The sequence below is a fragment of the Malus sylvestris genome, chromosome 2 (genome assembly GCF_916048215.2).
Source record: "Malus sylvestris chromosome 2, drMalSylv7.2, whole genome shotgun sequence".
NCBI classification, from domain to species: Eukaryota; Viridiplantae; Streptophyta; class Magnoliopsida; order Rosales; family Rosaceae; genus Malus; species Malus sylvestris.
This window is the reverse complement of record NC_062261.1, coordinates 18656629-18893577: the sequence shown is the minus strand read 5'-3', so window position 1 is coordinate 18893577 and position 236949 is coordinate 18656629. Positions and strand designations below refer to the sequence as shown.

At 39.1% G+C, this 236949-nt stretch overlaps 12 protein-coding genes, 2 long non-coding RNA genes, 1 other non-coding gene and 3 pseudogenes across 33 annotated transcripts; 12 read left to right on the top strand and 6 right to left on the bottom strand.

Moving 5' to 3' along the window:
- The first annotated feature begins 26171 nt into the window (after window positions 1–26171).
- LOC126601956 (cytochrome P450 704C1-like) lies at window positions 26172–38429 on the top strand (annotated as a pseudogene).
- A 1701-nt stretch (window positions 38430–40130) lies between these two features.
- LOC126597872 (cytochrome P450 704C1-like) lies at window positions 40131–43597 on the top strand. Its single transcript, XM_050264654.1, has 5 exons — window positions 40131–40682; window positions 41468–41752; window positions 42085–42423; window positions 42923–43123; window positions 43226–43597. The coding sequence occupies exons 1-5, from the start codon at window positions 40170–40172 to the stop codon at window positions 43409–43411; spliced, it is 1524 nt and encodes a 507-aa protein (XP_050120611.1). The 5' UTR covers window positions 40131–40169; the 3' UTR covers window positions 43412–43597.
- A 12289-nt stretch (window positions 43598–55886) lies between these two features.
- Window positions 55887–58038, top strand: LOC126601946 (cytochrome P450 704C1-like; annotated as a pseudogene).
- Window positions 58039–58358: 320 nt separating this feature from the next.
- Window positions 58359–69877, bottom strand: LOC126598080 (uncharacterized). 18 transcript variants are annotated; one of them, XR_007614601.1, is made up of 8 exons: window positions 69246–69876; window positions 68807–69129; window positions 68640–68718; window positions 67571–67954; window positions 67304–67458; window positions 67089–67219; window positions 62965–63092; window positions 62323–62677 (listed from the first exon to the last, which is right to left on the bottom strand). It is a non-coding gene; the product is annotated as an uncharacterized LOC126598080 (long non-coding RNA). The 18 variants fall into 18 exon arrangements; XR_007614607.1 differs by having other exon boundaries at window positions 67571–67750; window positions 67863–67954; window positions 68809–69871; XR_007614637.1 differs by adding an exon at window positions 58359–58506 and having other exon boundaries at window positions 62586–62677; window positions 68640–69873.
- A 17499-nt stretch (window positions 69878–87376) lies between these two features.
- LOC126597904 (cytochrome P450 704C1-like) lies at window positions 87377–90361 on the top strand. The gene is made up of 6 exons (XM_050264655.1): window positions 87377–87782; window positions 88541–88756; window positions 88839–89132; window positions 89228–89548; window positions 89717–89920; window positions 90008–90361. The coding sequence occupies exons 1-6, from the start codon at window positions 87489–87491 to the stop codon at window positions 90188–90190; spliced, it is 1512 nt and encodes a 503-aa protein (XP_050120612.1). The 5' UTR covers window positions 87377–87488; the 3' UTR covers window positions 90191–90361.
- A 366-nt stretch (window positions 90362–90727) lies between these two features.
- LOC126597968 (uncharacterized) lies at window positions 90728–92267 on the bottom strand. Its single transcript, XM_050264660.1, has 5 exons — window positions 92030–92267; window positions 91861–91928; window positions 91426–91616; window positions 91124–91250; window positions 90728–91046 (listed from the first exon to the last, which is right to left on the bottom strand). Exons 1-5 carry the CDS (start codon window positions 92187–92189, stop codon window positions 90915–90917), a joined length of 678 nt encoding a protein of 225 aa, XP_050120617.1. The 5' UTR covers window positions 92190–92267; the 3' UTR covers window positions 90728–90914.
- Window positions 92268–93213: 946 nt separating this feature from the next.
- Window positions 93214–117245, bottom strand: LOC126597777 (BEACH domain-containing protein C2). Its single transcript, XM_050264607.1, has 32 exons — window positions 117043–117245; window positions 114023–116104; window positions 112495–113288; window positions 110961–111665; window positions 108265–108399; window positions 107902–108006; window positions 107428–107541; window positions 105187–105263; window positions 104781–104862; window positions 104176–104502; window positions 103156–103721; window positions 102575–102659; window positions 102178–102372; window positions 101365–101910; window positions 101140–101283; window positions 100450–100926; window positions 100123–100265; window positions 99954–100023; window positions 99718–99801; window positions 99121–99177; window positions 98928–98996; window positions 98757–98843; window positions 98559–98675; window positions 97436–97585; window positions 97218–97302; window positions 97006–97126; window positions 96722–96818; window positions 96515–96628; window positions 95929–96298; window positions 94396–95156; window positions 93837–93959; window positions 93214–93721 (listed from the first exon to the last, which is right to left on the bottom strand). Exons 2-32 carry the CDS (start codon window positions 116052–116054, stop codon window positions 93644–93646), a joined length of 8910 nt encoding a protein of 2969 aa, XP_050120564.1. The 5' UTR covers window positions 116055–116104; window positions 117043–117245; the 3' UTR covers window positions 93214–93643.
- LOC126598064 (uncharacterized) lies at window positions 106432–198897 on the top strand. Its single transcript, XM_050264666.1, has 5 exons — window positions 106432–106438; window positions 196321–196389; window positions 196766–196821; window positions 197503–197550; window positions 198500–198897. Exons 2-5 carry the CDS (start codon window positions 196347–196349, stop codon window positions 198668–198670), a joined length of 318 nt encoding a protein of 105 aa, XP_050120623.1. The 5' UTR covers window positions 106432–106438; window positions 196321–196346; the 3' UTR covers window positions 198671–198897.
- Window positions 130689–130772, top strand: LOC126614142 (small nucleolar RNA R11/Z151). The gene has a single exon (XR_007620300.1). It is a non-coding gene; the product is annotated as a small nucleolar RNA R11/Z151 (small nucleolar RNA).
- On the top strand, window positions 140845–146141 carry LOC126597984 (uncharacterized). The gene is made up of 2 exons (XM_050264661.1): window positions 140845–141162; window positions 145565–146141. Exons 1-2 carry the CDS (start codon window positions 140907–140909, stop codon window positions 145966–145968), a joined length of 660 nt encoding a protein of 219 aa, XP_050120618.1. The 5' UTR covers window positions 140845–140906; the 3' UTR covers window positions 145969–146141.
- Window positions 147980–148620, bottom strand: LOC126598048 (blue copper protein-like). Its single transcript, XM_050264665.1, has 2 exons — window positions 148461–148620; window positions 147980–148210 (listed from the first exon to the last, which is right to left on the bottom strand). Exons 1-2 carry the CDS (start codon window positions 148618–148620, stop codon window positions 148011–148013), a joined length of 360 nt encoding a protein of 119 aa, XP_050120622.1. The 3' UTR covers window positions 147980–148010.
- On the bottom strand, window positions 152890–153509 carry LOC126598032 (blue copper protein-like). The gene is made up of 2 exons (XM_050264664.1): window positions 153350–153509; window positions 152890–153089 (listed from the first exon to the last, which is right to left on the bottom strand). The coding sequence occupies exons 1-2, from the start codon at window positions 153507–153509 to the stop codon at window positions 152890–152892; spliced, it is 360 nt and encodes a 119-aa protein (XP_050120621.1).
- Window positions 156363–159250, top strand: LOC126598176 (uncharacterized). 2 transcript variants are annotated; one of them, XR_007614702.1, is made up of 6 exons: window positions 156363–156847; window positions 156954–157337; window positions 157422–157531; window positions 157624–157945; window positions 158132–158218; window positions 158303–159250. It is a non-coding gene; the product is annotated as an uncharacterized LOC126598176 (long non-coding RNA). The 2 variants fall into 2 exon arrangements; XR_007614696.1 differs by having other exon boundaries at window positions 156363–156873.
- LOC126597824 (disease resistance protein RPM1-like) lies at window positions 190124–193343 on the bottom strand (annotated as a pseudogene).
- On the top strand, window positions 194853–195662 carry LOC126598016 (uncharacterized). The gene is made up of 2 exons (XM_050264663.1): window positions 194853–195267; window positions 195453–195662. Exons 1-2 carry the CDS (start codon window positions 194890–194892, stop codon window positions 195474–195476), a joined length of 402 nt encoding a protein of 133 aa, XP_050120620.1. The 5' UTR covers window positions 194853–194889; the 3' UTR covers window positions 195477–195662.
- Window positions 198898–212492: 13595 nt separating the features above from the next.
- LOC126598000 (cucumber peeling cupredoxin-like) lies at window positions 212493–213590 on the top strand. The gene is made up of 2 exons (XM_050264662.1): window positions 212493–212886; window positions 213003–213590. The coding sequence occupies exons 1-2, from the start codon at window positions 212679–212681 to the stop codon at window positions 213446–213448; spliced, it is 654 nt and encodes a 217-aa protein (XP_050120619.1). The 5' UTR covers window positions 212493–212678; the 3' UTR covers window positions 213449–213590.
- Window positions 213591–226937: 13347 nt separating this feature from the next.
- On the top strand, window positions 226938–227967 carry LOC126613842 (uncharacterized). The gene is made up of 2 exons (XM_050281448.1): window positions 226938–227306; window positions 227344–227967. Exons 1-2 carry the CDS (start codon window positions 227016–227018, stop codon window positions 227962–227964), a joined length of 912 nt encoding a protein of 303 aa, XP_050137405.1. The 5' UTR covers window positions 226938–227015; the 3' UTR covers window positions 227965–227967.
- Window positions 227968–227981: 14 nt separating this feature from the next.
- On the top strand, window positions 227982–235958 carry LOC126601936 (uncharacterized). Its single transcript, XM_050268717.1, has 2 exons — window positions 227982–228506; window positions 229455–235958. The coding sequence occupies exons 1-2, from the start codon at window positions 227982–227984 to the stop codon at window positions 235719–235721; spliced, it is 6792 nt and encodes a 2263-aa protein (XP_050124674.1). The 3' UTR covers window positions 235722–235958.
- Window positions 235959–236949: the final 991 nt, after the last annotated feature.

The window sequence follows — 236949 nt, the reverse complement described above, 5'->3', positions numbered from 1 at the left end:
TTCAAAGAAACAAGAATAAAGCTTGTAACATATTACAACTTTTAAATCACAAACTATGAACCACAAAACCCAAAAGGATTCACCAACTACTAGACCTAGGCTCTGATACCACTTGAAGGATGATTTTGTGAAAACATGTTCATTTGAATAACATCTATAGCATGCATTTAACAATTAAAAGGTGGAATCATGCTTGCATGCATTCAAAAACAAAACATTACCCATGAAATTCAAAGCCTAGTAGATTGGTGAACCAAGACTCAACTCAAATCAAAGTGAGTTGAGAAATTTATACCTTTGTAGATTCCTCTTTGCATAAGCAAAGGATAATCACCCAAAGAGAGGGCCTTCATTCCTTGCATCTAAAATCTATGGATTTGGATGGAAGAATAGGTTTCTCAAAGTTCCCAAAATTGAGAACCTCTAAGTATCTTCACCAAGGTTAGATTGGAGAAGAAATAAGTGACCTTGGAGTAGTGGGATTGCTAGATACACCCTCCAAGGGGGCCGGCCTCCTAGAGAGAAAAGGAGAGACATGTTCTTTCCAATTTTCTCCAAAAGAACCCTTAATGAATTTTAGGCTACAAAGTTCTTTATATAGTCACTTCTTTAAATGACCTAAAGAACCAAAAACCCTAATTCAACACACATGGCCGGCCACATAAGGGATTTGGGCTTTTGGGCCTTTGTGAATCTTTATTCATTAAATTGTCATACAACTTAAGTCAATGGGCTTGACGTTCGAGGCCCATTGGGCCTTAAGGTCCAAAACTATCCCGAGGTCTTTAACGAACTTATTCGTTTGATTAATTAACATATTAATTAATCCTTGCCATAAATAATTAAACCATTTAATTATTCTTACTCATCTCCATTGTTTCTTCAATCTCCACCTTACACGGTGTACGATCCATTAGGTTCCTTTTAGCGAGGCAGTGGGCTATTAAAACTCTTTCAAATCGATTGTGAATTGAAACTTACTTTCAATTCTCCCTTTAGTGTTTATACACGTTTAGGGCTTCCACAAACCAAGAGTGACACCTAGCAGCATATCATGGTTACCCAAGCTAATCAGAAGAGGTAGAAAACCTATTCAGTTTAGGATTATAAATGCAATACGGTTTTTCTCTAATACAATACTCTTGACCACATTGTTTGGTTTGATAGTTTATTCATGTCTACCATCCAATGTGATTCGTGTGCTTATATGATTACCTTGAATGTGATTTGGAACGACTTTCCTAAATCTCATTCATACTCTGGCCAGAGATTCTAAATCATATCATAGAGTATTCTCCCCCAAACGGTTTGAAGGTTAGAGATCCCTTGTTGCGCATTCACTTGCCTCCATAGCTAAGTGGCTTAACCCCAACTATGCAATGGACACCCTCCTGATGGAGTGACTTTGACATAATCAAAGATCAAGGACTTAACCACAAGACAGCTATGATGCCTCAGGTCAAAGGACTACTTTGCATTATCCTAACCATGAGTTCTCATGTGACATGAATATGAGAACTCTTCGTTGATCGTGTTCAGTGAACTCATTCTCTATTGGGCACCTATGTACTTGTCTTGATGTCACACACACCAATGACTCGAGAGTGTCTCCCTGAGAGAATACACAGCACGTACTGATCTTAACGGACTGTCACTGCCCAATTGGCAATCCTATGATCAGGAACGTTTATGATGTGTCTACGAAAGAATGGTCTCATGAATCTAACTTCTTTAGATCGCATTCTCCCAATCACATATTCCTTGGACTTATCATTTAAGCATATAACATTTATATGAGACGGCTCAAACAATAATCTTTGCCCTTGATATTAAACTAGATTAGTTTAACATGTGAAATGTCCGTAAAGTATCATCATATGATTGGGTTTAGGGCACATTTCCAACAGGTTGTTTACTGTTTTGCAGGTTGCTCGAGTTTGTGCTCAACCACCGCTCACATAGGTGCGCGAACTTGGTTCCAACAATTGGTGCTTTCATTGAGAGAGAACCCATATTCCTATCGACCATATCACTGTACCCTATGGAAGCAATGCCTAGAAGATCGTTATGTGGTCAAGCCATGAAACCAAATGGAGAAGAAGCCTTTTTCACCGATCACGTGTGGGACGATATACTAAAGATTCGCACGTCAGTAAAAGACCTTAAGAAGAACTTACACATCAAAGAAAAGGCAAGGCTTGCCAGGCTGATTGAAAGAATGCAAATTGTAGAATACACCCTCGCCCAATTTGCAAGTTTTGCATCTCGTGCTTCCCTAAGATCGACAAATCCACGCCTGGAACAATTGATCTAAGAACTCATCCCAGCAATGTATCTGGCAAAACTACAAGAAATTTCGAGACCGCCACCTCCCCGACGCAGACAAAAAGTGACAAGCCCCGATCCCATTATTCCCCAAATACCAGAGTAGACACGTGCTGGCTGACACCCGAGGGTGACGAAAGCCATTTATTAAGTGCAATTGTTGAAAACAAGGGATAGAAAAGACTTATAAATACAAAAGAATAATGAATATGCATTTAAGGAACATAGTCAGAACACACATCTAATCTAGAACACTAAAAGAAATAATATAAATTTGAATGAAACAAAGGATGGATCCTACACCGAGAGGACTCGAAGATGCTGATGTGAAAGTGCCTGGATGTCAGGATTGTATGCCTCGATTCTCAGTCCTGAAGGGGGCGCAAAACAAACATGAGTGGACCAAGTTGATATATATATATAATAAAATAGTTATAAATGTACTAACCCCTAGGTTTTATGAAAACACATATATATCATGATAAACATAGGTTTTCCAAAACCTAGCATGCCGTGCAATGTCTCAAATCATAAGTTGTATATATAATAATCACTAGTGAATGTCCAATAACTCCCAGGCCCCTTGCCGGCTCCCCGTCTCTGAGCAGATAGTCAGAGGAAAATACGCTCCAGGCCCCATGCTGGCTCCCCGTCTCTGTGCTAATAGCCAGAGGAAACACACTCCAGGCCCTATGCAAACACCAAACCGTCGCCTGGGCCGAAATCTATCCCTACGTCCAGTAGAGGAATAAGGACCACTAGGTAAGTACAAAACCATTGAACATACATATATTGAAAAGCAACTTCATAGTATAAAGTCATCCATCATCTATACTATAAAAAGGTGTTCTAAACATGTTCTAAATATCATATCATCATCCATCATATATTCTATAAGAACATGGGTTATAGGAAAAATAGTAGTAATTCAATCTAGCCTCAGTAAGCATGTTATCTCACAAAACGTTTCATAAAACGTAATCATCAAATCATGCTTTTCATGTATGCATTTCTACTATTAAAACATGCATTTTTAGAAGGGGTCCACTCACAGATACTTAGCCGCCGAGGAGCCACGAAAACTAGCGAACATGGAATCGTCACAATTAATTGCCCTTAAGCACATAAATGGTACAATTAATAAAGCTCTATCCAAACGATTTAATTTGGGAAAATGGATGTCAAAAATAGATCCAGGACATCGACTTACTCTAAGAAGGGTTCCGGTTAAATTTTGTAAAATGTCAACTTAAGAATATTCCAGGAATATTCCAACCGGATCTGGGCTGGGTTGGTGAGTTTGGACGGAAAGGTCCTAGGCCCAAATGCCTAAATTCAAAGGGTTTAGGGTTTAAAGTGCACAGGCATAAGGCCCTAAAGGGAAATGGCCCCAGAGGCCTTTAAATTAACAAAATAATTAAAAATAAAAGAAATAAAAGGGTTGGGTTCGGCTGCCCAGGGTTTTGGGCTTGGCAGGAACGGTTCGAAGGCCTGGGAGGTTTCTTGGACTGTGTTTCACGTTGGAGAAGAAGGTCGGAATTCGGCCGGAATTTAGAAAAACTTTGAAAGTCCATAACTTCGTCAAAACTCAACGAAATCGAGTTATTCAAAAAGGAAAATCATAGCTCTTAAATAGACAAAGATATTGGTACCTCACATGACATTTACTCACCATGGTTTGGCCGGAAAACACCTCGAAAGCCACTAAGGTCGCCAGAAACTGGGTAAGATTCAAATGGATATAACTTCTTCAATACTCAATGAAATTGGGTGAAACAAAAAGAAAAGTTATAGTACTCAAGGAGATGAAGAGATTGATACCTTGCATGCCAGCTAACCCGCCGTGGTTTGGCCGTGCCCGTCGGAAAACTGAGGAAGTATCCCCGAACTGGTTCTTCTTGGTTTTGACATCCAAAGCAAGTACAAAGGGGTTAGTTTTCAACCAATGACGAGGGAAAGATGATTAAAAGGGTTTAGAAACTTACCCTCGTGATGGGAATTCGATAAAAGACTTCGGAGCTCATTTTCCATATCGAAGCTCGGTAACTCTTTCGCCTTCGTCGGGTTTCAATGATGCAGGAAAGGAGCTCGAAGATAGTGGTGGTTCAACAATCTTGTGTATGTGTGTTTGTGGGCATTGGTCATCGAGGAGGAGAGAGCACCAAGAGTTGAGGGAAAGAGCTAAGATAGAAAGAGATAAAGATGTTAGAGAGTTACGCGAGAGGTGAGAGAGAGTGATTGTGACCGGGAGACAAACCCAAAAGCAATGAGCCCCCTTGGCACACAAACTAAGATCCAAAAATAATTTTTAAAGAAAAGTACCCCAATCTTTGTGGAAATTATAAAAATACCCTTTTTGATCTGAAAATCCCAGGATGGGTCGTTACAAAAAGTTTCTTCTAAGCATCAATCGCATAATAAGAAAATATGATTACTTCAACAAATCACAAAGGGGGAGGAAGATGATCCCGGGAAAACCTTGGGTAAAAAATCCCCTCCATCAGGCCAAAAACTGTTTATCCACCCTCTAATGTCACCCTCATCGTCAGACTACAAATCTCAGACACCATGGTCGACAGAGTCCTGATTGGTAATGGGTCGAAAGTCAATATCCTTTTTAGGGGAGCAATTACAAGGATGGATATCCTAGATAGAGTTTTTTCAAGGAGGTTTATTATCCAAAATCTTAATGGAACCCCGATCAGCACCATGGAAACAATCAGTCTCATGGTTTGAAGAAAACCATCTGAACATTTGATGACCTTCCATATCCCATCTCCTTACAACACTATCCTTAACTGGGAATGGTTGCATGTCATGGGAAAGGTTCAATTTAAAGACAGAATCCAGCCTCGTTACTCGAGAGTAGTGCCAAATAGTGAAAGAACCAACAACAGAGAAATTGAATAACCTGTGCTAAGAGAAAGAACCTTTGCTAGAAAAAATAAAACCTTGTAGGCCTTTACGAGTGGCTTAAAATGAAGCAAAGCACAACACGAACTACATGCGGTTTGATTCCTTTCTTGGGATATGTAAGCAATTCTCTTCGAACCCAATCGCTACACCGCCGTCTGCGCCAAGATGAGTCCATGGAGAACACACCTCCCAATGTCCCACCATAGGCTTATCATCAAAAGTGTTCCCTGATGTAATTTTTTGCATCATATCATCTTTTCCTTAAAACTACACCAGTGATTTAATTCTCCATCCCAGAGATATGTAGGCAATCTTTTTTGAATTCAATCATAACCCCTTGTTAACCAATTTTACTTTGATCATGGATAAAGAGCATCTATTTATCTTAAATATGTGTTATTTCTTCATTTTTTCCGATAACGCATGGAATACCCTACTCGTTCAAAAACAAGGTCCAAACTTTGAAAACTTCACATGAATACAAGTCTAAAAAAGTTCAAAGTTACACTGTCATATGGGCCTCTTTAGCCCAATCAATATGGGACAGTTAACAGCTTAGGAGACTTGAACCGTAATAAGCACGGTAATGATTGCGGACACGTGCCTGGCACATGGCGCCTTGACCCGGAAGTCCACTGAACCATCCAAGCTCCAAAAAGTTTACACAACCAACAAGGTTGTGGGTTATGACATTCAAACCTAGTCTCTATGCCATTTATGGGAATAGTCAAAAGGGTGATCCAGAACTCATCAAAGGGTGGCTTTGAACTCCGACCCCGAGTACGACTATTTCTATCTGATATGATTCAAATGTGGACAAAATTAGGTCCTATAAGTCTCGGAGTCCCTACAATCTAGGGATAGGCGTGCCCTGTAAGTAATCACAACTCTTAAGAGGATACAATATCTACTTATTAGATATCCTCTAGGATTCTCCCGGCTTAGAACGAGCATTCTATTCTATGAAAATTTCTCTCCCCAAGGTATAAACACACCCACCTAAGCTAAGTTGAGTTTTACACATGAGGACTCGATGAAATTAAACGCCACTTAAGTTAAGTTGTAATTATTCCGTAATATGGCTGATGTTAGACTTTTTCACATTATTCAATAGAATGAAGACATAGATTGGTCTATTATAATATAATATATATGAATAATGATAGGCAGACCAACTTCTTAGACCAAATTTGCAAATCATGTGATGAGTCTCACTAAAAAAAAATAAGCATGTTAATAAACACTTAAATAATAATCGAATTATTAACAATCATGTCATATAATTATAAAATATTCTTTAAATATACGATCTCCCTAGTGTGATTGCTTAACTAAACCATGATCATTTAGTACTACGGTATGGTGGTATTCCTCTTTACTTGGAAGTGAGAGGTCTTAGGTTCGAATCTCGTGGATGGCGAATTTGATACCAAATTAGGCTGCCTATTGTGTGACTTAACCGAACAAAATATACTATGTGACTTGGACTTGAGAATTTACATGATCTAATACCATCAAGAATAAAGTTAGATTTCACCGTGAATCCAATCGACACTAATTTTTATATGCTTATGCAAAATGTCTTAACTTTTTGACCGTAAATGCATGGTGGTCTTAACACTCGGTTGGAACAGAGAAGTAGCAAATCAACACTCATTGAAGACTTTTAATTGAAAGTGGCACCAAAAAAACAAAAGCATAAACATTTGCCAAAGATTCTAGGGGTAAAATTCCCGAAAATGCCGAACCGAACCGAAAAAATTCTAATCCCAAACCAAAAATGTCCTAAACCAAAATTCCTGAAATTTTAGGGATGTTATCTTGAATCAATCTCGAATCGATCTCGAAATTTTAGTACAGGATTCGGGATTGTCTTCTCAATATTTTGAGAATCCCATATTGAACCGAAAATATATATTATTAATTATTATATATATATATATTTTTTTTTTATACATATATATATATATATATTTTAATTATATTTAGAGTTAATTTCAACCATTGGATTGTTTCAAATTGATCTATGCCATCCATTCATTGTTAGGGTTCTCCAACATTCTCTCTCCATTGTTTGTTCATAATTTTCATTTCAATTGAAGCCAACCTCCTCCCTACCTCACGCACCGAGCCCTCTCCTCTCTATCTTGAATTTGAAGCTCAACTCCGGCCAGTCATTGGCCTACCACCACACCATATTATTACTACCGTCTCTGACTGTGGAGCCTTCCTTCACCACACAGAGCCACCACACACTCTATCTCTCGCGCGATTCTCTCTCTCTCTTTCTCTTTCTCTCTCTCTCTCTCTCTCTCGCGATTCTCTCTATCAGACACTCAAAGTCTGAGAGTCTTCTTCATCCAATGCATTGTGCATCGATTCTCCCCCAAATTAGGTAAATTTTGAAATTAATTTAGGGTTTGAAATTTAATTTAGGGTTTGAATTTTAGATTAGGGTTTGTGAAATTTGTTCATGTTTTGGATTGGATGTTCATGATTCTAGCCCTAATTTAATTTCTATACTTATGTTTACCATTAGGCTAGGGTTTATGAAATTTAATCCCAATTTGTCCCGAAATCTTGAAAATATTTCAGGATTCTCGAAATTTGGGATTCACAAAAATTTCATTTGGGAATGGTTTTCAAATTACTGTCCCATAAAATTTGATTTGAGATTTGAGATACTAGTTTCGATTCGGTATCCCATACCGAACTAGCCCTAAAAGATTCCATCTTTCTTTCACTCTCTCAACAAGGCTTTCTCCATCAAGTGCAGGACGCCTGCAATTAGTTCATTCCACGCAATTTTATTTTATTTTATTTATTTATGTATTTGTGGATTTGTCCCTTGAACTTGTATGGAGCTGCCTATTTTCTCCCAAACTTTAATTTTAGCCGATTATCTTTTGAACTTTTATAATTAGTCAATTTTTCCCTTGAACTTTAATTTTAATTGATTACCCTTGAACTTTTGTAAATAGTCAATTCCCCTTGACGTTATATTTTAAATAGTTTCATTCAATGTTTCATCCATCCAATTCTCCATTCTTTTTGCCCTTATACAGTTGTCATGTGTTGTTTCTGTGATCAAGATGAATGGAAAATTGGATGAAAATTTTTAAAATCCAACGCCAAGGAGGAAATTGGCTAATTATTAAAGTTCAAGGGAGTAATAGGTTAAAATTGAAATTCAGGAAAGAATTTGACAACTCCATACAAATTTAAAACACAAATCAACAAATATGCTTTTTGTTTCTAGTAAAAATACAAAACCTAGAAAAAAATAAAAAGTTGTTGTGACATGTTCTTATCAATATGTGATTGTGTAAATCCTAAGTAGAGATAAAGTAGGAATCATTTGGGATCTAGAAGATCTTTCCTAATATACTTTGTTTTACTTGGAGAGCAAGTTTCTCTCCTCCTTATTACTATAAATAAAGGCACAAGGGAACTAACACAATTCCTTAAGTCTATTCTCCAATCTTTCTCTCTTCCCTTTGCCACACCTCTCTATTAAATATAGGCCACAACACGTTATCAGCACGCTCTTCATGCTGTGCTAAAGATAATTTATTCATCTTCAATCATGGGAGTATTACGTTTCAATTATTTTTAATTGATTCAATTTTGATTTTATTGAATTCATATACTTTTATTGGTTCAATTTATTTTTCATCTTTTGTTGAACGTTATACAAGCTTTGGAGATGGAAAGCCGAAATTGAAGCAATAATTATCATTAAGCAATCAGGTTCTTCCAAAACAACGAATTTTATCTCGATATTTTTGCAGCCCTGAAAGCATGAACATTCACCAAAATGCATGACCCAGCTTTACGTTTTTCGAATTTTAGATTCTACATAAATTGTGCATGCATTATAATCATAATATTATTGAATTATGTGAATTGATATTGTGATATTATTATGAAATACTATATGCATCTGAATCTAATTGAATTTAAAAAAAAGCTAGGGTTTGTTGGAAATCCAACGAGCTGCTGAGCTCTCCTATGTCGAGCCGTGAATCAAGAGTTGTGAGCCAAAAAGGCATGCAACCCTCCGTTGAACTCAGAAACGCGACGCCGCATGGCATTGTCCCTGTCATTTGACTCGAACCTGTGAACCAACACCTCGGCCACCAATTTGGTGTAGTCAGACTAACTCCGATGACCTGCTGTCATCGTCGATAAAGTTTGTGGTTGAGTTGAAATCTCACCTAAGTTTAAAATTTCGATTTCAATCCCACGGAGTTCTCCTTTTGGGGATATTGAGGCTATCCCTCTGCCACCAAATGATGGTTTTCAAGTGAACCACCATCTTAAGCACCACTCCCTAACTAAGAACTGTTGGAAGTATGCCCATAAAGCCACTCATTTGATGTAATAGCTTTTTGGAATACTTAATGTATTAAACTTTTAAATGTTTAATGAAGGGCAAAGCTTATTGTTAATCACTATTTATTGTATCATGTGTTTAAGTAATAAGGGAATCCAAGGGATGTATTTGATCTAAGAGACAAGTGATCTAAGTGAGTTAGATTATCGAGACCATTCTCTTATATTCATTCCTAAAACGTTCCTAGCCATAGGATTGCCAAGTGGGTATTGACAATCCGCTAAGGTTAGTATGTGTTATGTCGACTCAAGCGCGAATATGACTAGTCTCAAGTCATTTGGTGTTGGACACTTAGACAAACACATAGGTGCTCGAAAGAGTAATCGAGTACACTGAACAACGATCAAAAGAGAGTTCGAACATACATGTCATGTAAGAACTCGAAAGTTGCAATATGCAAAGTAGTCCTTTGACCTGAGGCATCATAGATGTCTAATGGTTAGGTCCTTGATCTTTGATCATGTCAACGACATTCCCTCGGAGTGTCCACGGCATTGTTGGGGTCAAGTTATCTAGTCATGTAGGCATATGAATGCACAACAAGGGATCTCTAACCTTCCATGGTGGAATGAGTATACTCTAAGATATGATTCTAAAGTCTTTGGCCAAAACATATGAATATGACTTAGGAAGTTTGTTCCAAATCATATTCAAGGGAATCATATAGATATGTATCACATTGGATAGTAGACATGAAACAAACTATCACTAAAACAATGTGATTAAGAGTATTGTATTAGAGAAGGACCGTATTGCATTGTAGTTGTAACTGGATAGGTTCTCCAACCAATTCTACTTAGCTTGGGTAACCATGACATACTGCTAGGTGTCACTCATGGTTTGTGGAAGCCCTAATGATTAGGAAACACTAATCATAAAAGGGAGAATTGAAATGTGGTTTCAATTCATAATCGATCGTTAAGAGTAACAATCGCCCACTACCTCGCTAATTGGAACCTAATGGATCGTACACCGAGTAAGGGTGATAGTGAAGAAATTAAATGAAATGGATATGCAATTAAATGGTTTAATTAAAGAATGGTCAAGATTAATTAATTAGTTAATTAATTTTACGAAAGGTTCGTATTGGGCTTTTAAGTTGGTTTTGGGTTTCGGGGCCCAAAAGTGTTTTGGTCCATAAGGCCCATTATGTTTAAGTTTTATGACAACTAAAACAAAATGGGCAATAAGCCCAATCACAGGCCGGCCATGGTGAGGAGATGGTGAAAGTTTGCTTAATTGCAAGTTTGCCACTCACCAAAGAAAAGTGTTATAAAAGCAACTTTATAGCTATTTTCTAATTAGGGTTTTCTTTGAGGCAAAGAGGTGAAACATTTTCTCTCTTTCTCTCTACAAAGAGGCCGGTCACTTAGGGAGATTAATCTAGCAATCTCTTATTCCCTAAGTCATCCATTTCATCTTCACACTTAACCCTTAGTGTGGAGACTTAGAGACACCAAACTTTTGGTGTTTTGGAGATCCTTTCCTTACATCCACAAAGTCCAAAGGAGCACAAAAGGAGAAGGAAAACACAAGCAATATCCAAGGAGCTAGGAGGTGACTTGAAGGCCCTCCACTTGGGTGAATCCCTTGTGTAAAGAAGGATGAGCTTCAAGGGTAAAGAAACTCTAAATATTTACTTCTATTTAATGTTGTTAAAGAGTTTATTGGTTCACCATATACTAGGCTTTGAAAGTCATGGGTTTTATGAATTGTTTTTGAATGCATGCCTACTTTAAAGTGTTAATAGTTTGCATATGTATTCAAATGTTCTTACTTGTTCTTAGTTAGGACAAAATTTTTCCTTCAAGTGGTATCAGAGCCTAGGCCTAGTTTATTGTGAATCCTTTTGGGTTTTGTGATTTTCATGATTTGTGATTTAAATGTTGTAAATGTTACAAGCTTTGTTCTTACTTTTGAATATATAAATTTTGCTAGAAAATTTAGCATCTCAAATGTTGTAGATGTATTTCATTTAAGCATGAATATTGGAACTAAAATTTGGTGCCATGTGTTTTGGAAATTCGGCCAAATCCTTAGGGTGATTTTTTGGGTTCATGTTTGTCTTGTTAAAATGGTTTTAAGGTGACTTTTGGAACCCCTAAGTACCCTAGGATATTAGCCCTCTTTTGAGTGGTGAAAAATTGAGTTTTGGTGAATGAAAACATTCATGGAGCTATTATGAGTTTTCATGGTGTTCTTCAAATGTTCTTGAAGTTCTTGCCAAGAACAAAAAGGTTTGAAGTTTTGATTCAAAAGTTTTATGTTTTTTCATAAAGTTTTGGTTTAATTTTGATGGGTGAAAGTTATTGGTGAAGCATTAATTTTGGCTTTAATGTTTGTCTAAACTCATTAATGTTTTACAAAACATTTTCTTACAAACCATCAATTTCACCTTTACCTCACCCACCAAAATCAAGTTGCATAAAACCCTTTCACACTCATTCACACTCCAAAACCGGCCACCCCCTAGTGGGGGTACTTTTGGGGTCTTTTATGCAATTACATAAAGTTTTGATACTTTTGTGTATTTGCACTTTGGCCCAAAAGTTTACGTTTTTACGTTAAGGCCCAAAAACTCTAAAGGACGAATTGTTTTGATCCTTTAATGATATTTTTACATTAATAAAATTTTGGGATCTAGTTGTAATTACATGAAGTTGTGGACTATTGTGTTTATACAAAGTGACCCCAAAAGTTTTTGTATTTGCATTGTGGCCCAATTGTTGTGGTCATAGTTTCCTTTTGGCCCAAATAAAATGAGAACAAAATTGTTTTGTCTCTTTAATGAGAATTGGATTTTCATTTCATTTAGTTTCATTTAAATCAATTCTATGGATCCAAAAACCAATTGTTTAAGTTGCTTTCTTAGTTAATGTGATTAATTGAGAAAAGGGTGATTATGAACCAAAGGCCTCGATAATTGAGCTATGTGATTGGCCGCTTTACATTATGAATGTTTGGGTTTGGTAGTGTAGATTTGAATGTAATTTGATTAATTCAATTTGTTGTAAATGGACATAAGTCCATCATTTGTGTTGTACCATCATTTGTGTTGTAAAAGGGCATAAGCCCTTCTTATCATTTGTGTTGTAAAAGGGCATAAGCCCTTCTTATTATTTCATGTATTCCTTTTGTTTATATGTATGCAAAATGGAATAGTTGGGTCCAACGCCCAATAGGAAATAACGGTTTAATTGGATTAAACGCGTAACTAAAATCAACAACTATCTACCTTAAACCCAAGGTCCAACACAAGGCTCGTGTTGGATCAAATTAATCGGTTCATAATCATCCTAAAACCTAATATGACTATATAGTCCATATGAGGATGCAATGCATTCGTTAGTAGTTCCATATAGTCTCACTTATTTCTTCGAAATAGTGGGAGTATTATAAACTACTAAATTCATATTAACTTGGACCAATAGTTGTGATAGGCCCAAGTTCTTTTAATATGATTAAAATGATTTTGATGTAGCCCAAAACTACTCCCTCGATAAACGAATATTAAGTTGATACGCGAGAGATGTTTTGAACATCTCTTCGTAGGCCTTCCACCGTGGTGGGCTCCAATCGTTTGTGATTCATGCACCGGCTTCACCCTATCATGGGGGAGTTCAAAGTATGTGCTTACATCCAGGAGGAGTCCATAAACATATGATGAGGTGAGTGTAGGCAACGAGGATAGCCGACATCGTATCATCGTGAGGCTATTCTTGAACCCCTTCACAAACTAAGCATGGTGGGAATAACTTAAACTAAGTGCAATGGAGCTGACATCGTATCATCGTGAGGCAACATTCTCTAGAGGCCAAACGGATGGGTAATTACAAAAGGTTGTAAATGAATAATGCGTTATTCTCTCATCATTATTTTTGCTAACCAACATCGTATCATCGTGAGGTGGGCTTGGTAATGGTGAGTCTCCCATACCCCGCTAAGAGTTCAATATAACTCTCGAATTCTATTGAGGGATGTGGAATTTGCCAAAAATAGTGGGTGGTACTATTTGATTCAAAGACCCAATCAAATAGTTTTAAACAAACAATCTAATACGATTTCTGTTATGTTATGTAGTTAACGACATGCCTAAAATTATACCCACCATTATACTTGACAAAAAGGGCCTTAAGGGCCAACGTTTCCTTGCTTGGTATCACCACATTGAGAATGTCTCAAAGGTGAAAGACATATTGTATGTTCTTAAGCAATCCCCTCCTCATTTACCTCCTACGAAACTAGCTTCAAAGGAGGAGTGTCAAAAATATGTTAGACACTATGAGGATGACCTACAAGCCAAATGCTTAATCCTCACTTCACTTAGTGAGGAGCTTATGAAGCTACATAAGCACATGGACACTTCTTGTGCCATGGTTGAAAGTTTGCATAAGATGCATGACATTGAGACTAGTAATGTACGATTCTCAAATGTTTGTAGTCTAATGAATGCCAAAATGGCAAAGGGGACATCGGTCCATAAACATGGACAAAAGATGGAAAAGATATTTAAAGATCTTAAAAGTTTAGGAACTTCCATCGATGGGAAAATGGCCCAAGACTTTTTCCTTGCATCTCTCTCGGATGATTTCACTAAGTTTATTGTAAACTATAAAGTGAATAGATTCGATCATGCTTTAAACGAGATGATTGACATGTGCTGTAAATTTGAAAAAGGTTTCAAAAGGGACAGTGGGAGTGAGAATGCAAACACAAGGAAAAGGTTGCATAAGAAGAAGGCAAAGAAATCCAAAGGAACATGCTTTCATTGTGGAAAGGATGAACGTTGGAAGAAGAAATACAGGGTGCGCATTGCGAGCCTTATGACAAGAACTTTTGAAGAGACTATTTCTGTCATAGAGAGTGCTTTTACAGTGAGCTCCAATTCCTGGATATTTGATTTAGGCGCTAATCAACATATATGTAATACGATGCAGGGACTAGCAGGGAGCAAGTCACTGCGCAATGGGGAGATGGTTGTGCGAGTTGGGAACGGCACTAAAATCTCTGCAAAAGCAATAGGCACCTACATGCTTAACCTACCCTCTGGGGAAGTCCTGGAACTTAAAAATTGTTTTTATTTTCCTTCATGTATAAAGAATTTGATTTCCATCTCTAAGCTTTTACGAGATGGGCACTCAGTATTGTTTGACAAAATGAGTTGCACTTTATACTTCAACGGTCATATTATCTCTCATGGTAATATGATAGAGGGACTTTTTCACCTAGAGACGAATAGTGGGATGCACTGTATTGCAAGCGGGAATACCTCAAAACCCAAAAGGGCTAGAGAAGAAGTTAACCAAGAAAAGATGTGGCATCTTAAACTTGGACATGTGAACCTTGATAAGATTCACAAGATGTCGAAAGACAGATATATCCGCCCATTAGGTAATGACCAAATGGGTACTTGTGAATGTTGCTTGAAAGGGAAGATGACCAAATCTCCATTTACTGGAAAATGAGAGCGTGCCACTGAAATTCTAGGGTTAATCCACACTGACGTATGTGGACCTATGTCCACTACGTCGAGAGGAGGCTTCTCCTACTATATCACATTCATCGACGATCACTCTCGGTTTGGCTATGTATATCTTATGAAGTACAAGTCAGAATCCTTTGAAAGGTTCAAGGAATTCAAGAATGAAGTTGAGAAGCAAACTGGGAAACATATAAAGATCCTAAGATCGGATCGAGGGGGTGAATATCTGAGTAATGAGTTCCTAGATTATAACAAAGAGTGTGGAATAATATCACAGTGGACTCCACCGGGAACTCCACAACTTAATGGAGTTTCTGAAAAGAGAAATCGAACCTTGATGAACATGGTTCGTTCTATGATGAGTTCCGCTGATCTACCAGTAACATTCTGGGGATACGCTCTATATACAGCAGCTTACTTGCTTAATAGAGTACCTTCCAAATCAGTTTCACAAACGCCCTATGAGATATGGCATGGAAGAAAGCCAAGTCTTAATCATGTTAAGATTTTGGGTTGTGAAGCATATGTCAAGAAGCTTGAAGCTACTAAGCTTGAAGCGAGATCAGTAAGATGCTATTTTGTGGGATATCCTAGAGAAACTATGGGATATGAGTTCTACCATCCTGACGACCAGTAAGTCTTTGTCGCCAGAACTGCTAAGTTTCTAGAGGACGAATTCGTTCTCAAAGGAACTATAAGCAAAGAGATGGAAATTAATGAGATTAATAATGAACCACAAACAAGCACTCGACATATTGACAACTCTGTTCCTGAACCCCTAGCTTCACGTAGATCTGAACGGGTTAGTAAGCCACCTAAGAGGTATGGCTTAGACAATGACTTTGAGGAATTGCACCTTCTAGGTGACAATGACACAAAGGAAGACCCTAGGGACTACACTGAAGCAATGTCCGACATTGATTCAAAGAGATGGCAAGAGGCCATGAAATCCGAGATGGATTCCATGTATCAAAATCAGGTCTGGACTTTTAGGTACCGTTTGGTACGCAGACGGGACGGAACGGGATGGGACAGGACGGGACGGGACGGAACGGAACAAAGATTTCGTGTCATGTTTGGTACTAGCAAGATGGAACAGAACGGAACGGGATTAAATGACTAACTTACCCTTTTTATTTGACTCTCCCTCTCTCTCCCGTTTCTCTGCTTTCTCTTCTTCCATACGTTTCGTGTTCTTCGCATGCCCAGATTGATCCCAGTAAAAATCAATCTCAGTAAATCAAACCCATAAAAATCTATCTACAGAAGATCTGAATCTCGAAAGTTCGTATTCAAACAACCATTTTTACTGTAAAACTTACAAAATTAAACTAAAAAAAGTGAAATTGAACAAAATGCCCAACGACATAAAAGAGCAAATGAGGGCAATCATGCTCTGCAATCTGCACAAGAAGAAGTTAGGGTTATGAAATTGTAGAAATTGGGAATTGAAATTGATGAGGGAGGGGTAGAGTTGCACGAGTTTCTTGAGGTTTTGGGCGATGTCTTGGTGGACAATTGCCTGGTCTAGGGTTTTGGGTCGGTACTTGTCTACCCACAACACCATCTTCTTCAGTCTTCACTGTCGTCACCGGATCGTGATTGGTACCGCCTCGGCGAGGAGGTCAGAGCGTCGAAGAAGAAGGTGGAGCGCGGAGGTGACGGCGCCAGAGAAGAAGGTTGAGCGCGGAGGTGACGGCGCCGGATAAGAAGGTTGAGCGCGAAGGGACTGAATCGGAAGCCATGGTTTGGGTTCAGATGGGTTTGCTGGGATCGAATTCGAAGAGAGGGAGGCTACGGGAGAGAGGAACGAATTCGAAGAGAGGGAGGCTACGGGAGAGAGAGGAAGGGTAGACAGTGGAATTAATGAAAAAGATGAGGGGTATTGTTGTCTAAAAAATTATAAATTTTTGTTCCACGGGATGGAACAACCCGTTCCAGGGGGGGTATGTGGAACCAAAATTTAACCCATTTTCGTTCCGTGGGACAAGGGTTCCACACAATTTAAGCGAACCAAACGTGGGACGGAACGCATCCGTCCCACTCTGTTCCGTCTCGTCCCACGTACCAAACGCACCCTTATAGACCCTTCAGAAGGTATTGTACCTGTTGGAAACAAATGGGTCTTCAAGAGGAAGATAGGCGTTGATGGGAACGTGGAGACTTATAAGGCTAGACTAGTAGCCAAGGGTTACATGCAAAGAGAAGGGATTGACTATGAAGAAACTTTCTCTCCTGTAGCCATGATTAAGTCCATTCGGATTTTGCTTGCTATAGTTGCGTACCATGATTATGAGATATGGCAAATGGACATGAAGACGGCCTTTCTGAACGGCTACCTAGAGGAAGAGCTCTATATGACTCAACCCGAAGGTTTTGTGTCCAAGTCTGAAAAGACTAAGGTATGCAAGCTTCAAAGGTCCATTTATGGACTTAAGCAAGCCTCTAGGAGCTGGAACATTCGTTTCGACACTGAAATCAAAACGTTTGGTTTTACTCAAAATGAAGACGACAATTGTGTTTATCAAAAGGTCGTTGGGGAAGCAGTAGTATTCCTAGTGTTCTATGTAGATGACATATTACTATTCGGGAATGACACTGCAATACTTTCTTCTGTAAAAGTGTGGTTGTCCAAAACCTTCCAAATGAAAGATTTAGGAGATGCATCTTATGTACTTGGGATAAAGCTCTATCGTGATAGATCCAGAAAATTAATTGGATTATCCCAATCTATGTACATTAATAAGGTGCTAAGTAGGTTCCAGATGGAACAATCTAAGAAAGGTTTTCTTCCTGTGAGACATGGAATTCACCTTTCTAAGTCCATGGAACCTAAGACTCCTGAAGAGATACGGCAAATGAATATGATTCCTTATGCTTCTGCCATAGGGAGTCTCATGTATGCCATGATATGCACAAGGCCTGATATCGCATATGCTGTGAGCATTACTAGTCGATATCAATCTAACCCAGGACCAGAACACTGGGCAGCTGTCAAGACGGTCCTTAAGTACTTAAGAAGAACTAAGGACATGTTCCTCGTATATGGAGGAGCAGCAGAGTTGCGAGTGGAAGCCTATACAGACGCAGATTTCCAATCTGACGTCGATGATAGAAGTTCCAACTCTGGATATGTATTCACTCTGAATGGTGGGGCTGTCAGTTGGAAGAGCAAGAAACATAGTGTAATTGCTGATTCCACAACAGAGGCTGAATATGTCGCTGCAGCTGAAGCCGGTAAAGAAGCGTTCTGGATGAAGAAGTTCATCACTGAACTTGGGGTGGTTCTAACCATTACATCACTAGTAACTTTGTACTGTGATAATAGTGGGGCGATAGCTCAAGCCAAGGAACCCAGGGCACATCAAAAGAACAAGCATTTTGACAGGCGCTTTAATATCATTAGAAGATATGCTGCCGAGGAGAAAGTCAACATTATCAAAGTTGCTTCAGCCGATAACGTAGGAGATCCACTGACAAAGCCAATGTCTCAAATCTAGCTTGACCGTCATATGGAAAAGATGGGTATTAGATACATGGGAGGATGGCTTTGAGTGCAAGTGGGAGATTGTTGGAAGTATGCCCACAAAGCCACTCATTTGATGTAATAGCTTTTTGGAATACTTAATGTATTAAACTTTTATATGTTTAATGAAGGGCAAAGCTTATTGTTAATCACTATTTATTGTATCATGTGTTTAAGTAATAAGGGAATCCAAGGGATGTATTTGATCTAAGAGACAAGTGATCTAAGTGAGTTAGATTATCGAGACCATTCTCTTATGTTCATTCCTAAAACGTTCCTAGCCATAGGATTGCCAATTGGGTATTGACAATCCGCTAAGGTTAGTATGTATTATGTCGACTCAAGCGTGAATATGACTAGTCTCAAGTCATTTGGTGTTGGACACTAAGACAAACACATAGGTGCTCGAAAGAGTAATCGAGTACACTGAACAACGATCAAAAGAGAGTTCGAACATACATGTCATGTAAGAACTCGAAAGTTGCAATATGCAAAGTAGTCCTTTGACCTGAGGCATCATAGATGTCTAATGGTTAGGTCCTTGATCTTTGATCATGTCAACGGCATTCCCTCGGAGTGTCCACGGCATTGTTGGGGTCAAGTTATCTAGTCATGTAGGCATATGAATGCACAACAAGGGATCTCTAACCTTCATGGTGGAAGGAGTATACTCTAAGATATGATTCTAAAGTCTTTGGCCAAAGCATATGAATATGACTTAGGAAGTTTGTTCCAAATCATATTCAAGGGAATCATATATATATGCATCACATTGGATAATAGACATGAAACAAACTATCACTAAAACAATGTGATTAAGAGTATTGTATTAGAGAATGACCGTATTGCATTGTAGTTGTAACTGGATAGGTTCTCCAACCAATTCTACTTAGCTTGGGTAACCATGACATACTGCTAGGTGTCACTCATGGTTTGTGGAAGCCCTAATGATTAGGAAACACTAATCATAAAAGGGAGAATTGAAATGTGGTTCAATTCATAATCGATCGTTAAGAGTAACAATCGCCCACTACCTCGCTAATTGGAACCTAATGGATCGTACACCGAGTAAGGGTGATAGTGAAGAAATTAAATGAAATGGATATGCAATTAAATGGTTTAATTAAAGAATGGTCAAGATTAATTAATTAGTTAATTAATTTTACGAAAGGTTCGTATTGGGCTTTTAAGTTGGTTTTGGGTTTCGGGGCCCAAAAGTGTTTTGGTCCATAAGGCCCATTATGTTTAAGTTGTATGACAACTAAAACAAAATGGGCAATAAGCCCAATCACAACATATAGGCCGGCCATGGTGAGGAGATGGTGAAAGTTTGCTTAATTGCAAGTTTGCCACTCACCAAAGAAAAGTGTTATAAAAGCAACTTTATAGCTATTTTCTAATTAGGGTTTTCTTTGAGGCAAAGAGGTGAAACATTTTCTCTCTTTCTCTCTACAAAGAGGCCGGCCACTTAGGGAGATTAATCTAGCAATCTCTTCTTCCCTAAGTCATCCATTTCATCTTCACACTTAACCCTTGATGTGGAGACTTAGAGACACCAAACTTTTGGTGTTTTGGAGATCCTTTCCTTACATCCACAAAGTCCAAAGGAGCACAAAAGGAGAAGGAAAACACAAGCAATATCCAAGGAGCTTGGAGGTGACTTGAAGGCCCTCTACTTGGGTGAATCCCTTGTGTAAAGAAGGATGAGCTTCAAGGGTAAAGAAACTCTAAATCTTTACTTCTCTTTAATGTTGTTAAAGAGTTTATTGGTTCACCATATACTAGGCTTTGAAAGTCATGGGTTTTATGAATTGTTTTTTAATGCATGCCTACTTTAAAGTGTTAATAGTTTGCATATGTATTCAAATGTTCTTACTTGTTCTTAGCTAGGACAAAATTTTTCCTTCAAGAACATGACCACCTGAAGTGGCAGCGCTGGTCCCCAATTTCGATGAACACACCCAGCATTGCTGGGATGTTTCTTAGTCCAAACCCTAGCCTACTGGGCTTGTTCTCATTCGTCCTGCATCGCAAGCTCGTTTGGGCTTTGACTTGTCACCAGCCCGAGAAACAGATAAGCTCTTATGGGCTTCTGTTTTCTTCCCCTGCACCTCGCCACACTCAAGCTAATTTGGGTCTGCAACGCCTTTATTTTATTTTTGGGTATGTATGGGCCTAACCTGCTTGGCCCGAATAAACCTCAGCCCAATTTTTTTTGGGTTTGGGCTCCCAGGTTCCATCTTTTTTTTTTTCAAAAAGCCCTCGTGGGCTTTGGTCCAATAGCTTGGGCCACCAAGTGCCTATTTTTTTAGGCTTTATTGGGTTTATATTTTTCTCCCAATTCTTTCCCTGGGCCCAAAGACCAAAAATTAATTAAACCACTACATATTCTTGCCTACATGCATTTTTTCAATTGCTATATATTGTTGTCTTGTATATTTTGCGTTTGTTTGTAGGTATTATGAACCTAAAGTTCATACTTCCAAACACGAAGCTTCGGAAAAGTGCCATAGAAACCTAAAGTTTCTTAATGCGCAACACTCATGTTGAGACCTGAAGTTCTCCATGCTTAAATCCTTTTAAGCCAAACAATGTCTTAGAACCTGAATGTTCTAACTTTGATTTTTATGGAAATTTTATTTCCTAAAACACCATATATGGATACACGTGACACTCTGCTTGACTATGACTAGTGGTAACATCATTTTAGCTAGTTATGGTGTGGAAGAGCTGAATAAGCCTCCGCCATGATCTTCATTCGAAGATTTATGCCTAAAGAATATGCAATGGAAGTACCTCACTGCCGAGGACTCCATGGCTCTTTGACTTGCTATGGACCATTTCCAATCATGCAAAGATAAATTATTGCCCAATGCAAATCATGATTGAAACCCTTACATCCATGAATAGGTATAATTCTAAAGTTTATATCCGATCAAATTTTGAATGGAATAAAATCTTTCTCGTCCTTCTATATCTAAATTTCTCCTGAAGTAGCAGTATAGAAAGCAGAAGTTTACCAAATTGTCGGATCTGATTACTACTATACTTGTGAGAGAAATGTACCCCAGCAATTTGGCTGGGAAGTACCAAATAGACCCCTCCAGTTTCGGCTAGAACTTATCGAACCCAAGTCTGGGTCTATCTCTCTCTCTCACAATCTCATTTCGAGCTTGTTTTATAACATGTGGTAGAATCAGGCCTGCCAAGAGGTAGTTTCATGCCTGAAGCATGATCCCTAAACCCTAAACTTCAAGAATAAACGATAGTATTCTCGAACCTCAACCCTATAGAATCTAACTCTGTTTTGACGAAATAGATAATTGGTTATGCATTTGTATGTGCCTCCACCAACGTTGTTGAGGAGTAACATTCCCGTAGTCAATCTATGAGACTAATTTTGCTCCACCTAACACACTTGGAGGAGCGAAATTTGACATGGAAGGCCTATTGGCCAAACCCCCTTGTCTGTTTTTTGGTTTATTTTGTGAATAATTTATTTTATTCTCAGATTTAAGATTGGTGTTTGGATGTCATTATTGTTCTTGAATAAGAGTTAATTAACAAAATTACCACATGTGACTACAATTAACTCATGCTTAGGTATGTTTTGTGGGGAAGTTAGTTGTCTGGTTTTATGCTAACTTTATACCTAATCATCCCCTGACAACCTTTCAGGCTTATCCAACTTGATTGTGGGGCATGGCATTGCCCTATATTGTCCAGTGGTACTAATTTTACCATATAGGGACGCCTTATACTCACTCGTTTCTGAAGAACGCCTTTTTGAGCTTTAAGGATATTCGAGAGTATTATTACCATATTGAAACCAATGTAGAAAAATGGAGTAAAATTCCTTGGCATATTACCATATTGCACTTCCTAAGAATATAGCCAAATGCATATTTTAAAGAAGATGGAACGCTTAACGAGTGGATTACACCCATTTAGGCCCACTATGTGGCTGGCTAGAAGCCCTAGAATTTTCACTATAGATGTACGTTTGGGATATCTAAGATGATTCGTGATGCACTATTTTAGGCATCCTTTTACCAAAAGTAAAGAAATCATACCTGGACATGTATTATACCTTAGCACCTTCTATCTTTTCTACAAAGGATTCAAATGGGACATTTGTGGACTAAATCAACCACTTTGTGGACTATTTAGATACTTTATAGTATCAGTTGATGCTTCTACATGTTTGTCACATGTGTGGTTGTTGTCCACAAGCTGCATTCTCCACACTGGTGGCTCAAATTAACAAGCTCAAGGATCACCACCCTAATTATCTGATCAAATTTATTTGATTTGATAAGTTGGAGAATTTACATCAAAAACTTTAACTTTTAATGGATATTGCATGTCGGTTGAGTTTTGGAAGTTGAACATCCAGTCCCATGTTCATGTCCAGAACGACCCAACAGAAGCATTCATTAAACGCCTTCAAATGATTGTGCAATCGATTGGTCATAGGACCAAAGTTCATGATCTCTGTTTGGGGCTATGCAATATTGCAAGCAACCATGTTGGTCCCCCTGAGGCCCGTCTCGACCCAACCTTATAAAGCGCGTGTCAATTAGTTATTAGATACGAACTTGACATATCACATTTGCGAGTCTTTAGTTGTGTGGTTTATACGTTCTTAACAACCTTTGTCAAGCAATCTCTTTACCGCTCGTTTTGCGGATTGTCACTTTTATGCGACAGTCTTCCCGTCGTTAGGGGGAGATAAGAATGTCAACATTCCTAAAAGAATGACACGAATTATCATGGATGTCCCCACTATGTCTCATATCGATTCCAATCTACATTGTCAAAGTATAATCAAACACTTCCTCTTATCTAGTAAAAGTGATGAGATATACTAGCTGTAATTATGCCTGCAAAGATATATACCAAATGTACGACATACATTTGTCCCGAAAGCAGGAACACCACAATTGTGGTTGACCCTTATACATTGGCGGCTAGCCAATCAATCTATCATACGCCAGAAGCGTGGTAGATCACTCGGTTCGAGGATTCACCTTCCCAAAAATGAAGGAACGTGGCGCGAACAAATCTGCCACTCGATCGCTGTCTCAAACCTTTTCATCTCATGAGATTAAATCCAGATTACTCCAAAGACCTGAAGTTCTTGGTCTTGTATACTAGTTTGGATGAGATATGGAATTGGAATGAGATTATCATAGATGATGTTTCATTTATATGGTTACTACTGACATACATGAAAAGCGACGATAACGAATCGTGTTCCGTTGATTAGTGTCAACGTAGAATTGATTGGTCAAGTAGAAGAATCAATTGATGAGGAATGAGATGAATGACATAGTGCAATATGACGCCTTGTGGTGCAAGGTTTCTCTCATACGCCTTGTGATTGATTACAGCATTATAAACATGGTTGTACTATCTCTGGGATCGTGATATGAACCTACATGGAGTTTCCAAATGACTTACATGTACTAATTCAAATAGTTCTAGACCACAAGAACACTATCTTGGTTTTTAAGAAGTCTTCACTTTACGGATGTAGAACTATCCGGGTGGATGTGGTATACCCATCTAAGTGAATATTTGATCAGTTAGGGATATATGCCTCTGCGTGTACAAAATTTGAAATTGCTAAAGTTGAGAATATTAACTCGCATGTTGGACTTTAAGATGAATGATCTTGGGAGAACTCGATATTACCTCAACCTGAAGTTTTGAGCTAGTTTTAATGGTATTCTGGTCCACCACTCGAACTAGACCTAGAAGGTGTTACATCTTAGTATACCCTGATCGTCTGTATGCTAGATGCAAATGAGACCATTACGGAGGGTATGAAGCATAAGGTTCCATATTGGAATGTCAAGCAGCCATATCTAAGTACCATTGGCGTTTGTTGTACTTAGCTTAAATGCACCAGAATTAGACATCTTATGTGATGATAATCTTTTGGCATAAAGTAGCACTGCGCCTAACATGCCACCACCAAACTTGGTGTTAAAAACGTTTTTCCGTTATCATGGATTTGGGCTTATCTATCCCTATGCATCTCAGAATAAATCACACCCCTTTGATCTTCAGAATGATACCTACCTTGTGGGATTTGCTAAATCAGACCATCTATCTGATCGCATAAGGTACATTCTCGAATGGTTAAGTCTTTACAATAAAGGAACACCGCAATATCTTGGAGGTCAACCAAATAAACCTTTGTTGCAAAACCTTTTGAATTGTTCCAAGACTTACCGTATCTCATCACGTGAGACATATGGTCGAGAACTCTTATTGATGATATTCAAAATCCCTACATTTTTCATCCATCTTTGAGTCCTAACAACGATCCATGAAGACAACGCCGTATGTATCGACTAAATCATGATACATCCAACAAGTCAACACCAAGCATATTATGTCTACATCAGCATGCGCTTCAAAAGATTGAAGTTAAGCAGTCCAATCCTAGACGACCTTGCCAACATCTACACGAAGTCACTGCCGAGGTCTACCTTCCAGAAGCTTGTCCTAGAAATTGGTATGCGTAACTTTCTCATTTGCGATGCTTGTAGTTTCATTTGGAAGTTTTGTCAAACTCAGGGGGAGTATCCAGAACTATATTCACTTGATCTTAATGTACTCTTTTTCCCTACGATTGGGAGCATTTTTCCCACTGGATTTTTGCTTCCTAACTAGGTTTTAACGAGGCACCCATCTTGGGCTGATCATACCCTTGTGAGATCTTTTACTTGCGTCCAGAAGAAAAATAATTTTGACTTAATGCAACTTCTCCATTTTCTCGTTAGCCTATGGGTTTTTCTCCCACCTTGGTTGTTGCTATAGCGAGGTTTTGTGAGTTTTACCACCCATGCATTCTTCCGTTCATTTTGAGACTCGCATTCGCTACTTGTGCCAACTAAACGAGACAACTTCATCAACTGCTTCTACATTTGCTTGAAGATCTAATGCGCCATCTACTTGAGTATTTGCACACTCAAGGGGGAGTGTTGTGACATATGTTCTTATCAATATGTGGTTGTGTAAATCCTAAATAGAGATAAAGTAGGAATCCTTTGGGATCTAGAAGATCTTTCCTAATATACTTTGTATTACTTGGAGAACAAGTTTCTCTCCTCCTTATTACTATAAATAAAGGCACAAGGACTGGGGAATTAACACAATTCCTCAAGTCTATTCTTCAATCTTTCTCTCTTCGCTTTGCTGCACCTCTCTATTAAATATAGGCCACAACAAAAGTAAATATATATGATATATGTCAACTTGCGTGCATGCCTTTTTGTTTCTTATAGGAATACAAAACCTAGAAAAAAATGAAAAGTAAATTTATATTATTCATGTCAACTTGCATACTCTCTCATCTTCCTTTCACTTGCGTACTCCACACCCCCCCCCCCCCCCCGGGCTCTCTCTTTCTCTCTACATATTTCTTTCTTTGCCTCTTTGTTATCACAAACAAATTTGAGATGGGGTTTTTCCTTATCATCTTCACCTCCATACTTATGTTTCTCTTCCTAACTATGTCTTTGTTCATACTCAAAATCTTCACTGGAAAGTTTATCCAAAACCCGAACTACCTTATCTTCCACATGTTCTTATACTTCAACAGAGTCTACCACTACCAAATCAAAGTTGCCAAAACACACTCAACTTTCCAGCTTCTAGTCCCGGACCACAGCGAAGTGTACATGGTTGACATGCGCAAAATTGAGCATGTTCTGAAAACCAACTTTGCCAGTTACTCGAAAGGCGCCTTCACTCAAAGTATTCTGTCGGATATTTTTGGCCAAGGGATATTTGTTGTTGATGGAGAAAAATGGAAGCAGCAGAGGAAGCTTGCGAGCTTCGAGTTTTCAACAAGGGTGCTCAGAGATGCTAGCTGCTCTGTGTTTAGAAGAAATGCTGCCAAACTGGTTAGAATTGTTTTTGAAATTTCAAGTTCCAGAGGAGTTTTTGATATGCAGGTGAGTAATCTGAGACCTAAAAGATTTGTTGAACTTTTCTTTTATTGTTTGGTATTTCTTAATCAAACTGGATTATTGAAAATTTATTTAGAGGGCTTAGCTAATTAAGCTTGGAAAGTTGGGGAAGTCCTAATTAAAGTCCATTTGATCTGACTGATTTTTGGTATTGATACAAGAATAAAGCACGCTAGGAGGAAAAATATGATCTGTGAAATTACAGCTCGTTTGGAGCCTAAGATTGCATTGGATTGGATAACTTATAAGACTGATGTATTGTAGACTTGTAGTAAGAAATAGGAGAGCTGGAAGAGTTTTCATGTCGTGGGATTTGAACGTATAAGTTAAATACAACGTTAATATCGTACCATTTTATGGGTAGGGATTGCACGGATGAGTTAATTTCTTTCATGAGTAATCTATTTTCTGACTACAACATACCTCAAATCCATTTAGTTATCCAATCCAATCCTTATAAGCGCACACCAAGGTCTCTTAATTCTCTGATGTAGGATTCACACTCAATAAACTTTTCAGATCAAATATAACATTTTGCATTTGATTCTATTTGTAGGATTTGCTTATGAGATGTACCTTGGATTCCATATTCAAAGTCGGGTTTTGAATAGAACTGCATTGCCTAGAGAGGTCAAGCAAAGAAGGGACTGCATTCATGAAGGCCTATGATGAATCTACAGCACTGACCTATTTTCGCTACATTGATCCATTCTGGAAACTAAAAAGAATCTTCAACCTTGGTTTTGAGGCCTTCCTTAAAAATTATGTCAAAGTTGTAGATGATTTTCTGCACCAAGTTATCAACAGCAGGAGGAGATTACAAGATGAGCAAAAAGATGTTGTAAGTAAATTTTACATTATTACATTCGCTTTACAGAATGTGTCTCTACCATGTAATTCTATTTGTTTTTAACACACCATCAGTTATTCGGGTGAGGAAACCTTACAGCAAGGGTAGTGTTTTGCACACATCATTTTTCCCCTCCTACGCCTCACAATTTATTTCTGACCTTTGGATTGTAGAAATCAAAAGAGAATTAAAGGGAAAAATAAACAAGGCTGTCCAAAAGGAGAAACAAGGCGTGTGGAAATCACTTCCCTACTTTAATGGTAAATTTAAGATTTTAGTTTTCTATGAAGTTCTGAATTTTATGTTATTGTTTTGAAGATTGACAAGGATGACATACTGTTAAGGTTTCTACTGGAGAGTGAAGAATCCAGAGGAAATGAATGACAAATCTCTTAGGGATATAATACTGAATTTTATGTTTACTGGCAAAGACACAAGTGCAACTACACTGTCATGGTTCTTCTACATGCTCAGCAATAACCCTCTAATATAAGAAAAAGTTGTACAAGAAGTGAGGGACGTCGTTGGTAATTAGGTAGGCGAAGCGAAAGTTGATGAATTTGTGGAAAACATAACTGAAGATACTCTAGAACGAATGCACTATCTTTACGCAGCGCTGACATAGACCTTAAGGCTCTACCTTGCAGTTCTAATAGTATGTATGTACTCGAATAACCTGATTTTAATTTTCCTCGTCATATTTTTTTTAATAAGATTCTTGTTATTTTCTTCACTTTATATGGTAGTTTGTGAGTTTCTAAACAGGACAGTTCCAAAACCTTGATTAAAGTCTGTTAAATATATCAAAACCAATACAAGAAAGTCATTATTCCACAAGGAAACTTAGAACACTGTTTGTCTTAAGGAGTTATTGCTACTTACTTTCCAAAACACATACTGGCACATGCACATAAATAGTTTGTGCACACGTGTGTAACTATATTTAGTCTGCATAGATGAACGAGTCTGTTGAGTTTTGGTTTCAATATTTGTTGTATATTTCATTATGAAGATTACAAGAGAGTGAAGGCAACTTTTATCGAGAGCCAAAAAGAAAGCTACAAGAGATTATAGGCTAACTACCCCAACACAATCCCTAAAATCTGCCCTAACAAGTGGAAAACCCAAAACCAAATTACAAGGAAATAAGCTTTTACAAGCAACTAAGAAAGGTTGACAAAAGAAAGGTAAGGTGAACGACAAGTTATGGGAAGTCATGAAAGTAGGGTTAAGACCATCACTTTAGCCTATAACTTAGCTAAAGTGAGGATGATAACCCATACATACAATCCATCCCTTGAGATCTTATACAAACCGGTTTCAACACACCCTCTCAAGCTGGATCAAGGGGATTGATTGATCCAAGCTTGCACAACAAACGTTGAAACCGAGTAGAGTCTAGTGCTTTTGTGAATAAATCAGCAAGTTAATCGTGGCTGCGTGTGAACATGGTGTCTATCACCTTGGATTGAACTTGAGCACGAATATAATGGCAGTCAACTTCAATATGTTTGGTTCTTTCATGGAATACTGGATTAGAGGCAATGTGCATGGTAGCTTGGTTATCACAATACAAGGACATAAATGTCATGCTTGTGAATTCGAGCTCAGAAAGTAGACCTTTCAACCAAATGAGTTCACAGGCTATTGCTTCCATGGCCCTATACTCAGCTTCGACACCAGATTAAGCAATAACAGTTTGTTTCTTGCTCTTCCAAGTGACAAGATTCCCTCCAACAAATGTGTAGAAACATGTTGTGGATTTTCGATCAAGGGCATTTCCAACCCAATCAGCATCTGTGTAGGCCAAAATATGATTTGATCCATTGTTCTTCATAATTATCCCCCTTCCTACTGAGCCCTTGAGATATCGAAGTATTCTCTTGATGATTTCCTAGTGAACTAGAGTAGGAAAGTGCATGAATTGATTGGCTAGGCTAACTGAATATGAGATATAAGGCCTAGCAATGGTGAGATAAATAAGTTTCCCAACCATTCGCTGATAAACAGTAGGGTCCGAGAGATGTTCACCTTTTTCATGCCACTGAAGTTTGCTAGCTAGGGGTGTCCGAGCTGGTTTAGATTCCATCATGTTAGTTTCATCTAGAAGATCGAGAACATACTTCTTTGATTCAAGAACAATCCCTTTGAAGAGGTAGCCACCTTAATTCCAAGAAAGTATTTCAAGGGTCTCAAGTCTTTAATGGCAAATTTTTGGTGAAGTGACTACTTAAGCGCCTTAATTTCACTCATATTCTCACCTGTAATAATTAGGTCGTCAACATATATAAGCACAACCAATTTTCCAGCAATACCATTTCAAACAAACAAAAAAGAGTCATCATGACTCCTTTTGAACCTTACAGCTTCAAGGACTGAACTAAGCTTCGAATACCAAGCTTGAGAGGACTATTTAAGACCATATATGGCTTTGTGAAGTCTGCAGACCTTGTTGGATTCATTTTCTCTAGGATGATGAAGAGGCAACTTCATGTACACTTCTTCTTCAAGATCCTCATGAAGAAATGCATCATTCACATCCATTATGCATTATTGATTGCCATAGACAACAATACCCTCACTGTATTCTTTTTGGCAATAGGAGCAAAGGTCTCCTTGTAGTCAATGCCATAGGTTTGAGTAAAGCCTTGAGCTACTAACTGTGCCTTGTGTCTCTCAATGCTTCCATTGGATTTGAATTGGTCTTATATATCCATCTACTTCCCATGACCTTCTTGCCATTTGGAAGGTCCACCACATTCCATGTCTAGTTGTCATTCAGAGCTTAAAGCTCTTTAGTCATAGCATCTTGCTAGTCAGGCATGCATGTGGCTTCATGAAAATTCCTTGGTTCGAAAGTGTGGGACAATTTGTTAAGGAAAGAAGGATGAGAAGATGAGAATTTGTGATAAGAAATGGCTGCAGAGATAGGATGCCTTGCAGTGTAAGTAACGTACTCTTGTAACTTCACTGGTGGATGTCTATCTCGTGTAGGATTTCTTCTTGGTGTATTTATAGCTTGCTGATTTGGTTGAGCTTCTGATGGTCCAAAGGAGCTTGGCACTGCATCAATTACACTTTCAGTGAGTTGAGAATTATCAGTGCTGATATGAGCATGGATGACTTCATGAATTTCTGTTGGAATAGGTAATGGAAATATGTCCTCAAGATCTTCAACCTTTTGTGGAAATAAGGTGAATATTCATCAAATCACACATCTCTAGAGACTGCTAGCTTCCCCGTGCTTTGTAACCCTTTTGAGAACTGGCATTTCCCATAAACACATAATTGACAGCTTGAGGGTGGAGTTTGTCACAATGGAGAGCTTGAATGTGCACATAACAAGTACAACCAAATGTCCTAAGGTTAGACAAGTCTATAGGCCTGTCCTTCCTAACTTCAAAAGGAGATTTAGTATTCAACACCCGAGTTGGCAGTTTATTAATGATGTAAGTGGCAGTGTGTAGGGCTTGAGACCAAAATTTCTTAGGAACATTCATTTGGATCATAAGTGATCGAGCCTTCTCCAATAAGTCTCGATTCTTTCTTTCTACCACACCATTATATTGTGGTGTACCAACACAACTAGTTTGATGCAAAATGACATGATTGCTCAAGTAATTACTCATGTTATTGGAAATGTACTCGGTGCCATTATCTAATCTTAACATATATAACTTAGATGAAAATTGAGTGGTGATTAGGTTGTGAAAGTCCTTAAAAGCATCAAACAAATCACTTTTAAGTTTTAAAAGATACAACCAGGTCACTCTAGAATAGTCATCAACAAATGTAACATAATATCTATACCCATCAAAGGATTCTATACGAGAAAGACCCTAGATATCTGAGTGAACAAGCTCAAAAAGTTTACTAGTTCTAGAATTAAAGGAAACAAAAGGAAGTCTAGTGGCTTTTGACATTTGACAAGTTTCACACTCAAGTGTGTTTCTACAAAAAAAGGGAAACAACTTGGTTATCACAAGTTCTGAGGGATGGGCAAGGCGTTGATGCTAGAGTTGGTGTTCCTGGACTTGACTTAAGTTGACACTGAGTTTCTTGACAAAATTGGACTCTTTTGAGAGATAGTAGAGTCCGTTCAACAAGAACCCTTCACCAATCTTCTTCTAAGTAACTCGGTCCTGAAACACAACATTGTGAGGGGAAAATATGGCAAGGCAATCTAATGTTTTTGTAATTTTTCCTACTGACAAGAGCTGAAAAAGAAAAAAAGGTACATAAAGAGCAGTGGAATAAGTATGCTCACTTAGCAATCTAACCTTTCATTTCCCTAGAATAGGTTCCCACTTCCCATTTGCAATAGATACATGAATTGGATCAATAATTCTTTGATATTCGTGGAGACTGGAGGGCTTATTAGTTATATGATTAGTGGCACCAGAGTTAATAATCCAAAAATCATGTGTAACATTTACATTAAGAGCAGTGGAAATGGCACTGATAATACCTGGAATATTGCCTTTTGATGTGTTCTCCAAGTCAGCCAAGAATCCAGCAAATTTCCCTAGCATTGCAGTAGCATTTTCAAGAGTCATTTCATTAGGCTCATCGCTTCCTTGCTTCTTTTGAAGAAAAGCATCAAACTTGTTAATCAAGGACACATGATTTGTTGAGAAATTGGTCATCCCATCAGTTGAGGAACAAGCTGAGTGAAATGTTTTTGGAATGACTCTTCCCTTCCCATATTTGATCATCCTGCCTTCCCTATCAAACTTAGGCTTTAACTCCGGATGAAGAATCCAACATTTTTCTCTTAAATGTCCCTTCATGTTGCAATAAGAACATTTCCAATCTGCTTTCTTCTCAAGCACCCTATCACCAGTTGCTTTGTGATTTGTTGTGAAAGCCCTAGCCTTAGAGTTGGATTTGGGCTCAATGTTCATCACTATTCGTCGAGTTTCCTCTCTCTGGATTGCATGACACACACTAGTAAATGAGGGCAGCTCTTGAGTCATTAACAAATGACTATGTAGGTCTTCATACTTAGCTCCTAAACTTGCTAAGAGTTGAAACACCTTGTCTTCATTAACCCTCTTCAGTAGCACAGCGGAATCAGTTGTGTGTTGACGATACATATCAAGTTCATTCCACATGGATTTCATACTTCCAATGAGTTGAACAAATGAGTGATCACCTTGCTTTAAACTAGCCACACTCTTCTTCAGTTGAAAGATGCGAACTTAGTTGTTTTGGCTGCCATTCATGTCTTTGACAAACTCCCATAGGAGAAGGGAAGAATCTTAGTAGCTGAAAAGCTAAGACAGTTTTGGCTCCATAGAGTTAAGTATCTAGGACATGACCAGCTGATCAGTATCGTGCCATGCATCATAGGTTGGTGAAGTGAATTCTGGGGACTCAGAGCTTCCATCGATAAACCCTAGCTTCGATCTTCCTCCTAGAGCAAATGACACAGCTCTTGACTAAGGAAGGTAGTTGAACTCGTTCCGTAGCACCGAGCAGAGTTGTTGATTTGGATTGTTCTCATTCCCTTGGGTTAAGGTTGGGGAGGAGGATGAGTCACTGTCGACACTAGACGCATTTTCTTCTGCCATCTCTATCGATGATGAGCAAATGAAGAAGTAAAAAAAAAAATGAACATAGTCAAGATCCTATGGTTCCTGCTTTGATACTATGTTGAGTTTTGGTTTCAATATTTGTTGTATATTTCATTATGAAGATTATAAGAGAGTGAAGGCAACTCTTATAGAGAGCCAAAAAGAAAGCTACAAGAGATTATAGGCTAACTATCCCAACACAATCCCTAAAATCTACCCTAACAAGTGGAAAAGCCAAAACCAAATTACAAGCAACTAAGAAAGGTGGACAAAAGAAAGGTAAGGTGAATGACAAGTTATGGGAAGTCATGAAAGTAGGGTTAAGACCATCACTTTAGCCTATGACTTAGCTAAAGTGAGGATGACAACCCATACATACAACCCATCCCTTGAGATCTTATACAAACTGGTTTCAATAGAGTCCTTGGCACATAAGGAGCCAAGTCTCTTAAGGAAATTTAAAACCCTGTCTATTACTAAGGGAGAAATAGGTAGTGAACTTCAACTCTTTAAGTTGGAAGGATTCTTCATATTACTGTAAATATTGACATCTTTATGTCTTGGTTTTCTGTAAGGATGGGAGATGTGTAGATGCAGATGACATTCTTCCAGATGGCTTTAGAGTGAGAAAAGGAGACAACGTAAACTACATCACCTATGCCATGGGAAGAATGCCTTATATCTGGGGAAAAGATGCTGAGATTTCCGACCTGAAAGATGGCTTGAAAATGGAATTTTCAAGCCCGAATCACCCTTCAAATTCGTCGCATTTCACGTTAGTAAAAATATTTTCAAATTCGTCTCATTCACGTTTGTAAAAATATTTTCTTTTTCCTTAATCACAAAAATACATGCTAATTATCCAAATGTTCACTAATAATAGTATCACTTTCGTTTGAGCTATTTGCAGGCAGGTCCACGAATCTGTCTAGGGAAGGACTTTGCTTACCGGCTAATGCAGATAGTAGCGATGGCTCTCCTTAGCTTCTTTCGCTTTAAATTGGCCGATGAAACAAAGCCGGTAACCTATAGGACCATGTTCACCCTTCACATAGATGGAAGTCTCCCTATGATTGCAGTTCCCAGAACAACCTGAGTAATTTCTTCTATGCATTGACAAATAATGTTCAAGGTTCATCAACCATCCAAGTGTGAATTTTATATAATATATATAAATATATATATGTATGTATGTATGTTTGCCATTCTTCCTGATCGCAGAGGTAGATGACATTCTTCCTGATGGCTTTAGATGGAGAAAAGGAGATGGAGTATACTGCATGGCCTATGCCATGGGAAGAATGCCTTATGTTTGGGGAGAAGATGCTGAGGATTTCCGACCTGAAAGATGGCTCAAAAATGGAATTTTCCAGCCTGAATCACCATTCAAATTTGTCGCATTTCACGTTAGTATCATGTGAAAGAAAAAACAAAATGCTAATTGCGTAGTCTATCTAAAATGTCAGTAATGGTTTCAATTTACCGTGCTAATTCCAGGAAGGACCTCGAATCTGTCTAGGGAAAGACTTTGCATACCGGCAGATGAAGATAGTATCAACCGCTCTTTTTTTCTTCTTCCGCTTCAAATTGGCTGACGAAACAAAAAATGTAACGTATAGGACCATGTTCACCCTACACATGGATGGAGGTCTCCCTCTTCGCGCAACTCCGAGGACAGCCCGATATCTTTCTTGCATAACAAGTAGAATAATGTTCAGTACTTTGCTAAACTATGTATCTGTAAAATTCTGCATGCCTACTGAAATGCGCTTTAGATTTATATATGTAGTGTGGTTCTGCTTGTGTTGGTAAGTTTTTAGAGTAATATTGTAACCTGCGGTATAATATACGCGCCGTAATGGGAAGTTCTATTTTTTTCAATTTTTTTGTCAAAACTCTCTTAATTCAAAATGTAATTTTGTATAACTAAGATATAAATAATTAATTTTTATATTTATATAGAAAACTTATAGTCATAATATTTTTACACATACACAGGAATTTAGGGACTACCTACAATTTCTTGCTGGCTACGAAATTAAAGAAATACTTCAACACTAATAACAAAAAGGGTAAAGTACAAAAAACTACCTCAACTATTGGTCTCATGACACTTTCATACCTCATCTTTTTAAAATGACAATGTCATACCTCATCTTACGAATTTGTGCCAATGTCATACCTCCGTCAGTTTTTCTGTTAGTTTCTTTGTTAAGTGATGATGTGGCTTGGCTTAAATAGTGATGTGGCTTAAATAAATTAATAAAATATTAAAAAATTAATTAAATATTAAAAACTAAAAAATTAAAATCATTTAATATTTTTTTACATGGGGACCCACCCCCTTTCCCCCTCCCGTCTTCCCCAAATCTGATCCACCTCCTTTATTCCCGATCCACCCCCTTTCTCCTTTCTCTCATCTGCAATCCCACCCACCTTTCTCTCATATGCAAACCCACCCACCTTTCTCTCATCTGCAGCTCGCACTCACCTCCCTTCTCTCCTCTTCATCGTCGACTCCATCCACCAACGACCATCACCTTTTTCCCCATTCTAATGACAACATCGAAGTCGCCGATCTCCGGCACACCAACCTCACCCCTCTCCGGGTACCCACTCCCTCCATTGATCTCCTCCCCTTCCTTACCAAACTACCCATATCGGTTCGAATACTTATGCGAATCCTTGACAGCCTTGTCACCCCACGATTACCAAGTAATCGACTTCGTCGTCGGGTTTGCAGAAGTTGAGGACTGCCTCTGCCACCTCCCTATGCTCCCGCAGCCCAGCACCATCTTCAAGCCCAACAAAACGCAGCAGCAATCCCGCACCCACCACCGCTGCCGAGTCTCTTGTGAATACAACTGGGGTTTTTTATTTTTTTATGGGAAAAATTGAATGGTTTTGCCTTGTTTGGTTGCTCAGAAAATGTGGGAGAAATGAAATGAATTGTTTTGATATTCTGAAGGTTCCATTTTCTTAGAAAAGTGAGGTAAACTGGAAGATGGATTTTTGAACTTTTGTTAATGGTGTGTTCTCAGGATTGGTGGGTGCTTTGTTTTTTATGCATGCTTGTAGGTTAGAAATAGAGAGATCGGCGGAGGAAGAAAAGAGAGGCACCTGGTGGGAATGGGAGTGGCTGGTTTGGGGTGGGATTTGGGTTTGGGTTAGGGGAAGACGGCAACCTCGTCGGCCCCGACCTTGACAGCTCTCCCTCTCTCCCTTTCTCCTTGATAGCTTCAGAGATGGCAACGGCGGCGGATCGGCGGTGGGCAATGGAGTGGGAGAGGGAAGCGGGTCGGAGCTTGCAGGTAGATCCGAGAAATGAGGGCGGATGAAAAAATCCAGGTGGGTTTAGGGGGTTATGGGCACGGCGAGAGAGAAGTGGGGAGGAATGAGACTATGGTGGAGAGGAAAGGGAGATGCAAGAGAGAGAGGGTGGTGGAGGAAGGTTGGGGGGGATGGGTGGGAAGGGGACATGCCGGTCGGGTGGGAACGGGTTTTGGGAATGCAGAGAAGAGAGAGAGGAGAGAGAGAGAGAGATTTAATATATTTTTTTTTAATTTTTAATTATTAAAAAAATATATTTAATTATATTTTAATCCAGTTGGATTAGTGAGTGACCCCGTATCTAGCCACGTCAGCACTTAACAGAAAAACTGACGGAGGTATGACATTGGCACAAATTCGTAAGATGAGATATGACATTGTCATTTTAAAAAGATGAGGTATGAAAGTGTTGTGAGACCAATAGTTGAGGTAGTTTTTTGTACTTTACCCTAACAAAAAAAGGAAGTAACAAAAATCAGAAACTGAGCTTAAAATAAAAATTGACAACCTGATGCAGATATATAAATAATAGTGTTTGATTACTCAAATGATATATAAAGTATGTACACTTTGATCTAAACTTGGCAAAACTTTGATTCTTGTAATTGTTGATTTTTTGCACGTAAAATACGATTTCTACTTTCAATCAAATACAAATTTGACAGGGGTTTACTTGTGAGAAGGAACTTGCCCATTTGAGAAAAAGGTACGGACATTTCGATTGCGATGAATGTTAGAGTTGTGTTGCTTGATACAAGTTAATGATGCCTTCAATTTTTATATGTCACATCTATAATGGAGATACGTTAATAATGCCTTCGATTTAATCACGTAGCCTGTAAAAGCCCTTATAGTTTTACACATAAGGACTCGATGCAATTAAAACGCCACTTAAGCTAAGTTGTAATTATTTTGTAAGATGGCTAATGTTAGACTTTTCACATTTCAACAGAGACGTAGATTTTTCGATTATAAATATAATATATATGAGTAATGATAAGAAGATCAACTTCTTAGACCAAATTTGAGAATTATGTGATGTGTCTCACTAATAAAAAAAAAAGTACATCAATGAACACTAAAGTAATAATCGGATTATAAACAATCATGTTATAGAAGTTATAAAAAAAATTGAGTGGTATGAACTAGTTGCAGGCCTCCTGCACTTGATGGAGAAAGCTTTGTTGAGAGAGCGAAAGAATGATGGAATCTTTTGTTTTTTGGGTAAATTACACAGTAGCCCCTCAGGTTTTGAGGTCAATTACAACCTCATACAACAACTTTAAAACATTTCACTTTCATACATCCAGTACCCTTTTATTTCAAAATAACACATCCGTTAGATTTTCCATCCATTAGTCTGTTAAATGCTGACATGGCTGCCACATTTGTGCTGATGAGGCTACCACGTGGCAAAAATAATAATTTTTTAAATTTAAAAAAAAAAATCTAATCTTCTAAATATTAAAAAAAAAAAAAAAAAAACCTAAAGGCTTTACCCCCAAAACCAGAAACCAATTAATCCCAAACCCACCTCCCCATTAATCCCCCCAGAAACCCAGCGCAGCAACCTCCTCCTCCCCCCCCCCACCCCCCAACGACCCATTCCCGTCAAATCCCCCTTCCCCCGACGACCCACTCCCGTCAAATCCCACCCCCCCCCCCCGACGACCCACTCCCCGACGAGATGGGTTTTTTTCTCCTTTTCTTTTCTGGGTTGCAGATACTGGGTGCGGAGGAGGAGGTGGAGGATGGGTGCACGGTGGGTTTGGGGAAGACGAGAGGGAGGAGAAAGGGGTGGGTGGCAGGGAAGATGAAGATGGGGGGTTTTTTTTTCTCTCTTTTTTCTTTCTAGGTTGCAGGTTGGGCTCAGGTGGGGGTGGGGGAGATGGGAAGACGGGTGCGCGAAGGAGGTGGAGGATGGGTGGGAGTGGTTTTGGATTTGGGTTACAAGGAGGGAGGATGGATTGGGAAGATGAAGGAGATGGGGTTTCGGCGGGGTATAGGTTGGGGGAATATGGGAGCGGGGAAGAAGAAGGTTGAGGGGTTTTTTTTTTTTTTTTTTTTTTAATTTTTTTTAATAGTGTTATATTATAATATTTTTAATGTATAAAAAAATTATTATTTTTACCACGTGGCAGCCACATCAGCACAAATGTGGAAGTCACGTCAGCATTTAATAGACTAGTGGATGGAAAATCTAACGGAGGTGTTATTTTGAAATAAAATGGTACTTGATGTATGAAAGTGAAATGTTTTAAAGTTGTTGTATGGGATTGTAATAGACCTCAAACCTGAGGGGCTATTATGTAATTTACCCTTGTTTTTTTAATTCTCCATCAAGTGCAGGATGCCTGCAACTAGGGGTGGATTTTTTTGCCAAATTGCCATGCCAACCGTGCCATACCGATTTTGTGTCAAATTTTTTGTACCAATCGGTAATTGTATGGTATTGTACCGTACCGAAATTTCATGGTACGGTATTGGTAATGGATATCATTACCACGGTTTTACCGTATCATACCTAAAATACAATATAATATATCATTTATAAACTATATAATAGATAATTATATAACACATATTTATAATATTCCAATAATTTGAAAATAAAACCCTACTTATATTAGCATTGTTGTTGGTGACTTTGATCTCTTGAAATTGTGGAAATCAAACACAAAAGAGTTCCTAATTCTTTCACAAATAGCCAAAATATCTTTGTAACCCCCACTTCTACTGTTGCTAGTGAAAATGCATTTAGCCTAAGGAGGAGGGTTGTGGACCCTTTTAGGGTATCCTTGACTCCTAAAATGATGGAGGCACTAGTGCATACTAGTGGTTGGTTTAAGGCAAATGAAGTAAACTTCTACAATGAATCAACAGAAGATATGCTTCAATTTTACAAGGAAATGGAAGAAGAGAAAACAAGAAAGATATGCTTTAATTTTTTTTAGTAAATTTGTTATTAAATGGTTTTCAACTTTAATTCTTCTTACTACTAATTAATATGTTTTCTTTGTTTGTAATGTAGGCTTGACACAAACTCTTTTACAAGTTCAATGTCTCCTCTAAAAGCTTCGACATCTCAAGCTTGAATAATTGATCAATGAATTCTCTTTTTTGAAGTTTACTTCCAATTTTCATTTGGTTTGAAACTTTAATTTCTATTTGAATTATTAACTTCTATTTATTTTGGTTCGTAACTTCTATTTGGATTGTAAGCTTAATTTTCATGATGAATATTGATGCATTATTTGAATTATTATGTGTGTGAATTGTGAATGATGAATAATAGATGAATTTATTCTATAATGTATGAGATAAAGGTAAAAAAAAGAAAAAAAAAAAAAAGTTTTGCCCTTGAATTGGGTTAAAAAAAATAAAAACAGATTTTGTCCCAAAACAAAATGGCAATTACCATTGCCATACCATGCCAACCGAACTTTTGGCAATATCGAACTTCGGTATACCGAAAGTTTGGTATTGTAATGGTAATAGATTTTACCAAACCGAAAGTTTGGTACGGCAATTGGTACAAGGATTTTGGTACGGTAACCGTACCAAACCCACCCCTACCTGCAACTAGTTCATACCGCTCTTTTTTTTTCTTTTGGTAAAAGAATACAAAAATAAATTTATACTGCGTTAACGTGCATACTTTCTCTTCTCTTCATGTCGCCTTCATGCTTCCAACCTTATCTAAGAAAGCAAAACTCTCTCTCTCTCTCTCTCTCTCTCTCCCTATAAATTTTGTTTGCCTCTTTGTTATCACAAACAAATTTAATGGATATTCTACTTATCATCTTCACCTCCATACTTTTGTTTCTCTTCCTGACTGTGTCTTTGTTCATACTCAGAATCTTCACCGGGAAGTCCATCCGAAACCAGAACTACCCTCCCGTAAAAGGCACTGTCTTCCACCAGTTCTTATACTTCAACAGACTCTATGACTACCAAACTGAAGTTGCCAAAACACACTCAACTTACCGGCTTCTAGCCGTGGACCACAGCCAATTGTACACGACCGACACGCGCAATATTGAGCATGTTCTGAAAACCAATTTTGCCAGCTATTCGAAAGGTGCATTCAATCAAAGTATTCTGTCTGATATTTTTGGCCAGGGGATATTTGTTGTTGATGGAGAAAAGTGGAAGCAGCAGAGGAAGCTTGCGAGCTTCGAGTTCTCAACAAGGGTGCTTAGAGATGTTAGCTGCTCTGTGTTTAGAAGAAATGCTGCCAAACTGGTTAGAGTTGTTCTTGGAATTTCGAGTTCCGGAAGGGTTTTTGATATGCAGGTGAGTAATCTGAGACCTAAAAGATTTGCTTAACTTTTCTTTTCTTGTTTGGTATTTCTTAATCAAACTGGTTTTATGAAAATTTATTTGGAGGGCTTAGCTAATTAAGCTTGGAAAGTTGGGGGAGTCCTAATTAAAGTCAATTTGATCTGACTGATTTTTGGTACTAATCTATATATATATATATATATATATAGGTAGTTTACAAAAATAGTGAAACATTCATAATCCCAAAATTGCCCTCTTCCATTAAATTTTCAAATAAAATAAGAAATTCACAAAAAAAAATGGTGAAACATTCATATTATTATTTGTTTTTCGGTTTTTAGTTTTTTCAAATAAAAAATCAAAAGTGCCAATTGCCACACATACGTGTGTGACAAGAGGCTAGTATGAGAATAAAGCATGGTGTGAGGAAAAATATGATTTGTAAAATTACAAGTCATTTGGTGCCTAAGATTGCATTGGATTGAATACTTATAAGATTGATATATTGTAGTAAGAAATGATCATGAGATAGAGGTTAAAGAGTTTCCATGTCGTGGGAATTGGAATGTATAAGTTATACGATGTTGATATCGTACCATTTTGTGGGTGGGGATTGGAAGGTTAGTTTCTTTCATGAGTAATCTATTTAATACCTTCAACATACCTCGAACATATTGAGTTATCCAATCCAATCCGTATAAGCACATGCTAAGGTCTTTTGATTCTCTAAAGAAGGATTCACACTCAACAAACTCTTCGGATCAAACAAAATATTTTGCATTTGATTCTATTTGTAGGATTTGCTTATGAGATGTACCTTGGATTCCATATTCAAAGTTGGGTTTGGAATAGAACTGCATTGCTTGGAGGGGTCAAGCAAAGAAGGGACTGCATTCATGAAGGCCTTTGATGAATCTACTGCACTGACTTATTTTCGCTACGTTGATCCGTTCTGGAAACTGAAAAGAATCTTTAACCTTGGTTCCGAGGCCTCCCTTAAAAAGTATGTCAAAGTTATCGATGATTTCGTGCACCAAGTTATCAGCAACAAGAGGAGATTGCAAGACGAGCAGAAAGATGTTGTAAGTAAATTTTACATTACCACAGTGGCTTTACAGAATGTGTCTCTACCATGTAATCCTATGTGTTCTTTACACGATTTCAGTTTGCCGGGTGAGGAAAACATACAGTAAGGGAACTGTTTTGCACACATCCTTTTTCTTCGCCTACACCCTTGGTTATTTCTGACCTTCGGATTGTAGGAATCAAAAGAGAATGAAGGGGAAAAAATAAACAAGGATGTGTAGAAGAAGAAACAGGGTGTGCGGACATCATTTCCCTGCATTATGGTAAATTTAAGATTTTAGTTTCCTATGAAGTTCTGAATTTTTTTTTTTTTTTTTATGTTTCAAAGATTGACAAGGAGGACATACTGTCAAGGTTTCTACTGGAGAGTGTGAAGAATCCAGAGGAAATGAATGACAAATATCTGAGGGATATAATACTGAATTTTATGATTGCTGGCAAAGACACCAGTGCAAATACACTGTCATGGTTGTTCTACATGCTCAGCAAGAACCCTCTAATACAAGAAAAAGTTGTACAAGAAGTGAGGGATGTCGTTGGTAATCAGGTAGGCGAAGCGAAAGTTGATGAATTCATGGAAAACATAATTGAAGAAACTCTAGAACGAATGCATTATCTTCACGCGGCGCTGACAGAGACCTTACGGCTATACCCTGCGGTTCCAATCGTAAGTATACTCAAATAACCCGGTTTTAATTTTCGTCATAATATTTTTTGAATAAGATACTTGTTATTTTCTTTACTTTCTATAGTAGTTTGTAGGAATTTAAACAGGACAGTGCCGGAACCTTGATTAAAATCTGTTAAACATATCAAAATCAATACAAGAAAGCCACTACTCCACAAGGAAACTTAGAACACTGTTTGACGCCTAACGACTAGGGAGTTATTCCTGCTTACTCTTGCAAATTACAGTCCAGACTGGTACATGTGCATAAATAACTTTTAAAAATGCAACAGGAAAAGTTTATGGCACGTGTCTAACTATAATTGATCTGCATAGATGAAAGAGTCCTTACACATGAGGTGCCAAGTATCTTTAGGAAATTTATAACCCTTTTTATATTACTAAGGGAAAAATAGGTAGTGAACTTCAACTGTCAAGTCGGAAGAACTCTTCATATTACGGTAAATATTGACATCTTTATGTCTTGGTTTTGTCCAAGGATGGGAGATGTGCTGATGTAGATGACATTCTTCCAGATGGCTTTAGAGTGAGAAAAGGAGACAACGTAAACTACATCACCTATGCCATGGGAAGAATGCCTTATATCTGGGGAAACGATGCCAATGATTTCCGACCAGAAAGATGGCTCGAAAATGGAATTTTCCAGCCCGAATCACCCTTCAAATTCGTCGCATTTCACGTTAGTAAAAATATTTTCTTTTTCCTTTATCACAAATATATATTTTGTAATTATCCAAATATTCACTAATAATAGTATCATTTTCACTTGTGCTATTTGCAGGCGGGTCCGCGCATCTGTCTAGGGAAGGACTTTGCGTATCGGCAAATGAAGATAGTAGCGATGGCTCTCCTTAGCTTCTTTCGCTTCAAATTGGCCGATGAAACAAAGCCGGTAACCTATAGGACCATGTTCACCCTTCACATAGATGGCAGTCTCCCTATGATTGCAGTTCCCAGAACAACCTGAGTAAATTCTTCTATGCATTGAAAAATAATGTTCAAGGTTTATAAACCATCCAAGTGTGAACTTTATAATATATATATATATGTATGTATGTATACCTATGTATACACATGTAAATGATAATGACTTTCAGGTTTTTCGTGTTTACTATGATCGAAATAATAGATCAAGGTCCCTATTTTATCGCAAGGTATATACATAATGTTGAGATGGCTAGACGTATAAGAGCATCTCCAAATGAGATGTCATAATCTTAGGTGGAATGCCACTTTGCAATTTTAATTTTTTTTCATCAATACTCTCTCAATTCATCATGTAATTTTGTATACCTAAGATATAAATAATTAAATTTTATGTTTATATAGAAAACTTAAAGTCATAATATTTTACTCATACATAGGAATTTAGATACTACCTACCAATTCTTGCAGGCTAAGAAACTTACAAAGATACTTCAACATTGATAACAAAAAGAGGAAATAAGAAAAATCAGAAATTGAGCTTAAAAGAAAAACTGACAACCTGATGCTCATTTGAGAAATAGGTACGCGGGGACCATGATTTTCTGGGGTCGGAATAAATCTGATCTGAATGATGTTACTTCAAAAGTTTGGTCATGAACTTACCAGCTTCGGGCAGAGTTGTATCAAATGGAGTATTGTGTCACCATCACTCTACTCTGGAGCACTAGGCGGAGTCCAAACGACTCCGCTAGATGACCATGATTGTTCTATAAGACACGCAATCTGATCCAAATGTGGACACAATCAGATCCTACAAGTCTTGGAGCCCCTACAATCTAGGGATAGGCATGCGCCGCAAGTAATCACAACTCCTAAGACGATGCAATATCTACTTACTAGATATCCTCTAGGATTCTTCTGGCATATAACTAGATTCTATCCTAAAAAAGTCTTTCTCTCCACGGTATAAACACACCCACCTAAGTTTCATCTACTGTAACGCAATCTATACTCTTCAATTCTCTTACCTATTGCTTGAGTCTAAAATCATTTGCTAACCTGACCGTTGGAGAATTTTTGGCCAACACATCCCTCCCTTAGTCGTAGGCTTGCTCATGGTTGTTTACTATTTTCCAGATTACTCGAGTTTGTGCTCAACCACCGCTCACATAGGTGCGCGAATTTGGTTCCAACAATGGGTGCTTTCATTGAGAGAGAACTCATATTCCTTTCGACCAGATTACTCTACCCTATGGAAGCAATGCCTAGAAGATCGCTCTGTGGTCAAGCCTTGGACCCAAATGGAGAAGAAGCCTCTTTCACTTATTAGGTCTGGGACGACATACTGAAGATACGCACGTCAGTAAAAGACCTCAAGAAAAACTTACATATCAAAGAAAAGGCGAGGCTCGCCAAGCTGACTGAAAGAATGAAAACTATAGAAGACACTCTCACCCAATTTGCAAGTTTCACACCTTCCCTAAGAACAACAAATCCACGCCCGAAACAATTGATCTAAGAACTAGTCCCAGCAACATATCTAGCATAACTACAAGAAATTTCGAGACCGCCACCTCCCCAACGTAGACAAGAAGTTTCTTCTGAGTATCAATTGCATAATAAGAAGATAGGATTACTTCAACAAAGCACAGAGGGGGAGGAAGATGATCCTGGGAAAACCTCGGGTAAAATATCCCTCCATCAGGCCAAAAACTATTTATCCACTGTCTAATGGCACCTTCGTCGTCAGATTGCAAATCTCAAACACTGATGAGTTGATTTCATATTATATATTTTACCTTATTCTTGGTATATTTTGGTAATTATTTTGGTGCAATTTTGATACTTTGCTTTATATTTTCAACATAGGACATTCGACATCCTTTGGAGCAAAACATGATTAAACGGATGAATTTTGGAGTGATTCAAACTAGAGGACGTTCGTGTGTCTCTTGGAGTGTTCGTGTCAAAATTTCAGTAGCTTCTACCAAGTGGTTATTTTCTGGCAATTAAATAAAGAAGCAGTGCGCGTTGTTGGAAAGTGACGTTTTTGGGCTTTAGTGCAGTTTTTGGAGCCTAAGATGATCTCAGATGGGTTTGTGGTCTTCTAGAGAAGTGTTCGTCCAAGCTTTAAATCCAGCTTTTTGGGCCAGTTTTGGAGTTGATATGGGTCCAAAATGTGGTTGTGAATGATTTTGGGCGAATTTCCAAGTTAATTTATGATTATGTTTCCTAATTTATTTCAATTTATTTAGTTTCCTAGTCTTATTCTAAGACCTTTTACTAAGAGGATTGAATTAGAGTAGTATAAATAAGCCTTTTTGGCTAGCCCTAGGGTTTTTCTTCTTATGCAATTTTTGGAGAGAAGATTTGGGGTAGACCTGGCATTCATGTTGTGTTTTCCGTGTTCGTGTCATTTTCGTGTCATACCCGATATCTTAACGGGTCGTGTCGTGTAACACCTGTTAAAATAAACGGGTAAAATGACCCGACCCGAAATCGACCCGATAATATTAATAGGTAATATGACCCGATCCGTTACCCGTTAAGGAAAATATATTTTAAACCAATAAATAATCAAATGAAAAACATAATACTAAATAAGTATATACATATCATATTATCACATCCAAAACATAAAAACGTATTTTTCTTTTAAGTATATTTTCACTTACCTAAAGTCTTTAATAACTTTTTAATTAATGTAGAAGTGTAGAAAAATATAGAAAAAATATATAAACCCTCTTAATGACAAGCTTTACAACTTTCATGAAGAGCTTAACTTCGAAATTCGCCATTATAATCATATAAATCATAGATCAAAATTTAACCGTTGATTGTTGTTTACATTTACGCTTCATTGTTCTCATCAAATTTTGTTTTTTCAGATTTTGTTTTTTGAAAACTTGATCTATTAGAGGATGCAGGAAGATGAACGGTTTGGATCGTTGATATTATATTTAGAGTTTTACAGTTAGTGAAAATATTGCTTGATGTTTATAAAGTTTCTACAAACTATATGACATCGACTCATATTTCAATTAACTGTAAATATCAAAATGTGATATCAAATATCTGAACCGTTCATCTTCTTACATCTGCCAGATGATCATGTTTTCAAAAAAGAACATTTAAAAAATGAAATTCAGTAAGAAGAATAAGCGTAAATGGCAATCAACGGTTAAATATAAATTTAAGGTTTATGAATTATAGTGTTGGATTTCGAAGCTGACCCATTCATGAAAGTTGTAAAGTTTGTCACTATAAGTGATTGTATATTTTTTTTTTTACATTTTTTACACTTCTACAATAATTATTATTAATTTTATTAATTTTTCTCTCAAATAAAAAACATTATTCATGAAGGTTTGGAGGATTTTAAAAATCTAAACGATAATGTAAGTCTAACCATTATCTACTCGTGGAGGAATAATGATGAATCACGAGTGTTTATATATTCTCTCACATTTTTCATACTTGTATGTATGTCTTCTTAGTTCTTGCATATACAAATACTATATTAGTTTATTTTAATTTTGGATAACAACATGTTAAGTAAAATTTAACCTACTAATGATAATAAGGAACTCTCATAATAAAAATAAATAATGACTAATTTAAAAAAAAAAACTTATATAGAATAATAATACGAAACTATATATTTAATATAGAATATATTGTATATATTAATATGGCTATTGTATTTTATAATAAATCTTTTAGTAATTAAACTTTAAAATTATCAAAATAAATTTTTTCATAACGGGTCAAAACGGGTTACCCACGTGTTACCCGTGTGTATACCCGTTAAAAAACAGTTATTAACGAGTTCTTAGCGGGTCACCCGATAATGACCTGATAAGTTATCGTGTTGACCCGAAATTTGTTATTTTCGTGTTGTTTTTGCGTCGTGTCAGAAACTTCCGGATCTAATTTGGGGCAAAGCTTAGAGATTTCAAGACTTATACTTTCAAGGTGTTTTCATTTTTTTATTATTCAATAAAGACTTTGTGATTTCTATTATGAATATGCGTAACTAATTCTCTTTGCTAGGATGAGGCCATGATCTTTAGCAAGAATATCTAGTCTCTTTTTAATTTGCTTATGAATTTATGCATGCAAGTTTTGAATTGCTAATCACCAGTTTAAACTATCTATTTGTCTTAGTGATTCGCGACCATTAGGATACTTAGAAAATTAATTTGATGCAATTTTGGCGGAGGGCTATCCTTAAAATTGACTAAGGCTTCTTGTGATTAATATGTGTAACTTCTTAGGATGGACGACACGTCTTAAGGGTTATATGGTTTTTCAAAAGGTTTTCACAAAATTTAATGAGTCTTGCATGTTCACATTCGATCTGGACACCACGGACGGGTTGCATGTTAGATATATGTTCTATGTTGGAGGTTCCAAGTAGGATATATTTTAGGAAAACCTAAGCTTCAAAATATGCATATGTAATTCATAAGTAATTAGAAGAGCTACATAGGATTATTAGGGTAACGGCAGAACCCTAGTACTTTCTCAACTTGAATTCTAAAAATTGTTTCCTTTTACCTTCTTTAAAATTGCAGATTTTAATTAACCTTTTTAATTAAATTCGTTTTTCTTAATTTAGGTCATTAAATCACCCTTCTCCAAATCTTTGTTCTAATTAATTAGTTGGGAATTGATGTCACGTTAATCTATTTAAATTAATCCTGTTGAGAACGACCTTACTTGGGCCAACTACACTACAATAACCTTGTTTCGCTTGCAAATATTTTAGGTGTTTTTAACCCTTTTTGTGCAGGTGGTAAAAATCCTATCAAACACCATGGCCGACAGAGTCCTGATTGATAACAGGTCGGAAGTCAATATCCTCTTTAGGGGAGAAACTACAAGGATGGATATCCTAGATAAAGTTAACTCAAGGAGGTTTACTGTCCAAACTCTTAATGGAACCCCACTCAGCACCATGGAAACAATATGTCTCTTAGTTCGAAGAAAACCATCTGAACATTTGATGACCTTCCATATGATGCATAGCCCATCTCCTTACAACATTATCCTCAGCCAGGAATGGCTGCATGCCATGAAAAAGGTTCAATTTCAAGACAGAATCCCGCCTCGCTACTCGAGAGTAGCGCTAAGCAGCGAAAGAACCAATAGCAAAGAAACTGAATAGCCTATGCTGAGAGAAAGACCCCTTGCCAGAAAAAATAAAACCTTGGAGGCCTTTCCAAGTGGCTTAAAATGAAGTAAAGCACAACATGAACTACACGCGGTTTAACTCCCTTCCCGTGATATGTAATCAGTTATTTCCGAACCCAATCGCAACGCCGCTGTCTGCGCGAAGACAAGTCCATGGAGAACACACCTCCCAATGCCCCACCATAGGCTTATCGTCAAATGTGATCCCTTGATGTAATGTTTTGCATCATATCATCTTTTCCTTAGAACTACACCAGTGATTTAATTCTCCATCCAAGAGATATGTAAGCAATCCTTTTCGGATTCAATCCCAACCCTTTGTCAACCAATTTTACTTTGATCATGGATAAAAAGCATCTATTTGTCATAAATACGTGTTCTTTCTTCATTTTTTTCGGTAACGCAAGGAATACCCTACCCGTTCAAAAACAGGTCCAAACTTTGAAAACTTCACATGAATACAAGTCTAAAAAAGTTCAAAGTTACACTGTCAGATGGGCTTCTTTAGCCCAATCGGTCTAGGACGGTTAACAGCTTAGGAGACTCGAACCGTAATAAGCGTGGTAACGATCGGCGGACTACGGGCCGAGCACATGGCGCCTTGACCCGAAAGTCCATTGCACCATCTAGCCTCCAGAAAGTTTACACAACCAACAAGGTTGTGGGTTATGACATTCAAACATGGGCTTTATGATCTGGAACTCATTCGAGGGTGGCTCCGAACTCCGACCCCGAGTACAACTACTTCTATCTGATATGATCCGGATGTGGACAAAATCAGGTCCTATAAGTCTCGGAGTCCCTACAATCTAGGGATAGGCATGCGCTGCAAGTAATCACAACTCCTAAGAGGATACAATATCTACTTACTAGATATTCTCTAGAATTCTCCCAGCTTAGAACAAGGATTCTATCCTAAAAAGGTCTCTCTCCCAATTGTATAAATGCACCCACCCAAGCTAAGTTGTAGTTTTACACATGAGGACTCGATGAAATTAAACGCCACTTAAGTTAAGTTGTAATTATTTCGTAATATGGCTGATGATAGACTTTTTTACATTATTCAACAAAACGGAGACGTAGATTGGTCGATTATAATATAATATATATGAATAATGATAGGTAGACCAACTTCTTAGACCAAATTTGCAAATCATGTGATGAGTCTCACTAATAAAAAATAAGCATGTTAATCAATACTTAAATAATAATCGAATTATTAACAATTGTGTCATATAATTATAAAATATTATTTAAATATACGATCTCCCTAGTGTGATTGCTTATCTAACACTATTAAACCATGATCATTCTACGATATGATGGTATTTTTATTTACTTGAAAGTGAGAGGTCTTAGGTTTGAATCTTGTGGATGGCGAATTCGATACCAAATTAGGCTGCCTATTGTATGACTTAGCCGAACTTTCCCTTCCCTTAGAGTAACACTATCGATGTACTCAAAAAAAAAAAAAAAAACACTATTAAACCATGTGTCCAAGGGAAAGCCGCAAAGGTAAGGCTCATCAACAAGAAACATTGCTTGTCCAAAAACAAGAAAGAAAAAAAAAACCAAGAAACATCGGAGCTGATTGGATACACTCCTCCTCTTAATCGACTCCATTAATCAGAAGATCATGACCGTTCAAATCCGATTGATAAATTGATAAAGATGTACCCCAACTCGGTGAGGTGAATAAATAAAAAAAAAGGTCGTACCCAGTGCACAAGGCTCCGGCTTTACGCAGGGTCTGGGAGAGGTGAATGTCGGCTAGCCTTACCCCCATTTATGGAGAGGGGGCTCCCAAGTCTCGAACCCGAGACCTACCGCTTATGGGCGAAGGCACTTGCCATCGCACCAAGTGCGACCGGTGAGGTGAATAAATACGAGAACAAAATATATTATGTGACTTGGACTCGAGAGTTTCTATCATCTAATACCATGAAGAATAAAGTTAGATTTCACCGTGAATCCAATCGGTACTAATTTTTATATGCTTATGCAAAATTTCATAACTTTTTTACCGTAAATGCATGATGATCTAAACACTCGGTTGGAACAGAGAAGTAGCAAATCAGCACTCATTGAAGACTTTTAATTGAAAGTGGCACCAAGAAAACAACAGCATAAACGTACACCAAATATTCTAGAGGTAAAAATTCCCAAAATTCCCGAAAAGAACCAAAAAAATTCCGATCCCAAACCAAAAATGTCCCAAACTGAAATTCTCGAAATATTTGGGATGCTATCCCGAATCGATCCTGAAATTTCGGTACGGGATTTGGGATTGTCTTCTTAATATTTCGGGAATCTCATGCCGAACCGAAAATATATATTATTAATTATTATATATATATTTATACATATATATTATATATATTTTTTTAAAATTATAGTTAGAGTTAATTTCAATTATTGGATTGTTTCAAATTGATCTGTGCCAATCTCCAGCCTTCTCTCTACATCGTTCGTTCATAACTTTCATTTTAATTGAAGCCAACCTCCCTCCCTTAGCCACCAAGCCATCTCCTATATGTCTCGAATTTCAAGCTTAACTTCGGCCAGTCATCGGCCCACCACCACACCATACTATCACTACCGTCTTCGACTGTGGAACCTTCCTTCACCACACAAAGCCACCACTCTCTCTCGCAATTCTCTCTCACGCGATTCTTTCTCTCAGACACTCAAAGTCTAAGGGTCTTTTTCATCCAGTGTACTATGCACTGATTCTCCCCCAAATCAGGTAAATGTTGGAATTAATTTAGGGTTTGAAATTTAATTTAGGGTTCGAATTCTAGATTAGGATTTGTGAAATTTGTTCATGTTTTGATTGGATGTTCAAGATTCCAGCCCTAATTTAATTTCTATATTTATGTTTACCATTAGGTTAGGGTTTATGAAATTTAATCCGAATTTGTCCCGAATTCCCGAAATTTGGGATTTACAAAAATTTGGTTTGGGATTGGTTTTCAAATTCCCATCCCAAAAAATTTCGGTTTTGGGATTCTAGATACTAGTTTTGATTTGGTATCCCATATCGAACCAGCCCTAAAAGATTCCATCTTTCTTTCACTCACTCAACAAAGCTTTCTCCATCAAGTGCAGGATGCCTGCAATTAGTTCATTCCACGCAATTTTTTTTTTTGATGTATTTGTTGATTTGACCCTTGAACTTGTATGGAGCTGCCAATTTTCCCCTGAACTTTAATTTAGCCGATTATCCTTTGAACTTTTATAATTAGCCAAAATTTCCCTTGAACTTTAATTTTAGTTGATTACCCCTGAACGTTTGTAAATAGCCAATTCCCCTTGACATTAGATTTTAAAAAATTTCATTCAATTTTTCATCCATCCAATTTTTTCATCCTTTTTGCCCTCATACAGTTGTCATGTGTTGTTTCCGTGATCAAGATGAATGGAAAATTGGATGAAATTTTTCAAAATCCAACGCCAAGGGGTAAGTTGGCTATTTATAAAAGTTAACGGGGTAATCTGACATACCCCGACCGAGGTCGAGATGTGCTGGTCATCACATGAGGGTGACATAGCCAAAATGTGAATAAATAAAAACTAAAACCAAACTTATCTAAACTAAGATAATATAAGTGAGTGAAGGTGACCAAGTTATAAAAATATCAGAGTATAGGTAAACGAAAGTGCAGTCAAACCAAGTACTAATTATACAAATAGGGAAAAGATCCCTACTTATTTATGAAGATGTCAAAACTGCCAGGAGAATCCTCGTGAGCCACCAAAGATGATAAGCTACCTAGAACCTGGAGGGACGTAAAATAGAAAACGTGAGTTGGAAAAAACAAAGCTTTTGAAAACACAGTTGTCTTTATGAACGTACTAACGCTTCACTGTAAAACCAGCGTAATTTCCCAAAAAATAATAACACGTAAGTACATAAAGATAATGCTTAGAAGCAGTGAAAACAGAGGTATGCCATGTCAAGATATTCAACCATAAAATGTGTAAGCCCGGTGATACTAATCAATGTAAAATAGTATGTCAGCCAGAGTCACCTAATGTGACCTATACGACTGAATCTATAGCTCATCAAGTATGCCTGCACATGAGTTGAAACCACTTATTGTGGTATGTACGACAGGACTAGATGTAGATAAATACACTCAAGTGCTACGATCACGTGAAGGCTGTGCAAATAATCGTGGGTCACCTACGAGTCGGAACCACTTATTGTGGTCTGTACGACAAGGTTGTGCACCAAACTTGGATCCAAGGTGAGCGTGCAGTGGAAAAGGTGAACATCACGTGAATGGTTATGACGTGGCCACAGGCGGGAGCACTAAAATAGGGGTGCAGGATAATGAGTTCAAAATGCATCAACGTATAACCACACACAACGCAATCAATACCATCATGATGTACTCACCAAAACCTTACCTGAGCCTCCGCAGTCTCATCCAATACTATGCAAAGCTATACTAATGCAATACTAACACATAATGCACACATGACATGGCATTTAAAACATACGTTCATTTAAAAAAAATTCTAGGAATCATAAGCATATATACATATATAGACTCACTGGTAAGTAGCAGGATCGTAGCCCCCAAGTCTCGCCTGACCACGCTTGTCCTTAGGGTACATCTCACCTATATGCGAAATAACTAATTTTACATTAATTTTAAAGCATATACACAAACCTTAGGAATAACTTCTCATATGATGCTCAAATGAGGGGTTTGAATATACCAACGTGATCTACTTAACAACACGAACACCCCCATATTTTTAGATTAATTTCCTGACATCTCACGCGCTGGCCACGCGCAGGCACGTTCTTGGCACGCTGACAAAATCTCTAATAGCATTAGGGAATATTTCGTTAAATAGTAGAATATTCCGTTAAAAAACTAACGGAGTTACCTGATGCCGTCAATATATTCCATCAAAGTTGACAGAATATTCTCCTCCTTCTGGAAAATTTTCTAAAACTTATAACTACTTCATTTCTCAACCAAATTTCACGAATTTTAATTGGATTTGAAGCTCTCAACTAGAAGAACACAATCTTACCTATTTGAGGTCTTAAAACCGACAAAAAGTGGTCGGAAAAACCTTCGAAACCTCCGGCTAAACCTGCAACTTCACGACCCTGAGTGATCCAACGTTCAAACCACTCCAAAATTGTTCCAAAATGCTAGGGAAGTTAGATGAGTACCTTCTTGAATCTCAAAACCAACTAAATCCCTCGCGATCACGTCGAAGGAAATTGGACCCCTCGCCGGAGCTCGGGTCTCTCAAGTTCTACACGTCCTTTCTTCGAGAAAAAGGCACCTCTAGGTTTGTGAAGTCGAGAGGAGTACGAGGATGTTATCCTTGTGCTTGATCCGTGAGGTGTTGATGAGTTTTTGTGCGGGTGGTCTACGGGTTGTACAAACGGGGAAGAATCAAGAAAGAATGAGAGGGTGAAGGTATGGTACGTGTGTGTGTGTGTGGGTGTAGTCACGGATTGGCCCCAAGAAAAAGAAACAAGGCCCTAATTGGGCTGCGGTGAGAAAGGGAAAGAGAGAGAGTTATGTTAAGTGGCCCAAAATAAATAAAACCAATCCAATTTTGATTGAATTCAAGATTGTAGGAGCTAAGGTGATAGGTGAGTAAGGTATAGCCAACCCAAAAACATATTTCTACCCAATCTCGATCTTTAATTGTCATAACTTTTCCGTTAGAAAACCGATTCGACCCTAACTCACGTCAACGCGCTCGACGTTGAGTACGATTTAACTACGACGGTAGAAATAATTATTTAAAACTACATATGTACACCCACGTCACTAAACCACGAGGGCATTACCGTCACTTTACACACTCGGGGAGAAAAATATATAATAATTCGAGACGGGTCGACACATAATCGGTTCAAATTAAAGTTCAAAGCGAAAATTGGCTAATTATAAAAGTTCAAAGGAGTAATCAGTTAAAATTAAAGTTCAGAAGATGAATTCACAGTTTTATACAAATTGAGAGCACAAATTAACAAACATGCTTTTTTGTTTTTGGTAAGAATACAAAACCTAGAAAAATAAAAAGTAAATTTATATTATATATGTCGGCTTGCATGCCTTTTTGTTTCTTGTAAGAATACAAAACCTAGAAAACATAAAAAGTAAATTTATATTATATATGTCAACTTGTATCCTTTCTCTTCTCTTTATTTCACTTTCACGCTTCCAACCTTAGCCCAAAAACCTAGAAAAATAAAAAGTAAATTTATGGGATCTTTCGTGAAGAGGGCTTGAACTAAGTTTATTTTAATAAAAAACTATGCTATAATTTTATTTAATTAAAAAGACTTAAATTTTAATGAAAAACCCTTAAATTTTAATAAAAAAAGGACAAAAGAACTTAAATTTTAATGAAAAAAACATAATTTTAATAAAAATGACAAAAAGTCTGACTCGCGAACTCACGGTACACTGTTTATGAAACTTACGACACTGTTTATGAAACTTACGACACTGTTTATGAAACTTAGTCCCACTCTTCGAACCCACCTTCATTTTCTCAACAACACTGTATCCATCAACAATTGTTTCGAACACAACGTGCTTTCCGGGGTCATTGCAGTGCAAATGAAAAACTATGAACCATTAGTATTAGGTCTAGAATTTGCCATGGACTATATTCCAGGGCCGATATGCTTCAAGTTGAAGCTCTCATCTGCGAATTTCGCCCCATAAATTGACTCTCCTCCAGTCCCATTGCCTCTTGAGAAATCTCCACCCTGATACATGAAATTATATAGGAATAATGCGATGAAATGTGGAGCCCTTAAAGTGCAGCGGCTCCCTGATAATCCAATCTCCTTATCTTCAGTACAAAGAGCATGAAAATTTTAAGCATTTTTCGGGTTTTTTTATCAGCAAATAACTCCATTACAACTCGACCCTCATCCTCTTCACATGCATGAGGCAATTCTGTAGGCAATTGAAATTTACACAAATCAATAAGACTATATCAATAATTAGGGATTGGTCAAGAGTGAGTGAGTGATTAAAATCAGAGGAGGATTTGGTTAGGAATTGATCATATTCACATATATGCACGCACTTCCTTTAGTAGTTTTTTTTTTTCCTTTTTTTTTTCTTTTTGTTGTCCTTACCATTAAATAAAGTTTGTAGATGGTTTTTTGTTAAAATCCAAAGTTTTGAAACTCTTTTCATTAGTTTTCCTTAAATTTATATTATATTTGTCAACGTGCATACTCTCCTCTTCATTTCAGTTGCATACTCCCTCTCTCTCTCTCTACATATTTCTTTCCTTTTATCACAAACAAATTTGAGATGGGGTTTTTCCCTATCATCTTCACTTCCATACTTATGTTTCTCTTCCTAACTGTGTCTTTGTTCATACTCAAAATCTTCACCGGAAAGTCTATCCGAGACCCGAATTACCCTCCCGTAAAAGGCACTGTCTTCCACATGTTCTTATACTTCAACAGCGTCTACAACTACCAAACTGTTGTTGCCAAAACACACTCAACTTTCCAGCTTCTAGTCCTGGACCGCAGCGAAGTGTACACGGCTGACACGCGCAACATTGAGCATGTTCTGAAAACCAACTTTGCCAGCTACTCGAAAGGCGCCTTCACTCAAAGTATTTTGTCGGATATTTTTGGCCAAGGGATATTTGTTGTTGATGGAGAAAAATGGAAGCAGCAGAGGAAGCTTGCGAGCTTCGAGTTCTCAACAAGGGTGCTTAGAGATGCTAACTGCTCTGTGTTTAGAAGAAGTGTTGCCAAACTGGTTAGAGTTGTTTTTGGAATTTCGAGTTCCGGAGGGGTTTTTGATATGCAGGTGTGTAATATGAGACCTAAAAGATTTGTTGAACTTTTCTTTTCTTGTTTGGTATTTTTTAATCAAACTGGTTTTATGAAAATTTATTTAGAGGGCTTAGCTAATTAAGCTTGGAAAGTTGGGGGTGTCCTAATTAAAGTCAATTTGATCTGACTGATTTTTTGGTACTGATATGAGAATAAAGCACGCTGGGAGGAAAAATATGATCTGTGAAATTACAGCTCGTTTGGAGCCTAAGATTGCATTGGATTAGATAACTTATAAGACTGATGTATTGTAGACTTGTAGTAAGAAATGGGAGAGCTGGAAGAGTTTTCATGTTGTGGGATTTGAAGGTATAAGTTAAATACAACGTTAAAATCGTACCATTTTATGGGTAGGGATTGCACGGGTGGGTTAATTTCTTTCATGAGTAATCTATTTTCTAACTTCAACATACCTCGAATCTATTGAGTTATCCAATCCAATCCTTATAAGCACACGCCAAGGTCTCTTAATTCTCTGATGTAGGAGTCACACTCAATAAACTCTTCGGATCAAACATAACATTTTGCATTTGATTCTATTTGTAGGATTTGCTTATGAGATGTACCTTGGATTCCATATTCAAAGTCGGGTTTGGAATAGAACTGCATTGCCTGGAGGGGTCAGGCAAAGAAGGGACTGCATTCATGAAGGCCTTTGATGAATCTACTGAACTGACCTATTTTCGCTACATTGATCCATTCTGGAAACTAAAAAGAATCTTCAACCTTGGTTCAAAGTTGTAGACGATTTTGTGCACCAAGTTATCAGCAGCAAGAGGAGATTGCAAGAGGAGCAAAAAGATGTTGTAAATAAATTTTACATTACTACATTGGCTTTACAGAATGTGTCTCTACCATATAATTTTATTTGTTTTTTACACACCATCAGTTATTCGGGTGAGGAAAACTTACAGCAAGGGTATTGTTTTGCACACATCATTTTTCCCCTCCTACGCCCCACAGTTTATTTCTGACCTTCGGATTGTAGAAATCAAAAGAGAATTAAAGGGAAAAATAAACAAGGGTGTCCAGAAGAGAAACAAGGTGTGCAGAAATCACTTCCCTACATTAATGGTAAATTTAAGATTTTAGTTTGCTATAAAGTTCTGAATTTTATTTTATTGTTTCGAAGATTGAAAAGGAGGACATACTGTCAAGGTTTCTACTGGAGAATGTGAAGAATCCAGAGGAAATGAATGACAAACATATGAGGGATATAATACTGACTTTTATGTTTGCTGGCAAAGACACCAGTGCAACTACACTGTCATGGTTGTTCTACATGCTCAGCAAGAACCCTCTAATACAAGAAAAAGTTGTACAAGAAGTGAGGGACGTCGTTGGTAATCAGGTAGGTGAAGCGAAAGTTGATGAATTCGTGGAAAACATAACTGAAGAAACTTTAGAACGAATGCACTATCTTCACGCGGCGCTGACAGAGACCTTAAGGATCTACCCTGCAGTTCCAATAGTATGTATATACTCGAATAATCTGATTTTAATTTTCCTCGTCATATTTTTTTAATAAGATACTTGTTATTTTCTTTACTTTATATGGTAGTTTGTGAGTTTCTAAACAGGACAGTGCCAAAACCTTGATTAAAGTCTGTTAAATATATCAAAACCAATACAAGAAAGTCATTATTCCACAAGGAAACTTAGAACACTGTTTGTCTTAAGGAGTTATTGCTGCTTACTTTGCAAAACACATACTGGCACATGTGCATAAGTAGTTTGTGCACACGTGTGTAACTATATTTAGTCTGCATAGATGAACGAGTCCTTGGCACATAAGGAACCAAGTCTCTTAAGGAAATTTAAAACCTTGTCTATTACTAAGGGAGAAATAGGTAGTGAACTTCAACTCTTTAAGTTGGAAGAATTCTTCATATTACTGTAAATATTGACATCTTTATGTCTTGGTTTTCTGTAATGATGGGAGATGTGCAGATGCAGATGACATTCTTCCAGATGGCTTTAGAGTGAGAAAAGGAGACAACGTAAACTACATCACCTATGCCATGGGAAGAATGCCTTATATCTGGGGAAAAGATGCTGATGATTTCCAACCTGAAAGATGGCTTGAAAATGGAATTTTCAAGCCCGAATCACCCTTCAAATTAGTCGCATTTCACGTTAGTAGAAATATTTTCAAATTCGTCACATTTCACGTTAGTAAAAATATTTTCTTTTTCCTTAATCACAAATATATATATGCTAATTATCCAAATGTTCACCAATAGTAGTTTCACTTTCATTTGTGCTATTTGCAGGCAGGTCCGCAAATCTGTCTAGGGAAGGACTTTGCTTCTTTCGCTTCAAATTGGCCGATGAAACAAAGATGGTAACTTATAGGACCATGTTCACCCTTCAAATATATAGATGGCAGTCTCCCTATGATTGCAGTTCCCAGAACAACCTAAGTAATTTCTTCTATGCATTGAAAAATAATGTTCAAGGTTTATCAACCATGCAAGTGTGAACTTTACATATATTTCCTATATTCACGTATGCACATGTAAATGATCATGACTTTCAGGTTTTTCCTGTTTACAGTTCGAAATAGTAGATCAAGGTCCCTATTTTATTGCAAGATATATACATAATGTTGAGACGGCTACACGCATAATATAACTAACCACATTCTTTTTTTGTCAACATAATATTCTGTATCCTTCAGATGTATTAAATAACTTGTGTACAAGATATGTTTTTGGTTTCAGAAATTTGTACCAATGTGGTTTCGATTGGAATTTCTGGGCTCTTCGAATCCAACGTTTCCAGGTGAGAAAGTCGCTTAAATTTCGATTTTTATTGAACTCAGTTAAGCTTCTTCAGTATTTCATATTGGTTTGAAGGAGTTTTTTGCCCAGAAAAGCTAGGGTTTTCTGGTAAGTTTTTCGAGTCTTACATCTTGGGGGTTTTGTTTTGTTCAAATATGGGGTTTTGTGATTTTGGATTTACAAATGGATTGAAATTTCCTTTTTTTTAATTTCACCTCCCACTCAGAACTTGATACTCGGTGATCTTTAGAGCAGCTTCATGCTCTCTTCTTCTCCAACCATGGTTGCTGATCCACAGGGCATCAAGGTGAGTTTGAAATTGGCCATATTTTTTAGCTTTGTCGTTGCATCTAATTTATTTTTTTGGATTGGTGGTTTTCAATTTAGGGATGAATATTGTGTTTAAAGCACAAGTCGTTCTGACCTTTTCGTTTATAATGAACAGACAAGCTTGCTTATTTAAGAGCCAAACTGTTTAAGTTGCTGAAAGTGTTGACCCAGTGGTGTTAAAAAGGTCTTCCATTATAATTCCCGCCTGATTAGTCTTATTCCATCTTGAGATTGGATGTCCTGTGTTGGTAATGTCCATGAGATTGAGTCAAAATCTCCACCATTTCAAATGATTTCCCATGTAAATATTGAGAAGAAAAGAAAACAAGTTTGAAATTTTGTTGTAATAATTGGTGAGAAAATGATATTAGAAAGTGTAATTTGGGAGAGAGGTCACAGTCAGTAGGAATAAAAGCAGATAAAAAGAGGTCGCAGTTGGTAGGAATAAAAGGAGATAAAAATATTAAACTTGATGATATTTACAGTGGAAAAAAGAATTGGTTTTGCTTACAAATTAGGAACTTAGGTATCGTTTAAGGTTGAGGTAATTTAAATAAAAACTGGTATAAAAAAAAGCTGGGGGTCATTTTTGTGTTTGGTAAACTTCCAGCTTTAGTTTTTTTTTCATAATTTTGGGTGAAAAAAAGCAAAAAAACAAAAGCAACAAAATGCAGCTTTGAAAAGCTGTCTTTTCAGCTTTTGCGCAAACTTCTAAAACACGGGTGAACAGTGACCCTTTAATGAAAGTTTCTGGCAATCCTACCCTGAGCTCTCTCTTTCGCCTCCACACTCCTTCGTCAAACCCACCACTCTCCCACACCTCTCCGCACCCCGTCCGCCTTTCCTGCTCCTTCAAACCCACAAAACCCCCCAAACCACCTTCTTTATCCGCCTCAACACCACCGTCTGCCAGAGACAGAGTCATCAACTTCGGAAAATACAAGGGGAAGATGCTGGGCACCCTCCCTTCAGCCTACCTCAAGTGGGTCTCCAAAAATCTCCGTGCTCACTACTTCGAGGACTAGGCGAAGCTCGCCGACTAGGTCCTTGACGACGCCGTTTACCGAGACCAAATCGAGTGGGAGCTGGAGGAGAACGTCCTGAATAGAAATCGGAGGAAAACAAACTCAGCCTCTGACGTCGTTTCGTCCACCGAGCTATGGCAGCTCCAAACCCATCAAGAACCCTAATTTCCCAAAACCCATTTCTCCATTTCATCGATACATTGACTCAGCTCAAGCTCAAGCGGTTGATTTCGAGGATTCCGAGCAGGAGGAAGAGAGTGCAGAGAGAGAGAGAGCTGAGGTGAGATGGTCTGAGATCGAATGTTTGTGTGTGGGGTTGTCTTGATGGAGGAGAGAATGCAGAGAGAGAGAGCTGAGAGTTTTCAAGAGAGTTGTAGAGGGAAAAGAAGACACAAGGATAAGGGAAATGGGGTGTGGGCCCCATGGCCACACAAAATCCTTACGTAAAAATAATAATATTAAATAAAACATCAAAATAATAATATAGTATTATACCCTTTTTGATCATTTCACATAGTCACAGCTGTTTTACATAAAAGTTTACTAAACACTATCATACTGCTTTTTTTTTTTCCAAAAGCACTTTTACAAAAATGTTTACCAAATACTTTGCTGCTTTATTTCACAGCTGTTTATTCTCACAGCATAGCAAAAGCATTTTTTTTTCAAAGCACAGCAATACCAAACCAGCTCTTAGTCCACTGATGTCAAATGCAGTAAAAAAATTTTTGAAGGGAAGTAGCAAAATGGTTAAGCTAAATCTTAAGAAAAGTTGAATTCTTTTTGGTGTTTGGCAGACTTTTTAAGTGATTTTTATGGATTTTTTATTGTTGTTGCAATTACAGACCATTTGATGAGTATGAAGGGATAGAAGCTGCTTAGAACCAGGTCAATCTCTAATCATTTAGCAATCGAAGATCCTCAATCATAGGCTTGGGCCTTACCTTCTGTATTTTAATGTTTGTTTTATACCATTTCCTACATTGTTTGGTTGTTTTAGACTGTAGATGAAATGTAAAGTGTTATTTATTCCAAGTAAAATTAAAAAGTAAAGTAGGTCCTCTTCAAAATGCATGGAATAAGCCTATGGGTTTTAACTTGGTTCTTAAATTATTTTTTCACTGATAAAATCAATTATGAATGTTTACATCATTTGTAAAGTGATGAATAAGTTGACATATTAAACTTATTACTTAACTCTTATTACACATCCTTCATTAATCTTTCTTTTATGTGGAGGCCAAATTGCAGGAAGTTTTACTCTTTTTTATGGATAATTTGAAGTCTTTTATGCAAATTGCAAGTTATTTTTACTTTATTTGATATTTAACATTCTAAATTACATTTAAACACAAGTACAATGTAACCTTCGTTCTTGAAGATGAGACCGATGATGAGGCAACTACAATGTCTCACAAAAAAAGAGAAAATCAGAAGACCTCTTTTGGTCAGTGGCAAAAAAAGGTTACACCTTACTAAATAAAATAATATCTTTTCCTATATTTAATCTTTTGTAACACAAACTTTTATACCTTTCAAACATAATTTTTTATATGATTCTTAATCCCACAGCAACGCGCGGGCAGTGTTTTCTAGTATATACTAAACCATTTTTTTGCACTACAAATTTGAGAAAGAATCAAGTCGGCCTCTGCCATGCAAATGGTTTGTTCCACTTCTTTTCTCCAGTTTCCAAAACTATAGATACGACCGTAATAAAACATACATAGCCCTCACACAGTGCAGCCCCTTAGCAATCTAACAAAGAGAGATTTATGTCAAAAGAGAAAAAGAAAAAAAGCTTTAAATGCCAGTTTGGTGTGGTTTTCGTTTGCTCTTCTTCTTTTACGGAGTAAGCATACACCTATCCATCCATCTTCCCTTTTATGTATAAATCTATATACACACACATACATTCACACACACATATATTTAAATATACACACTGAGAACATTGAGTTCAATTCAAATCTATAGTCCTAACAATGTACTTAACACATCAGAAACATAAATCCAATGTACCTCCAACAGAGATTTGAACCATCTTTCATGAGTCAACATCGCTTTCCTTTGCCCTTTTTCACTTTCTAATCTCTGGAGATCCTAACTTTTATCTGGAAACATATAAAAACTACAAAATCACAACTTACTTATACTCGATCAACGTTTTGCTCTGAAATCTCTATTTTAGACTTAGTATCTAGAAACAAAAAGTCTTATATGCAAAAGATAACTCATTTATCACAAAGCAACGATACATTTGCAGTAACTGTTGAAGTCAGAATATATTGATCATCATGAATTGCAACATTAGCATTCTAATTAGAAACTTGTAGCCATCAAATTTAACATTTCACTACCACGTTTGATCGCATTAAACAATCAAATTATCGATAATTACCTTAGCAGAAGCTTGAATTTCTCTGGCAGTCACATCCAAAGCAAGTGCATAACCTTAAACCCTCCGATTTCTAATCATATACCTAAAAATAGCAAGGAACCGGCTTCTTCCTCCCACAACCAAAGTTCCTGAAATTTCCAAAGAAAGTAAATCGGTTTGCAATTCAGAGAAATTGGAGGACCAAATCGTATTAAAATTGACTTAAATGAGCAAAGGTACAGCAAAGAAAGTAAATCCGTTTGCAATTCAGAGAAATTAGAGGACCAAATCGTATTAAATTTGAGTTAAATGAGCAAAGGTACACCAATTAAATGAGATACTAAACACATTTCAAATCTATGAAATAGAAGAACAATCATGTTAAGACTCCCAATATTGTGTGCTGAGCACAAAATTATAGGTTAATAAAGGTAGATCCCAATCCAAAGCTCCAACCTTTTAACCCAAAATGAAAACAAAAAGCATGGAACATATATTTCAGTTTTACTATTAGATTTCTAAATCCTCAATTTGAATGCGTTGTAAAGATAATACCACCAACTAAGGGTGGCAATCTGACCATGGTTGTGTATATCATGTCGACTTTATGCAACTGAATATATAAATTTAAGCAGCCCCAGACAGTCTCCTAAGCATCTACAAACTATTAACATTATTTCCCCAATTTATTTCTCAATTTTATCAAATGCTGCATAAACAATCACAATTTACTCCCTTCCAACACATAACTCCGAACAAACAATATTGATAAATCTTTATCATCACCTTTAACAAAACAGGTTACAGCAAAAAGAATAAAAAAGTTCCTATGTAAATAAATTTAAGCAGTTTCAGATAGTCTCCTAAGCACAAAATTATAGTTGAATAAACAAAAATCCTGATCCAAAGCTCCAACTTTTTAACCCAAAATGAAAATGAAAAGCATGGAACATATAATTCAGTTTTGTTATTAGATTCTCTAAATCCCCAATTTAAATCCATTGTAAAGATAATACCACCGACTAAGGGTGACAATCACAGAAATGGAATCCAGGTAAAACCAAAATACATTAAGAATCCTCAATAGTTAAATTGCAAGCAAAATCGATTAAGTGCTCCAAAGATAAATGCACAAATTTCCCAACAAAGCAAAGAAATTGAAACTGTGTCATGAAAATTAATTAAAGTTCATATAACGTGATTGTTTCATTAGCTAAGAGGCCACATAGAATGTCGGTACTGCATGGCACAAAAGCAGTGTAAAATCTACATGTATAGGCAATATCATCACGCTTGAGAATTCGAAATGAACAAACACTGCACATACTCACACACACCAGAATTCATATTATGATCCAGAAGCTTTCAAACTACTAATCAAAAGCAAAAGCAAGATATAAGAAATGAAAGTGAAAAAACAAAATGAAAGAAAAAGTCTTGGCCAGCATATTTATAAGATATGGATACCAATCCACTGGACTCCAAACACCAAATAGTGACAAATTTAGCTAAACAATGTTAGCCACAAAAATCCTATTAATGAATCTCAAAATTTACCCTAACCATTAAAATAGTAATGAAGCTCAGAATATTCCCTAAACATCGAAACCCACAGTACATGCCGTCTACCCAACAAAGATAAATTAAAAACAACAACTGCAAGATCAATAAGGACTTTGTGAACTACAACGATTAAAAGGGCCGGAAAAACACTAAGCTAGATGAACAAAAGAAAGTGCACATTAAAGAGCACCAAAAAGGCAAACACTTTCAAGGCTGTCAAACAAAATTCAGTTCAAGGGTTTGAACCCATTGATCTAACTGCAAACATACAAAGGACAGAATAAAAAATGCAGAACTAAAAACTGTTAGAAATACAAAATTAAAATATCACCCATCATGATAGCTGCTTCTTCTAACACAATTACTTTCACCTTTCTAATATCATAGTATTTTTTTTTTATTTCTGCAATCAATACTGTCCAATCTTTGAATTTTTCATTAAATTAGATGGTAGTGTAGAGCCTAAAAAATGTTAGGCAGGCTGCTACAGAGATGGTAAAGCCCAACAGCTCCATCTAACCCACCAATTGCTAAATGTTAAATTTCTTGAACTACACAACCTATTACAATTACCCGAACAGTTAGAGAACACTGGACATTCGTTGTACTCAATCTGCATATATCCCAGGACCAAGAAAGTTATGAAGAAACAGAAATGAAACTGTACAGCAGGTTTACAGCAGGGAACAAACACTATGAAACTGGCACTCAAGTACTGTAAGGAAAATCAGATTAGCATTCATCTAACCAGAGCTTCTAGGTGCTAACAATTAGTTATTAAAACTCTAACACTAATCAAGTGATCCTGCACATATATCTAGCTTTCTTCACATCCCGCCAGTAATAAAATGCATTCAAGCGCGTAGTGCAGCTTGCACAAATAAAGCAGTTTAAGTATGATAAACAGAAAAAGGAAATGGAAACATGAGTTTAGTAAAAATGGGAATAAATCAAATAAAGCCAAAAAAGAAAGACCGGTACAATAGCTGGATAAATTAAATAGCTTTCTACAACATACAAAAGAGATTGAGAAATCTAATTCAGCAATTCCTTTTCCTAATTAGGTCTGGTATTAATTTAGCCAAAACCTCAGTAAATCCTTTAAAAATTAAAACTCACAGCCCCTGTTTGGTTCCAGAGAAAAAGAAATATGGAATAAAAAACAATATGTTTCCATTAAATTACTCACTTAAATCAAATAACAAGTCATTTCCATGAAATGAAAAACAAATCATTCAGAATTAAAACCCTAAACCTCCATTGAACCAAACACACAACCCAAGAGTCTACGCAGATTCAAGTTTCCATATTCACAGATAACTAAATTTCCATCACTTTCTCAACAACTAAACAGAAAATACATTAAAAAGGTAAGGACGAAAAATTGGAAAACCTAACTCAAACCCCATGCTTCTTATGCAACCCCAAAAGAAGAAAAGATAGATATCGAAAGTAAAAATGGGAACATGAGTTATCGTATGATAAACATGAAAAACAGTATGATAAACAGAAATAATGATGTGAGAATGAAAAACTCCTAACGTAGAACAAAGTTGGCATATTTAATTTTGCTCAACAGATACAATATGCCAAGTTCAGGGATTGCCACCATCCGGAAAAAAAAAAAAAAAAGAGCATCAGTTTAGAATTCATTCCCAATGAGTCGATTGTAAGATGTAATCTGAAAATCAACAAGTTACTAGGATCACAGATATAACAAATATAACTACAATAAACCAATCAAACAATTAAAGGGAAATAAACTTATCTTCCAAAGCGGAGGAAGAAGAAGCCATGACTGCTAGGGTTTCAAGGAGGAACTTCTACACTCTAGCAGCCGAGAGTCCTTGTGCACAAAATAGGGTTTTGCACTAGAATAGGATAATACTGTGAGTGCAGGGACCTCCTAATATATAGACACTCATCCCTTTAATCCGGCCTATTAACTGATTAAAGGGATATTCCAAATCAATTAGGATTTCATTATAGTCCTAAATGGTAACAAATTCTTTGTCAACTAAATAAGGTTTTCATAATTAATTGCACTAAATAAGGACTCCTAACCTAACCAAATAAGGCTCCTTAATTTTCTCAACTATTAACTCGGATTGACCAAGTACTGTATGTCAAGAAACAGTGAGCACATGTTCTTTGACACTCACAACTTACATCGATTTCTAAACCTTCACCCAACACAAAAAAAAATTGTATTTGTTCTATTCCTAGAATTTTTTCCCATAGCCTTAGTTTTAGCAAGATTTATGCACTGACCTAGAAATACACAAACCTGACCCTGTACAGTTGAAGACAGACTTGACAAAAGTTTTCCGATAAGTATCCTATCCCATGAAGTCCAATCATAGAAATAAAGACTAACATCAAGTTTAAGTTTGAATTTTTAGGTCAACAAAAGCAACAATCTCTGAGAAATTTGAAAAGTAGAATAGCGAATGAAATGCAATTCTTGAAAACTACCGAAATCAAAACAACAACTTCCACTCAATTTCTCAGCAACAGATCTTAATACAGGTAAAATACCAAACAGATCAGTTAAAAAACCAAATTAGAGGAAAAGAGCTTACTTTGCACGTTGGAGCTACAACAATTACTCCATCCCATTTGTCCGGCTCCTTATGATGAATCTTGAGACTCATGGCTCCTCCCATGGATTCTCCCATTACAAAGAATGGCAGACCTTTCACTTCGGATCTTCCTGGAGTTGCAATCAATTCAAAGAAATTAGCAAAGCCTATATTGTGAAGAATGTCACTGGAATCTAAATTAAGCAATTTCATACCTTTGACATTAGTAAATTGTTTGATTACATCGCCGACTAATTCATCAAAGTTTGGGATGTAGCCATGCAATCCTTCAGAAAGACTGAAACTCAGATAGTCCACGGTGTATATAGCGTATCCAGAGACAGCAATTCGCCTGGCGATACCTGACAATCTAAAATTTTGAAGCATATCATGTGTGGAACTTCTTAAGTTTAAGCAATGCATTGGCATAAGATTTTAACTTGGGTTATGTATAAAACAGGGGAAGGAGCAGAGATGCCAACCTTCAAAGAAAAATGTGCAGGTACTACCATAGCCATGGCAGAAGCATAAAGCACCTTTGATTCAATCACCAACTTTTGGCAACCAGCTTTTGCAGAAAATCTCCATACCCCTTGAATTCCTTCCATACCCAGTGCTGTAGGCGGTGATTATGGGAATGGACGGTGATGGGTTCGGGTGGGCTGCCCATTTGAGGGTTTGGGTTAGTTTGATCGGGAGAAGTTTCCAAGAATATGACTGAAAGCAGATACTGACTGATTAATGACACCAAACTCAATTTTGCTTGAGAAATACATTGGGGCAACAACAGCAGCGGGAAGAATCTGAAGAATATAGCAGTATCCATTGGTGAAAAACTCGAGATTTCTAGAAGATATCAACAATTTCTGCAAGGTCGGAATATGAGTTAAAACACAACCAATTGGATGTGCATGGCATAACAACCCACATGCTCAGTAATTATAAAGCAGTAAAACTACTAAATGCAAACAGAACATCATGCTCTAGATCAAACCTCCCTGGCATGTGTACCAAAATTAACTTTAACAGGAAGTCCTAAGCACAACCGTATAATTCTTAGGCCTAATGATGCAGCTCAGCCTCGGGAATGAGCCACAGATATCACCAGAAAATTTTGTTTTTGTTGATTACCAAAGGGATAGAGGGACATTAACAGAGAGTAATATAAGTTGAAGTTGTGTAGGATGCTTTGTTGTGATTAAGTACACACAAAAACAATAATGCATTGCATCAACTTAAATTTGTGAGAGAAAAAGGAGTCCTCAGCGTAAAGGCTAATGACTGCATGCAGAGAAGTGAAAACAGAAGAAGATAAAAGTTATTCATACACTCAGATTATCGAAAGCACTTGTGAAGCGTTGTAGACACATGAACCGTAAGAAGCACAAAATCGTTGCTTTCAGAACCCAAACACATAAAAACCACCTTTTCCATATACAAATTGCCATCATCGCCCAAAGAATTGCCATTCCTAAAAGGCCTAAAATGGATATAATGCCAAACAAATTCTCCACCCAACTCAAAAACCATAAAATTCGATAAATCCAATACCTTTGGAAACGCTTCGGGCAGCGGCTTCAGCTGAAACCGCGAGAGAGGATTCAGCAAGTGCATCTGACCTGGCAGTCCTCTTCGATAACAAAGGAATCAACCCCAGATAAGAAACCAAAAAAAAAAAAACAAAAAAGAATTTTCTTAGCTTTAGTTTATGGGTTTACACCAATGTTTTAAAAGGCTCGTCTAGGCGCCATCTGAGGCTGGGCTTGAGGGTTGCCACCTTTGTTTTGAAGGAGTGGGCGTAAAGCTTTGTTGGAGCCACCTAGGCAGCGGAAGGCGCGCCTCAGGACTTTTTTTTTTTTATACTCCCAAACCCAAATTTTGGGTAGGGTTTTAACTGCCTCATACATCTCCTTTGCATTATCGGCCCTCTACCTTTTAATACACTGGTTTACACTGTGGAATCCTATTGAGAACTGAAGGATGAGACTGGTGATGGTATCTTCTCCAATATTCAATCAGATATTCAATCCAAACAACATGCCTAATACTCAAGAACACGTTCAATCTTTAAGCACATTTACAAAACAGATTTAGAACATTTTAAAATCCTCTGAGCAGCAGAACATAAGAATCCAACAGAAAGACAAAACAACATACCAGTTCATGTGGATCTTCCTAACTCGTCCAAAAAACTGTGCACATAGTTCACCTGCAAGCACCAGAAAATTTTGAAGAAGCATAGAAATGAGCAAAGTGAAACCCAAAAATCGAATTATGGTTCTAACAAAGCAAAAGGAAAACAAAACAATAAACAATTCGTTTGAAACAGTGCATAACCTATTCAATCAGAAGGAAAAACCGAAAACCCATACCCTGCCATACACCCCTCTGTGACTCTCTCCTCACTGACCCTGTGCACTAACCCATTAATTAATCCCAAAAAATGCACACAGCCATGTTTTCTTCTCTCTCTGTCTACCTTTATCTCCCTATCTATCTCTCTCTAGAAAACTACAAATCCCCCAAAATCGGACCTAACATGCTAAATAATCAGAAAATCCAAGGCCACATTAAAGAATACAATTTTAAAAAGAAACTTATCTTTGGATTTCAGGCATGCAGTGCAAGATCCGGTAGGGTTTGTCGATGTCCCCTACCTCGTCTCCCTGAAATTCCAACGACCCGTATGGTCTTCTCTGCCCATACCCACCATCCCATCTGCATCAACAGTGCCGAGACCCTATCCCTCCCCATCGCTTTCCTTCCATCGCCATCTCTCTCTCTCTCGCAGGCCCTACCCAAAACCCTAATCGAACGAGACTAAATGATAGCTGCCCGCTGACCCCCATCTCGCCAAATATGAGAAGACAAAATTACCCTTCATAATAACCATGACCACCATTGGATTGTAATATGTGATGGGCAAAAACGTAATTAAATAATTTGGCCTAACTGAGGGCCGAGCTTCCCAGCTAAAGCCAACACATCGGGCTGCTGATCCAAAACCAACAGAAATACCAATGGCATGGTTGTAATTAATCTGAAATTCGGATCAAAACACTATTCATTCCTACAATGCCAATTCCAAACCTTTCTATAGACTAAAGTAATTTGAGTCTCCAAAGGCAACATGTAATGTTGTAAATTTGTCGCCGCAGAGAATAAAAGGAGGTAGAGATTTTCAACGGTTGTATAATCGATTTCAGCCAAGTTAATATTTAGGCTGAGGTAAAATATGGATTGCCCTCAGTTATTTTCATTGTCCTGAGCCAATAAACGCCCAATCAATGCGTCAGTTACCAAGATGTACAATTTCAAGGACTTTCCTCTTTTGGGAGGCATCAAAACTGGTTTATTTACCAAATACTCTTTGATTTTATTAGAAGCTTGTTGGTGCTCCGTTTACCAAACAAACGTGTTTGAATCCTTCAACCTTTAGCGAAGACGAAAATGCTTCCATTTTTCTGGCTGAATTAGAAATAAATCGACGGAGGAAATTGATCTTGTAGACCAAAGATTGAGCCGTTTTTTGGTAGTCGGCAGATGGGCATCAATAATAGCTTTAGCTTTATTCTTATTTACCTCTATTTCCCGCTAATGAACCAAGAAACCAAGAAAGTTCTTGGTTGAAACCTCGACCACATTTTTTTAAGGATTCATCTTTGAATTATGTTGGCACATCCGTTCAAATGTTCATTGAAGATCTGTCATATGATCTTGGCGTTTTTTCGATTTCAGCACAACGTGACCAATGTAGACTTCGACAGTCGTTCTAATGGGATCATAAAAAATTGCTTTCTTTGCACATTGATAAGTGGCACTAGCATTCTTAAGACCGATGAGCATTATGACCTATTCGTAAATACCAAGGGTTCCAGGGCACCGAAAAAACCATTTTTTGAGCATCGGCTTCGGTAATAAAAATTTGATCATAACCAGCCTGGCCATCCATAAAAGAAAAATTTCATGGTCGTTGCAGCATCAACTAGCAAATTAGAAATTGGCATTGGGTATCCATCCTTAGGTGTAGCCAAATTTAGACTGTGAAAATCAATGCAAATCCGATGAGTGCCATTTTTATTTACGATTGGCATAATGTTTGCCAACCATTTCATATACTGAGCCGTCCGAATAAAACCATCATTTAATAAATGAATAACTCGTCTTTGATGCCGAGTTGTAATTTGGTCGAGCATCAGCGTGGGGGTTGGCGAAATGGCTTACAATGTTTTTTATTTCATTTTAAGCTTGTGTTCAACTAAGGATCTATCTAGGGCAGGCATCTCATGTTCAAAGCAAAACAATCTTTGTATTTGTAGACATGTAAATTTCGTTGCATATAAATGATGCATCGCAAAGCTCCACGTGGCATATAACTCATCACAAATGGACAAATCATCAATGATATGTGGCACAAGTCAAGCGAAGGAAGTATAAAACTTCCCCAAAATTTGGCAATAAGGGAGAATTCCCCTTAAATTCGGCTAGGGAATCCAAATTGATCCTAAAACTGGAAAGAAAGCAAAAGCATCTTCGTAAAACAAGTAAGAATTGAAGATTGCTCACAAAATAGGCAACAAGATCCTTAAATTCGGCCAAAGGAGTAAAGTGGCTGAAATTAAGACATAAAACATGCCTAAAATCATTCTAAAGGCAAGCCTTGAGAAGTCTATAAATACAAGGTCCTCCCACAAGCATAAGGGTCGAAAAATCTCTACACAGAAGAACCTTTGCAAAACCTTTGAACACAAATATGCTGCCAAAGCTCTATTCGAAGAACATTCAACCAAAGCCGAATCACTTCCTTGAAGAATCAACAAGCGCTCATGCCGATTCCTTTAAGACTTTGTTGCACGCTTATAAACTTGTAGCAACGTTCGTTTTAAGATCAAGTCGCCAAGACCCTCGAAGCAACGAAATCCCACATCAAACACTACTTTTGCTACACCCCTGAGGTGAAGACCATCCACACATTGTTTCAAGCTCAAAACTTGAACCAATTGTTCAACCGTTCGTCTAAGATCAAGTCATTGCGACCCTGGGATCAACAATCACTCATCTACATCAAATTTGAAAACTGAATCAGAGGAAAAGTTGTAAACAGAGATTGTAACCTAAAAATTCAAATCAATACAAATCTACTTGGTACACGTGTTCTCGTTTCATTCGATACAAAATTTTTGTGTTTACAAATTTGGCACGCCTAGTAGGATCTCTCTGCCTCTCATCTCTATCTTCAAATCTACAAAAAAACACGAATGGCATCAAGGAAAGATCAAGATGTTCCCGCTACTAACGCGAATAACAAGGTATCTTTGCCGCAAGTGGTGGCACCTTAAGCGTCACAACCCCAAGCAAGGCAAGAACTCTATCTGCCGTGCCTTCTACCCCTCCATCAACTTTGCTGAAGCAGCAAGAGCACCCAAGGCACGAACTTGTGATCACGCTGGCCTCGCTAAGGGCACCAAGGGAAGAAAGCTAGATGAAGTACTCTGAGTCTTTGACTTTTGATGCCGACTCAAGCAGCTTATGTTCCGTACCCATGGAAGTCATGACTACTAGCACAACTTCCATCGAGGAGTAGCTAGCTCAAATGAGTGAAGCAATTGCAGGGCTGATAAGGACTGTGGAGGAGAAAGACTTACAAATTGCTATGTTCGTTAACTATCTAAAGGTGCAACACGACGACAAAACTGACCCGAAGGTTGATCCACCAAAAGAGGAAACGGACAAAAAGGAAGAGCCTCTGGTGGAGAAAGTCGAAGAGAAGCTAGACCAAGCGACAACGCTCATGGGATCTCTCTATCCAGCAGTTGCAGGAGATGATCACTAGCACCATCAAAGCACAGTACCAAGAATGCTCACATAACTCCGTGCTGTACTCAAAGCCCTACTCCAAGAAGATTGACGCCTTGAGGATGCCAAAGGGTTATCAGCCGCCAAAGTTCATGCAATTCGATAGAAAGAGCAATCCTAAACAACATATTGCCTATTTCATAGAAACTTGCAACAACGCTGGAACAGAGGGGGACTACCTCGTCAAACAGTTCATGCGCTCGCTGAAAGGTAATGTTTTTTATTGGTACACCGACCTCGAGCTTGAATCCATCAACAGTTGGGACCAGCTTGAAAGGGAATTCTTCAACCACTTCTACAGCTCGTTCCGCATTGTAAGTATGTTGGAGCTTACAAGTATAAAGTAATGGAAGGATGAACCGGTCGTCGACTACATCAACATATAGAGCTCATTAAGTATGGATTGTAAGGATCGGCTTTTTGAAACCTTCGCCATTGAGATATGCATTCAAGGCATACACTAGGACCTACACTACATCCTCCAAGACATAAAGCCGAGGACATTTGAGGAACTGGTGACTCATTCCCATGACATGGAGCTAAGTATCGCCAACCATGGAAAAAATGAACCAATCACCGACTTCAAGAATGACAAGATTTTCATTCCGAATGTAGACAAGACTGGGAAGAAGCCCGCCAATGAAGCTTTTACCGTCAACACTACCCCCGTCAAGACCTCCTATGTGTTCGTCAAGATCTCTTCCAAGAACAAAGTAAAGGAGATAAAAAAAAAGGTGAGCCTTCTCGCACCCAAGATAAGTACAAAACACATTGAGGGAGCTGGAGCAAAAGACGTACCTTTTTTGGACTCTAACATGACCGCAATGCTAGACGATCTATTGGAGAAAAAGGTGATCAAGTTACCTAAGTACAAGCGCCTAGAAGAGATGAATCATGTTAATGATCCTAGGTATTGCAAATACCATCATATCGTGAGTCATCCTGTTGGCAAGTGCTTCATCCTCAAGGAGCTCATCATGAAGCTGGCACAACAAGGGCAAATTGAACTCGATCTTGAAGACACATCTGCAACACACTCTACTGTAATTGTGTTTGGTTCGTTCGATCTCGTGCCTTTCCAAGTAACACATGCCCATTTTCATCCCTATTTAAGCTACACGACACCTTCTACACAGCCCTCGCTAAGGGTAAGTAAACAAAATGCACTTACCGACGATATGCACTTATCAACGATGAAGAAGGATGGACATTGGTGACCCACAAAAAGACAAGGAAACTAAGACCACAAGCCACAAAGCCAAAAGTGGAACAAGCAAGAAAGCACCGCAACCATAACAATAGGAAGCCCAGGAAAAACGTAAGAGCTACTAAGCAGGCATACGCTGGGGAACCTATGGAGCAAGAGCCACACATTCCCGTCTCCTTGCATGAGTACTTCCCGAGGGATTTCTTCCAACACTACACTACCGTTGCCTGTCACATGGTTGAAGTAGAGATAGAAGAGCCCTCAAAAGGGAAAGCTATAGTCGTTAAGGAAGAGAAAACTCTAACTCCTAAAGAAAGCATGACGTCATACTTTAGCATCAAAGAGGCGCTATGATTGCCCAAAGAGATACAAAGAGCACTAATAGCGGTCTTGGCGAGTCCTGACGACCACAAAGTGCAAGAAAGCAAGGACAAAAGCCTGGAGCTTCGGCACATGAATACGCCACATGCTGTGCCATCCATGAGGCAATCACCTTCATTGACGAAGACTTGCTGCTAAGGTTAAAGCCTCACAACCGTCCTCTCTTCGTCTCTGGGTACATGAAGGAGCACAAAGTCAACCAAATGTTTATGGATGGTGGTTTAGCCTTAAACATCATGCCAAAGTCAACAATGATTACAATCGACATCAAGGTGGTTGAACTGACCCGAAGCCGTCTGCTAATCCAAGGTTTCAACCAAGAAGGACAAAAAATGATTAGCATGGTCCATGTTGAGATGACCATTGGCGAATTCAAGTTGAGCACGATATTCCATGTGATTGGCGCGAGAACTTCCTACAGTTTGCTTTTGGTAAAGCCTTGGATTCATGAGAATTGAGTGGTGCCGTCCACCCTCTACCAATGTTTAAAATACTACCGAGAATGAGTGAAGGTGATACAAGGCCATACCAAGCCATTCACCAAAGCTGAATCACACTTCACGGACACCAAGTTCTACATAGATGAAGATAAGGTGCCTGAAGCTCTTCCAAATGAGATCAAGTCCACAGGCAAAGCTGTACCAAAAAAGAATGAGTGGCAAGCCGTGCCCAAAGAGCAAGAAGGGGAAGCCGTGCCATCTTAAAGCAAAAACGACGATGAGCCTGTTAAGCTCAAAACAACCAAAGGAAATGTGACGCCCTCAAAAGGATCAAACAGACTTGTCTTCCGATACATCCTGATGTCGAGAAAAAAGAGTGGGCACTCCCTGTTCGAAACAAGCAAAGTTGCATAAGGACGACATAAAGCTGCTTAAGGAAAATGCAGTTTTACCTCTGACACAGCTAGGCGATGCTAAAATCTCAAAGCCACCTCAAGGCTTCGTAAAACCTTTGCCAAATGGGGTAGAATTGAGCAATCTTCCAACCAAGATAACTAAAAAAGGTTTCGACCCAAATGCCTACAAACTCATGTCAAAGGTTGGGTACGATTTCGCCTCCCCTTTAAATCTTGGAATAGAGGTTTCAAACATCGTCAAAGACAAAGAACATGACCTCATCAAGACTCAGAAGAAGTTGAAAGAGCATGGTTACGGAGTTGACAACAACAAAGCTGGACTTAGCTTCACACCAAATACGCTCATGAAGATTTCAAGAAAAGAGAAAAACACTAAAGCTCAGCACATTAGTGTGAACGTTGAAAAAAAGTCAAGATGAGCCTAAACCCACATCTCGAACACCAGTTTTTAATAGGCTGAATTGTTCAAAACCCAGAATTTCAGCATTTGATCGCATTGGTGATCAAGCCCGAACCTCCGTCTTTAAAAGGCTTAACATGCCAACACCTTAAAGCTCTGCTTTCGAAAGGTTGTCAAAACCCAAGAAAAAAAGCAACATGGCTAGCTCTCATCCGTGATGGTTGGCCTTGGAAAGACTTAAAGAAACCAAAAAGTCTTTTAGAAAGAGAAAGATAGTGCCAAAGGAGGAAAAGCTCGACAGTCTAGCAGAAAAAGACGACGTTCGAAGCTCAATTCCTTCAAGGATGAAACGCCAAGCAACCTTGAAGGTTGACATAAAAGGACCATTGAAGGTAAGAAGGCGCACCATCATCCATACTGGCCAATCTTCACGCCAACAAACCTAAGAAGATGGCACTAAAGATGAGGTCCAAGATGTCTTCCACATCACGATCTAAAAGACAAAGAATAAGAAATCCCCGATGAGGACGTCACTGTTGCGCCACCACAACTCGAAGACGGAGGGCAAGCCATGATTGATAATCTCAAGGAGCTCAATCTAGGCACAAGCGATGAGCCAAAACCTATCTTCGTAAATGCACTACTAAGTGCAGATAAGATCGATGAGTACTACCAACTGCTCTTGGAGTACAAAGATGTCTTTGCTTGAACCTATAAGGAAATGTCGGCCTTGACCATACCATTTCCATACATCATCTGGCAGTCAAGCCTGGAACGCAACCGATAAAACAAACTCAAAGACGCTATTAATCTGAACTTATCCCACAAATTGAGGCCAAGATCGATAAGTTAATCGAAGTAGGCTTCATTTGAGAGGTACAATACCCTAATTTGATCTCTAACATTGTCATTGTCTTTAAAAAATTTGGACAAATACGTGCTTATGTAGACTTCCGAGACCTCAACGATGTTTGCCCAAATGAAGACTTTCCCTTACCAATCATTAAAATCATGGTGGACGCGACCACTGGCCATAAAGCGCTATTATTCATGGATGACTCATCTGGGTACAATCAAATCCGTATGGCTCCCGAAGACGAGGAACTAACAGCTTTCCGCACCCCAAAAGGTATCTACTACTACAAGGTAATGCCCTTTGGTTTAAAAAACGTTAGAGCCACATATCAACGCGCCATGCAAAAGATCTTCAACGACATGCTACACATAGAATGTTACGTAGATGATGTAGTTGTCAAGACCAAGAAGAGATCCGATCATTTGAAGGATTTACGAATGGTGTTCGACAAACTACGATACTACAACCTCAAGATGAACCCATTAAAATGTGCATTTGGCATCACCTCTGGGAAGTTCCTTGGCTTTATTGTCAAGCATCGTGGCATTGATGTAGACCAATCAAAGATTAAGGCCATTTAAAGCATGCCTAAGCCAAGGAATCTACACGAGTTAAAAAGTCTACAATGATGGCTTGCCTTCATAAGACGCTTCATCTCCAACCTCGCAGGACCCTATCAACCCTTTAGTCAACTTGTGAAGAATGACCCTCCATTCATATGGGATGACGCTTGCCGCAATGCTTTCGAAAGCATAAAAAGTTGCCAAAGCTGACCCAGTCAAATACGCCATGTCCAAGCCAATTTTGATCGGCGACTAGCAAAATGGGCGTTGCATCCCAATTAATATGAAATCATCCACATTCCAACTAAAGTCATTAAGGGACAAACACTAGCAGACTTCCTTGTCGATCATCAAATCCCAACCGATTGGAAAATCTCAAATGACTTGCTTGACGAGGAGGTGTTCTACGTCGACATCTTCCTGATATGGACAATGTTCTTTGATGGATTGGCACGAGTAGACAGAGCAGGGGCAGGAGTAGTATTCATGTCACCACAAAGACAATTACTACCCTATTCCTTCCAACTAAGCGAGTTATGCTCTAACAATATCGTTGAATACCAAGCGCTAATTATCGGACTCCAAATGGTGGTTGACATGGAAATCACAACGCTAGAAGTGTATGGCGACTCCAAGCTCATAATCAATCAACTCTTGACTGAATATGAAGTGAGGAAAGATGATCTCGTCCCATATTTCCGACTAGAAATTCAACTACTCCGAAAGTTCGAGTCTGTGATGCTAAAACATGTGCCAAGAAAAGAAAATCAACTGACAGACACTCTCGCTAACTTAGCATCAAGTATGGCGCTTGGAGAAGACGAAGCTGTAGACGTGCCAGTTTGCCAAAGAAGGGTGATCCCGCTTGTCATTGAAACGCTACTGGATGATACAAACATCATCTCAATACTTTCAGTCAACACTAAAGAGTGGAGACAGCCACTGATCGACTACTTGGAGCATGGAAAGCTTCCGGACGTTCCTAAACATCGCTCTAAAATACGTCGATGAGCACCTCGCTTCCTCTAACGTCGTAAGACCAATTGCACCAAAATCATCTGCTAGAGAGGCCTACATCTTAGCTGCAACAGATTACTTCTCCAAATGAGCTGAAGTCGTACCCCTAACAGAAGTCAAGAAGGAAACTGTTGTTCGTTTCATTAATAAGCATATCATCTACAGATATGGTGTGCCTCGCTACATCATCTCTGACAACGGAAAACAGTTCTCTAACCGATTAATAGACGAGCTCTGCGATAAATACAAGTTCAAGCAGCACAAGTCTTCTATGTATCATGTTTCGGCCAATGGTTTTGCAAAAGCATTCAACAAAATGTTGTGCAACCTCCTGAAGAATGTGATCAGCCAAACAAACAAAGGCTAGCATGAAAGAATAAGCAAAGCACTTTGGGCATATAGGATGACATATAGGGCTTTTACCCAAGCTACGCCTTATTCTCTTGTATATGGCGTGAAGGTTGTTCTGCCACTTGAAAGTCAAATCCCCTCACTAAGGATGGATATACAAGAAGGCTTGACTTAAGAGGAAAATGCAAAGCTGCGACTTCAAGAGTTGGAAGCACTCGACGAAAGGAGGCTCGAAGCTCAACAACACTTGGAATGCTACCAAGCCTGGCTATCCAAGATGTTTAACAAAAAGGTCTACCCAAGGTCTTTCCAAACTGGAGATCTTATCTTGGCATTACGAAGGCCCATCATCATAACTCACAAAACAAAAGGCAAGTTTACATCAAAGATGGACCTTACATAATACAAGAGGTATACACCAACGGTGCCTACTTAATCATGGCGGAAGATGGCTTGAAGATCGGCCCTATCAACGGCAGATTCTTGAAGCGCTACTACCCCTAAGGAAAACACTCAATGCTTATTGCCTACACCAGCCTAAACTGTAAACGGCATAACACTCCTCGCCTGCATAAGTCTAAACTGCAAACGGCACCAAATGACATATAATGCTCATCGCTTGCACGAGCCTAAAATGCAAACAGCACAACACTCCTCATCTGCATGAGTCTAAACTGTAAACGGCACCAAATGACACACTACGCTCCTTGTTCGCACGAGCTTAAAAGGCGACACCTAATGCTCCTGGCCCACAAGAGCATAAACTGTGTAATGCAAAACAAAACAAAAAAAAACAAAAAAACAAAAAAACAAAATCATCATCATAATCACCATTAAATTTGCCAAAAACCCATCATTCCCTTGAACTACGTCATGACTTAATCCCTCATCAACCAAGGGTACATAGTCAACTTAAAACTTCAAAACTTCAAGTACAGTCACATCACCAACAAAATTTGAAGGTAGCCATGAGCACATTATGCTGCCACCAGCATTTTATGACTTAGACATCGCAATGTATGCACCGGTTAGAAGGTTATACCTATACAACTAAGTATCTGTTGGCTTTGGCAGTTTGAATGTCCGTTATGTAGTTGACACACCTATATCTCCTACCTGGCTGTCAAAGTAGTCTTTGTGGTAAAATCCTCTATCAAAATCAAGCCATCGCTGAACATAAGGCTTATAATTTCTAATCTATGGCCCAAGTCGATCGAAAACTCTTGAAGAACTTTGATGTGAACCTCGACCAAATGGTTAGATGTAGGGCTGGGCTGGGTATGTAGGGTTAGGTCGGGCCCAATTTTGGAGGAACCAGACTTTACCTGTTTTAAACAATAATAGGAAGGGTTGGACCAGGTAAAGGAATTTTAAGTTTGGGAACCGACCCTAACTCAGCCCGTTCGAAACAGGGCGGGTCCATGGGTCTAATTACTTTTTTTTTTTATACAGAGCTCCAGAACTTTCAATGATTCCAGATTACTTCCACTGCCAACGAAATCGACAGGTTTGAAGCTATTCATACCAGCATCTAAACCACCAGTGGTGAATCGGTGAAAGTGGTGGTCCCCGTCTCTCTTGCTCATCTCTCTCAATCCTAAATCAAGGTCTCTGTCTCTTAAATCCGATCAACAACGATGAAGCGAAGCTCCAATCTGACTCAGATCAACGATGGCAGCAACACATTGGTCAATGGGATCACATTACATAACTGATACAAAACCATGCTCTTCTGTATATACTTTTACAGAACTGTCAAAGTAGTCTTCATGGTAAAATCCTCCATCAAAATCAAGTCGTCGTCGAACTTAAGGCTTATAATTTCCAGACTATGGCCCAAGTTGATCGAAAACTCTTGAAGAACTTTGATGTAAGCCTCGGCCTAATGGTTAAATGTAGGGCTAGGGCGGGCCCAATTTTGGAGGAACCAGACCTTACCCGTTTTAAACAGTAACATGAAGGGCTAGATTGGGTCAAGGAATTTTGAGTTTGGGAACCGACCCTAACTCGGCCCGTTTGAAACGGGGCGGGTCCATGGGTCCAATTACTTTTTTTTTTTTAGTTTTGATATAGAGCTCCAGAACATTCCACGGTTCCAGATTACTTCCACTGCCAACGAAATCAATGGGTTTGAAGCTATTCATACCAGTATATAAACCACCGGTGGTGAATCGATGAAGGTGGTGGTCCTCGTTTCTCTTGCTCCTCTCTCCCAATCCTAAATCAAGGTCTCTGTCTCTCAAATCAAATCAACGATGATGGCGCGAAGCTCCAATATGACTCAGATCGACGATGGCAGCAACACGGTGGTCAATGGGATCACATTACAGAACTGATACAAAACCATGCTCTTCTGTATATACTTCATGAACTAAACCATGTTACCGGGCATGCCACTAGCTGGGATGAGCTTTTGGGTGTCGAGCACCATGATTCTATATGTTTTGCACGACGGATATGTCTGTCACCACGACGGTAAAACCATCACCTACCAAACCGAAGATGAATTCCATATCCTTCTGATTGATCTCCTAGGCATTTTGAGTTTCGATGCTCCATCCAAATTTGTTCAACAGAGATCTTGAAGAATCGATGCAATCAATTCGAGAGTGGGAGAGAGAAGAGAACGAGGAATACGTGGTGCCGTCATGGTGGTGAAGGAGATGACTCGAGTTGGAGTTTGTTTAAGTCCAAGAAGGATGGAATGGATAATGGATTAGGGTTAGAGAATTATGAAATGGTTGTTTATTGTTATAACTAGAAACGGGCCGTCCAGGGCCCCGTTATTCCAAATCCTAGGACTCAGCCCGCCCCTTAAATACTATGGACCCACCCCGCCCCACCCCGCCCCACCCCATTTCTATTCTAAAAAAATTGGAACCGGCCCGTACCCACCCCAACCCGTGGTTTTTATACCAGTTTACCCACCCCTAGTTAGATGTCCTGGGGTCCTGAGGTGACCCAGAATAATTAGACCAATAGGCCTAGTAATAGTTTTCGGCCCCACAATAATGATTTCTGGTTTATATCGACTCCATAATACCACTAGTTCATCTAGTCACCAAAAGCATGACTGGCAGAATTAGTATTAGCATAAGAAGTCAGCTCAGGCTGGTGTGGAGAAGTGTTGTGATGGGTGAGGTTAATTTTCAACCTTGGCTGAGAACTTTGCTTAGGCACATAAGGTATAGCCAAAGGATGATTCTCACCAACCATCAGCCTTTGTTGTCCATTTCTTTTGAGCACATAGGCATTGACCATATTGATTACTGTTGTTGAAAATAAGTCAATATCGACTAACATCTATGCCTTCTCAGGGAACTTAAGTTTGTTGTTGTCTATCTAATCCTAGATAGCATCGCAAAATACCACGCAATTGTGGTTGCTTGTTAGAATTGTGAAACTTGCAATAAGCCTTCTCCTTCAAGTAGGGGTGGGTTCGAAAAACCAAAAACCAAATAAACGGGATCGAAAGCCAAATTGAAATAGAAAAAATCGAACTGAAATTAAAAAACTAAACTGAAATGGATTGGTGTAGTTTCAGTTTCTGGAGTTCAGAAACCAAACCAACCCAAACTGAATTAACCATTTCCCTATAACGACGTTGTTTTATCTGGGTATTTAACCAAAGCTAATGTTGTTGCTTCACTTCAATACTTCCGTCCTCACCCATCTCGTCCACCTTATCTAAATTCTTTCATCCTTGCACACATTTCCCAAACTCGATAATATAGTCGATCTCCTTCTCCGACGAAGTAGAAGCCTTGTCGAGCCATAAACAGTGGGTCCTCGTGAAGCACATCATCAACAAGGTCAAAATCGAAGACCTTTCTCCTTCAAAACCAACAAAGCCTTCGAAGTGCAAAGCAACAAAGAAGAGTAACAAGATTAAGAAATACCAAGGCGTATTGTAGAGGTCTTAAGGGAAATGGGTGGTGAAGATCCGAGACCTAAATTGTAGAGTCTTGGTCTGGTTTGGAATGTTAGATATGGCAGAAAAGGCCAGTTTGGCTGGGTTGTGGGTTGTAACTTGGTTTCTTTGCAAGTATTTTTCTTTAATTTTGTAAGAATCTTTGTAAATTTTATATTTGTTTTCTTCTCTCCAAAATTGTTTTATTAATGTTTGTGTGATGATGAAAGGATATTGATTCATCATTATGCATATAAAGGATTAGAACTCTAGAAAACAAAATAAATAAAAATTAACAAAAAACCTGAACCAAACTAAAACCAAACCAGAAAAAATTGAATTGAACTTATACCGAATCAAAAAAAAACTATGGAGAATTGAACCAAACAATAAATTCGGTTTGGTTTTCGATTTCAGCAAAAACATCAAACCGAATGGAACCGTACCCATCCCTACCTTTAAGTCTTTGGCTTTAGGTATAACATGATGTGGCCAAAGCTAGATCATCATCGCCGTTAGGAGTTAATTGAAAATATCAACCTTAGTGATATCAAAAGTGTATACTTTCGAAGTCTGGACTACAACCTTAATCGAAGTTGTTTATGTCTTCACGTCTTTTGAGTTGGTGTGAGACAACGCCTTGCACACAAATGAATTATCAATAACAATCTCTGCAACATCAATGTTGACATATGGTGTCCCCATTGCCCTCAGTTAAACCGTACCTTACGACTGGATTCTTGTATATCGTTCCTTGAGATGCTATTTTGTGGCGATTTCCTCCTTAAGCAAAAGGTCATACAGCTCAAAAAGCTCGGCTAGTTTGTAAATGTCTCGAAAATTCATGTCGAGAAACTTCTTCTTGAATTCCATAGTAAGATCATTTTGAGATATCCTGACATACTCATGCAAAGGAACTTTGCAACAATTTTTTGCTACCTTAGGACCACACACCCAACCCTAGACTATTTGCCAAATTACCCCACTTATTCCCCCCCCCCCAAACCCAACCCAAACCAAGGCCAAATACCCCCCCCCAAGAAATAGCCCGCAAACTCATGGACTCGGCCAAATGGAGCCCAGTCTCGACCCGTTCACTCACGCACTCGCCCCATGCAAGCCGTTTGACTTCAACGCTCGACAGGGGGGCCACTGTCAGGGCTGCTGTCGGCCACCAACCAAAGCCCAACGACTCTTTTCTGCATCCTACGATTGGGCTTTACGGACCGTTGGTTGATTCAATGGTCCAGATTCAAAATTTGTTTTTTTTAAATGTAATTTAAAATACATTGAATCAAACGGCTAAGATTGAATATAATCAAATCTAACGGTAAAAAAAAAGATCTAACGGTCCAAATTTAAATCCAAATGCTAAAATAATTAAAAAATTTATTTAACTCAAAATTCACCCAAAAACTCTATAAATACCTATGTATTTGTTCAAACATCCACACAAAACTCAATTTTCAACTACAATTCTTCAATTTTTCTTTCTACCATTTCTTTCCATTTCCAAATTGTTCAACATGGCAAGAGAGCATATTAGAGGTCGTAATTGGACCTGTGAAGAAGATGTTGCTTTATGCTTGGCATGGGTTTCAGTTAGCGAAGATGGTGCAGTTGGCACAGATCAAAATAAAAAGGTTGTGTGGGATAAAATCATTGAAAAGTTTCATGAAAACTACAACAATGGCAAGAGGGACGGTGGTGGTGTTTACGATCGGTGGTGGTGTTTATGATTGGTATTGTGTCATTTGCATTGCCCTGCTACGCCTTCTTCTATCACCCATTAATGAGCTATTGAGGATTTTTATGAAACAAAAACACTTCGAAAGTTGAAAGATAGGTGAATATAGAGGATGATTGAAGGTTGAAAGATTGTGTGATCAAATTGATATTCAACCTGTGTTTATATAGAGGATGATTGATGAAAGTTAAAAGATTGATGAAGGTTGAAAGTTTGGTGAAAGTTGAACGATTGGTGAAAGTTGAAAGTTTAGTGAAAGTTGAACGATTGGTGAAAGTTGAAAGTTTTGTATGTCCTTCATATGTGTATGTGCTTCACATATGTTTTGTATGTGCTTCACATGTGTTATGTGTGTGTGTTTTATGTATTTTGTGTTTATACATCTCTATCATGATTTTCATATTCTTCCATAGTGTTTCATAAGTTTCATGTATCGATTTAGTGATTTTTCAGTATTTATCGGAATTTAAATATTTTTAGATTAAAATGTTCATAAAATAAATGTACGATAGCCTACATAATTTTTTTTTTAAAGTTAATTTAAGAAAAAAAATAGCCTAAGTTTATTCTAATAATCCCAAGCTAAAATTTTAGGCTAAAAGGGTTGAAACAGAAAAGTTGTTTCTGGGCTAAAAAATTTAGCTTTTAGCCCAAGAGTTAGAGATGGTCGAAAGTGATAAAGGTACTCGGCAAGCAAATAATCTGTGCATGAGCCACTCTTGCCAAGGATGACACTGACACTTCTATTCCAACCCTACAAAATTGCTCATGGAATTTTCTAACCAAGTCGTCCCAAGTTTGCAATGAGTTTGACAACAAGTTAATATACCACGAAAATGTGACTGAAGTCAAAGAGAAATTGAGTAGTCATAACTTGTGGAAGTCATGGTTGGCATCTCCACACTGGCTATGAATCGAGCAATGTGTTCCAGGAAGGACAAACTTGATTCGCCAGGGAACAAACTAAAATCGGGTTCACGGCCGAATCAATCATCCGTTGAATTTCCTCTATGTTAATTGTCACGTCTCCTCTTTTTTCCATCCTAGCCATGCCATTCAAAGGTGATAGCACATAAGGAAACTTCTAACTGACTCTATTTTCACTTGTACTGGCCTTAAGCTGTTGTGTATGTAAGGTTCTGTTTTCACTAAGAGATACTTTCTTTTTAGGTGGTACTACGCTCGCCCCATGTCTTTCAACAGTGGTATCCAGCCTATATTGCAGAATTTTAGTAGATAATGTTGTTAATAGACAATTCTTTTCCTTATGGGATGGTTGTATCCCCTCGTGGTAATGATTATCTGTATTCTGCTTGAGGTTAAGTCGGCCAAGCTCACGCGCCAAAGTGTTCTCTAAATGTTTGGTATGTTCGACGAGTCTATGTAGAAAGAAAAATCTAAGAGGTATGTCTGAAGCTTCATTGTCTTCTTCATCTACCTTTTCGACTATACCTTCCTGAGGTTCAGAATTGATGGATCTCGTTCTCTTTTTAATAAACATAGTTGGTCACTTCTGACAGCCTGAAAGTTATTTCTACCTCTCGGCGCGCCATAGGCTTTGGTGTGACGGCAACATGATGATCTTGTGCAAGTTATACACCAGGAAACACAATTGTTTAGTTTGCAAGCGCCTGATTTGTAGGTGCCTGATTTACAGATGATTTTCTCATCGTTGTTTTCTTCTTGATAGAGCAAGTTTCAATGGTCAGGTTCTTTGTAGTTATCTTAGCACTGGTCTTACACGGTGTGCCAAAATGTTGGCCCTAAAAATTACAATGCCTACTACGTGCACGCATGCCGAGTAACTATAAGCCAACTATGTCTTTCATGCGGGCATGCCAAATCGCAACTACTCTTGGTCGGGCAAGTAGAATAGATGTGGTGGTGATGTCGAATGCACTGCTCACTTCTGCACTTGAGCGTTTACAACCGAAGAAGGAATGCGTCTTGGCCTTAGGTTCTGAAACTTGAAGATAAGGTTGCTAGATCATTGTGAAGTTCAATAAATGGTTTGGCTTTCAATGTGCCGAACACGAAATACTTGGTAATGCCTCACTTCACCAAGAAGCTAATGGAGTGACTTTTTTAAGATAAAGAAATAGAAACTCTTTGCCCGCCGAGACTTAGATATATAACCAACCAACCTAGAAGCAGTGCTGTTTATTTTTCCAAAGTGAATGCGCTCCTATGCTGCTTGATTCTACGACTATATTGTTGTTTACTTATTCAAACCGACAGTGTTGTCGAGTGTCAACACAGTGTTGTTTACTTATCCAAACTAAAGATGTCTTGACGGGAGGGTTAGGATGGTATTTTTCTCATAGGTTTAAGAAGGGTTTCACGTAGAGTGAGCGTTATTGCATAGGGTGTCTGAATTGTTTGTTGAGTTAAAGGAGCATTTCAAGTTGCCAAACCTCTTCTGTTTATAGGGATGTTTTTCACGACGAACAAGCATGCCGAGGTAAGCCCTGATGGGACTGTGTTTACTTGACATTTACCTGAATGTTCTCTTTTTATCTTTTTAATTCCCTTCTTAGCCAAAACTTCATATTCATCCAATTTCGACCTCTTTGATTCCAACTGAGATTCTGAACTTGACTCCTTTATGCAATTAATCATTCTTATCTAATCAAGAATGAATTTTAATCCTTAGAATGATTCGCACCTAATCAGAGGTCATTCTGATCCTTGGAAATTTTTTAGTTTACTTAAGACTTGATCGAGCCACACAATTCCACTTGCACGATAACTCGGTTGAATCAACCCTTTCTTGGGCTAAAAGCCTACTAGCTTGCGGGATTACTAATGGGCTAAGGATTGTGACTTTTCAACTCGGGTTAACCATTTTCGGCCCAAATTATTATTTCAGGCTCAAACAAGAGGTACACAATTATCGTAGCATTCTAAACTAATAATATAATATCATATATAAATTTCTCAAGTCTCTTTACATGATGTTATATTATTTGCATGGAATGTCATAAAACGTCATGAAACGAGAGTGTAAGTGTATCCATAAAATTTTGATATTAACGCAAACGACACATGAGGACAGAAAGACGTTAGAATTACATATGCATCACATGATCGCATCACATCAATTTGCTTATTAAATAAGAACTCCTTTAGACTTTGTGACCGATCTCCACGCGCCCTTTCCTTCCCGCAACCTCCACCATCAATAAAATACTCTCTCTCTCTCTCTCTCTCTCTCTCTCAAGTACAAACTACCACACCACGCATCACCAGCCAAGCCATGGACTTTCTGTCAAACCCATTCCTCTTCACATCTCTGGTTTTGTTGTTATCCATCTTCACTGCCCAAATCCTAGCTTGGAAACTGACCAAGAGAAAGAGGAAGTATCCACCAGTTGCTGGCACAATCCTTCACCAGCTGCTCAACTTCAACAGGTTGCATGACTACATGACTGATCTTGCTGCCAAGTACAAGACCTACAGGCTGATTGGGCCCTTCAGGAATGAGGTTTACACCTCCAATCCAAAAAATGTTGAGTACATTCTCAAAACCAACTTTGATAATTATGGCAAGGTATGTATATATCTCTCCAATATCTGCGCAGTTAATTGCCCAAAAAACCTGTGTGACTGTAGATTTATACTTTCGTTAGCTACGCCGAGTCTGCTTGTTAGAAGATGTTTATAGTTTTAACGGGTTGCAATTAAATTTCACCAAAATCTCATTTTAATGAAAGAGTTGTGATGATTCTGCGAGGTCCTTTTTTACTTTCTAAGCCATTCAATTCTCCATTTGAAACAGATGCGGCATTTAAGTTCCTTCCCTTTCCTTTGTCTGATTTAGCTACCCTTCAAGACAGGTTCTACCTTCCATTAGAGGAGACATATAGGGCTTGTTTGGTGTTTAGTACTGGATTGGATTGGACAACTCATAAGATTCAAAGTACGTTCCAAGTAAGACATGAATGTAGAGGGGAATGATTTTTCATTGTGGGGATTAAAAGGTATAAGTTATAGGGGTGTTGACATCCTACCACTTTGTGGGGATTGGAAGGGATTAGTTTCCTTAACAAGCAATTCATTTTCTACCTTAAACTTGGACAAAATTTCGTTATTTGTTCCTTTAGAATCTAATGAATTATCCAATCCAATCCAGTTCTAGGCACAAAACAAACCTTTTTGAAAAAATAAAGAAGGAAATTATGGTCAATTTGAAGTTTATTGCCAAGTTTATTGCTAGGACTATTGATGTTGGATAAATCAGAAACTAAATTAATTGTTGGCATTAAGCAACAAGGGAGGCTCTAACTTGTTCCCTGAAACTTTGAGCAGGGGTGGTATAACTACAATCTGCTGAAGGATCTTCTGGGTGATGGAATTTTTACGGTTGATGGTGATAAGTGGCGCCAACAGAGGAAGATATCAAGCCATGAGTTCTCAACAAGGATGTTGAGGGAGTTCAGCAGTGCAGTCTTCCAAAAAAATGCAGCAAAAGTTGCAGATAAACTGTCGGAGATCGCAACTGCCAGCCAGACAATTGATATTCAAGTGAGTTTGCAAAGTTCAGTTGTTCAAAAAGAAACCAAGCCAATTTGATTATCCTAATCAACTAGCTATGTCATTAATGTAGGATATGTTTATGAAGTCAACGTTGGATTCGATCTTCAAAGTAGCATTTGGTACTGAATTAGACAACATGTGTGGATCCAGTCAAGAAGGCAGGAGTTTTGGTGATGCTTTTGATAATTCAAGTGCATTGTCCCTCTGGCGTTACGTAGATGTCTTCTGGAGGATCAAGAAGTTTCTGAATTTGGGATCGGAAGCTGCATTACGAAAAAATATCAAAATCATCGATGAGTTTGTGTTTAAGCTAATCCATACAAAAATTGAGCAAATGCAGAAAAATGATAACAGTTCTGTGACTGTGAGTGACAATAGCTGTAAGTTTCTGTTTCTTATTCGGTTTAGAGCCATCAAACATGATACAATTTTTTTTTTTTTTGTTTACGCTCGATGCAGGTGGACAGAGAAGATATTTTGTCAAGGTTCTTGCAAGCGTCCGAGACTAATCCCGTATACTTACGGGATATAATCCTCAATTTCATTATTGCCGGTAAAGACACAACAGCAACCACACTGGCGTGGTTCATTTACCTTCTGTGCAAGCATCCTTCTGTACAAGAAAAAATTGTACATGAAGTGAAGCAAGTAACTGGCATGAAAAGGATCACAAGCTTTTCCGAGTTTGCAGACAGTCTGAGCGAAGATGTTCTCGAAAAGATGCACTATCTCCATGCTGCAATCACTGAAACTCTCCGAATCTATCCTGCAGTTCCAGTGGTAACGAAAATCATCTGCGAATCATCACTACCACATAGTTGTCTTCACTCAATCAGAAGTATCATAAATTTCGTTTCCATCTCCGCCCATAGATATAGAGTTCACAGATGAAAGGCCTAACTCTGTAAATAATCCTCGGGTTTTGTTCTTATTACGCCTTGGTTGCAGGACGCAAAGATATGCTTTTCAGATGATACTCTCCCAGATGGATACAGTGTGAGGAAAGGAGATATGGTATCATATCAACCATATGCAATGGGGAGGATGAAATTCATATGGGGAGACGATGCAGAAGAGTTCAGACCAGAGAGATGGCTCAACGAGAACGGAGTATTCCAGCCGGAGAGCCCCTTTAAGTTCACCGCCTTTCAGGTTTTAAAAAAATTCTTTTGAAACTAACCTTCATCCAGGAAATGTCTAAATCCCTCTAACTTCTTTGCATAATATGATGGTTGACAGGCCGGACCGCGAATGTGTCTCGGAAAGGAGTTTGCTTACAGGCAGTTGAAGATCTTCTCGGCTGTTTTTTTAAGCTGTTTCGTGTTCAAATTGAGCGATGAGAACGCAGTTGTCACGTACAGGACGATGATTAATCTTCACATTAAGGGAGGTCTACAAGTTCGTGCCTTCCACAGAGACTGAATTTGGTTTGGTACTCAAGTATGGATGTTTCGTGTAATGTCACATGGTATGTAACATCTTTTGTACCTAAAAAACGAAATGGTTGACAAACAGACTCCTAGTATACAACCTTTTTATATTAAAGTGATATTGTACAAGTATCAAGATGAAATGAAATATCCATTTGATCCACTACCGTTTAGCCCCCTGAACTTTTACGAATTGTCAATTTGGTACTGCCTTCTTTGGATTATTAACTTTTCAAAATAGGCCAATTTTACTGGGGATGAAGAGCAGGGCCAGGTCTCCGTCTTCACAATGAACCCGCCATAAGTTGGTATCAAACTCGCCAGATAGAAGAGTTGAACCCAAAACTCCTCATTTACAAGTACGAAGCAATGCTAACATAACGTGGGATAGGTGGCCTATCATTAGGTTTTTGGATTTCATCCAAATGTCGGTAGAAAAATGTCACATTTCGGGCACTCGAGTCACTTTCAAGGGACAATTTTTGATATTTTATGATAGAACAATACGTTTGAGAATGAGTAAACGTAGTTAGCCAAAAGAACCAAGAATGATACATATTTCCGAAAGTTATTGGACACTTTTAGATCAAAACTTGCTGGATAAATTACAGAATTGCAGAGGCACAAGAGAGTTTCCTGTAGAATCGCAAACTACGATACAGAAAACCTGCCAGGCAAGTAGCCAAAAGGAGAAACATGCATTACAGTTTTGCTGATTACAATGATCCAGTCACAGGAGGAGGAAGTTGAATCCCCGGCCTTGCGTTCCATCCTTTGCGCTGCCTGTATGCCTCAATTGCCTTGACTCGAACCCTCTCCTTAGAAGCATCTTGTACATACTTCAACGCCTTTAGAAAGCAGGGGAATTTTTATTAATTAACTGAATAATTTTAATCTGTATCATAGTATCATAAAGAATGACTACCTTAGGAACAACCAACTTTGGGGGAGCTTGAACCACGTCTCCAAATCTGATCTCCTCACGTCCAGGGAAGTCTTCATTCTCTTCTGGCTTGCCCCCCTTCTTTTTGTTTTTCTTTGCTTCCAAGTACCTAAATACGAAACATAGTCAGTTGTCACTAATCAGTAGAATATGGCTACCGTGTTTGATATGATCACTGCAAATTACAACGACACAATATCCCGGCAAAATTGCAATCTGTTCACTTTTGCATATGATTCATTGACACGCATTCGATGGAAGATCATAAGGCGTTAAACACGTACTTTTTCTTACGCTCCTTTCTTTTTAGCCGAGTTCCTGATTGCTCCAATCCTACATTTTCAAACCGAAGGTCCTGTACTTGCTTTCTCTTTCTTTTCTTCTTTTTCTTCTCATCCGTATGTTGATGTTCCGAATCCTCAGCATTACCCTCGTCATCAAATCCAGTTTCAAAGTCGACTTCATCCTCGGGCTTCTGTTCACATAACCATTGTTTTTTTTTTATTTGTTATACACAACATGCAAAGTGACCAACTCAAATTCAAACATCCCTAATCATACGCAAGTCACGAGTACTTAAATTAAACCTCAACGGGATTAGCTATTGCATTACCAAAACTTGCTTCAAATTTAATCAAACTGTTCCAACCAACCTAGCAACCAAAACCCTAAACGCAGAATTCCATAAACAAAAGCACATTGACAAGAAAAGCACTTACTGGTTCAGCAGCACCAACTCCATTTTTCCTCTTTTTTTCTTCAGCAGCTTTTGAGAGCTTCAAATCGTCTGAAACCATTGAAAATTCACAAAAGTAAAATCAAAGAGTGAGAATTTAAGAACATAATATTGATTTATTTTCCTCAGAAAAGCGGGAAGAAGACAAAAACCTTTGGGATCATGAGAAGCAGTGAAGGCGAGGAGTTTGCGAAGCTTAGAGGGCAAGGCGTCGGCTTTAGAGTAATCAGGTGGCGGCGGCAGCCTGGTGTATCCTCCACCGTGCGCTGCTCTGTAATTCTTCTCTCTCCGTCTGATTCCTTTACCACCCATCTCTCTCTCTCTCTCTTCTCCGTCCTATCTCTGTCTAAAGTAAACCCTAATCACTGCAACAAGGCGGCTGTTGTTTTCGGGGGTATTTGAGGCCCACCGAGTCATTGGGCTAAAAATTGCTAAATTCGGAGCTATTGAGAATTCGATTCAATATTAGAATTGAGTTAATTAGTGGCGTTTATTTTTGTCAATGTTTTGAAACGCGCCCTGCTTTAGATAATACACGGTTAGTCAATGCTACGATTAATTTTAAGGTATTTAAAAAATAAAATAGAACACTAGACTTGCCTAAGCGGCCAACTAGTTGGAGGTGCACCAAGGTGCGTCTAGGTAGGTTGGGTTGTTATGTGACTATTTTGCTTTTTTATTTATTTAAGAAAATCACATAAAGTCGCAGCTGTCACTTAGAGATAAAATAGATCATTTGAGTTTTTTATTTTATTTTATTTATAAATTGTAAGAGATTTGTTGGATACTTGGATGGGCATGTTTTCAATATGTTCTACTACTTTGTACTTTATATATCACTCTAGTTTTCAATTTATGTTTTTGCATATTATTATGCATTTTTTTTAGTACGCCTCACCTAATTCCCCGGCGCTAGATCTTTACATATCGTCTGACTAGTGCCTAATGCCTTTTAAACCTTGATTTTTGTGTATCAAAAGAACAGGTAAAGTAGGTTGAAGAAAAATTACTTTTTATTGACCTAAGTTGAGGAATATTTTTTTTTGTATTGACCTATATCAGAAAATGAAATGTCCATCAACTTGTACTGAAATTGAAAATTATTTTTGTGGCCTAAACCAAATTTCCACAAAAAGTATGTAGAGTTATACTTTCATATTGAGGTGGTAGTGGAGAATAATTTTTTATTTTGAAGGGATTAGAAAGGGAATAAATATGAAGAAATATTCTTCCGTCTTTTTTTTTTGTGAATTTATTATTATTAAGGAGAAGAGAAAAGGGTTCAAAACTATTACAGTAAATTAAGAGACGAGTTTCAAAACCAGACGCATGAGTATAAACCAACACTACATCCACTAAAATATTAGATCACACGCAGAAAAATTCATGTTTCCATAGCTCTTGATGAAGAGTCCTCGTGCCCTATTCCAAAACGACTTCTATATTTTCTTTCACTAAAATATCAAAACAAATCAATGAACAAAAATGAACAGCCAGAGGCCTCCATCGACATGAGCCCGTCATCTCAACCTACATACTTACAACTCAATCGAGTCAAAAAAACAAAACCTGCAACAAACTCTAATAACCTGCAACTCTGGGGTTCTGATGGTTACCTAATACACATCTTACACTCAAAACACAGCTCGAAATTGCAGACGAATGAATTGGCTCGATTTACAAAACAGGGGCAACTAGCATGCCAATGCAGTTCATGCCTTCGTCGTAACTAGTGTTGGGTATCTTCTGTAGTCCTTTTCCTAAAACTATGATTTGATGAGGGGGCTCAGTCCACCGCCTTCCCAACCGAGCTTGAGCATGTGATCCACTACTTTCAAGCTCAACTGCAAGCAATAAGCACCAGATTTAACAATTTTATGAAAGTGAGTTTAATAAAAGTCCAAGGAGACTGGAAACTCTTATAAAAAACTACACGAGACAAACAAGTTTTTGACTTACAGCCGGATCAGTGAAAATTATCAACTGTTTATCGACAGTTGACACCAAAAGGTTGGTATTATCCGTGTTCAGCGCTAGAGATGTGATATCCTGTCCGAGTCCCAACTTTAATACATGAAAAACCTGCAGTGTAAAGGACCACGGGCTTGTGAGCTGAATAGGAACCAATTCACTTACGAAACCAAACATACATATAAAGAGAAAAAGCCACATCACAAATACAGACTACTCAATTTTTCCATTACAAAAAACAAGTACAATCCAACCCCGGGAAGACATCGGAGAAGTAAACAACTGAATTGGACAGGAATAAATGAAAAGAAAACCAGCGAAGACCCCTGTTTTGCAGAAAGTTTTATCACGTTGAAATGGTAAGATCCCCAATTGCTGAAACTCCTATGATCTTTGGTCATGTAAGCATATGAAACATTCCCAAATTCCAAGGGAATTGACAATTGAAACAAGTCAGTTTGTTTACACATAAGATATTAACAAGAAGACTACCAACCAAAAAGTCAAACGCAGAAGGCAAATGACTCTATTTTTGCATTTCTCATACCTTTAGTGTATGAAGATCCAGGAAACAAATTGAAGGCGACGGGACGTCCAATTCCTCAGCTTTATCTGAATTCTGATCCTCAAACTCTGTGTTCTTCAGTTTCAAATCCCAGCCGTTGTTTTCCAAAGACGTGTTTATTCCAATCAAAGCACTCCATCCATCAACAGAAATTTCCATACAACTGATGCTACCAGAGAAAGGTAGTTGAGCTCTGCCAATTGGAACCCCATTAAGAGTAAAGGTATTAAGAGTATTGAGCGTCTTATTCCAAGTCAATACGATTCCCTCAGATGATAGGCAGACAGCATGGGCCTCCCCACCAGGCAGCCTTCTAATCAACCGACCTCTTCTTGTCGAATGCAAGAGAACATCTGATGATTGTGAGCATGAAACAACAATCCCAAGATCTGAGCTCACACAACAACAAAGTATTTCCCTCTGGTGGCCGCGAAGAACGTGTATGGGACCTTCAATACGACGCCTCCTGCTTTTGTCTGCCAATATGTGTGATAAATTATTACCGTTGACTGTGCCCGGTGTACCTGTCCCACCAGAAGGCTCTGATATACTACTAGAGCGAGAAGTAGATGCCCTATGTATTCTCCAAAGTAATACAGTGGTGTCTCGGGATCCCGTCACAAGGTAGTTGCTATCAGGTGAGAGCCCAAGGTAAGTGACTGGAGCACAATGCCCAAAAGCTGTCTCTAAGGTTTTTGCTCCATCTGATGATATTAGCTTAATACTATTATCCACATGCCCACCTAGTCACAAGCCAAAAGCTATCGCTTAGATTCAAACTTATTTCAAACGGAGATGAAACTTAGTTACAAGTTATGATACAGTTAAGCAAAAGAAATCCACAAGCCCGGCTAGGCACGGGCACTAGTATCACATGCCATTTTTAGAATAAAAAAATGGGGCAAAGACTTGACACTAGTTTATTACTTTTAATCTTAAGAAAGGAAGAAGAAACTTTGTCTGTAAACTGACAACTCTATACAGTCTGCACATGTGAAAATAAGTTTCAATTCAAACGCACACACAAATCACAAATGGGAAGGGCAAAGTCTAGTTTTCCTTCATGTCCTTAGTGAGTTCCCCCATCTCTAAAAAAGACTCGTCGACTAAATTAATTTGTTTGAAAGAAAAAACAAAACGTTTTAGACAGACACACATGTATTGAATGGTAAACACTCATCCACGTGCAGTCACAATACAATTTAAAACAAAACATAACCGGAGGAATAATACATAGCAAATAAAAATGCCCAAAAGAAGAATAAATCCTGTCAAAACTTTCCTATTAGTTTCTATGAATGCATTAAAAACCCTAATTCATGATGAGCTTTCCTATTAATTTCTCTTTATTTTGTTGCTTCAGTCGTACTCTTTCATTGTTCCTCACATCTCTCACATATTTTCACTCTTTAAATTATGAAGAAGAAAAAACCTTTAAACCAAAACATAAACATTGTCAAATTTTACATGATAGAACAAAGCAGTGAAAACTAAGGCAAGAAAATGAACACATACCAGTGATTATTTCTTTATCACATGTTATGGCAACTATAGCTGAGCTTGTAATTCCAGATGCAGCAAATGCTAGCGCCTGCGGAAATTGCCATTCATCAGAACTAGATCCAGCTGGTCCTTTGAACATACGGATAAATGTTCCACCAGTTGAGCCTGCTGTAGCCTTTCCATGTTGAAAGAGGAAAGGCATACCCTGGCCATCTGGAGTGTTTGGCTGCCACTTATGTTCTGCAACATTTGCTGCTGGTGCATTTACATTAGCAATAATGATGGCATCTGAAGAAGCATGAATGGCGGCTGCAGGAAGATTGCAGCGCTCAGGAGCAGAAACAGCATATGGTTTGACTTCTTTTGGGTTCCGGAAGATGGTCTGACATTCAAAAATAAATCATAATGATCTTTCATCAAAAGAAAGAAAAAAAAATAAAAAATATATATATATACACACACATGATATTTTCATAAGAAATCAAATCCTCATTGGTTACCCAAAATGTAATATAATGTGAGATTGGATAATTTCCACAAATAAAATAAACAATCTGAAAGGTTCCGCTATGTTTCTTGTTTCCCGAAAGAATGGTACCTGTAAATGAAGAACATCTGCTAATGGCAACCTCTTCAAGTGAGGGATGGTAAGCAGCTGGGATGGTGTTTGCCCAAAGTATGCAATCTGGTCCTGTGTTGCACGCTGTTGTACCTGATTTTGGCACAGGGGGAAAAAAATTATTGAAAGAAATTATCAAACAATAATGGATAAAAACATACAGATGCTATAGGAAACCAGACTTACTGGGTCTAAGATCTTATCAATATCCACCGTCCCTTCATAGGTAATGTAAAAGAAAACATTATTTGCTATTATAGCTTCTTTGCCCCGCTGCTTATACCTGTATATTCAAATCTATTAATGAATATAACAGTTTCAAAAATGAAACACTCAAAGTTGATATATAAAGACACTCTAGAGCTGTGATCAACTTATAAAAGTAAAAAACCAAATGAAACAAAAAAGTGGTAGATACAAAATATATGTGTGAAACAAACAAAAAACAAAATAAGATTGAAAAAAACTACCCGAATATGAGATCAATCCATTCATGCAAATGCGCAGATACATGCTCACTTTCTAGAGCCTTCCGATGCTTATGGATGAAATCAATTGGGTTTTCAGCCCAAGGTGGAATTTTTACAGAATCTGACATGTAAAATGAAAAGCAAAACAATCAAACCAGTATAATTGACAACAATCTATCAATTTCACACACACAGTGTACTTTTGGACCTACCGAGTAGTCCACCTGTTTGTGTTATACCAAAATCGATTGAATTTTCATTGGTTAACATCTCCGGGAGGTAGAATAACTCAGGAACCTAAGATACAAAAATGAATGAACCAAATCAAAGTCTTATTGACTGCTACAAGCAATCACTCTGTAAATGAAATAAATAATCATTGCATCTAATTTGGTAAAATTAAACTTTTATGAAATTGGTGACACCATACCAATTCCTTCACATCGCTCATGTCCTCAGTGACTCCATTCCAAGTAGCTGCAATATCTGAAAACATTCGATCTGCATGATCGAATTTTCCGCCTTGCAGTTGAATTGAAAGAGTTGTAAAAGGTTCAACTCTAACAAGGTAATATAGAACCTGTAATAAAATAATTACCAGTATAAATAAAAACACCAGAAAACTAGAGAATAATTTTCAAAAATCTAATTTATCTAGCCAAAAGAGTATTGGATATTGGCTTCAATGTAAAAACAAAAAGTCATAATATAATAACGAAGTCAAAATTGCACTGAAGTCCTTTCCTGAGTAGAGTAGACAGTCATGTATGCCAGGTTAGAAAAAGTCAAATTAACAACTGCTTTTTCTCCGGGAATAAGAGAACTTTTTATCCACAAACAAGAAATTGAAAAGTACACCTCCAAATACAAGGAGTCTACCACAGCAACAAAATACTACAGCTAAACATCCCTAATCCTTACAATCTCTGTGCTATAAACATTTTGCGAAAGAGCCTACGAATCTATAAAATCGCTTCAAGAGTTACATTCCTAAATTCAACCGGTACAGAGGCCCAAGTAAGGTGTAAAACCTAAACTTTATCCTGCAGCTCTTCCACAAAATCCCCTCTATATACTAGCACCCATTCTATTGACTAGCCACAGCTTAAGTGGAGCCCTATAAAGGGAATTCGAGTATGTTAGCATTTAGAAGAGGTTCCTGACTTGATATTCATGATGCATAAGCACTGTTAACTGGGTTTCACAAAGGCCGACTTCTCTAGCATCTATCATGAAGACAAATCAGTTGCCCCTTTATCCCTTTTCGCTTTGATAGGAAGAAAGCAGTTACTTTTTGGCAAGTGCCACCAGCAACCAATAATGTTGTAGTGGCATAGTTGCATTTAAATTAGACAACCACCAGGAAGTGAAAATAAAAGAACAACCAATAGTTCAAACGAGGGCCGCGTATCAAGAGGATGTAGTAAACAAAATAATAAATATGCATAAAACACTTATCAGCATCTTTTAAAGAATCATCTGATAAGTCTGCCAACAACCACTATAAAGACGAAACATGACAAATATTGAAAGACAAAATGAAAAGAACCTACTGTTCCAGCACTGGAATAATGAGAACCATAATGGAACTTCGGTATGACTGGATCCTCAAAGCTGGAATACCTCTCATGAAACTTTTCCAGACGATCAGCATTTAATGCACCAACCGGCTGTGGGGATACATAAAAGGGTCATTAACATCAGGGTGTACAAATCTAAAACAAATGGATGCAGAATTCTAAAGATCCCACCTTTGAAAGATCTCGATAGGAAGAAGGGTCAGCAAGATCCAATCTCTTTGAACTGTAATCAGAAAGGATCCAAGGGAAAACAGGATACTGAAAGAAATAAAAAAGAAATGTGAAGGGCAGATAAACAGTATAAAACACACATATAATACAAAATTATCCAGAATATCCCACCTGCGTGATGTCATTATAACTACGCCCAGCCAGTGTATTGAGCTGCATTAGATATTCGAAATTGCTGATCTGCACAAAGGTTGTAATTCTACTAGTTATCGTTTATTTCAGAGAGTATATGTTATAAAAACAAGAAGCATAGGTAAAAAAACACATTGTTAATGATAAGTAGAATTTCAATCAGAAGTCATACCTCCCACCTCGCCCAACGCTCCATAAGTTGTGTTCTCTTTAGAAGTTGCTCGGGTCTCTATAATAAAATATCAACTCATATAAGTTCTAAATGAACACAAATTAAGATATGAACTCTTGTATTAAATACCATCCAGGATAGAAACGTCCACATCTACCAAGCATAAAACTTCAATTCCTATGCTCTAGGATGTATAGAAAAAATTAAGACAGAAAGTTGTTCAGGTCTCCACAGTAACTAATTTAATGTATGTTCTAAAGAGAAATAATACAGATGAATGCACAGTAGCTCTTTGAATTTGTTAGGCACACATCTCAATAATAAGTTTGATAACACATCACTTGATGTGAGATGGATAGGAGAATTCTATTCATGATTAACTGTAGGATGAGAAAGCATGATTAACTCTAGGATGAGAAAGCATGACCAACATATAACGATAATAGGTGACCAATCAAACTATTCGTGCAGGTGTACACATACATGCACACAACAATCAATGGATTCCTAAACAGTGGTATTCTGGTTACTGAGGCTACAAACACTAACGCAAACTGCTAGTAAATTCCAGTCTTATAGGAATAGCATGGTGAAAACCTGAGTTGCCAGATAAATGTTATTCAAATGAGGAGGTCGTGCTTGAACAATGGCTCGATATGCATTTCTTCGTCCATCAGTACTCTGAGGAAATAATAGTGGGACGCAAATTAAATCACCAACAAAAAGGGTTGGTCAACAGGAGATTCATTAGGGTTAAAAACAACCAAAATGCCTCCAATTATGATAGTAATAACAAAGATATAATCTTAATTGACATATTGTCATAGAGTTACCCCAAAATCAAAGAAGAAATTCGAACGATCAACCATAAACAGCTCCAGAGCACTTCGTCTAAGAAGATATCTGTAACAAAAAAAGAAGGAAGATATAAGATAGGAAATACTCATCATTTACGTTAATTTAAACTACACTGATACTCATGCAAATCAAGTTCGACATCACCTTCGGCTATATATTTGATGAAGGGAAGACATTGTCCAACTGCGATCCTTTTCTTGGTCTTTCATTTCGGTGCAATCTGATCCATCCACTGCACCATTGGCCTCACTGTTATCAACTATAAAATTTATTCTCCTACTTGTCACCTGAAAGAAGACACATAAGCCAAAACTAATTAGCAAATATCAATATACAAGATTAAGCTAAAGCACTGAAGAATAAAGTTTCAGTAACTAATTATGATACATTAGAACGAAAACAACAAAAATGTCATCATTTATTTCGATCCTTTGGAAAAACAATTGTCCAGCATCACACATTTAGACTTGCCTGGAAAGTTCCGCGTATGACCCTCAATGGTCGAACCATCGATGAAGGAAGCTCAAGAACAATTCTTTCATCAAGCTCACTTGGAACATATCCAGGCGCCACTGCTGATGAACTTTCTCCCAAGTCTGGTTCACAAGAAACTTGTGCATCGCCAAATTCCATAGTTGACTGCAGGCTTTGCTCGGCTGTTTCAGACAGATGTGGCTGATTCTCCCCACTTTGTTCTTCACTAGGGGTTCTGCCATCCAAATTATCAATTTCCCCCTGTTCATCATCTTCATTGACAGCTTCCACAGCTATTGCTTCTGCTGCCAGAATAGGAGCATTTGAGGAATGTATGCCATTTTCTCGTTCTTTCATCTTATTATGATCCTCGAAATTGGCAGCAGCACCAAAATGATCAGAACCTTTGTAATTCCTCCTTACACATCGTCTCATCCTAGTTGAACTTTCCATAAAATCTAGCTTCCAAAAAACCTACAAAACAGTTATAATATCTTCAGAAAATATAGTTTTAGATAAACCCCAAAAGATAGTGTAGGTTGCAAGAGCCATAAATACAAACAAAAAAATTCATAAAATATATAATCAGTCAGAAAACCACTGTTCCAAATGGAACACGAGAAACTAATCCGAATGTAACAAAATTTAAAAATCCAGTAAAACAAAAGCAGTTATTGCAAAACATACAGGTGCAGGCTTGCATAACTGATCTCCAGATGGCCCGAAAAGACACTTCATCTCAATCAAGCAATGTATGAGTTTGCGCCATGCACGAACTCCATTGCCCAAACGATGACGACTAATAAGATCAACTTGAGAGCGTCTGTCAACCTGGAGAGCAAGAAAAGAAAACAAATCAGATATCCTACCTCAATATGTAAAAGAATCTATGAGGACAAGAACAGGTGAAACCTCAGATCGTTGGATGTTTCTTGCTAAAGCAAAACTTGCAACAAGTACAGCAATAAACGTATACGATAAAGCATTAAAATCTTTTCCGTAGACAGATTTCGTATCAACTGGCTGCAAACATTCCATCCAGGCAACTCCCATTGCTTCAGAAACATTCCATCTCTTCACCCGCTCCATGTCACTAGCACTTCTCCGCTGTGCAGATGTGGCCATTGCTACAGCACTGAGACCCCTCCCAGAACCAATTTTGGCATTACGTTCAAGATCACGAGCTGCAGCCAAGGCAGCAGCTTTTGCAGCAGCTTTGTCCTTGGGTAGAGCTGGTAATTTGTTAGGCAGCTCCAAAGGTTTTTGAAAACTTGAAAATGTGTGAAGCTTAGTAGTTTTCCGCTCGAGCAATGAGGAGTCACGCCTAAGATGAGAAGTTGTTGTAGGAGCTGGAGTTTCTCCACCAGAGGCACCAGCAGCTATCATCGCCAGTGCCATTGCAGCAGGCGGTGATGCAAAAGCAGCAGCCCAAGCTGGAGATATCAGAGCGAGAGCAGCCTGAAAGAAATATGGTCAAAATGTATCAAATAGTGAAGCAATAGATTCAAGACAATGGACTCCACGAAAAAGCGAATAGCTTCAGTTCTGAAGAGACATCAAAAGGGTCATAATAAGCCAATGATGAGGTGCACAAATGAAAGTTGCAAGAAGAAAACCTAGAAAGTGCACCCCTCCCCCAACATTAAATTTCAACCACCAAATTCTAAGTGCCTGAAAAATTAATCAAGTCTACAGAGAACACAAATTGATATTAAATAGACAAACCTCTATTGGCAGGGCATCAGCAGCCAATGCACGATCTTCAACTGTAAGAGGGTTGAAACCATCAGCAGTTGCTAGTTCGTGAATGCCAGCCAAAAGTGGCCGCCACCTCCTCAAAACAGCAACAAATGGTGGTACAATGGCTTCAAGGTACTTTTTACGGAGAGGTTTTCTATCCCTGCCAACAGCATGATACAACTGCAAGAACGAGGAAACAAACAATAATTGGTAAACAAGACAACCATAAAACCAGCTTTCAAAGAGTATGTGGATGGAAAGCAATATCAAGACTATGATAGTATGAAAGTCGATTAAAGTTAAAATTTGATAAGAGCATAAGCTAATTGGTAACATGTATTACCAATTCACTATAACATCGCAAAACTGAAAGAAAACTAACCTCAGAATAAAGAACACAGGAAGCAACCAACACTCTCTGTCTCTTGGAATCAGAAATCGCCATGTTCAGAACAGGTGAAAGCACACTGCAAATTAGTAACAAGAATTAGCAGTAATGATTCAAGAGTCTCATATGTGTAACATGAGGAAACGAACAATAGGATGTAGCCATATATGTAATAGTGAATTAAACAGCCTCCTTAGAGTTTTCTTTTCACAACTCATATGATTCAGAGTTCCAAACATGAAGCTAGAATCCACAATATACAGGGTCCTTGCAGTTTCACAACGGGCCATTGGAGGATCAATTCATTCAGAGCAATGCTTAACTCTGACTGGTTACTACCCATTATCTCTGGAATCTTTTATTTTGAAGAATGCTTCTCCATTCAAAGTAGCATGTAATGAATGTAATCGTTATCCAAGAATAAATTTTCATAGTCAATTTTAAGGCCAGCAACCAGCAAATTGAGAAACCATGGATTCCACTCTTGATTCCTATCAAACTTAAAGGAAACAGGGAGGGGGTTTACAATCTAGTTCTAAACAATAAAGAATGAAAATAAGTTTTGGTTAAATCACCTCCACAACAATGCTGAGCGTGGTTGCCTCCCTTCTGATTTCACATCATCTATACTTACATTCCTCATAAGCAGATTGTCTTCACCATCATCTTCTTCCCTCATTGAAAGAAGAGCCATTCGGAGCATGCATAAGAATGGTTGGTCACTGTCCAATAACTGGTAGAGTGCTGCCATCCCTCCCATTCCAGTACCAGATCCACCTCCTATGCCAAGTCCTCCACCAAGTCCCGAATCATCTAATAATAATGCTTGGAGCATTGCCACAGACTTTTTTACCAAAGGAAGCTCAATCCAGTTTCCATTTGCATCCTTCTCCAGTGCAGACATCCAAGATTCCCGACCACTGCCACCACCACCAAAGGCTTCTGTATTTGATGGATGACCAACACCATACCACAATCTGCTCCTATACTTCCACCCCACAGCTAAATCCATAACACAGCTTCCATATGATACAAAAGCACAGGAAACAGATCCATAAGGCTCAGCTGCTGCTGCAGCAGTAAGACGTTCCATCACTGCTGCAGATATTTGACCATTCGCATCAGCCATCGACGCAAGAAGCTGATCAAAATCTTACAAGCGTAAGCCCCATGAATAAAGATTATTGAACGAGAAAAACAAAAGGACAAAAACGAGAAGAAATACAAAAGTCAATTTAAAATGGTAAATTAGCTAAGAAGATGGAATATAAAGTTTATAAACTTACGACTATAAGATATTAACTATGAATACGCAGCAGAAAGAAAAGAGGTGGAAAAAAAATTCACAATTAAACCAAAAGGTATAAGAGGAGCAGTTGCTAAGAGTATGATTATGAGAACCCAGTTAAAGGCACCAACATTTTGATGCGTTTTTTTTTTTTTTTTTTTTCATTTATTTATGAGGGTGGGCGAGAAAATAAACACTATAAATGGAGAACTAAATGGAAAATATAATGTATGGAGAAATATTATATACGAGTAAGAGTAAGAGTGAACATTTGCTCATGTGTTTTGTGCAAATGCTGTCAACGTACATCAAGAGGAAGTCCAGAATCATTAGATAATGACTTGCGTTCACCCGAAGCTCCAATGGAATCTTCCACAACTGTACTCAGCGAATTTGAGTGGTTATTCATTGGAGAGACAAGGGAAAGGGGAGATGGAGAACTATCTGGTGCACGTGAAGCACAGGATAGTTTGCTCTGCAACCGTAAATGATCCTCGACAAGCATTAGTATCACAATTGCATTCTCTACCAAAGCAACAGAAAGCTGAGCAGCATTCTCTGCTTCTGCCTTAGCATCGCTTGGTGATAAACCCTCCGCTGCCACATTAGCAGATGCTGCAGCAATAACTTGAGTCTGTGGTAAAAAGAAAAGCTCAATATAGATATTATTGGTTTTATTTTTTCAACTGGTTAACTTTTAGAATAAAACGTAGCATATAGTTCTTTTCTTACTAGTAAAGCATAAACTAAAACTGCAAAATGGGATACAACCCTAGTACATGGGAAGTAAACAAGGATAACAGAGAGAGAGAGAGAGTGAGTGCGAGGTTCCAATGAATTTCATTAAAAAAAAATTGGAAATTGGAGGCCAAAGAGGATGCAAAAGGTAAAAGAATAATATACGAAGGATACCTGAAGCTGGAGCTCTCTAGCTGCAAAGTCCAACAAACCACTTAAAAGCCTCCTTTTAAATATGGGCAACGATTCTTCACGTCTTTCAAAAATAAAAATAACAACCAGTTTAGGCAATCAATAAACCATTAGGATTCCAACGAGAGCAAAAACCACTAAATGTTATTATTCTTTGTTTTCAATTCAGACGCAAGTTTTCTTTTTCATGAAAAAAAAAAAGATTTTTTTTTTTTTTTTGAAGGGCTGAATAAGCATGTTGTCCTGTGTAAACAGAAAAGCATGCTGTCACATTTGGAGCCAAAGTACAAATGTTCAACAGCAACTGAAAGACTTTTTCATGAAACTTGACAAATCATTTATATTACAGGAAAACTTCACATTGGTTTAGCCAGAGATAACATAATACCTAACTCGTTGGTCTCCAGTGCTCGAGCCACCCACAATGGAAAGCCACTCTGCACAATGAATTGTAGCTTCAATATCCTGTAGAGGGGAAGTGATAACAACATGAATGGGACTGATCAATTAGAAAATAACTGATTCTAAACCTCACCACACTTAACCTACATTGCTAAAAGCACAGTAAGGATATGGAGAATGAACAGAATTCCTAAAAAAGGCTAAATAACAACATTTCCAATATGGCAAGGCATCAATACAGCCAAATCAATCCCATTTGTCAATCACAAACTTGGGTCGCGTTCGACAAATAATTTGGTGAGTTCAATTTTTTAAGTAAGGATTCTAGTTAGAATGGGGAGAAGTGCAACAGCAAGCAATAAAGACCTAAGACCGGGGATTAATGGACCACTGAACTAGAGTGAGCTGCTGAAGAGCAAAGCATGGAGAGGCTGAAAAATGAAAATATGAACTTAAAAGGGTGATAGTAGACCAAACATTTTAAACAAGGTTAAGCAGAAAAGATAGACCCGAAGTTATCCAGGAAAATAGACATGTAGTCCTCTTTAGTTGAGTTTATTTGAGTAAATTTCCATTTCAGGTATCTAACTTCATCTATTACTTCCTTTTTGCAGTATTACTTTTTTGGCCCAAGTCACAGTCAATTACTTTCACACATGAAGAAAAGTATGTTGATTAACCAGATCATCAGTGTGCTTGAAAATCTAGCATTTCGAAAGATCAGCTTCTCTTTGCTCGAAATCACAGAATCTCTATCGTACAAATCAGGAATTCATTTCAATATACACGGTTGAGAATCCCACTCCCAGTAAACATTACGTCAAATGCTGACAATGATAAGACATGTAGTAGAAACTAGGGGTGGGTTCGGTACGGTTACCGTACCAAAACCCTTGTACTAATTACCGTACCAAACTTTCGGTTTAGTAAAATCTATTACCATTACCGTACCAAACTTTCGGTATACCGAAGTTCGGTATTGCCAAAAGTTCGGTTGGCATGGTATGGCAATGGTAATTGCCATTTTGTTTTGGGACAAAATCTGTTTTTGTTTTTTTAACCCAATTCAAGGGCAAAAAAATTTTTTTTGTACCTTTATCTCATACATTGTAGATTAAATTAATCTATTATTCATTATTCACAATTCACACACATAATAATTCAAATGATGCATCAAGATTCAATATGAAAATTAAGCTTACAATCCAAATAGAAGTTACGAACCAAAACAAATAGAAGTTAACAATCCAAATAGAAATTAAAGTTTCAAACCAAATGAAAATTGGAAGTAAACTTCAAAAAGGAGAATTCATTGATCAGTTATTCAAGCTTGAGATGTCAAAACTTTTGGAAGAGGCATTGAACTTGTAGAAGATTGAGTTTGTGTCAAGCATACATTACAAACAAAGAAAACATATTAATTAGTAGCAAGAAAAATTAAAGTTGAAAACCATTTAATAACAAATTTACTAAAAAAATTAAAGCATATCTTTCTTGTTTTTTCTTCTTTCATTTCCTTGTAAAATTGAAGCATATATTTCGTTGGTTTCTTGTAGAAGTTTACTTCATCTGCCCTAAGTCAACCACTAGTACGCACTAGTGCCTCCATTATTTTAGGAGTCAAGGATACCCTAAAAGGGTCCACAACCTTTCTCCCTAGGCTAAATGCATTTTCACTAGCAACAGTAGAAGTGGGGGTTACAAAGATATTTTGGCTATTTTGTGAAAGAATTAGGAACTCTTTTGTGTTTGATTTCCACAATTTTAAGATATCAAAGTCACCAACAACAATACTAATATAAGTAGGGTTTTATTTTCAAATTATTGGAATATTATAAATATGTGTTATATAATTATCTATTATATAATTTATAAATTATAAATTATATTGTATTTTTGGTATGGTACGGTAATACCGTGGTAATGGTATCCATTACCAATACCGTACCATGAAATTTCGGTACGGTACAATACCGTACCATTACCGATTGGTACAAAAAATTTGGCACAAAATCGGTATGGCACGGTTGGCAATTCGGTTGGTACGGCAATTTGGCAAAAAAATCCACCCCTAGTAGAAACTATATGAAACAGAGGACTGATATGAGCGGGCAAAAATCTAAAATTTATATGCAGGACCTAAAAATCACCTACACAGAAGCCAATAACATACAAGGTCAACCAAGTAAAATGATGAGAATAATATATATACACACATGAACCTAACCTTCCAGCCATCCTTCTGGCGCATTGAATGCTCTAACATGATACTCAGGAAATTGTGTATAAGGTCCTCTATATCTCCTGAGCTGGCAGAATCAGAATGTTTGCTTGCACCCATCTGTAAAATCAGGTAATACAATAGCGGTAACATGGAGTTAGGTTATCTTCAAAGTTTCAATCGATTAAAATAGGTAAGATCACATTTCACTGAAACTTAAAACTTTCTAACCTGAACTAAATGTCATATTACAAAGATTTAATTAGAGTCGGAAGGTAGTTTGGGGCTGGCTTACAAAGTGAGGGATAGTGCTCCCCCTTCCTATATTATATTCCACCATGGCTTGAGCCAAAACCCCGCTTTAACAAAAGAAGAGATGAACCACTGACCGAAAAGGCTTGTGGTATATATCACACTATAATTGCAATGCCTGATGTAAATGATAAGTGATTATATTAAGATAATGGTAGAAGATGTTACCTCATAGTTAGAGATAAGAATCTCAAGAATCCATTCAGGCCATTCCTCCATTTGTGTCAGACTACTTCTATTTTCTGAATGACTGCAAGCCAAAAACAGAAGATCCTGAAATCATATAGAAAGAAGAATCTCAGAATATGAAAGAATATCGACGAGGATTCAACAAAGAAACCCATGGAAGCAAGAAATACAGCGTGTAAACAATTCTAGCCTCCTACTACATTAAATCTAAGAGCCTAAAAATTCTTATTTATGAAAATTGCATAAAGTTTTGTTCATTCCAATTACCACATATATTTTTTATTCAACAAATTCACATATAGTAGATAGACAGAGCATCGTGGGAAAGTTAAAAAGTGATACCTGTAGCGCTCGGCTTTGCAAAGCCTTGGATGCATATGGAAGTGAACGCAGGAGAACCAAAAGAAGTTGCATATGTTCAAATTGATGACCAGAATCGTAGAAGTTCATTCCGTCATCACTTGAAGAGGCATTGATCTAAAGAGAAAAAGAGAACAACTTTACATAAATGTATGGCTTTTTCAATGAGCAAAAAATTATAAAATGAAACCAATCTTCCCCCTTGGAATTTACTTTTAAGAGGATTTCCACACCAAAAATAAAAAGAATGCGCTTCTAGTTTAAAAGGAACACGAAAAGTGTACTCAATAATACAATGAGCTGAATGACATTGTGACCTTATAAAACCTCAAGTCTTGGACACAACGTCGTTGATCGGGTTTAACAACAAAAGTATAGAAAAATTATCACAAAGATTCAGTTGAACTATGTAATGTATCAACTCATCACGCAAAAATAAAGAGAAATTACAAATTAGAGGGAAGTTTAACCATGACAATGACAACAGACTAAAGCATAAGTATACCATAACATGATCATAAGACCAAAATGTCAATCAATACCACACAAGACTAAAGTTCCAATGATGCAAGAATAAAAGTAATTATCTGAAGTGAAGCTGCACCATAGTGTTGTGAATATCATGTTTAAGAATGGGAAAAACAGAACAAAATCGGAAATCAAAAACAAAATAACCAAGATAAATAACACCAAGAATTAACGTGGTTCGGCTATATGTGCCTACGTCCACGGAGCAGCAACAAGAATCTTTCACTATATCAATAATGAGTATAACGAACAATCTTGCCAATCCTCTAGGATTAAGACTTGACAAAAAACCTGAAAGAACAAGAACAAGAAATACACTCTTTATCTCTTTTCTTTTCTCTCGCACACACTTCGCTCTTACAGTGTTCTCTCACTCTGACTCCTTAGTGGTATACAATTTATTGTTTTGTTCCAAATCAAAACTAGTGCAATAGCCCCTTTATATACACATAATAAAGGTCTTCTTCACTAAGGATTTTTAATCTTAATTGGAATCTAGTTATGAATTCTTTTCCAATTGAGAAACCAACACTAATTGGGAAAACAACTTCAATTGGGTAAACAATTTAAATTGGGTAAACAACTTAAATTGGTTAACCTTCAATTGGGAAACAACTCCAATTGAGTAAACAATTTAATCATCTAAGACTAATTCCTAAGAGACTAACTCTCATCTTCATTGGCAAAAGCAATTATAGACTTCTTTGCCAGTAATCATCGCTTATCTGCATTAAAGAAGCTCTACATCGTAAGTCACAACTCACAATACCTACAGTATTGTTCCCATCCTTTTGTTCCTTTTTCCATTTACGACAATGCTTCTTCATGTGACCCTTTTTCCCACAATAGTGGCAGTCACCACTGAATCTCGTCTCACCAGAATTTCTGCCTCTTTTCTATGTGACAAAGAGGTGCCTAGCATCTGCACCTGAAGCTTTTCTCCTTGTTTCTTCACTGAACATGCTAACATGTCCCCCATTCTTGCGTTTCTCCTTGCTCTTAACACCTTCAATAGGCTCATGGAGATCTTTACATAAAGCATGTCCCCCATTCTTGCTTTCCAAGTAACCATGTTGGAGCGGGTGAGTTTCATCATGGTGCTACCTCCATTCTAAACGGATATCAGCCAAACCCAGCTCTAATACCACTTGTGAATATCGCGTTTAAGAATGGAAAAACATAACAAACTTGGAAATCGAAAACAAAACAATCAAGATAATAACACCAAGAATTTACATGGTTCGGCTATATAACCCTACGTCCATAGGGCAGCAACAACAATCTTTCACTATATCAATAATGAGTACAACGAATAATCTTGCCAAGCTTCTAGGATTAAGACTTGACGAAAAACCTCAAAGAACAAGAACAAGAAATACACTCTTTATCTCTTTTCTTTTCTCTCGCATACACTTTGCCCTTACAGTATTCTCTCACTCTCATGCCTTGAGTGGTATACCTGTTTTGCTCCAAATCAAACCTAGTGCAATAACCCCATTATATAGACATAATAAAGGTCTTCTTCAATAAGCATTAGTAATCCTAATTGGAATCTAATTGTGAATCCTTCTCCAAATAAGAAACCAACTCCAATTGGGAAAACAAGTTCAATGGGGTAAACAATTTAAATTGGGTAAATAACTTAAATCGGGTAAACAACTTGAATTGGGAAAACAACACCAATTGGGTAAACAATTTAATCCTAAGACTACAATTCCTAATAGACTTTGGAGAACTCATCATGGGCTGGAAAAACCAACACAGAGAACAGGTGCAGCAGAAATGCAAACTACAATGTTTGACTTGTTCATAAGCCCTGATTTTTCAGCTTAAACTATATGCCCAAGAAACACCTATGAAGAGGTAAACAGAGCATGAACCATATAATTGGAAAGGGACTTCGTACAATCCTTAGCCACAAAACAAAAATAACAGACTTTTAAAAGAAAGAAAGAACTAGGATATATATATATATATATATCCGTATATCATTAATAATGAACTCAATTATTACTACTCCCATTTCTGGCCAAAAGTTTTAGCCAAGAAATCATATGAAAGGCATGTAGAGATTATTTTAAGTCACAAAATTGTTCTTAGTAAACAAACCCATGGCAACATATGAGCACTGAAATAAAAGAATGTCTTACCGACGCCCCCAACAATGTTGTATATACATTGCTGGTCAAAAGCCTGTTTGGCGCTGCTTGGAAAGCCTTCTGTAAAGCAAAAAGTAACAAAGACACTTTATCTTCAAACATGGTACCACCTCCATCATTCAGTGCACTACCTAGAAGAGTGTTTGCCATATCCGACGATGCTCGTGAACCAAATTTCAAATACCCTGATGCAACTAAAGCACCTAAGAGCCCAATGATGCCCACAAGCACCCCATCACTTTTGTCGATATTGTAAACATTATTCCTTGCATTGTCAGCACTGATGGATAGAGCTATACCACCCAGATTCTTTGTAAAAGTACTTTCTGCAGCAGAAGTCGTTCTTCCAATTTTCAAATCAGGGGAAACTGCAAGAGGACTGCTACCTCTGTTAGGGGTAGATTCACCAATTTTCTCATGCAAATTGAGGTCATTTCCCTCTGATGATTCATCATCCTGAACTTGTTCATAAGCATCAGTGTTACTAACTGGCTCGGGTCCCTGTACAAACAAAATCTCGTCATCCTTGGTCATGGATTCTGGAATAGTATAGTCACCAGCTTTGGCTTCTCGTTGCAGCAAAACTAGAAGAGTCTCTATACCACCAGAATCTATGAACGCCTCTGCAAACGTTTGTGCTCTTGATTTATTTGGCTGTACCACTAACCTGTAAATCAGATGCAATACCCTTGCAACCTGGAAGACAAACGCCTTTTAGAGTCATATATCAACATGAACTATCAAGCATAATATATCCAAACACCTTTTCTTCCTTGATTATTCTAATTTTAAAGTGAGAAGCCGGGATCAAAGAGAATTCAAATTCATGCAGAAATATTTCCTTAAACAGAGTTGCAGGATGCTTTAAGCTACTCGAAAATAATCAATAACAGAGAAACTTGTTAGTAACGTACTAATGTGGTATACAATTTAGGAAAAGCTGAATGAGGTAAATGAAAGGATTTGGTTATCTACTACACATTTTGGTTGAGCGAGCTTTCTCGTCATATTTTTAAAAGGCTGTCTTCAAGTCTCATAAACCTGTAAGAATAATATAGTGTTCATCAAGCCAATACCACCCCCCACCGCCTCCTTTCCCCTCTCTCCTCTCCAAAAAAAAATAATAATGCCAATTTTGGTTAAGGTGTGGACCCTATTGTGCACATCCAATGGCACAAGAAAATGGCCAGGTGTTTGGACAATTTGGACCATGAGCACTATTTCCTCCATATGGACGACTTGAGGTGCCCGGCAAAACTATAGAGGATAAAAGAATGGAGCAAATATGTCTCACAAGAGCTTCATTAGGTCATACTAGAGTAGCAAATCATCAGAGTAAGCAAGTATTGTATGCCATACTACAATATATCCTGCATATGATGATCCAACATTACAATTTCCAAGTAAAAATGCAATTAATTTGGGAGGTGGGAGGGGGTTGTAGGAGAAGTAAACCATTCGGAGCAAGTAGCAACACCATAAATACATTCGACCTATAAATCAACCTTTAGCAGAGTAATTATACCTGATTAGGCTGTGGGCAGTCAACCATGAACCCCAGTAAACAACGAACGTCCTCTGAAGCCAATGAAGGGGGTGCTGCTCCTACTAGGAGTTCAATAATGACCAAGAGTTCATCAACCAAAGCATTCACTTCACCCACAGGACGTCTGGTCTCATTATGTGAAAGAGAAAAGGTATTCACTGAATCCTTTTCACGAATTGTCCAGTAACATCTTCTGCAACTGTCTAGAAGCATCTGAATGGCATTAGCATCTCGCATTACTGATGACTCTGTGAAAACCATGTCTGCAAGTGATGAAAGAAGCTTCTTTTGTAGCCCATAGTTGCATAAGCTCCAAATTTTTAGGTCCAAAAGCAATGTACTGAAAAGCTGCACCTTAAGTGCATAATTCTTCTCCTGGGATTGACACAAGGATAATATGGCAGCAACAAGTTCCTCATTTCCCACACCATTTTCCTCTCCAGCATGAAGTGAAGACAAAGTTTGTAATAGATAGTTTAAGATTCTTGATAGAACCTCTGGCCCTCTGGTACGACAGAACTCTTCATTGTTACTAGGGTGTTGGATAGCCAAGCAAATAGTTCGGAATATTGGAGCAGCGAGAGCTGTGGTAGCCAAAGACAAATGAGGATTTCCTTGTTGTGGCTCCAGGCTATCTTTATCCACATTACTAACTGTCAGTGGAAGTAAGGACATAGGACCCCCATAGGCAAAGGCCCACAAAGCTGCCATTGGTCGCATTCGAGTAGCAATATGTACCTGCCCAAGAACCTCAGCTGGTCGTCGAAGCATGCCTGAAAATAACAGTGATAGGTAACTAAATAAGAAAAAGACAAGTACACACCACCAGGGTACCCAAACCATGAAGCATGAGGTCGAGCACACTACCAAACGTACTAAGATAGAATAAATAGGAGGCGTCAATGCAATAATCATCAGCATATCGGGCCTTATATTAAAAATTCCTGGCCACACCCCCACTTTTGAAAAAAAGATGCTTAGAAAGACAGAAAAAGGGAGGGAAAGAGGAATTAAAATTAGAGTGAAAAATGTTTTCCTTTGAATGGAAGCAAGAAAGATAGAGAAAAAGAAAGAAAAGGGGGGAGAAGATTTTCCCATGGGCCAATCACATTTTAAAACTCTCCAGAAGTTGAGAGAAATTCGAGACGAGATTTAATTGTCTAATTATTGTCCTCAAGAGTAAAAAAGAAGGACCATAACTATATTGAACTTTTACGGAAAAATAGCAAATTTATCTTCTTCGCTTTCCTTTCCTTCCTCTTTTCTTCTCATTCAAATAAGGGAAAAAAAATTTCTTTAAATTTCTATTTTTCCAATTTCTCCCCATCCAAACAAAAGAAGAAAGTTAAAATTTATGTCATATTTTATTTCTCCCTGTTTTCTTTCCTTCATTCTGCATTCAAGCATAGTTTTTACTGTTACTGCAAAAGACCAACCCAACACTATTGTAGTTTTGGTCTGGTTATTATTCATTGTAAGATATTGATAAAAATATAAATAATTTGACCTGCTGCACCACTAGGGGAAGCATCTGGACAAAATCGCCCGCTCAGCAAACTGGGGTGATAGAGAAGGTGAATGCATCCTCCTATCTCTGCATCCAATAATGTACTTTCTTCTGTCATATTTTGCACATGCACATTTGTTGCTAGCCATGGCAGCCCTGCCCCATGACCAAAAGAAGGAAGCACATCTCCTCCCCTAGAAGCCAAACGTGACATCTTTTCTGGGCCAATTGGTTCCTTAAAAATATAAACAGGCCCCATCTCAGCAAACAAAGGGCATTGCCGGCGTCGACGTTGTAAACCAGCCATTGTAGGAGGAGGGTTTGTCCCAATGCAGCAAAACGCAAGCGGCTTAGAGATCCGAGGGAACTCAAAAGGTCGAGTTTCGTACAACGATCCATCAATATATAATCTTAATTCACTCTCTGCTTTACCAAGCATCCCCTGCTTGCAAGTATGCTCTAAACCAATAAAGTACCAGCACTGCGGCTTGAATGCATGCGTAAAGTGTAAAGAAGTCTTCTTACCCTTTCCACTCGCACTTTCAACCACCAAAAACTGTGCATGGAAATATGCCTCAAACCCCTGATTGTCAGCAGATAAGAAACTGAACAGTCGTGGCATGTGTGCCGTGCCTTCACCCGCAAGGGCACTGGCAGCAGCAGCAGCTGACATGGCAGACGATTTTCCCGACTTGGCAGCGGCAGCAGCAGCAATTGCTGCAGCAGCGGTTGCTGCATTTAATGTATCTGCAAATGATTCAATGTAAATCCACGTTGAAAACGCATACCCATTGGTAAAAGGCCAACGGCTCTCCCCCGGACCAAGCAAACCCGAACTTTCACCATCAAACTCAAAAGTACATGCTGGGCCTCTCGACTCCTTTCCACCCATTGCCTTCTCCAGTGCAATCATTAAACGGGTTGCCCATACAGTGGTAAGTGTTCTGGTAATGACTTGAAACCATTTGTGCAAATCAATAACACTGAGTGAATGTCCTGCTAAGTACTGAATGCAATAACATAAGGGAGTTCCATCCCATCTCATTTGCAGCGGAGAATCAACATCGTGAACAAATATCTTCTCTGCTGACCTCAAGAGAACTCCTAATAAACCAGCCATTGAACACATGGCTCTGTTTCTTGTACAAGCCCTTAAAATTGCAAGTAACCCCCTGACCATCCGTGTCCGAGGGGACATAATAACATCACTATCACCAACCCAAGGAAGCGAAGGAATAAGCTCACCTGAGACAATGGCAGCCCGAGAGTTCAGCATCACGCTAGGAGGATTGTTATCCTCATCTTCTTCAAAACTTTCAACGCCGCCCATTGTCGCAATAAGTGAATCAACCACCAAGTATGCAATGCCATCCATTTCCTCCCCACTTCCAAAACTCTCTACACCACTAACAATATTTTTCAGTTTATCCAAACTTTCAGGCTTCCCCATGATGGCAGAATCCACTAAATGCAATAACTCCGGAGATACATTTGGCATAGCAGGTTTTGGCCTTGGTTTTGGAGGTGAACCAGCAGGAGAATAACCTGCATCCCCATAAAAAGCAGAATCAAAACTAGAAGATGACATAGATGGCTTGTGACTAAATTTTCTGTCCTTCAATGGGCTCCAGGAAGACTGATCAGATCGCATTTCATCACCTACAGAAGAATTCAATTCTGCTGTAAATGACTGTGAGGCATCTTCAAACTGACCAGATGATAGTCTAGCAATATCTGAAACTGATGATTGATTAGAGTCCACGTGAACACCTTGAGATGCACCAATCTTATCCTGATCTTTCAAAGAAACCTGCTCAAAATGATCTTCATCCACTACTGTAGTGACAGAATCGACCACTTGCGAGGTTATGCTATTTTGTTTCACATCAGCTACATCACTATCAGCATTATTAATAGTTTCCTGATGTGATGGATCAATTTTTTCCTGTACACCATTCACCACCTCATGATTATCTGAATCCTTGCTGGAAATCGTTTCAACCTCCTTCTTCCTCTCCTCTTCTTCTTCCATTATAATATAGCTCTATGAATAATTCATATATAGCATATACACTGAGTTACCTACAAAATTACGAAAATAATCATATCATTTAGTCAACCTTGTAAAAACACAACCAATTCAAATAATCAACGAATCACCTATCTGACTAGGGGAAAATAAAGCTACTAACTGACAGTACTTTCAAGTTTCAAGGATAAAAGTAGTGGATATCATAATAAATTGAAAAAACTCCAACAGATAAAACCACTAAATACGTAAGATCCCTCTGTTAGCTTTTTAAAATTCTTGCAGACATAACCCTAAAGCAGCTCTCATCCCACACCACATAGTCGTCTCCAGTTGGAACTTTATTCTACATATCGAGTTGCAACTCTTCTAGCAGTCTATTGCTTATTGTGCCAAGTCGGGTTCATTTTAAGTAATCCCGATTTCACCATAGTCCATTAGATCAATAATTACTTAGCTTAATTAAAGTGACTTCTCCCATTTAATACAGCCCCCACGTGACTTCTTCCATTTAATACAGCCTCCACCATCTACTCCAATATCTATGTCCACATTTTCCTGCAGCCGGATATAGCGGTTCGCAAAGACAACCCTATTGAAGGTTCGAATCAAAGAAGAAAGCAAGCTAGCAAGATTTCATTTTTACGGATCTACCTAACCACCCAAAACATGAACATGCATATACAGAACATACGCAAATCCATACACAATTCATACACATTTACTGGATTCGAATTCGTAGTACCGAAGAATTGTAGATCGATCTCACCGCGCATTGGGGTTTTACAACAATGCCGCGGATCGATCATACTCTCCCCACACTACCAACTAATATACCAATGTATACAGCAACTATAAAGCTTCTCGTAGCTACAGAAAAAGCACGGATCAGAGTGAAATCGCCATTGATATTCAACCAAAACAGATTCATTGATTAAAATTTGAATTAAAATTGAAATTTAAAAAAAAAATCGTCAACCAAATTAAATACCTGGGGGAAAATAGGATCGGGGAAAACGGCGACGAATTTTGCAGCGATTTATTGAATCCAGAAAATGGGAAAGAAATGCGAAAACGGAAAAAATTACAGAGAAAAGGAGAGAGATGTTGCGGGAAGAGGGGGCTAATTGGGCGCGAGAGAAATGGTGGATTTCGGAGGTAAATGGTGTTTATGTGTGCGGTCTGGTTGCCCAGTCAAAAATAAAAATAAAATTCAACTCCTTTTTTAAGCAATGGCATGTTTTTTTATTTTTATTTTTCTATTTAATTTTCCGACAAGGAAAATATTTTTAAATTGCAAAAGATGAGGAATGGACATAAAAATTGGGGTTAATCTTAGTTTATTACCGTAAAGTTTAGGGGTTTTTAATATTTGGTACATGAAATTGTTTTCATCCCAAACTCATACCTCAAGTTTCAATTTTTGGACAATCTCATACATCCGTTAAGCTGATTGTTAAGTCAGCCGTTAACTGATGACGTGATGTCCATGTAGAGAATAACAAGGCGCCACATGTCGTTAAGGTCCACATGGAAATAAAAAATAAAAAAACTAAAAAAATTAATAAATTAAAAAAAAAAAGGTGGGGATAATTGCTTCCTCTCTCCACGTCCCTTTTTCTCTCTTTTGCGGATTTGGGTGCGATGGAGATGCAACTTTGGTGGTTCTGGAGGGTTGCAACGGGTAGTCAGGCATGCGTGAGCTTGCCACAATTGAGCAGCAACAGGTGTGGGTCATGGTGGAATCGGGGTTGATTGGGTGGTTCAGGCAGAAAATAAATGGTTGGTATCTGAGTTGGTGAGTCTGTCGTGCCTTTGGCTTTGCCCAGTTTCACCGTGGCACGGATGAAGGAATAAGAGATGAAAACCCAATGAGTGGGATTTGGCCGTGGAGTGAAGAGATGAGCGAGATTTCTCTGGCCTTCACCTTCGTCCCCAAATTTCTGCAATTTTTTTTAAGGGCAAGAATAGGGAAAACACTAGAAATTGGAATTGGAAAAAATTTAATGGGCAAACTCCAAGGACCACGCACTGCAAGGTGCAAAGTTGGGCTCGGGCATCCTCTCTGGTCTACGTGATCTTCCTTAGCGAGGTCAGGGTCTTCTCGATTTCGAACACGTTGCAAGGAGACCAAGTCGAGTTGGGTTGGGTATGGAAGGATTAGGGGAGGGATTGGTCGGGTTGGGAGAAGGATGAATGCGAGTGGGGAGAAGGACGAAGGAAGGAGACCAAGTTGACGAGGACGAATGAGGAAGAAGGGGTCTAGGCGATGGGGAACGGTTTAGATTTAGGTTTAGTTTTATAGTTTTTTATTTTTAGTTTTTTATTTTTTTAATTTTTAATATTCACGTGGGCCCATATTGACATGTGGTGCCTAGTCATTGTTCACGTGAGCGTCACATCACCAGTTAACGACTGACTTAATAACCAGCTTAACGGATGTATAAAAATGTCCCAAAATTAAGACTTGAGGTATGATTCTGGAATGAAAAAAAATTTATGTACCAAATATTGAAAACCACGAAATTTTAGGATAGGAAACTGAGATTAATCCTAAAAATTGAATAGTGATAGAAATACCAAATTAGGGTTACTTGAATTAATTTATTAATTAAAGGTTATTAAAAAATAGGCTTATTTAAATGTTAGGGTAAATTACACAAAATTACCTCAATTATTAGTCGAACTACAATCACATACATCATATTTTAAACATTAAAATGTTATATTTCAATTTATGAATTTGTTGCAATGTCAGACCTCGGTTAAATTTTCTGTCAATTTGGCTATTAACTACTGACGTGACGCAATTGGGTCCCGGACTCATCCAACTAGATTGAGAAATTAATAATTTAGTAACAACAAAAATAAAATAATAAAAAGGGTCTCACACTAAGCTTAGCAATTCCTTCCCATCACCACCATGCAATTTCTTCTCCCACGCCACCAGACACCACCCTCACCTTCATAACTCCGGTGAAGTCCTCTTCTTCTCCAACCACCTGATTGGGGGTTAACTCAGAAACCCACACATTGAACTACAAAAAATCTATCACACTACCCACAGCTGCAACTCGCAGCAACCTTAGAGCCTAGAAAAAAAAAGAGTCAAAGTCCTCTGCAACCTTGGATTCAAAATCTTTGTCGTCTGATCCCTCCCGCCGCCAGAGCTTCAAATCAACCTTTACCACTCAACCACGAAACTAGCCACTCACGATGTCACTCTCTTCGCTATTCCCCTAAAAAAATGTCGTCTTTTTCAATATCTGCAGGTTTGCAACAGCAGCCACCACGAAGTGTTCCTGAAAATGTCTTCTTCAATATCTCGTTTCGCAACAGCAGCCACCACAAAGCCCTGGGCTTTAGCAAGGCCCGAATTTTGATGAACGTCGGTCTTCTTCACGACCGGCTTCTGCAACCCGTGTCCTGACCTACAACACCTCACCTCTCAACAGCAGCAACAGTTGCAGATCTCCACTTGTAGATCGAGACCAAATTCATGCAACAACCCACGCAAATCAAGAAGCTCAAAACCTTCAATATCTTCAGTCACCACACGCCCACTACCACTGCAGACTCGACCCCAGCACCTATCTCTCCTCCATGCCTGGTCAACTCGCCCAGCACCTCCCTCTCTCTCCTCCATAACCTTCAAACTTCATAATTGGACAAGCCAAAGATGGAAGAAATTTCATAAATAATCGCCAACGGGGAAAATCCAATGGCCGGAGAAAAAAAAGGACTTCGCCGGAGTTATGAAAGTGAGGGTGGCGTCTGGTGTGGGAGAGGATAATGCACGGTGGTGATGGGGATGAATTGCTAAGCTTAGTGGTGGGACCTCTTTATTATTTTAGTTTTGTTGTTACAAAATAAAAATAAAATTCTTAATTTTTTAATATTTTATTAATTTATCAATCCAGTTGGATAAGTGAGTGGGTTAGTTGTCTGCCACTTCACCGGTTAACAGCCAAATTGACAAAAAATTTAACAAAGATCTGACATTGCAACGAATTTATAAGTTGAGGTATGACATTGTAATGTTTAAAATATGAGGTATGTTGATGCACAAAACCGGAGGTCTTGGAACAACGTAAATCCGACCGTAAAACTACAAGTAATGTAAATGACACAAGATGTATCATGGTTCACCCCAAGGTTTGGGCTACGTTCATACTGAATATGAATTTATCTGAGGGAGAGAGAGCTCTGAGAGTGAGAGCTTGGAGAGGGGTGATGAGCTTTAGGAATTAGCCTCTGAAATGGCCTCCCCTAATTATGAGGGTGAGGGGTCTTTTTATAGAATAAGGACTCCTCACTTATTACATATTTTCCCCTTCATTTATCACATAATTGCATTTAAGTCCCTCTAGTATTGGTACGAAGTCTAAATACGAGGCCCTAAATATGGTATAAATAGTAGTCCCCCAAGTCTTCAGTCAAGAGAGTCTTTTGGTTGGAGACTTGAAATTCAGTCCATGTGTGGGCCGAAGTAACTAGATGTTGTCTTGAATTGATGTTCGATATGAGGCGGTGCTGAATCTGAAATGATGTTCAACTAGGAGTAGCACATGCTACGAGGCTGCTCGACTCGTGGCTTATGTTGCCTTGGTTGGCTCAGTTTGTGGCATTGAAGGTGAGAGAGTCCCTTTTATAGAATAAGGGCTCGCTCCTCAATACATAAATGATGGGCTAGAGTTGATGCTTGCGACGAAGCGGTTGCTCAGTAGGTGGCGATGCTCTCTAATGATGTTAAGGGAGTCCCTTTTATAGAATAAGGGCTCGCTTCTCAATACATGAATAATGGGTTAGAGTTGATGCTGCTCTAATGATAGTGAGAGAGTCACTTTTATAGAATAAGGGCTCGCTCCTCAGTACATAGATATGGTACATAATGTAGTCCCCCAAGTCTTCGGTTAATAGAGTCTATTGGCTGGAGACTTCAAATTGAATCCATGTATGGGCCGAAGTGGTTGTTGTTCGGATGCGGTATTTGTATACCCTGCACTGAAGCTTTGTAGGTGAAGTTTTGCAAGTGAAGTTTTGAAGCTAGAGCTCTGTAAATGAAGCTTTCGAAGCTGGAACTTTTGTAAATGAAGCTTTTGAAGCTAGAGCTCTGGAAATGAAGCTTTTGAAGCTGATTGACATGAGCGATACTCATGAATGTTTATGTTGATTGACATGAATGATGCTCATGGATGTTGTCATGAGTGATGCTCATGAATATTAACATGAGTGATGCTCATGAATGTTGACATGAATGATGGCCATGAATGTTTATGTATGATTGTCATGAGTGATGCTCATGAATGTTTATGTACATGAAGGGGAGTACAGGTTGTACATTTCATCATATGGTTGGTGGCATGAATGGCTAGTTGCCAAATTAGAATACGGGTTGTACATCTTATCACCTGGTTGGTGGCATGAATGGCTAGTTGCCAAATGATATTACAATACGGGTTGTACATTTCATCACCTGGTTGGTGGTAATAGGGCGGGTTGCCGAATAATTTTGGAGTACTGGGCGTACTTTTGGTCACCTGGTTTGTGGTAATAGCGACGGGTTGCCGAATAATTGTGGAGTACTGGGCGTACTTTTGATGACTCGGTTGGTGCTATTTTAGGCTTATGGGCCTTCGCTCTCCACAACATGCTAGCCCATTTATTTTGGGCTTTGCTTTTTTTTTTTTTTTTTACATGCTGCATTCTTTCTTTATTTACCCTCTGATGGGGTTATACAGATATCTCCAACAGATAAGAAAAGTAAATCACATCATTAAAATAAATAAATAAAGCAGTCGTTAGGGGAGTGGTTGACAGTTGCGTGTTGTTGGTGCTCACTGCGCCTACTTGAGAGCTCATCTTTTCCTTTTCTCTTTATTTTCCTGGCAGACAGTAACTTTATCTTTTGCTTTTGTCGTGGCCTTCTCAAACAATGAGCATGGTGGGAACATGCGATTCCTTTTATATGATTTGTAGTGATTTCAACCACGAGTTCCTTCAGTTTTTTGTCTAAAACAAGCCATACCCATCCAGAACCTTGCAAAGCAGCGCCTTCTGTGTTGATTTCTTGCAACTTCACAGAATCACAGCAAAGCAAAACGTCGCAACCCGAGACCCTGGATCCGATTCAACCTTGACTCGATCCCGTCTGCAGGGGATGTAAGCACCGGCAGTATGGTCACAGAGGCCATTGTTGTTCAGCAACTTGTGTGCTAAACCACTATGAAAAAGCTTCCCAGTCACATGAAGCTTCCAAGGTATCATTCCACCAGTACCGATGCAAGGCTGTTTATCTGCCATGTCAATCCAAAACAAAGGACCATCCCTTAGCATACTGACTAGCCCATCCTTCACGAGCGCATCCACACCAACTCCTGAAATGGAAGAATTCTCTTCATTTGCTATAAAGACTGCGACCACAGTTGATTTTTATTTTGGCTTTGTCTCAGCCAGCCTTCTCATGAGCTCAGTTAGAAGTGCAACATGACCTAAGCAATCAGTGGTTCCACAGCCACGAAGTATATCTCATTCGATGCTCACTGAGGATGGATCAAATTCCTAGTCTTTTGGGATTAGCAATGACAAACGTCCATGTGACAGCCAACAAATGACAAGATCTTCCCTGGAACAGTTCTTGGGTACTCCACAATGACGTTGCCTCCGCCGAGGAAGTAGGCTCATGGTTGATCACCAAGGGACCACCTTCTGTGGTGGTGCTAAGGGGCAGCAGGGAATCGAGCACGTGCTTGACGGCTCGGTCATCTTGAGGGATGATGTCAGGTGGGTCGTTCTGTAAGTACTTGGACTTACTCCTATCAGAATTGTAAATCCTCATTGTATAATCAGTGTCGTTAATGCTCGGCGGTGCGAAGATCACTCCGTCGGCGCCAATCTCAAAGTTGCAGGTTGTCAGAGTTGCGGCTGAAGTTAGGGTGCCACTCGATGTCAAGGTCGACGATGCGATGGTTGGGGTTGGCGAGGGTGACGGTGGAGAGCCAGATCTGTAGTGAATAAGACCTCTGTACCGCCTCCTCTCCTCTCACAGCGCTCAAATCCTTCTTAAACACCACCACATCAAACCTTTTATTCTTTGCCGCGAGAGCAGACACCAACGTGGTTCCTGTAAAAGAAGGCTACACATATCTGCAGAACGTCATGTTCATTGGGTACAAATTTCCCACCATTATTCCCTTGCTGCTTATTGTTTTCTGACAGAGAAAATGAGCCCATATTTTTCAGAAGGATTGAAAGCTTGAAAGGGGAGAAGAAGGTAAATCTGATAAAGTGGAATGGAAACGAAGGGGAGTTATGAAAAGAACCAATCGACAAATCCAATCTAATAACGAGCGGAGCAACTTTAGAGGGTTATGTGGGATCTGGGATTTGGTGTTGTTGCAGGTGATCATATCTTTCTCTCGTGTGGGATTTAGGAAAGCTTTGGTTTACAGATTCACGGCGGAGGTGAAAAAAATGAAAGAGAACCGACACAACTTTTCGTATCGATTCCCACAGACGGCGCCAAATGTTGATGCACAAAACCGGAGGTCTTGAAACAACATAAATTTGACCGTGAATCTGTAAGTAATGTAAATGACACAAGATGTATCGTGGTTCACCCCAAGGTTTGAGCTATGTCCACACTGAATATGTATTTATCTGAGGGAGAAAGAGCTCTGAGAGTGAGAGCTTGGAGAGGGGTGAGGAGCCTTAGGAATTGGCCTCTGAAATGGCCCTCCTAATTGTGAGGGTGAGGGTCCTTTTATAGAATAAGGACTCCTCACTTATTACATATTTGCCCCTTCCTTTATCATATAATTACATTTAAGTCCCTCGAGTATTTGTACGAGATCTAAACACGAGGCCCTAAATATGATATAAACAAGGTATATGATTGTAGTTTGACTAATAGTTGAAGTAGTTTTGTGTAATTTATCCTAAATGCCATTATTTTTCTTTCACAATTTTTTAATTTGTGTTGCGTAAGAAATATGTGAAATGTTGTCACACGTAGTTTTACTTTGTATTTTTTAGGCATTTTATATTAGTACCCCACAAAATGTTGAATGTACCCCACATTAAAATTTAATATTAATAACTTATTTATCTACTTCAAAAAAATAAAAAATTTCTAAATACACCCCAAATCACTTTTAATGTATTATTTATCTACTTCAACTATCAAAACCCCTCCCACCCTCCATTGTTGAATAAAACCCTAAGTAATGAAACTACAAACATGTTGATTGAGAAAAATTATTTTTGACCAGAATATGAAATCGGTGTTTCGAAAGCTTTACATGAGATAAGACTTCATATTTTTCTTTGTTTTAGTGATTTCTATGACATCGATAATTATTTAATCTCACTCATCTAATAATTCAAGAATTAGCACTTATGAATCTCATAATTCAAAAACCATGGCATGCGAACTAATTGCAGATTGAGTCAATGGCATTCATAAGGTGCTTTCTTGCAGGTCGACTTGGTTCGACCAAAATATGCACAAGAAAATGGAAACAACATGATAGCTTTGAAATCATTATTATTGTTATTGAAAAACGTTCAAATGAACCTAAACATTTTTTTTTCAAATAATTCAATTTGAAATCATTCGGCAAACTAACGTTCATATGGTTTGAAATCATTCGGCAAAATTAAAAATGAGTGTTACAAGTTTTGAGAAATGTGGGGGTGTATGTAGAAAATCTAAGATGTATATTAAGAATGTGGGGTGTGAGGGTATTATGGGGAAGGAAGTGGGGTGTATTAAGATAATTTTTAATTGAAAAAGTAAATGTGGGGTGTATTAAGTATGTGGGGTTTATTCAACAACTTGTGGGGTGCTAATATAATTAGCCTTTTTTTATTGCTCTATTGGTATTGTGTTGAGAGATTCAAACATAAGACATCGAATAGACTTAACTTTAATCTTGTCATATACAACGGGAATTTAAACTTTAATAATGTGAGTGTAATATCAAAAAAGTAGTCATCTCTCATAAATATATATATATATATATATACTAAAACCCAATCCGGGTGGTACTGTGGATGACCAATGGGCGGACGAATTTGCCCTTCGATTTTTCCTTTGTTTTGCCTGCTGTTGCCTTCTTTGTACAGTCGACTGACTCTTCTGCTAACGGAAATGCCCCTGGTTTTTCTTACCGTTTGTCTCACCCATTGGCCATTTTTCTGGTTGATGGATTTGCCCCTTGGCTTTTTTTATGGTTTATGATTGGTTTCAGTGGTTCCTGCAGGGACAAGGTGGTGGTTTACGATTGGTTTTGGTGGTTCCTGCAGGGACAAGGTGGGAATTGACTGTGCCACGTGTTGTGTTCTTTTTGGGGTTTATTTTGCTTCGTTTCCTTTTTCTTTCCTTTCTTATTCTCGTTCCCTCTTCTTTGTCACTCTCGGTTTGTTTTTCCTTTTGTTCTCCACTGTTTGCTTCCCTTTTGCTCACTTTTATGTTTTGGTCTTCTCAGCCCCGCTTTTCTCACTTCATAGCCGCTTCCTTCTCTGGACAACTCTGTGGTACGTGATTTTCTTTCCATTTTTATCTTCCTTTGTAGATTTTTGTGTTAGTTTGTGAAATGGGTTTTTTTCTGTTGTGTTTTGAGAGATTGGGTGATGGGTTCCTATGGATTTTAACGTTTCAAACTCTGAGAGGAGTTGCTGCCTGTGGGGAGAGAAGTCTGGGTTTATGTCGGTTTTTTTTCTGGTGTGTTTAGAGAATTATTGTTGCCTAAAACTCTATGAAGTGTTTACTTTTTTGATTGTGAACTTAAACAGTCGAAAAAGGTTTATTTAATGGCTGAAGAAATTGACGATTGTTTGGTCGTCAAATATTTCTCCTCTTTTGTTTGTTTGTTTTCTTTGTAATATTCAAATAATTATTGTTGTGCAATCTTGATAGCATTGTTGCTGTAGCTCGAATAGATATGTACCAGAGCATGGGAGATGCTCTTGCGCAACAGTATGGTGGCTCTGTAGCTCACTACACTGTATGTTCTTATTTTATTGTTGGGTTAGAGCATGCATATATTATCAGTTGGTAGATGTCATAGATCAACCCCTATATTATAACGTGAAGTAAAAAAAGAAGAAAAACTCTAACTCTAATCAGATGTCCACTGAAAAAGAAAACAAATCACATTACAGACCAATACCTTTTTACAGTCTTCTTGACAACAACAACAACTTATCTGGGTATCTTCTGCCAGAGTTCTCAGAGTTGCCAAGCTTATTAATGTTGTATGTTTTCTTACTTTGGAACATAAATTTGTGCCTTAATTATTTTTTCATCCTTTCCTTTCTTGAATGGGAACAATTCTCTAGACTTTCCTTTTCTACGGATGCAATCCCGTATCAAGTTTCTTATCTATAATCTTACTTGTTTTGCAGTCAAGTTGACAACAACAACTTTGGTGGGACTACAATTCCAGATTCATATACCAACATGTCTAAACTGTTCAAGTTGTAAGTGCTACTTTTGATTCTATGTCTTTTAGTAAGTTTAAAGGTAAAATTGTGTGATCTAAGGACTAGAATCTCTATTTATTCATACATCAGATTTAAAGCTCCAATTACGGAGGTGTAAATCCAAAAGATTTGTGATTAATCATAGCAACAATAGAGAGAATCATAGTTTTTGTTGGGAAACACATATTTCCAACCATTGTGCAGGGAACATCTCCCGTTTCTATCTGATGTTATATCATATTCAATGATGGTGTTGGTTGTTTGGAATGACAATCGAGAAGTAGCTCTTAATATTTAACACGACGAATCATGTCAAGATTGAATATCTTTATGTTTTTGTTGTTTCTTTCAGGAGGTTGAGGAACTGCAACTTACAAGGGCCTATTCCTGATTTCAGTAGGATTCCAAACCTTGGTTATGCATAGGCTCAAGTTTAATTGTGTAAAAAATGGAGAGATTGATCATCGTCACTCATAGATGCGTTTCAAGAAACAAGTTTATCTCTTGGCAATTTTGTGTACCCACTTTTTATTCATGATGGTTAGTGCTCGCTTGCAACCCAATTTGTAGCTATAAAGTTTTGCGTTTTACAATCTGTTCATGCTTAAATCTCTTCCAATTTTGCAATTCTATGTAAATCTTGCAGGTCAAGATGGGCACTTATTTGGGCAATGTTGGGATGTCTAGGCTTAGGTGGAGACGTGGACTTATGGAAGTGGTGAAGTAGCTTAGCTCTATCTCATTAGCTCTCATATGTTCTGTTTAAGCTCATTAGTGCTAGCCCTGAGGTTTTTCGAAACTCTCCGTTTTTGAAATCTGAAGCTTAGAATCCCATTCAACCACAAGGAACTAGAATAATTGAAAAAAAAAATGTTTTGGCATCCAAAAAGAAGCATGTGCAATCCTCTAATTTTATTAATATAAAAGAAGTGATGCAAATCCAATAAAGATGTAAATAAGAGCTATTAGTGGAAAAAAAATAGTTGTATAATTCTAGGCCTTGGAAAAGGCTACAAAGTATATGAGAATAATGTATCTATATAGTGTTTATGTTTGTTCATTTCTACCTTACGGTTTTTTATGCCTGTTAACGCTTGAACAATGATGCAGGTCAATCAAGCAGATAAGATTCATAAAGAAAACTCCACATCTGTTGCTAGCAATGCTCATGGGGAGAAGTATAGGAAACCAAAGCCTACAAATCTGAAGCCTTTTAGGTTTAGAACTGATGTATGTGAAACCTGTTGTGACCAATTTCTTTAGTAAGTATTAATAGTGTTGATGCTTAATATGATATGTTTTGGGTTTTTTTTAGGAAATAGGGATGTTTAAGGAAGCAACTTTGGAGAAAAAAGCTCATGCACCACTGAAGGAGATTACATTAAATCTGAGACATTCAAAATAGCGTGGGGTGCACGCGCCACCGCCGAAGGCATTGAGCTCTGCCGCCATCCACGGCGGCAGAGGTGAATTTTTCCACGACCCATCTTGGAGCGTGGCGGTGCATGGTGACTAGGCTGCCACACCATGGCGGCGCGTGGGGGAACCTGAGGTCCCTTCGTAGGTTTTTCAACGTGTTGAATTCGAATCCACTGTCCATTTTCCCAAATTCGATCGTTTTAATGAAGTTTTATCAAATGGTCTCTATTTGTGTTTAGATGCGTCGGTTGGAAGTGATCTCGTCCGCCCTAGTTTGAACGGCTCCCCGGTAGCGGAATATTTATGAGTGGACCCCTTCTCAAATTGCATGTTTTTATAAAACATTAGGCTTGCATGCATTTCATATTTCATGAATTGAGAATGTTGTATATTATGTTTTACAGATTTCTATTTATGGTTTATAGAGAATTTATGATTTATTTAAATTTCTTTCATGAAATATTTATGGTTTATTTATAGAAATCACATTTATGGAAATTCTTATGATTTCGGATGATGAGGTTTTGAATTCTAAGATTGGTATGAGTGTTTGAGATACGTTTTATAGTCTTATCTAGTGGGTAATCATACAACACATACACACAACCTGCATATGTATACATCTATGGCCATATGACACAGTTAAGGGGCAGTTAGATATTTATTACATACTCCCAGCTTGATTGGCGAAACCAATGTTGGATAGCTTTACTAGCCATGGCTAGTGTCAGTGTGTTATGTATATATTTTTCTTCTCTAGTGTTACCCAAAGTCGTAAAGTTTCACCTTCATGTGATAGGACCTACCATAGTTCTTCCATGGCGTAATCCAGTGTCGTACAGCTTCATCTTCGGGTGATGGTTATGCCTTCGAGCGATTATGATACTCCTAGTTGAGTACATCATTGATTTGATTTATGAGATTCTTGGGATTTGCCCTCTGGCGTTCGTTATCACTTTTATAGATGATTTTATCGTACAAACGTTTTATAACATGTAGAGTTTTTAGAAAAATCTATTACGTAGTATTATATGTGTTTTCAAAACAGGAGGTTAGTATGTTCAGAAAGAAATAGGTTTTCATAGTATGGTCCACTCACCTTTTGTTTTTGCACCCCCTTTAGGGCCTAGTGACAAGGAATATGACCCGAGCTTTGAGGCATTTCCCTACCAGTGAACTTACATTATTCTACTTGCCTATGGCTTCTTTATGAATAATTGTAACTTGATGCTTACCTTTCACTAGTACTTCCGTTTAGTGGTATGCTCTAGACATATCCATGCACCCTTTTTTTTTCTTTTTTTTTTCTTTTTTCCGGATTTGTGACCGTTGGACATTTTGTTTCACTCATGTTTAATTCAGAATATTATTATTGTCTCTTAGCGTTGGCATATTCCTTATGATTGTTGTTTGTTATATGACTTTTGGATTACATGTTTCCTTATGTTCTTGCATATTTATATATTCATGGCTTTCGTTACTCTCGAGTGTTGGCCAGCACGTGCCATCCAGGTGTTATTTGGATATCTAGGTTGGGGCATGTCAAGTGTCGTTGTTTTGGGTGATTTCTATGGGATGTGCAATGATTTTGATGTCGTCGAGGAGGATAAGGCGAGTGAGTGTGGGTGGGAGGGACGGATGGAGTGTACTGGGATTCTGGTTGAGATTGGATGATAGTTCATCATTCAATCTCATGTGTTCATTACAATAAGAAACAGATCGGTCCAGAGCTCCCTTTTTCTAAGTATATGGACCCGGCCCACCTCTTAAATGACATCGCCCCGCCCCGTTTATTCTCTAAAAAAAATGAAACCGACGTGTACCCACCCCGATCCGCGATTCCTCTACCTGTTTGCACACCTTTAGAGGGAGGAGTGAGGCCAGTTCATGCGGATCTTTAATTTGGTGGGTTGGATTGTGATAGTGAGAGAAAAAGATAAGGGCAATCAGGATTTTAGGGTTTAAAACACAGAGGAAGGGGTGAGGGTGGTGAACAGGAGCAAGTAAGGTCTGCCTTTATGAGATTTCCTCTTCTTTGTCTATCATGGCTCTGCATGTCCTCATTTAGAAGATAAGTACCAATCTTCAATTGGGTTTTCTATGGCAGGTTATTTTTAAATTCTTTCTGTCAATTTTCAAATCTCCTATCTACTGTCGGAGAGCATGGTTGTCCTTTTTAGTGAATTAAGGGGTTCACAAGGTCTATAAATTTGTTTGCTCTATCATTTTCATTTTCCTTAATTCGAGTTTCCCTATGTTCATTCTTCCAAAGTTAGTGAAATTAATTGATCTAAATCAATCGATGCTTTCATAATTTGTTCATTAGGTACGAATGTTAGAGGAAGATATGTGGATAATTTTTTTGAATATGAGGTTCTCCTTCTATTTTTCTTCTACATTTAAATTTTTGGAATGATGGTACATTGTTTTGTTTTTGTTCTTTTGCAACTCAATTACATGTAACATATTTTGTTGTTGTTGTTCTTCTCTAAACATCAATACAGGTTTTGTTGTTGTCACACCTTCTCCATCTCTTATGTTTTTCTTTTCCCAATCAATTTCCAAAAAAAAAAAGAAAAAAAAATTGCTTTTCAAATAATACCCATCTCATCTTTTAGGTTTTTTTTTATCAACAACCCATAAATTTGTTTTATCATATTCTTCAAATTTTAGGGTTTTTGGTAGGATTTGTTTTATCCTATCTTGCAAAGCTAGGGTTTTTTGGTGAAATTGAGGCTTATGATGACATATAATTATCTTTGCGATTTCAATGAGCCATGATGATCAATGATTTGATTGTTACACACACTTAGGCTCAAATTCAATTATTTTTCATACTGTCTTTTTTTTTTCTACTTCAGGTTGAAAATGATCTGGTTGTTACACACATTCATACTGTTTTTTTTTCTACTTAGGGTTTAGGGATCATGAACAAATTAGTGACCTATTTTCTTTGTCATTTTGTATTGTGTATTAGATTTTTAGAGTTGGATTATATTGGGTTTAAGGTTTTGGGATCATGAACAATCAATGATCTATTTTTTTTGTCATTTTGCATTGGTTTTATATTTTTGGTTGATTTAAGAGTGGAGTCAGTTCTTCAAAATTTTGTTTGTGTTTCTATGATTCTTTAAATGGAATTAGACATTTTTCTTTGTTTTTGTCAAATTTTGGCATTTGGCCTTCAATTTTTTTTCAAGTTTGAACTTACTACGCTATTTAGTGTGAGGGAGTGACTCAAATTTTTGACAATTTTTTGCTATTTGGTTTTGAAGTTGCAAATTTCCCTGATCTTATGTGTTTTTTGGCCAATCTGTGGTGTGCAGTGGTACTTAGTGTTATTTGGTTTTGGTCTTCCTATGTGCTTTTTGGTTTTGAGATTACAAATTCCACTTAATTATAAAACTTTTTTTTTGTAAACTGAATATATACTTAGTTATTAATACTTCACATAAGAAGTTAATCATAGTGCTAATATTTCATAATTTATTACTTCCCATAAGAAGTTCAAATTTTTTTGTTAATATAATTATTTTCTTTACAGTAATGTTTTGAAGTTGTCTTATGTAGGAAACAATGCATGACCAAATATATTTTGCACTTGTTTCCTACGTAAGACAACTTCAAAACATTACTACAAAGAAAATAATTATATTAACAAAAATTTTGAATTTCTTATGTGAAATTTTAACATTATTTTTGGTTTGCAGGAAGCGTGTTGCCGACTTGGGAATTAGCATTATAGGTTTTGTTGACTTACCCTACATTTTTATTGTTGTACACTTGCACTTATTTGATTAAGAGTTTTTCATTAGGAGCCTTTCAGAAACGTAATGAAAAACATTACACGTTTAACTATTTGTATATAATGTGTGTTTCATTTCATGTACGTGCTTGGATTAGCAAATCAATTGATCTTTTTTTTTCCAGCAAATTAAGATTTCCTGCATTCATACCAAAAAGTAAACAATTTTTGAGAAAAATGCAACATACCCAACTTCTTCAACTGAGTAATTTGAGGGATTGATTGAAGAGCATTTGTTTTTCTGCGCTTTTTTTTTTTTTTTTTTTTTGTAATTTCACAAAATGCCAAACAAGTCAAACTTCCAAGAAACTTGATTTTCTTTGTTAAGGGTTAGGGTTAAACGATATGACCGTTAAATGATTCATTTCTAATGCATGTTAAATTGAAATTGTCAGTGGTGAAGTGAATCATTTGATGGGTTTTGTTTTGTCTCTTGAAGATGAGAGTCCTAAATTTGCCCAATTGTACACTTATGACACTCAGATTGTCAGAATGAGATGAACAATCGGTTGAGTTTTTTTTTCTCATTAAAAAACTTCTCCAAAACCTGACGAGCAGATAGTTGATGGCCTTATTAAAATGTTGGATGAGTGTAACGAGTTAGTTCAATTATTTAGGGTGGCAAGGGATAGGGTTAATGAAGGGTTGGTAGATTCTTTGCGGCTACGTTTGCTCAGTGCCTAAAACAATTGTGACACGCAGTATAATCTGCCAACGTGTACAGGATTAGAGGGTTAATAGTGGGGGACATGGGCCAATTTCACACTGAGAGAGATTGTTGTAGAGTATAGGATGGTTGCGCTGCAAAGGTTAACAAGGTTACATTCTAAATATGGGCTTTCCAGTATCTTATCTTTTCCCTATTTGGTGAAAACGACTATAGGAAGGGTCTGCATTGGAGTCTAAATATTAGAAGCAAAAAATAAAAAATTGAAGGGGTATCTATGATAGCATTTCTAGGTTATTAAATCCAAGATAGGGTGGGTCATGATAACACCCTATTAAAAGGTGGTAGATTGTTTCAACCCTATTTAATCGATGCATATGCCACACTTGAAGAACATAGACATGAATTCATTAGAGCGAATCAAAGTTCCTTAACAATCGAGTGTCTTATGGGAATTCGTGAGATGCTAAGAAAAGGAAGTGCAAGTGGATCAGACGTTAGTAAGTGGATTATCTTGTCGACTTCATTTACGAGTAGCGTTAGATATACCTGATCTGTTCATCACTTTTCCTTGCAATGTCAAATAGCCTAAAAATTGTTGAAGATCTAGGTCACCGACCTAGATGTAAGGCTGAGTATAGACTGAATATAATTTCAATAATTTTTAAAACAAAACTTGATCATATGGTTAGCTATATAAAATCTAGAAAACCTTTTGGCAAGATTGAATCTGGTTAGTGAGCTGACTTTGTCCAGTTCTCTGCTTAAGTTTGTTTTGTTTTCAACACATAAAGATGAAACACTCATTTGATGTTTGTGTGTTGTTCATTTTACAATAGTAATTTACACAGTGAAGTGTAAAAAAAAAAGGCCTACCTCATTGTCACATTTTGGTTTTAGGTCAGTAAGAAGTATAAGTTTCATTCTCCTTTTGATGTGGATTCAATCATTTCAGCTAAGATTCTTGATTAGGAATTCGACCTAGTCTAGATATGATGTTACACAGTTCATGATCCATGGTCAGTGCGGTTTTGCAAATAAAGAATAACCTTGCATGAAAGATAAAAAATGTGTGAAAGAATTTTTCTAAAGTTTTTGCATATGAAATCACTTTTGACTTTGATGGTTTTGTTACGTACAGACATAGGGAAAAAAATGTTCTAAAGAATGGAGTTAAGTTTGATAATGTGTTTGTTATCTTTAAAATCAGGAGTTGTTATTGAAGTATCAAGCTCATATAAATGTTGAGTCACTCTATCAATAATGCTCGTTAAATATCTTTTCAAATACATAACCAAAGGCATAGATAAGGCTAGGCTATTTTGAGGATCAAAAGTTTGATGAAGTTGTTGTTTATCTTAATTGTAGATAGTTGTGTACGTATGAAGCGGTTTGAAGAATGTTACAATTTCATATTCATTTTAGAGAACTCACTATTGAAAAGATTGTGTGTGCACCTTCCTTCCAACTAAAATGTTGTTTTTCAAGAGGATGATAATATAAGTCATGTCCTTAACCAACCTAATCTTGAAAACACATTGTTAACAAAATGGTTTGAAATATATGTTCAGGATTTTAATGCATCTGAATTGTGTTATGTTGAAATCCCTTCCAAATATGTTTGGAATAGCGATGAAAAAGGGTGGAGGCTTAGGAAGATGGGCAGATGCCTAGGTGAATTGTACTATGAAAATGTTACTCAATTACCAAAAAGGCGCATTGGGCTTTGATCATTTAAAAACAATTAAAGGTGTTCTTCGACCCACATTTTAGGTTGCATGCAACATGCTTGGTTTGTTAGGGGATGATAAGGAGTGGAACAATGCAATGTTAGAAGCTGTCCTCACTACCTCATCATTCTAATTAAGACAGTCTTTTGTAATGTTAGTTCCTTTTTGCAGTGTCGCTGACCTACCCGCTTTATCTGAAACCCATCGAAAAACCATGTTTGATGACATTACAAGTAGAACACTTAATGCTTTTGGGTTACATGACATCTTTAAGTGTGAAGAGGAAGTTAGAAATTCTCTTTTTGTATGAGTTAGAAAAATTGTTTGTCTAAGCATCATCTCCCTCAAGTTAAACAGATAGTTCATGGACAGACTTAAAAACAAAAACTTTACAAAAAAGTTAAATTATGACATTGAATTGCTTAAGGAGCAACATTCACTCATGGTCACACAGATGAATAGTAAGCAAAAAAATTGTTTACGATAGTGTTATTCAAGCGATGAAAAACAAAGAGGCTGCTTTGTTTTTTGTACACAGTTTTGATGAAATTTCCTTTAATAATTAATTAACTTATTTCACTACAATCGTATGTATATCAGTACACCAATGTTATGGTGTACATTCACACATGATTACACATATTGTGAAAACCATGTTATCATAATCATATTCCAACACAAATACCAAAAGACTTTCTCATTAATTTTGATGATGACCCCATCGTTTCAGCAATGTACACAGATTTCAAAGAAAATTTCCATGACGTATCATATTTGAAAGAGAGCCATTGTGATGCTGCGAAATAATACCGTGATTGAGATGAATAATTTTATATTGGGTATGGTGCCCAGCGAAAATTGTACCTATTTTAGTTTTGGTTATGTGTCTTATTCGACGAAGAATGTCAAGAATGTTGATATTCTTTATTTGATTGAATTTTTGAACCAACTTGAAAGTTGGTATGCCACTAATGCTGCTTAGAAATTTAAACCAAAGTTGTGGCCTCTGTAACGAAACAGGCTTGGTTGTGATGCAACTAACCGATAAAGTTGTATAAACAAGGATCATTTTACGGGTAGCAACATTGGTAAGACAATTTACATCCTAAGAACTATTACCTAGTCATCTCAAAATAAATATTCATTTACTTTGCAAAGGCGACAATTTCCTCTAAGGGTTAGCTATGCAATGCCAATCAATAAAAGTCAAGGAGAATCTTGAAAATTGTGGGTTTATTTCTCTCGCATCCAGCTTTTTCTTGTGGATAGCCATATGTTGTGTTGTCTAGTTACCTAAACAAAAGGTCTCAAATTGTGATTGCTCACAATGCTGATGTGCCTTACGGATACACAAAATACATATTTTATAAAGATGTTTTAAGTCATTTATATGAAGGTCTGCTTGTTTGTTTTAGCAATTTTAGTTCTTTCTTTCGCCCTTTATTTTTCTAAATGTTAATCTATCTTATGTTTCATGAACTTAGTATTGCGGTTTTCATTTGTTATTTGCTTATAAATTTTGATTCTCTGTAGACTAATGGAAGCTTAACCGATTTGGTTTTTGGTGCTGTACTGGCTAACAAGCAAACTTAAAATTAGAGTATGCAAGATTTGGGTCATGAAGACTATTGGGGCTAATCCCCAAGCCGCAAGTTTGGACTCTGTGTTTATCGATGAATAGCTTACAAAATTGAAACTTTATACAAACTTATTAAACGCTATAAACTATCTTTCATGACTCATATTGTTTAGTTTTTACACTACAAGGGAAATTTGATCCACGCAACTATGAACCCCTTGGACATCCAATTCTTTTCTAAGAGCTTAATGTCAAGTGTACTTATGAGATTAATAAGTTTCATGTTGTCAACAATAAAACCTCAAGCAAAATTGTCCCTTATGCTGCAATGATTAAGTTGAACAGGAGAATGGCCATAGTCCCTGTTGAAGAACCAACCAACTCATCCCGATACAATGATTTAATTTGGTTGAATTTGATCAGTTTCACAAAAAGGTGAACAGAGATGTGGAGCTCACAAGTAAACCATAACGTTTTCAAAATGTTGGTAAACCCTTAAATTCATTATTAGCAGTTTTAATATAATTGACTTTACCGTCATTCTTTTTACTATACTCTTTATAGATGTTTTTGGTTGTTTAATGGTCTTACAACCAACTAAGGAGGTGACTGTGCAGAATATTAGGGTTGCGAAAAAAACAAAACTTACAAACACAAAATATTGAGTTAGCAATGTTTCTATTAAATTGTTATAAATTTATACATGCATGACCATATAAACTTGATATTGAAAATACTTACTGCATTTTCTTATTCCAGAGGAGAGCAAATAAAGGTCACCCTGTGGGCATAAAGTGCAATGGGTTTTCAGGATGACACTAAAATCGCTGGCATGGCCTGTGTTTATTGCTTTGATTGCCTTAAAGTAAAGCAATACCAAGGTTGTTCCTTGCCATAGTTTAAACTTTAAATGCACACATTGTAAATTGCATTTTACTAATCGCTATCTTTACATTTACGGGTCAACTTGTTTTGGGAAGCACGGACTCAATAGTGTGTTTTTTTAACCCCGACGTCCCACAACTTACATAGTATAAACAAAGGTAACAACTCTTCTTTACCGTTTATTATTTTACGAACTATCTTGTTGCTACAAAAATGTAGGAACTAGGTTTCAATACCTAAAATCACCCATTGAGATGCTACCCAGCTCAGCTAAAATGTATGCAAAACCCCATATTACTGCTGATTCTAAGTTGATGACTATTGAAGAGCTACTTCTCAATCCTGCACTAAACAAGGTTAGTGCACCATCCTTGCACAGTTAAAAAAAATGTTTCTTCTTTAGCGAATTGTATTTTGCAACCACTCTTAGTTTTTCTCTTTTGTCTAAACACAAAAACATGGTAAATGCATATCGTTGTCTCTACTTGAGTTCCGATGATATTGATGTCTTTTAAGTGGTTTATCATTTTAGAGAATGTTTTCTCTTTTAAATTTTGTTCCAATCTAATATGTTTGATTTGTTTTTCATTTTTGCATTTTGGTTACGAAAACTTCAGCAATCTTGTTCAGCTTTTTTTGTGCTTAATCTATTTTGCTTAAAGTTCTAGTGTGATTAATTCATCTCTTGTGCTTTTTTTTGTGCTTCATCTCTTTTGCTTATAATTCATGTGTCAGGTGACCATTGTCAGTTATGATCTAAGCTAGGGATGGTGGTACAAATCATGACCATCTTGCCACAAGGATATGAAGAAGACATTTGCAACATTTGAATGCTTTGAACGTGGGTTGCTAAAAAAATTGCATGAACCATGGTAACACTCACACCAAATTTTTTACATTGTTTATATTTCTTCACACAATATCTATAATTTAAACAATGTTATCATTTGTTACTTAGATTCAAGATCAATTTTATTGTGGAAGACAACACAAATTAGTTCAATCTTATGATGATAGGAAGGCACACTGAAATTTTTTTGGGCATATCTTGCCACTGTCTCGTCATAGAAGAAGAGCATGATGATTCTTTTGTGTTGCCGCAACATCTTCAAAGATTGGTTGGCACCACAAAAACATTCCAACTTTGATTTGGTAATTAAAACAAGGAATTTGGCAAGACGGTCTTTGTAGTTTATGGATTACTTAAGAACCAACCATCACCTAGCGCAACTATTGGCTCGGCTAAACCATGCACGCCTGCTGTGAATGTTGGGAAGCAAGTTGTTGTTGATGCAATCCCATATCTTTTACACCTTTGGAGCCATGCACTGAAGAAATCCAATCACTTTCCTCAAGCAAAGGTGTGAAAAGGGCATTGTTCACTAAATTAGAACTGCAAAAGCTCAAAGGTTAATTTTTCTTTTATATTACGCGACTTCAACCCATTATTGTTTAGCCGGTTGCTGAAATACTATATGTGTCTTTACCTGTTATTGAGATATGGTCTCCTATTTCTATTAGTGCTAGCGATGTTGATTCTCAGAGGAAATGAGCTCTCAAGGATTTAATGATGGCTTGGTGCATATATAATATGTGTATAGTTTTTTAGCATTCCATTCCAAATTTACGTACTGTAGACACTTTAAGAATGTGTTTTTATAATCTTTATGCAATCGCTATGACGATAACATAGCTTGCAGGACATATATTTTGTCATATTGCATGCATAGAAAAGGTATTTGTGAAGTGCATGCTACTTGCCTTCATACTTCAAAAATATGCTCCTTTGATTATGCATGGTTGTTGATGTAAAGTAAATTTAATCTAAATGCAAGCTAAAATACCAATTCTGCTATATTAGTACCTTGGTCTTCGGTTTTCAAATTATGTTGAATTATTTGTGTTCGTCTGTGTTTTTTTTTTTTTTTTTTTTTTTGGAATTGGTTAAACCTATGTACAACTCCGCCTGTGTAAGTTTATCTTACATTGCTGGTCACAAGCCCTGGTAAAGGAGGAGGGGGAGGGCGTCAGGTAGTCGACAGCCGGCACTCATCGATTACGTCGAATCCTTATGAAAATGAATCCAGAACGAAATCGTGCTAAAGCTAGGGCGTTACCCGTAAGTGGCGCGCTGTGTGGTCCGAGCACAGTGATAAATGAGTAAGGGTCGCTGTATCTCCATCGGCACCCGGATGTAGTGTTAAATGAGCAAGGGGGCCATAGAAACTTCTTTTTGAACGACTTCACTCAAAGTTGTTTGGGAGCATATGCTCCTATCAACTTTACACAGGACACACAAAAGAAGTACTTTGATCCTATTGGACGGGGGAGGGTGAAGAAGCTAGGACAGAAGGGTAGAGTTCAAAAGAGTAGAATGCGTTTAGGAACGTGGAATATAGGAACCTTAACGGGAAAATCTATGGAAGTAGTGGAAGTTATGGTGAGGAGAAGGATAAATATTACGTGCCTACAAGAAACTAAGTGGGTTGGTCTTATGGCAAATGATCTAGAAAACTCAGGGTTTAAACTTTGGTATTCGGCCACAAATAGAACGAGAAACGGTGTTGGCATCATCGTGAACAAGACCTTGACACAAGATGTTGTAGATGTCAAGAGGGTAGGAGATATAATCATGGCAATCAAGATTGTAATAGGACAAGAACTCATCAATATGATTAGTGCGTATGCACCTCAAGTAGGGTTGGATATGAGTTCGAAGGAGAAATTTTGGGAAGACCTTGGAGACTTGGTGCAAGGAATTGCCCAGACGGAGAAGTTATTTATAGGAGGAGATTTAAATGGACACATGGGCAGGAAGACAGGCAACTATGGAGGTTTTCATGGTGGCCATGGTTTTGGGGAGAGAAACGAGGATGGGGAAGCCATCTTGGATTTTGCAATGGCATATGATCTCTTCTTAGCCAACACCTTCTTTAAGAAGAGAGAAGAACATGTGATCACCTACAAGAGTGGGTCGTCAAAAACACAAATAGATTTTCTTCTAATGAGGAAAGGGGATCGTATAACTTGTAAGGATTGCAAAGTTATACCGGGAAAGAGCTTGGCTAATCAACATCGCTTGTTGGTGATGGATGTACATATCAAAAGAGTGAGAAAAAAGAACAAGACTTGGAAGCGCCCAATGACTAGATGGTGGAATCTAAAAGGAGAAAAACAAGCCATTTTCAAAGAGAAAGTAATCACCCAGTGTGTGTGGGATAGAGAGGGGGAAGCTAGCCAAAGGTGGGATTCCATGGCTAGTTGTATCCGAAAAGTAGCAAAAGAGGTATTAGGAGAGTCCAAGGGCTTTGCTCCACACCAAAAGGAATCTTGATGGTGGAATGAGGAGGTACAAATAAATGTGAAGGCTAAGAAGGAATGTTGTAAAGCCTTATATAAGGATATGACCAATGAAAATGGTGAAAGGTATAGAAGAGCGAAGCAAGAGGCGAAGAAAGCTATGAGAGAAGCTAAGTTAGCGGCTTATGACGATATGTATAAGCAACTAGATACTAAAGAATGAGAGTTGGATATCTATAAACTAGCTAGAGCAAGGGAAAAGAAGACAAGGGACCTAAACCAAGTGAGGTGCATCAAGGATGAGGATGGAAAGGTTCTTGCTACAGATAACGCGGTCAAAGACAGATGGAGAGGTTATTTTCATAATATTTTCAATAAAGGACATGAAAGGAGTACTTCTTTAGGGTAGTTGAGTAACTCAGAAGAGTGTAGAAACTACTCATTTTATCGTTGAATCATGAAGGAAGAAGTGGTTGTAGATTTGAAGAAGAGGAAACATAGAAAAGCAGTGGGCCCAGACGATATACCGATCGAAGTGTGGAAAGTCTTGGGAGAGACAAGTATAGCATGGCTCACTGACCTTTTCAATAGGATTTTGAAAACGAAGAAGATGCCAAATGAGTGGCGAAAGAGCACTTTGGTGCCTATCTACAAGAATAAGGGCGACGTACAAAATTGCATGAACTATAGGGGTATTAAGCTAATGAGTCATACAATGAAGCTCTGGGAGAGAGTCATTGAGCATAAATTGAGGCAAGAGACACGGGTTTCGGACAACCAATTCGGGTTCATGCCAGGGCGCTCAACCATGAAGGTAATTTATCTCTTACGAAGATTGATGGAAAGATATAGATATGGGAAAAAGGATTTACACATGGTCTTTATAGATTTGGAAAAAGCGTATGATAGGGTCTCAAAAGACATTCTTTGGAGGATTTTAGAGAAGAAAAGAGTACGAGTAGCATATATCCAAGCTATAAAGGATATGTATGAAGGAGCAAAGACTGCCGTAAGAACTCATGAAGGACAAACCGAAAGCTTCCCCATAACTGTAGGATTACATCAAGGCTCATCCTTAAGTCCTTGCCTTTTTGCATTGGTAATAGATGAGTTAACAGAACATATTCAAGATGATATTCCTTGGTGTATGCTTTTCGCAGACGATATAGTATTGATAGATGAAACTCAGGAAGGGGTAAATGCGAAGCTTAACCTTTGGAGAGAAGTGTTGGAATCTAAAGGTCTTCGCCTAAGCCGATCAAAGATAGAATATATGGAGTGCAAGTTCAGTGCAAATGGAGGCCAAAATGAGTTAGGGGTGAGGATCGGAGATCAGGAAATACCAAAGAGCGATCGTTTTCGCTACTTAGGATCTATCTTGCAAAAGAACGGAGAATTAGATGGAGATCTCAACCATAGAATACAAGCTGGATGGATGAAGTGGAAGAGCACATCTGGCGTGTTGTGTGATCGCCGTATGCCACTGAAGCTCAAAGGAAAATTTTATAGGACGACAATAAGGCCGGCGATGCTGTATGGCACAAAATGTTAGGCGGTGAAGCATCAACACGTACATAAAATGGGTGTAGCGGAGATGAGGATGCTTCGTTGGATGTGTGGGCACACGAGAAATGATAAGATTAGAAATGAGGATATCCGAGGTAAAGTAGAAGTAGCCGAAATTGTAGGAAAGCTGAGAGAAAATCGGTTACGGTGGTTTGGACATGTGCAAAGAAGGCCTACTGACGCTCCGGTTAGAAGATGCGACTATGGGATAGAGATTCAGGGCCGAAGGGGTAGAGGAAGACCTAGGAAAACTTTGGAAGAGATTCTAAGAAAATACTTAGAGTACTTGGATCTAACGGAGGACATGACACAGGATCGAGCATAATGGCGTTATAAGATTCATATAGCCGACCCTACTCAGTGACTTGGATTTTTCAAGTCTCCAACCGAGAAGTCTTCCTCACTCGGGAAATTAAGGGAACACTACCTCAACCTACATGCTCCACCCACAAAGCTTCAACATACAAGCTTCAACAAAAGAAAAAATCAAAGAACTTAGTGAAGAAGGTTTTGATATATTTAACACAATACGTTGGAATGAAGCAAAGCTTATTTATTGATATCACCGATAAGTTACAAATATGTACATATACATGAGTCAAAATAAACAAACAAGATGGAGCTTTCACAAAGGTTGCTTAGGAGAAGTCTCAGCAGTCGGTAGAGCCCCAGAAAGAGAAGGCACCGGAGGGGGATCATTCAGAGCCTCAGTACTGGACAGAACCTTAGAAGGATGAGGCATCAGAGGTTGATCATTTGGAGCTTCATTACGCGGTACAACCCTAGAAGACGAATGCAATAAATGCCTTTGGAACAAACCCACAAACCGCTGATGATCAAGTAAAACCTGACCATCAGATTCCTTCATCTGGTTAAGCTTCATCTTCATGTTTGTAGCATAGTCATGTGCGAGTTGGTGCAACTGTTTATTCTCATGCTTGAGCCCTCTAATTTCCTATTTGAGACTCATCACTTCAGCCGCCAATGACTCAACTTGGTGGGTTCAAGCAAATAGGCGTTAGGCCATATTAGACACAAAACTTGCACATTGAACACTCAGAGCCAGAAAATCCTTAACCGCCAACTCATCAGACCGTTTGGAAAGTAGTCTGTTATCTTTGGGAGTGAGAAGGTTCCTGGCCAGCACCGCAGCGGTCATATCATTCTTCATCACGGAATCCCCAACGGTAAGAGGACCAGTAAGGGATAAGAAGAATGGGCGCCATATGTTGTCTAGAGAAGGCGTGGCTGCCTCTTCAACAAGGTTCAATTCAAAACGACGGTTGGAGGGGCCAGACATTTTCAAAGGTGTTGAAGAGAGAAGAGGTCGGACAAATCAAGATCTTAGAAGTGCAAGAAGGGAGTTTCTACTGGTGGAGATCCAAGTGTGCTTTGGAACTTAATGTCAGCCTCTATAAAAATCTGCACTCGACGGAGCTTCAGAAATCGAAGAGGCGCCTGCCCAGAAATCGAAGAGGCATTTGCTTTCTCAAAAGCTGGGCTGCTCAGAGACCACGAGGGCCGATCTCAGAAATCGAAGAGGCATTTACTTTCTCAAAAGCGGGGCTGCTCAAAGACCACGAATGCCTATCTCAGAAATCGAAGAGGCGCTTGCTTTCTCAGAAGCTGGGCTGCTTAGAGACCACGAGGGCCGATCTCAGAAATCGAAGAGGCACTTGCTTTTTCATCCTTGTCAGCACCTGTCACATGCACACTCAGCTTTGCTGAAATTACGGGCATTCTGTTGAAGATTTCTGGTGAAGTAGAAAGCACGTAAATCTTACTGTTCAATCATCCACTTTCCACACGCACCATCAGCTCATGGGTACCACAAATAACTTTGCCAAATATCTCTGACAAAGTTTAGACACGTGAAGCTTGCAGCTCCCACTACATCGTTATGACCAAGAAGGGTAAAAGAATAGCAAAGAAACAGCACTAACAAAGTTTAAACACACAGATTTTAAAGGTCTAGCTACCATATTATTATCCACAAGGGTAAAGGAACAGCACCACTGCTGGATAATTGGAAAGTCCCTGTGTGTCAACCTCTGTGCTCCGTGGCAAGGTAGACTAGCAAACATGCCCAATCTTTACTCACATTCGAGAAAACACTCCCAACAAGATTGCTTGCTCCAAAATCGAAAAGGCACCGCCCTTCGAATCTCGAGAGCCAGACTCCCAACATGATTACTTTCTCAAAAATCGAAGAGACACCGCTCTCCGAATCTCGAGAGCCAGACTCTCAGCAGGATTGCTTTCTCAAAAATCGAAAAGGCACCGTTCTTCGAATCTCGAGAGCCAGATCCCCGACATCATTGCTTGTTCAAAAACCGAAGAGACACCGCTTTCTCAACTTCGAGAGCCAGATCTCATTGGATAAAGCTTGTCTGTAATCTTCACACGCAACATCAGCTTTCCAGATACCACAGACCACTTTTTCAAAGTACTGTGACACACGTGAAGCTGGCAGCTCCCACTATTGTGCTATGACCAAGTAGGGTAAAGGAATAACATTACTACTTGTTGTTAGGGAAACTCTTATATATGTCGACCTCCATCCTCAACAAACAGACAGACCTGCAAAAATGCTCAACCCTTCTTCATATCTGAGAGGGCACTCCCAACGAAGCCTTTCGAAATACTCAGCTTTCTTCCCCCCCCCCCCCGATAATACATCTACAAACAAGCTACACCAGAGCAAGAATATCTCATATCATCGGGGTTAAAAGTAAGAGTATCCCATATCATGCTTTTTCCCTGTATTTTCCTTTGGCTTTGTTTTTACCTGCAAGACAAGGAGAAAGAGAGCAATCAGTCCGCACTTGGAATCAAGCTTCCAGTCAGGAACTGACTGCCTGGAACCCTTTACCTGATTACTTACCTGGCATTGCTCTCGAGTACTCATCTTCAACATCTTATGCTTCCAAAGAAGATACCACATCTGCTTGAGGAACAGATAGGGAAAGTGAGAAGGATACAAGGAAGCATGTGGAGACAAGCGTAACAAAACACGTGCCGATACATCCACTACTTTGTTAACAGTAAAAGTTTCCCATATCAGCAGGGTCGAACGTACTCTAGATTTGATGGACTTGTTTTGACCCTCAAATTCTTCAGTCGGCCTTATACTCTGGAGGAAATCAGAAAACCCTCCAGCCCAGTTCAAGAATAAGCCTGTGGAAAGTTACTTCTTCAAAAGCAAAAGTATCTCATATCATCCATCCTCCTTTTTCTTCTCTTTATCCTTCATGCTGCCTGCAAGATAGGGAGAATGAGAACAATCAGCCGGAACTCAAAATCAAACTTTTGATCTGGGACTGATTGCTTGGAGCTCTAATTGCTTACCTTGTCTGTCACCTCTTTTAGCAGATCCCCTAGCTCGGCGACTTGGGCGACTCCTACTATAGGGTTTGTATCGCGCTTGACCAAGCTTGAAACTACAAGTAAGCTTCAAGTGAAATTGATACATTACCTTGTGCATCTCCACCAGTTAAAGATACCACCCCTGGATGGAGGAAGAGTACTTCCAGAGAAGATGCCACATCTACCAATGAGACAGATAAGGCAAGTGAAGACGATACCACACTTCGGTACTTAGAAGTTTTGTGATTACGAGATCATTCTCCCACAATATTTCCTAATGTCATTTGTACTAAATCATTCACTTGTACTCACTAAAGGAGAGCTTGAACCTAAGTACTTGTGTAAACCCTTCACAATTAATGAGAACTCCTCTACTCCGTGGACGTAGCCAATCTGGGTGAACCACGTATATCTTGTGTTTGCTTTCCTGTCTCTATCCATTTACATACTTATCCACACTAATGATCGGAGCAATCTAGCGAAGATCACAAACGTAATACTTTCTGTTGTACCAAAGTCCTCACTGATTTTGTGCATCAACAATCCTTAAGTCCTTATCTTTTTGCGCTGGTAATGGATGAGTTAACAGAACATATTCAAGATGATATTCCTTGGTGTATGCTTTTCGCAAACGATATAGTGTTGATAGATGAAACTCAGGAGGGGTAAATGCGAAGCTTAACCTTTGGAGAGAAGTGTTGGAATCTAAAGGTCTTTGCCTAAGCCGATCAAAGACAGAATATATGGAGTGCAAGTTCAGTGCAAATGGAGGCCAAAATGAGTTAGGGGTGAGGATTGGAGATCAAGAAATACCAAAGAGCGACCGTTTTCGCTACCTAGGATCTATCTTGCAAAAGAACGGAGAATTAGATGGAGATCTCAACCATAGAATACAAGCTGGATGGATGAAGTGGAATAGTGCATTCGGCGTGTTGTGTGACCGTCGTAGGCCATTAAAGCTCAAGGGAAAATTTTATAGGACGACAATAAGGCCGGCGATGCTGTATGGCACAGAATGTTGGGCGGTGAAGCATCAACACGTACACAAAATGGGTTTTGACATGTGCAAAGCAGGCCTACTGACGCTCCAGTTCGAAGATGTGACTACGGGATAGAGGTTCAGGGTCGAAGGGGTAGAGGAAGACCTAGGAAAACTTTGGAAGAGACCCTAAGAAAAGACTTAGAGTACTTGGATTTAATGGAGGACATGACACAAAACCGAGCGCAATGGCGTTCTAGGATTCATATAGCCGACCCCACTTAGTGGGAAAAGGCTTTGTTGTTGTTGTTGTTGAACCTATGTACATTTTTTAGATTAATCTAATTGAAAATGCATTATGAAATCAGAATAGGCAGCAGTGGGCGGGCCATTTTTCTAGATCACTACTATAACATTGTGGTAATTGAACACAACAAAATGAAGGAGTAATTATAAATGCTCCCACAACTAAGTCAAAGTAATGAACTAATCAGCAAAGAAAAAGCACAGATACTCACTTAGTAAAGATTCATACATGTGAAAACAAAAAATTTAAAATTCGTTTTGTAACGTATTTGTTTTTAATTTTTAGTTTAATTACTACGTTTTGTTAGATATAGAGGGGTAACGAGAAATGATAATCACATGTCTTTTTTAGCCTCTTAAATACTCATATTTAATCATATTTGTTGTTTCCGTTTGATTTATTTAAGTTGATGGCTAAATTAAAGTGTGGTGTAAAAAGCTAAAATAAGTGTAAAATCAGCTGTGGAGAAATATATCAAGGGAGAATGAAGGCTGATGAGAGGAGTGGGGGGAAGGATATCTACACATCCATTTTTATTTTTCATATACCCTTCTCAATTTTTGGCTATCGGATTAAATGAATTAAAAAAATTCAACGGCAAAAAATTAAAAGTAAAAATGGGTGTTTGAATAGCTCTTTTCAAAATGAAAAGATGAGTGAATTTTTCACTCTCCTTGTCACCTCTAGCACTCCCTTTTTATTAACCATTAGATTAAACAAATAAAAAATAATAATCAATAAGCATAATTCAGCAAATAAGTGTAGAATGTCCAAAGAAGTGCGAAAATTACTTCCCAAATGAAAACTAATAGCAATTTTGAGTTAATTGTTCCATGAGTTTTCTTTTATCTTCACTTTCTTTTTATACCCTTCTTCGTCTCTCCTTATACTCTCGCTTATTTTCTCTCCATCTAGAACAAAAAACGATTTCCACACTTCATTTCTTCATGAAATATTTTTCTTTATTTTTGGCATTTGGAGTGAATAATTCAATAGAGAATCAAGAGATAAAAGTGAACAATTATGTGCACAAGGTAAAAAAAACGTGTGTGAAAATCTTTTCCCACTGTCAAAATCATCAAAATAAAACCAGTAGTATACTATTAAAAAAAATTGAAAGAAAAACAATCTACAAAAATTTGAAAACCAACACATAAGTTATAAGTAATGATCACCTAATATATCACCCAATATAGTGCCATGGAAAACAATGATAAACGCAGTCACAAAAAGAGGAACGATCTCTCTTGCCATAATATATGTTTGTTCCTTGGAAGAAATCACTTGCCTATATTGTCAGCTTTAATCATGATATCATCTTAATTATAGAGCAGTGCTATCCGCCCACATCTTTTTATCTTTTTTACACATCCTTCTCAATTTTCAGCTATTGGATCAAATGAATTGAAAAAGATCAAATGACAAAAATTAAGAGGGATGTGTGAGAGATAAAAAAAAATATGTAGATAGCACCACCTGAAATATAAGCATGGTGGGTATGTTTCATAGGTTTAGTAGTGGTTTGGTCACACCATTGCTATATTACCAATAATTATTTGAGTAAAGCTGTATACATGCCCTTGCCACACATTTTGATCTATACGTTTGGATTCAAATCCATTATGAATCCCGCAGTTTTAGTTTATGAATTGCATCATCTATACAACCAGTGATAAGGAAGTTTTTCTCGCTCGTCGGTAATCCTTCTGTTCTTTTGGTCAGGTCATTGGGTGGTCATGTTATACATCAATTTACCAACATCTTTAAGTTTATTGAAAAGAAAAAAAGGAAGAGAAAAACAAAGTACAAGTGGTCTCCGTTAATAAGCTAAAGCTGGTGAAGAAGATGCCGGCATATTTGAGTGAATCAATCTAGTTTACGGTGACCTTAAGCTTCTGGTCGGTGTGATTGCAGTGCCATTCACATATGAAATAGTAGTCCCCGGCAACGTTAAACGTCAGTACGTCGTGGCCGCTGTTATAGGCACCGTTGTTTGGAGACGCAAGACATTGATCATACCCGTTAGTATCAACTACAACCACATTGTGGGCACCTGCATTGTAATTGAAAGCTGGAAAACAAAAAATCAACATTCAACGAATAAATGCAACGGTTAGGAAACTAATGTATTTTTCGATACTTGGCATTTTCTTTTCGTTGTTCTACAACAATGAAGTTAACGATTTTTCTGACCAATTTAATGGAAACTTAAGAAACAAAATAAAAGCATGGGGGGCAAAGTCATGCATTACAAGTTCAGAGGAAAAAGTGAGATTTTAATCAAAGTATAGAGAAGCAATGTGAAAGTGCTAAGTGATCACCTAATGAATCTCCAACATAGAATGTTTTTCCCTCAACCCAAGCATAGTAATCAACTCCTGAATTCCAGCCTTCGTCATCTCCGACGACATACCGTGTCGCGAACACCACGCTAGGAAGAACGAGAAGCGCGATCACGAGAAGATAAGTGACTCGTGCCATGTTATGCTACTTCGAATTCGTGTCTGTCCGGTCGAAGAACTGAACGATCACTTGTATATATAGGGCTGGATGTGGCTACTTGGCACAAGCGTATGTCTATACACACATGATACATATACTATAAATTAAATAATACTTGGGTAACAACATGATAATATGAAAATACATATACAGTTGGAGTTTATTGACATCGTGTTTGTCGACGTCGCCTGCAACATTTTCATGTTTTTTAAAACATACAACTCATGTTTTTAGCTTGGTAAGTATCAGATGTCCACGTCCAATCTTGGACTAAGGAATCACAACCGTTCCGAGGAAATGGGAAACCTTAAATTCATTTTGCTCAAATATATACATTCCACCTCCTTCAGGCATGTCCAACTCACTAGCTAAATTTTTAACTTTTAACTCATATTTAATATAAATTTCCCCAAGACATACTCGTAAATAGACTTTGAGTATTGTTGCACTATCATTATTAAGGAAATGATTTTCACACACCATTATTTCTCTCGTTCACTGCACTTAAGTTCATTTTTATTTCTTTGATTCATTCAATTCAATTGGCAAAAATAAACATGGGTGTGTTGGGGGAGAAAAATAGTGTGGGTGTGAAAATCATTTATTAAAGCAGTAAACTGTAACTAATTTTATGTCATTATAACCAAATTTTGGCAAGCCTCCCTACCCCACATGAGATGCTCTTTAAGCAGTAAACTGTACTATAAAATTTCAATTAACAAAGCGAAGAGTTGTTAGATTTGGGAGATGGTGGATGCTAGAGGGCATCTCCTTGGGTTGTGGGGAAGGTCCTATTTGTAGCTCTCTGAGAAGAGGCATAGCCCCATTGTCTATAACCAATAAATTTAGCCCCTCCAAGTCCCTGAGTTGTAGCACCTCCAGTTTCGTAAAGCCTCACTCGAAATGCAGCTCCACGCCGCCATATGCCTTGTACGAGAGTCCAAGCTCTAACACATTAGGTAGGTTTTGAAGGGCTTTTAGTGGGGAGTCTCTCAACCTTGACCAGAAAATATTTGGCTTGACTAGGTGTTGAAGCTTTGGAATTCAACTTGGCAACTTCTGTAGACACCTTTCAGGTAGAGAATTTGAATAAATTCTGGTGGACTTGAAATGGATTGCAGATCCAGGACTTCATCTTCACTTATTGTACTTAATTCTAGAGATTCGAGGTGGCTCGTCTTTTCAATCGAAGCACATAGGGCCCTTCCATCTTCACTTTTCAAGTTTTTAGGCCTTACTCAGCTGCCTTAGCTTGCCAAGCGCTTTGATTAGGTTGATCCCTCCATGATTTGCCTTAACTTTCTGCAAAGCTTTAACGCATCCAATAACATCATCTATCTTCACTCCTTGTTCGGATTTAAGGCTAAACTCTATGTTGTAGTCATAGCAGTATCCCAAAAAGATGTCTCAACTTAACGAGCCTTTTAATCTCGGCTGGTATTTCGTACACCAGAGACTGTTTTAGATCCAGGTTTTCTAAGTTTTGCAGATTGCCAATGGACTCCGGAAGCAACTTCACTTTCGTATTCCTTAGGCTTAAGTACTTCAAGAGATACAAATGCACCACGTATTTCGGAAGATGACTGAGTGGAGCATCTGTGAAATCCAACACTTTCACAAGTTTTAAGTTTCCACTCCATGTGTTGAGAAAAGACTTGGGCCATTCTGCTTGGTTGAAAGTAAATACGAAACGGATATGAGACTGTGTAATGCTTCTCAAGGCTTCAGAGGGACTGCTGTCTATCGAGAGACATCGAGTTACAGGTTCAAAAGTTGACTCATCTTCTGATAACACTTGATAGAAGCTTGAACCGGCACTCTTTCTTTGGAGGACTTCATGCAAAAGATCATGAACACGACAGCTTCTAGCTTTTCCATCAATGTAAACTTTCGACACTTGAACCAGGTTTCTATGGATTAGGTCAGCCAAGTATTCTTCTCCAACCTCTTCCATTAATGTGTTGCCCTTCTTTGATTTTACAACCCTTCAGCGATCCACAACCAAATCAATCTTATGCAACTAATCGAATAGTCCACAACCGATCCATGCCTTGTTTGGAGGCAGAAGTTGCAAGCAATGAACATGAACAAAACAAGACCTTTGTAAAAATCAGCAACATCTTTAATCCTACTAGTGATCATTATTCTTCCACCTTTTTTTTTCTGGTAAAGCATGTTCTATAGCCCCCCTAACGTCTACTTTCCATACATCATCCAAAACATCCACATACCTCTTTTGCATTATCATCATCCTCAAAAAATCCTGGGTAAATCGCCAAAATGGTTCCTGAGATTTGTATAACTCATCACTTTTGTCCCTCAGATTCCAAATCGATAAAAGTGGTCCCTGAGATTGTCCACCATCCATCATTTTGGTTCTTCTGTTAAAAACTCCGTTAAGTGTCCCGGAGCTCTTGGCCGGAAGTTTGGGCAATTTTTAAAACTTCGTAACTCAATCGTTTCTTAACCAAATTCGACCCATAATATATCAAAATGAAGATAGAAAAGAGTAGAATAAGATTATACCTATTTATAAGCCCAATGGTTGCCGGCGATTTCCGAAAAATAGCATCAAAGTTGACTGGTTCGAGTGAAAACTTGAAAACTCACCGGAAACTGGGTAAACTTTAAACGTTCATAACTTCTTCAATACTCAACGAAATCAGTGATTCAAAAACAAAAATCATACTTCTCGACGAGACTAAGAGAATGGTACCTTTTTCGACCGCTAACTCGCCGTGGTTTGGCCGGAAAACGGCTCGAAAGTGGCTGTCTTGGAATCGAAAGAGGCGATTATTACAAAACGCCCATTTTATTAACCATTGGATTGAACAAATAAAAAAAATAAACAGTAGGCATAATTAAGCAGGTAAGCAAGTGTAGAATGCCAAAAAAAAAAGAGCGGAATTACTTCCCAAATGAAAACTAATAGCAATTTTGAGTTATTTTTGTTCGATGAGTTTTGTTTTATCTCCACTTTCTTCTTATACCCTTCTTATACTCTCACATATTTTCTCTCTATCTATAACGAAAAATGAAAACTCAAAACTAAAAACAACAAGGTTACCAAAAAGAGCTTGGAAGAAAAATTTTGTGTCAATGCAGCGTGTAACTGGCACAAAAGGTCAAGGACTCAACGGAAATGACTTTCACACTTCATTTTTTTCTACTACACGCTCTTCTCTATTTTTGGCATTTAGACTGAATAATTCAACGGAAGAATCAAGAGATGAAATTTAACAATTAAGTGGCAACGATTCTGTTTGGGGACCGAAATCCTATATTCATCCACATAACCACATTAATTAACCATATTCATACCTCAAATTAACCATCATAAATTATTTAGAACCATACCCACCGGGTAACAGATTCCCGTCGATTAATAGTTATATCCATCTTCGTCAATACAAAAAATATATTTCTTTAGTTGACGCATTATAACTTAGTAGATATTAATTTCGGTATTAAATATTTGATGTATAAAATGATAAAATGAATGGATCTTGTTGAGATAAAAAATTAAACATTGAATTTAAAACATTGATGATGTTGGCTAATTTTTTTATATCTCCCATAAGCACCATTGAATTTTCATTGATTTTGATTCAAAACTTTACTTCTCACAAAATGCAACTCACACAATGGGTTTAGTGAATAATAAATACACATATATGTATATAATATATTATGCATTATATATATTACTCGGTCAAATTTGGGGATGGATACGGGAACTTTTATAATTATATCCAAAATCAGAACAAAATAATATTCAACGTTTTTCCACATTATCCAAAATATACTAGAATTTTCACACCCAAATTTGTTTTGTTTGAACGGTTATCCACAATTATTGACTTTAACAGTTAAATTGGAATCCCTATGACGATAGAAAAAAATGTGTGAAAATCTTTTCTCATTGTCAAAATCATCAGTGTGTGTTATAACTATTAAAAAACAAAATTGAAAGATAAAAAAAGAATCAACAAAATTTTGAAGATGAACAGATAAGTTATACCTTATAAGTAATGATCACGTAATGTATCACTAACATAGAAATTTATATTCTCCATCTCCAACTACATATTCTTTTGCAACGGAAAACTATGATAAAGGCAGTCACAAAAAGAGGAATAATGTCTCTTCCATAATATATGTTTTATTGAAGAATGATAAACTACATGTGATCTCTTTATTAAGCTGAAGCAGCTGAAGAAGATGAAGGCAGGCATGAGTGAAATCAATCTAGTTCACGGTGACCTTAACCTTCTGGTCGCTATAATCGCAGTGATATTCACAGATGAAGTAGAAGTCCCCGGCAGCGACAAATGTTAGTACGTCGTTACCACTGTAATAGGCACCGCTGTTTGGAGATGCAAGACATTGATCGTACCCATTAGCACCAACCACAATCACATTGTGCTCACCTGCAATGTAATTGAAAACTACAAAACAAAAACCAACTTTCAATGAATAAATGCATTGGTTAGGAAACTAACGTACTACTCGATACTTCGCATTTTCTATTCTTTGTTCCACAACAATGAAATTAATGATTTTTCTGACCAGTTTAACAGAATAGAGTAACTTAAGGAACAAAATAAAAGCACGGGGGGCGAAGTCATGCAGTTGCAAGTTCAAGAGGAAAAAAATGAGATTTTCATGAAAATATAGAGGAAGCAATGTGAGAGTGCTAAGTGATCACCTAATGAATCTCCAACATGGAATGTTTTTCCTTCAACCCAAGCGTAGTAATCAACTCCAGAATTCCAGCCTTGGTCATCTCCGACAACATACTGTGTCGCGAAAACCACGCTAGGAAGAACGAGAAGCGCAACCATGAGAAGATAAGCAACTCCTGCCATGTTAAGCTATTTCGAATTCTTGTCTGTTTGGTCGAAGAAATGAACGATCACTTGTATATATAAGGCTGGCTGTGGCACAAGCATATATCTGTACGCACATGATACAAATACTACAGATCAAACAATACTTGGGGGACAACGTCGTATATGATAATATGAAAATACATATACAGTTGGAGTTTATTGGCATCATGTTTGTCGACGATGGCTGCAACATTTTTTATGTTTTAAAAACATACAATTCATCTCACTTGGTACTACGATCTCGTAGTATTTCTATTCGGGCAAGATTCCCCTTGCACAGCTCCCCAAGGTTGTAGCACTTTGGTTGGTTGTCGAGCTGGCTCTTGCTGCTTGGTGTGCTGCAATGATAGTTTGTAGTTAGCTTGAAAGGTGCCTTTGTGGGGCCTTAGGTATAGGCCTTGAGGCTCACAATCAAAACTAACAAGGATTTTGGCGTGCCACTGTTATCTCAGTATAACAGATGTTGAATAGATGTGATTTAAGTTGATTACTTGTGCCCCAAGTTACTTAAACTTCTTGTTATAAAAAATGGTCATAGATGGGTTAAGTCTGCATTAAGTTCTTTTTCTTGCTTTGTGAAAAAGGACTTTTGGTTCATAATCTTGTATGTTCAAAACAGAGGGAGTTTAGGGCCCTTTTAACCATTTCCTCGAACACAGTTTGTTCTTAATGAAAACATGTTTATTAATTTAACCATATTCGAATGCAAATGAGACTCTTAGATGGAAAACAATTGGAAATAACTTGAATACATGCTGAAAAGTACATTAAGCGACATATCTACTAAATGAAAGTACAAACAAAGAGACTCGAACAAGATTTCACCTTGTTGGGCAAGGTTGAACTTCTTGCAGCCATTCGTCTTTGAGTTTACAGAGGTTGTGTGCTTAAAAATGATGGTAGATAACTAGGTTCTACACGAGGGTATCGATACTACAATACTAAGGAAAGGTAGCAGAGCTTTTACACTAGACAAAAGATAGCTTTTTAAAAGATATATAGCTAAAAGGATTGAATCTAGACAAGTTTCAAATTTTCTGGGTATGAACTGGCTTGAGAGCAGAGTTTGTATGTCTTTTGATTGGTTAGTTGAGTGTCCTTGTCTCCGATGTCTCTTTCTCCTTTTATAGACAATTTGGCTCGACTGCTTTGGCTTTGTTCTTAGCTGAGGGCTCTCAAGGGTAGTGAGTTATCTTGTATTTACACCTTCATGCCATTAGAAAGTGCTTTTTGGTTGATAATGAGTTCGTTTATGTTAGTTGTCACTTCAATCATAGGCACATGACCTATGACTTGGTTGAAAAGGCTTCAGTTTGCTTCAGGCCTCATTGATGGGCTTCAGGCAAATCTCCATTTGTTTTGGCATCCTTAGGCCTCCTTAATGCAAAGCCTAATGTTAAATAATAACTCAAACAGTGCCCCCTTTAATCATTGTTAAGTCTGCTAATTGAGACATTAATAATGATTAAACACTAGCCGCATGCTTTAACTTAGGACTTGTACCATTTAAACAGCCGTTTTCGAATAAACCTTTACACTAACCCATGATTTCCAACGTTAACTAACTACCTATTAAATAACCTCCATTTAAATTTCTTGAACAACACTCCTAGCAATCCTATTTTCTGAGCTTCTAAACTTCCCAGATTTTCCAAAATTCTCTTACCTTCCCAATTCCTCTCTTGCCTTTCCTTAATTCCTACCTAGAAACTAACCATGGCACCTAAAACTCGCCTTGCATGTGAGTCTGGTGAGGGCATTGTCACCATGAACCGTTGACTCAACGACCTTCATCACCCTCAAGTTGGCCTGAACTCCTCAATATTCTTCAAGGAAGGTGGTGTTCATTCTCTAGGATCGGCCTGGACTGCTCGAGTCCTAATTACAGTAGAAACCAACATGCCTTCTACCCATTGGTTCACTCCCAATCCTTACTTCGCAGAGGCTGGCATCTCGGCCTCCAAGTGGTCCAATAATCGAAATGGCTTCCCATTAATGAAGGATGAGGCCTGGTTGCAATGGGTGGACTAGCTTGAGCCCATTTTGGAAGCAAAAGTGGATGGTTAATGGGATCTACAAGCATGCTCTCCAAGGTCACAGTGATTGCCAAGCTCGAGCTTCTAATCACAGCTCTCCTTTTCTGGAACAATGGAACTAACACATTCGATTTTAGAATGGGTCCCATGTCTCCCACAGTCTTCAACATGGCTCAAGTCTTTGGGCTAAGGCCCTTAGGCAGGTGTGTGGACATCACCCATGACTGGTCCTCGCCCTCTTGCCCGACTATTGAAAGCTCGGGCACCTCTGAGTCCATTGCATACCTAGTGTACATTTCTTCCACCTTTAAAAGCTATTAGACGTCCTTCACGGGCTTTATCCCATTCGCCAATATGACCTTCAACATGCCCTCTCTCACTATAGATAGGGCTCAAGAACACATGTATTTCCTCCTATATTGGTTGAACAAGCATGTGTTCCCAAACAAATCCAAACGAGTGAAGCTGGAGTAGATCCCGTTGGTGAAGGCCTTACACTCCTTTAACGATGTAGCCACGAGGCCATTCCTTCTTTCACACCTCTACCACCGTTTACATGAGATGACCAGAGGTGAACCCTTCGAGACCAACCTCAACGGGCCAACCTGGATGGTCTAATTATGGCTCCAGTGGTACTTCCCTGAGTTTCGGGCCCCCAACCTGAAGTTCCCTGAAGGAGTGGCTCTAGCTTGCATCTTGGCAAAAGCGTCTCCCACTAATCATTCCACTCTAGCTTCCCTATACTTCTTCAGAGCCTGTCAAACCCGAGAAGACTTGGAGTGGGATGCCTCCTTGATGAGAAGATATCTATGGTCTACCAGATCTTCCAAGATGTCTTCAGGGAAGATGCTAATTATCTTTGCAAGAAGAAATTTATAAGTCGCATCCAGTAGCGGGACCTGGCGACCGCACAGGCTATGAGCCCGGGCTTGAAGTTAACCACCCAAATTTCTGTAGCAGGCAGCTAAGCTTTAGATAGGTCATCTTAGTGCCATTCTTTGACTCCATGCACTGTAAAACTTCCTTCTGCCTTCGCTCTGCCGCCGACGTGATATTTTGGGCAACTCGGCGTAGCCTAGAAGTGATGAGCCGCATCGTCCACAAGCCCGTGGCTCTAAATTTTGAATGCACTTCTTCTTTTACCACTTGGTGGAAGGCCAAGTGGTTGAAGAATTATGAAAGGGACATCAGGGGGGCCTATGATCGTCTCTTCGGGAAACTTTTCTTCAAATCCTACCCGAAAAAGGATGAGATTGAGAACTGGAAAGAGGCGATCAGGTAGAAAAACTAGCTTCTTTTTATAGGTATATTTCATTGTCTTTGTCTTTTCTTTTGTGATGCTTTCATAGTCTGTTTCTTAGTTAATCTTGTTTTGGTATTGCAGCCCAAGGCAACATTGAAGAAGTGGATGTCAAGCCAGAAGAAGCTCTAGACGTACTTGTCCTTCAAGAGGCCGCCGCATAGGCTGCAAGGCAAAAGGCAGGGTCCAGCCAAGCTGTTGAAGATATTGGGGACATCTCCGATCTTTTTGGGAATTCAGAGGCTGAGGCTGCACTAGAAGTGGAGACTCAGGTAAGTCAACGGGCAAAGGCAACTATGGTAGAGTCTTGGGAGTCCGAGCCCGAGGAGCAGCCTCAGCCTCGACTTGCTATGCTTGGCCCGATGGCAACTTCTACCAGGAAGTAGACCAGGTCCCAGACTTCTAAGGCCTCCAAGTCCTCGTCTGCCCACCCAGATGAAGCAGGTAGAAAGAAGCAGAAAGTTGTCAGTAAGTGACTCAACCTTATACTTTTCTTTTTCAGTTTTGATATTCTTGAAGCTTGAATAACACCCCTTTCTTGCTTGAACTCAGGGCCTCCACCAACCAAGAAACCTGCCCCCATTCCCAAAGAGGGGCAGTCAGGCGGAGAAGTTTAGCCTAAGGATAAGGCAGTCCTCGACACAATCCTTGAGGAGTTGAAGGTATAAATTTCATTCCTGAAGTATTAGGTTACTTTTTAAGTTTTTCCTTCTTTAACCCTGATGCTTATCCTTTGCTTGTTTGCTTGAAATAGGATACCATAGGCGAAAGGACCATCAAACCTGAGCCTTCCTCTTCTCCAGCCCAAGCGGTGCATCATTCCCCTCGTCGAGTCGAGCTTTCAAAGGTGTACTTCTTCCTCATTCTTGGTTAAGTTGTGACTTTCCAAATTTTGAATTTTAACAAACATCCTTATTCTTTTATAGGCAAAGGTTGAGGCACTTGCACCTTCCGTCGAGCAAAGCTCCACTTTTACCTCTTCTACTCTTCTTACTCCCATAATGGTGACTCCCACTTCCCAGTTCAACTTAAGGATTGGGGAGATGCTGCACTACGTTGACGATGATAGTACTTTAGTAAGCATTCTTCTCCTTAAGTTCTTCTAGGCTTTCTTCTGAATTTTCCTTAGCTTACTTTGTATTCTTTTTTTGTCAGTCATCTCTAGTACACGAGGCCACTAAGCAACCATCAACAACTTTTGGGGAGCCAATAATCCCTGAGATCCCTATGGTCTCAAAAGTGATTAGCTTGCGTCTCCTTAGGCTAATTCTCGGGCCAGTCTACCTGCCTCTACCAAGGCAAGTGCGACAACAGAGGTGCCCCATTTCACTACTCAAGGACCAACTTAGGTACAAAAGTCATCTATCTTCTGTTCTTATTAACTTAAGTATGACTCTAATTCCTTAACTCGATTTTCCCTTGGCTTGAAACAGGCTTCCGGCGAAGGCTCGGGCAAGTCTCTTCGGCCTGTGGCACGCAAAATGGTATTTCCTAGGCCTCTCAAGGCTTCTAAAGTTATAAGAATCCCTATCCCTCGGCCGAAGAAGACTGCAGCTGCTGCCACATTTACCTCTGGTCTTCCCCCTTCCTCCTAACTGAAGCTGCCTCTACCGCTGCTGCCTCTCGGGGTGCTGGAGTGATATCTCTTTCCCTTGCCTCCATTCTAGCCATGGCCTCAATTCTCGAACTTGTTAGAGAGTTTGGGCATATAAAGACCAAGCTGAGGTCTCCAAGGTGCCTTTCTGAGCTCTAACTTCTCCAAAATTCACGCTAAGTCTTTAAGGAGTAGATGCAAAGGGACTTCACTGCCTCTTTTAGCCTCAAGGTTCTCCAAGATGCAGAGAAAGCACTTACTAAGCTGTACCAAGTGCAGCAAATGTCCAAGGTCCAGTTTGAGTCATTTCTCTCATTTTTTGAGAACTTCAGAGCTCAAGGGATCAACATCTTTGGGCAGAGAGGCAGTTAAATCAAGTGAAGTGTTATAAGAAGAAGCAAACTTGGACATCAACTTCTTTGTAGAAATTGGTAGATGAGGGCTTGACCATGGAGAATCGCATCATGGTGGTTGCAGTCGAGATTCAAAAGTTGGAAGAGCAACTATCTACTTTGAAGGCCAATCAAATGACCCTTTCTAGCCAACTTTATCAAAAAATTGAAGAAGTAAAGAAGGTTAACCAAGAAGTAGAAGACTCTGAAACCCAACTAGCCAACAACAACATGTACTTAGAAGAACCTGGCATGATTTTTACAATTATACAAACATATCACTCTATAATAGCTACCTTGGCAAAAGATGTAAAGTTGTTAAGCTAGGGTCTTTGTAACTTCTTCCATTGTGAATAAAAGATCTCCATTTTTCAATTTCCAACTTGATTTATTCACTTAATTGCTTCAAAATAAATAGACTTCAATACTTCGCCCTATGTTCAAACTCCATCAATATAACAGTCTCTAACATCCCACAGAGTTGGAAGATATTTCTTTAAAAACTTAGTATTAATCGGATATCTTTGCAGGTTTCCTTCCAAATCTGCCAAGAAATAACCTTATCTATCTAACACTTGGTTGATAATGAAATGACCCTCCCAAGTGGGACATTACTTCCCAAAACCTCTAACCTGAGCCCCTCCAAGGGTAGAACAGCCTTCCACACTAACTCTCCCTCTTTGAAGGTTTTCAACCTTACTCTCTTGTTGTATGCTCGGGCATCAGCCATTTTTCCTTCTTGGATTTTATTCAAGACTTTAATTCGGGCTACATCCAAATCTTCAATTCCTTGACACATAGCTTGAATGTATTCTTCACCATGTAGACTAAACTGGTTTTAAAGCCTGACAGACCTTACATTGATTTCCATAGAGAGCATAACATCTTGCCTGAAGGTTAAGGCATAAGGGGTGGTTCTAGTTCCTGCCTTCTTTGAGGTTCTATAAGCCTATAAAATGTTTCCCAACTTTTCATGCCATCTTTTTGGACTATTTACTACCGTTCTCTTAATAATATTCAACAAGATCTTATTGTTAGCTTTGCTTGGCCATTTGATTAGGGGTAGTAAGGGCTAGACTAGATCATCTTTATCTTGAATTTGTTTGCAAATTCTTTTATTTCTTTGGAGATAAAAGATAGGCCTTAGTTTGTGGCAATTGTCTCGGGCACCCCATATCTATGCAAGATCTTAGTTTCTATGAATTTATTCACAACAGTTGAAGTGATAGTCTTCACAGCTGAAGCTTCCACCCATTTGGTGAAGTAGTTTGTTACCACTATTATGAAGGTATGCCCCTTGCTAGAAGCTGGGTAAATTTGCCCGATGAAGTACATTGCCCACCCTCTGAAAGGCTAAGGCTTCACTACTAGATTTAAGGGCATTGAGGGTATCTGTTGAAAAGGTCCATGTCTTTGGCATTCTTCACAAATTGTAGTATAGTCTCTATAATCTTTTTCCATGTCGGGCCAGAAGTATCCATACCTTCACCTCATTTTGGTTTCGGCTTGATGTGTTCCACAAATGCCTTCATGTACTTCAGCCATTATTCTCATTAATTCTTTAGGCTTAAGCATTTCCACAAAAGTCCATCTCGAGTCTTTCTTAGCAAAGTTTTGTCCCACATGACAAACTTAGTTGCTTGCTGCCTAATTTTCTTACTTATGGGGAAAGAAAGGTCTTCCAAGTACTAAATGATGGCTGTTATCCACTCTTTTATCTCAGGTTCCTTGGTCCTCACCTCTGATGTGAAAATTAACTCGACACACAAATTAAACCCTATTGTTGACAATTGTAGTAAAGATGTAAGTAGGGATCGTTCTAGATCAGGGATTAATTAGGGATGCTAATCAACACAAATAAGACTCAAAAACACTAAACTAAACTCTATAAACTCAAAACAGACTCAAAACACTCAAAACAGCAACAAACAATAAAAAAGACTCAATTCTAGACCTAACAAGTGATTTGGACCAAAATAAAACTTAACTTGACTCAAAAGACTAAACGAAAACAGATTATGACTTAACTAACAAGACTTAATGAATGGGGGATTGTTCTTGACAAATTTAAAACTTAAAACAGAAACTTTGCATAAAACACTTTAAGAAAACGAATTTGATGAATTGAAAAGGGTGAAAGGCTAGTTAGAGGGTCCTTCTCCACACATGACATATGCAAACAAACCAATTTCCAGTTATTATTCCTTTAAACCATGAATGACAACACCCTAAGTTAACCGTGATAGCACAAATTAAACATCAGATTTTCCTTATTTCATTGAATTGGACGGGATACGCATCACAACCAAATTATCCTTCTCAAGTCTCCTAACTATGAAAAGCATGATAGAAAACATATCAAAGGTCATTAAGTTCTTTGAAAACCATAAGCATTGACGAGGCATTCGTAACTATGAAAAGCATGATACTCCTGCCAAGGATTTACTTAACATAATCATGACTAGTGACTTCCACTACTTGTGAATATAAGTTCATAACGATTAGGTGAAACTCCTTTATACTCTAGCATCAAGTTCATGCATGCAAACTAAGTATGCATCCTCAATCAACATACATAAACAAGTTTTAATAATTCAGATAAGCAAATCACATTCAAGACTCAAGAAACAATAACTGGATGTAATCAATTCATATAAAGCATATAATCATGGCTTCAAATTCACCTCTAACTAAAAATAAATTAGTTCCTCATGTCTTTGAAAACATAAAACCAAATAAAAACAACATTGAACTAAAACTAAGAATAGAATACACCTAGAAACGTTCCAGCAATCCAAACTTGAATGGCAGGACGACTCCAAGGGTTTCATCTCCTTCCTTCCTTGCAAATCTGCACACAAGTATATATTTTTTTGATGTTTTGGCTCTTGTATGTGTGGTGCACAAATTGTGGTGATAAATATGTATTTGTAGGCCTAGGGTACGGCACAAAGGTTATAGAGGAGAAGGATTTGCATAGCAAATTCCTAGGGGGGGAAAGAATTAATGTGTTTAGATGGATTATGACTCCTAAATTCAGATGGGAAGAATTTCGAATATGATAAGGACTCCTTTGCAGCTGGAGATAAGATAAGACTAGATAAGATAAGATAAGGTTGGATAATATGGGATAAGATAAGATAAGACTAGATAAGATAAGGTTGGATAAGGTTTTGGATAATGTTTCCTTCTTTTGAGTTGATTCCGTATCTTCTTTGTCTTGAATTTATTTCTTCAACTCTTTAGCACATTCCTAGACATCTTTGGTCTTCAAATTCGTCCATCCATCTTGCTCCACTCATAAGCTATCCATTTGATGCCCAAAACTGCTTCAAAATGCTCCAAATTGCACTTTCTTGCCAACTTTGTCACTTAAACCTACAAACACACGAAAATAGCTTAAAACACTATAATAAACACAAACTAATTATGAAAATGCAAGAAAACAAGCTAACTAAGTCCTATAAATATACTCCTATCAACCTCTAAGCTGAACCCTCTTTCAAAGATAGAAGGGAGATTTCTTTTTTGTACCTCCACATCCACCTTGAACCTTATTTCTTGGATTTGTGCTCCAGAAGCCAACTGTGCCATCTCATTAGCAATTAAATTTACTTCTCTAGAAATATGATTGACTAACACTTCAGCACCCCAATAACTCAATAATTGAGTGGCTACTAAATAATAACCTACCATTGTGATGTGCCTGCACTTGTAATCTCTATTTAACTGGTTAATCACCAAACACCTAAACTTCAATTGCCCCCAACTCTATCAGGATTTCCAAGCTAATGATCAATACCTTGTATTCTGCCTGATCATTAGTTGTATCTTGGTAATCTAAAAGGAATGAGTAGCAATGCTGGACTCCTTTGGGATCAATGATGACACTCCTAGCCTCAGCAACATATTGAGTGCTAGATCCATCAAAATACAACTTCCAATGATGATCCATAGGCTGGTTATTCACTTCACCTGTTGTTGAATCCATTATTCCTTGCCCGAGTGACCTTGGTGGGATCTAAAGACTAGCTATTTCCAAAGTTCTTGGGATATTGATAAGTTCATCTTGTAATTCTTAGTGCTCGGTCAAGAAGTCTACAATTGCTTGCCTTTTTATTGTTCTTTGAGGCACATATTGAAGACTGAACTCTAAAAATGCTAGAATCCACTTTCCAATTCTCACAGTTAGTATTGGTGTTGACAACATATACTTGATCACAATGATATGGATGTGGCAAAGCAACATGTAATGCCTTAACTTGCAGGCAGTGAAGTATAGAGTCAAACATAGCTTCTTAATTAGGGTATATCTTATTTCTATCTCAATAAGGATTCTACTTAGGTAATATATTGCTTGCTCTTTCCCCCCTTCATTGTTCTAAGCCAGCAAGCTTCCTATTGACTTTTCAGAGGTAGAGATATAGAGCTTTAAAGGTTTCCCTCTCTGAGGGGGCATGAGCACTGGTAGAGAGGCTAAGTAAGCCTTCACTTTGTCAAAAGCCTCCTGGTGTTATAGGCCCCACTCAAACTCTTCTTGATTTTTCAATCCTAACAGAGGAGTCAACGGCTGAATCTAGCCCACCAAGTTAGCAATGAATCTCCTTAAGAAGTGGATCTTTCCCAATAGCCTTTGCAATTGTACTTTGTTGGTGGGGGAATGTGACTCCATTATAGCCCGAGCCATGTTTTTGTCTACTTCCAATCCTTTTTTATGAACAAGGAATCCCAAAAAGTTGCCCAATCTTACCCCAAAAGCACATTTCTTGGGATTCATTTTTAATTTGTGGGTCCTCATTCTCACTAAGGCTTGTCTAAGGTTTTCCAAGTGTTACTCCTCAGTTTTTGACTTCACTACTATATCATCAATGTACACCTCCATGTTATGGCCAATTAAATCATGAAAAATGGCATTCATTGCTCTCTGATAGGTTGCACTAGGAATTTTTAGCCCGAATGGCATGACTACATATTCGTATGCTCCTACATGTCCTGGGCACCTAGAGGCTATCTTATGAATATCTTTTTCAACAATTTTTTTTTTATTATAACCAACATTCCCATCCATAAAAGATAAAACTTTGTGCTTTGCAAATGTATCTATAAATAGGTCAGCCATAGGCATGGGGTATTCATATTTAGGCATGGCTTCATTAATGTTTCTATAGTCGACACAACATCGAATATCATTAGTTACAGCTTTTAATATAGGGACAATATTGGCCAACCACTTGACATACTTGGCAAGCCTAATAAATCCTACATTCACCAACCTTTTGATCTCTTCTTTGACATTTTCTTCTATCTCTTTCGACATTCTCCTTAGAGCTTGCTTCACAGGTTTGTACCCTTCCTTGATAGGCATTCTGTGCTCTACTAAATTGTAGTCCAATCTAGGCATTTTTGTGTAATGCCATGCAAAGCAATCTTTGAACTCATGCAGAAGATCTACTATCTTTGCCCGATCACTAGCTTCCAACAAGCCACTGAGTTGTATTGGCCTTGGATCCTCCTCAATTCCCAAATTAATGGTTTCCAAAAGGTCTTGTACTTCTAGTGCTGGCTTATCAAGCTCTGTACACTAAAATTCAACTGATTTTGGACTTTCGGGCACATAATATGGCCAGTCTAAGTCATATATACACTCAGCCATGTTTCCCACCTTGCCTCCTCCTTGACTTAGCTCTCTCTCACTTTTTCCTCTCTCTCCCATACACCAACAGTCTCTTGATTAAGGACCTGACTGTAATTACTTAGTCATTCCTCCTTTGTTTTGACTGTAGACATGTAAATTTCGTTGCATACAAATGATGCATCACAAAGCTCCACGTGGCATATGACTCGTCACAAATGAACAAGTTATCAATGACATGTGGCACAAATCAAGCAAAGGAAACTCAAAAGCATTCTTAAAATGCGGCAATGGGGAAGAAATCTCCTTCAAATCGGCAAGGGGCCTAAATTGCTCCCAAAATTGGAAAGAAAGCTAAAGCATCTTCACAAAACAAGCAAGAATTGAAGATTGGTCGCAAAATAAGCAAGAAAACCCTATAGATTTCAGCCAAGCAAGGGAAAATGGTTGAAATTAAGACACAAAACATGCCTAAATTCTCCAATGGACCAATCAAAACACAAATCAAAGCCAAATCCATCCAAAGGTAAGCTTTGAGAAGTCTATAAATACAAAATCCTCAGACATGCATAAAGGTTGACAATTTTTATATCGAAGGGCTGAAATTCTCACAAAATGATAACCTCTACCAAATCTTTAAAGACTAATACACTGCCAAAGCTCTTTTCAAATAACATACAACCAAAGTCGAAGCTTTCTTTCAACTAAAGCCGAAGCATTCCCTTGAAGAATCAACAAGCACTTGTGCCAATTCCTTCAAGACTTTTTTGTAAGCTTAAAACTTGTAACGATGTTTGATTCAAGATTAAGTTGGTAAGACCCTTGAATCAACGAAACCCTACATCAACACTACCTTTGCCGTAGCTTTGAGGTGAAGACTATCCACACATTGTTTTAAGCTCAAAACTTAAAGTAATCGTTCAATCGTTCATCCGAGATCAAGTCATCGCAACCCATGGATCAACAACCTACGCATTTATATCAAATTTAAAGACTGAATCAGAGGAAAATTGTAAACAGAGATTGTAACCCTGCAAATTCATCAATACAAATCTACTTTGTACACGTGTCTTATTTCATTCGTTATAAAATTTTCGTGTCTAAACTGACATCATTGGTGTTGGTGGGCTAGGACAATGTGAGGTTTGTCTCATTCCTCCTTAGTGAGAGATAATCCTTATTCTAGAAGCTTTTGGGCCATCACCTTAGTCAGGCGATCGTTCTCATCAGCTCCTAAACACTGCAAGATTCCAATACTGGGGGTTGTAGAAGTTTGCCTTTGTAACATTAGCTGTGAGGAGAAATGATCGTGACTCGGCCTCCACAATCTCTCAAAATCCTGGTTCTTCACCTCTGGACTCGTGGTAGACAACAACTTGTTGATGTAAAGTGGATGGCACAGACAGACTTTGATGAATCCAATCTCTGCCAAGCAAGGCTCCATAAGTAGAGCTGTTATCCACCATAAAGAATGCCATCATGATTTGCTTAGACCCCAAGTCAACTTCCAAAGGCAATATCCCATAGGTTTTGGTGATAGCTCCCGAGAAGCTAGAGACTGTTAGATCAGTGGGAATAAGATCTTCTTCACTTCTACATAGTTTCTTCATCTGTTTGATTGGGAGCACATTGACTGCTGATCCACCATCTATTAAAACCCTCTTAAAGAGTACTTCCTCCAGATGGGCAGTTAAGTATATGGGCTTGAGATGGTTGGCTTGGGCTAGACTTGGTCTATTGAACACCATTTGGCCAAAGTATACCTTATCGGGCTCATTTCGTGCATGTTCGGGCAAGTTTGCCACTCTTATTCCCTCTTTCCTAGGTTTATCAGCACTAACAAGTGCCATCATTAGTTTTGTTACCAAATAATCACTCTCCATCATGGCAGGCTAATCTGGTTCAACTTAAAATATGGCAGATAAAACATAGGTCATGTTTACGTGGAAGTTACTGGGTTCAGGTACTTCTTCTTTCTTTCCTCTAATCCGATACACAAACTCATCCATATAAACCTGAGCATCCTTAGTTAACATCAACTCAGGCACCTCCTCAAATATTGCTATATCAAAGGTAAGCAAATGCCTAGGGGTTTCACAGGGTGCATCTTCCAGTATAGGTGAAGGTATCCCCCTTTCAGGGGAAATGGTCCTAAAATAGAAAGGCTCTGATCTCCAACCTGGTGTAGGCATCATCACTACACTCTCCTGAGCTTTTCTCAGCATTCTGTACTTTCATGGATGGGGACTCTAAGCCATATGATCTCTTTCACCCTCATTTTTACTATTAGCTCTTTCTATCTCTTTTTTTGCTTCTCCATTGAAGCTATCTTCTTTCACCTTGTGTGGCCTCCTCAAACTTAACATTGCTCGAAGCTTCTGAAATGGTAAGGATCTTTAATGAGTTCATATGAGCTTTATGTTGTCTTTGAACCCTTCTGATCATAGATGTCCCTATCTCTTTAACAAGTCTTCCATCCTTCCCAACCATATACCATTTTTGGCCGAGTCGGGCAGAATCTTTCTAAGTAACTGGGGGCACTGGGTTCATGGTTCTCTCTCTCTCCATCCTTGCATTGCACTGCTATGACAACTTGGCCGAGGAGGTCTTATCTCTATCCACCTTGGCATCTTGGCTTCCTTGTCCTTAGCTTCTTCAGAGGCCTCATAGTTCCTAAATACTTCAAAAAGACCTTTAGGTTCAGAATCTCCTCCTAAACTTTGGAACACACTCTTGAAAGTTTCCTTCACTACTTCCTCATAGATTTCTGCTACCTTGGTTAAATTAAAAGAACAAGTTGGGTACTTGGGGGGCTTCATATGTTGGAAATGTGCCCTAAAACCAATCATATGATGATACTTTACGGACATTTCACATGTTAAACTAATCTATTTTAATATCAAGGGCATAGATTATTGTTTTAAGCCGTCTCATATAAATGTTATATGCTTAAACGATAAGTCCAAGGAATATGTAATTAGGAGAATGTAATTTAAACAAGTTAGATTAATGAGACCATTCTCTTTCGTATACATATCCTAAACGTTCCTGATCATAGGATTGCCGATTGGGCATTGACAGTCCGTTAAAATCAGTATGTGCTATGTCTTCTCTTAGTGAGAGTGACTGGTCTCGAGTCATTGGTGTGACTGACACCAAGACAAGTATGTAGGTGCTCAATAAGGAATGAGTTCACTGAACACGATCAACGAAGAGTTCTCATACTCATGTCACATGAGAACTCATGGTTGGGATAATGCAAAGTAGTCCTTTGACCTGAGGCATCATAGTTGTCTTGTGGTTAGGTCCTTGATCTTTGATTATGTCAAAGTCACTCCATTTGCGGGTGTCCACGGCATAGTTGGGGTTAAGCCACTTAGCCATGGAGGCAAGTGAATGCGCAACAAGGGATCTCTAACCTTCAAACCGTTTGAGGGAGAATACTCTATGATATGATTAAGAATCTCTGGCCAGAGTATGAATGAGATTTAGGAAGTCGTTCCAAATCACATTCAAGATAATCATATAAGTAAATGAATCACATTGGATAGTAGACATGAATAAACTATAAAACCAAACAATGTGGTCAAAAGTATTGTATTAGAGAAAGACCGTATTGCATTGTAATCCTAAACTGAATAGGTTCTCCACCTCTTCTGATTAGCTTGGGTAACCATGATATGCTGCTAGGTGTCACTCATGGTTTGTGGAAGCCCTAAACGTGTATAAACACTAAAGGGAGAATTGAAAGTAAGTTTCAATTCACAATCGATTTGAAAGAGTTTTAATTGCCCACTGCCTCGCTAAAAGGAACCTAATGGATCGTACACCATGTAAGGTAGAGATTGAAGAAACAACGGAGATAAGTAAGAATAATTAAATGGTTTAATTATTTATGGCAAGGATTAATTAATATGTTAATTAATCAAACGAATAAGTTCGTTAAAGACCTCGGGATAGTATTGGACCTTAAGGCCCAATGGGCTTTGAACGTCAAGTCCATTGACTTAAGTTGTATGACAACTTAATGAATAATGATTCACAAAGGCCCAAATAGCCCAATAATACCCTAAGGCCGGCCATTTAGAGGAGGGGTAGTGAACTTGCTTTAATTACAAGTTTGCCACTCCAATGAATAAAGGTATAAATATGACTTTATAGCCAAAATTCATTTAGGGTTTTTGAGGAAATTGGAGAGAACACAAAGCTCTCCTTTCTCTCTAAAAAGGCCGGCCACCCTTGGAGGGATTAGCTAGTAATCTTTCTCCTCCAAGGTCACTCATCTCTTCTTCACATCTTACCTTGGTGTGGAGACTTAGAGGTTCTCAATTTTGGGAACTTGGAGAAACCAATTCTTCCATCCAAATCCATGGGTCTAAGAAGCAAGGAATGAAGGCCCTATCTCTTGGGTGATTATCCTTTGCTTTTGCAAAGAGGAATCTACAAAGGTATAAATTTCTCAACTCACTTTCTTTTGAGTTGAGTCTTGGTTCACCTAACTACTAGGCTTTGAATTTAATGGGTAATGTTTTGTTTTGAGTGCATGCAAGCATGATTTCGCCTTTAATTTGTTAATTGCATGCTATAGATGTTGCTCAAATGAACATGTTTTTCACAAAATTTCCTTCATTATAGCCACAAATCCTCGATCATTCATCACCACTTTGGTCTTTAACTGGCTGGACCAAACCCTTCACCATCAAAGGTTTGAAAGGGGTGGTCATTGATAGGAGCATATTTATGCGACTTAGTTAGCTTGTTTCTTGGCATTTATGTTGTTAGTTCGTAGTTATTTTAGTATTTTTAGCTATTTTCGTGTGTTTGTAGGTCCAAAGGGTTAATGTGGCAAAAAAGTGCATTTTGGAGCATTTTGAAGCATTTTTGGGCATGGAATGGATAGCATATGCTTGGAGCAAAAGGAATGGACAAAATTTGAAGTTTGTGCATTATCCTCTCCCTATAAATAACCATTTTAGCACACTCATTTCACCCAACACATTCACCTACCACTACATCCACTCATTTCACCCAACACATCCACTCATTACAACCACCCAACACATTCACCTACCACTACATCCACTCATTTCACCCAACACATCCATTCACCTACCACTACATCCACTCATTACAACCACCCAACAAATTCACCTACCACTACATCCACTCATTTCAACCACCCAACACATTCACCTACCACTACATCCACTCATTACCACCACCCACTACATCCTCTCCCTAGCCTATAAATACATCCATCCACCCTTCCCCATGAGGGGATATATCAATCCAAAACACACACACACATCATCTAAAAGTCAGTTTTCGTCCAAAGTCATTCCTAGTGTCTGGTTTAAGTTTATTTGGTTGTTTTAAGCTGTTTTGAGTATTTTAAGTTTTCTTTGAGTCTTGTGAGTCTTGTTAAGTGTTTTTAAATTTAGTTCTATGTTTTTGAGTCAGTTTAGAGGTTATTAGCAAGCCCTTCTAATCCCGGTCCAGAACGATCCCTACTTATACTTGTACTACAATTGTCAAAAGAGGGTTAAATTTGTGTATTAAGATAATTTTCGCATCAAGTTTTTGGCACCGTTGCCGAGGATTAGCAACTTTGCTTGCTAATCCCTTGTTATTTCTTTTTGTTTATTTTCGTGTCTTTTGTTTTTAGTTACTGACTTTTTTTTTTTTTTTTTTTTTTTTTTTTTTACTTTTGATATTTGATTTAGTTTTGTTTCCTTGATTTAGGTACTAGAGAAGTAAGACATGGATTTTGCTACCATTCAAGCTCAATTGGCGGAACTTACTTCTCAATTGTCACAATATGACGAAAGGACCACAATGCAAAGTGTCCCTACATGTGGTGTGTCATATGGGCAAGGATATCTAACTCAACAATTTCTCAATTCGCTGCGAATGAAGATGCTTGGGGTTATCAAGGCCATAGCCAATCATGGGACAACATGTTTTCCAACGCTTACAATTCGGATTGGAGAGATTATTCAGATTACATAGAACCTCAACAATTCCAACAAGATGGATATTGGCAGCAAGAAGAGGAGTTCCATTCAAGACCTATGTAGCCATCACAACCTCATATACAATATGCTAAATCAAATTGAGGTTCGTTAACAGATTATGATCAAATTTTTTATGAAATAAATTCTTTGGTGCAGGGCTCACAAAATCAAGCCAAGGAGGCTTAACAAGATGGATATTGGCAGCAATCTAAGGAGTTTTATTTAACACCTATGCAGCCATCACAACTTCCCCTACAACAATTCCAATCAAATTCAAGTATGTCCACAGATAGTGATCAAATTTTTCAATTACTAACCTCTTTGGTGCAGGGGCAGCAAAATCAAAATGAAACAATGCTCAATCAAGCTAGGGAGATGAGCGAATTGAAAAATCAACTTTGAGAGATTATGGAGTTCACGGCACAAATTCAAGAGCAAAGTGAACTCTCCAACTTAAATATTGAAAATTTGAAGGAAGATTTTGAAATCCATGATGCTATCACTTTGGGAAGTGCTATGGAGGTTGGAGGTGAACCCAAGACATCCAAACCAAGCCAAAACATGGATGAACAACTGCTGCTCGAAAAAGAGGAGAATAACAAGGCCACGGCAAGGGAAGAACCACCCTTGCCGCATCCCCATATGCCCTCTATGCCGTCCACTACAACCAAGGTAAGCCTAAATTCAATTCGTCTTGACCCCATTTCACCAAATGTCCTTATTCATTGCAGGATCATGCAATCCAAGGAAGAAGAGGGCAAGAAAGGCATCTTCGAAACCTTTCCAAAGAATCAAGAGCAAGAAGTGGATGGGGAATGTCTAGAATTCATCAAAGAAGATACACTTGAGACGAAAAATCCCAAAGAATTTGGATTTTATGACACGGGACAAGTCATAACTCTCAAAACACCAAATCTGGTCAAGTAACCTTCAAAGATGTGGTGTTCATAATTAAGTTTATGTCGGAGCAAGCAAGTAAGCCATATTCTCCAACTTCGATTTTATTTTATACTAACTTGCTGATTTTGATGATTCAGGCACCTACACTAGAATTTAAACCATTGCTGGATCACGTCAAGTATCACCTTCCATTCAAGGATCAATTCCATGCTATGGGCCTTATCCAAGCTTAGAAGGAGGTATCGTCCGACTGAAAGACGTTAAAGCAAGCGCTTCTTGGGAAGCAACCCATGTATTCAAATAAGGAAGATTTTTGAATCGCTCCACAATCAATTTTGCGTTTCTAAAAATCTTCCCTTTTCTGCATTTTTATTTTGCCATGATTGTCATTTTTTTTGTTGCTTATTTAATTATTTTTGGGTGTGGCTTTATTTTTGAGACATTGACAAATATGCAAGGTATTTTCACATTAAAATTCGTGGAAAATAAACAGGAGACAGAAAAATACTAGATGGAGCCTTCACAAAGGCTGTTTAGGAAAAGTCTCAGTAGTCGGCGGAGCCCCAGAAGGAGGAGGCATCAGAGGTTGATCATTTGGAGCTTTATTACGTGATAAAGCCCCAGAAGACGAAGGCAAATGCTGTTGGAACAAACCCACAAACCTCTGATGATCAAGTATAATCTGACCATCAGATTCCTGCATCTGGTCAATCTTCCTCTTCATGTTTGTAGCATAGTTATGTGCAAGCTTGTGCAACTGTTTATTCTCATGCTTGAGCCCTCTAATCTCCTGTTTGATATTCATCACTTCAGCCGCCAATGATTCAACTTAACGGGTTCGAGCAAATAGACGTTGGGCCATATTAGACACAGAACCCGCACACTACACACTGAGAGCTAGAGAATCCTTAACAGCTAACGCATCAGACCATTTGGAAAGTAGTTTGTTATCTTTGGAAGTGACAAGGTTATGGGCCACCACCGCAGCGATCATATCATTCTTCATCATCGAATCCCCAACGGTAAGAGGACCAGTATGGGATATGAAGGATAGGTGCCATATGTTGTCTGGAGAAGGCATGGATGCCTCTTTACCAAGGTTCAAGTCAAAACGACGGTCGGAGGGGCCAGACATTTTCAAAGGTGTTGAAGAAAGAAGAGGTCGGACAAATCGAGATCTTAGAAGTGCAATGAAGGGAGTTTCTACGAGCAGAAATTCAAGTGTGCTTACAAACGAACTACTTATCCTCTATAAAAATCAGCACTCGACGGAATTTCAGAGATCGAAGAGGCGAGCTCAGAAATCGAAGAGGCTAATTCAAAAATCGAAAAGGTGCTAGCTTTCTCCAAAGTTGGGTTTGCTCAGAAACCACGGGCCATCCTCTATTCCAGATTTGTCCGTACTTGTCACATGCAACCTCTGCACTCGACGGAGCTCAGAAATCGAAAGGGTAAGCTCATAAATCAGAGAGGCATTTGCTTTTCCAGACATCTCAGTATCTGTCACATGTACACTCAGCTTGCAGAAATCACAGGCAATTTGTCGAAGCGCTGATTTCAGATATCGAAGAGGCATTTGCTTTTCCAGACGTGTCAGCATCTGTCACATGCACACTCAGCTTGCGAAAATCACGGGCAATTTGTCGAAGCGCCGATTTCAGATATCGAAGAGGCATTTGCTTTTCCAAATATGTCAGCATCTGTCACATGCACACTCAGCCTTGTGGAAATTATGGGCAATCTGTCGAAGATTTCTGGTGACGTAGTGAAGATCACTATTCAATCATCCAACGGTTGCCAACAAGAGTGGAAGAAAAGTACCGGTTATTAATTCATATAAATGTCGACCTTCACCCTCCATTGCAAGGCAGACATACATAACCTTTCTTCATCTCCGAGAATGTCTTCCCAACAAAGCCTCTCGAGTCACTCAGTGTTCCTTATTCCCTGGGATGCCTCTGCAAACAACCCATTAAAAGCAAAAGTATTTCATATCATGAAGGTTGAAAGTAAGAGTATCTCATATCATGCTTTCTCCCTGTCCTTCTCCTTGTTATTGTTTTTCACCTGGGGGACAAGGAGAAAGAGAGCAATCAACCAACACTTAGTATCAATCTTCCGATCTGAAACCGACTGCCTGGAACCCCTTCCTGACTGCTTACCTAGCTTTGCTCTCAAGTACTCATTTTCAACATCTTATGCTTCCTCAAACTACCACATCTGCCTGGGGAACAGATAAGGGAAGTGAAAATGATACCTCGAAGCATGTGGAGATAATGTGCCAATTCATCATCAACTAGGGACAAGGAGAAAGAAAGCAAATGGTCGGCACTTGGACAGATTGAACAAAGAAATAGACCAACACCTCTACCTCGTGCCTGCCTGCCGTGCAGAATAAACAAGCAAAGAAGAATGCAGACTGCACAATCAAATCAACCCAGTAGAAGGAGTCTGATTTGAAACCAAGGAACTCTCATATTCCTCACTCAGAATTCCAAACCAGTTCGAAATCAAAGCTGTGGAAAGTCAACAAGATCATCTATCTCCAAAACCAGATTTGCGTTCTTAAACTCTACTCTGTCTGGTTTTTACTTTGCTATACTTGTCATGTTTATTCGTTGTTTGTTTGTTTGCTTGTTTTTGTGTGAGTTTATGCTTGAAACATTGAGGACAATGTTTGATTTAAGTGTGGGGGGTAACCATTGTTTTGCATGAAATTCGTATGAGTTTATCACCCATTACTTCTAGTGTTGTTCCTTGTTGTTTTAAGTGTTTTTAAGCTTTTTGGAGTGTTTTAGTGTGTTTTGACATAAAAATCCGAAAATCTCATAAAAATTTGAAAAATTGTTTTGAAAAAAAAAACAAAAAAGAGTTGTTTTTGTGTGTTTATTTGTGTCTTAGGGTACCTTCCAACACAATGATGAGGATTTGGTTTTTAATTACATGACTGTTAAAGAAAGTTACAAACATGAATGGAAGTTTGATATGCTCTTTGGTTTATGCTTGGTTGTCGTTATAGTTTATGAATTCACATGTAATCACAAAGGATAAATTAGTCTTTGTAACATGCTTGAAAGAAGGAACTCAAACTAACGCTACATCCTTGAGAGACTTGAGCCTAAACGTTTATTTGGAGAGTTATTAATCTGTGCAACTTTTTTTTTTGTTTTCTAAAGTCGTTGCATGATCTCATTATTCTTTGCTTGGTTGCTACTTAGAATGCGTTCATCATTTAGTTCCAAATGCTAGAACTCATGCCTATTTCATTCAAAGCATGTTATTGATAACACATATTCAAGATGAAGTTGTTTAGTGAGACAAGAGCCAAAAAGCCTATCCCGTTCATTATGTGTTTAAGTTTAACCCCGTTGAGCCTTGTTAAGCCTATGTTCTTTGTTAACCCACATTATCCTTACCTAGCCTAGTTTTAGGACCATCCATACCCTTATTCTTGAAGCATAGTAAAGCATGACTTAAAATGAACTCCTTTTTTATCAATGTATTACAGAAAGCAAGTGTGGGGGAATTGATTCTTGTGTGTGTGTGTGTGTGTGTGTGTGTGTGTGTGTGTGTGTGTGTGTGTGCCAAAGTCCTTAATAAGGCACGGGTAGAAAAAAAAAATTGAAAAAAAAACGTATGAAAAAGAGCTCTAAAGTGTTGTTTGTTAAAGAAAGGGTTCAAAACATTGAATTCGGCCTTAAGTGTTGCATGAATCTTCCCGTTGTATTCAAAAGTTGATTTTGCATTCTAAAGTGATTTCCAAGTGTCTATTTCATTGCTTTGCTTGCTATCGCTTTAAGAACGTTTGTTATCCCTATCCTTTCTTTGTTAGCCATTACCCCCAAGCCCTATTACAACCCTTGACTTCAATCTTAAGTGTTGTGTGTTTCAATTTGTGGAGTTTGAAATTGGTATGAGCATATGGTGTCACTGGTTCTCGCATCTAAGTAGTAGCATTCCATTCATGAGATCATATCTAAACATGCTTAATAACTCCAGAAAATTGCTTTCTTTGTTATAACATATGTGAGTCCTAGTCTTTCGTGTTTACATCAATCTTCTCACATATAACTAGTGTACGGTGTGTAGTCAGAAAATGTGTGAAAATAAAGAGAATCTTGTAAGGAATTGAGCAAATTCTCTAAGGCATGTTACTACATTCAAAACATCGTTTTAATTGGTTAATTGTGAACTAGTAAGTGGTGACTGTGATTAAGTATGTGCTCAAGTGTGAAGATGACCAAAATCTGTGGGAATGATAATTTTTAACATGTCATGTTTAATTAAAAATCCTTGAGGCAATTGTTGGAAGGTCTAGGTTGTGTTTTGTTTTGCTTTGTTTTGTTTTGTTTGTTTTGTTTTGCTCGAGGACCAGCAAAAGCTAAGTGTGGGGGAATTTGATAGGAGCATATTTATGATACTTAGTTAGCTTGTTTCTTGGCATTTATGTTGTTAGTTCGTAGTTATTTTAGTATTTTAAGCTATTTTTGTGTTTTTGTAGGTCCAAAGGGTTAATGTGGCAAAGAAGTGCATTTTGGAGCATTTTGGAGCATTTTGAAGCATTTTTGGGCATGGAATGGATAGCATATGCTTGGAGCAAAAGGAATGGACGAAATTTGAAGTTTGTGCATCATCCTCTCCCTATAAATAACCATTTTAGCACACTCATTTCACCCAACACATTCACCTACCACTACATCCACTCATTTCACCCAACACATCCACTCATTACAACCACCCAACACATTCACCTACCACTACATCCACTCATTTCACCCAACACATCCATTCACCTACCGCTACATCCACTCATTTCACCCAACACATCCATTCACCTACCACTACATCCACTCATTACAACCACCCAACACATTCACCTACCACTACATCCACTCATTTCAACCACCCAACACATTCATCTACCACTACATCCACTCATTACCACCACCCACTACATCCTCTCCCTAGCCTATAAATACATCCATCCACCCTTCACCATGATGGGAGATATCAATCCAAAACACACACACATCATCTACACAATTCTTCACTCTTTGCCGCATTCAATACAACCTTCATCCAAACACATCCATTCATCTTCACATCCATTCCTCCATACAAACAAACCTTCAAACACTTACCAACACCTTGTGCCGTAGTAAAGGAAGGGAAGGAAAGTGCTTGGACATGCTTGCTATCCAACTTGGATCGTTGGAGTGTTTAGGTGTTTTCTTTCTTTTGTTTCCAATGTTTAAATTCTTTTTTTTTTTGTTTTGTTGTGAATATGAGTGACTAAACCCCTCTTGGCTAGGGGTGATTTCAAAGCCATGATTATGTGTGTAATATGATTTGATAAATTCTAGTTATGAACTCTTGAATCGTAAATACAATTGGCTTAACTATTTGATTGATAACTTATTTGTATTTGTTGATTAATGGTCGACACTTAATTGGCATGCATAAATCCGATGCTAGAATATAAGAAAGTTTCACATAATCGTTACAAACTTATATTCATAAGTAGTGGAGGTCGCTTATAAACGATCGCGTTAAGTTTAATTCTAGCATGAGTAACATGATGTCATAGTTGCAAGTGCTTTGTCAATGCTTATGATTTTCATTAAACGTAATGATCTTTGATTGTATCTCTATTATGATGTCATGTAGGGAACTTTAGAAGAATGTTTTGGGTTGTCGAATGATGTCATCCAATCCAATAAAACAAGGAAAATATGATAGTTAACTAGTGATGTCACGGTTAATTTGGAGCATTGTCGTTCATAATTCAATGAAGTAGTAACTGGAAATCGAGTTATTTGCATACATGTCATGTATGGAGAAAAAGCCTCTAGCTATCACATCCATCATCTTATTTCTCACATTTGTTTTACAATCTGTCTAATTTTTCATACTTGTTTGTTTGTTTCAACTTCATCCAAATCAAACCCCCCCCCCTTTTAGTTTCTTGTTTCAAAGTGTTTCAAATCTGTTTTAGTTGTGTTCTTAAGTGTTTTGATTCAAGTAAAAGTCAATTTTCGTCTAAAGTCATTCCTAGTGTCTAGTTTAAGTTTATTTGGTTGTTTTAAGCTGTTTTGAGTATTTTAAGTTTGCTTTAAGTCTTGTGAGTCTTGTTAAGTGTTTTTAAATTTAGTTTTATGTTTTTGAGTCAGTTTAGAGGTTATTAGCAAACCCTTCTAATCCCCGGTCCAGAACGATCCCTACTTATACTTGTACTACAATTGTCAAAAGAGGGTTAAATTTGTATGTTAAGATAATTTTCGCATCAGCCATCTTTGCTGCACATAACTCTATTCATTCTCCTACATTATTGTCATTTTCCACTGGTTCTAAACTCTTAAACTCCAATTGGTGTATTGGGGGTTTGTTCTTGTAGAATAAGGGTAATTTGGACTAGTATGTCACTTGCTACTCCTCAGTCAACAACTTTTCATGCTTGGTAGCAGCAATCACCAACTCTTGAAGTTCATTAAATTGCACAGTATAGAACTTTTTCCTCAAGGGTAGCCTTAAAGCCTTTTAGGCAATAATTATGAGCTGAGCATGATTGATAGGGAACTAGCACTTCATCCTTGTCCTTCTAAACCTCATCATGAAGTCCTTAGTAGACTCATGCTCATACTGTTTCACCTCCACTAGATCATTAATAGTCATCTCGAGCTCTACACTATAAAACTCCTCGTGGAAAGCCATCTCCATTTGCCCCAATTGGCAATGGAATTAGAGGGTAACAGAGAGTACCACTAAGATGCTAAGCCAACCAACAAATTCCCAAAAAATCTCAACTTATAGTTAGGATTATCTTTAAATGCCACACAGTAGTTAGAAAACTTCAAAATGTGGTCTCTAGAAGACACGTCACAGTCCTCCCCACTAAAGGTTGGGAACGCAGACATCTTGAAGTTGATGAGAATATGGTTATGCTCATCAATATACTCTGGGTATAGCTTCTGATATGTGATCCTGAATAACGAGCGAGCTTGTGGTTGGGCATTCTGGACCACCATCCACCTCAGTTCAGCTAACTCATTTCTGAGTTGCTAGTTAGTTGCATTGTTGTGCGGGGTATAAAGAGGTCCCCACTTCAGGCTACGCTTATTGCTTGAAAAAGCCTCCCCTTATGGTTTTGGCTATCTCCACCTGGCTTCCCCTCACTTATTAGCCAACGGTGATGGCCTATAAGGGGGCTTACCCGCAGCTGCAAGCACACCTTTCCCACTGGACTCTCCAACTTGCTAAGTCATTCCAGACTTCCTTCATTCTAGCTTGATCTACCCCCTACTATCTAATAGGAGTAGTAGAGGATCAGGCAAACTTGTTTCCAAGATTTCTTCTTTCTCTGGTCGATTAGTTCCGGGTTCCAATTTTTTCTTCCCCTTATCCTTCTTTTCTTCAAGTAAAGGAAATAGGGGAATCACTACTTCTTTCTCAGGGCTTGCTTCTCTGATCACTTCTCTGGCAAAACCATCTTTTGGTGTAGAGTACTTTAACTTCAGCCTTCTCTGTAGAGTTCCTATTAAGGAACAGAGTCTGCTCACTTCCCCACTGGTCTCTAGAGTAATCTTCTCCATACTTTTTAAAACGTGTACCATAGTAGCGTGTAAGTCTTCATTAGTAACTTTTCTGCCTGACTTCTCAGAAGAAGTTAGGCTTTCCAAAATCACCAGACTTCGTAGGCAGGGGAAATCTTCTGGGTGGTCTGTCATATTTGCTTCTATCGGACAATAAGTTTGTCCAAACTTTGTTTTCTACCTGAAAGTTCTCTCATTCCTTCTTCTTGGCATACAAGAATACTTGTGTGATCCCACCGGGAGTGCCAAAATTATGTTTGGGCAAGATTCCCATCGCACAGCTTCCCAAGGGTGTGGCACTTTGATTGGTTGTCAGTCTGGCTTTTGCTGCTTGGTGTGCTGCAATGATAGTTTGTAGTTAGCTTGAAATGTACCTTTGTGGGACCTTAGGTATAGGCCTTGAGGCTCACAATCAAAACTAAAAAGTATCTTGGCATGCCACTGTTATTTCAGTATAACAGATGTTGAATAGATGTGATTTAAGTCGATTACTTGTGCCCCAAATTACTTAAACTTCTTGTTATCAAAGGATTGTCACAGATAGGTTAAGTCTGCATTAAGTTCTTTTTCTTGCCTTGTGAACAAGGAATTTTAGTTCATAATCTTGTATGTTCAAAACAGAGGGAGTTCAGGGCCCTTTTAACTATTCCTCGAACACAATTTGTTCATAATGAAAACATGTTTATTAATTTAACCATATTCGAATGCAAATGGGACTCTTAGATGGAAAACAGTTGGAAATAACTTGAATACATGCTGAAAAGTACATTAAGCAACAAATCTACTAAATGAAAGTACAAACAAAGAGACTGGGGCAAGATTTCACCTTGTCGGGCAAGGTTGAACCTCTTGTAGCCACTTCTCTTTAAGTTTACTGAGGTTGTGTGCTTAAAAAATGATGGTAGATAACTAGGTTCTACATGAGGGAATCAATACTACAATACTAAGGAAAGGTAGCAGAGCTTTTACACTAGAAATTTGATAGCTTTTTTAAAGAACTATAGCTAAAAGGACTGAATCTGGACAAGTTTCAGCTTTTCTGGGTATGAATTGGCTTGATAGCAGAGTTTGTATGTCTTTTGATTGGTTGGTTGAGTGTCCTTGTCTCTGATGTCTCTTTCTCCTTTTATAGACAATTTGGCCCGACTGCTTTGGCTTTGTTCTTGGCCAAAGGCTCAAGGGCAGTGAGTCATCTTGTATTTACATCTTCATGCCATTAGTTTTGGTTGATAATGAGTTGGTTTCTGTCAGTTTTCACTTCAATCATAGGTACATGGCCTATGCCTTGGCTAAAAAGGCTTCAGTTTTGCTTCAGGCCTCATTGCTGGGCTAAGGACTAGTCTCCATTTCTTTTGGCATCCTTGGGCCTCCTTAATGCAGAGCCCAATGTTAAATAATAATCCAAACAATTCCTCTTCACTTGTAAGTGAAAGTTCTTAGATTCGATTCTTGTCAAAGGAAAAATTGAACGACATTATTATGGTCTGCCCAGCTTAGTATAGATGTTGTCGATTGTTAAAAGAATAAAAAATACAGTTCATGTTTTTAGCTTGGTAAATATCAGATGTCCATGTCCAATCTTGGACAAAGGAATCAACCGTTGCAAGGAAATGGGGAACCTTAGATTCATTTTATTCAAATATACACATTCCACCTTCTTCGTCGGACATCTCCAAACAAACTAGCTAAACTATTAACTTTTTACTTTTAACTCATATTTCATATAAATTTCCCAGGATACTCGTAAATAGTCTCTAAGTATAATTCCACTAGCATTATGAGAGAAATGATTTTCGCACACAACTTCTCTCGTTGACACATTTATGTTTGTTGATGCACAAAATCAGTGGGGACTTTGGTACAACAGAAAATGTTAAGTTTGTGACCTTCACTAGATTGCTCCGGTCACTAGTATGGGTAAGTATGCAAATGGATAGAGACAAAGAAGCAAACACAAGATGTACGTGGTTCACCCAGATTGGCTACGTCCACGAAGTATAGGAGTTCTCATTAATTGTGAAGGGTTTCCACAAGTACATAGGTTCAAGCTCTCCTTTAGTGAGTACAAGTGAATGATTTAGTACAAATAACATTAGCAAATATTGTGAGAGAATGATCTCTATTTATATAAGAGAGTTTCTAGTTTCATTTTGACATTGACACGTGTCGTGTTGTGATTGGCTTCTGATGTTGACACGTGTCGCGCTATGATTAACTTCTGATTTCAACACGTATCGAGCTGTGATTGACCTCCTAGTTGGAGGAAAACTCTTCTGGGTCCTTGACGGTATAACATTGACCGGTGCTCAGTAGTTTCGGGATTGGTCAAGTATGGTACAAACAGTGCTCCCCTAAGTTCCCGAGTGAGGGAAGCTCCTCGGTTGGGGACTTGCAAGATCTAAGCCATTGAGTAATCATGAAACTTCTAAGTACCGAAGAGTGGTATCATTTTCACTTGCCTTATCTGTCTCATATGTAGATGTGGCATCTTCTCTGGAAGTACTTTTCCTTCATCCAGGGGTGGTATCTTTAACCGATGAAGATGCACAAGGTAATGTGTCAATTTCACTTGAAGCTTACTTGTAGTTTCGGGCTTGGTCAAGTGTGATACAAACCCTATAGTAGAAGTCCCCCAAGTCGCCGAGCTAGGAGATTTGCCGAAAAAGGTAGCAGACAAGGTAAGTAATTAGACTTCCAAGCAAGCAACCCAAATCGAAGGTTCGACTTCGGCTTCCGGTTGATTGTTCTCTTTCTCCTTGTGTCGTAAACAGCAACAAGGATAAGGAGAAGCAAATGGAGAAGAAATGATATGAGATACTTTTGCTTTTGAAGAAGTAACTTTCCACAGGCTTATTCTTGAACTGGGCTGAAGGGTTTTCTGGTTTCTTAAGAGTATAAGGCCGACTCAAGAATTTGAGGGTCAAAACAAGTCCATCAAATCTAGAGTACGTTCGACCCTGATGATATGGGATACTTTTACTGTTGACAAAGTACTGGATGTATCGACACGTGTTCTGTTACGCTTGTCTCCACATGTTTCCTTGTATCCTTCTCACTTGCCCTATTTGTTCCTCAGGCAGATGTTGTATTGTCTCTGGAAGCATAAGATGTTGAAGATGAGTACTCGAGAGCAATGCCAGGTAAGTAATCAGGCAAGGGGTTCTAGGCAGTCAATTCCTGACTGGAAGCTTGATTCTAAGTGCTGACTGATTGCTCTCTTTCTCCTTGTCTTGCAGGTAAGAACAAGGCCAAAGGAAAAGACAGGGAAAAAGCATGATATGGGATACTCTTGCTTTTAACCTTGATGATATGAGATACACTTGCTTTGGTGTGGCTTGTTTGTAGAGGTATTATCGGGAGGAAAAGAAGCTGAGTATTTCGAGAGACTTTGCTGAGAGTGCCCTCTCGGATGTGAAGAAAAGTTGAGCATTTTTTTTATTTGCAGGTCTACCTGGCTGTGGAGGATGGAGGTCGACATATATAGGAGTCTCCCTGCTATTCCTTTACCCTTCTTGGTCATAGCAATGTAGTGGGAGCTGCAAGCTTCACGTGTTTTAACTTTGTCAGAGCACTTTGAAAAAGTGGTATGTGGTATCTGGAAAGCTGATGTTGCGTGTGAAGATTGCAGACAAGCTTTATCCAAGGAAATCTGGCTCTCAAAGTTCGAAGAGTGGTGCCTCTTCGATTTTAGAACAAGCAATCTTGTCGGGGATCTGGCGCTCGAGATTCAGAGAACGGTGCCTCTTCAATTTTTAAGAAAGCAATCATGTTGGGAGTCTGACTCTTAAGATTCGGATAGCAGTGTCTCTTCAATTTTTTAGAAAGTAATCCTGTTGGGAGTCTAGCTCTCGAGATTCGGAGGGGGTGCCTCTTCGATTTTTGAGCACGTAATCTTGTTCGGAGTCTGGCTCTCGAGATTCGAAGAGCGGTGCCTCTTTGATTTTTGAGAAAGCAATCATGTTGGGAGTCTGACTTTTGAGATTCGAATAGCAATGTCTCTTCGATTTTTGAGAAAGTAATCATGTTGGGAGTCTGGCTTTCGAGATTCGGAGGGCGATGCCTATTCGATTTTTAAGCATGTAATCTTGTTGGGAGTCTGGCTCTCGAGATTCGAAGAGCGGTGCCTCTTCGATTTTTGAGCAAGCAATCTTGTTGGGAGTGTTTTCTCAAATGTGAGTAAAGGTTGGGCATTTTTGCCAGTCTGCCTTGCCACGGAGCACGGAGGTTGACACACATTGGGACTTTCTAGTTATCAAGCAGTGGTGCTGTTCCTTTACCCTTGTGGGTAATAGTAGGGTAGTTGAACCTTCAAAATTTATGTGTCTAAACTTTGTCAGAGATCTTTGGCAAAGTTATCTTTGGTACCCGAGGAGCTGATGTTGCGTGTGGAAAGTGGTGCCTCTTCGAAATCCAGAAAGTGGTGCCTCTTCGATTTTTGAACCAACGGCCATGTTGCCCTTTCTTTTATAAGGGCACCAATTGTGTGCAAGAAGTACATTCAGAGAGTTATTGCTTGTAGTAATTTTCCTCTTACTTCAAAGATTTATTGCACCTTATTTCTCCTTCATCATTTCTGAGAATGTCTGGCCCATCCGACCGTCGTTTTGACTTGAACTTTGGTGAAGAGGCAGCCATGCCTTCTTAAGACAACATATGGCGCCCATCCTTCTTATCCCCTACTAGTCCTCTTACCGTTAGGGACTCTGTGATGAAGAATGATATGACCGCTGCGGTGGTGGCCAGGAACCTTCTCACTCTCAAAGATAACATACTACTTTCCAAACGGTCTGATGAGTTGGCTGTTAAGGATTCTCTGGCCCTCAGTGTTCAGTGTGCAGGTTCTGTGTCTAATATGGCCTAACGCCTATTTGCTCGAACCCGCCAAGTTGAATCATTGGCGGCTGAAGTGATAAGTCTCAAACAAGATATCAGAGGGCTCAAGCATGAGAATAAACAGTTGCACAGACTCGCACATGACTATGCTACAAACATGAAGAGGAAGCTCGACCAGCTGCAGGAATCTGATGATCAGATTTTACTTGATCATCAGAGGTTTGTGGGTTTGTTCCAAAGGCATTTATTGCCTTCGTCTTCTGGGGCTATACCGCGTAATGAATCTCCAAATGATCAACCTTCGGTGCCTCCTCCTTCTGAGGTTCTGCCTAGTACTGAGGCTCCGAATAATCATCCTCTGGTGCCTCATCTTTCTGGGGCTCTGCCGACCGCTGAGACTTCTCCTGAGCAACCTTTGTGAAGGCTCCCTCTTGTTTGTTTATTTTGATTCATGTATATGTACATATTTGTAACTTATCGGAGATGTCAATAAACAAGATTTGCTTCATTTGAACGTATTGTGTTAAATACACCAAGGCCTTCTTCACTAAGTTATTTGAATTTTTCCTTTTGTTGAAGCTTGTATGTTGAAGCTTTGTGAATGAAGCATGTAGGTTGAGGTAGTGCTCCCTTAATTTCCCGAGTGAGAAAAACTTCTCGGTTGGAGACTTGAAAAAATCCAAGTCACTGAGTGGTCATGAGACTTCCGAGTATCAAGATGCAGTAGCATATGGTAAGAGTCTTCTAAGTCTCCAGTATAGGGAGTGGACGAAGGAGGTGTCTTGCTAGTAGCCAAGTTTCCAAAGTAACAAAACTTCACCATTTTTCTTTCTAAGTGGTAGCCCAAAACTCCTCCTTCATATATATTTGTTATGAAAGTTGTTAGGCCCAAAGAAGATGAGGCCTAGGCAATTTTGTTTTTTTTATTTTCGCTTTTTTTTTTAATTTTTGAATTTTCGAATTTCTGAATTTCTAAATTTTCGAATTTTCGAATTTTTGAATTTTTGAATTTTCAAATTTCTGGAAAAAAAAAATATATATATATATATATATATATATATTTTTTAAGTTTTATAGGTGAAGCTTTGTAGGTGAAGCTTTGATGTTGAAGCTTTGTTGGGTACCATGAATTGATTTTGCTTCACACTATCTTGATCAAGATAGTGTGAAGCTTTTGTAGGTGAAGCTTTGTTGGTGAAGCTTTTGTAGGTGAAGCTTTGTTGGTGAAGCTTTTGTAGGTGAAGCTTTTGTGGGTGAAGCTTTGTTGAGTACCATGAATTGATTTTGCTTCACACTATCTTGATCAAGATAGTGTGAAGATTTGTTGGTGAAGCTTTTGTGGGTGAAGCTTTTGTGGTGGGGGAAACTTTTGTGGGTGAAGCTTTTGTTGGTGAAGCTTTTATTGGTGAAGTTTTTGTAGGTGAAGCTTTTGTGATGGGTGAAGCTTTTTTGGGTGAAGCTTTTGTTGGTGAAACTTTGTTGGGCACCATGAATTGATTTTGCTTCACACTATCTTGATCAAGATAGTGTGAAGCTTTTGTAGGTGAAGCTTTTGTGTTAAGCTTTGTAGGTGAAGCTTTTGTGGGTGAAGCTTTTGTAGGTGAAGCTTTTGTGGGTCAAGCTTTTGTGGGTCAAGCTTTTGTGGGTCAAGCTTTTGTGGGTGAAGCTTTTGTGAGTCAAGCTTTTGTGGGTCAAGCTTTTGTGGGTCAAGCTTTTGTGGGTTGAAGCTTTTGTGGGTGAAGCTTTTGTTGGTGAAGCTTTTATGGGTGAAGCTTTTGTAGATGAAGCTATTGTGGGTGAAACTTTTGTGTTGAAGCTTTTGTGTTGAAGCTTTGTAGGTGAAGCTTTGGAGTTGAAGCTTTGTAGGTGAAGCTTTTGTAGGTGAAGCTTTGGAGTTGAAGCTTTGTAGGTGAAGCTTTGGAGTTGAAGCTTTTGTAGGTGAAGCTTTGGAGTTAAAGCTTTTGTTGGGTACCATGAATTGATTTTGTTTCACACTATCTTGATCAAGATAGTGTGAAGCTTTTGAGAATTTGTAGTTGTCCTCCATTGATGAAGCTTTGTTGAATTTCCCTTTTTTTTCTTTTTTTTCTTTTTTGTTTTGGGAAACTAGAAATTTGAAAATGTGGGAAAGACAATATATACAAATTTTGCTTCCACACTGTTGAGCAAGAGATTGTGATGCAAGCCACACCTTGTAGTAATCGAAGGTTTGGATGAACCATATAAATTGAATGTGCTTCGAACAGTTTTGATCAAGAGTGTGTGAAGCTTTTTATGAGTTGTAGTTGCCCTTCATTGATGAAGCTTTTCTTGGCACCATAAATTGGTTTTGCTTCACACTGTCTTGATCAAGAGTGTGTGAAGCTTTTGAGAATTGTGGTTGCCCTCCATTGATAAAGCTCTTGTTGGCACCATAAATTGGTTTTGTTTCACACCGTCTTAATTAAGAGTGTATGAAGCTTTTGAGAATTGTGGTTGCCCTCCATTGATGAAGCTTTTGTTGGCACCATAAATTGGTTTTGCTTCACACTGTCTTGATCAAGAGTGTGTGAAGCTTTCTACGAGTTGTAGTGTTTACATTGTTACAGAGGGGAAATGTCTGAAGCAGATGCAAGAGGGGGCTGAATAGCTTGATCTTCGTATGTCATACACTGAAGTTGTTGTTGACTTGCAATAAGACTTTGTTGGTGACTAAACTCTTGTTGGGCATAAGTGCTCCCCTAGTTTAGTTGTCAAGCTTGAGGGTTTTTGATTATTTTTGAATGCTAGGAGTTCACATGTACAAGTTGTACCACTCGTCTTCTGGTAGGTGGAATGAATGGTGAGTTGCTTTCATCACTTGGTTGGTGGTACGAAGGTGAGTTCCTTCATCACCTTTCATAACATTTCATCACCTGGTTGGTGGCATGAGGATGAGTTCCTTCTTCACATGGTTGGTGGTGTGAATGGCAAGTTGCCAAATAATATTAGAGTATGGGTTGTACATTTCATCACCTGGTTAGTAGCATGAATGAGAGTACGGGTTGTACATTTCATCACCTGGTTGGTGGCATGAAGATGAGTTCCTTCTTCACCTGGTTGGTGGCATGAGTGGCAAGTTGCCAAATGATATTAGAGTACTGGTTGTACATTTCATCACCTGGTTGGTGGTATGAATGGCAAGTTGCCAAATGATATTAGAGTACGGATTGTACATTTCATCACCTGGTTGGTGGCATGAAGATAAGTTCCTTCTTCACCTGGTTGGTGGCATGAATGGTAAGTTGCCAAACGATATTAGAGTACAGGTTGTACATTTCATCACCTGGTTAGTGGCATGAAGTAAAGTACAAGTTGTACATTTCATCACCTGGTTGGTGGCATGAAGATGAGTTCCTTCTTCACATTTCATCACCTGGTTGGTGAGAATAAGAGCAAGGTGTTGAGGCACATTGTAGCAAATGTCGAATGACACAAAGTATGTTGAACCATTTCGAAGCACAGTTGGCTTATGTTTGGAAGTGTTGGAATGTATGATGTTTATGTATGAATGTGTTGGAATGTATGATGTTTATGTATGAATGTGTTGGAATGTGTGATGTTTATGTTGATTGATATGAGTGATGCTTATGAATGTTTTGCTATGCATAAAGGGATCCATGCTTTTGATATGTGAACCATGTTGGTTGTAACACTTCGTATCACATACTTTGTGTCAAAGTACGCATGTTGAAGCTTTGAGTTAGAGCTAAGGATAGGTCAGCGTAGACCAAGTGTTCCAGTGCTTGGAACACAAAACACTCAAAAGAAGTTGTCTGAATTACCTTTTCTTTAAATATTTGTCGAATGGCTTGTGTGACAAAAGATCTCAAGCGATTGAGAGTCAAAACATTTGTAATGTGTATGCCTTCTTATAATAGCATTTCCTTCAATACCTAGTCCTCCACTTTGAAAGAGTGAGGCTTGGCCCTATAGTCATAATAGTCGACGGTACGTTCACCCCTGGTTGTCTTGATACGAACTTGTATCCCTCTTATTGTAATGGGCTTGCTGAGAGTAAAAATCATTCCTCTTACCAAGAGACAGATACGTTTGGTGACTTAGCGAGTAGCTAAATGAGGCAGGAGATGATGCAATGGGTGTCTGAATGGCCAAGATCTCCTCACTTGGTAAAACTTGACTTCCACTTCCCACTTGTTGATAGGGGTTAACCATATGAGGGTTCCCTTGGTATGTCCTTGCTTCGGCGGAGGCGTGGTTGTAAGCATGTGCCATCACCTCATAGTAAGTCTTCCAAGTGTTGGCATTGATCGTGTACTTGAAGAAACAATCACATAGGCCTGCCGTGAAGGCCTTGAGGGCAATCTTGTCATCTGCCTCAGCGCAGCGAGAATACTCATGGCTGAAGCGACCGGCATACTCTCGTAGTGACTCGTCCGGCTTCTGGCGAATAGTGTACAAGTCATCTGCAGAATGCAAGTGATCGGTCTGGAAAATGTGTTGAGAGACAAACAATTTCCTCAGTTCCTCAAATGAGTCTACTGTCTCAATTGGAAGACGACAATACCAGTTTAGAGATCCGCCAAAGAAGGTGGAGGGGAAGAGAAGACATCGCTCTTCTTCGGTATGCATCCGATATGCCATGGTGGACTCAAAGAGGTTATGGTGTTTAATTGGGTCCTCCCTTCCAGTATAGAGTTGTAAACCAGGCTTTTGTTTTGTATTCGCTTAAAAGGGGGTGTAGAGGATTCTTCTTGTGAGAGGGTCAGGCCTGGGTTGGTTCCAATCAGGTATCTTATTCTGACATTCGGCCTTCAACTTGTTTACTTCCTCAAGGAGTTGTAGGACAAGGGGTTCCTGAGTGGAGTCATGTACCACTGAAATTTTCTTTCATAAGTCTCCATCGCCTTTTGGAAGTAGGAAAGTTTGAGTAAGGGCGTGTGATTTTTCCTTGGACTTGCCGTATTGACTTCTAGGGCGAGTCTGTCGGAATACTTCAGAGTCCCTTGTACCTTGATGTTCCTCTAGGACCTGTCGTTCCTTCCCTAGATTGGCAGCTGGCCTGGGTCGTGGGAGGGGACCAAGTTTTTCAGAAACCCTTGGATCATTGATCTTCGAGCATATGTGAAGGGGATTCTCTCGACATTGCTTTAGGAAGTCTCAGCAGTCACGATAAACGGCTTTCGATCCTTCCAACCCTTCTGCAATGAGGTGTCTTCCTCCACTTCTCCTGCTTCGGGTCGAAGCAGCTGGGTTGAGGGAAGTCTCATGTTGATCAATGTTTTGATGATTAGCTCGCTCCTCATCAAGGATACCCATGTCGAAGAAAGGTGACCCTCCGTGTTGAGGGGCACCCAGATGATGGTTGATGTCCACAGAGGCAACGAGCTCCCGTGTTTGAGTACGCCTAATTTCATGGAGCGTCTTAAAGAGCTTCTCATACTACTCCTGGAGGATCTCATTCTTCATTGTAATCTTGTTGTTCTGAGCTTCTAGCTCATCGACTTTAGCTTGAAGAGCAACCCTCTTTCCTTCCTTCTTTCGTTGCTTCGCACTAGGTGCAATAAGGGTGTCATTCTGTGTGTTGTGGCTTCCTTCGCTCCCCATGTTGGAGAGGGATGTCTGGTCAAAAGAGAGTGTACAAATGGTGGAAACCAGCTTGACAAAGCTGAAGAAAGTGGGAATAAGTGTCGTTCCCACAGACGACGCCAAATGTTGATGCACAAAATCAGTGGGGACTTTAGTACAACAGAAAATGTTAAGTTTGTGACCTTCGCTAGATTGCTCCGGTCACTAGTATGGGTAAGTATGCAAATGGATAGAGACAAGGAAGCAAACACAAGATGTACGTGGTTCACCCAGATTGGCTACGTTTACGGAGTAGAGGAGTTCTCATTAATTGTGAAGGGTTTGCACAAGTACATAGGTTCAAGCTCTCCTTTAGTGAGTACAAGTGAATGATTTAGTACAAATGACATTAGGAAATATTATGAGAGAATGATCTCTATTTATAGAATAGAATTTCTAGTTTCATTTTGACATTGACAAATGTCGTGTTGTGATTGGCTTCTGATGTTGACACGTGTCGCGCTATGATTGACTTCTGATGTCGACACGTGTCGCGCTGTGATTGGCCTCCTGGTTGGAGGGAAACTCTTATGGGTCCTTGACGGTATAACGTTGACCGGTGCTCAATAGTTTCAGGATTGGTCAAGTATGGTACAAACAATGTTCATTTTTATTTCTCTAATTTTCCTTCGTTCATTAATTCAATTCAATTCAATTGGCAAAAATAAACATGGATGTGTTGGGGGAGAAAACTTGTGTGTGAAAATTATTTATTAAAGCAGTAAACTGAACTATAAAATCTCAATTCAAAAGATAAAAACACAGAATATTGGTTACAATTCACATACATCATTAAAATTAGAGCAAAATTGAATTGGAAGCTTGCAAACCAGACTATTTTTGTGCAAAACACTTAACTTTCATCCCAAGTTATTACAAACGAAACCTTCACTAGTTGGGGGAAACACGCAGGTTGTGAGTCTCATATATCCCACATCTTGTACCAAACTTGTAACTAAAAAGAACGTCTCGTATATGCTTAACAATCCAATAATGTTGGCCGTTTTTCGGATCCACATCACGTTGGAATTCTTTCAGCATGTTCACAAAGCGAAGAGTTGTTAGATTTTGGAGATGGTGGATGCTGGAGGGCATCTCCTTCAGTTGTGTGGAGGGTCCTATTTGTAGCTCTCTGAGGAGAGGCATAGCCCCATTGTCTATAACCAATGAATTTAGCCCATCCAAGTCCCTAAGTTGTAGCACCTCCAGTTTCTGAAACCCTCGTTCAAAATGCAGCTCCACGCGGTCATATACCTTGTACGAGAGTCCAAGCTCTAACCGATAAGGTAGATTTTGAAGGGCTTTTAGTGGGGAATCTCTCAACCTTGACCAGAAAATCTTTAGCTTGACTAGGTGTTGAAGCTTTGGAATCCAACTTGGCAACTTCTCTAGACGCCCCTTCAGGTAGAGGATTCGAATAAATTCTGGTGGACTTGAAATGGATTGCAGACCCAGGACTTCATCTTCACTTATCGTACTTAATTCTAGAGATTCGAGGCAGCTCATGTTTTCAACCGAAGCGCAATAGAACCCTTCCATCTTCACTTTTCAAGTTTTTTAGGCCCAACTTTCTCAGCTGCCTTAGCTTTCGGGGTGCTTTGATCAGATTGATCCCTCCATGATTTGCCTCGACATGGTACAGTTTCTGCAAAGCTTGCAAGCATCCAATACCATCATCTATCTTCACTCCTCGTTCGGATTTAAGACTAAACTCTATGTTGTAGTCATGGTAGTATCCCAAAAGATGTCTCAACTTAACAAGCCTTTTGATCTCAGCTGGTATTTCGTACACCAGAGACTGTTTTAGATCCAGGGTTTCTAAGCTTTGCAGATTGCATATAGACTCCGGAAGCAACTTCCCTTTCGTATTCCTTAGGCTTAGGTACTTCAAGAGATACAAATACCCAACAAATTTCGGAAGATAATTGAGTGGAGCATCTGTGAAATCCAATACTTTCACAAGTTTTAAGTTTCCACTCAATGTGTTGAGAAAAGATACAGGCCATTCTACTTGGTTGAAAGTAAATATAGAACGGATATGAGACTGTGTAATGCTTCCAAGGGCTTCTGAGGGACTGCTGTCTATCGAGAGACGTCGAGTTACAGGCTCAAAAGTGGACTCATCTTCTGATAACATGTGACAGAAGCTTGAATCAGCACCCTTTCTTCGGAGGACTTCGCGCAAAAGATCATGAACACGACAGCTTCTAGCTTTTCCATCAATGTAAACTTTCGACACTTGAACCAGGTTTCTATGGATTAGCTCAGTCAAGTATTCCTCTCCAACCTCTTCCAATGTCTTTCCCTTCTTCAATTTTACAAACCCTTCAGCGATCCACAACCGAATCAATCTTATGCAACTAACCGAATAGTCCTCAGGAAAGATGCCAAAGTATAAGACACAAGATTTGAGGTAATACGGTAGATGATGATAGCTGAGGTATAGGATTCTTGTGAGGCTTTTAAGATGGGGATTGCTTTCCAATTCGGAACTGAGGCTATTATATAATCTCTGCCATTCATACAAACCTTTAACTTGGGTCGACAGCAGACCACCTATGGAAACAATTGCCAAAGGTAGTCCTTCACATTTCTTAACAATATTAAGAGACAACTCCTCCAAATCCGGAGGACAATTTCCCTCCAATTCGAACTGAAACGCCTTTTTGCAAAACAATTCCCATGCCTTGTTTGGAGGCAGAAGTTTCAAGGGATGGACATGAATAAAACAAGTCCTTATGCAAAAATCAGCAACATATTTCTTCCTACTAGTGATCATTATTCTTCTACCTTTATTATCTGGTAAAGCATGTTCTATAGCCCCCCAAAAGTCTACTTTCCATACATCATCAAAAACAACCACATACCTCTTTTGCTCCAAATATTCTCTCAATTTGCGAATTAGAGCCTCCTCATCCATTGTGTCAATCCCCTTGGGGGTAAACTCCTTCCTCGCCTTGTAGAATTGCATTATCATCCTCCTCAAAAGATCCTCCACCTTGTCAGACTGAGACACCGTGAAATGCACCACCACCTTTCCCATTGTCATAAACTTTCTTGGCAAGAGTGGTCTCCCCGAGTCCTCCCATGCCAACCACCGAAATCACTTCGCGCCTCGACGCTTCATTCACCAACCAACCAATTAGCTCATCTCTGGCCGATTCAACCCCCACAACTTCAGCTTCCTCAATGAAAAGGGAAGCCACTCTAGGGTCGTGCCATGGAAGAGTCTTTTCTCCAAAGTCAATGGAATTAAATCCATATCTTTCACTTCTAGCCTTGATTTCACTAACCAATGTTTTCATCCCATCAATTTTTTAGACAATGTCATCTTTCGTTCTCATTTTCTTCAGAAACCAAACCACCGTGGGGACAAAATGAAAGAATCCAGAGTCTTGATCATGCCGCGTGACTCAAAGCAAGTATTCATCAACAATATCTTCTATGCAATAAGCTGCTTCCCGTACTTGTTTGACCCAAGTTTTGATACTGTCATTGGCCATCTCGTCATCTTTTGTTGCAGCCTTAGCGTCTGCATCCTTAAGGAATGATCGGATGCTCTCGATCTCATCTCTGATGAAGCCCACTTCAGAGCGCGCGTCTCTTGCAAGTTTGGCCTCTGCGGTGAGTAGTAATGAGATTAACTTATCAATCACAAAGCATACAATTGCTTCTGCCATTCTGCCCTCTGCTTTTTTGGCCGGCAGCATTGCATCATACCAGCAATCTCATGGCTCAACTCAGACGACAAAGTTGACTTTTCTGGCTTCCACCAGCTTGCAAATTTCATTGACTAAGCAAGCTCTATTTTAAATTGTGTAATCCATCCATCAAATTGCGGAGACCTGACCTGCTTCATTTTCAGTAATTATTAATTAATTCATGACTTGTCGACGAGTAAGACCAGCCAACCTTTTAGAGCAATTCCACCCCTAAGGACTTTGCGCCAGCACCCAGCGCATTTATCCACTCAAGTGAACAGTAATAGACTGGAGTGAATAGTAATAGACCAAGGCATCTCCACCCCTAAAAAAATGCGCTGGCACCCAACGCATTTATTTGGTGTGTTTTTTTTTTTTAAAGTTTATTTCGGATAAGATTTTTAACCAATTTCGGATAAAATTTCAAATAAGCTTAAAAAAAATACACACTAAAATAAAATTACATACTCATCAAATAAACTATAAAAAAAAACACACTAAAATGAAATTACATAAACTCATCAAATACACTTTATTCTTCAACCACAAGCTTTTTGGTATTTTTTTTCACACAAAAAGTATATGAAAGCTTTGGTAGAAAGTGTAGAAAATATTGAAATGTGGTGTAAGGTGGAAGATGAGGGTTAGGTATTTATAGAATTTTTTTCTTTTTTTAAAAACTTTTCTGTATTTTTTAATAATTTTTCTGTATTTTTTAATAAATTTTAATTTAGTTAATTAACGTGGACCGTTGATCTATGATCGGACGGTCCTTTTTAAAAGTCAAATTTAAATTTTTTTTACCGTTGGAAATCCAACGGTCTACAAAAAATAGCCGTTGGAAATCCAACGGCACTGAGGAGGGCCACGTAGCCCTATTCCGGGTGAACACAAGTGGGCTGACAAGCGGGCCCCGCCGCCTGCAACCTTGTCTGCTACTCGCGCACAGGCGCGATTCTGCTGCACGCGCCAGCCAATAGGCCGGCCTCTGGGTCTGTCCGAAATGGGCTGGCCTGTTGCCTGGCATGGGCTGGGGGCTGGGACATTTTGTGGGCTGGAGCAAATTCACTGAGGGCTGGCTTGTTTTTTGGACTGAGGGCTGGGACATTTTGTTCCCGGTGGAGTTGCTCTTAGGACTTGTTTTGGAGGCCATTTCGTTGTTTAGTCTTTACTTTCCTTGTAACTTCAGCAAAAATAAAAACTAAAAACAAAAGGGTTACCAAGCGAGCAAGGTGCTAAATTTCAGATGTTCAATCTTGTCCCAGTCGCAACTCGCAAGCCTTCTGAGGAAATCTGGAACCTGATCAAAGCTCAGTTTGCTCCGGAAATCCATTTTGTTCAAATACATTTTCCAATTGCTCAAACAATTCATTGGAAAACAAAGACTTGTTCAATATTATGAATCCTATGCTGCTGTCAAGAAGTATTACTTATTCTAAAGTAGGGGGGGAGGGCAGGCGCTATTCACCTTTGTTTTGATTTTGCTTTATTTACAACAATGCCAGCCGAATGTGGCTGGGTTGGGGGGTAATTCTCAAAAATTCAGAGGGTGATTTTGTCTTTTGAGGTCAATTCCTCCCCCCTCGATTTTGCTTTATTTACAACAAAACCGTGGGATATGGGGCTGGGTTGGAACGTAGTTATTAAAAGTTAGGAGGGTAATTTTGTCCTGTGCATTTGAGACGGATTGGGGTGGGTTTGGTTTTGCTGTCATTCAGTGCGGGTTTCGGGTATGGCAGGCCATGCTTCCTCTGAGAGATGGATAGAGACAGACGGAGCGAGAGAGAGAGAGGGAGAGGAAGGAGTGGGGATCTCAGCACCCTTGCTGCAGATCCTCGATTTCATGAGAGTGGGAGAGGGGGGACAGTCAGAGAAAAGCATGGGGGGCCTTCGGGACTCGCAGACCCCGCAAGAACGACACAGACGGTCTCGCCTCCGTCGTCTTACTCCTCATTTCTCTGTCTCTGGAATCGATTGATCTATTCGAAGAGGATCGACAGTTCTGAAATGGTATTTAGATTGGTAAGGTTTGTGCGTGTGCGGTTGATGATCGTGGAAGCCAGCGACACCCAGACTGCAACATCGAATCCTCTCCGATCCTTATTCCCAAAAGCTCTCCCTCTGATTTGTCATCAGGTAAGAAGGAACCTACTGGCCTCAGATTGGATGATAAACGTGAAGAAATCACACTGACCAAACCGTGAGCATCAAAGATTGATTCTTTTTTTTCCTTCAATATAAATTTTTTCGATTTCTTCGAATTTTTATTTTATTTTTTCTAAATTTTCTGTTCATGGTTTTTTTTTTCCTTTTCTTTTCAGGAATTCAACAATCCCAGAGGTTGAAAACCACTGAGAAGAAAAGATCTCTCTCTCGATCTACTTTAAAGTGATTGAAAATTGGGTTTGGTGATTTTTCTGCTGTTTTTGTATGTTTTAGCTATTAATTGCCTTATAGAGGTTTTTTTGTTGCTGTGATATTTGTTGAACTGAAAAGGGTTTGAAGGCTGCTGCTTTACCGTTCGATTTGCAGATTCCATGTTGCATGTGCTGCTTTATTGCAATTTTTTAAATTCATGTATGAGGTACAAGGAAGATAAACGACTAAAAAACAAGTAGAGGTTGGTTACTAAGCTAAAAGAACAAGTGGTATTTTTTGGTTAATTGGTTGGGTTTTCGGATGGCTCTTCTGGGTTGTTGTTAATTGTATGTTTTCTGATTGAATTTGGCATCTATTTATCCAACGGATTAGTGAGCTAAAACTACAAGTGGGGTTGTTTTGATTTTTGGGTTGTTTAATTTTCTGTTATTTTATTGAATTGGATTTTATTCAATGGGGTTAGTGAACTAAAAGTGTAATTGGGTTTGTTTTGGTTTTGAATATCAGAGTCTTACATATTTGATTATTTATTGTATTTCTCCATCTAATGCATATGTGAAAATCATGAAGTTAGAAGATCTTGGCTTAGTTCACTTTATAACTTACAGTGCATGCATGCTACCAAGGTTAGAGGTAGAACACTGGAATGTCAACTTAAATTTATATATTGCTTAATTTGATTCCTCTGTTCTGTTAAAGCTCACAGAGATGGTGGGGAGGATGAATTACTTTATTTTTATTGTATTATAAATAGTCTGTTTTTTTTATTTCCCCCGAAAGTCTGCTTTGCTATTTAATCCTTCTTTGCAGGCAAGGATTTTAGGTTTGAATGCAAAATGTTTCCCCAAAATAGGGGGTTGTTGTTTGATGTCAATCAAGGTTTGTGTTGCCCTTATTATTGTTCTCAAAACTGCTAATATAATGTTTCAACTTATCTTTTTAGGCTATTCTGCCAGTTTTCACCTTTGAACATGTAGCCCATTACCTATAATTTCCCAATGACTAAACTTTAGACGAAAACTTTTATAAATGGCCACTTTAACTAAATGTCGTACAACTTTTTGTTAAAAATTGTCACATTTTAGTAAGCTAATAAATTATTGGTATGCACGTATGGACCGAAAATTAGATGGAATGTGGTTGAACATGACGATTGGGGGAAATTAGGCATTTTGGTGTTTTCATTTTGTTTGTCGCATTTTGTTGTTCTTGCCTAATTGTGATTTAATTAGTTTCGATTTTTAACTTTGGATAGGTGCTGTTTCACATTTTGTGCTCATTTTGGAAGTGATTCATAGGTGCTCTGTAAAGGTTAGTCTTATACTCATTTTTTAAAAACTGTGCATAGTAGTAGGTAAATATTGTGGCGTGTTAAAATCCTTGCTTTTGTGGAGTCTCTTTTTTTTTTCTTCAGATTTTGGGGCTTTTATTTGCAGGCTTCGAAGCTCTTTGTACTCAAGTAACATTGCCCTTGAGGTGAAATCTATGAATTTGACATATTGTTACTTAAATTTAATGAAAAGAATATTATGCTTGGTCCCAATTACGATGAGGAAATTAACATGACTCTGGTTTTCCTTTATTAGCTTTTTGTTGAAAGGTTGAGTTCGATGAAGAAATATGTATTTGGATTAGGCTCTGTTCAGGTGATTTTTTTTTTTATATTCGTTTCGGCCTGGCCATTAGTAAGATTTTCTATATTATTAGTAGGGAGAAACAAGTTTCTATCAGTTTGTTAATATGGATTTTCTTTGTCATTTCAGTGTAGTCATAAGCTAGGTTTAAGCCTTGAATTGGTTTCTTTGTAGTTGGATGTGCATTTAACTGCTTAAAATCTGTTTGTTTCGTGTTGAGGACTAACTAGGTTCGCTAGATGCAAGAGTTTTATTTTTTTTACATTAGAAATTTAACCTCTGTTGCATACCTGAGGTGAGAATTTTGCTTTTATAATTTTTATTTACTACATCTAATGATCTTATTTACGAATTGCAGGAAAAAGTTGTCATGTCAAGCAAACAATTGAGCCATTTAAAAAGTTTGGTGAGTATCTTATGTCTTGGTTTGTGTTCAAGCTTGGGTTTCTTAGTTAAGCATCAGTCAGTATATTGTCATTCATTTATTTAAGATGTGGTGGTACTGTTGCTGACATGGCTATAAATCACAGGATTTTTTATTTCTGGTAGAAAAAGAAATTTAAATTGAACCAATTTTTGGTTTTTTGTGGATGTGGTGTATTGTTATAGCTTAAGAAGAAATTAAGAAAGTTTGGTCATTTGGTTCTCGACTTAAATTGGATTGGTTTTTTTAAATTTTTATTACATGGTGTTTTTAATGATGTTGTTGCAGCTTTGAAAAAACAAATTTGAGGTTTTTATTTAGTGAGACAAATGATTTTTTATTTGGTTAAAGAGGGGGTGGGGAAGAATAGAGAAGGAGGTAAATTGTGCTAATAGCTGCTCGAATAGGTTGTTAGTATATGGATGGTTAGATTAGGAATTTTTTTATTGCATTTTGTGATTGGGATCTAATTGCAGGTTTCATGTTGTATGTCTCAATCTTTAGATATAAATTATTTGATTAATACATGGTGTTGGCTGATTTAAGAGCGCACACACTTATAATCTCTTTTAATACCATGTTAGAATACGAACGCTACCTCAAAACCAGCAACAATAATAAGTTGACAGTTGATCGTTTCAACTTATCTGCAAGGCTTTTTACTTTACAGATTTGTAGTTCATGCTCTTAACAGTTAGCAATGTATTTAGCAGTTTTTAAACATGAAGTAAATCTCTGTGTTTGAAATTTCACACTTGACCTGATTGGAGTCTAAGGTTTACAACTGTATTATTTAATTGTTGAATTTTTCTTCATGGAATACCCTGCATTTTTATGCCTTTTCTTTTTACTGATTTTTTAACCCTTTTTTTTTTCTTCATGGAATACTCACATTTTTCTGCCTCTTCTTTTTTTGCTTCGGTGGCTGAAGCACCACCTTAATGGCCACATCAAAAGCAGCTTTCACATTCAATTTTATTCTCCCAAAAGCTACAAATGTAGCTCCAATGATGGGTCGAGTAAGGTCCCTCAGTCCATGATTCACTCTCGATCATCCGTTCCCTTTTGCATGTCGGATGAGTGGCTGGATTTCGAAAGCTAAGTTCAATTTTTAATTCGATTCTTTACTGTTAGCATAGATTGTCATCATTTCTGCCTTTTTGCTGTGAATTATTTCCAGATTTTGTTGCACTGTTAGGTCAGGTTTTGAGGGTTCCTTTATTTGGTTTTGGGGGTTCCTTTATTTGTTTCGTTTTCTCTCATTTTGCGGATGCATCTCTGTGTTCTATGTATTGTTCTTAAGTAAGGTCAGTTTCCTTTATTTTTTTTTTTTGGGTTTTCAGTTTGTTAATCTGTGACTCTGTGTTTAGATTTTTCGTTCGTGTATGATTAAATGGGTATTAACTCCGCCTATGTCTTACATGGCCGGTCCCAAGCCCGGATAAAGGAGGAGGGGGAGGGCGTCAGGTAGTCGACAGCCGGCACTCCATGATCACGTCGAATCCTTATGAAAATGAATCCAGAACAAAATCGCGCTAAAGCTAGGGCGTCACCCGTAAGTGGCGCGCTGTGTGGCCTGAGCACAGTGATAAGTGAGCAAGGGTCGCTGTATCTCCATCGGCACCCGGATGCAGTGTTAAATGAGCAAGGGGGCCATAGAAACTTCTTTTCGAACGACTCCACTCAAAGTTGTTTGGGAGCATATGCTCCTATCAACTTTACCCGGGACACACAAAAGAAGTACTTTGATCCTATTAGACGGGGGAGGGTGAAGAAGCTAGGACAGAAGGGTAGAGTTCAAGAGAGCAAAATGCGTTTAGGAACGTGGAATATAGGAACCTTAACGGGAAAATCTATGGAAGTAGTGGAAGTTATGGTGAGGAGAAGGATAAATATTATGTGCCTACAAGAAACTAAGTGGGTTGGTAGTAAGGCAAAGGATCTAGAAAACTCAGGGTTTAAACTTTGGTATTCGGGCACAAATAGAACGAGAAACGGTGTTGGCATCATCGTGGACAAGACCTTGGTACAAGATGTTGTAGATGTCAAGAGGGTAGGAGATAGAATCATGGCAATCAAGATTGTAATAGGACAAGAACTTATCAATGTGATTAGTGCGTACGCACCTCAAGTAGGGTTGGATACGAGTTCGAAGGAGAAATTTTGGGAAGATCTTGGAGACTTGGTGCAAGGAATTGCTCAGACGGAGAAGTTATTTATAGGAGGAGATTTAAATGGACACGTGGGCAGGGAGACAGGCAACTATGGAGGTTTTCATGGTGGCCATGGTTTTGGGGAGAGAAACGAGGATGGGGAAGCTATCTTGAATTTTGCAATGGCATATGATCTCTTCTTAGCCAACACCTTCTTTAAGAAGAGAGAAGAACATGTGATCACCTACAAGAGTGGGTCGTCAAAAACACAAATAGATTTTCTTCTAATGAGGAAAGGGGATCGTATAACTTGTAAGGATTGCAAAGTTATACCAGGAGAGAGCGTGGCTAATCAACATCGCTTGTTGGTGATGGATGTACATATCAAAAGAGTAAGACAAAAGAACAAGACTTGGAAGTGCCCAAGGACTAGATGGTGGAATCTAAAAGAAGAAAAACAAGCCATTTTCAAAGAGAAGGTAATCACCCAATGTGTGTGGGATAGAGAGGGGGAAGCTAGCCAAATGTGGGATTCCATGGCTAGTTGTATCCGAAAAGTAGCAAAAGAGGTATTAGGAGAGTCCAAGGGCTTTGCCCCACACCAAAAGGAATCTTGGTGGTGGAATGAGGAGGTACAAACAAAGGTGAAGGCTAAGAAGGAATGTTGTAAAGCCTTATACAAGGAGAGGACTGATGAAAATGGTGAAAGGTATAGAAAAGCGAAGCAAGAGGCGAAGAAAGCTGTCAGAGAAGCTAAGTTAGCGGCTTACGACGATATGTATAAACGACTAGATACCAAAGAAGGAGAGTTGGATATCTATAAACTATCTAGAGCAAGGGAAAAGAAGACAAGGGACCTAAACCAAGTGAGGTGCATCAAGGATGAGGATGGAAAGGTTCTTGCTACAGAGAACGCGGTTAAAGACAGATGGAGAGGTTATTTTCATAATCTTTTCAATGAAGGACATGAAATGAGTGCTTCTTTAGGGGAGTTGAGTAACTCAGAAGAGTGTAGAAACTACTCTTTTTATCGTCGAATCCGGAAGGAAGAAGTGGTTGTAGCTTTGAAGAAGATGAAGCATAAAAAAGCAATAGGCCCAGACGATATACCAATCGAAGTGTGGAAACTTTTGGGAGAGACAGGTATAACATGGCTCACTGACCTTTTCAATAGGATTTTGAAAACGAAGAAGATGCCAAATGAGTGGCGAATGAGCACTTTGGTGCCTATCTACAAGAATAAGGGCGACGTACAAAATTGCATGAACTATAGGGGTATTAAGCTAATGAGTCATACAATGAAGCTCTGGGAGAGAGTCATTGAGCATAGGTTGAGGCAAGAGACACGGGTTTCGGACAACCAATTCGGGTTCATGCCAGGGCGCTCAACCATGGAGGCAATCTATCTCTTACGAAGATTGATGGAAAGATATAGAGATGGGAAAAAGGATTTACACATGGTCTTTATAGATTTGGAAAAAGCGTATGATAGGGTCCCAAGAGACATTCTTTGGAGGATTTTAGAGAAGAAAGGAGTACGAGTAGCATATATCCAAGCTATAAAGGATATGTATGAAGGAGCAAAGACTGCCGTAAGAACTCATGAAGGACAAACCGAAAGCTTTCCCATAACTGTAGGATTACATCAAGGCTCATCCTTAAGTCCTTACCTTTTTGCGTTGGTAATGGATGAGTTAACACGACATATTCAAGATGATATTCCTTGGTGTATGCTTTTCGCAGACGATATAGTGTTGATAGATGAAACTCAGGAAGGGGTAAATGCAAAGCTTAACCTTTGGAGAGAAGTGTTGGAATCTAAAGGTCTTCGCCTAAGCCGATCAAAGACAGAATATATGGAGTGCAAGTTCAGTGCAAATGGAGGTCAAAACGAGTTAGGGGTGAGGATCGGAGATCAAGAAATACCAAAGAGCGACCGTTTTCGTTACCTAGGATCTATCTTGCAAAAGAACGGAGAATTAGATGGAGATCTCAACCATAGAATACAAGCTGGATGGATGAAGTGGAAGAGTGCATCCGGCGTGTTGTGTGACCGCCGTATGCCACTGAAGCTCAAGGGAAAATTTTATAGGACGGCAATAAGGCCGGCGATGCTGTATGGCACAGAATGTTGGGCGGTGAAACATCAACACGTACACAAAATGGGTGTAGCGGAGATGAGGATGCTTCGTTGGATGTGTGGGCACACGAGAAAGGATAAGATTAGGAATGAGGATATCCGGGGTAAAGTAGGAGTAGCCGAAATTGAAGGAAAGATGAGAGAAAATCGGTTACGGTGGTTTGGACATGTGCAAAGAAGGCCTACTGACGTTCCGATTAGAAGATGCGACTATGGGACAGAGGTTCAGGGCCGAAGGGGTAGAGGAAGACCTAGGAAAACTTTGGAAGAGACTCTAAGAAAAGACTTAGAGTACTTAGATCTAACGAAGGACATGACACAGGATCGAGCACAATGGCGTTCTAAGATTCATATAGCCGATCCCACTCAGTGACTTGGATTTTCCAAGTCTCCAACTGAGAAGTTTTCCTCACTCGGGAAATTAAGGGAACACTACCCCAACCTACATGCTCCACTCAGAAAGCTTCAACATACAAGCTTTAACAAAAGAAAATTCAAAGAACTTAGCGAAGAAGGCTTTGGTGTATTTAACACAATACGTTGAAATGAAGGAAAGCTTATTTATTGATATCCCCGATAAGCTACAAATATGTACATATACATGAGTCAAAATAAGCACACAAGAGGGAGCCTTCACAAAGGTTGCTTAGGAGAAGTCTCAGCAGTCGGTAGAGCCCCAGAAAGAGAAGGCACCGGAGGGGGATCATTTGGAGCCTCAGTACTGGATAGAACCCTAGAAGGAGGAGGCATCAGAGGTTGATCATTTGGAGCGTCATTACGCGGTACAGCCCCAGAAGACGAAGGCAATAAATGCCTTTGGAACAAACCCACAAATCTCTGATGATCAAGTAAAACCTGACCATCAGTTTCCTTCATCTGGTCAAGCTTCCTCTTCATGTTTGTAGCATAGTCATGTGCGAGCCGGTGCAACTGTTTATTCTCATGCTTGAGCCCTCTAATCTCCTGTTTGAGACTCATCACTTCAGCCGCCAATGATTCAACTTGGCGGGTTCGAGCAAATAGGCGTTGGGCCATATTAGACACAGAACCTGCACACTGAACACTGAGAGCCAGCGAATCCTTAACAGCTAACTCATCAGACCGTTTGGAAAGTAGTCTGTTATCTTTGGGAGTGAGAAGGTTCCTGGCCACCACCGCAGCGGTCATATCATTCTTCATCACGGAATCCCCAACGGTAAGAGGACCAGTAGGGGAGACGAAGGATGGGCGCCATATGTTGTCTGGAGAAGGCGGGGCTGCCTCTTCAACAAGGTTCAAGTCAAAACGACGGTCGGAGGGGCCAGACATTTTCAAAGGTGTTGAAGAGAGAAGAGGTCGGACAAATCAAGATCTTAGAAGTGCAAGAATGAAGCTTCTACTGGTGGAGATTCAAGTGTGCTTTGGAACTTAATGCCAGCCCCTATAAAAATCTGCACTTGACGAAGCTTCAGAAATCGAAGAGGCGCCTGCTCAGAAATCGAAGAGGCGTTTGCTTTCTCAAAAGCTGGGCTGCTTAGAGATCACGAGGGTTGATCTCAGAAATCGAAGAGGCGTTTGCTTTCTCAAAAGTTGGGCTGCTCAAAGACCACGAAGGCCGATCTAAAAAATCGAAAAGGCGCTCGCTTTCTCAAAAGCTGGGCTCCCCAGAGACCACGAGGGCCGATCTCAGAAATCGAAGAGGCACCTACTTTTCCAGCCTTTTCCAGCCTTGTCAGCACCTGTCACACGCACACTCAGTTTTGCGGAAATTATGGGCATTCTGTCAAAGACTTCTGGGGAAGTAGAAAACACATGAATCTTACTGTTCAATCACCCACTTCCCACACGCAACAATAGCTCTTGGGTACCACAGATAACTTTGCCAAAGTTCTCTGCCAAAGTTGAGCACGTGAAGCTTGCAGCTCCCACTACATCGCTCTGACCAAGAAGGGTAAAAGAATAGCAAAGAAACAGCATTAACAAAGTTTAGACCCATAAATTTTGAAGGTCTAGCTACCATATTATTACCCACAAGGGTAAAGGAACAGTACCACTGCTGGATAATTGGAAAGTCCCTGTGTGTCAACCTCTGTGCTTCGTGTCAAGGTAGACTAGCAAACATGCCCAACCTTTACTCACATTCGAGAAAACACTCCCAATAAGATTGCTTGCTCCAAAATCGAAGAGGCACCGTCCTCCGAATCTCGAGAGCCAGACTCCCAACATGACTACTTTCTTAAAAATCGAAGAGAGGGTAAAGGAACAGTACCATTGCTGGATAATTGGAAAGTCCCTGTGTGTCAACCTCTGTGCTTCGTGGCAAGGTAGACTAGCAAACATGCCCAACCTTTACTCACATTCGAGAAAACACTCCCAACAAGATTGCTTGCTCCAAAATCGAAGAGGCACCGCCCTCCGAATCTCGAGAGCCAGACTCCCAACATGATTACTTTCTCAAAAATCGAAGAGACACTGCTCCCCGAATCTCGAGAGCCAGACCCCCAGCATGATTGCTTTCTCAAAAATCGATGAGGCATCGTTCTCCGAATCAATCGAAGAGGCGCTCGCTTTCTCAAAAGCTGGGCTGCTCAGAGACCACGAGGGCCGATCTCAGAAATCGAAGAGGCACCTACTTTTCTAGCCTTGTCAGCACCTGTCACACGCACACTCAGCTTTGCAGAAATTATGGGCATTCTGTCGAAGACTTCTGGTGAAGTAGAAAGCACATGAATCTTACTGTTCAATCACCCACTTCCCACACGCAACAATAGCTCATGGGTACCACAAATAACTTTGCCAAAGTTCTCTGCCAAAGTTGAGCACGTGAAGCTTGCAGCTCCCACTACATCGCTCTGACCAAGAAAGGTAAAAGAATAGCAAAGAAACAGCACTAACAAAAGTTTAGACACATAAATTTTGAAGGTCTAGCTACCATATTATTACCCACAACTGTAAAGGAACAGTACCACTGCTGGGTAATTGGAAAGTCCCTGTGTGTCAACCTCTGTGCTTCGTGGCAAGGTAGAATAGCAAACATGCCCAACCTTTACTCACATTCGAGAAAACACTCCCAATAAGATTGCTTGCTCCAAAATCGAAGAGGCACCGTCCTCCGAATCTCGAGAGCCAGACTCCCAACATGACTACTTTCTCAAAATCGAAGAGAGGGTAAAGGAACAGTACCATTGCTGGATAATTGGAAAGTCCCTGTGTGTCAACTTTTGTGCTTCGTGGCAAGGTAGACTAGCAAACATGCCCAACCTTTACTCACATTCGAGACAACACTCCCAACAAGATTGCTTGCTCCAAAATCGAAGAGGCACCGCCCTCCGAATCTCGAGAGCCAGACTCCCAACATGATTACTTCCTCAAAAATCGAAGAGACACTGCTATCCGAATCTCGAGAGTCATACCCCCAGCATGATTGCTTTCTCAAAAATCGAAGAGGCATCGTTCTCCGAATCTCGAGAGCCAGATACCACAGACCACTTTTTCAAAGTGCTCTGACAGAGTTAAAACATGTGAAACTGGCAGCTCCCACTACCGTGCTATGACCAAGCAGGGTAAAGGAATAGCATTACTACTTGTTGTTAGGGAGACTCCTATATATGTCGACCTCCATCCCCAACGGACAGGCAGACCTGCAAAAATGCTCAACCCTTCATCATATCTGAGAGGGCACTCCCAACGAAGCCTTTCGAAATATTCAGCTTTCTTTCCCCCCGATAATACCTCTGCAAACAAGCTATACTAGAGCAAGAATATCTCATATCATCAGGGTTAAAAGCAAGAGTATCCCATATCATGCTTTTTCCCTGTCTTTTCTTTTGGCCTTGTTTTTACCTGCAAGACAAGGAGAAAGAGAGCAATCAGTCAGCACTTGGAATCAAGCTCCCAGCCAGGAACTGACTGCCTGGAACCCCTTACCTGATTACTTACCTGGCATTGCTCTCGAGTACTCATCTTCAACATCTTATGTTTCCAGGGAAGATTCCGCATCTGCTTGAGGAACAGATAGGGCAAGTGCGAAGGATACAAGGAAGCATGTGGAGACAAGCGTAACAGCACACGTGCCGATACATTCATTACTCTGTCAAAAGCAAAAGTATCCCATATCAGCAGGGTGGAACGTACTCTAGATTTGATGGACTTGTTTTGACCCTCAAATTCTTCAGTCGGCCTTATACTCTGGAGGAAACCAGAAAACCCTCCAGCTCAGTTCAAGAATAAGCCTGTGGAAAGTTACTTCTTCAAAAGCAAAAGTATCTCATATCATCTCTTCTCATTTTTCTTCTCTTTATCCTTCATGCTGCTGCAAGATGGGGAGAAGGTGAACAATCAGTCGGAGCTCTGATTGCTTACCTTGTCTGTCACCTCTTTCAGCAGACCCCCTAGCTCGGCGACTTGGGGGACTCCTACTACATGGTTTGTATCGCGCTTGACCAAGCCTGAAACTACAAGTAAGCTTCAAGTGAAATTGATACATTACCTTGTGCATCTCCACCAGTTAAAGATACCACCCCTGGATGGAGGAAGAGTACTTCCAGAGAAGATGCCACATCTACCTATGAGACAGATAAGGCAAGTCAAGACGACACCACACTCCGATACTTAGAAGTTTCGTGACTACGAGATCATTCTCCCACAATATTTCCTAATGTCATTTGTACTAAATCATTCACTTGTACTCACTAAATGAGAGCTTGAACCTATGTACTTGTGTAAACCCTTCACAATTAATGAGAACTCTTCTATTCCGTGGACGTAGCCAATCTGGGTGAACCACGTACATCTTGTGTTTGCTTTCCTATCTCTATCCATTTATATACTTATCCACACTAATGACCGGAGCAATCTAGCGAAGATCACAAAAAGCGATCGTTTTCGCTACCTAGGATCTATCTTGCAAGAGAACGGAGAATTAGATGGAGATCTCAACCATAGAATACGAGCTGGATGGCAAGAGTGCATCCGGCGTGTTGTGTGACCGTCGTAGGCCACTGAAGCTCAAGGGAAAATTTTATAGGACGGCAATAAGGCTAGCGATGTTGTATGGCACAGAATGTTGGGTGGTGAAGCATCAACACGTACACAAAATGGGTGTAGCGGAGATGAGGATGCTTCGTGGGATGTGTGGGCACACGAGAAAGGATAAGATTGGGAATGAGGATATCCGAGGTAAAGTAGGAGTAGCCGAAATTGTAGGAAATATGAGAGAAAATCGGCTCCGGTGATTTTGAACATGTGCAAAGAAGGCCGACTGACGCTCCGGTTCGAAGATGTGACTACGGGACAGAGGTTCAGGGCCGAAGGGGTAGAGGAAGACCTAGGACAACTTTGGAAGAGACTCTAAGAAAAGACTTAGAGTACTTGGATCTAACGGAGGACATGACACAAAACCGAGCGCAATGGCGTTCTAGGATTCATATAGCCGACCCCACTTAGTGGGAAAAGGCTTTGTTGTTGTTGTTGTTGTTGTTTGTATGATTAAATGGGTATTGGGTTTTGGTTGTTGAAATTATGATTTTTTTCCTGCTTAAGCTTCTTGCTCATTTTTCTGGAAATGGGAAAAATTGAGGAAATTGATAAAATGGAAATGGGAAAGATTGGTTTTTTAATTTTTGGTTTTGTGTTTCTGCAGGTGAAGTTTCTTTGCGGGGTGGGAAAACAGAGGAGGGGGACAAGGACGATGGGGACACGGCGACGAGGGAGGCGAAAGAGGAGATTGGTTTGGATCCTAAGCTAGGTATAAATGTTTGATCTTTCATCACTATTTGTTTCAAATTTAAGTTTGATTGAGCTCAAATATGTGCATTTGAGTGGACACAGAACTTGGTTAGTTGAATTATATGTTTGCGAAATTGCAGATTGATGCGTTAGTTTCTTTGTATTGGAAGGTGAAGGTTGGGAACTTGAGTTGAGTTGAGGCTAGAAAGAAAGGCTCGGGACTTATCATTTACTTTTCGTTTGCATTCGAAATGAGTTTGAATGTAAGGTTTAGGGTATTAATTTAAAAACCAAAAACTGAGTAATCATACTGGTAGATTGGAGGTGTTCTTTAAGAAGTATCTAGCTGACATGGTCATTTAGTTTGTAATGTACTCATACGTTCTTCGTGTTGTTCTGTTAAGTACACGTCCTTAATATCTACTAACTTTAATCATGTGCATCTGAGTTTTCAAGATACATCCTCGGAATCCATAATTTGTTGACGGGCTGGAGGGAGAGGATTGTTGGAATTTTTGACTCGGGTGCGGGTGGGTGTGGCTGTGGGTGATGCATCGGTCAGAGGGTTGTTGGGGGGAGGAGAAGAGGGGGACAGAGGGACTGACAGATTGGAGAGAAATGGTAGCTACGGGTTTCAACTGAGTGGGAGAGAGATTTAGCTAGGTCCTCTGCCAGGACCTATGGGATTATGTCCACTTTTAGACAAAGGCCGGCAATGGTTGGCTTGGTGTTTGTGTGCACCGAGCGCAATGTCAAGAAAGAAAGGTGAGAGATATAGTGAGTGGTGGAGAGGGGATGGGACATGACGGTGTGGCGGGTTGGTGGGTTGCCAAAGTAGCTGGTTAGGTGCTAATAGCTGCTCGAATGGGCTATTAGTATAGGGATGGTTAGATTAGGATTTTTTTTGGCATTTTGTGATTGGGATCTAATTGCAGGTTTCGTGTTTCATGTCTCCATCTTTAGATGTTAATTATTTGATTAATACATGGTGTTGGGTGGTTTAAGAGCACACACGCTTATAATCTCTTTTAATACCTTATTAGAATGTGAACATCCAGCTGAAAAACAGTAACAATCATAAGTTGAATGTTGATTGTTTAAACTTATCTGCAAGTCTTTTTACTTTATAGATTTGTAGTTCATGCTCTTAACCTATGAAGCATGGATACGGATACGGATACGGCGATACGATACGACACGACACGGCGATACGGAAAATCTCTAAAAATTAAGATACGATACGCTATGGATACGGCAAATAAAAATCTATATAGCAACAAAAATATACATTTTAAAACATAATTCATCATTCAAATTCAAATTCAAGTACATTTGAGTTGTTAGAGAAGGAAAGTTCAAAATCTAATCCTCTTTATACAGTAGAAGAAGTGTGAGAATCGTATTCATGGTTTTAATTAGAGGGAAGCTCTTTGTATTTAGCAACTTTCAATTATAGATGTCTCCTATTAATTTTCTCCTCCTCATTACCTTTTTTTGAAAGTGTAAATGTATTTTAAAAGCAGGATACGTGTATCCTGAATGTAGGATACGCATATCCATTATGTCAAATTCGTGTCCATCAACCAGGATACGTGTCGGACGAGTATCCGAGAGTATCGGGCAAGTATCGTATCCGATCAAATATCGGATACGGGATACGGGACCAAACAGAAGTATCCGTGCATCATAGCTCTTAACAGTTGGCAATGTATTTGGCAGTTTTTAAACATGGAGTAAATCTCCGTGTTTGAAATCTCACACTTGACCTGATTGGAGCCTAAGGTTTACAACTATGTTATGTTTTCTTCGTTTGTGTTGTCTCATGCCTAAAAAAACCCAATATATGCAGCAGGGCTGTTAAAATTGAGCGGATTTTTTTTTCAGATTCCAATTTTAGTTGGTTTCTGTAAAGATTGTAATGGTTTCCTGTTTTTAAACTCTGAAAATTTTACTTGGTTTGTTTTTAATTTTTAGTTAGGTTCTCTAAAAAAATGTCTTTCAGTGTCCGTCCTCTATGTGTGTTGTTAGATTGGGCTGTTTCTGGATTCTTAAATTGTGGTCATTAATGTCGTTTTTAGCTTTGAATTAAGTTGGAACTACTAATTTAACTAGAGTGTTATATGCTTACGTTACAAACCAGTTTATCATTTTCATAGAAAATAACTTCAATGAGGAGCGAACTTGAAGCTGAGCTGACAGGTTTGCAGCTTCAGCATGAAGATGAGTGTGAGAAGATGCAGGATGAATTGGATCTTCAAAAGTCTAAAGTACATATCTACCATTAAGTAATTGATGCTTTTGTACCTTTTACTTACAGAATGATAATTATCGCAGGAGGAGAAGCAGAGGGCATTACTGCAAATGCAGTGGAGAGTTTTGGTAATAAGCCACAAGAGGACGAAGAAGTGAATTCAAAGAAGGTTGGCTTTATAATAGATAACTCTCTCTCTCTCTCTCTCTCTCTCACATCCACAAACACAGATTCAATTACTATAAGTTGTTTAGTTGCAGTTGATTGGATGTATTAGTTAATCTTAATTTTAGTCCACATAAATTACCATGGCTGTGGAAATTGAACTAAAAAGTACATTTCTTTTTTAAAATTGAATTTTTTTTAATGCTACCAGGAAATAGGTGGTTGCAAATTATTTACTCCACTAATGAAGAATTTGTTAAATGCTATCTGTCTCCATCTAAAATGTGCCCTTTTTTTTCTTAGATAAACAATCTTTTCACTATCTTGCATGCTTCGGCAACAAAGATTAATAAAACTGCACATCTATTATAGACAGAGAGATGTAGGGAGAAGTTGGAATTGGAGAGAGAGAGGGTGAGGGAGGGATGGGGTTGCTTTCCGAAGATTTGTTTCGAATTGTTTCTCCAATTCTTTCTATTTGTTTGGGATTGTTTCTTTTTTACTGAATTATTTTGGTCCATGCCACTAAAATCTGATTTATGCTATTAATTGCTGCTTAAATGTGACTTTTGGTATTAATTTTTTACCTTTCATGTTTATGCTGCGTTTGGATTCCATTCGAATCAAATAATGTCGTTAATCTTGATATGAATTCTCTCTGCAACAATAATTAGGGACTTTAGTTTAAATTATCACTAATTTGTTCTTGCTTTGGCCTTGAATCTTGGTTAATTTGGACTGCAGGTGGTTCTGATATGGAGGAGAAGCTGCAAGAGCTTATGATCTTGCTGCACTTAAGTACGACTGTTCTTTAACTCATATAAACTTTTCGGTACGGTTCAAACTGTTAAGAGTTTTATGATTTTGCAAAAACTTTTAGTAGCAGTAACTTGGTCTATTTGCAGTTGCATTATTACACTATACAAAGCTAGCAGCAGCTTAACCCCATTCACAAATACATATTTACTTCGTCCTTGGCGTCTACGCTTATTGCTGTCACTTCTCCTTTGTACTCTTCCTTCTTTTTGACGAAATTACAGTCTGCCCTCAGTCTCCGGCTTTCTTTTGCAGTTACACCCCTGTGCTCTCACAGAGGGAAGCTCATGGCTGACACTGTCGCTTAGGGTATATAATCTTTGGCATGCCATTGTCTTTATTTAATCATTCTTTGAATGAAATTCCGATAGACATCTACGTCGTAGTTTGACTTTGTTTTTCATTGCACAATCTGAGTTGCCCCAATATCTTTTGTATGCAATTTGGTGTAGACAAGTGGTTTTTGATGATTTGGTATCTACAATTAATTACCCGTACAAGCATGAGTTTCGATTGCGGTCTCGATTTTTCCTTCAATCTGCAATTGATTTTTCTATTTTTTGTTTGTTGCAACTGTCGATTATATGCGCATTATTTTGCTTTTTTGAAATTTTGATTGCAGTTTGCTTTCTGCTGGACGTTAAACGTTTTTGTTCAATGATTATATATAGCTTCAGATGAGGAGACTAAAGAATGAGTTTTGGATCCTAATTATGGCTGCTCTTTCCTTGGAATGGGAAGTGCTTTCGATTCTTCTTCGTTTTCTTTTCTTTTCTTATTCATGTTGTTAAGGTTGGTGCATTCAAGTCCCGCGGCATCGCGCGGGCTTATTACTAGTTCTTTACTAATTTGCAATTTCAAAGTACAGTGGGATCCAACCTGGTAAGAACAAGACCATAGGGAGCTTGGCATGCTTGCGTGTGCCAGACTCTGCAGCGTTTTGTGCTCCCTGCGAAATGCAAAACCTGTAAAAAATTCATGGGAAGATTACACAAAATTCTTCAAACGGTGACTTGGAGAACTCGATGCTAAGTTTTCTCCTTCTCACTAAGTATTATGATCAATTAGAAGTTAGAAAATATGCAACCAATCTTTGCAGGAAATCTCAACCGTTTTACATGACATGGATTGTAGACCAACAAATACAATTGTTAGACATCAGCCAATCAGCCATTAATGGAGTGATTAAGGTTTGTGATTAAAATTTAAAACCTTATTGTTCAAGGACGTAATGCATAGAAAATCTCATGTGAATTAAAACCCTCACGTGCTAACGATGAATGCTGCTAATGTTATGCAGATCAGACACACGGAGTCATTCAAGTACGGGTTAAAGAAGTCTTAGTTTGATTTCCTCCTCTTCCATACTGGAAAACAACTTACATGACGCAAGTTTATCGCTATAGTAGCGTCACATGTCAATAAATTAAAGGCATACGAACAAAAACTTTTACACATCTTCATTTCATTCAAACAAAACGCTACTATAGCAATAAATCCGTGCCGTATAAATCCTTCTAGTCGTGCCGACCTCAAAGAATTGGCCAATGAGACGACCAATTCTCCCTACAAAATTCATAGAACTAGAAGGACAGAAAGAGTAGGCACCTGGGGACCCCACACCTGACATGGCCCACACCCTACAACCCCTCCACTCTGCTTCCATACACCACACTTTGCATGTGACCGCCTAACGAGTAGCTCTCATTTTTCCATTTTTTAATTACACGAACCCCGTTTTTCAAACCCCATTTTTCAAATTTTATAATTTTATTTTATACCAAAAACACCAGCAAAATTACAAAGTAGTTCAAATCCTCACCTAAGCTGCTCCAGCTTACAAGTTCATCTCTTCAGATCGGAGAGCCCAACCAGAGCCATGAAATCCGCTAATCCGACGGCCATTATGCTTCTCATCGCCATCACTGCCACCGCTGCCGCCGCCGCCACACCTACGGCAACCCAATACGTCAATCACACCGTGGGCGGAGCCACCGGCTGGTTCTTCAACTCCACCAGCAACTCCTCCTTCACAAATTACTCCTCTTGGGCCGCCACTCAGACCTTCAATCTCGGCGACTACCTCAGTAAGCTAATTAATTAACCTCTAATCACAGTTAGACATAACTAGTGCTAATTAGCCTATCACATTTTGTATTTTTCAAATTATTTTTGTTAATTTTTATTTATTTATTTATTGTAGTCTTCAATACTAGCACAAACCAGACGGTGATCGAAACCTACAACCAAACGACATACCGTAGCTGCTCAATGGACGACGCGTCGGACGACGACACGTTCGAGTACGGCGGCGGAAGCAATGCATTCGGAGATTCGCAGGTTATGGCCGTGCCGTTGACCCATAAGGGTCTCACATACTACTTCTCCAGCGCCGGAGACGGCGTACAGTGCCAGCGTGGCATGGCATTCGAGATCCAAGTGAATCAAGGGCTCGGATTGCCGCCGGTTCTCATGCAGCCTCCACCTCCGCCGTACACTTCCCCGCCGCCTGGTTCCGAGTCGGCTCAGACGCCGCCTGGTACTGTCGCGGAAACTCCGCCGAAGGGGAATGGGGCATTGAGAAACTGTCCTAACGTGCGCGAGGGGTTATTTGGGTTTCTTGCTTTGCTGCTTCTTGTTAGGCTGTGAGAGGGGTGAGGATAAGATCGGTATTTTGATTGTTGTTGTATGGGTAGTTTTGTGAGGAGATTTGTTTTCTGAAAATAAATTTTACGCGGTGTTTAGATGGAGAATTTCTAATATTTATAACAAATACCGTCAATTCATGGAATTTATAGAATTGAAATTGCGAATATTGGATAAATACGAATTAGAAAATGATGAGAATTACAAATTGCATTGTGTAAATAATTTGTAATTGTATCGGTTGTTGACAAAATAATAATAATAATAATTTGTATGGCTTATGTAAAATACATGACATTATTTCAGCAGTCTTACAAAGGGCATGTAGTAATTTAACCAATTCTCAAGCAGTTTTATGATCCCTCACAAAAAAAGGGTGCGTACTACGAATTCTCAAACAATAATACCAATTACTTTGGTTATTCAATTTAGGAATAGAGATTTACTTGGACAATTATTGTTTATTACATGCAGTTACTGTTCGTTTAATGAGATTGAGTTGCCTATTGCCTAGAGGGTTTTCCTACATTGGAAGTGCTCTTAAGGTCACCTCCAACTAAAAGTGTAACATCTCACATTGCCCAGGAGAGTGGATCATGTAAACCTTGTATGTATATTCTCATCTCTACTTAGCACAAGGCCTTTTGGGAGCTCACTGGCTTCGGGTTCCATCGGAACTTCGAAGTTAAACGAGTTCACGTGAGAGCAATCCCATGATGGGTGACCCACTAGGAAGTTCTTGTGTGAGTTGTTTCTCGTGTGAGTTCCCAGAAACAACTCACACAAGAACTTCCCGTACCCACTGGGAAGTTTTCGTCTAAGTTCCTAGAAACAAAACCGTGAAGGCGTGGTCGGGACCCAAAGCGGCCTAAAGCCCTGCAAAAAATTATTTTTAAATGAACAGTATCAGACCATATTCATATATAATCCCCAACCTGAGCTAAACATAAACCCTCGATAATTTATTAGTTTTAATTTTATATTTTAAATTTATTGGTTAATTTAATTAAACTTCTGTTAAATGCTTTCAAATCTAGTTGTTGAGTTTAAATTTACAATTAAGGAACTGGGCCCCATAAAAGTGGCTAAGAGAAGAGCTACATTTGGCTAGCCTGATACCTCTTTGGCCAAATAATAGCATGGTGGGCTTTATAGAATTATAGCCCAGTGATCGGTTTGAGATGAGATTTTTGACAAATCAGGCCATTTTTTTATTTTTGGACCCTTAGCCATCTCCATTGAAGATGGCCTAAGCAATCCTACAAAGTTAGAAGGGCATATATGTAAGGGAATTTATCACAAATGATATCTGAAATTGACCCCACCATTAAAATGGTCTCTAAAATTAAAAATCGATCAATATAGTCTCTGAAAATAGGTGTCGCAAATCATTGTTGTCCTTTCGTCACAAATTTGTCAAAATTTCTATTATGTGCTAATATGGCACATAAATGGGTCCCACGATTTTTTTATTATTATTACAAATGGTCTCTGAAATTAACCTACACCATCAAGATGGTCTTTGAAATCAATGATGAAGCCTAGGATTGGATGTTGGTATCGATGAGGCGAGGCTTAATTAGGGGCAAGAATTTGTGTGGATCGACATGCACGGCTGCTGTTTTGGTGGTTGCAGCAGTAGTTATGGCGGAGGATGCAACAGAACTGGCTTGTTTGAGTTTTCTTTTGTTTCGATCTCAACTTTTGGTTGGGCCACTGTTGTTTGTTCGTGTTTTTTCTTTTTGGGCCTTTTTGTTGTAAATTTTGGTCCTTTGTGTTGTAAAGTTTGTTGTTGGTAATGCATGTTACCTTGGATCAAAAAAAAAAAAAAGTCAGAATGGCATATATGTAATGTTGTAGTAATTCAACAACTCCTCCAAGCAATTTCTATGGAAACTGGAAAATATGGCCACAACGCGTTTAGGCTTAGTTTGACATGGTTGTGTTGCAGAAATAATCACTTTTAAAATGCCAACGGAAGTTGGCCTAACTGATAAGATTTATGTTTTGTGTCGCTCCACTAAGATTCGAGTCTCGTTGTCAGCAGTATTAGTTGGTGCGCGATCTGTAAATTTCAACGTAAATTTATACCGGTGGCAGTTGACAATTAAGTAACACACATATCTCCTTATAAGTCGAGGTTGTGATTATGCCCTACCAATGGTAGTGAGATCTGTAAATTCCTACGCAAATCCATATCGGTGACAACTGACAGTTATGTAGCACGCGTAAATCCTTACAAGTCGAGGTCATGAATATGAGGTGGTGAGAGTAACCAATCCCTCTCTAAACTTTTTGTTACAAAAAAAAAAAAAAAGGTACACTTTTAAAATTGTGTGGTAAATCAGTTGTGAAAACAAAAAAAAAAAAACAACAACAACAACAAAGCCTTTTCCCACTAAGTGGGGTCGGCTATATGAATCCTAGAACGCCATTGCGCTCGGTTTTGTGTCATGTCCTCCGTTAGATCCAAGTACTCTAAGTCTTTTCTTAGAGTCTCTTCCAAAGTTTTCCTAGGTCTTCCTCTACCCCTTCGGCCCTGGACCTCTGTCCCGTAGTCACATCTTTGAACCGGAGCGTCAGTCGGCCTTCTTTGCACATGTCCAAATCACCGGAGCCGATTTTCTCTCATCTTTCCTACAATTTCGGCTACTCCTACTTTACCTCGGATATCCTCATTCCCAATCTTATCCTTTCTCGTGTGCCCACACCTCCCACGAAGCATCCTCATCTCCGCTACACCCATTTTGTGTACGTGTTGATGCTTCACCACCCAACATTCTGTGCCATACAACATCGCTGGCCTTATTGTCGTCCTATAAAATTTTCCCTTGAGCTTCAGTGGCCTACGACGGTCACACAACACGCCAGATGCACTCTTTCCATCCAGCTTGTATTCTATGGTTGAGATCTCCATCTAATTCTCCGTTCTCTTGCAAGATAGATCCTAGGTAGCGAAAACGGTCGCTTTTTGTGATCTTCGCTAGATTGCTCCGGTCATTAGTGTGGATAAGTATATAAATGGATAGAGATAGGAAAGCAAACACAAGATGTACGTGGTTCACCCAGATTGGCTACGTCCACGGAATAGAAGAGTTCTCATTAATTGTGAAGGGTTTACACAAGTACATAGGTTCAAGCTCTCCTTTAGTGAGTACAAGTGAATGATTTAGTACAAATGACATTAGGAAATATTGTGGGAGAATGATCTCGTAATCACGAAACTTCTAAGTATCGGAGTGTGGTGTCGTCTTGACTTGCCTTATCTGTCTCATAGGTAGATGTGGCATCTTCTCTGGAAGTACTCTTCCTCCATCCAGGGGTGGTATCTTTAACTGGTGGAGATGCACAAGGTAATGTATCAATTTCACTTGAAGCTTACTTGTAGTTTCAGGCTTGGTCAAGCGCGATACAAACGATGTAGTAGGAGTCCCCCAAGTCGCCGAGTTAGGGGGTCTGCTGAAAGAGGTGACAGACAAGGTAAGCAATCAGAGCTCCGACTGATTGTTCACCTTCTCCCCATCTTGCAGCAGCATGAAGGATAAAGAGAAGAAAAATGAGAAGAGATGATATGAGATACTTTTGCTTTTGAAGAAGTAACTTTCCACAGGCTTATTCTTGAACTGAGCTGGAGGGTTTTCTGGTTTCCTTCAGAGTATTAAGGCCGACTGAAGAATTTGAGGGTCAAAACAAGTCCATCAAATCTAGAGTACGTTCCACCCTGCTGATATGGGATACTTTTGCTTTTGACAGAGTAATGGATGTATCGGCACGTGTGCTGTTACGCTTGTCTCCACATGCTTCCTTGTATCCTTCGCACTTGCCCTATCTGTTCCTCAAGCAGATGCGGAATCTTCCCTGGAAACATAAGATGTTGAAGATGAGTACTCGAGAGCAATGCCAGGTAAGTAATCAGGTAAGGGGTTCCAGGCAGTCAGTTCCTGGCTGGAAGCTTAATTCCAAGTGCTGACTGATTGCTCTCTTTCTCCTTGTCTTGCAGGTAAAAACAAGGCCAAAAGAAAAGACAGGGAAAAAGCATGATATGGGATACTCTTGCTTTTAACCCTGATGATATGAGATATTCTTGCTCTAGTATAGCTTGTTTGCAGAGGTATTATCGGGGGGAAAGAAAGCTGAATATTTCGAAAGGCTTCGTTGGGAGTGCCCTCTTAGATATGATGAAGGGTTGAGCATTTTTGCAGGTCTGCCTGTCCGTTGGGGATGGAGGTCGACATATATAGGAGTCTCCCTAACAACAAGTAGTAATGCTATTCCTTTACCCTGCTTGGTCATAGCACGGTAGTGGGAACTGCCAGTTTCACATGTTTTAACTCTGTCAGAGCACTTTGAAAAGGTGGTCTGTGGTATCTGGCTCTCGAGATTCGGAGAACGATGCCTCTTCGATTTTTGAGAAAGCAATCATGCTGGGGGTCTGACTCTCGAGATTCGGAGAGCAGTGTCTCTTCGATTTTTGAGGAAGTAATCATGTTGAGAGTCTGGCTCTCGAGATTCGGAGGGCGGTGCCTCTTCGATTTTGGAGCAAGCAATCGTGTTGGGAGTGTTGTCTCGAATGTGAGTAAAGGTTGGGCATGTTTGCTAGTCTACCTTGCCACGAAGCACAAAGGTTGACACACAGGGACTTTCCAATTATCCAGCAATGGTACTGTTCCTTTACCCTCTCTTCGATTTTGAGAAAGTAGTCATGTTGGGAGTCTGGCTCTCGAGATTCGGAGGACGGTGCCTCTTCGATTTTGGAGCAAGCAATCTTGTTGGGAGTGTTTTCTCGAATGTGAGTAAAGGTTCGGCATGTTTGCTAGTCTACCTTGCCACGAAGCACAGAGGTTGACACACAGGGACTTTCCAATTATCCAGCAGTGGTACTGTTCCTTTACCCTTGTGGGTAATAATATGGTAGCTAGACCTTCAAAATTTATGTGTCTAAACTTTTGTTAGTGCTGTTTCTTTGCTATTCTTTTACCTTTCTTGGTCAGAGCGATGTAGTGGGAGCTGCAAGCTTCACGTGCTCAACTTTGGCAGAGAACTTTGGCAAAGTTATCTGTGGTACCCATGAGCTATTGTTGCGTGTGGGAAGTGGGTGATTGAACAGTAAGATTCATGTGCTTTCTACTTCACCAGAAGTCTTCGACAGAATGCCCATAATTTCTGCAAAGCTGAGTGTGCGTGTGACAGGTGCTGACAAGGCTAGAAAAGTAGGTGCCTCTTCAATTTCTGAGATCGGCCCTCGTGGTCTCTGAGCAGCCCAGCTTTTGAGAAAGCGAGCGCCTCTTCGATTGATTCGGAGAACGATGCCTCATCGATTTTTGAGAAAGCAATCATGTTGGGGGTCTGGCGTGCCTCTTCGATTTTGGAGCAAGCAATCTTGTTGGGAGTGTTTTCTCGAATGTGAGTAAAGGTTGGGCATGTTTGCTAGTCTACCTTGCCACGAAGCACAGAGGTTGACACACAAGGACTTTCCAATTATCCAGCAATGGTACTGTTCCTTTACCCTCTCTTCGATTTTTAAAAAAGTAGTCATGTTGGGAGTCTGGCTCTCGAGATTCGGAGAACGGTGCCTCTTCGATTTTTGGAGCAAGCAATCTTATTGGGAGTGTTTTCTCGAATGTGAGTAAAGGTTCGGCATGTTTGCTAGTCTACCTTGCCACGAAGCACAGAGGTTGACACACAGGGACTTTCCAATTATCCAGCAGTGGTACTGTTCCTTTACCCTTGTGGGTAATAATATGGTAGCTAGACCTTCAAAATTTATGGGTCTAAACTTTGTTAGTGCTGTTTCTTTGCTATTCTTTTACCCTTCTTGGTCAGAGCGATGTAGTGGGAGCTGCAAGCTTCACGTGCTCAACTTTGGCAGAGAACTTTGGCAAAGTTATCTGTGGTACCCATGAGCTATTGTTGCGTGTGGGAAGTGGGTGATTGAACAGTAAGATTCATGTGTTTTCTACTTCCCCAGAAGTCTTTGACAGAATGCCCAAAATTTCCGCAAAGCTGAGTGTGCGTGTGACAGGTGCTGACAAGGCTGGAAAAGTAGGTGCCTCTTCGATTTCTGAGAGCGGCCCTCGTGGTCTCTGGGGAGCCCAGCTTTTGAGAAAGCGAGCGCATCTTCGATTTCTGAGATCGGCCTTCGTGGTCTTTGAGCAGCCCAACTTTTGAGAAAGCAAACGCCTCTTCGATTTCTGAGATCAACCCTCGCGATCTCTAAGCAGCCCAGCTTATGAGAAAGCAAACGCCTCTTCGATTTCTGAGCAGGCGCCTCTTCGATTTCTGAAGCTCCGTCGAGTGCAGATTTTTATAGGGGCTGGCATTAAGTTCCAAAGCACACTTGAATCTCCACCAGTAGAAGCTCCATTCTTGCACTTCTAAGATCTTGATTTGTCCGACCTCTTCTCTCTTCAACACCTTTGAAAATGTCTGGCCCCTCCGACCGTCGTTTTGACTTGAACCTTGTTGAAGAGGCAGCCCCGCCTTCTCCAGACAACATATGGCGCCCATCCTTCGTCTCCCCTACTAGTCCTCTTACCGTTGGGGATTCTGTGATGAAGAATGATATGACCGCTGCGGTGGTGGCCAGGAACCTTCTCACTCCCAAAGATAACAGACTACTTTCCAAACGGTCTGATGAGTTAGCTGTTAAGGATTCGCTGGCTCTCAGTGTTCAGTGTGCAGGTTCTGTGTCTAATATGGCCCAACGCCTATTTGCTCGAACCCGCCAAGTTGAATCATTGGCGGCTGAAGTTATGAGTCTCAAACAGGAGATTAGAGGGCTCAAGCATGAGAATAAACAGTTGCACCGGCTCGCACATGACTATGCTACAAACATGAAGAGGAAGCTTGACCAGATGAAGGAAACTGATGGTCAGGTTTTACTTGATCATCAGAGATTTGTGGGTTTGTTCCAAAGGCATTTATTGCCTTCGTCTTCTGGGGCTGTACCGCGTAATGAAGCTCCAAATGATCAACCTTTGATGCATCCTCCTTCTAGGGTTCTGTCCAGTACTAAGGCTCCAAATGATCCCCCTCCGGTGCCTTCTCTTTCTGAGGCTCTACCGACTGCTGAGACTTCTCCTAAGCAACCTTTGTGAAGGCTCCCTCTTGTGTGTTTATTTTGACTCATGTATATGTACATATTTGTAGCTTATCGGGGATATCAATAAATAAGATTTCCTTCATTTCAACGTATTGTGTTAAATACACCAAAGCCTTCTTCGCTAAGTTCTTTGAATTTTCTTTTGTTGAAGCTTGTATGTTGAAGCTTTCAGAGTGGAGCATGTAGGTTGGGGTAGTGTTCCCTTAATTTCCCGAGTGAGGAAAACTTCTCGGTTGGAGACTTGGAAAATCCGAGTCACTGAGTGGGATCGGCTATATGAATCTTAGAACGCCATTGTGCTCGATCCTGTGTCATGTCCTTCGTTAGATCCAAGTACTCTAAGTCTTTTCTTAGAGTCTCTTCCAAAGTTTTCCTAGGTCTTCCTCTACCCCTTCGGCCCTGAACCTCTATCCCATAGTCGCATCTTCTAATCGGAGCGTCAGTAGGCCTTCTTTGCACATGTCCAAACCACCGTAACCGATTTTCTCTCATCTTTCCTTCAATTTCGGCTACTCCTACTTTACCCCGGATATCCTCATTCAATCTTTCCTCTTCTTAACAAATGTTTTTTTTTTGTTTTTGTTTTTTTGTTTTTGTTTTTTTTTTGTTTTTTTGTTTTTTTGAAAACAAAAAAAACAAAAACAAAAAAAAAACATTTGTTAAGAAGAGGAAAGATTGAATGAGGAATTTGAAAGGAGAGGAACGCAGAGTAAAGTGAGAAAAGTGAACTTAATAATATTTACCCCATTTTACCAAAATCTTAGCATTAAAAAATATTTAAAAAAGAGAGCAGAAATTGTCCTAAAAAATCAAAGGAAAAATAATGAAAAAGGCTTGAAAACTTTGAGTTTTAACGATAAGGATAAAATAAAGAGTAAAGTGAATAGTACCAGGATTGATTTTTTAGTGTAAAAAAGTGATTTTTTATTAAAGTGAACAGTACCGGGAGCTTTTCGTTAAAGTTTCGAAAAATCAACCGAAAGGGGGACTTAGCATTCATTTAACATTATCAAGACCTTTTTTATATAAAAAAAATTAAAAAAAAACAATCACAATTGAATGTGTTAAAATTCCAAAAAAGTATAGAGAAATACTTAGAAATAAGACAATTTCTTATCTTGGGACAAAAATAGGACAAACCGGCCATGCACAAGCCATGCACACCATGTAAAAAACCGAAACTACTAAAATACCCACATATAAATACTAAAAATCATCAGCACATTGCATCATTGTTCTCATTTAGAGGAAAGGGATGTCGAGAGAGCTCTGTGAGCTCTGGGTTTCTGGGTTGAGCTCAGATCTCGAGCTCTAATTTCGAAGAGAGGGAAGTCCAAAGAGAGGCGAGAAGAGTGAGCTGGGTTTTGGGTTGACCTCATACCTCTAATTTAGAACAAAGGGATGCGAGAGAGAGAAAGAGAGGAGAGAAGAGTACCATAATTTCTGTTTTGGCCGAAAAGTTACATTTTTTTCGACGACTGAAGCTTCAGCAGGCATAGTAAGGTAGGGTGTTTAGTTTCAAGTTCCTTCATCAATGATTTATGGAATAAATGAGTTGTTTGTAAGATGAATTAATACTTAGAAGTTAAATTAGATTTATGTTTAATGTTGGGGTGTATGGGTTGTGGAATAAAAACAAAACTAGGATGGAACAATTTCTAGTTCAAGTGTTCAATTGCAGAAATTTGTGAATTTTTTTCCGTAATGTGCATGTTGTGTGCATATGGTTTGTGTGGAGAACGTTCACTAGTTATGATGCACGTATGATGTGCCCTAGAATTTAGTGAGTATGACCACAACCTAGTTGGCCTCAGCGAAAAACAAAATTAAGAAAAGGCTTAGAGGACGTTAAGGGTCATGTGTGTCCATGAAATAACGACAACGAGTATTATGTTTTCCACATGCACTATTAAGCAGTGGTTGATATACGTAACAAGACTTTTCAAATTGTCATTGTAACCTTATATACGTAATAATTATATTTTAATTGCATCCACTATACCAATATGTTGCCGTTAAAGTTTCGCCCGTTCTGTGCATATCATATGCATGCACTGTACATATTATGTGCATGTGGTGTGCATATACTGTATATGGTGCACATTTACATATTTGATACTCCTTACATTAAAGTAGTTTACTACTTTTTCCTTTGATTCAGAGGCAGGCCTTGCAAATATGAAAAAAAATGAACGAGTTCGTGAAACAATTTCCTTTGATTCAGTTGGGTTCTTTCGTGCCTATTCAGGCAACAATTTTCAAATCCTTGAAATATTTGAACACAATCAAATTTGATACAACATTCAAATTAATAAATCTTTGATTCTTCATATAAAGTTTATGGTCATTTATTTGATTGCATCATTTTTCTAATTTCAAAGAGAGAGCTGTGAGCTATGGGGGTTGAGCTTAGATCTGTGAGCATAACATGTGCATGTCGAGTACATGTCTTGTACATGTAATGTATGAGCGTGCTTAATACAAAGAGAGCGAACGAGTACACAAAACAATTTTGACCATATCCTTCTTTCTTCCTTCTTTCCACTCTGATTTCTCATTTTTCACTCAAATTTATCTCTTCTCCAAAAGGCAACTTACCTTTAATACATTTTTTTCATTTAATTGCAGCCAAAGCCAAACCCTATTTTAGTGCTTGTAAATGTAGATTGAGATAGGGAGCAAAGGGAGAGAGAAAACAGAAGAAATGAAAACAGACATATAAATCAGAGAAATGATAACAAATAAAAAATCAAAATTGAAGGATTTGGGTCTCCTCCAAGAAACACCAAACCAATCACTTCAACTCCAAAAATCCATCAATCAAAAAGAAAAATTAAGCAAACCCAGTTCACAAAACTTACAAATGAAAAGGTAAAAATCAAAATTAAGAAACCAATTCGCACGTCGCCAATTTCATCACCCTTCTCAAATCCAACGGCCTTTGTTAAACTCCTCAGCAGTGTTTCTTCTTCTCTTCATTTGAAATCACTTTCTGAACTGTAGTCGACTTCGCAGCAATCTGGTATGAGCTTGCTAACTGGATCCAAGGTCGGGGTGGTGGTTTTGGATCTGTTTGCTTTAGAATTTGGGGCTTTTGCTCTAATTCAAAGTACTCGCTGCGGACTTGAGGCTTCGAATCGAACTTGAACGAATTTTGTAAGCTCAAATTTATGGATTTAGGAGTTGTGAAGTCGATTACTTGGGTGGAAAGAGAAGAGATAGATTGAGCTTGGATGAAAAAGATAGGTGGGTTAGAAAGAGAGCTCTTGGATGAAGAAGATGGGTGGGTTACGGTTCTTCGAACTAGAATTGGGTAAGAGAGATTTTCTCTCTCTACAAAATGAGAAATGAGGTCTGAAATTTCTGGATAACCCATTTATATAAGAGAACAATTGGTTATTTCAAGGTGTAGGAAAAATCATATTTATATCTGATTGTTGTGCACGGCATGTGCATGTTGTGCATATTCGAAATGTCCTATTTCTTTCCCAAGATTAAGAAATTATCCTACTTCTGGGTATTTCCCAAAATTATAACAAAGCACGACTTGTCTTTTCCTGAAATAATACACTATCAATGTAAACAACCCGTCTCAATTTTTATTTATGAATTTTGGAACGAAAGGGTAGTTTGGTAATATTGGTGGGGTTGATAGATATTTTAAATTGTTGTTTTGGTTCTTGTTTGGTGTGCCCAAGTGGAGCCCACCCTTGGTTTTGTTCCCCCGGCCCAATCACTTCATCTCTCTCTCTCTCTCTTTCCTTCTCTCCATCACATTCTCTCTTTCTCTTACCTCCCTTGAGCTCTCTCTTAGTTTTCACCCCTCTCGGTGCACCGTTGCACCACCACCATAGCCCACATCACCGGCAAGCCACACCACAATCACACTAATTTGTCCTGCCTCTTTCCTCGAGACCTGAACTGGAACTAACCCTTAGACTTCTCTCTACACTTGGTTGTTTTCATTTTGGTAAGTAGATTGTATGTTAGGGTTAAGAATCGAGGTTGACCAGAGCTTGGGAAGCTCTGACTTTTGTCTCCGTGAGAACTGGTTTGAGAACGGGTCAAACCCAATCCATAAAACCTGAGCCGACCCAATTCATTGGGCCTTGGAACCCGGCCCAATTGGCCAGCCCAACTCAATAAACTTGGAACCCAAAGTTAGGTATTTGGGCCACACAACCCAGGCCCACCTTTATAACCCAACCTAAAACCCTAGGCCCAACCTTGTAGCCTAGAATCAAGCCCAAAACCCTTGGCCCAAATCCAAGTGGGAATGGCCCAAACCCAGTCGGATCCCAGACCCCTGGCCAGCGCGTAAGGGTATGTGAACTCATGTCTTGGCCGGTGTGTAGAGCACACATAGCTTTATCAAAGGTACTGTGTTTTGCCACCGCCCACGGCAATGTCATAGACTTTTTCGCCAACCCAAATCAGTGCGTACGGCAGCGTGTGGCCATCCGGGCGGCGTGTAGGGGTACCCAAGGTCCATCTTTTCGTTTTTCGATGTCCTGAATCCATTTATGACATCCGTTTCCCAAAATTCAATTGTTATGGTAGAGTTTTATTAATTGGACCCTTTATGTGCTTAGGTACATTTATTGTGGCATTTCCGTCTTCTCTAGTTTGCACGCTTTTCGACGGCGAAGTATCTGTGAGTAGACCCTTTCTAAAATACATATTTTACTATTACAAATGCATACATGAAAAGCATGATTTAGTGGTTACGTTTTATGAAACGTTTATGAGTAAATTAGATTTATGCTTTATGATATTCATGCTTTATCGATTTTATGATCTTCATAGTATATATGATTGATGACTATATACTACAAATATGTTTTATGATATGATGTTTGAGCTATTGAGCTCGGATGATATCTATGCATATGTATTTTGGAAAGATTATATTCACTTATTTTTGTGCTTATCTAATGGTCACTATATGCCTAGAGGTGATTGGTACTTATATATGGCTTCGTGATGCGAAAATTAAGTAACACACAAATTAAACCCTCTTATTGACAATTGTAGTAAAGATGTAAGTAGGAATCATTCTGGACCGAGGATTATGAGGGATTGCTAATCTATTCTAAACTGACTCAAAAACATAAAAATAAACTTAAAAACACTTAACTAGACTCTAATGATTCAAAACAGACTTAAAAGACTCAAAACAGCTTAAAACAACTAAATAGACTCAAACTAGACACTACGAATGACTTTGGAGGAAAATTGATTTTAGCTTGACTCAAAACACTTAAAAACACAACCTAAGACAGATTCTAACTAATTTGGCACACTAAAGTAAAAGGGATTGGGTTTTGGACGAATTTAAAGTAAAACAAGTAACTAAGACGAATTTGGGATAAAACTATGGATGATGGGCTAGCTAGAGGGTTCTTTTCCACACATGACGCACTTGTATACAAAACAATTTCCAGTTGCTTTTCAATAAACCATGAACCTCAACACCCCAGATTAATTAGGTACGCTTGAATTAATCTTCAGATTTTCCTTTAGTTATTGGATTGGATGACATCATTCGACAACCCAAAGCATTCTTCAAAAGTTCCCTACATGAACAGCATAACAGAGATACAATCAAAGATCATTAAGCTTTATGAAAATCATAAGCATTGACAAAGCATTCGTAACTATGATGAGCATGATACTCCTGCTAGGAATCTACTTAACACGATTGTGACTAGCAACCTCCACTACTTATGAATACAAGTTCATAACGATTAGGTGAAACTCCCTTGCATTCTAGCATCAAATTCATGCATGCAAACTAAGTATGCATCCTTAATCTACAAACAAGAATAAGTTATCAATCAAACAGTTAAGTAAATTGCATTCACGATTCATAGAATCACAACTGGAAGTAATCAATTCATATTGCAAATATGTTCATGGCTTTGAATTTCCCCCTAACTAAAACAAGTTTAGCTCCTTATGTTCACAAAACAAAGATAATTAAACTTAAACATTGAAAACAAAGAATGAAAACACCTAAAAACGCTCCAGCAATCCAATCTTGAATGGCAAGCACGTCCAAGGGTCCTGCTTCTTCTTCTTTGTTGCGGCACAAGGTGTGGGAGGATGGATGAGTGGTAAATTATGGTGGTGGATGGATATAGGTGAGTTATGGTGAAGGGTGGATGGGTGGATGATGTTGAATGGTGCGGCAAAGGCTTTATTTTATAGGGGAAGGAAAAGTATGGTTAGGAATTAAATTTGGAAAGGTTTTAATGCTCCAAATCCATCAAGAAAAGGGTAACCAATCAGATTTCAAGGAAAAAGGGAAAGGGAAATGCGGCAAAGAAAGAGGGAAAGGGGAATCCCTTGCACGGCAAGGGAAACAGAAAGGGAAGGTGCGGCTGTAGACATTGAAATTTCGTTGAAATAAATGTTAGCCATCACATTAAAATTACATTTGTAAACATTGAAATTTTAGTGAAATAAATGTTGACCATTGCATTAAAACTACAACCTTCACCCAAATTCACCTACAACATACACCCAAATTCACCTACAACAATCCATCCAAATTCACCTACAACCTTCACCCAAATTCACCTACAACCTTCACCCAAATTCACCTACAACATACACCCAAATTCACCTACAACAATCCATCCAAATTCACCTACAACCTCCACCCAAATTCACCTACCCAAATTCACCTACAACATACACCCAAATTCACCTACAACAATCCATCCAAATTCACCTACAACCTCCACCCAAATTCACCTACCCAAATTCACCTACAACATACACCCAAATTCACCTACAACAATCCATCCAAATTCACCTACAACCTCCACCCAAATTCACCTACAACAATCCACCAATTCACCTACAACATCCACCAAAACAAATGGATGGTGGTGGTTCATTCCCAAAGCCTATAAATAGGCTCCTCCATCAAAGAATCAAGGGAGGATTTTTTTACATACACTTTCTCTACTCCCAAATTGGAAGAGAAGTCACACCACACCAAAGCCTTGAAGCCTCGAAACTTAGAAGCTCTCAAGCAAATCCCGAAGGATCAAGAAAGCCCTATTTGTTCTTCGTGAAATCCTCCTTCAAGATCAAGCCCCAACGCCCCTTGAAGAACTTCCACCCATTCAAGATCAAGCCTCGACGGCCCTTGAAGAAGGTGTTCATCGTTCATCATCTGTTCGTCCAAGATCAAGCCTCGACGGCCCCTGGATCAACAACACTACATCTACATGTTTCAAAGATAGAATCAGAGGCCAAATTCGTAGAAGAGATTGTAACCCCTAAATCATTAATACAAATATTATTTTGTGCACGTTGTTCTTGTCTCATTCATTGCAGGAATTCCGTGTTTACAAATTTGGCACGCCCAGTGGGACTAGTCTCTACCTCTCATCTCTATCTTTGAATCCGCAACAAGCACAAATGGCGTCAAGGAAGGCCCAAGTTGTTCTCGCTGCCAATGCAAGAAACAAGAGTGTCATCACGGCAGGGGGCATCACTTCAGGCATCATAACTCGAAGCAAGGCAAAAGCTCTTTCCGCCGCCTCTTTCGCCCCTTCGTCAACTCCGCCGAAGGCACAAGAGCACCCGAGGTTCGAACCGGTGATCACCCTGGCCTCGCTCAGGGCGCCAAGAGAGGAAAGCCAGAGGAAGTACTCTGAATCCTTACTTTCCGATGCCGACTCAAGCAGCGGCATAGCTATGCAAGTCATGGTTACTGGAACAACTTCAATTGAGGAGCAGCTGGCTCAGATGAATGAAGCAATTGCAAAGCTCACAAGGACTGTGGAGGAAAAAGACCTGCAAATCACAGCACTCGTTAACCAGCTAGATGCAAAGCCCGATGAGAAAGTCAGGCAAGGGGATAATCCAGTAAAGAAGGAAAACGACGAGGATGAGGAACCTCCATTGGAGAACGTCGAAGAGACGCTGAAGCCAGACCAAGCGGCGACACTCATGGGGTCTCTCTCTATCCAGCAGCTGCAGGAGATGATCGCCAACACCATCAAGACGCAGTATGAAGGAAGCTCACATGATTCCGTACTATACTCAAAGCCCTACTCCAAAAAGATTGACGCTTTGAAGATGCCGAGGGGTTATCAACCACCAAAGTTTATGCAGTTCGATGGAAAGGGGAACCCGAAGCAACATATCGCCCACTTCATTGAAACCTGTAGCAATGCTGGAACAGAGGGAGACTACCTCGTCAAGCAGTTTGTGCGCTCGCTGAAAAGCAACGCCTTTGACTGGTACACCGACCTCGAGCCTGAGTCTATCAACAGTTGGGATCAGCTGGAAAAGGAATTCCTCAACCGCTTCTACAGCACGCGCCGCACCGTAAGCATGCTGGAGCTGACCAGTACGAAACAGTGGAAGGAGGAACCCGTCGTCGACTACATAAATAGATGGCGTTCATTAAGTCTGGATTGCAAAGATCGGCTCTCTGAAACCTCTGCCATTGAGATGTGTGTTCAAGGCATGCACTGGGGGTTACATTACATTCTCCAAGGCATAAAACCAAGAACGTTTGAGGAGCTGGCAACGCGTTCCCACGACATGGAGCTGAGTATCGCCAATCACGGAAAGAATGAGCCGATCACCCACTTCAAGAAGGATAAGGTGTTCGCCCCGAGTGTGGACAAGGCCGGAAAAAAGCCTGCCAAGGAAACTTTTACTGTCAACACTACCCCCATCAAAACCCCATCCATGCCTATCAAAACCCCATCCGCGCCTGTCAAGATTTCCTCCAAGACTAAGGCAAAGGAGACAAAGAGAAGTGAGCCTCCTCGCACCCAAGACAAGTATAAAAACACCTTGAGAGAGTTGGAGCAAAAGACGTACCCTTTTCCTGACTCAGACGTGGATGCAATGTTAGATGACTTGCTGGAAAAGAAGGTAATTGAGTTACCAGAGTGCAAGCGCCCTGAAGAAATGAATCGAACGAACGATCCTAGATACTGCAAATACCATCGTATCGTAAGCCATCATGTGGGCAAATGCTTCGTCCTTAAAGAACTCATCATGAAGCTAGCGCAACAAGGGAGAATCGAATTAGACCTTGAGGACACAGCCGCAACACATACTACTACAGTGGCGTTCGGATCTTTCGATCCTGTGCCTCTCCAAACAACACCCGACCATTCCTATCAATGTGCAAGCTACACGGCGCCTTCTACACAACCATCGCCGGGGGCAAACGAACAAGATGCGTATACCGATGATGATGAAGGATGGACATTGGTGACCTACAAAAAAACAAGGAAACCAAAACCACAAGCCACAAGACCAAAGGTGGAACAAGTGAGAAAACACCGTCGCCGCAACAGTAGGAAGCCTAAAAGAAACGTAAAAGTCGATAAGCCAACGTATGCTGGGGAACCCGTGGAGCAAGAGCCACGCATTCCTGTCTCCTTGCGCGAGTACTTCCCGAATGACTTCTTCCAACAGTGCACTATCGCTGCATGCCATATGGTCGAAGTAGAAACGGAAGAACCTTCAAAAAGCAAAGATACCACCACTGAGGGAGAAAAAACTCTCACGTTCGAAGAAGGTCTGCCAACACACTTTAGCATTGAGGAAGCGCTACGATTACCAAAGAAGATGCGAATAGCATTAGCAGCGGCCTTGGAAAGTCCCAATGAACATGAAGTGCAAGAAAGCAAGAACGAAGACTTGAAGCTTCGGCCACATGAATGTGCCACATGTTGTGCCATAGAGGACGCAATCCATTTCACCGACGAAGACTTGCTGCTAGGATCCAAGCCTCACAACCGTCCTCTCTTCGTCTCTGGGTATGTAAAGGGGCACAAAGTCAACCGCATGCTTGTGGATGGTGGATCAGCCATAAACATCATGCCAAAGTCAACAATGACTACAATCGGCATCAAGGCGGATGAGCTGTCCCTAAGTCGTCTACTAATCCAAGGTTTTAATCAAGGAGGACAAAGAGCGATGGGCATGATCCGAGTGGAGATGACTATTGGTGAACTCAAGTCGAGCACGATATTCCACGTGATTGATGCAAGAACTTCCTACGGCTTACTCTTAGGAAGGCCTTGGATCCATGCGAATGGAGTGGTACCGTCCACCCTTCACCAATGCTTAAAATTCCACCGAGAAGGAGTGAAGGTGATCTATGGCGACACCAAACCATTCACTGAAGCCGAATCACATTTCGCGGACGCCAAGTTCTACATGGACGAAGACGTGGTGCCCGAAGCTCTTCCAAAAGAGATCAAATCCACGGGCAAGGCAACACCTAAAAAGCAGGAGCGACAAGCCATGCCCAAGAAGCAAGAAGAAGAAATTATGCCGTCTTCGAGCAAGAACGATAATGAGCTGGCTAGACGTGCAACAACAAAGGGGAGTATGACGCCCTCAAATGGACCAAACACACCCGTCTTCCGATACATCCCGATGTCGAGAAGAAAGAATGGTCAATCTCCGTTCGAATTTGGAGCACACAAAGCCGATGCACAGCGGCATATGGATAATGTAAAGTTGCTCAAGACGAAGGCAGTTTTGCCTCTGACACAGCTAGGCAGCACTAAGGTTGCAAGACTACCACAAGGCTTCATAAGAGCTCTACCGAAGGGGGTGGAACCAAGCTTTCTCCCAACCCAGAGGACCGAAGAAGGTTTTGATCCAAACGCCTATAAACTCATGTCGAAAGCTGGCTACGACTTCGCTTCTTCTTCGGATCATGGAAAAAATATTTCAGACACCGTTAACAATAAAGAACGTGACCTCACTGAGACTCAAAAGAGGTTGAAGAAGCATGGTTACGGAGTTGATAACAACAAAGCTGGACTTGGCTTCACACCAACTGCACCCGTGAAGATCTCAAGCAAAGCGAAAAATGCTAGCACTCAACACATCAGCGTGAGTATTGAACAAGATCATGATGAGCCTAAATCCACCCCTTGGACGTCAGTATTCGATAGGATGAATCGTTCAAGACCCAGAATGTCAGCACTTAATCGCATTGGTGGTCAAAACCGAACCTCCGTCTTCAAGAGACTTAACATGCCAGCATCCCAAAGCTCTGTTTTTGAAAGGTTGTCAAAACCTAAGAGGCAAAGCAACACGACTAGCTCTCTTCCTCGTCAGTCAGCTTTGGAAAGACTTGAAGACAACAAGAAGTTTTTTAGAAATAGGAGGACAGTGTCAAAGGAAGAAAAGCTCGACATGATAGCAGAAAAATGTGATATTCGAAGCTCAATTCCTTCAAGGATGAAGCGCCAAGCAATCTTGGAGGTGGACACAAACGGACCACTGAAAGTAAGAAGGCGCACCATCATCCACACTGGACAATCTTCATGCCAACAAGCCCAAGAGAATGTCATTGAAGAGGAGATCCAAGGCATCTTCCTCGGCACGATCCATAAAGACAAAGAAGATGAAATCCCTAAGGAAGACGTCGCTTCTGGCTCTTTCGACTCAAAATCGCCACCTCGATCGCTGGGGGCATGCTCCAAGTCAAGCGAAGTTGAAGGAATAACTCATGTCACTTCAAAGAAATTACACATGAAACCTACGTCGCATTCACAAATGCACCAGTCGAAAAGGGGGCAAGAAACTATTGGTAGCACACTTTTAAGCATAGATGAAGCTGAGATTGATAACATAAACGAAGCCGATTTAATTCAAGAGGTCATGGATGCAGGACGGAACTTAAATGTTGCCTTTAAAAAATCAGGGGAACTCCGCGCTTACATAGATTTTCGTAACCACAACACCCGAAAGGATGACACCGAAGAGGAATTCCAAGATGTCTTCCACATCACGATCCAAGAAGGCAAAGAAGATGAGATCCCCGAAGAAGATGTCACTGCTGCGCCACCGCAACTTGAGGATGGGGGGCAATCCACGGTCGATGATCTCAAGGAGCTCAACTTAGGCACAAAAGAGGAGCAGAAACCTATCTTCGTGAGTGCGCTGCTAAGTGCAGACGAGGTAGATGAGTATTACCAACTGTTATCAGAGTACAAAGACGTCTTTGCTTGGACTTACAAGGAAATGCCCGGCCTTGACCCTGTCATCGCTGTACATCATCTTGCAGTTAAGCCTGGAACGAGACCAATAAAGCAAACTCAAAGGTGTTATCGATCCGAGCTCATTCCACAAATCGAGGTAGAGATTGACAAGCTAATCGAAGCAGGCTTCATTCGAGAGGTGCAATACCCCAAGTGGATCTCCAACATCGTCATCGTCCTTAAGAAATCTGGACAAATACGTGTTTGTGTAGACTTTCGGGACCTCAATGACGCTTGCCCAAAAGATGACTTTCCCTTGCCGATCATCGAAATCATGGTGGACGCAACCACTGGCCATGAGGCACTGTCATTTATGGACGGCTCTTCTGGATACAATCAAATTCGTATGGCTCTCGAAGATGAGGAACTAACAGCATTCCGCACTCCAAAAGGTATCTACTGCTACAAGGTGATGCCCTTTGGTCTAAAGAACGCTGGAGCCACATATCAGCGAGCAATGCAGAAAATCTTCAATGACATGCTACACAAAAACGTAGAATGTTATGTAGACGATGTGGTGGTCAAAACAAAGAAAAGATCAGATCACTTGAAGGATTTGCGAGTAGTGTTCGAAAGGCTGCGAAAATACAACCTCAAGATGAACCCGTTAAAATGTGCATTTGGCGTCACCTCTGGAAAGTTTCTCGGCTTCGTTGTCAAGCACCGTGGCATTGAAGTGGACCAATCAAAGATCAAGGCCATTCAAAACATGCCCGAGCCAAGAAACCTGCACGAGCTGAAAAGTCTACAAGGACGACTAGCCTTCATCAGACGCTTCATCTCCAACCTTGCAGGGCGTTGTCAACCGTTTAGTCGACTCATGAAAAAGGATGTCCCGTTCGTATGGGACGAAGCGTGCCACAACGCTTTTGAAAGCATAAAAAAATATTTATCAAGTCCACCTGTCCTGGGGGCGCCTGTGCCCGGGAAACCACTCATATTGTACATCGCCGCTCAGGAAAGTTCAGTGGGAGCACTCTTGGCACAAGAAAACGAATTCCAGAAAGAAGGAGCGCTTTACTACCTGAGTCGAACACTCACCGGCGCTGAGTTGAACTACTCCTCAATAGAAAAAATGTGCCTTGCCTTGGTGTTTGCCATCCAGAAGCTCAGACATTACATGCATGCTTACACCATCCACTTGGTTGCTAAAGCTGACCCGGTTAAATACGTCATGTCCAAGCCAGTTTTGACAGGGCGACTAGCTAAATGGGCGTTGATTCTCAATCAATACGAGATCATTTACGTCCCAGCTAAAGCCGTCAAGGGACAAGCATTAGCAGACTTCCTTGCCGATCATCCAATCCCAGCCGATTGGAAAATCTCAGACGACTTGCCTGACGAGGAGGTATTCTACATTGACATATTCCCGAGATGGACGATGTTCTTCGACGGATCTGCACGAGCAGACGGAGCGGGGGCAGGAGTAGTATTCATGTCGCCACAAAGGCAAATACTACCTTATTCATTCCAACTAAGCGAATTGTGCTCCAACAACGTCGCTGAGTACCAAGCACTAATCATCGGGCTCCAAATGGCGATCAACATGGAAATCACAACCCTCGAGGTATATGGCGACTCCAAGCTCATAATTAGTCAACTCTTGACTGAATATGAGGTGAGAAAAGACGATCTCGTCCCGTACTTCCGACTGGCAACTCAGCTGCTACAAAAGTTCGAGGCCGTAACACTAGAACATGTGCCGAGAAAAGAAAATCAAATGGCAGACGCTCTCGCTAACCTAGCCTCGAGTATGACACTAGGAGAAGACGAAGCGGCAGACGTGCCAGTTTGCCAAAGATGGGTCATCCCCCTCACCACCGAAATGCTACTAGATGATACAAATGTCATCTCGGTACTTCCAGTCGATGTTAAAGAATGGAGACAACCATTGATTGACTACTTAGAGTATGGAAAACTTCCAAATGATCCTAGACACCGCTCTGAAATACGTCGACGAGCACCTCGCTTCCTCTACTACAAAGAAACACTCTACCGGCGCTCTTTCGAAGGAGTACTTCTGAGATGCCTAGGTGAGGAAGAAGCCAATCAAGCCATGGAAGAAGCGCACTCAGGCGTGTGCGGGGCGCATCAATCTGGACCAAAGCTACATTTCCAGCTCAAAAGAATGGGTTACTACTGGCCAAGTATGGTGAAGGATTGCCTGGAACATGCCAAAAGGTGCCAAGCTTGCCAATTCCACGCCAACTTCATACATCAACCACCTGAACCATTACACCCTACAACTGCTTCGTGGCCATTCGATGCATGGGGACTGGACGTCGTGGGACCAATTACTCCAAAGTCATCTGCAGGAGAAGCCTACATCCTAGCTGCAACAGATTACTTTTCCAAGTGGGCTGAAGCCATACCCCTAAGGGAAGTAAAAAAGGAAACTGTTGTCCGTTTCATCAAAGAACATATCATCCACAGATATGGTGTGCCTCGCTACATTATCACGGACAATGGAAAACAGTTCTCCAACCGACTTGTAGACGAGCTCTGTGAGAAATACAAGTTCAAGCAGCACAAGTCTTCCATGTATCATGCTCCGGCCAACGGTCTCGCGGAAGCATTCAACAAAACATTGTGCAACCTCTTAAAGAAGGTGATCGGCCGAACAAAGAGGGACTGGCATGAAAGAATAAGCGAAGCACTTTGGGCATATAGGACGACGCATAGGACTCCTACCCAAGCTACCCCTTATTCTCTCGTATATGGCGTGGAAGCTGTTTTACCGCTAGAAAGTCAAATCCCCTCACTTAGGATGGCTATACAAGAAGGTTTGACTGATGAAGAGAATGCAAAGTTGCGCCTTCAAGAGTTGGAATCACTTGACGAAAGAAGGCTCGAAGCTCAACAACACCTGGAATGCTACCAAGCACGGCTATCCAAAGCATTCAACAAGAAGGTCCGCCCAAGGTCTTTCCAAACTGGAGATCTCGTCCTTGCATTACGAAGGCCTATCATCACAACTCACAAGACAAAAAGCAAGTTCACATCAAAGTGGGATGGACCGTACGTAATACAAGAGGTCTACATAAGCGGCGCCTACTTAATCATGGCAGAGGACGGCTTGAAGATCGGTCCCATCAATGGCAGATTCTTGAAGCGTTACTACCCCTAAAAGGCGACGACCAGACTCCTAGCCTGCATGAGCCTAAACTGCACACGGCACAAGGCTCCTGGCCCGCAAGAGCATAAACTGTGTACGGCAAAATCATCATCAAAATCACTATAAAAAAAAAAAAATCATCGTTCATTCGAACTACGTTATGACTTGATCCCTCATCAACCGGGGGTACGTAGGCAACTTGAAACTTCAAAACTTCAAGTACAGTCACATCACCAACAAAAACACAAACACTTTGAAGAATAAATAGCAATTCAAGATATGAATATTTTATTTCTTTAAAGAAATGATTTGGTTACAAAGCCATATTACAAAGGTGAGCACTACGCCAACGTCACCACCAAGGGAAAACTGTGACCAAAAGGCATTACACAGCAAAACCCCACCTGTAACACATGGTGCGCACACCCGAAGCAAGTGGACCTCCAAGTCAGCCACGCGACCTCGTCCGCAAACACCTTCTTTTCCGTTGACTCTTCTTCTTCCTCTCATAAAAGTTGCACAGTCACCCACAAACGAAAGGAAGACCTGCAGATGCACAAAATCTGAATCCAGATGTGGTGTTTCTCTCTCTCTCCTTTGCAGTGACGTCTCTCTCTCCAAGCCACAGCAAAGACGAACCTGTAGCAACAAGAATGAAGCTGCAGCGGTTGAAGACGGGGAAAGCAACTCGGCCTTGTCATTCGAACCTGCACTCGCATTCACTTTCTCTGACCGAGTCAAGCAGAGCAGACTTTTGATGCCTTCCTAGGTTCTTCGCCGGTTTAGCAACCTCAGCCTGACAGAGCACTATATAAAAAATAAAAATAAAAAAATATATATATATATTTATATATGCGGCAAACCGTCCTCAGCAATAAAACATACCTCATAGAGTGAAGGCAGCGCCCTCCTTCCTCTTCTCCATTGGTGGAAACATTTGCAGCGCCGTCGAGGACGATAAACGGAAGCCCGAGCGGTTGTAGCAACCATGCTGCAGTCCTTCATCCTTCCGTCCTCATACTCTCATGCAACTCTCCCTTAAGCTTGCAGGATAATGAAGTTTGTTGTTGCTGCCCTAATTTTGATGATGGTGAGCTTTTCCTCTGCCGCAGTGAAGACTTCGGATGAACACGATGAACATAGACGTGACCGACTGCAGGGTGATGGGGTTGAAGAAGCTGCACCACTTTTTGTCCAACACCGAGCTCACCACACGGCAGACGAGAAGAGCACGTCGCAG

What these genes read in the sequence shown, in the direction of transcription:
- LOC126597872 (XM_050264654.1), top strand. Translation starts at nt 40,170, where the DNA reads ATGGATATTCTACTTATCATCTTCACCTCCATACTTTTGTTTCTCTTC. An exon ending in AAGACGAGCAGAAAGATGTT is followed by an intron (nt 41,753 to 42,084) that starts GTAAGTAAATTT and finishes TATGTTTCAAAG; the next exon opens with ATTGACAAGGAGGACATACT. An exon ending in TCAAATTCGTCGCATTTCAC is followed by an intron (nt 43,124 to 43,225) that starts GTTAGTAAAAAT and finishes TGCTATTTGCAG; the next exon opens with GCGGGTCCGCGCATCTGTCT.
- LOC126597904 (XM_050264655.1), top strand. Translation starts at nt 87,489, where the DNA reads ATGGACTTTCTGTCAAACCCATTCCTCTTCACATCTCTGGTTTTGTTG. An exon ending in GCCAGACAATTGATATTCAA is followed by an intron (nt 88,757 to 88,838) that starts GTGAGTTTGCAA and finishes TCATTAATGTAG; the next exon opens with GATATGTTTATGAAGTCAAC. An exon ending in TTAAGTTCACCGCCTTTCAG is followed by an intron (nt 89,921 to 90,007) that starts GTTTTAAAAAAA and finishes GATGGTTGACAG; the next exon opens with GCCGGACCGCGAATGTGTCT.
- LOC126597968 (XM_050264660.1), bottom strand. Translation starts at nt 92,189, where the DNA reads ATGGGTGGTAAAGGAATCAGACGGAGAGAGAAGAATTACAGAGCAGCG. An exon ending in AGAAAGGAGCGTAAGAAAAA is followed by an intron (nt 91,251 to 91,425) that starts GTACGTGTTTAA and finishes TTTCGTATTTAG; the next exon opens with GTACTTGGAAGCAAAGAAAA. An exon ending in CAAAGTTGGTTGTTCCTAAG is followed by an intron (nt 91,047 to 91,123) that starts GTAGTCATTCTT and finishes TGCTTTCTAAAG; the next exon opens with GCGTTGAAGTATGTACAAGA.
- LOC126597777 (XM_050264607.1), bottom strand. Translation starts at nt 116,054, where the DNA reads ATGGAAGAAGAAGAGGAGAGGAAGAAGGAGGTTGAAACGATTTCCAGC. An exon ending in ACTGCCCACAGCCTAATCAG is followed by an intron (nt 111,666 to 112,494) that starts GTATAATTACTC and finishes TTTGTCTTCCAG; the next exon opens with GTTGCAAGGGTATTGCATCT. An exon ending in ATTCTGGACTTCCTCTTGAT is followed by an intron (nt 103,722 to 104,175) that starts GTACGTTGACAG and finishes GATTTTGATCAG; the next exon opens with CTTCTTGCGTCGATGGCTGA.
- LOC126597984 (XM_050264661.1), top strand. Translation starts at nt 140,907, where the DNA reads ATGTATGAAGGAGCAAAGACTGCCGTAAGAACTCATGAAGGACAAACC. An exon ending in AGAAGTGTTGGAATCTAAAG is followed by an intron (nt 141,163 to 145,564) that starts GTCTTCGCCTAA and finishes TGGAATCTAAAG; the next exon opens with GTCTTTGCCTAAGCCGATCA.
- LOC126598048 (XM_050264665.1), bottom strand. Translation starts at nt 148,620, where the DNA reads ATGGCACGAGTCACTTATCTTCTCGTGATCGCGCTTCTCGTTCTTCCT. An exon ending in CTATGTTGGAGATTCATTAG is followed by an intron (nt 148,211 to 148,460) that starts GTGATCACTTAG and finishes TTTGTTTTCCAG; the next exon opens with CTTTCAATTACAATGCAGGT.
- LOC126598032 (XM_050264664.1), bottom strand. Translation starts at nt 153,509, where the DNA reads ATGGCAGGAGTTGCTTATCTTCTCATGGTTGCGCTTCTCGTTCTTCCT. An exon ending in CCATGTTGGAGATTCATTAG is followed by an intron (nt 153,090 to 153,349) that starts GTGATCACTTAG and finishes TTTGTTTTGTAG; the next exon opens with TTTTCAATTACATTGCAGGT.
- LOC126598016 (XM_050264663.1), top strand. Translation starts at nt 194,890, where the DNA reads ATGGATAGAGACAGACGGAGCGAGAGAGAGAGAGGGAGAGGAAGGAGT. An exon ending in TCCCTCTGATTTGTCATCAG is followed by an intron (nt 195,268 to 195,452) that starts GTAAGAAGGAAC and finishes TTTTCTTTTCAG; the next exon opens with GAATTCAACAATCCCAGAGG.
- LOC126598064 (XM_050264666.1), top strand. Translation starts at nt 196,347, where the DNA reads ATGTTTCCCCAAAATAGGGGGTTGTTGTTTGATGTCAATCAAG. An exon ending in GTTGTTTGATGTCAATCAAG is followed by an intron (nt 196,390 to 196,765) that starts GTTTGTGTTGCC and finishes AACTTTGGATAG; the next exon opens with GTGCTGTTTCACATTTTGTG. An exon ending in TTCATAGGTGCTCTGTAAAG is followed by an intron (nt 196,822 to 197,502) that starts GTTAGTCTTATA and finishes TACGAATTGCAG; the next exon opens with GAAAAAGTTGTCATGTCAAG.
- LOC126598000 (XM_050264662.1), top strand. Translation starts at nt 212,679, where the DNA reads ATGAAATCCGCTAATCCGACGGCCATTATGCTTCTCATCGCCATCACT. An exon ending in CAATCTCGGCGACTACCTCA is followed by an intron (nt 212,887 to 213,002) that starts GTAAGCTAATTA and finishes TATTTATTGTAG; the next exon opens with TCTTCAATACTAGCACAAAC.
- LOC126613842 (XM_050281448.1), top strand. Translation starts at nt 227,016, where the DNA reads ATGTTGACCATTGCATTAAAACTACAACCTTCACCCAAATTCACCTAC. An exon ending in CAACCTCCACCCAAATTCAC is followed by an intron (nt 227,307 to 227,343) that starts CTACCCAAATTC and finishes ACCCAAATTCAC; the next exon opens with CTACAACAATCCATCCAAAT.
- LOC126601936 (XM_050268717.1), top strand. Translation starts at nt 227,982, where the DNA reads ATGGCGTCAAGGAAGGCCCAAGTTGTTCTCGCTGCCAATGCAAGAAAC. An exon ending in CGCTGAAGCCAGACCAAGCG is followed by an intron (nt 228,507 to 229,454) that starts GCGACACTCATG and finishes CTGGAAAAGAAG; the next exon opens with GTAATTGAGTTACCAGAGTG.